General features: G+C 43.1%; 1 protein-coding gene and 1 long non-coding RNA gene across 3 annotated transcripts; one reads left to right on the forward strand and one right to left on the reverse strand.

Moving 5' to 3' along the window:
• Window positions 1–57,382: 57,382 nt before the first annotated feature.
• Window positions 57,383–60,630, reverse strand: LOC149466029 (uncharacterized). Its single transcript, XR_016312166.1, has 2 exons — window positions 60,336–60,630; window positions 57,383–58,461 (listed from the first exon to the last, which is right to left on the reverse strand). It is a non-coding gene; the product is annotated as an uncharacterized LOC149466029 (long non-coding RNA).
• Window positions 60,572–207,077, forward strand: CPEB4 (cytoplasmic polyadenylation element binding protein 4). 2 transcript variants are annotated; one of them, XM_089672995.1, is made up of 10 exons: window positions 60,572–61,003; window positions 61,193–62,780; window positions 100,577–100,658; window positions 159,389–159,412; window positions 172,764–172,937; window positions 184,022–184,111; window positions 191,041–191,159; window positions 194,841–194,955; window positions 197,953–198,134; window positions 202,120–207,077. In XM_089672995.1, the coding sequence occupies exons 2-10, from the start codon at window positions 61,665–61,667 to the stop codon at window positions 202,345–202,347; spliced, it is 2,130 nt and encodes a 709-aa protein (XP_089529121.1). In that variant the 5' UTR covers window positions 60,572–61,003; window positions 61,193–61,664; the 3' UTR covers window positions 202,348–207,077. The 2 variants fall into 2 exon arrangements, with proteins under 2 accessions (XP_089529121.1, XP_089529122.1); XM_089672996.1 differs by lacking the exon at window positions 159,389–159,412 and having other exon boundaries at window positions 60,574–61,003.
• The last annotated feature ends 81,281 nt before the right edge of the window (window positions 207,078–288,358 follow it).

Consider the following 288,358-nt stretch of genomic DNA (forward strand, 5'->3'; position numbering starts at 1 on the left):
TTCCATGCAACCAATACTATCTAAGTAATTGAATATAATACATATTTAAGTGCTAACAGAATCTGTCAGCTGGGTTATTGTTCCGTGCATGTATGTATATTACAAATTCATTGCCAATGTAATTCACATTAAAAAAGCCTGAAGTAAATATATCTGTCCATATATATGTAACAAATAAATGTAATTTTCTTTGCCTGCCTGTAATTCTATGATGAAATGTGTCATTTGATTTTAGTTGAGCATTAGTATATGACAAGTTGACCACAATCTCATTTTAATGGAGACTGAGCAGAAACCAACATCCAACAGCAATCAAGGAAATAGTGATCAGACAGGTTAAAGGCCCTTGTCTGTTCACTAGTGCTACCCTGGCACCAGTGGTGTGTCTGCTCCAAGCTTATTCTTTTTTCTCCTTCTCCCCATAGGATAGATGAACTCTTCAGTGTGTAAATAGGTGATTTCAAGGTGTCTGTGTGTATTTTAATCCCTGCTTGCGCTGCAAAATTCCTGTGTTCATGTCATCGCTGTGATTGCACTAAGCAGTTATTTAGGCTGCCAAGGTGGGAATGGGTTAAGCCAGGTGCTGTAATTTCCCAGGCTTTCTAGGCTCTGCCCTCCACCCTGTACTAATAAAAAGGGTGAGGGCTCTACTCAGAACACAGAACTGTAGCCTGTATGAGAGGGAGAAGAGAGGCACAACAGAAAGATGTAACCCTCAGCAACATTCTCAGCACCTTTTGGGGAGATCCCCTGGAACCAGGACACACTATGGACTCTTACCTTGGAAAGTATGCATTGTGCTGCCTATGTTAAGTTAGTTAGGTGAAGACTGTTATTGCACTGTTGGACTGTTCTGATGAGAATGCTCAGAAAAGTTCCATGAACAGTTTCATGCCTGGTCTAAAGTTAGGGTGAATTATGGCATATGGCGCATTACAAAGAACAGGGCCTGCTACATACACACACGATGTGAAGAGGAGCACATGTAGTTGTTAAAGCGGAGCTCCACCCATAAGGGGAAGTTCCGCTTTAAGCCTTTGTCCCCAGCTCCTCATTAAGGATTGGAACCTTTGGGGAGCGTGTACCCGAATTTGACAGGTACCTGCTCCCACTTCCTCTGCGATCACCTAGGCGATCGGAAGCGGAAGTTGTCCTCCCTCCCTGTAGTCTTCTGGGATACATGACAGGTCCCAGATGACTACGGAGCCATTCACAAAGAGCAGCGCTTCTCGCACATGCGCAGTGGGCATCCAGCTGTGAAGCTGCAAGCTGTCACAGCCGGGTGCCCACACTAAAGATGCCAGGGAGAGAAGATGGTTGTTGAAATCAGCGGTGGTGAAGACACTGCTGGACTGAGGGACAGGTAAGTGGCTGTATTTTAAAAGTCAACAGCTACAGTTTCTGTAGCTGCTGACCTTTATTTTTTTTTTTTTAGGTGGAACTCCGCTTTAAAAGAAATCAACACAAGGCAATGATATGGCAGCCAGAAAGTAGGAGTATGGTACAGGGAAGGGTGATGGGTTCTCTGCATAGTGAGGGGATTGGTGTGCTGTTTCCCTCCCAAGTGGTCAGTGCCCCAGGACCGAATCTGCATGGCTCAGACCTTAGGGACCTAGCCACTGGTACTGAAGGAGTTAACCAAGTTAGGTCGTGCACACAGGGGGTTCATGCGGTATCATGGTGGAACCTGTATTCTATCACTGGGAATGAGGTGATAGGAAAGCTGGACTGGTGGAACAGGACATATGCTCAGCAGTATCTCCTTCAAAATGTCACATTCTAAACACAGGTGTACACAGGGGCGAACTGACAACTCATGGGGCCCCCGGGCAATTGGAGATCATGGGGCCCCTGTGTCCTTGCCCAAACTCAAAAAAGCCTATGAAAAAGGTAGCAGGGGCATCTCATGGGGCCCCCTACTGACCCCGGGCCGTCGGGCAGTGCCCGGGTTTCCAAATGGTCAGTCCGCCCCTGGGTGTACATATCATGGGGCAGTGTGGCATGTGCAGCTGTCTCACGGTATAATACAGGTACAGTGAGTGTGCAACCCACTTCTAATTCAGGGTGCCACCTCAATGCTCCATTCACATGACTAAGACCCCGCCTTGTCCTGAGCATTCGTGAGCATGCACACTGAGGAGGGAGGAGAAGGAAGAGGGAGAGAAAAGGCTCCATGTGCAAAGCGAGCGGGATGTCCCCATCCACAAGTGACCTGAGTGCTCATGTTTATGGTACATATTGAATCCAGATCGGCAGATTGGTGAGTGCTTAGGGGTTCCCTTAGTTTTTTATGTCTGCTATATGTATTTTCACTTTATGTCTGCCCACTTACGTATGTGTGATAGTAATTTGACTTTTGCTAGTGATACAACATATCTGTGTCAAAGATGACAATGAAATATAAAAAATAAAGGTTAACATATATGCAAAAATAAATTCTTCGGCCTCATTTACACTGTTTCGCATGTCATTGTATGTTCTTTCTTGCACAATATCATGCTTGTTAACATACAGAATACTGTTCTGTGTGTGCACGTAGTGGTGTGTTGCCATTCCTTTTAATTAGCACCCCAACACACATACTATGCACGAATGCACCTCAAGCATGAAATAAATAACACACGTGTTGCCTTGCTGTGCACTGAAAAAAGTAAAGCAATTAGTTTTTGTCAATGTGGATGTGTGTTCCAAACCCACTGAAGCACAACATTGCATTGCAACACTGAGATACCAAAAACATGCACATAAGTGTGAATGGGCTATTAAATGTACCAGTAGTCTTCAGTGTAGGTATAATTAAACTGTGTTTACTTTTCCATAGAGATAAAGAAGTAGTCCTTTAGGAGAGATACCAACTGTCATAAAAAGCAGTGTTGGCCAACTTCACTTTAAAAGACTAATTGCACCCAGAACAGATATTTACATCCTGAATGAGTACCAGTGAGCCGAGTCATATGCTAGCTTCTTCTACATCTCTGGGACTTCATTGGTACGATAACTCTACCGGAATATCCAATTCTGCCAAACTTGTATAGTAAGTACAGCGTCAAATAATGACAATGCTCTTTTTCATTCTCTATAATATAGACTATATAAACAAAAGGGGAGTCTGGCTACATTTGATTTTATTCAGATTTTCTCCCAACCCCCTTTCATTTTTTAAATTGCACTTCTTTCATGTTTATAAAACATATTTAATATAAAAAAATTCTATCAAAAAATGCCCTTATCAAATGGTCATAACTTGTTTATAGCCTTATATGAAATCTATGGTCTGAGAAATCCAGCTGATTATGCATCCTTTAGAAATAGCCTAACATGAAACTGCAAAACAATCTGGCCATCAATCCTTCAAGGCATGGTATGTTCAAGATATTGAACTCTGCGGCTGCAGACATCCAGACAGTGAAATTGCATTTCCTTATCAATTTGTGGATTATTACAGCAGAAGAGTAACTCTTTGCCGAGTTCCCTTTTCAGTGTGAAAGTCAAAAACAACTTTAGGGAGAAAATAGGCTAACGTCTCTTATAAATACTGCCTTCTGTAACTGACTAATACGTTTTCTAAGTAAGGTTGTTCTCCAGGCAGATAATATAGCCAGAAGAAAAGCAATTTAGAGAGAAAGAAATTTTAGGTCATTTTTGTCAATTATCAAAACTGCGATGACATGAATGCATCAAGACTAGGCCAAGATTCCAATAAGCCATTCTGGAAGTCACTCTGGAATGCTTTAATGAACGCCTGACTCCAGATACAGGCTACCGACCTGCAGTCAGGAAACCAACTTAATGCTGCCACTTAAAGTGGAAGTTTACTTTTATAAAACTTTACAACTTGTAAAAAAAATAATGTACTTTAGCAAGAAACATACATTCCACAATAATAATTATGCTACCAAAATTAGTTTGTGATGTAAATTGCCTCCAGCATTGTTCCTGTTTCTGCTTGCTGGGGGCTGCCATTTTGCTGAAGCTCAGAGCCCCAGAACAGTAGTAAAGTTTAAAACTGTCAGCAGATCTGCCTCTAGTGGCTATGATTTTTGGCACAGTGTAAGTGCAGAGCAGGGTGAGAGTGTAGCCCTATCCCTGAAGGGGCTGCTTGACAATGCTTGTACCCAGTGGTTGCCCTGATCTTGCAAGCCTCCCGACACCACTGACACTTTGAATTCAGACATATTTCAACAGTGTAGAATAATAATGCAACATACACAATTCTAACACCTCTATATTAGATTTGTTCAAAAGAGCAGACCACAAGAATAGTGGGTTTAGGATATACAACCCCAGTTAACGCATAAAAATAGAACATTTGTAAAAGAGGAATATTCAATTAGCAACATTTAACAAATTATACAGTCTTGAGTATTAAACTGCAACACCAGCAGTAAGACAGGGAAGAGTAGGCTTCCTCTAGGCCACCGATACCGCAATGATGGATGCAGAGAATTATGTAAAAGTATAATCCAACACAATTGGATATTCTATTTTGTATTCTAATATGAATAACAATGACCTTAGGAGAGACAGTATCTCTTTAACTAGAGACTGCAGTCTTGAGTCTTGAGTCCAGTGATGTTTAAAGTTCCTGATATGGTGGTGGCCGTTGTCTTCTGCTAGCAATGGTGGGACCCATAAACAGTAGTGAATATTGGTAATTCAATGAAGTTAAACAGATGCGCTGTGATAATGCTCAAAGCAAAGATTTTCTGATACTGAGGTGTAAAGGTGTCTTGCATTCAGTGTGTCTAGAGCAATGATGGAAAGAGGTTAGGCATCTGTCTGCTCACTAATCCCATGGATATCACAGCCTCCTAGGAACAAGAGTTTTTGCACAGGCTGTTGAGTGTTTGCAGGGATGTGCAGAATTGCCACCTGAAAGCCTGTCAGCGCAGTGAGCAGAGACTGTGTGAAGACCGGATAGTGACAGTCCCAATGCAGGGAAGCAGATATGATCCCAGTGTGGCGATCGGCATCACCACTGTGCTGAACTGATGTGCAGAGTCCCTCAGCAGTAGGCCAACAATCTGTCTCTGGAGGAGAATGACAGTCCTCCTGTGTTCAGCTCTGAATCTAATGCCAAGAGAGTGAGCCAGCCCCTTGCTGTAGAATATATCTGCTCTCCCAGCATCCCTCTCGTTTGCCAGCTCTCTGGTGGTTGTAGTTCAATCAGCACTCAGAAATACAGTATGTTTTGGCAATAGGACTACAGGTCCCAAAATCCTCTGCTGTCAGAGGAACTGGATCCACTCTGCTAACAGGAAGTGATGTAGCAGTCCCAGTACTGGGCTCTAGGGGGAAAAGAATTAATCATAGTCTCATATGTAATTGTCCCTTAATAGCATAATGATATAGCCAACGCATGACTACATATTATTGGGTATTAACCACTTCAAGTCCAGACACTTTCAGCCCCTTTCAGTCCAGGCCAATTTTCAGTTTTCAGCGCTATCACACTTTGAATGCCAATTGCGCAGTTATGCAACAGTATACCCATATGAAATTTTTAGCATATTTTTGAGACAGATAAAACTTTCTCTTGGTGCTATTTAGTCACCACTGGGATTTTTATTTTTTTTGCTATATAAATGAAAGTCCAAAATTTTGTAAATAAATAATCTTTCTTCATAAATCTTGGCCAAAATGTATGGTAAAAAAAAAATAACCCAAATTAGTTTATAAAAAAAATTATAATTTTTCAAAAAACATTTTTACTTTTTTTTTTATATTATTTGTTTTTTTTTTTTACATACTGTCACCCTAGCAGTATAGTGTCACCATAGTGACACTGTGCTACTTGTGAGGGGTGATCAAGATTTTTTTTTTTTTTTTTACACTGATTGCTTTTACACCAATAAAGGCTGCAAAAGCAATCATTTCTCTTTCTCTCTGGCTTCATTCCTGCAGCCATTGAGAAATACTGTGAGAGCTGTGATTGGTCACACCTTGTCACATGGTACAAGGCTGCTGTGAATAGCCTTGTGCCATGTGACCTCTGTGATCATTTACAGATTTCACAAGTAGTAAACAGTTATGCCAGGAAGGTACATCTTCTTTACTACTGTTCATGTGATCACTGATTGGCCAATCAGTGCTCACATGAATCAGGACTTCACACAGAGGTCCCAAACAGTGATCTGTGTTCCGCTGTGTCCAGTGGACAGATCGTGGCGCTGTGCACTCCCAGAGGTGCGCACAGGCAATGGATGTGGGAGGGATGTTTAGAAACGTCCCCCTGCATTGGCAGCACTCCCATCTGGCCATTTATTGGCATGCGCCAGACAGGAGGGGGTTAGGCACATATTTTTTACGTTTTACATAGCTATACCTGCAAAAGAGGCAATCGTGAAGTGATCTAGCAGGACTTAATTGTCTGACTAAAATTCCACTTTAAACTTTAGAGATCTCAGCTTGAATCTTTCTGCACGCCTAACTGAAGAAAATCATTAATCACAAACATACAGTATTTAGAGATTAGAATACAGAAAAAAAAAAATCTGATTTTCTGGTAAGTTATTTGCTATTCAAACGGGTTTTAGCAACCTTCTCAGGGAGCTTTTTAAGCTTAGTTTCCTTAGCCATAGTTTATTTTTTTTAGTTTTGGATAAAGAGGTTAGATTGCTAAAGGATAAGTTCACCTTTCATAACATGTTACACCCATATTCAGGGTGTAATATGTAACATGTTTTGAATAGACCCTCCCTCCCATCCCCATTGGATCTTCTACCTCCCATTAGCTGTCACAATTTTTTTTGCCCACACGGCCGCGTCATTCTTTCTTAGTGTTCTGTGATTGAAGTACAAAACCCGACAGCCTTAGCGGCTGTTGGCTTGTAGTTCTCAATAACCTACCACAGTGCTGTGGAGCGCCGTAGAAGTTCAATGATTCTTCCTGCCAGTATACCTGTTTGCGTGTACATCCCGTACCGACAAGCAGATATAATGACAGGTCTGTAGGAGACCTGCATGGCATCAGCGATCTACTGGTCGCTGGTGCACTGCCTTACAGGCTCCTGCAGCAAAAAATAATAAATGCACATTTTTTTACCTGCATAAAAAATGTGCATTTTATTATTTTTTTGTAAAAAGATTAACTTATCCTTTAAACCCCTGTCAAGCTGTTAATGCTGTCTGTGTCCCTGTTGGAGAGAATCACCCTCTCTCCATTTGTTCTGGTAACCACTCACACAAGGATAAAGTGATTGGAAATCCAAAGTTTGTCACCAGAACAGGAGGTGAACAGAAAGCTTTGAATGGGGAACTGTCTAAGAGGGGAATTCCCTAAATTTACAGATTTCTTCTTAATTCCTACTGTGTTTCCAGCTAGGAATTAAAGGATACATTTCCCAGTAGGACACCATAGCCATTCCCCACTCCTTTTAATATCTTCTGCTTTGTCTCCAGGTCAAGGGATTTACAGTGCCCATATATTTAGGAGTGCAGTAAGTTGCCTAAAAAGATCCAATCAAGCTCAGGTTCTCTGATCCAATGGCCTCTATATAGACCAAAATTGTTGATTCAGACAAGTATTCATGTTTCAAAAAGGGCAGATGCAACCACATGCTGGTGGTAAAACATAGAAAGACCACAACATATTTTTTTACCTGTCCAGTCTATCATTATCTCCCATATGCATGAGATTATCAAATAAAATGGCTAGATCAGGAAAGGTATTTCATATATATAGCCAGTTTTAGAGTGTTGTAGGGTGGGATTGATGGTTGACTCCTGCATTATCAAGTATTCTAAGCTCAAACATTTATTAAGGAACCCCTGTGGACAGGCAATAGAAGTGAATACTGTCCCTATACTGGCCATCATGGGACAGTCAACTGTCCCTATACTGGCCATCATGGGACAGTCAAATTGATCTGCGCTCTTTCCTTTTTTGATCTTGTTAGCCTGAAAATCAAGATCAAAAGAGAAAATACTCATGAAAGTTCAATGTATGAACCTCATTTTGTCAGGAGCATAATTTATAAATCCATTAATGCTATTTTTGGCATAAACAAATCTGAACACAGTAGACCCCCATTTCTGAATGATCCTCTGAAACATCTGTTTGGCAGACCCCATTTTCCTGGAGCAATATTCTGCCTTAACAAGTTTGCTTTTACATTCTGGTAACCTCTGAGATGAACTACTATTGGAGTTTTTGTCCATCCTTGTTTAGCAAAATGTTATTACATTGTATGTTATTATATTTAATTCAAGTACTGCAACTAAAATTTATTTCTGGAACTATGCGAGTTGATCAAGGCACCACCGCACCAAGATACTAAGGTGTAGTCTAAAAAATTAGAGGCCAAATACATACCCAGTGGGAGGAACAAACACCAACTGCCCCATGTTCTTCTACCACATGTTGCTTTGAATGGACTTCCGGTGACATTTCTCATCTAAGAAAAATACCCATACAGACCTGATCACTTATAGTATCTTTAAAAACTGACATACAACTAGTGCCACCGAATCTTGTATACATCTCTGCTTCTGTTGCTAATGGCAGTGGAGCAAGAAAGAACTTAAGGGAAGGGCCTCGCCACCTCATCCAGAGAAGGTCTTGTATTCATTAAAAAATATAAGGCTTTTTGTAAATGGAGGCGGTGACTAGCAAGCGATGACCTCTAGTCAATATGCAGAAGGGAAGCCCCTTTGCACAGGACCCATATAACCAAGCAATAAAGATCTTACCACGACTTCAGCTTTAACACTTCTAAAATTTCCCTAGAACATAGCACATGCACTAGAGAAAACTGGACTTTATATACTGTATGTCAATACTAAAAAAGTTTTTTTTCCCCACAGCCAGCAATTACCGGTATGTTAAGATTTGAAATTTTTCCAAAAACTCCTGAAGTCTGTTTTCTTCGTATACCTGTTAATGTTGTTACACTTACCTGTAGTTGTATTAGGCTCCACTTAATATATTTTTATGCTAAAAAAGGGCTATTGCTTAATTGGAAGAACCCTGTTTCACCTACTTTACAATGTCTGGTGAAACAGGCATTACCATGTCCATGTACACATAGTCGGTCACAGTCGTTTACAGACAGTTGAGTTTACAGTCGTTTTTTTGAACGCAACAAAATTGCATTCAGGAGTATATTTTACCAGCATTTCAAACGCCAAATGCTTGTAAACGTGAGCAAACGCGGTTAACCGTGTTTACAAGCGTTTGCGTTTAGATGTGTTTTTTGACAGGTCCATATCCAGATGCTGTCCATAGCCTTTTTTATTCATCAAAATGCATGCAAAGCATTTTCCATGTCTTCAAATGGACCTAGTACACCAGCGCAGTCAGTTCCAGGTTTCGCGTGCAGGAAAAAATGGTAGCGCGTGCTGCATTATGCTTATGATGGGATCCATAGTGAATACAACCAAAAAAGACAGGTAATCTCAACAAATACTGCTCTCTGCTTCTGCCCTCTCTATTTCTCTCAAAACGTCTGAAATAGTTAATTATTTACTATTTTTCTGTGCATTCTGGGCATTTGGGAGGGTCTCCTGAGGTTATCTTTTAAAAACGCTTCTCAGTCGGTTCTTCCACTCCTCCATGGTGGGTCTAGGGATTGGTTAACCACTCTACACCTATCCTTCTTTTGCAAGCACTTGCATTCTTCCTCCAACATTCATCTCCCACTTTCTGAGATTGAACGTCGGTGCTCCCTTTCTAAACCACCGAGACACGTCCTAGCTTCTCTCTATAAAGTGCTCATAATTCACTCCGAGCTCCCTCCCTACACTAAGGCGTGGGCTCGAGACCTAGGTAAGGACATTCCGGCTGAAGATTGGTCCACGTCGTTCCACTTTACTCATAAATCATCTATTTCTTGCTACTCACAAAAAACTATTTTAAGCTTCTTTCTTGATGGTACAGGGATCCCCTTTCCCTACACAAAATTTTTCCTTCTACACCTGATCTTTTGTTGGGGCAGTAATAGAGCTGTTGGTACACAGCTCCACATTTGGTGGGATTGTGATCAAATACAACCCTTCTGGCGACAAGTCTTTGCTGTATATAACCAGATCTACGGTGAGTCCTTGGCCCCTTCGCCGGAAATTTCTCTTCTATCTATATTACCGGGCTCACGGGCAGCACAGAAGAAAAGTCTTGTCTGCGGCCCGCCAATTGATACCCTTCTTTTGGAAAATGGCCACCCCCCCTCCTTTCCCAATGTGGGTCTCCGTGCTTAATGATACCATGCGCACGGAGGAAATGCTGGTGTTTACCAATGATACCGATGATAAACATAAGTTGTTGTGGTCGATCTGTCTCCATTTCGTCTCCTCTGAGACTCTCCGAGATATGTGTTCTCCTGTTGCGCTCTAGTAGAGTTGAGCCTTGCTCCCATGACTAATTTTCATTTTGGCTTATCCACCAATTGGACCCTGCGGACTGTGCTGAGATGTGGGCGGCAGGATCACTTAGGTGAGATTCGGTTGAGGAACCACCCTACTGTTGCTTTCTACTGTCCCCGTCTCCCAATCCCCTCTCTTCTCCTCTTTTGCTGTCCCTTTTTTCTCCCCCCCCCCCCCCCCTTTTTTTTTTTTTTTTTTTTTTTTTTTTTTTTTAGTTTACATTTTTGGTTGTATGGAGTTCTCTCATACTGTTTCCGACATCTCGCCCGGGGATACCGCCCTGATACTTTATTATGTTATACCTTTGTAATATAAGTTATTGATCCTTCCCTCTTGCAGTTTTACTGCATGATTTTCATACATCCACATGGATCATAACCTGATCTGTGATGTTTTTGTTGTTTATCTACTTGTACATGTTCTTTATACTTCTCATGATATGTCTGTTAAATTTATGCAAAATAATAAAGACAAATTTGCCTTTAAAAATGCTTCTAAATGAAAACGCACATAAACGCGGTATGCAAATGCAGCTAAACTGACATTTTTAACCTACGTTTTCTAGCAGTCAGTTTCCATTGGTCAGAAGAGTTTTCCAAACGCCCCGTGTACATGAGCCCTATTACTGCATGAGTGAGCAATGCATGAGTGCTTTGTTTTGTGTGCCTGGATTGCGTGCATGAATTGCTCTGTAGGTTGTGTTATTTTTTTTAACTGGTTGGCAACCTTTGCCTGTACATATCGTGCCACTCCTTTTAAACACAGGGATGAATGTCTCCAGCATCTATGGTATAATTTACTTCTTTGCTTACTGCTGCTATTGGAGCTCTGCATAGCTGACTATATTATCATCATATCCTTTGTTCTAATGGCTTCTGTTTTGTAATTTCTACCTAAAATTGCTAAATAAATACCTTTAAAAAAAGATTTTCAGTTTATTATTTTTTTCTTTTAGAAGTGAATGCACCACTATGGTAGTTAAGGTGCAGTGGTTGACTTTAGTAATCAATGTCTCAAAAAATAAACTGCCTGTACTGATCCATAACAACTAAGCAGAGTTAATGCTGCACTGAAAAATGACAGTTGTGTAATGAACATTTGTACCTGGGGCAATAACGACACTGTGGGACAATGCAGACATGTTTTATGTAAAACAAGTAGATATTCTATATATAGGTAAGTCATCTAAAAACGTGTTTACAGTCACTACTCATACTTATTGAGTTTTGATTTAGTAAAAGGAGTTCAAAGCGCAAAATCAATACTGGCATAGTGCATTAATCCATGGTATGTTTTGTTGCTATGGGTCACTGCACTTTGCACATAGTCTTTGCACAAGCATTACCCTAGTAGCCTCCCTGGCGATATTCCCGAGTGTAGCTCGGGGTAAAGTTTCAGTACCACAAGCGTTAACCCCGTGCTACACTCGGGTTTACCATGGGGCACTGCTCTGGGATCCCTCGATCACTTACCTTGTCCTGCGCTCCCGCAATGTCCCTCCTGCGATGTCCCCTGTAATGTCCTCTGGCGGATGCCGGCATCTGTCATCTGGGTTCCGTCCCCTGCGACGTACGGGGACGGAACTGGCGGGAAATTTGAAAATGACAAAAAGTGACATTCACTAAATACACTAAAATAACATAGTAAAACATTACTGTATCAAACCATTTCACATACATTTTGTCCTGTGCCCTGCCTGCATTTTTACTGTTCTTTCTGCCTGGAAACTGAGAAACGTCCATGGCATCCAAAAAGCGTCCCTTTAGGTCAAAATTGGTGTTAGACCAGCTAGAGAACAGCGATAGTAAATTAGAACTACTTGCAGAATTGAGTGATAATGATTCGTGGGGAAATTCGTCATCAGACACTGAAAACGATTTTGCGACTTTGCTCAGTGATGTGCGAACTTGGCGCTATATTTCAAATTTCAGTGTTTTTGGTTTGATTATATTATTGAATTAAATGTATTATTATGATATTATTATTTTTTATGATTATTATATTATAATTTATGATTTCGTGTTTCAAATTTTAACATACCCAGGATGTTTATTGACTCTTGTTCGAACAGATTTCAGTGAGTTATTCCTAAAAAGTACAGGCCTACAAAAAAAAAATACATATTTCCATGCAAAAAAAAGTAACGCTTTGAGCACAAAAATATGGACATAATCAGACCACTAGGGAGGTTAAATAAGATTGTTGGTCAGCATTAGACATGGGATCCTGAATACAAAAAAAGGGTATGAGAATGAAACAGTAATGCCAGAGCTGATGAACACATCCTGCATCTATAGTAAGATGAGTAACCATAGATTTGAGTGTTTAATAAGTGTCTTGTATGAGGTATTACAAAGGAAACATGGCTTCCTGTCATCTTTAATAAACATAATTTAAACACTAAACAACTTAAGAAGATTTAACATACACACACCAGATCTGACAGCTTGCTGTTATGGCTATGGAATGTAACCCACCATGTACAGTATACACGGACTGCCTGTTGATTGCTTAATAAACTTATCACTCTGCTGACCTAATGGGGAACAAAAATAGGTTTGCAGCAGGTGGCAGAGCTCGCCTTGACCAATCAACAGGCAGTTCCAGGAAAGGTTGTCCTTCTGAATAGTGACTGGGTTCATCAAATATTTATTTTGGTTTCTATTTATTTGCAATGTGTCCAGCCTGAGGATTTTGGAGACAGGTTGATATTTTAACTCATAGGGCACTAGACTGATCTGCATATGAAAATATACTTTCTACATTTCATTAGAATCCAAAAATACAAGAGAAAATATGTGCCTTGTTATGCAAAGTAACACTAATAATATATAGTATTCATATCCTGCGCAAACTGTTGGCGCTATATAAATCCTGTATAATAATAATAATATAGATTATATATAGTATACTATATGCAATATAGGTTAAAGTGTTACTAAACCCACAATAGTAAAGTACGCTTGTTATACTCACTGTGGAACCTGAGGGGTTAATCCTCTGCACTGTGTAAAAAGGGTGTTTGATCCTATCTTCTCTGTTCCTCCCCTTTTTCAAGCGACCCCCTCTTATCTCCTGATAAGACAGACTGAACCGTAGGCATTTTGCACATGCTTAGTTTGGTGTGCATTGCTAGACAGGTTTTTTTTATTTCTTGGGAGGGTGCATGTGATCAGCATAGGACCAATCAGCACTGGTTAGACAGAGTTCAGGGGTTTTGCATCCTCCTAGAGCAGAAAGAAATGCCTCTTACAAGCTAGAAGTCTGCTGGACACTGATAGAAGTTACAAGACTGTTCTAACTGCTGATGAGAAAAGGTATTTAGCAGTTTATTTCTACTAACATAATTGTATTTCCAGTTGTGTGTACTGTGGGAGACCAAATAGAGTGAATGCAGGGTCCTGGCTGGGTTTAGTAACATTTTAAAGTATAAGTAATCTTAAAACAGACTACAAAGTACATACTATTAACATTAAAGTGGTAATAAACCCAAAAGCAAACATTATATTGCAGCTTACCAATTATTAGATATCATGACTGCATTAAATGTCCTTTCTTTAGGCTTCCTTTCCTTTATTTTCACGTGGTGATCCTACCAGTAAGTCTGTTGTTCTTCAAAAAAAACAAACTGTCCTGCAGATTTAGCAGTCAGAGGGTGGAAATAAAGCATTCACCAATTACATGGGTGCTTACAATGATCAGCTTTTATTTATGTAACACCTTTATCCCAAAAGGAGCAAAACTGTTTTCTGTAACTGCTTATAAAGTGTTAGCTGGAGTTTGTCTTCAGTTTGATTAGTGTATCTAAATCTTCTAGTCCTTCTAACACTCCCCTCCCCCCGACTGACAATGTTGCTGTACAAAAGGTGTCTCTGTGCTCATTTGTCCAGTATGGGGACACTCCAATACAGGAGGTGTGTTACTGGCCAGGTCACCAGGTGAAAACAGAGGTAATGATTGGTAAATTGCAATATATTCTGATTTTTTTTGGGCTTTCAGTTTAGTACTGCTTTTACTACAAGGACAAGTTCATGTAATATTGTAACTTTTACCAAAAGTATTTCAATCTTGCTTGCAAACTAATAATGGAGCTCTCATACATTGCTACTATATGATACATATCTTCAATGAGTCACATCAAGCAAAGGTTTTACGATACTTGCAGGTTGTGTCATGTTGCTGACATAATCCACAAGTATCATATAGCCTTAGCAGTTAATAGCCAACAGTTCCTCCTAGCAAGTCCCATTTTTCTCATGCTGTACTGGCAAGAAATGAAACTCCACTGAATTATCAGTTTTAGTGTACAAAAAGAAAAGGGCACTATACAGTTGAATGCACATGCCTCATGACCTAAGGTGTAGCTGAACTTAGTGGTGCATATAGACCTTATACATAATGTAGCAACATTTTCACTACTGTAATTTCTTAGAAATGAAACCATACCATGAAATTCAAAGAAGAGCTGGTTTATGAAAAGTTTCATATCTGTGCTTTGAAGACTTTTAAGTACAGCAGGGTGTTGGTTACTGGTTAATCTCAAGTTAAAAGCATTTCATCTTGAACAACAAACTACTTTAAACTTTATTATGTAATCCAGACTCTTCCAAATCTTCAGGTTTTCAGACAAAAACTCAACGGAGAGCTATCAGGACAACAGACATATATATATATATATATATATATATATATATATTTTTTTTTTTTTTTTTTTTTTTTATTTATTTATATACACACACAGTGCATTCAGAAAGTATTAACAGCACTTAACTTTTGACACATTTTGTTATGTTACAGCCCTATTCCAAAATGGATTAAATAAATTTTTTTCCTCAACATTTTACAAACAATACACCATAATGGCAACATTAAGAAGTTCGTTTTGAAATCTTTGCAATTTATTAAAAATAAAAAAAAAAAAACATATGTACATAAGTATTTACAGCCTTTGCCATGACACTCAAGATTGAGCTCTGGTGAATGATGTGCCCACTGATCATTCTTCAGATGTTTCCACAACTTGATTGGAGTCCACCTGTGGGAAATTCAGTTGATTGGACATGATTAGGAAAGGCATAAACCTGTCTATATAAGTTCCCACAGTTAACAGTGCATGTCAGAGCACAAACCAAGCCATGAAGTCCAAGGAATTGTCCGTAGACCTCCGAGACAGGATTGTATCAAGGCACAGATCTGGGGAAGGGTACAGAAAATTTTCTGCAGCATTGAAGGTCCCAATGAGCACAGTGGCTTCCATCATCCATAAATGGAAGAAGTTTGGAACCACCAGGAATCTTCCTAGAGCGGGCTGCCCAGCCAAAGGGCTTTCCAAGGCCTTAGCAAGGGAGGTAACCAAGCACCCAATAGTCACTCTGAAAGATCTCCAGCATTTCTGTGGAGAGAGGAGAACCTTTCAGGAGAAAAATCATCTCTGCAGCACTCCACCAATCAGGCCTGTATGGTAGAGTGTCCAGATGGAAGCCACTCCTCAGTAAAATGCAAATGGCAGCCGCCTGGAGTTAGCCAAAAGGCACCTGAGGGACTCTCAGACCATGAGAAACAAGACTCTCTGGTCTGATGAAACAAAGATTGAACTCTTTGGCCTGAATGCCAAGTGTCATGTCTGGAGGAAACCAGGCACCACTCACCACATGGCCAATACCATCCTTACAGTGAAGCATGGTGGTGGCAGCATCATGCTGTGGGGATGTTTTTCAGTGGCAGGAATTGGAAGACTAGTCAGGATCGAAGGAAAGATGAATACAGCAATGTACAGAGACATCCTTGATGAAAACCTGTTCCAGAGTGCTCTGGACTTTAGACTGGGGCAACGGTTCATCTTTCAACAGGACAATGACCCTAAGCACACAGCCCACATAACAAAGGAGTGACTACAGGCCAACTCTGTGAATGTCCTGGAGTGGTCCAGACAGAGCCCAGATTTAAACCAGATTGACCATCTCTAGAGATCTAAAAATGGCTGTGCATCGACACTCCCCATCCAACCTGATGGAACTTGATTATTGCAAAGAAGAATGGTAGAAATTGCCCAAAAATAGGTGTGCCAAGCTTGTAGAATCATACTCAAAACGACTTGAGATTGTAATTGGTGCTAAAGGTGCTTCAACAGAGTATTGAGCAAAGGCTGTGAATACTTATGTACATGTGGTTTTTTTTTTGTTTTTTATCTTTAATAAAATTGCAAAGATTTCAAAATGAACTTTTCTTGTTTTCATTATGGGGTATTGTTTGTAGAACATTGGGGAAAAAAATTAATTGAATTCATTTTGGAATAAGGCTGTAACATAACAAAATGTGGCAAAAGGTAAGCACTATGAATACTTTCTGGATGCACTATATATATATATATATATATATATATATATATATATGCTTTTTTACACTAACCTTAATTTAGCTTTTGTTTGCATTACATGCAATAAATACAATGTATAAGGTTTGATGTGTAGTTAAAAGCAATTTTCTTTTTATTTCATGGATAGTGTAATGGGGGGTTATAACCCGTCATGTTTTTTTTACCATCTGTGTCCCATTGGGAAAATTTCCATCCCTCCAAAGTGAGGGAATCTATGGTTGTCAGCAGAATTAGTGTCCCCATTGGATGATTTCCATGCTATTACTGTTCTAGTGTCAACCCAGAATTTGGGATTTTCTTTTACTTTCAATGATAGCAGTAAACAAGACAAATAAAGAGGGTGAATCTCACTAAGGCTCCGTTCACACTAGCTTTGTCAGCAGGCGTCAGACAGGTGTTTGGGAAGCATTTTTAACGCTTCTCAAATGCTTATGAAAATTCTGCACATGGCAGCACACAGTGCTATTCACACTGAAGCGTTAGCGTTGCATCGCAGCAAAACTAACACCTCATGTGGAGTCAGGAGGAGTTGAAGCCTCCCATTCAAGTCTATGGTGCGCTCCTCAAACGCCTGGCAGGTGTTTGCAACGCGGTTGTGAGGAATTTGCTGAGCGTTAATACCATTTAACTTCATTATAGGCATTTGTGGTGCAGTTTTAACACTTGGCAAACGCCTATCAACCACCTCAAAACCACGCATAGGGCATTTGAGGAGCGTTAAAAATGCTTCCTAAATGCCTAACGCCTGTCAAACGCTATAGGGGCGTTTGGCAAGAGTTACAAATAAAGTCTGTGTATATATATATATATATATATATATATATATATATATATATCATTTACATCACTCCCAAACCTTCAAGGGGCTTATAATCACCTACTAGCATGTCTTGTGGAAGGAAACCAGAGTACCCAAAGGAACACAGAGAACATGCAAACTCCAGGCAGGTAGCGCTGTATAAAACATGAGGTGTTCTAATCCCTCTCCACTCTATCCAAAACAGTGTAAATTTCGTCAACAAAAATATTTTCGTTATAGTTTTTCGTCAGCTGCATGTTTTCAGTGACTAAAACTAAACAAAAAGTATAATTCAAATAAATATACACAAAACCCCAGCGCACAGGAAAAACTCCAAAACTTACAACCAGGTAGTAGATTGCTGCTGTGCACCGGTAAAATAAACCAAAAAATGAAAAGAAAAAAAAAAAACAGCAAATCAACACCCTGCCTTAATCAATATTTAAACACCTTAAAGTGAAAAAAAAATTAAATTAATGATAGTATAAATAATGTCCAAATCAAAAAATAAATAAAATATACAAGTCTTTTCTCCCCAAACAAATGGTGAAAAAAATCAAATGTCCAAACCAGGATAGTGCTTCCACCAATCACCAGTGAAAAAAAACAATATCAGCCACACTCACCAGATACAGGTGAGTAATACACCTTTAGGATGCATAGGGATCCTAAGCACCCTCTAAGCCTTCAGGACTCCTTTCCACCATGTGGGGCTTGGGGTAAATTTCTTCCACTGGCTCCTGCCTTATCCTCTCTCCAAACTCCACAGTAGTGCAAGGGAAAGAAATGTAAAATAGTGTAATACTGCTAATAACTGATGTATTGTTAAAAGTATTACCAGACCACTCACATTTGTCAGATGAATGAAAAGCATCATTTTATTGCCTCCATAGGCTCACATAAAATCCACTGTTTCCACACTTCATTGCAGAGACCTCACAGCCTGGTTCAGCAAGGGATGACAGGATACAATCCAAACAAAATTCAAAATGGCTGCTTGGAACGCACCGCTCGGCAGACCCGTGTCATATCCGGTGAGTGGAACGCACGCAGAGAGGTGCGTTCCAAAGGGCTGCAGGTGGCTCTCATGCTGCAGGTTGGGCACCAGGGCTTAAAGCCTGTTTTCAGAAAATGTCCTGCTTTTGTGGGTCCACCTTCACAGACCTGTATGTACCTTCTTCAGACACATGCCTTCTTGAGCATCACAGAACCTCTGAAACTATCAGGATTCTCAAGAAATCAAGGCTGGCCTTCCCATTTCTGCCTGCTAAATCTATATCTATTGGTTATAGAGCCCACCGATCAGTAATCAATCGTTAACCATGGAAAACTGGAAAGTTAATAGCACATCAGAGTAAACCTACTTTTTCAGGGTCCCGTGGCACTCGAGAAGGTATTCAGAAGCATGTGCAGACAGGCTTAGAGCACGATCTCTATGTTTCATTTAACCTGATGTAGCCAAGTTCAGGCTGGGTAATTCGGCAATCCAGGGACATCTGCTGCACAGACTGAGATTTTCTTTCTTCCTCTCTAGTGTTCAGCACAAGATTTCCTGCTGACAGAGTGGGAAGTGTTTATGAAAAGTAGAGGATCTTGGGACCTGTAGTCCCATCTCTTAGAGACACTGTATTTTTCAACATTGTCAGGAGTACATTTACCAAAGGAGAGGAAAACCAAAGAGCATCCTGGGATGGCAGATATATTCCCTGCAGCAATCATGTTGCCTCTCTTGGTGCAGGGACCTGGGGTCTGACAGAGGGGAGCGTGTCTTTTCCCTTTCAAGGCAAGGTCGCAGCTCTACCGTCCAGCACAGTAAACCTGCCAGACAGTCCAACATCACCCAGCATCACAGGGCGATTTTCAACGTTCCAGGGACCACAGTAATCTCCAGGAATCAGTTCAGCCCAGGGGCGGACTGACCATTTGCACTGCCCGAGGGCCCGGAGTCAGTAGGGGTCCCATGAGATGCCCCTGGTACCTTTTTCATAGGCTTTTTTGAGTTTGGGCAAGGACACGGGCCCCATGATCCCCTATTGCCCGGGGGCCCCATGAGTTGTCAGTCCGCCCCTTAGGCACTGCCGAGCACTTTGCAAGCATCACTACCCCCTGTCTTTATTGGTTGTCAGGAGGCAATCCAGGAGCAGGACCCTCCACAGCCAATTTTGGTTGTGTCATCTCCCAAGGGTTTGGTGAGCAGGTGCAAGCCCAACATTCTCCCTAACACAGTATAGACACTGCATGCAAACACCATTGTCCCCCCTCTTTTACCTACTTAACCACTTCCCATCTGCCCTATAGCAGAAGTACTGCTACAGGGTGGCACGGGTGTGCAAAATCACGTATATTTATATACATGATTTTGCATTGCCAGGTAGGGGGCTCGCGAGGTGCGTGTGTGCTCTACCCGCACCACCATTCGTGCCCACGGCTGTCAATCACCGGACCCCAGACAGTGATTACTCTCCAGTTTCCGGTGATTGCCAAACATCTCCATAACTGTGTGTAAACAAAACAGTTCTCTCCCCTTTCAGCTCAGCCATGCAAAGCAGTGTGCTTACAGTGAAGCAAAAACACAAAGCCCCATAGTAAAACACACACAGCACACAGTTAACCCTTTAATTGCCCTTCATGTTAACCCCTTCCTGCCCAGTGCCATTAGTACAGTGTCAGTGCTTTTTATTAGCACTGATCACTGTATTGGTGTCACTGGGGATGTCAGTGACACCCAATCAGTTCCTCCCAGTGTCAGAATACCCGCCTTAGTCCTGCTATAAGTCACTGAATGCCACCATTACTAGTACAAATTTAAAAAAAAATCCTAGTATATATATACCGCCATTTATAAATGTTATAAATTTCACGTAAATTAATTTACACATTTTAGCAAAGACATGTAGCAGAATACATTTGGCCTAAATTTATGACAAAATTTGATTTAAATTTTTTTACTGGACATGTTTAATTGCAAAAAGTCAAAAATATTTTTTTTTCTCAAAATTGTCGGTCTTTTTTTTTATAGTGCAAAAAAATTAAAAACACACAGGCGATTGAAACAAAACTGTATTTGTGGGAGGATGTACATTTCATTTGGGTGCAGCATTGCATGACCATGCAATTGTCAGTTAAAGTAACGCAGCACCAAAAAATGGCCTGCTCAGGAAGGGGGGTAAATCCTCAGGAGGGCAAGTGGTTAGAGCGTGTTTTCACTCAATAGGGGCAGCTGCCATTACTACCTTGTGGCAGAATTAAAATTTTCTCCCAGCACAGTTACTCACACAAGATTTCACAGGTGTCACAATATTGTTTTTTAATTTATATATACAATGTAAATACCAATAACATCAAAAATTGTAACTAATAGAAATAAACTTCAAAACTGAAACAAAACATGGAATAATGTATCTTTAAGTCAAAGGTTGCAACATGTTCTGAACATTCTATATCTGCTCAAATGTAATCAGTGCACTTGTACAAAATACAGTATTACATCACCCTCATCACAGTCACAGGTTAGTTTACCTTATAAAGTCTAGCATATTGTCACATACTGTACTCTCAGGAATTCCACTTCATAAAAGGTAAAAGACCTATGCATATAAGCAAAGCATGTGGTATGAGTTGAACTCTAGGGAGACCAGGGCCTACAGGTTAGAATATTGTCATGTACACACAGAACATCTGAGGCATGGAGGCTCAGGATGCATCAAATTAGAAGAGGTAGAAGACAGAAATTAGTCCTGGGGAAACCAGGGCTGTCATTACTGGTAGTTGATGCCTTACAGCTGTTTTGTGTAGATGTATTTTTTTAAAAACATACACAGTTGAAATGCGTATATCTGAACTGTTTACATGCTTAAAGCAATATTCAACCTTAAATGTGATGGCTGCAATCATTTTCTTTTTAGGCTTTCTTCCATTTTCATCTGGTGATCCAGCCTAAAAGTCTGTTGCTTTTCAAAAGGTCAAGTTCTGCAGCAGAATCAGTTTACATGGATGAGAGAAACCATTTACCATTGGCAGAAGTGGGTGAAATGATCAGCTTTTATTCATTCATGTAAAACCTTTAATCCAAAAGGAAAAACAATGTTTGCCATAATTGGTAATAGAGTATTTGGAGCTTGGCTTTAATTAGTGTATTTATAGCTGCTAATACACCCCCCTGCCCAACTGACAATACTTCTGTCTGTTGTGCCTCTTGTGCTCATACATCCAGAGTGGTTTCGCACTAATAGTGGTGATGTGTTACTGAAGTGAAACAGAGATAAAAGACCAAATAAAAGGAAACTGATGTAGCCAATACATTTATTGATTGGTAAGCTGCAATATATTCCATTTTTGGTTTTGGGTTTAATACTGCTTTAAGGATACACTGCAGAAGTGACATTCTGTTCATTTAACCATGCTAGCCTTGTCGTTGGGACCAATAGCAACTTCAGAGGCACTGTTCATGGCACCAAATTGCTAAATTTGGTTAAAAAGGGGAACTCATGGGACAACCAGAGATCATCAAAGCCTAGACCTCTTACATTCTTTTTTATTATGTTCTTACATTTTTTTTCTTCTGCCAAATCCCAGCTCAGGGAGAATGGGCCACTTGTTTTACCTTCTTGGCACCCACACCAAACAAAAAAACAAAGCAAACCTTATCCTTCACAAGCCCTGATTCTTGCACATCAAACAAGTCTACCAGCATCCCTAATACTGACTCCAGACCTCCCATGGGATGACTACCTGCCACTACTACCCTAGAAGAAAAAAATGAAAGAAGACTTGAGAAATCATTCCTCTCCTCTCTACAAAATAGGACCTTGACTCCCTGGACTTGAGGATTCAGGGGGCCTTTAACAATAAAATGACAAAACCTGAAAGTTAAAAAAAAGGTAAACACGGCTAAGGCCATCAGAACTACCCTGAAAGATCAAGATGGTATCCCTAGAGGCGTTGCATGCAAAGGCAAATAGCAACAAATCAAAATCACCACAACAATGTCAGCCTTAAAGTGTAATTGCACTGCATCTGAGCACCACAAACCAAAAATGCTCTTTATTTCATTGTTAACCTCCCTGGCGGTATGATTATTTCCGATTTGTTGTGCTGAAAGCGGTACCATTTTTTTGCATGGAAATATGTTATTTTTTTTTGTAGGCTGTAATTTTTAGGAATAACTCACTGAAATCTGTCCGAACAAGAGTCTAGTAAACATCTCGGGTAGGATAAAATTTGAAACACGAAATCATAAATTATAATTTAATAAATAATCATAAAAAATAATAATATAATAATAATAAATTTAATTCAATAATATAATCACACCAAAAAAACTGAAATTTGAAATACAGAGGCAAATTCGCACATCGCTGAGCAAAGTCGCAAACTCGTTTTCAGTGTCCGATGACGAATTTCCCCACAAATCATTATCACTCAATTCTGCAAGTGATTCTGATTTACTATCGCTGTTCTCTAGCTGGTATAGAACCACTTTTGACCTAAAGGGACACTTTTTGGACGCCATGGACGTTTCTAAGTTTCCAGGCAGAAAGAACAGTCAAAATGCAGGCAGGGCACAGGACAAAGCAGTAGGGACAAAATGTATGTGAAATGCATTGAAACAGCAATGTTTTACTATGTAATAGTCATTTCAAATTTGCCGCCGGTTCCGGCGCCCGTACGTCCCGACGTCACAGGGACCGGAACACGGAAGCCGGATGCCGGCATCGCCCGGAGGAGATGGCCGGAGACGCTGCAGGGGACACATCGTGGAAGCGAAGGACAAGGTAAGTGCTGCAGTGACTCCCTGAGCAATGCCGCATGGTAAGCCCAATTGTAGCCCGGGGTTATCGCTTTTGGTACTGACATTTTACCCCGAGCTACACTCGGGAATACCGCTAAGGAGGTAATATTCAAAGCAAACTCCCCCATCCATCCATATGTCCATGCTTTATTTTGCTGAAAATTACTTTTGAAAAAGACCCCCTGGTATTTCTGGCTGTGGCCATCTTGAGCAAAGGCAGATGATTCATGTAGAATTTGCTTCCTGGAATCCATCTGCCCTTAGCTCAGGCATTGGCTGAGCTGAGAACCCTCCCTCCCCTCCTAAAGGCTCCTGGGATGTGTGACATAATTTTCCTAGGCATGGAAACCAGGAAGTAACTGAAGAAATGTAAAAAAAAGTTTACCACAAATAAATATGATATACTTTCCTATCTATGTACTAATGCTAGCAGCATAAAGATTAAAAACAATGTTGATTGAGAGAGTGAAGTTCCACTTTAAGGATCTCCTAGAGGCAATCGCAAGAACAAATCTCAGGACTGTGGTGACTGAAATTCCAATCCAGAGAAACCCAAGGCTGTGGAACTAGAATTTGTCTGGGTACACATGGTGTATTGAGCCCACAACCTCAAAATATCTATCTCTCAAAGACTGATTAGAGGGATTATGAGACAAGCCTTATTCAAGGGGCAGTGTGAGTTTGATGAGCCTCCATACATGGGGCCGTCCTTTTCATCTCTTAGATACAATGGAATCTTCTACCTGCACACTCCTGACTTTGCTGCGCTATTACTATTCATTTATTATTTATTAGTACTCATTGTGATATTTAAAGGAACATGGTGGAGTAAATTACAAATGATCTGTCCCTGGCTACAACTATGACAGGTTCGTCACTGCTGATTTTCCTATCCAGATCTGAACAAACACCAATACAGCAGATATATTAGATGCAGGGGACAGCTTCATTGCTTAATTTGTATGCATGCAGTGTTTTTCCATCATTTCTTTACTGTGCAGAATGATTGTTCACATAGGTAAAGAGATAAGTTCACCTTTTGACCAAAAATAATAAATGCCCTTTTTTATGCAGGAAAAAATGTGCATTTTTTTTTTTTTTTTAGCCGCAGGAGCCTGTACTGCATTGCACCAGAGATCAGTAAATCGCTGGTGCCATGCAGGTCTCCTGCAGACCTGTCAGTATATCCGCTTGCCCGTACAGGAAGAATCAATGAACTACCACGGCGCTGTAGAGTTCATTGAGAACTACAAGCTAAGGCTGTCAGGACTTGTAGTTTATTCACGTTTGTGCTCTATTAAAAAAGTGACAACTTCTTTGGGAACTTCTCCCTGTACTGCTGTCACGGGGGAGATCGGCCAGAGGCTGCAGCATTGAGAACATGTTACATGTTCCTTTAGGGTCGGTTTACACTATAGAAATGATGTGTTCCGGGTGTGTTTCTGCATGCGCGTTTTTGATGAGTTTTTGATGCATTTTTGGCGCATTCTGGTGCGTTTTTTTACACATTCTGGTGCGTTTTTTCTGCTTTCCGGTTCATTTTTCCCCTCTGTTTTCTTCAATATAAGCAGGGAAATGTGCGTTCCAGTGCATATCTGGTACAGTTCTGTGCAGGCAAAACAACGCAGCCTGTTTTTTCTCTGCATTCGGAACGCACTGGGACTGCAAGCACTGATGCGAACTATGACATTAACAACCATATAACCTACTTTCTGTGCATTTTGGATGCAGAAAAAAAGCACGTTGAAATGCAAGTAGTGTGAACTGGCCCTTAAAGTGGTTGTAAAGGATCAAGGTTTTTTTAATCTTCATGCATTCTATGCATGAAGGTAAAAAACCTTCTGTGTGCAGCAGTACCCTTAGCCCCCCTAACACTTACCTGAGCCCCATTAGGATTCAGCAATGTGCACGAGAGCCTCAGTTGTCCTGGGTCTCTGCCTCCTTATTCGCTGAGCCATTGGCACCCACTGCCATCAATCATAGTTAGTGAGCCAATGAGGAGACAGAGGGGGTGGGACCAAGCTGTGGCTATGTCTGAACGGATACTTGGAGCAGCGGCACGCCTGCTCGGGTTCCCCCATAGGAAGCTGCTTCCTACGGGAGCACCGACAGGAAGGAGGAGCCAGGAGAGCTGGCGGGGGACCCAAAAAGAGCAGGTTTCAAGCTGCTCTGTACAAAACCATTACACAGAGCAGGTAAGTATAAAATATTTGTTATTTTAAAAAAAAGAAAACTGAACCTTTAGTATCGCTTTAAGATGACAGTCCTACCCTGCATACTGTACTTAATTCAAAACTCTGTATCCTAATTATTCTTTTTCAAGTTGCCGCTTTATGCATCGACATGCCTTCTTAACCCAATCTGCCTGGAAAGTCTAGTCACCTACTGACTTGACACCATCCACAGGCAGCTTAACTCTCCAAAAAGGCATAAAGATAAAATCCAACACAATTTTACTTCAGATAATTGCAGTACAGGGGATGTTTTTCCAGTCTTTTGAAGAGTAAAAAGACAACTTTCCTAAGCCCTAACACTGACTGAGGGAACATGGCAGTAGGGAAGATCTAGCTAGGACTGTACTAGCTAACATTAAACAGGAAGATAGGACAAAAGTAGAAATCAAATCACATAAGTAAACAAATTGTCAGAATATGAGGACTTGCTTAGCTTGGCCCCTAGCTCTTATATACTTTACTCCATTCCAATGCTGTCCTACTATTGAAATAACAATCCAAATAGCTAAGATGTTATTCAGCTCCACCAACATATCCGCATTGCCATCACCATACCTCCCAACTGTCCCTGATTTTGAGAGACTGACCCTCAATTGGAACAAAGTCCCTTTGTCCCTCCTTTCTCCTCATTTGTCCCTCATTTTGGGCTAATCTATATAGTTAAGTGTTCTTGCATGGCAAGACCATTTACTGTTATCTCACATATATATTCTTATTATTATAGCCAAATTTACCACCCTAACTCCTCCCACAGTTTTTACACTACATAGACAGTAATATACCGAAACGTGTGGATTGTTCCGGATTGGTGTGCTATTACTTTGTGGAACGTTTCGCCAAATGGTTCACGAAATATCCACGTTTTTGTGGTGAAATTGGTCCCATAGAAATGAATGGCAGAATGTTCAAAACTAGAGTGTGAGCTGACAAAAGCTAGAGTGTGAGCTGAAAAATCAGGACATGATTTCTAAACTGCCACCACTCCCTCATTTTCAAGCCCACCTACACAAATCGTATATCAAAACGTTCAGCTATCCCTGCTGCCACTAAAAATGTCCACGGCTAAGCCATAGTCCTGATATTTTTCACAATATGACCATTTGTTTGCAACTCACGCTGCCCATTGATATTCATTGAAACTCCACTCTAGCCACCTCAAATCTGAAGGGCAATTTCTAAACTGCGACTGTGCCTTCATTTTTAATATTTAAGAGACATACTATACATAAAAATGTTGGTCTGGGTCTTGTGATTCTCACAATATAAGCTCTTTGGTGTAGGATTTATAATTTTTAAACTACAACCGTTTGAATATGGCAACCGCCAGTGAAGTGAGCAAGTTGGAGCAGTTTGTTTTTAACCGCTCTTTATTGCCCTTACTGTAGAGTGAGTTGCCATAGGAACCCAGGTGTGTGAGCAGGCAGCAGAGTGACAAGCCACTCCACCCAGTTACTCCGCCCACTCCAGTTGTAGACTACTGGTGGAGGCAAGAACACTTCACTCAATTTCCCCAGAAATTGTAGCTTTTCTAGTGGTGTATAAAATCACTATTTGTCTTTCAAAAAGTGTTTCCCAGAGTTAAACCTTTCATCCAATATCTAAAGTGTTGCATATAAAGGAATAGTAGTGGTTTAAAAAAAAGCACTTGTGGGTAGTCTTTTTTTTTCTTTTTTTATAATTCTCCTTTCGTGGCAGGGGGGCCTCCTATGACTAAATACATTTGCTAATATGTCTCCCTCATTCTTGTTTCAAAAAGTTGGGAGGCATGGATGTGTGATTCATTTTATTGGATGATGCATGCAGTAGAAGTGGAAACAGAACAAGAAACTACTGTAGGCCCAGTAGACTTCACTTGTAACTAAAATATCCCTTTTGAGTGGACTGACCCTTTAACTGTACAGGAGGCTCAAATGGTAGGGTGGTGATATATAAATGAAAGGAGTACGGGAAACACTGAATTATAGAAATGCCAGTCACCACCAGGAGCGGACTGACATTTGAAAACTAGGGCACTGCCCGAGGGCCCGGGGTCAGTAGGCGGCCCCATGAGATGCCCCTGGTACCTTTTTCATAGGCTTTTTTGAGTTTGGGCAAGGAAACGGGCCCCATGATCCCCTATTGCCCGGGAACCCCATGAGTTGTCAGTCCGCCCCTGGTCACCACAGACTTAAAGTGGAACTACACTGCATCTGAGCACCACAAACCAAAAATGCTATTTAATTCATTTTTAATATTCAAAGCAAACTCACCCATCCTACCATGTCTCCATGCTTTATTTTGCTGAAAAATCACTTTGAAAAACACTTGCCTAGCATTTCTAGTCGTGCCCATCTTGAGTAAGGGAAGATGACTCATGCATGATATAATTTGCCTAGGCTAAAAACCAAGAAGTAACTGAAGAATTGTAATAAAAAAAAAAAAAGTTTAAAATTAGTAATTATAATATACATTCCTAAATATTTACTAAGGATAGCAGCATAAGGATTAAAAAGAGCTAATGTTTATTGAGATTGAAGTTGTGCTTTAAAGTTGCACCTTCTCCAATTTATCTCTAGCTGCAGGGTTGGATTCACAGCTGTTTATGCTGCTGCATTGTTCTCAATTGAACGAGCTGCCAACATACCAGAAAAGACCAAAAATCAGACACGCATTGTTTTTTTTGACTGGATGTGCAATTGGTGCGCTGCAATGTATGTGTGTCAAAGGTTTGTTGGGTTACCATTGACAATGGATGGCACTGCAACACGCTAACGCATGGAACACGTGTTGACCTACCTGGCAGTAATCTCATCACAACAAAAAAAGTGTGATTGGATGCTTAAAATAAGATGCGCATACACCTAGTGACATTGCAGTCATGTTTTACTGTTTTTGTACAATATTCTCTATTGCTAAATAATAATGAGAATTAAAAAAAAAAAACAGGCAGAGCAGTTCACAGAACAATACAATGCACAGAGTCATCTAGCATACTTACCAGCCTGCCAGCAAAATCACAAAAAGCCTAAAATTTTTCAACAATTTGTTTTCAGTTTATGTTGGATACATTTGCAAATATGTAGTCTAAACTAGTTCAAGAGTTCTTTCAAAAACAGAGGTTTTGCCTGCATATTTTTGCAATCATATTTGAAATCACTCTCAATCATAAAACATGACTGAAAAAATAAAAAAATAATACCAGTCTCCAACCTCCCCTCATAGCCAGTCCAATACACACCAAAAAGAAATACTTGCCTCCAACTTCACATCATAGCAAGTTAAACGCACGTCTGAAAAAAAAGTACTGGCCTCCAACGTACCCTTATAGTCAGTCCAACACACACCTGAAAAAAGAAATACTTGCCTCCAACTTCACATCATAGCAAGTTAAACGCACGTCTGAAAAAAAAGTACTGGCCTCCAACGTACCCTTATAGTCAGTCCAACACTCACCAGAAAAAAAAGGCTGAACTCCAACCTGTTCTCATAGCCGGTGCAACACACATCTGAAACGAAAGACTGCCAGCCTCAAATCTCCTCTCATAGTCAGTCCAATACATGCTTGAAAAAAAGTTACAGACCTTCAACCCCCCCTCATAGCCGATCCAATGCACATCTGCAGAAAAGACTACTGGACTCCAACTTCCCCTCACAGCCGGTCCCACATGCCTGCGGAAAAGACAACGGGCCTCCAACCTCTCCTAGCAAGTTCAATGCATGCCTAAAAAAAAGTACCGGTCTCCAACCTCCACTCATAGCCAGTCCAACACACACACATGGAAAAAAAGACCACCGGCCTCCAACTCTCCTCATAGCAAGTTCAACACACACCTGAAAAAAAGTACAGGACTCCAACCTCCCCTCATAGCAAGTTCAACACATGCCTGAAAAAAAGTACCGTCGTTCAACTTTGCTTCATGGCTGGCCCAACACACACCTGAAAAAAAAAAACTGGCCTCCAAGCTCCTCTCATAGCAAGTTTAACGCATGCCTGAAAAAAGTACAGGCCTCAAACCTCCCCTCATAGCAAGTTCAATGCATGCCTGAAAAAAAGTACCAGCCTTCAAACTCCCTTCATAGCCGGTCCAACACATACCTGAAAAACAAAAAAGACTACTGGTCTCCAACCTCCCCTCATACACGGTCCAATGCACGCCTGCAAAAAATACACTGGGGCACTCTGGTTGGTAAAGAGAGCTGGTGTTATTGCCTTCTTGGAGACAGATGCTGGTGAGATTGCTTCAACACACACCTGAAGAAAAAAAAATACCAGCTTCCAATCTCCCCTCATAGTTGGTCCAACACATCCCTGAAAAAAAAAAAAAAATTACCGGCTTCCAACTTCCCCTCATAGGCAGTCCAACGCACGTCTGCAAAAAAAAAAAAATACCGGCTTCCAACCTCCCCTCATAGCCGGTCCAACGCATGTCTGCAAAAAAGACCACCGGCCTCCAATCTCCCCTCATAGTTGGACCAATGCACGCGTGCAAAAAAAATACCGGCTTCCAACCTCCCCTTATAGCCGGTCCAACGCATGCCTGAAAAAAAAGACTACCAGCCTCCAACCTCCTCTCCTAACCGGTCCAACGCATATCTTGAAAAAAAGACTACCAGCCTCCAACCTCCCTCCATATCTGGTCCAAAACACGCCTGCAGAAAAGACCATCAGCCTCCAACCTCCCCTTATAGCCGGCCCAACGCATACCTGGGAAAAAGACTGCAAGCCTCCAACCTCCCCTTCTAGCCGGTCCAATGAACACCTGCAGAAAACATTATCCTCCAAACTCCCCATATAGCCAGTCCAACGCACACTTGCAGAAAAGACTACCGGCTTCCAACCTTCCCTAGAGCTGGTAACCAAGCGAAAAGTCAGCCCAGTTCTCCATGAACTCAAACCCCTCCTCCCTGCACCAGTTCAGCCACTCTCTAATCTCGTGCTGCCTTACTGGTGTGGCTCGCGGTACAGGCGGTATTTTTGAAAATACTGCCTTGGAGGTTCGTTTCTTCAAATATAGCTCCCTGAAATCTTTTTGTAGGGCACTCCATCTTTCTCTAACTTTGTTGTTGATACCAATATGTACCATGACAGCTGGGTCCTCTGCAGCCCCTTTCAATAATCTGTAAATCCAATCTGCAATGTCTTGAACCCGAGCGCCTGGTAAACAACATACTGTTTGTTGATCACGGTCTTTGCGACAGATTGCCCTCTCTGTACCTCTAAGAATTGAATCCCCTACCACTAGTGCCTGCCTATCCTTTCTTGTGTTCTTGTAGTTCCTTGGAATTTTGGTAGAGTTTCAACGGGAATGTCACATTCTGGTGGAGTTTCAACGGGAATGTCACATTCTGGTGGAGTTTCAACGGGAATGTCACATTCTGGTGGAGTTTCAACAGGAATGTCACATTCTGGTGGGGTCTCAACATGAATGTCACATTCTGGTGGGCTCTCCATGTGAATGCTACATTCTGGTGGAGTCTCAACATGAACGTCACATGCTGGCAAAGTCTCAATGTGAATGTCACATTCTGGCAAAGTCTCATTGTGAACGTCACATGCTGGTGGAGCCTCCATGTGAATGTCACATGCTGGGGGAGTCTCCGTGAGAACGTCACATGCTGGTGGGGTCTCCGTGAGAACGTCACATGCTGGTGGGGTCTCCGTGAGAACGTCACATGCTGGCAGAGTCTCATTGTAAACATCACATTCTGGTGAAGTCTCATTGTAAACATCACATTCAGGCAAAGTCCCATTGTGGACGTCACATTCTGGCGGAGTCTCTATGTGAACATCACATGCTGGGGGAGTCTCATTTTGAACGTCACACTCTGGCGAAGTTTTATTGTGAACATCACATTCCAGCGAAGTCTCATTGTGAACGTCACATGCTGGCGAAGTCTCCATGTGAGCGTCACACGCTGGTGGAGTCTCCATGTGAATGTCACACGCTGGCGAAGCCTCATTGTGAACGTCACATTCTGGCGAAGTCTCCATGTGAATGTCACATTCTGGCAAAGTCTCCATGTGAACGTCACATTATGGCAAAGTCTCCATGTGAACGTCACATTATGGCGAAGTCTCCATGTGAACGTCACATTATGGCAGAGTTTCAATGTGGATGTCACATTCTGGCGGAGTCTCAATGCAAACATCACATTCAGGCGGAGTCTCCATGTGAATGTCACATGTGAACATCTCATGTTGACAGAGTCTCTATGTGGATTTTACACTCATTCTCACTTAATGGGGCAGGCCTGCTGTGTGAGATGTGTCTGCAGTAAATGCTGCTTATGCAGGGATGACTATAGTTGGCCTTCATATAAAAATTCTGGTTGCCTGACTGTTATGCAGAGCCACTACAATAAAATGACTCAGGAAGCTGGCAACAAGTATTTTCAGTGATGAGATGTTTCACTTTCATAGTTAAATGAGTTAAACTGAGATCAGACAGGAGATACGTCACCCACTATGGGCAGGGGGGGGGGTGTCATACACCAGCCTGACAGCAGCTGATATATATGCATTGGCAGGGAGAAACAAGTGGCTAATATAATAGGAATATTTATATCTGGTTTTCCTATGTTGTTATCAGTGTTTTATAGATATTCTTTATTTTTGCTGGTGGAGTTGCAATGTGAACGTCACATGCATGCATGGCCATCCCTATACATGTGTATATATGGGAATGTCAGCCATCATCAATGGGAAAAAAGGATCCAATGAAAGGTTTTCAGTTATCTTGCATCTATCAATATCCATAATACATACCAATTGAGACATCTGTGTTCGGGTGCCAGCCATTGACTTTATAGCCGACACCTAAGCATATAGCAATGGCTCTGATGCAGCCCTCTTCATTCTGGTAGTCTTCTTGGTTGGGGTATCTGCAGGCTGGTCAGTGATACCTCCTTCCATAGGGGGCTTTCCTTTGGTTGGTTCATCTTTGGTTTATATTTCTGAGAAACAATCATTTTAAGTCAAAATTTTCTCATTAGGAAGAATAATAAAACACGCTTTAACCTGTGCAAGAATGAAACTACAGCAAAATTGTATCAAATACAATTTAAAATTTCCCAGAGGAAAAACATGTCTGCACTATTCCAGGTACAAGTAGCAACTGAAGGGACTCTGGAAGAGCTGCCTTATATTGAGGCAGGCGATGACATCATTATATATTTTTTATTTTAAAGTGACGATTTTCTTAAAGGGGCCACGTCCTGGTTTTTTAATTCAGCCTGCAGGCTCAGATCTCACAATCTAGAAGATTTTTTGTTTGTTTGTTTTTCAAATCTCCCGGCACTAATGGTAATAACTGATGATTTTTCTTAAAAGGGGTGTGTAAGATTTGTAAATACAGCAGGCAGGCAGCATAGTGGCTAAATGGTTAGAACTTCCACCTGGTAGTTCTAGGGTCGTTGGTTCAAATCACAACCACAGCACCACCTGCCTGGAGTTTGCATGCTCTCCCTGTGCCTGCATGAGTTTCCTCCAGGTACTCCGGTTTCCTCGAACACTCCAAAGACACGCTGGCAGGTTAATTGGATCCTGTCTAAATATGTATGAATGTAAGTTAGGGACCTTAGATTGTACACCCCTCGAGGGTTAGGGACTGATGTGAATGTACAATATATATGTAAAGTGCTACGTAAATTGACAGCACTGTATAAGTACCTGTAATAATAATACAGCCTGCAGCCTCAGTATACAGATCTAATATACCAGAGGAAATTTTTTTTTTTTTTTATGTAAGTGAGTTACTTTGATTGATATTTAAACCTTACAGTCCCATGGCTTAAAATAAAGTCCTTTATTCCTATGATAACACTGTAATTTGAGCCTTATAAAACTTAATATAAAGCTTTCCTGCAGGACAAATATTTTCATTTCTGTCTTGCTTTTATGCCTGTATTATCTTTTATCGTTATTACCCCCCAAAATTTACTTTAAATTTCTTGATGCAAACACGCCTCCTGTAGACATCAATGCAAAATGCCTCCCATAGACTTCAGTGCAAAAACGCTTCCCATAGACTTCAATGCAAAAACTCCTGTCAGTAGCAATCCTATGTGAACACTTATCTCCGCATGCCACACTACTCTATCACTTGTGAGTCTGGAACACACCTCAGCAAAGTCAAACAGAACCGTTTTCATAATGACGCTTAAAACACAATGCGTGTGGATTGCACCTGTGTTCACCACCTCAATAGGAACCAAAGCTCCCAACTGTTCCTGATTTCGAGGGACTGTCTCTGATTTGGAACAAAATTCCTCTGTTCCTCGTTCCTCCTCATTTGTCCCTCATTTTGGTCTGATCTATATAGTTGTATATAAAATGCACTCTTTATCTTTCAAAAAGTGATTCACAATGCTAAACCTTTCATCCAATTTAAAAAAAAAAAAAAAAAAACCTTTTAAAAAGCCAGTATAAAGGAATAGTAGTGGTAAAAAAAGCACATGTGGGTTTAACTAATATTTTTTTTTTGTTTCACTCTCGTTTTAAGGGGGTGTAGCAGGGGGTGTGTCCTATACCTACATACTTTTGCTAATAGGTGTCCTCGTTCCCATCTCAAAAATTTGGGAGGTATGCATTACTATTAACTCCAGTTGTCGGTGACCTGTACTTTCCACTGGGATTGGAAAATAAGAATTTTCTTTGGCTGTTTACAGTTCACAAATGTAAATAGATGCCCCCAATTTTCGATGAACTGAGCAGGGGTATGTTCCTACCCCAACACTTATCTAAAAGTTACCACTTCTTTAGGCCATTCTCCTTTTTATACCAATAAATAGGAAGATGAACCTGACCTCCATTTCACTCCACAGCATTGAGATTGTTTGAGATATGCACAGATCTTCGAGAGCTAAGAAATTCCAAGATCAGGGCTACAAAATACTATTGAGATGGTTAAAGAGAACCATATGTATTACATAAATTAAAATAGCCATATTCCACCCCACACTCACAATGTTGGTAATTCAGAGATGAACTAGGCACTATGTCCCATTTTTTTTGAAAATATGCCAAATTCACCCCTTTCTGAAACGCAGTTCAGGACACTGTTCAACGACTTACACTTGTTAACATGGGATATGGCAAACAACCCCGCTACTTTCCTCCTGCCCATCCAAAACTTCTCTGACTACCCACCTGCTGAAAACTGCCAGAGCATGTATTCTAGAGCTTGAAACACCTTCCAACTAAACAAATGAGTTTTTTTTTAAATAAATGAAATCCTGCAAAAGGAAGAACTGACATCCACTATAAAAACACAGAAAAAAAGTTCAGACTGAGTCGCACAAAATCACATGGCAATGGAAATCACATTGTTTTCAATGGTGTCTGTTCCAGTGGCGTCACTAGGGGGGTGCGGGCCACACCGCGTGACACCATCACAGGGGGTGACACCAAAATGAAAAGAAGAGCTGTTAGTGGCTCTCATCCATCTGAGTGGAGTGTCCCCCGTCCTCTCCCTTGGTACCGGGGCTCCTTATCCTTCCTGCAGCCCCAGGAACAGCCGTGCCATGCGGGGGGTGAGTGGTCGGGGGGGGGGGGGGGGGGAGTCCAATCCCCGGGATCAAATTCACACCCAGCCTGTCCCCCATACACTGGAGCAGGGCCTGCCCCCACCATCTGATTGGATGGCTCCTACTCTACATGTCAGTCCATGAATGGTCCAGAGCCCGCCCCTCTACATCACACATCACTGGCCGGTCCCTGCACAGGACATCCTTCCATCTCCCAACACAGAGCCTGGGACCAGGGTGACACCACGTGTTACTGCACTGGGCGACACCAACCCTAGTGACACCTCTGCTCTGTTCACATCGATGCGACTCAGCATGGAGCGATTTTGGAAAAGGTTCCTGCACTACTTTGGTGCAATTCCAGTGTGCTTTTGGCCCTATAGAATATGCAAACCACTTCAAAGTAGCATCAAAGTAGCTTCCAAATAGCACTACATAATCGCACTGAAAGTCGGATCAAATTCGGATTAAAGCAGTGTGAACCGAGCCTTAGGCAAAAAAAACCACTGCCTCTTCTGTAACCGATCATTATTGATCTCTCTTCTTTTCTTTTATACTATTGTAAAATTTCAACTTTCGTGCTATTAATCATGGTTATAATTAGACTATTAAATGTCAAGTGTGTGTTTGTGTGTGCGCATAGAGGTGATCCAAGAAAAAAAAAAAAGCAATTCCACTCGATCATGTGATACATAATCAGGACTAACAGCGTCTATAAAGGTCATGTGAACATCAAATAATTACTATCGCCCAATCCTGCCAGTTTTGGTAGGATTGGGTGATAACTGTAATGTCACCTTCATTCTTAAAGCAGACACCCCAGAAGCTGTCATATCCCTGGAGAAAGGTTTATTGGCTGAATTGGATTTTGCTGTCTGTAGTTATCTGAATTAACACTGGCACGGAGTTTAGCTGAGCACATTGACATGCTTCTTTCTGCAATGCAAGCATCCTCTTCTACAAGCTAATCTACAAAAGCTAATATCTTTGTGGTTTGTGATTAAGCTCTTGTTTACAGAAGTTTCATATTAACACTTTTAAAATCACTGTTATCAAGAAGGTAATTTCACGATACTAAATTGTTAAGGCTGGGTCTAAACTGTTTCATGATCATGAAATATGCCTGCACACTTAGGTGTGAATGGGCCCATTAAATTTTCCTTTCTCTTTTTCACTAAATGGCAGTGCATAGATGTGAACCAGCCACATTGGATAGGCGTAAATCTTTACTTGACATGACAAAATGCAAAGTTCTGCTGCATCAAAGCAGACAAAATGGGCCCTAAAATCTACAATCTGAAATGGTGATAAATAGGCAACTAGCTCCCTGAAATCAAGGTGTACGGGATATATACCCCTCCTCAGGGGCGGACTGACCATTTGGAAACTCAAGCACTGCCCGAGGGCCCGCGGTCAGTAGGGGGCCCCATGAGATGCCCCTGGTACCTTTTTCATAGGCTTTTTTGAGTTTTGGTAAGGACACAGGGGCCCCATGATCCCCTATTGCCCCATGAGTTGTCAGTCCACTCCTGCCCCTCCTTATACTACAATCTTTATCCCAACGCTGAACACAGTGTATATGTGATATTTCAGATCCTTAGCTTTTCTACATAGAATTCAGTATCAGGCCATGCTTGCAGGGGAATTTATAAGTCAAAAAATCTCTCAGCACCTCCGATGACCTCTGATGATCAGATGAACGTTCTGTTCCTTATAATCATGAAATGCCTCAATTGTTGCAAGCACCTTAGTCTTCACTTTTACTCTTGCTGTATAGTAACTGTAACAAGGTTAGCTCGGCAGCGGGTGTGTGTGACCCCCTGGATGGGTGCACAACACAAAAAGATAGGCACAGCACAACAATAGTGGAGGTGAAAACAAACAGGTGCAATTTATTTACAATATTTACAGAAAAAATGATAAACAAAAAGAGACATCAAAATAAATCCTGGCCAACTTGGCTACTTACTGCAACAACAGCTTTTCCCTAGCTACCCACTAGGTACAGCCTGCTGCTATACCTAGTTGCTAGTACTGGGAGGTTAGCCACACAGGCTTTGGTCTCTCTGCACACAGATAACAGGTCAGCTCCCCAGACAGTTCAGGCACAGATCTGGTTCCAGGGTGGAGCAACTCTCTAAGCACTCTGGGAGGTTTTATAGAGGTGTTTAATGAGCCCACTACCTTCAGCTGGGCTCATTACCTCAGTGCTGAAGGACTCAGCACTTCCCTCTAGTGGTACAAATCCCCATAAAGCCTGAACCTTGGACAAATATATCGTCCATCCAGGACGCAACCAGGTGATTTCACCTGCCTACTGTCACATACCCCCCTCTTGTTTCAACCTTGGGGTTGTAACACCAGTAGCCAGGCAGGCATGTACCCGGGATAAAGCATCCACATTTCCCATCTGAACACCAGGGCGATGCTTCACCGTGAAGGTAAATTCCTGTAGGGCCAGAAACCACCTATTTACCTTTCTATTGGTCTCCTTATTTTGAGCCATCCATTTCAAGGGAGCGTGATCTGTGATCAGGTCAAAATGTCTGCCCAGCAGATAGTACCGAAGGGAATCTAGGACCCACTTCACCGCTAAACACTCCTTCTCAATCGTGGCGTAATTTTCCTCGTGAGACTTTAGCTTTCGGCTGAGATAGATTACTGGGTGCTCCTCCCCCTGCAAAACCTGGGACAGCACTGCTCCTAAGCCAACATTGGATGCATCCGTCTGGACCACAAAGTCTTTTGAGAAGTCTGGGGAGTATAGGACTGGCTGGCTACATAAGGCCCTTTTTAAAGACAGGAAGGCTGCTTCAGCCTCAGGGGACCACTTAACCATGACAGACTCCTTCCCTTTTGTCAGGTTGGTTAGGGGTACTGCCATAGAAGCAAAATGGGGAATGAATCGCCGATAGTAGCCAGCAATTCCTAGAAAAGCCCGTACCTGCTTTTTGTTATTTGGGCGTGGCCAATTCTGTATTGCTTCCACTTTGTTTATCTGAGGTTTTATTACCCCTCTCCCAATAGTGTACCCCAGGTACCTGGCCTCCTCCTGTCCAATCGTACACTTCTTTGGGTTGGCCGTAAACCCAGCTTTCCGTATTGAGTCTAGCACAGCCTGAACTTTTGGCAAATGTGAGGCCCAGTCTGCGCTATGGATAATCACATCGTCCAAGTACGCTGCAGCATACTTCTGATGGGGACGAAGAATCTGATCCATTTTTCGCTGAAAGGTGGCCGGTGCATTCTGTAACCCGAACGGCATTCTTTTGTACTGGAATGACCCTTCTGGGGTTACAAATGCAGTCTTCTCCTTTGCCGACTTAGCTAGGGGAATTTGCCAATAACCTTTTGTCAAGTCTAGCGTTGTCATGTACCGGGCTGCTCCCAGTCGGTCGATTAGTTCATCTATCCTTGGCATGGGGTAGGTGTCAAATTTTGTAACTTTATTCAACTGTCGAAAGTCGTTACAAAATCGCCAGCTCCCATCTGGTTTGGGCACCAACACTATGGGGCTGGACCAGTCACTTTGGGACTCCTCTATCACCCCCAAATCTAGCATTCTCTGTACTTCCCCACGTATTGCCTCCCGTCGAGCCTCTGGGATTCTATAGGGTTTCAGTTTTACTCTTTCACCCGGTGGGGTGATAATATCATGCTCCACCCCCGAGGTTTGTCCCGGCAGCTCAGAAAAAACATCTGTGTTGCGGAGCACAAACTCTTTAGCCTCCTGTTTTTGAACTGTAGACAGCGTGACTGCTATTCCAACCTCCGGAACCAAGCAGTTAGATGGCGCTGGTGACAAACCCTCAGCAACTAGGGATTCCCTGTCCCTCCAGGCCTTTAGCAGATTAATGTGGTAGATCTGCTCCGGTTTCCGCCTTCCTGGTTGTCTGACCCTGTAATTCACTTCACTCACTTTCTCAATCACCTCGTAGGGGCCATGCCATTTGGCCAGGAATTTGCTTTCAACCGTAGGGATTAGCACTAGCACTCTATCTCCTTCAGCAAATGACCTGGTCCGGCCCCCCGATTGTACACCCTCTGCTGCGCTAACTGTGCTTGGGACAAATGTTCCTTTACGATAGGCATGACCTGGGCAATTCTATCTTGCATTTGGGCGACGTGCTCAATCACACTCCGGTGGGGAGAACTCTCACTTTCCCAAGTTTCCTTGGCGATATCTAACAGCCCCCTTGGGTGTCTCCCATAGAGCAACTCAAATGGTGAAAACCCTGTGGAGGACTGGGGTACCTCCCGGATGGCAAACATCAAATAGGGTACTAAATAATCCCAACCCTTTCCATCCTTATCTACCACCTTCCTTAGCATTTGTTTCAGGGTTTTGTTGAACCTTTCCACCAACCCGTCAGTTTGGGGATGATACACAGAGGTGCGCAACTGTTTGACCTTGAACAGTTTGCACAGCTCTTTCATCACCCGGGACATAAAGGGGGTTCCCTGATCCGTCAGCAGTTCCTTTGAAATACCCACTCGGCTGAAAAAGAGGAATAGCTCCTTAGCTATTGTCTTGGCAGAGGTATTTCGGAGTGGAATTGCTTCTGGATAGCGGGTGGCATAGTCGAGTATGACCAACAGGTACTGATGCCCCCTAGCGGATTTCACCAGCGGACCTACCAAATCCATGGCAATCCTTTCAAAGGGGACCTCAATGATGGGAAGAGGTACCAGTGGACTACGGAAATGGGGCATAGGGGCCGACTTCTGACACACAGGGCAAGAGGAACAGTAATTTTCCACCTCCTTAATGACCCCAGGCCAATAGAACCGCTGCAGTACTCTTTCCCGTGTTTTCTCCGCCCCCAAATGACCCCCAAGGATGTGTCCATGGGCCAACTCCAACACCAACTTCCTGTAAGGTCTGGGCACCACCAGTTGCTCAATGGTTTCTTCTGCCCCTTGAGCAACTCGATAGAGTAGGTCCCTTTCCACAAGGAAGTATGGATAAGCAGCAGTTTTCTCAGGACTCACTAGTTGACCATCTACTTTTACTACATTTTCCCGGGCTTTTATCAGTGTGGGGTCTTTCAGCTGTTCGGTTGCAAAATTTTCCCTATGCACCTCTAAGTCCGAGAACTCCACAACCGGCAGATTTTCATCTGAGGAGGCGGGCTCCTCCTCAGTTCCTTGGGTCTCCCCAGCTAGTACCGACAAGGGGAACTTGGGAGAGACCTCACCACACTCAGACGCTTTCTGGGATTCACCTTCCTGGTCTGCAGGGGAGACAGTGGGGGGGTCAGAACAATCCCAGAGTTCCCAGAATTTTGGAAAATCCCTCCCCACAATGGCATCATGTGGTAAATGAGGTACCAATCCTACCTGATGAGACAGGTTACCTTTGGGGGTCTCAAAAAACACAGTAGCCACGGGATACTCCCTAGTGTCCCCATGCACACAAATCACCGCCACCTTTTTATGCCCAGAGACCTTTGTAGTGACCATCTCCTCTCTTATCAAGGTTACCAGGCTACCTGAATCCAGCAACCCCACAATCTTATTTCCATTAACAGTCATTTTGCACAAATGTTTCTCAGTGCCCGGGCTGGCCGTGCATACCACTGTCGCAAACAGCGACTGACGTCTATTGCTCAGAAAGTCACACTGCATAGGCTCATCCACCACTGGGCAATTAGCTGCAATGTGTCCCTCTTGCCGGCAGCGGTAACAGACAATTTTTTTCACCGCTTCTTGCAGCCTTGGCCTTCCTGGCCGCTCTTGCCAGACATTGGGTAATACTCCCACCCTCTCACTCTCTCCACCCTCACCCCTTGTAGTCATCTTACCCGCCGCTGGGGATGGTCTGGTCTTAGGGTGGAAAGTCCGTGAGTCTCTGGAAGAGGAGGTCAGGTTCTCAGTAGCCAAGTATCTCTCCACTAGATCCACCAGCTTGTCTGCAGTTTCTGGGTCTCCATGGCTGACCCACTTTTGAATAGTAGTAGGCAGAGACCTTAGGAACCGATCCATGACGACACGTTCCACAATTTTTGGGGCGGTCAAAGTCTCTGGCTGCAGCCACTTCCTGCTCAGGTGAATGAGATCATACATCTGTGACCTGGGAGGTTTCCCAAGCCGAAAAGTCCAATTATGTACCCGCTGAGCACGGACAGCGAGGGTAACACCCAACCGGGCCAAAATTTCCACTTTTAGCACATCATAGTTTTTGGCTTGGTCCGGCTCTAGGTCATAGTAAGCTTTTTGCGACTCTCCAGTTAATAATGGGGCCATCAATCCAGCCCACTGTTCTTTAGGCCACTTTTCCCTTTCAGCAGTCCTTTCAAAGGTGGTTAGAAACACCTCCGGATCATCCTCTCCCGTCATTTTTGGCAATAAACGGCCCACAGAAAATGATGGTGTTTTACCAGAATCAGCCTCAGTCTGCTGCCTCTGCTGGAGCTGCTTCAAAACAGCCTCCATTTGTTGCTGGTGTTTCTGGTCCTGTTGCACCAGCAATTCCCTATGGCGGACCTCTGCTTGTTCCAAGGCCCTCTGCTGGGCTGCAATGCTCTGCTGGAAACTTGCATTTGCCTGTTGTTGATTGGCATTTGCCAGAGCCAACTGTCTGATTATCTCCTCCATGCTGGCCTTTAGTTACCACAACTGCCCGCATCCTCCACCATATGTAACAAGGTTAGCTCGGCAGCGGGTGTGTGTGACCCCCTGGATGGGTGCACAACACAAAAAGATAGGCACAGCACAACAATAGTGGAGGTGAAAACAAACAGGTGCAATTTATTTACAATATTTACAGAAAAAATGATAAACAAAAAGAGACATCAAAATAAATCCTGGCCAACTTGGCTACTTACTGCAACAACAGCTTTTCCCTAGCTACCCACTAGGTACAGCCTGCTGCTATACCTAGTTGCTAGTACTGGGAGGTTAGCCACACAGGCTTTGGTCTCTCTGCACACAGATAACAGGTCAGCTCCCCAGACAGTTCAGGCACAGATCTGGTTCCAGGGTGGAGCAACTCTCTAAGCACTCTGGGAGGTTTTATAGAGGTGTTTAATGAGCCCACTACCTTCAGCTGGGCTCATTACCTCAGTGCTGAAGGACTCAGCACTTCCCTCTAGTGGTACAAATCCCCATAAAGCCTGAACCTTGGACAAATATATCGTCCATCCAGGACGCAACCAGGTGATTTCACCTGCCTACTGTCACATAACATATTCTAATATCTAATAAAAAGATCTGGATTTCCACCGCAGTGTGATTTGCCCAGGTCCCCATTGTTGCTGCATGGTGAGGGTGATTTAAAATAGCCCCAACAACAGTTTTCTGGTGGTAGTTCCCTTAGGAACTACCTGCACCTAATTCAGGCAAGCATTTATGCCATTATCAGTAACATTACCAACATGTGAGGCAATTCAGGTTGTTCTAACAACTGCCACTTTAAGGACCTGTCATTATGGCAGCGACAAATTCCTAAAGAATTACCGCCAGTTCTCTGTTTGGGAACCTGGCGGTAATTAAGACCAACTCTTATCTGGAGCACAGAGGTACACCAGTACTCAGAGCAGACCATGCCTGTGTTGCAAAGCTATTATGTCTGTGACAGCTTCCCGCACAGGACTGTATCCCCGGCCTTATTTAGCTATCGGCTGGGAGATTCCCCAGCTGAAAGCTGAATGAAAGCAAAAGGGACTGGAATACATTTCTCAAATAAGGGCAATGTCCATATACAGTCATGGCCAAAAATACTGGCACCCCTGCATTTTTGTCAGATAATGCACTACTTCGCCCAGAAAATTGTTGTAATTACAAATGTTTAGACATTCTCATGTTTATTTCTTTTGTTTGTATTGGAATGATACAAAAAAGTGGAGAAACAAAAAGCTAAATCTGACAAAACTCCAAAAATGGACTGGACAAAATTATTGGCAGCTTCTCAAAATTGTAAGAAATAATTGCATTCCAAGTTTGTAATTAAACACACCTGTATCAATTAACAGGTGCTGACAATATAGAAATCACACCGTCAACCCTTTCTGTTGTGTGTCTGTGTGCCACATGGAGCATGGAGAAGAGAAAGAGTAGCAAAGAATTGTCTGAGGATTTGAGAACAAAAATTGTGGAAAACCATGGGCAATCTCAAGGTTACAAGTCCATCTCCAGGGATCTTAATGTTCCTGTGTCCACTGTGCACAACATTGTCAAGAAGTTTACAGTCCATGGCACTGTAGCTAATCTCCCTGGACGTTGACAAAAGAGAAAAATTGATCAAAGATTGCAACGAAGGATTGTTCGAATGATGGCTGAAGAACCTCCATCAGCTTCCAGACAAATTCAAGCTAACCTTCAGGCACAGGGTGCAACTGTGTCAGCTCACAGTATATGTTGCCATCTGAATGAATGTACGGTAGGAGGTGTAGGAGGACCCCACTGCTGACACAGAAACATAAAAAAGCCAGATTGGAGTTTGCCAAAACTTACCTGGGGAAGCCAAAATCCTTTTGGGAGAATGTGCTGTTGACTGACGAAACAAAATTAGAGCTTTTTGGTAAAGCCCCTAATTCTACGGTTTTCAGGAAGAGCAATGAAGCCTTTAAAGAAAAGAATGCAGTCCCTACAGTCAAACATGGTGGAGGTTCACTGATATTTTGTGGTTGCTGTGCTGCTTCAGGCATTGGATGTCTTGACCATGTGCATGACATTATGAACTCTGAATACCACCAAAGAATTCTGGGGTGCAATGTAGGGCCCAATGTCAGAAAGTTGGGTCTCCATCAGAGGTCATGGGTCATACAGCAGGACAATGACCCAAAGCACAAAAAAAGCACCCAGAAATGGTTTAAGACAAAGTGCTGGCGAGTACTGAACTAGTTGCTGTGGAGAGATCTTAAAACAGCAGATGGGAAAAGGAACCCTTCCAATCTGACAGACCTTGAGTAGTTGGCAAAAAAAATGAGTGGTCCAAAATTCCAGTACAGAGGTGTAAGAAACACATTGATGGTTAGTGACTGAGGTCAGTAATTTTTCCCAAGGGGTGTGCTACCAAATATTAAATTGAGGGTTCCAATAATTTTGAAATGCAATGCAGGTCTTTTTATTTGTGGGGCACTAAGGTGCATTAACAACCCATTTAATGTGAATAGGAATGGATGAAAAGTTCATGTGCTCAAATCCATCCATAACACATCATTGCAAAGGGGGTGTGACCACAATTTAACACTGAAAATTCTGAATGAATCCTTTGCACACTGCTAACACCAATATATATTTCTAAAAAATGTTTGCAGAAAAAAAATACATTTTCGGTTCACATGTATTGCAATACATGTTCAAGCTGGTCAACTGTGCCAAAGTGTAAAGTGTCATTAAACCCAGACTATGAAAAACTCATATTACATGATAGGGTAACAGAGTGTGTATACTCACAAAGACACTAAAGTATTTGTTTTGTGTAGAGTGAAATATACTTGGTTGATCTTGCCTTCAGCTGTCCCTCCCATCTCCTCTGTGTCCCCACTGCAGTCTGAGATTGAATAAACCAACTGTTGTCATCTATGGTCATCTATGGGGCATGCTCCAGTTTCAGTTCCCTTCTAAGCTCTTAATTTCCTAATTGTTCTTATCTGTGCAGCCCACATGACTTTAGAGTCACATATGTGGGTGTATACAGAATGGTAAATGACACACCCCTCCCTCCCTCTTCCTTTTTTTTTCACAGGGCCACCCATGGTTTGAATTTTGGCTGGGGTGGAAAGTGGCCAAAATTCAAGCTATCTATAGCCAGCTTGAGGTGGCCATTTCCCCTATTCGTCAAGCTGTTGGGTTAAGTCGGTAATAAATTCAAAACCAAAACTGTAATATATTGCAGCATATCAGTCATTAGATGTGGTGTCTGCATTAGTTTTTTTTCCAGGCTTTTTCCCCTCTGTTTTCACCTAGTGATTTGCCAGTAACACACCTCCTGTATTAGAGTGTCCTCACTGTGGAAGAAGAAGCACACGTTCTTTTGAAAAACCACAGAATTACTGGCCAGACTATTACATGAAAATAGAAGAAAGGAAGCCTACAAAATAAAATGAATGCAGCCATCACATCTAAGAGATGGTAAGCTACAATAAAATACATGTTTGCTTTTGGGTCTAATACCATTTTAAGGCGTACTAAAGCAGAGTGGGTAAACTTTCTCTTTCAGCCTCTCTGCCCCCACCCTTGGTGTGCTTTGTATGGCTATGACCTTGTTACTATAATACTAAGCATAGCTAGACTAAGGGCTAGGAGAAGGGAACACAAAACTGTTTGCCTTGGGGGTCAAGAAATATATACAGTATCTGGCCCTGATGTTGCCCCTAGCAGCCAACCCCCCAAAAAAAAAAAAAAAAAAAAAGGAGAAGCCAAATTCTTAGTGTTAGAAACAGAGTTGTTTATTCTTTGAGACTCAGTTGAAGCCCATTGTTTCCATTGAAAGTCCAGAATAATTACCCAGGTTTTTGTTTTTAACTTTGGCCATACAGTACAAATACATATAGAACATGGCGTTATCTGGCAAAAGTATATTAACATACATGGTTGTAGTTTCCATTGAACTAAGAACTAAGCTATTGTAATAAAGCAAATATTAGCAGGTTTCAACTAAAGTGACTGCTCCTTTTAAAACCAGTATCATCTAAAGTTTGTTTCATAACAAAATATGACAGTAGCATTTGCATAGTCATAATGATGATTAAAGTAAGCGTTTAATTAAACAGAAACACAAGATAATAAATAAAAATAATACAACCCAAAAAAAGGAATTGTGTAACTAAACTAAAAAACACCAAGGGGTTGAGTTCAATTTACATTTCCATACAAAGGGGATCATTATTCACGAATACTTGTGTTGCCTATTTATCATTCAGAGCTGCCAAAGAATAGAAGAAACATCACCACAGCACATATATATATATATATATATATATATATATATATACACACACATATATATATATATATTTATTTATTTTTGGATCATAGGCAAAATATAGCAAAATACATCATGGGGCTCATGCACAGGGATGTATCTATTACCCAACTCAAAAAAACAAAAAACTTTCCCCTTGCAGTGAGGCTGTGCCTGCATTGCAAGAATTAAAGCGGAGCTCCACCCAGAAGGGGAAGTTCCGCTTTAAGTCTTTGTCCCCCACTCCCCATTAAGGATTGCCACTTGTAGGGAGCGGGGGGGGGGAGGGTAGAGGCACTCGCTCCCACTTCTGCTGCGATCACCTAAGGCGATCGGAGCGGAAGTTGTCCTCCCTCCCCATAGTCTTCTAGGACAAGTGACAGGTCCCAGAAGACTACGGGGCCATTTACAAAGCGCAGTGCTTCTCGAGCATGCGCAGTGAGCACCCAGCTGTGAAGCCGCATGCTGTCACAGCCGGGTGTCCACACTGAAGATGCCGCCAGGAAGAGAAGACGGCTGGTGAAACCAGCAGTGGTGAGGACACCAATGGACTGAGGGACAGGTAAGTGTCTATTCTAAAAGTCAGCAGCTACCGTTTTTTTGTAACTGCTGACTTTTTTTTTTTTTTAGGTGGAACTCTTCTTTAAGTGCTCGTTTTGTTCAGGGGAGAGTAGAAAGTGTTAAATTCATCTGATCCTCTGCTTTACCAGCAAACAATGCTCCTCCACAATCCAGCAGTGGACTGTTCTTGGTGTCCTCACGTCCAGAACCAGTCTATGGAGCCTGCACTAATGTCGTCAGGAACATTCCACTGCTCAAGACCACTAAAGTTCTGTGATGCAGAAGCTGCAGGGACTGGTCTTGTGTGGGGAGAATCAGAGGATCAGATAAGTACAGGGGCTAGACAAAAAAATTGAAACAATACATGATTTTCAGGTGTGAAAGTGACCACACGTTTCGCGTTGAAAATGGCAGTGATATAACATTCTTTTGCTTTTGCTGTGTGATGAGACACCTAGCTAACAGGTGGGAAGCCTCACTTTCATCATTCACTGCGGGCACTGCTAGTAATACGGAGTCCTGTCAGAGCTTACTGAACTTCAAAAACAGGGTAAATTGTTGGTGTCCGCTTAGCTGGTACCTCTGTGACTAAATTTGCCAATTTATTTGCTGTGTCGTGAGGTACAGTATCAAAAGTTATGACTGAGATTGAGCTCTGCAGTCACTTTTGCAGCAGTTGTTTTCATATTCTGGGTCACAATCCTGCGCAACATCCATTTGTCTCTTTTGGTCAGTTGACTGTGTCACTGCGCTTATGCTTATCAGAGTACGTTTTCCTGGAAACTGTATATGCCGTCATAACCTTTAATACTGTACCTCGTGACATGGCAAATGTATTGGCAACTTCAGTCACAGAGGTATCAGCTAAGCGGGCACCAACAATTTGCCCTCTTTGAAGCTCAGTAAGCTCTGACATGACTCTGTATTACTAGCAGAACACACAGTGAATTACGAAAGCGAGGTTTCCCACCTGTTAGCTAGGTGTCTCATCACACAGCGGAAGCAAAAGAATGTTATATCACTTTTGCTTTCAACGCAAAAAATGTCGTCACTTTCACACCTGCAAATCATGTAGTGTTTCCATATTTTTTGTTTAACCCCTGTACATCTCCCTTAATTTCTCCCCTTGACAAAAACAATCAATTAAAAACAATCATTTAACCCTTGCAGTGTGGGCACAGGTCCACTGCAAAGGAAAACTTTTTTTTGTCCAGAGTTTTAAGTTATACCTGCCAACAGCAGATGTTGCTGCCAGAAGCTGGTAGAATGATCCTCCATAAAAACAAATGCGTGTAAGGGTGCGTACAGTACAGCATTTAATATCAGACACATGTAAACTCATTCCAGTGGCTAGAATAATAACCTATTTTAGCCACTAAAAAGGATTCACAAATATTTGCATTTACATGCATGCTCCAAAATACACAATCTGGAATCCAAGATTTGGGATTTTTATATGGATCTGAAAGCAGCGCTAGAATACGCTGCTAAACACCGACATGGACACATTGGCTATTATAGAGCTTTGTTCAGGTCCACAAAAAAGTTGCATGGATCTAAATGCAAAGTTTTAACATCCATGTGCATAAGCCCTAAAGGCATAACCTTTTTATTCTAGTTTTGGGTAGAGTGGGGAAGAATTAAAAACTGAGTCAGATTCTTATTGCTGTCTGTGTCCCCACTGAGGAGATTCACTCCTCTGTATGTCGTGGTGATCACTGTCACCAGGACAGAAATTTACGGGAAATCAAAAATGTTACAGTTGTCATCTAAACAGGAGAAACCTTTCAATGTGGATACTTTTTGGTGTTTAAAAAAATATTTCCCCTGACTTTGGGCTCTATTTTTTAAATGTTATCACCAAGTTTCACACAACTTTCATCCATGATTCACACAATTTACTAATTTGATTCAGTTGGAAAAATGTGTGTATCTGGGGTAAACGTTGCTTGATTCAATGGTGAATTAGACCCCCTTCTGATGTGTTTAAAATGAAGCTTCACCTAAAAATGACAGCCAGCATCATTCTCAGCCCAACCTTCCCATGTTACATAATCGCATTCCCCCCCCCCCCCCCCCCCCCCCCCGCGCTTTCTCACATAGCCCCAGCACCTGCTGGAGGTACACATGTGCAGTGGTGCTTCAGCTGTCACCTCCAGCTTCCAAATGCAGGATGGAAGCATAGAAGGCCCTGCAAATAATTGAGTACATTTGAGACACATTTAAGGGTTTCATGAGCAGGTACATACTGTATGTGTTTCAAAAAAGTCATCATAGCTGGGTCAAGTTCCTCTTTAAGGTAATCAGAAAATTAAATCTTGCTAGATCACTTCATGCTGGCCCCTTTTGCAGGTATAGCTATGTAAACTTTAAAAATAAGTGTCTACAGTGTATACACTGTCTCGCCCTGTTCTGCACATGCTCAGTTACTCTCTATTTTAGTTACTGTGCGCAATGTGTAGAGGCCGATCTGCTGACAGCCTAAAGAGTTAATGCTGCTCAGGACTTTGGGCTTCAGCAAAATGGTAGCCGCTACCAAAAAAAACAAGAACAATGCTTTTATCAAGATGTTATGGGTAAATTTCTGCTTCAAGGGGCAGGAGGTGAATGGAAGTCCCTCAAATGGGACACAGACAGAGGCGTAACTAGAACCTTCAGGGGCCCGGTGCAAGAAACCCTGAAGGGCCCTTTCCTCAGAGCCCAGTGGCAGAACGCCAGGGCCCAAGTGTAAACTTTGTGACCTTGGTAGTTCCGCCACTGGTATCAGGAGATATTTATTTTTTTACTATCTTATTTTATTTTTTTTGCAATTTTATTTTATTTTATTTTAATTTTTAGAAGTCCCGTTGGGGGGATTATTCTCTCTGATATTTCCTCTTTGAGACAGAGAAAGGAGATTGAGGACACTATAGACACACACAGTGAGGTGAGGCAAGGCTCCCCCGCCCGTCACAGGATTTGATTTATAGTAACAGGAGCCAATGGCTCCAGCTGCTCTCACTGGGCGTAAGGAGAGGAAGAGAGAGCAGTGCTGGATCAAGATTGTATCAATTGTATTGGTAAGTTTTTAGGGAGGTGAAGGGTGATGGAACCAATGGAACATTTTCTGACCGTAATGCAGGGAATGCATTAAGGTAAATAATGTCCTGCCTTTAGAACTACTTTAAGGTGGACATACAGTACATGTAATAACATGATCGTTTGATGCAAATATAATGATGGAATTGAATAAGTATTGTAAGTTACTGACCCTCAATTTGATCAATTTAGGCCCCGTTCACACAGGCTTTTTTGTCTCAACTGTGGATTCTTACAACCATAATCACACGTGGTTCAGGACAGCTGTGGCTGCTCAGCCTGTTCAAAGCAATGAGAGACTGCTTCCTGCCAATTGCATGCATGCACACATCCAATGAATATGGAAATGGTGGCAGACAGCTACACATCTCGTCAATTCGTCATTGATCTGTACAAGCTAAGCAGCCACAACTGTCTAGGACCACCTGTAATTACAGTCGCAAGAATCCACTGTGCAGATCAAAAAGCCCATGTCAATGAGGCTTCAGTGAGCTTTCAATTGATTTCAATGCTGGGCAATTGGGCGTGGGGAAACTGTATCAACCAATTCTGATTGTTTAAAAATTAGTAGGAGTCAGACAACCAATCAGCAGCGTATTTACTGCAAGGGATTTGCCTAGGCTGGCAATTTTCAGGGGACGTCGCCACTCCCAGGAAGAAGAGACACAAGTAGCAGGAATGGGGACTTGGTCAGCTCTGCCAAGAGATCCGGAGGCTGCACACTGCTGGAGGGTACAGGGATGACAAGCTGCTTCTGTCATTGTGGAGGTTAATGTTGGTGCATGAATCCGGTGGTCAAGGCAAGGGATATCAATCGTGGATGTGAGGTGGTAACGGTGGGTGCGGGTGGCAGGGGTTGAAGGGGAGGAATTGCGTTGATTGGCTGTGGTGATGGCGGTGGGAGTTGGGGGTATTTTAGTGCTGCCTAGGGCAGCACATGAAATGAATACACCACTGCAACCAATCATAATGCAAACTGAATAAATTATCATTTTCGACATTCTCAGTTAAAACCACGCGTGTTGTTTCATTCGGTATATAATGGATAATGAATTGCTTTCTTGTAAGCCTCTCGTACCTAAATTATTCACAGATTACTGGTTGCATGGCCACTTTTAGGGCTCATTTACACTTGCTTTGCCTTTAACATATGTGACAGGAGGTCAGGAAGAAATAGGGGATATGTTCAGGATGGGAGATATATTTGTCCCAGATTCATGCTCTACACAGACTGTTTCTCCTGTTGTGCTGTGTAGTGAGCCTGTGTGGCTCACTGATGAGTTAATGAGCTCAGGTGTAGTGAGTTAAGGGCTCTATAAAACTCCCAGGCTGCATAGGGAGAATGTGCCAACCTGGAACCAGTTGGATGTGCAGGACAGACTGGGGAGCAACCAAACCATCCTGTGGTGAGAAATAATCTGTGTGAATACCCTGTGTCTGTGCAGTGGTAGGCTGTATTCAGACAGCTAGATAGGAAACCTGTGTTTGTAGTTAGTAGCCCAGTGTGGCAAGGCTTTATTTTCTGTTTTATTTGTTTTGCTGTTTTTGGATTTGTTCACTGTGTGTTCACCAGACTTTGTAAATAAAGCGCAACCTTATTCACCAAGTACCTGCTTTTGTGCTGAGCCTCTTTCATGGTGTTCTGACCCATCCAGGGGGTCAAGCACAACCTGCTACTGAGCTAATCCCTCACACATACCACTGAAGCCTACTGCTTCAACTTGCTTCACAGAAACATGATGCTTTGGTGATGCTTCAATGCTCTTTTGAAGCTTCAATTTGTTTTAAATGGACCCAGTAGAACCCCAGCTCTGTAGTACCCTCACTCAGCATATCCCCAGCTTATTTGTACCCTTGTTCAGCAGATCCCCTGCTCAGTAGTACCCCCAGCTCTGTTGATGCTCCACTCAGTAGCATCTTTGCTCAGCAGATCCCCAGCTTATTAGTACCCTCTCTCAGCAGATGCCCCACTCAGTAGCGCCCCCAACTCTGCTGATGCCCCACTCAGTAGCACCCCCAACTCTGCTGATGCCCTGTTAAGTGGTAACCCCCAGCTCTGCTGATCCCCCCCCCCCCCCCCCCACCACTGAGTAGTAACCCCCATGTCTGCTAATGCCTGGTTCAATAGTAACCCCAACTCTGCTGATCCTCTGGTTTGCTGATCATCCTTTCTCTCTGGTCCCCACCCACCTCTCGCTATATTGCTCCCATGCTACGCACCATGTGTGAGACTGCTAGTTTCTCCTGCTCTGGTCCTGCAGCTCTGCTGATCTTCTGATGCTCAGTGGAGACCGTTTGAAACACCAATAAAGCCACATGGGGTAACTTTTTTTTTTTTTTTTTTTTTTTTTTTTTTTTTTTAAACAAAGCAACATGTACACAGGACTGTAAGCTTACCATTTTATTTAACCGCTTGCCGACCACACACTGTAGTTTTACTGCTACAGTGCAAGCCTGCTGTGCAGAATCATGTTTATATACGTGATTGTTTTTTCAGGGTAGGGGGGCGCCCACCTGGCTGCACTCTCCCTGGCTCTCTTAGATGCCCATCAGCAGGTCTCAGCCACTGATTCTTGTCTGGGATCTGCCAATCGGTGGAGCAAATGACAGTAGAAAGCTCTGTGTTCGTAAACACAGATCTCTCTATTGACAGTGGGGATGTGCTGGATTTTGTCTACCTGCAAAGCAGGGATAAAAACTGGCACATCCCCTAGTAAAAACAGCACACAGTTAACACAATAACACTTGCTAGGCACCCAGTTAACACTTTGATTGCCCCAGATGTTAACCCCATCTGACCCAGTGTCACTAGAACAATGACAGTGCATACTATTAGTACTGATCACTGTATTAGTGTCACTGGTGGTGTCAGTTATTCAGTTCCCACTCAGTGTCAGCAAGAGCCCATTCACACTTGTGAAACTTGTCATGTGACTTTGGGGTCAAGTCGCATGACAAGTTGCAACCCATGTTTCCCAATGAGTACCATTCATATCTGTGCATCTTCAAAGTAGTTCCTGTACTATTTTGGTCCGACTTTCATGCGACTTGAGGGCCATAGACTTCAATGTAAACGCTCCAAAGCTACATGAAAGTCGCACCTGCATGATATAGATGCAACTTATGTGCGACTTTGGAAAGCACACAGTCTGCTTTCCGACCCTTGTCCCACCCCATTCCTTTAGCAGAAAAGCCCCTCCCAAGCACATTTCTCTTCCTGGTGTCCCCTCTGCTACAGAAATTGGCTCCATAAGAAATCAGCACAAATAGGATGTTCTCAACAATGAGGAGCTGATTAGACTTGTGTGTGAAAGCCCGGCTATCTATGATCTATGAGAACCAATTTATAAGGATAAGATCAAGTATGGGTGGAGGTTGCCTGGATCTATCACATACTGTAGATTGGGATGCCTTATCACTCAGAACAGTCAGCAAGAAGTATTGTTATATATGCTGTGACAGTATGAGGGTCTGTCACTGTGTAATTGACCAGCAAAAGGAGCATATTTTTTTCTTTTTTATGGAGAAAACTGCGTTTGCAGATTTCTCCAGGTTTTGGTAGTCCTGGATGGGGCTCCATAGTTTGGAGATACTATAGTGCCGTGGGCGGGATGGAGTCTTCAAACCAGTGTTTGGGTTTTCTGGAGGAACTTGCAGAGTGTGTGCCTAGGTGCACACAGCCCTTTATAATGGATGTTTAGGAATACCTCAGGGTCTACCCAAGAGAGCGAGGAGGTCTCCTACAGGAGTCAGGCTGCATGTGGCAGCCATAGTACAATTGTCTGCAGGAGACAGTTCATGGCTTGAGGACTAGGCCAGAGGAGCTGTGTGTGTCTGAGAAGCTCTACACTGTGTGCCTGGAATAGCTGGTGGTCGGAGGGACCAGTATCTAGAGCAGCAGTACTGCTGAAGAGTAGCAAGTTGGGCTAGCATTTTCATTTGGACTGTGTATATTTTACTGGAGAAGAACCCCTGTGTGGGAAACCTTATGCTGGACTTTGTTTTTGCCTTTCCTTTTAATAAAAGTGGGCTACTAAGCCCTGAAATATAGTTCCTGACTGGCGTGAACTCACTTGAAAACACATCTACCACTGAGCTAAACATCCCCCATGTCACAATGCTTCTATGTGTTGTAATTGCTTTATATATTAGTAGAAAGAACATTGAACTTCTGTGACAATATACTCTGTATGTTACAGTGAGCATTGAGCTAGGGTTAGGTTAGTGTTGGATTTGGGTTAGGTTGGTGTTAGGGCTAGTTTTAGTGTTCGGTTAGTGGATAGGCTGATAAATCTAGTGACAGAGATGTAAAGTAAACTAGAGGAACACTCAAGTGTTGAGGCAGCCTTTGCCAGAGTTTTCATGGGCATGTGTAAAAGGGGTAAAACCTGAAAAACAATTTGCTTTGAGCATGGTGCTCATTCACAATGCAGAATTGTTTTTGGGAGATGAGCCAATGACATGCACTTCTTAGATGTGTGGACCTACCATGCACTATCCTCCCTTCCTGCCTAACCCTAATCCTAAATCCTAGCTTAACCCTAAGCCCCCCCTTCAAAAAAAAAACAAACATTCCAACTATGACAGAAAAAGGCAGGGTGCAGTCAGAATACTTACCTCAATATAATTATCAATCTTTCCGCAGGTAGAATACTCCTACTGAATCTTGTGTTCAGTCGCTCGAGACGATTAGAGAGCAAACCAAGTAATTCGTCAAAACTGAAAAATCTGCTGCCCCCTATTTATGGCTGCAGCCATCATATTATTATTATTCAGGATTTATGTAGCGCCAACAGTTTGCAATATAAAGGGAGACCATGCAACAACAATACAGTTCAATACAAGAGTGTTAGGAGTGCCCTGCTCCTTGGAGCTTGCAGTCTAAGAGTACCAGAACCAACTCTTGAGGGAGTCTATTCCACATTTTCACAGCTCTTACTGTGAAGAAACCTTTCCGTGTTTGGAGATTAAATTTCTTTTACCTTCAGACGTAAAGAGTGCCCTCTTGTCCTCTGTGATGACCTCGGGGTGAATAACTCTACAGAGTTCACTATATGAACCACTGATGTATATATACAAGTTGATCATATCCACCCTTAATCTTCACTTAAGAGAATAAATTCAGTTCCTCTAATCTTTCCTCATGGCTGAGCTCCTCCATGCCTCCTATCAGTTTGGTTGCCCTTCTCTGTACTTTCTCCACTTCCCCAATGTTGTTTTTGTGAATTTGTGCCCAAAACTGAACTGCATATTCAAGATGAGGTCTTACTAATAATTTGTACAGGGGTAATATTCTCTCTCTCTCTCTCTCTCTCTCTCTCTCTCTCTCTCTCTCTCTCTCTCTCTCTCTCTCTCTCTCTCTCTCTCTCTCTCTCTCTCTCTCTCGGCATTGCATGCCATTATTAAACTTATGATCTACCAGAACTCCCAGATCCTTCTCCACCATTGTACTCCCCCCTAGTATGTATGATGCATGCATATTCTTAGCTCCCAAGTGCATAACCTTACATTTATCACCATTAAACCTCATTTGCCACATAGTTGCCCAATTAAACACTGCATTGAGGTTGGCTTGTAAATTGGAGACTTCCTGTAAGGACATTATTCCACTGCACGGCTTGGTGTCATCTGCAAAGACTGAAATGGTATTTTTAATCCCAGACCCTATATAGTTTATAAATATATTAAAAAAATAAGGGTCCCAACACTGAACCTTGGGGTACACCACTGACAACACTAGACCATTCAGAGTATGAATCATTAACCACTACTCTCTGAATACAATCTTTTAGCCAGTTTTCTGTCCATTTAAATATGGATTTTCCCAAGCCTGTAGACTTTAGCTTACATATTAGCCTTATGTGAGGAACTGTGTCAAACACTTTTGCAAAATCTTCCCAACTACAGAAGTTTAACGGGTCTATAATTACTTGGTAAAGATTTTGACACCTTTTTAAATATTGGCCTTATGCCAATCCAGTGGTACTATGCCAGTCATTAAAGGGTCCCTAAGAATTAGAAACAATGGCTTTGAAATGACAGAGCTCAATTCTTTTAAGACCTGTGGGTGTATGCCATCCGGTCCAGGTGCTTTATTCACCTTTATTCTGTCTAAATATTTTTGGATCATATCAATTGTGAGCCAATGTGGATCATCTGGAGCTGTGTCAATACCATGCCCATTATGGACAAGAGCGCCTCCATGCTCCTTTTGTATACACAGAGCTGAAGAAGGTATTTGGTAATTGCCTTCTCTTTGCTCCCAGTCACCCACTCTAGATTATTTTGTAAAGGGCCTACATGCTCAGACCTGACCTTATTACTATTAATATATTTATAGACTTTTTTAGGGTTGATCCTGCGATCTTTTGCAATCTGTCATTCGTTTTCAATTTTTGCGGCCTTTATTTCCTGTTTGCATATTCTGTTCTATCCTTTGTAATGTTTAAACGATAATAGCGTTCCTTCATTTTTTTTTTTATATGTAATAAAAGCTCTTTTCTTAATAAAAATTATATATATCCTTTTTAACTTTGGCCGTAAGCCACATAGGTTTGATTTTTAGTCTTTTAAACTTGTTGTCCATGGGAATATATTTTGCAGTGTGTTCATAGTCTTTTTGAAGAACTCCCATTTCTGTGTTGTGTTCATTGATGCCAATATTCCCTCCTAGTCTAAGTCTTGGAGAGCAGCTCTCAGCCTTGGAAAATTAGCGCCCTTAAAATTGAGCATTTTTTATTTTCCCTGTATGTGCTTGCTGTTTTACAGCTAACAATACATGAAATCATGTTATGGTCACTGCTACCCAGATGTTCTTTTATATGGACATTCATAATAAGGTCTGCATGGTTTGAGATTACCAGGTCCAGCAGAGCATCATTCCTAGTTGGGGCCTCTATGAACTGTACCATAAAATTGTCCTGTAGTAGGTTTTCTAAATGTTGGCCCTTTGACTGGAGTAAGGGTACTGCAGGAACAGTTAATTTCCAAGTAGTTAAAATCCCCCATTATCACTGTCCCAGCCCTTTTGATCTGTGCAAGGAACTGAGTCTCCACCTCCTCATTAACACTGGGAGGCCTATAACAAACTCCAATGATTACCTTTGTAGTGCACACCCCCATGTGCAATTCTACCCATAATGCTTCAGCCTCATCACTCTCTCCATCAACTAGATCTTCTTCCACACTCACTCTAAGGTCACTTCTCACAGAGACACACCACAACCTTTCCTATTTACCCTGTCTGTCTGAAAGAGAACATAGCCAGGAATATTAATGGCCCAGTCATGTGAAGAATGAAACCAAGATTCAGCAATACCAATTAAATCATAGTTTATGCACCAAAGATTCCAACTCGCTTATTTTGCTTGGCAGATTTCTGGCATTGCTGAACACTTTAATGCATTGATACCTTGTGCACACATATTTTGCATATTTTTTATTTTCATACAAATGGTACCAATTCCACTGGTTGTTTGTAACAACCTTTTTATCATCTGCCATAGCTCTCCCATCTTTCAACATTCCACCCACCAATAAGTACTGACCCCTGTCTGATCTGTCTACACCATTATAATTTAATTCTCCCTCCCCCTCGATCCTAGTTTAAATGCTCCTCCAGCCTTACCATAAACCTCTCCCCCAGCACAGCAGACCCCCTTCCATTTAGGTGCAAACCATCATTTATGTTACAGCCTTATTCCAAAATGGATTAAATTCATTTTTTTCCTCATTCTACAAACAATACCCCATAATGACAACGTGAAAGAAGTTCATTTTAAAATCTTTGCAATTTATTAAAAAAAAAACCAAAACAAAAACACGTACATAAGTATTCACAGCCTTTGCTTAATACTTTGTTGAAGCACCAATTACAGCCTCAAGTCATTTTGAGTATGATGCTACAAGCTTGGCACACCTATTTTTGGGCAATTTCTACCATTCTTCTTTGCAGTACCTCTCAAGCTTCATCAGGTTGGATGGGGAGTGTCGTTGCACAGCCATTTTCAGATCATTATAGAGATGGTCAAGTCTGGGCTCTGGCTGGGCCACTCCAGGACATTAACAGAGTTGGCCCGTAGTCACTCCTTTGTTATATGGGCTGTGTACTTAGGGTCGTTGCCCTGTTAAAAGATGAACCGTCACCCCAGTCTAAGGTCCAGAGCATTCTGGAACAGGTCTTCATCAAGAATGTCTCTGTACCTTACCGCATTCATCTTTCCTTCAATCCTGACTAGTCTCCCATTTCCTGTCGTTGAAAAACATCCCCACAGCATGATGCTGCCACCACCATGCTTCACTGTAGGGATGGTATTGGCCAGGTCGTGAGCGGTGCCTGGTTTCCTCCAGACATGACACTTGGCATTCAGGCCAAAGAGTTCAATCTTTGTTTCATCAGACCAGAGTGTTTTGTTTCTCATGGTCTGAAAGTCCCACAGGTGCCTTTTGGTAAACTCCAGGTAGGCTGCCATTTTTGCCTTTTACTGAGGAACGGCTTCTGTCTGGCCACTCTACCATACAGGCCTGATTGCTGGAGTGCTGCAGAGATGGTTGTTCTTCTGGAAGGTTCTCTCTCCACAGAGAAACGCTGAAGGTCTTTCAGAGTGACCACTGGGTGCTTCGTTACCTCCCTGGCTAAGGCCCTTCTCCCTCGATCGCTCATTTTGGCCTGGAGGCCCGCTCTAGAAAGATTCCTGGTGGTTCCAAACCTCTTTCATTTATGGATGATGGAGGCTACTGTGCTCATTGGGACCTTCAATGCTGCAGACCTTTTTCTGTACCCTTCCTCAGATCTGTGCTTTGATACAATCCTGTCTCGGAGATCTACGGACAATTCCTTGGACTTCATGGCTTGGTTTGAAAAAATATTTTTGAAAAAAAGAAGAAAAATATTTATAAAAGTGAAAGCTTTTAGCAAGACCCAAAGAAAATAAAACAACCACAAGCACCAGCAATCAAAAGTAAAACTTTTTCACTTTCCACTCAAATTTCCCACTCTTTTTCGCTATCAGCCAGCAAAAAAATGCCAGATTGGTGATGTAATTAATGGTAAAGTTATAAATGGCTTTATATGTTATTGTTAATATTTTGAATTTTATTCATTGGGCAGTGGGACGCCAGTGGAGGGATTGGCAGAAATAGAGATGGCAGATATCAAACAGTTGGTAAGGTGGATGAGTCTGCCAGCAGCATTCATGATAGACTGAAAAGGGGATAGCCTGCGATTGGGTAGGCCAATGAGGAGGGAGTTACAATAGTGAATGCGAGAGATAACAAGGGAGTGAATAAGTTGCTTACTGGTTTCAGTGGTTAAAAACGGGCGTATCTTTGAGATGTTGCAGAGGTGAAGCCTACAAGATTTTGATAGGACAGATGGGAGTCCAGGATTACACCTAGTACCCTAGCATGAGGGGAGGGACTGATGCTTGTATTATTGATTACTGCAATCCTCAAATTGCAGATGATTCGTGTATACTTCCTGGAATCCATTTGCCCTTAGCTTAGGCATAGGCTGAGCTGGGAACCCTTCCTCTTCAAGACTCCTTGGATGTATGACATCTTTGCTTAGGTATGGAAACCAGAAAGTAACTGAACAAAATGTAAAAAAAAAAAAAGGTTAAAACAAGTAAATATGATATAATTTACTAATGGTATCGGCATAAAGATTAAAAATAGCCCATGTTGACTGAGAGTGAAGTTCTGCTTTAAGAACAGGCACCTTGACTGGCATTCAGAGTACTTTAAAGTAGTAGTAAAGTCTTCTTTTAATACTCTTTTATAAGCTCACCTGTAGGTGAAATGAATATCTCCTAAACGCGTACCATTTAGAACAGTGGTTCTTAACCTTGTTGGAGGTACTGACCCCCACCAGTTTCATATGCGCATTCACCGAACCCTTCTTAATTGGAAAAATAAAATATGATTTTTCAAATTCAAAACATAGGTATATATTTATACATAGGTGCACAAAATGAACAAAACCATTAAAACATTATTTTCACACAAACAAACATAATAATGAATATTTACTGCACAAATCATATGAGTCGGGTGTGGGTCTTCACCTCCGCCGAACCCGCGAGACTGACTCACCGAACCCCTGGGGTTCGATCGAAGTGGTTAAGAACCACTGATTTAGAACATATTAGCCCTCTTTCATGCGCTCTGAAGGAAGAGCACAGAAGTGATGTCATCGCGGCTTGGCCAGACGGTTGGAGCTTGTGATCCTGGAAGACTGGGTGAAGATAAGCGGTGATAGCACGCGGCTGGAGGGCTTTATTTTAAGGTATGTCCTTCATAATGTGCTAGTATGTGATACATACTAGCATTTTATGCCTTGACCTTGCACAGGATTTTTTCTTTTTGGATGTGGTTTACTACCACTTAAAAAAAAAAAAAAAAAAAAGCGTGTCTATTTTGAAGCAAGTGTAAATGAGCCCTTACACTTCAAAAGCTAAAAGACTGAAAATGATTTTTTTTTCTTCTTTAACAGAGTGGAGAAGTGAGATCCTAGTGATTGAGACTATACTATAAAAACACACCACCGATGACATATATTTGGAAGCATCACGTGTTATGAGATGTGTAACTTTATTAGCCAGAAACATTCCTGCTAACAGCCCCATTCAGAACAAGGAAGCCGCTGAGCTGTGATGCTACATGTGCAATGTGTCCACATACCACCCGCCTGTCACCACCAGACACCACCCAAGCCTCTGGCTGACCTCATTAGAAGCGCAGCGTGAGCATCCCTCTCAGCAGTGACCTGAGCGGGCGGAGCTAGAGCTGTTGACCTTCATAGGAGGAGCCAATCCGCTCACTTTCTCCCTTCAAAGGCGTTCCCCGCTCATCTCAGCTTCCTCCTTCTTCCTTTGACCTTCTCAGGCGTGGTTTCTCGACGCTTGCCACCCACTTTGCTCCGTGATTGGCTGCGCTCTACCGAAGGGGTTGTGCAGTGCCTGGAACCGGAAGCGCCTCTCGCTCCAGCTGGTTGTCATTTCTCTGTGTGCTCGGTCCTGACTAGAAGGACGGGGAGGAGCAGCGGAGACGGACACAGACCCAAGAGAGATAGACACAGAGGGATCGCCCCTCTCCCCCTCCCCCGCTCCCGGAGACCGACACAGAGACCCCCCTATCTTCCTCCCCCCTCCCCCGTCCCTCCACCCTGTCACCGACACAGCGAATTCTGTCCTCAGCACCCTGACACACGGCCAGTCCTCACAGCTCATCCCTGACACACACTGGGCTGTCACTGGGGCCAGCCATAGGCTGTAATGACACTCTGAGGGGGAGCTGCTACTGCGCCAGGGACACTGACGTTCTTCTAATCCACTGAGGCAGCACCTACACAGCACACAAACAGCTGCTGTCACTGCAAGGCTGGCTTCATGAGGTAATTACTGCCCTGTTTTCTCTCTCATCTGCTCTTCTGCTGGCCACCATGTTGTATATCATTGTGTTGTGTGTGTATGTGTAATATTAAGGGCTTGATTTCACATACAGAGAAAAAAGAGACGTCATCTTATATTTTTTTCTTTTTTTTTTTTTTTTTTTTTTCTCTTCCTTCTCCCTTGGATGATAGGCGAGCCAGGGTGTCAAGAAGAAGACGACGTACAGCCAGCCACAACAACCAACAGCAGATCTCACCGAGCTCCCTTCTATCCTGCCTTGTTACCTTGTAGCGGTGTGCAAGGGAAACAAATAAATAAATAAAGATCCTCCTTCTCCATGACAGAAAAATCCCCATTGATCTGTGAGCTGTACTTCATGGATTGAAGCCAGGGGGGTGGTAAGGCACAACCCAGTTGCTAGAAACCAAAGATATTTTGGTCTAGTCCACCCACCCTTACCTTTCTGAAGGAGCCACGTTAAATGTCCAAAAAGGATTGTTAGAACAGGCAGATTTGTCTTTTTTTTTTTTTTTTTTGTCACCATTCAGTTTTGCAGGAGGTGTTTGAATCCGGAGAGGGTTCGACCGATTAAGCACAATTTGGCCTCCAGGAAAAAAAAAAAAGAAATCCCCCAAATCTTTTTGCGTTGAAAATTCGTTATAAATGGGGGATTACGGGTTTGGAGTGCTGGTGCAAAACAACACTGGGAATAAATCTGCTTTTCCGGTCAGGTTTCATCCACATCTGCAGCCCCCTCACCACCATCAGAACGCTACCCCGAGCCCCGCTGCTTTTATAAATAACACAGTTGCCAACGGCAGTAATGCTGGGTCAGCTTGGCTTTTTCCAGCTCCGGCCGCCCATAACATTCAGGATGAGATTCTGGGGTCGGAAAAAAACAAATCTCAACAACAGGAACAGCAAGAGTCTTTAGAAAAACAGCAGCTTTCCCCCAGCCAAAGCCAGGAAGGAGGAATTCTACCTGACCCCGAAAAGGGGAAATCGGAGGAAAATCAAGGTGACAGCTCATCCGAAAACGGCAAGGAGAAAATCCGAATTGAATCTCCTGTATTGACAGGGTTTGATTACCAAGAAGCATCAGGGCTTGGGTCTTCCAATCAGACCCTGACATCCTCTGCATCCCCTCTCACTGGTTTCAGCAACTGGTCAGCTGCTATTGCCCCATCTTCTAACACTATTATTAATGAAGATGCAAGTTTCTTTCACCAGGGAGGGGTCACTGCTGCTTCAGCAAATAATGGTGCTTTGCTGTTCCAAAATTTCCCCCACCATGTGAGCCCTGGTTTTGGGGGTAGCTTTTCTCCACAGATTGGACCCATGTCCCAACATCACCCCCATCATCCCCATTTTCAGCATCACCATAACCAACATCAACAGCAAAGGAGGTCTCCCGCGAGTCCGCATCCACCCCCATTCCCCCACAGAAATGCTGCTTTTAACCAACTGCCCCATTTGGCCAATAATCTCAATAAGCCTCCCTCTCCATGGAGCAGCTACCAAAGCCCATCACCTACACCCTCTTCTTCATGGAGCCCAGGTGGTAGTGGATATGGAGGTTGGGGTGGGTCCCAAGGTAGGGACCACCGTAGAGGACTCAATGGAGGAATAACACCTTTGAATTCCATCTCGCCTCTGAAGAAGAATTTCGGGAATAATCACATCCAGTTGCAGAAGTATGCCAGGCCCAATTCTGCCTTTGCACAAAAATCTTGGATGGAAGAAAGTTTGAACAGAGCCGACAACATATTCCCATTTGCTGTGAGTATATTTATATAAATATTGTGCTTGTGTGATTCTCGACCTGTGCAAAATCAAATGATAAAAAGCATAGCGGAAATGTGGTGGGATTTCTTCATAACCTTTCACCCCTTATGCCTACAGTATCAACCAATGTTGTGTATGCAGCTAGCACAAGATATGTGCCTTTATTAGCATTGGTTAGGAGTGTATTGTGCAAATTTTTGCTTTATTAAAATAACCATATTGGGATTATTACAGCATGTATAGGCCTAAGTCACACACCGGCTTAAAGCAGGGGTGGACAGGAATTCAGTATCCAGTCTGTCCATTCCAGGAGCCAGCAGGATAGTTTTAAGGAGCCAGCTACTTTGAAAATGTAAAAAGTTAGACGCCAGCTCTATTATGTTTTTTATGTTTTTAGGCGGCATTGGCTACTTGGCGACAGGGATTTGTCCAGCCTTGGCTTAAAATGTAAGTTCACCTTTTCACAGGCCCCACCTATCTCTGTGGGTGATTATCTGTCACTGCCCATGCATCCGCAGCGGTTGGGGGATTTTAGAATTCGCTGTTCTTCACCATCTTTTCTTGGGGCTTCCAGGATGGATTAGAGCGATTATGATTGGTCAAAGTGGTCATGTGCCAGCATGAGCAATCAGAATCTCTCTGATCTGTCCCGAAAGACTGGAAAGAAGAGTGGGACTTTCAGATCCCCTGACCGCTGCATCGGCTGTGTGGGTGGTGACAGCAAATGATCAAAGGAGGTAAGTGCAGCAAGGATGAGGGTGTTCACCTTAATAAAAGGATAGGTTATTAAATCAGTTTAAATCCCCTTGTCCTCTCCTTCCTCCCCAGCATCCTGATAACATTTTAAATTGCATACCAGACCTCAGATACAGAAATATAGAGGTTTTAAGTCCCTTACCCAACTCCTGGCAGGTTTTCCATCTTGGGGTGCCCATTCCCCTGTAGACTGCACTCATCCAGTGCACATTGCATCAGCTTTAGATGACTGGGCCCCATACCTAGCTCTGTACAAATGTATGCAAAATGGATAATATTTTCTATTAATGAATCTGGTATACACACCCTGTCTAAAATATGAGCTACATGGAATATAGGTTGCCATAAGGTGGAAACACTGCTCACTGCTGGGTAGCTAAAACATCTATATGTCCGTATCTGCGGTTCGGTATATAAATGACACCTTTTATCATGGGGAAGGGGGGTGAGCTAGGGAATTGAAATCTCAATCACCATATATTCCATAATGCATAGAGCAATCAATATACAGTAACCCATAGTATCCAGAAGCTTTCATTTTTATTTTATTTTTTTTATCTTTCTGTTGAAAGATAAAATGATTGGTTGCTATGTGTACATTTTTGTACATAATCATTGCTTTTTTGCAAGGTGAGAATTTTTTCTCTTTGAGATTCTCATACAACTGCTGAGAGAGGCCATCATATATTCTCCCAGCATTTAATCAGCTTATGTGTGGGTCTCTGGTGATTTTCAAAGCAGAGAGAACTGCTTGATCGTCAGAATGAACGATGCAATTGTTCAGGCACTGCTTCAGTGAATGTATGTGGATCTTGAATGATTGCTACTGTTGGCCTTTGACTAATTGGTCAGCACCTGCCAAGATGGTCCATATCTGTCAGATTAGACTGCCTATTGCTGAGTGATGGCGTGTAGGATGGCCCATTCTGCAATACTATAGGTATATTGCCCTTCTTTTAGGATAAATGAACTGATTATACCAGTGGAAAATCGTGATGAAGGCCATGTCACTTGTCAGACACTTCTGTTATATTTACTTTGCAGGAATGCATGACTTCACAATAGCCTCTCACTGTGCTGTTTGGGTTGGCCTCCTGTTTCTCAGTTCTTGTTAACATGAATGGTTGCGTAATGCTTGACCTTGAAATATTGCAGCAGAGCTATAACACTTGCCCATTGCTCAGCAGTTGTGCTGTTTGACGATGGGCTTGTGCATTGCAGATATCGCATCAGCTCTTGGCAATGACCCATACCTTGGCATATCTTTAAAAAAAGGAAAAAAAAAAAAAGTTGGTAATAAATAATTTTTGTTTTTTTAATTTATTTACGAAATGGGATTAGTCACCTTTTTTTTTTTTCTTTCAATATGACATTTTTTTTTCATTAAGCACAGAATTATTTTGTGAATAATTTGATACAATCAGTGCTGTGAATATTACTGCTAGTTCAGTAGTTCAGTTATGAAGATGACTAATCAAAACATTTTACCATTGCTTGACTCTTAATAAATGTTTCTATTTTTATACTGCATAGTAAGTAATATGTGCACGCCATCCTAAAGGCCATTTTAAGAATTTTTATTTTCTATCTATTTTATATAGAAGTGTTCCTTGCCCTAAGTGATGGTGTTTTTTTTTTTTTTTTTCTTTCATCAGTAGAAACCAAGAGAATGGTGTTAGTATAACATGCAATATAGGTCGCAGCTAGGAGCGATACACAGTTACAGTATGCTTTTGTAGCTTTGACGTGCTAGTTATATTGGGTCCCATAATGCAAAGTATCTTTTTTTTTGTGTCGTCTATAATAAAATAACCAGCTTAGTTTTTTTTATCGCTCACTTTGTTATAAATGGGTAGAGAGGAATCTGGACAATACATTCTGCACAGCTTTAGTGGAGCAGAAGCTAAAATTCAGTTAAAATATTGGTTCTTGTACAGTGCATCACAGGCACTGCATAGAGGTGTATTCCTGTGCTGTATGGAATATAATGAAGCATTGATCTATACCAGGGGTCCGCTGGAGGGCCGCCAGATTGACACCCGTGATCTATACTATCTGTGTATCACCATAGAGGTAAATATAGAAAGCTGTGCTATGCACTGTTGTCTGTAAAGACTCGCCATACTGGCCATGTGAATGAGAGTTAGCCCATCAGTTTCCAAGCAGGTGAGTCATATTCTAGTTTGCAATTAAGAATATATCCTATGAAACCCATTCAGCATTGCTGTTATGTAGTCTCTTTAAAGGCCTAGCTTAATGAAAGTTACTTTTGACCATTATTAAACAATTTGTTTATTTTAAGCAGTAGTAAAGTCATTGCAATAAACCAACAAAAATAAAATACTAGCACAATATGATAGACTTTCCTGCAAACGGAGCCCTCCAGCGCAGTGTTGTCATGCTTCCATCCTCGCCTGGTGTTTCCTCCAGGTTCAGAATCTTTGGCTGCTCGACTGGCCAGGTAGCAGTGCGGCACATCGCTGCAGCACAGAGAGCGGGCCATAAATGTGGTCTGAGCTGCGCATGTGCAGCTCAGATCACATTCCTGCTGACAGGCAGGGGGGAGATTTATGACAGAAGAGACCCCTAGGGTCTCTTCCATTATAAAAGCACTGCTTGTCAGCTGATTTTTTATTTATTCAGTTTACTACCACTTTAACATGTTCATCTTAAAGTGAACCTGTAAGCTGTATTTTTCCCATGAAGTGCAAAAGAGCAGGTTTACTTTAGTACCCTCCAGCTGCACATTCTCACCTTTCGCTTACCCATTTCATTGAGCTGATAGGAACGACAAGAAGCCCTTTTAAGCTTTTGCGTTGCTCCAGTCAGAACTTACACACGGTTAAAGAGTATTTCAATCCAACATTTCATTTCCTGATAAGTGCCTGCTGTACCATGTACTTTTATAAAAAAAAAAAAAAAAAAGTATCCTGTTCTTTGTATTGCTTCCTTTGTGTGAAGTCCCTGGTGTTCCTGGCAGTCTCTTTGCTTTCCTATTAAAAACTGACTACACTAAACAAAGCACAGTGTGGTCTGTTCTCTAGCCATACTGGGAACTCTGTGTGCTCTGAAGAAGGAGCCTATTGAGCATGCTCCGAAATGCATTACCGCCCCCTTCACCTGCTACATCTGACTCTGCTCTCCAAGCTTAATTTTTGATGCTCAGGCACATCCTGGTCTCTACTTCCTGATCCTATAGGCATAGTTTGCTGCTGGATGTCCCACCTGGATCTAATTACCACACGATGAGCCTTTTTAACCATTTATCTTGTAAGTGCAAATTTTGCAAATTTTCCATTGTTTACTGAATAAATTGTCAATACTGCACTTAGAGGCGCCTTCCTCTCTTTTTCTTGTTACTGCATTAGAGCCTTGCTTCCACTCTAAGAAGAGCTGCCTCAGTGTTACTGCTCCCATCCATCTATCCCTGATATCCATCTGGCACCTTTATCTTACAGCTACAGAGGTTGGGCTCCAACAAGTGTGCCCTATACAATATACAGTTCCTGATATGTGCCTGCTGTACCATGTACTTGTATAAAAAAAAAGTATCCTGTTCTGTGTATCGCTTCCTTTGTGTGAAGTCCCTGGTGTTCCTGGCAGTCTCTTTGCTTTCCTATTAAAAACTGACTACACTAGACAAAGCACAGTGTGGTCAGTTCTCTAGCCATACTGGGAACTCTGTGTGCTCTCCTCCAATTATCAGTCATGTCCTGACTGACCCCCCCCCCCCCCCCCCCCCGGAAAGATCATTGTGCTGCTGTTTATCCTCCCCTAGCTATTATACAGCTGATAACAGAGGGCATGGCCTGTGATCAAAGGGGAAAACAAGGTATTTTTATAATGTGTGGGTGTTTTGTAAAAAAAAAAAAAATGTTTTGCCTTTTTCATTTCTATTTTAAACTGAGGTATTTTACAAGCTGGGGGTTTACAATCAATTTTAAGGGCACATCACAGTGCTGTTACAATGCTGGAGCAGTCATCAAGCAACAGTGGTATCACATGAAGTGTGCCACATGCTCCCCAATATCTGGAAGCACCTGTATTTTGTGTTCCTGGTGACCTAATGGAACAGCGGACAAACAAAAGGGGAGTAAATGCTTGTAGGGTCAAGGGGATTAAAGGAAACTTGTTACTGTGTCAACAACACACATTTGATATCATTTTGTGAAATAAAGAAAATATTGATGCCTAAAGTGATTTCAAGGCAGAAGGTTTTTACCTTTTTAATGCATTCTGTGCATTAGGATAAAAAAAAGTTTCTGTTCATTTCCCCACCCCAGCTCCCACTTATACATACCTAAGCCTGATGCTGATCCAGCTTTGTATCTGAGAGCAACAGCTCTTCTGTGCTGTTTCCCTCTTAACTGGACATGGAGGTAGCAACAGGAGCCATTGGCTCTTGCTGCTGTCAATCACAGCCTGAGAGGAGGAAGCTGGGCCAAGCCACGCTAACTGTGTCCATGGACACACACAGTCCAGTTCGAGATCGAGGCTGCACAAGTGCTCCCATAGCAAGTGGCTCGGAGCACCGGCAGGGGACCCCAGAAGAGGAGGGTCTGGGCTGCTCTGTGCACAACCATTACACAGAGCAGGTAAGTATGACATGTTTGTCATTAAAAAAAAAAAATCCTTTACAATCACTTTAAACTTAAATCAATGTTTAACAGATCCCTAACCCAATCCATAAAATGTAGTGTAGATAGAAGAAGGCTAATGCATATATTGTCTATAGTGTAAGGTTAACGGAGCATACGTTTTGTGTGTGGTGTGTTTTTGTTTTTTTTTTTCTTTTTCTATTAATCTTTGAGTATCTGAGTAGCCCAGATCCTCCTCTTCTATTAGTCTTTGAGTATCTGATTTATTGACCTTGTACGTAAGAATTAATGCTCATTGTGCTTTTATTTACTGCATATATGTACAGCTTCTGTTCTAGCTGTGAGAGGAATCTTGGCAAAGAATATGCCCTCGTTCTGTCCTTTGCTCTTTTTCCTGCAGCACTGATGACAGAGCATATTACAATATAAAGGCAGAAGTCTTTGGACTAACTTTGCAGTGTCCATATTTAGGTAACATTGCTATAACCTTGTTAACAGAACAAATCCTCTCCCTTTAAGTTGGCCATACACAGCTTGAATTTTAGACCATTCCTGCTGAACTAGACAAAATTCAAATCATGTGTGGCCTTATTGCCGTCACTTAGCTTGACAAAGGTTGACTGAGAAATTAAAGGGGTGGGTTGGAGAATTGTCAGCTGAACAGTGATTGCATCCTATCAGATGTAGTCACTGATCCGATATTCAGGCAGCAGCGAGTGCTGCAGCTGCCTGGATGCAATAGTCAGCAGGGCGACTATTGTTTTAGTGTGTACTGAGAACTTTAAATTTGTATGGCCTTCTGAATGGCCCTTTTTCCAGTGTACAAATGCAGTTCCATTTACAATACTTCTATAATTTTAAAGGTACTTTAGACTTTCAGTAAAAAGATGGAAATGCCTCAACTTGCGTATTTAAATTGCTACTTAACCCAGGACCCTGCATTCACTATATCTGGTCTCCTACAGTACACAGAACATGGAAATGCAATTATTTTAGTGAATGTAAACTGATAAATAACTTTTCCAATCAGCAGTTAGAAATCACAAGACTGCTCTATCAGTGTCCAGCAGAGCACTGGTTAAAGCTTGTAGAGGGGGTTTTCTTTCTCCCCTGTGAGGCTGCATAACCCCTGAGCTCTGTCTGGGCAACACTGGCCCTGTACTGATCACATGCACTTTCCCCCCCCAAAAAAAACAACTTATCAATACACACCAAACTTGTGCATGTGTAGCTTGCCCCCAAGGCTCTGTTCTATCAGCTGATGGATTGGGGACAGTAGAAGAAGGGAAGGATCAGAGAAGACTGGGTCAAACCTCCTTTTAACACAGTGCAAAGGATTACACCCTTAGGTTCCACAGTGAGTATAACACGCTTGCTTTACCGTATATACAGACTGAATTTACTGTTGTGGATTTAGTGACACTTAAAGCTGAGTTGGGTTGAAGCTTTACCTTGCATCCTGTAAGGCAGTGCTTCTCAATTATTTTCTGTCATGCCCCCCCTAGGAAGAAGAAAATATTTTGCGCCCCCCCCCGCGCGACTGTAAATAGTATAATTTGTCTATAAAATTGTTATAAGGAGGAATAGTGCCCCATCATTGGTGTCAGTGGGAGGAATAGTGCCCCATCATTGGTGTCAGTGGGAGGAATAGTGCCCCATCATTGGTGTCAGTGGGAGGAATAGTGCCCCATCATTGGTGTCAGTGGGAGGAATAGTGCCCCATCATTGGTGTCAGTGGGAGGAATGATGCGGCACTATTCCTCCCACTGACACCAATGACACTTGCTGACCCCTGTTGCAGTATGGTGCTGCTGCAGCCAGCATATGTGGTTGGAGCAGCACCTCTGCACTGCACACTTACCGGCTTTTCCCTCACTCGATTTTCGCGGGTCCGCTCGGCTCCGCCTCCTTGCCCGTGATTGGCCGCCTGTGTACCTTTCCTGAGCTACAGTTCTGGCGGCCAATCACCGGTGAGGAGGCGGAGCTGAGCGGCAGGAGTGAGGGAGTGGCCGGAGTGACGGAAGGAGCAGCGCTTCCTGGATGGATCATCCTGGGAGCCAGGTAAGAGACAGCAGCCCTCTGCCCACCCCTGTACACGCCCCCCTTGACGGAGCCTCGCGCCCCCCAGCCCCACTATTCGAGAAGCACTGCTGTAAGGATAGAGATTTTGAAGCTGCTGTTGCAAATGTTTTCAAAGCATCAGGGTTAAAGCAGTATTAAACCCAAAAGCAAACATTTGTTTGATTTGCAGTTTACAAATTCTTACAGTAGATATGATGGCTGCATTCATTTATTCTTGTTTATGCTTTTTTGTTATTTATTTTAATTTTCACTTGGTGATCCAGCTAGCAAGTCTGTTTTTCAAAAGCACAAGCTCCCAGCAGAATGTATATATTTACATGGATTAGACTAACCATTTAACACTGGGAGGGATGGTTAAAATGATCAGCTTTTATCCTAAAATTAAAAAATGATTGCTGTAGTTGACTGTGATGTGAGCTAGAGTTTGGCTTCAGTTAGTGTATTTAAATCTGCTAATTTAACATTGCCTCTTTCCCTCCCCTGAGATTGACAATTCTATGGTTTGCTGTGCCTCCTGTTCTAATACAGGAGGTGTGTTTATGGGCCAGATCGCCAGGGGGAAAAGGTAAAAGAAAACTGATACAGCCACCACATCTAATGATTGGTAAGCTGCAATATATTACAGTTTTGGGTTTAGTTCTGCTTTAAAGATTTGTCTTCCTGATCCTGACTTCACTATCTAATGAGTTACTGAGCCAAAAAGAATGTAAGACCGTTGTTTGCAGTTTTTTTGGTTACATGATCTTCCAAATCAGTAACTCCTTTTTTACAGTGCAGCCAGAATAAGGGTAACACCCCATGAGTTTGTACCCTTTAAAACAAGTCCGCATTGGTGACTTGCATAGTTCATTCCTCACTGGTGCTTTCAGTATGTTTCTGTGGCTAAATGTAAAGTGGTTCTAAAGCCTTGGTGTTGTTTGCATTAATGCCTTCCCTGCATGAAGGTAAACAAACACTTCACTTATTCCTCTCCACCCTTTTTAAACACCTATCTCAGGTTGTCAGCAATCCAGCACTACGCCCAGCTGCGGTCATCTCTCCCCTCTCTCTCAGGGACTAGGGCAGCATCTGTAGCCATTGTCTGCTGCTGTCAGTCAAATCCTGTGAGTGGGGCCTAAGCCATACTGTGTGTGCCTATAGACACACACAACGCAGCTCAGGAGTGAGCCTGTGGGTCTGCCCCATAGCAAGCGGCTAGAGAGAGAAGGAACTTGGAGCACAGATGGGGACCCCATAAGAGGAGGTTCAGGGCCGCTCTGTGCAAAGCTATTGCACAGAGGTGGTAAGTATGACATGTTTATTATTTTAAGAGGAAAAAAAAATGTGTTTTTATAATCACTTTAAAGCCAATCTCCAGCTAGATGTAAAATTTTAAATAAATTTTGTCCAATCAAAAAGGGGATCTCCCTATATATATTTTCCTGGACATGGCGGGCATCAATTCCTGAAGATGCCGCCAGGCGGACCGTACGTCGAAGAAAAATTCCATCATATCCAAGCTCCGGTGACGTCACATCTGGCCGGGACAGAGCCTTGGAATGCATGTCGGCCATTTTAATCTGAATATACAGGCAATACATGCTGGTGCCGGCTTCTCAGGCACTATATCATGTGAGTGTATCCAGTTTGTTTGAATTCCTACTGTCGGCTCATTAACACTTAGAACGGTTTTTATTGTTGTGATTCCTTTCAAGTGTTATGGCATAAACAGCTAGGACTACCTATCCTAATCCTTTCAACTTTTGTTTGGGGAATTTATTGGAAACTATACATCAGTCCCTCTTGGCTATCTAACCATGAAGTGTGGGTGATGGTGATCATACATGGAGGAACCTCCAGAGATTATCCTGGTCTATAAAACACAATGACCACTGTAATGGGGTCATATAGGTCTGGTGAGTGATCCATTCGTTTGCTTTTGCACTGAGGTGTGGACACATGGATTTCTAGGTTACCAATTTTGAGGTCTAAGGAGGACTGTCACAATTTGACTTCATACTGCACATGGTGGAAGCACGTTTTATAAAATGAGGATTATCTAGCGATCTTTATTTTTATTTTGTGTATTGTTTGGTTTATAAATTGTTTGAAATCCATTTATTGGCATTCATTCACAATACTCATTATTCAGGTATTTTATTGGGTTTATAGGGTGCATATATATATTTCATATTTTGTTATATATTTTGAGTACAGCACCTATCTATTCTCTACTAATTCACTTACATGTGTCACATTCACTTTTTAGGGGCAGCTGTAAAAACCTCCTAGGGGGTTAATTTATCACTTTCAATTGGCGCCACAATAATTCATTTTTGTTTGGTTAATTTTAATAATTTGGACCAAACTGGTCCAAATGAACTGTTGCTTTCACTACTAGATGCGCCTGTGTGTGCTGTATGTAGTCTCCGCTACATAATATGTGCAGTGCTGTGATTCGGCAGCAGTACAGGAACTTCCTGTCTCACTCCTGGAACAAAATTCAGTAGGACTGAGTGTTTGTATTCCATGCATTTAATCCACTGCTTCCTCTGAATGTCTGAGTTGGAGATCATGTCATCCGCCTGCCTCTTTTTGATCTGGGAGTGGGATGGGAAATTTGTGCCTGCTGCTGAAACACAGCACTGTATACTGTATGTAAGCTTATACAGTGGGCACATCTAGTAGTGAAGGCAATAGTTTGGACCAGATGGGTCCAAACAAACTAAACTTCATTCAAATCAGGAGATCTGCTTTAAAGGTATACTAAACAGAGAAGTGTTAATTGCCATAATTCAGTCTCATAAATCCTATATATCATGCCATTGTATTGTTTCTTAATCCTCTAAGTACCTTTTATTCCTGCAGCACTGTTGTGTGCTCACATGATCTCTCCCTCTTCTTTGGTATCTGCAGGGAAAGATCCTTGGGAGGGGCTTCTGTACTACAGTATGACTGTCTTCACAGCCCGGATGTGCCAGTCATATGGCTAAAAAAAAAAAATGTTTTCAGAACAATTCAAATTTTAATGTATAAATAAATATAAAAACTTTTTTATAACTCCCTATAAATCTTTATTGAACATCAAATATGCAGGGGTTTTTTTTTTTTTTGTGCATTACCAATATGGTGTGGGTGGAGTCGAATATGTTTGACTAGCTTTCATTTTGTTCAGGCAACATCTGCATCCAAGGCTCTTTTTTGTTTAACTTTTCAGGTCTTGGCAATTACTTTTTTATATAAAAATTTTTTTTTTTTTTGTGTGAATGCATTAGTGAATGTTTTTTCAATCCGCATATTATATCCCACCCCCATAATGTTTAGCAATACAAGGACATGGAGGAGGGGGGCAGTGTCATTTACCACTGTGTATATGACCTCATGTGTGACTACAGTCATGTGGGTTGCACAGATAAGAAAGGAGGAAATGAAGAGCTTAGAAGGGAACAGAAATTGAGCATGCTCAGTAGAGGACACGAGCTGGTATACACAATCTCCGCTTTAGTGGCTTTGTGAAAATGCACAGTGTTATATAGCATGTAATGAGTTTTTTTCATAGACTGGGTTTGACGATTAAGTTGGATTGAGATGGGTGAAATTGCCCTTTTGGTCTCCCATAGGGTATCTTAACAACTGAAATCAAGACTGATCGCAAATGTGAGTCTAGCCTGACCCCACTCTGTGGATTACAGAAAGAAATGCATTTCAGTTTGCTGCATTGCCAGTTTGTACTGTGTGTGTGTGTGTTTTTTTTTTTTTTTTATATTCCTAAACCTGCATATTTCCTCAATTAATACTGAAATTCAGCGAGTCTGTAACTGTTCGGCATCCGATGACTGCTTTAGTCTAGTAGTGTTTTAATTGTAATAGCCTATTCTGCATTCAGCTAAGGTGAATGCTATTCATGTCAGTGCAGTAGTAGTAATTGTGTGTTGTGGGTTGCTATGGAAACAGTCAGAAGATCTGATCCAGTGTGGGGGTGACCCTGTCAGGAGCTGAAACTGCCCTATTTCTCCTTTACAGATTTCCACCTTTTCTTAGTAATAGGCATCTAGTGCTAGTTGCTTTATTGGTGAGAAAAGATCAGTACTGTTCCAGGGATGTGTTGGATTTTGTTCTAGGACCTGTCATCATCCTATTCCCAAATGTGAAGGAAAAAGTGATATTTCCTATTTACCTCCTAATCTTAGTCCTCTTCTGTGTGTTCAGAAACCTATTAGAAAATATCAGGCTTCATATGAGCTATTCTCGTTTTGAGTTCCATAAAAAAAAAATGTGTATTCATCATATGTTTCTGAACTAAAGCTCTTCTCTGCAAAAAAAGAATGCACATAACAGGATCATCTTCAGCTACCTTAAGTAACATATAGATTCAGGATGACATTATAATGATGGACTTTAGACATATAGGATAACCGGTTTAGTTTTGAAAAGCACAAGACCATCACAATGTTTTAATTACTAACTGCCTTAATGCAAATCTTTTGGTTGTACTATAAATGGTTTACTTGGGCAATAGGTCTAAAAATGTTTTACCAAAAACAATGCTGAACACAAATGTGTACAGTTTCTTGTAGCCATCTGCAGTGGCGTTGATAAACAGGAGAGGGGCTGATCCTGGCTGAAGGAATGCTTACTGCAACTGGCTGGTACACAACCTTTGATGTCCCACATTCAGTTTGAACAGTGTGAATCTGATTAGTGCTGCAACCTTTTAAATTGCAAATGTCAGCAGGTCACGTGGCCAGAGAGGAGAGGATCCAGGAAACACAGTACATCTCTCTGCTGCTGTTTGTTGAGGTCAGATCAGGATGTGTCCTCCTTTGAATGGTTTCTGTACTTATTGTATACTAGATTCAAAAACAACTCTTCTCACCACAGCATAGAGGCCAGGCACATCCCTGTTGCTGCTCCTGATGCTTCACTTGCTAACATTGCACTGACATCAGTGGGTTCAAGCCGAGCACCTTGGTATCTGATTTTGATTTCACAGTTTGAATCCTAAGAACAACATATAGGGCACAGCAGGTGGAAGGCTGACCAAAGGACTCAATTCTGTAGTAGAAGCAGGTGTTTCTTAATGAAAAACTTTGTACAGTATATTACCAATGAGGGAGCACTTATAGGAAATCACTTTTTTTTTCTAATAAAAGTAATATTTGCTAAAGTTTCACTTTAAAAAGAAAAAATATTTTCCGCATAAATTGGCAATGCTTTGTTTTTGTCAGTTAAATGTAAAGCTGTGAGACTGGAAATATGGTAGCTGCCATTGCTGACTTATGCAGGCCATAGACTGTTTATCAGCCAATTTTTCGTCTGAAAAACGAAACATCGTTCGTTCTGTAAACTGATGTTGCCACCAATGATTTCAAAAATCGGCTGTTTTTCACAAATTTTCCAGCATGACCAATTAACGGAATGAGGAGGAACCACGAAAATCAGCTGATGCCATTGCCCCACTAACAGAGCGAAAATCGGCCGATTCTTTAGGATGAAAAGTCAGCCAATAAACGAACCGTCTATGGCCTGCATAAGTTTTAAAGGTGCAGTCTTAAGGGTTGTCTGTTGGGTTCTGACTTCACTTAGATTAATGCAAATTAAATGTAGATGGAAAGTCATTTAACTAGCACACCAAATGGTATGCATAACATTGCTTGATTTACTCAAAATTGTTTTATTAACAATCGGCATAAAAAGTACCTTTTTTTGTGGAGTTTTTATTTGCCGTCAGGTGATTGGTAATCGTTGACCATGCCCTCCCCTGATCAGTGGTTGGCAGAGAATTTCCCTTAGCACTGACCTCAGGATTGGAAGCTGGGGTGAAGGGAGGAGCTGTAAAGACTGAGCAGTACAGGAGCTCAATAAATTACTCAGGTGAATGCATGTTAAAGAAAACTATAGACTGTCTGGTACTGTCTGCTTTTTGCATACATTGGCACTGTTTCTAAGTTCTGATAACCTTGGGGCTGATCAGCCATTTGCAAAGAGTCTGAATAGCATTGTTGGACCAGGACAGAAAATCCGTGCAAAGCACACTGTCTTTGTACACTAGGCGTGGGCAACTGCAGCCTTCCAGCTGGTGGGGAGCTACAAGTCCCATTATGCCTCTGGGAGGAACTTTCAGTCTTCCTGTCAGCCTTACAGTGCCTTATAGGACATGTAGTGCTACCTGCAGTTCACCCCTCAGGGGCGGACTGACCATTTGGAAACTCTGGCATTACCCGAGGGCCCGGGGTCAGTAGGGGGCCCCATGAGATTCCCTGGTAGCTTTTTTTTTTTTTAGGCTTTTTTGAGTTTGGGCAAGGACACGGGCCTCATGATCCCCTATTGCCCGGGGGCTCCATGAGTTGTCAGTCTGCCCCTGCCACCCTTGGTGTACATATATTCTAGGAAGCTTGCCAAGGACAGATTATACTTTTTCTCAGGAGAACCACTTTAAAACAAGCTTTCTCTTTCAATGGGTGTTACTGCTTTTTGTTTTGCATTTTTTTCAGATTTAAAGTAGAGCTGAACCCCAACTGAACAGCCTTTATTTTTGTTCATACAAGAAATATATGTTTTTAGAAATATGTCATAGTTTTTCAGAAGCCCCTAAAGAGAGCTGCAATTTCCAGGGTGCAGGCTGCGTACTAGTTCCGGTAAGGTGGAGCTGAATCCGATTAGTTTCGCAGCAAGAGATAGCACTGCGTGAAGACTAGTATGGGGCTTGTGAGTGGGAACAGCTGCATCGGATGATTTTAGAAAAGGTGTTCAAGGAAAAGGACAAGTTTGTGCAGTTGTCTGCAGCTTGTGCTCACATAAAGAAGTGATTAGTCAGCACATCTAGTATCTGGGCGTGCTGCCTTTTACATATGCTGTACAATTAAGAAAATTATGAAATAATGTGTTCATAAAAGTGGGTTATCTTAACAAATTAAGAATGTCAAAACCAACAGAAGTTAAAAAGATTTAATAAAGAGATCCTGTAAATGGCCATATCTGAATAACTACTGATCATAGTGTTTGCTAATGTAATACAGTATCTCATGTCTTCACTATTATGTTGGTGTCTTCGTCACAGCATAGTTTAATATTTGTAATGGCCAACTAGAGAAACTGTATTGAGTACCATAAAATGAAAAATACAGGTTTTTACTGGTGAACTCTTGTTTAATACCGTGTTCTACCACCTTCTGGCTACTACATATTGTATCAGTGACTACACAATGGTTTTGGCCTGTACTGATGTAGATTTTCAAGTGCGGTACAGCTGTCAAAGATTGATGGATGTTCACAGATTCTGCATTTACGTTCATCCCAAAGGCATAAAGTGATTGTCAGGATAAAAATATGGACAATATCATTGCTGACTTTTCCTTTCGAGAATATTGGTTGCCTAGCTGTCGTGCTGATGCAGTGGTTCAAATGCTTTTTGAGCTTTGATCTGAAATAAGTATAGAAAATAATGAACTGTGATCACATGACCTCTGTTCTCAGCTGTGCAAGAGGCTTGGTGAGGTGGGGGTGGAGACTGCAGGGGGGTGTCAGCCTATCAACGAGCAGCAGAAAAAGAGCAGTACACTGTTCTTCCCAGAGAAGAGCTGTACAGGGGTGTGTCAGCACAAGTCTGATCATTAAAGGACAGGCAGGCTGTGTTCCCAATACAGCCAGAAAACTGGCCACTCTGATGGATGTGCTTCCATGCCTAGTGTGATCACTTTGATATAAGAAAGCAGGGAGAGTGACAGGATCATCAGGTGTCACAAAAATAATGCTAAGGGAACAGGAACATTTTGTACCACAAGTACATGGTATAGCAGACGCATATAAGAAATTGAAATGTTATGGTAACACACACACTTTCATTAGTTTACTATGAATAGGAAAACTACCTGGTGTGTTCATCTGCTGTTATACCCTCATACATTTTAGGAGTTTCAAAACCTTGTACAATACAATATTGGTGGTTGTACCTCACAATTGTATTATGATGATGAATGCCACCTGAGATTTCTTGCCTTCATCAACCAAGTGAAGAGGAGATGCCCTGGCCACATTGAATTCCAATTTTGAGTAGTGTGCAGACATTTCTATAATTCAAACAGCAGAATACTGTTTAAGCCTTGCTGGGGAAGATCGTGGAAACTCTAGATAAAGGTAAATTGAGCAACAAGGCAAATCTTGAAACATAAAAAGTAAAATAAAAACTTGAATGCAATTATTAATTACAGGTGTTTATATAGCACTGGCAAATTACAAAGCACTTTGCTTACTGTAATTCACATCAGTCCCTGCCCTCAAGAAACTTCCATTCTAAGGTCGCCAGCATACATATATGTGCTTATGTACACACAAATTGGGGTCAATTTAGACAGGAGCCAGTTAACCTATCAGCAAGTATTTGGCATGTGGTAGGAAATTGGAGTATCCAGAGAAAACCCATACAAGCACAGGAGAATATTTGGACAAAATGCAGATGGTGCCCTGGCCAGAATTTTTTGAACCGGTTTACCCCAGTGCTGCATGGTAGAAGTGTTAACTAAGCCCCAATGCAATGAAGTGGAATGCCCTAAAACTCGATGTAGTAAAGATAAAATAATGCATAATTGACTAATTTCCTTTAAACGTGTATGAAATGCATATGACGGTTATTTTGATTAGTCAGATATGCTATGGATAAGGCTTTTTTTGTAGTGAGTACAGATGTGGTGGTGTTCTCCATACTCTGAACTTGAGTTGCACTTTAGCCACCTATAAAGATCATAGATGACTCTCTATCCATTGTCATCATTCTGGATGCATGTTATGCCGTGTGTGTGCGTGCGTTTTTTTTGTTTTTTTTTTTGAGGTAGGCTCAGAAAACAGAATCTAGCTAGCATGTGCTGATAGCTGCTTCCTCTCTGTCTATCATATGTGGTAGACTGAAAAATCAGCTTACATGGAGCAGATCTGTTGATATTTTTCCAGCTTTGGACCTGCCCAGCTCTCACGTTAAGGAGAAGGATTGGCCTCAAACAGGAGCTGTGATTCAGTTTGCATCATTTGTGGATAACCATTAGATGTTAGACACCAAAAATGTCTTTTTTTTTGTTAAACTGGATAAGCACAAAGCTTTTAAGAAAAGCATATTGAGTTCATAGAGCTGTACAATAGAGATGTTACCAGGCAATTTTTCAAACACGTAGTGATTATTGGAATTCCTCATTAAAGAGTAACTCTACCTTTTTTGTTGAGAGAGGAAAAAAAAAACTATGCCCTATGGTGTTTAATGTACATTAGAGAGAATACCCACAGTGTATAGACTGGCATATTGCATTGAATTTTACAGAAAATGATGGTGGATGCAAATTGAAAAGGAAGGGCAATCTTGAAAGGACAAGTTCACCTTTGGGAGCATGTTGCATGTTCCACCCATTTTTAGGGTGGAACATGTACTCATAGGCCCGGCCTACCTGTCAAATTTGAAAACAATGCAGCCATGAGGGGCTCTGCCCACACGACCGCGTCATTTATTCTCAGACTTCCGTGAATGCATGAGCCTTAGCGGCTGTGGGCTTGTACTTTTCAGTGAACTACCACAGTGCTGTGGAGCTCCATGGTAGTTCATTGAAGCTTCCTGTCAGAATATCTGCTTGCTAGTACACCCCGTACGGTAAGCAGATATTCTGACAGGTCTGCAGGAGACCTGCATGGCATTAGTAATCTACTGGTCACTGGTGCAATGCTTTCCAGTCTCCTGTAGACAAAAATAATAAATGCACATTTGTTTAACCTGCAAAAAATGTGCATTTTTGTCTAAAAGGTGAACTTAACCTATAATAACATTAAATTACAACATGGCTTGTGAAGCAATTATATATGCTATATTTTTATTTGCTATATATTTTTTTTTTCCGTGGAAGTGGAGTTACAGTTTTAAGCTTTTAGTAGTTAACCATCAGATGATTAAGACAAGTCAAAGCAGAATGAGGGTCACACAGGTTGATGTTTATGGGAAAATGGGTCCTTGCAATTAGATATAAAGCATTAAAGTAGAATTCCTGTCAAACCCTAACTACTCTTAAAAATGTTCACACCCCCCTCCTAACACCTGTTCTGACTAACTTTGTATAAGAAAATATCTGTATACCTATCTATTTTCAGGCTGCTCTGGTCACATGATCTTCCCTGTGTCAGCCAGCAGTGGCTGCAGGGGAATGGGGAGTGTGATTAAGAGCGTCTAATAATGCCTGAGCTGTGACGTCATCCATAGGCTATGACCTGTCTATTGGCACACCCAAGCACTGGCTGACAGAGGGAAGACAAACCCGTGACTGTATCGGAGCGGCCTGAAAATAGTTAATATCTAGATCTTTTCTTACGCTAGGTTAGTCAGAATAGGTGTTGGGGGAGGGTGGGAAGGGGAGTATTTTTAAAAATATTTACGGTTTAAACAGAATTCTACCTAAATGCATGCAATAGCACGTCTATATAGGTCCATGACTTGCATGGGTTTTTATAGTTAGTAACTGGTTACTTTTGTATAACCATTGAAGTATCTAATACTCATAACAATGAACAAGAATAAGTTACAACCAAAATCAAAATTTGTACAGACAGAAATTGCAAGTGGGAGCCGTTTGTGTTGACAGATTTAAAGTTAATCCTGTGGTGAAGAAATATATGCAGGGCACCATTACTGACCTATCCTTGCATTAATACTAGTCTGGTTGTCATGGTGATAGAATACATTGCAGCTGGAGCTAGAACACTGCCATTCCGACTACCACACTGCACACCTACCATCTATCGCTGTCCTAAGGTCTATGGGTCAGTATGTTGTTCAGGAGATGCATGGCATGTGTCAGAGCCACCTAACTGGCTCCATGTTTCCAGTGTGAAATAATAATAAAAAAAAAAAAAGGTTCAAAATCTGTATTGAACAAATTTGGAAGTTGCCATTGCTGAACGCCACTTTTTAAAAACACTAGTTGTAAGGCTTATCCAGTGAGTCAGTGACCTGAATAAATATTCAGATCATGAGTTCTGACTTTTTTCAGACACTGGCTGCATACTAGCTCTAGGTCAAGTGATTCTAAAGGCTTTTTTTTTTTTTTTTTAAAAATATAACATGTCTATACTTGCTGTGTGCAGTAGTTTTGCACAGAGCAGCCTCAATCCTCCTCTTCCTAGGTCCCCTGCTGGCGCTCCTGGTCCCTCCCTCCTGTCGGGTGCCCCCACAGCAAGCAGTCCATTCATACATGGAGATGCTACTTTGCCTGCCCTCTTCTCATTGGCTCACTGATTGACAGCACTGGGAGCCAATGGCTCCTACTTTGGTCTCAGCCAATGAGGAGAGGGAGTCCTGGGATAGCTGAGACTCCAGTGCCATTGCTGGATCGAGCATAGAATACATAAAGGTAAAAAAACCCTGAGCCTTTAGAACAACTTTAAAGCACAGAGGTTAGCAATATCTAGGCATGTAGCTTTTTAAAAGGTCGGCTATTGTAGGCTCCATATTGCTCTCAGTACAGATTTTCCTTTTAAAAATTAGATTTCCTTTTTTTTTCTATTTATAAAAACGTGGAGATTGCAAATACTATTTGCCTGGCTGTCACACTTCAGCTCTTTCTTCAGTAATTTGAGTCACCAACCCAAATTTTCTATTTCATTTATTACAGGCTTTTCTACAGTGTTGGCAATTTACTTATTGTGGATTGTCCCTGCCCTCGAGCTTGCGATTGTAAGGTCCATATCTCACATGCATACACATATTCTAGGGCCAGTTTACACAGGAGCCAATTGAACAAATGTTCTGCCTTTCATTTATATTTTCAATTGAATGGGTTGTTTTTCAAGGCAAGGGTTTACATACAGGTGAAACTCGAAAAATTAGAATATCGTGCAAAAGTTCATTTATTTCAGTAATGCAACTTAAAAGGTGAAGCTAATATATGAGAGACTCATTACATGCAAAGCAAGATAGTTCAAGCCGTGATTTGTCATAATTGTGATGATTATGGCTTACAGCTCATGAAAACCCCAAATCCACAATCTCAGAAAATTAGAATATTGTGAAAAGGTGCAATATTCTAGGTTTAAAGTGTCCTACTCTAATCAGCTAATTAAGCCAGAACACCTGCAAGGGGTTCCTGAGCCTTTAAATGGTCTCTCAGTCTGGTTCAGTAGGAATCACAATCATGGGAAAGACTGCTAACCTGACAGTTGTGCAGAAAACTGACACCCTCCATAAGGAAGGAAAGCCTCAAAAGGTATTCGCAAAAGGAGTTGGATGTTCCCAAAGTGCTGTATCAAAGCACATTAATAGAAAGTTATGTGAAGGGAAAAGTGTGGAAGAAAAAGGTGCACAAGCAGCAGGGATGACCGAAGCCTGGAGAGGATTGTCAGGAAAATGCCATTCAAAAGTGTTGGGGACTTTCACAAGGAGTGGACTGAGGCTGGAGTCAGTGCATCAAGAGCCACCACACACAGACGGATCCTGGACATGGGCTTCAAATGTCGTATTCCTCTTGTCAAGCCGCTCCTGAACAACAAACGTCAGAAGCGTCTTACCTGGGCTTAAGAAAAACAGACCTGGTCTGTTGCTCAGTGGTCCAAAGTCCTCTTTTCTGAGAGCAACTTTTGCATCTCATTTGGAAACCAAGGACCCAGAGTATGGAGGAAGAATGGAGAGGCACACAATGCAAGATGCTTGAAGTCCAGTGTGAAGTTTCCATAGTCTGTATTGATTTGGGGAGCCATGTCATCTGCTGGTGTTGGTCCACTGTGCTTCATTAAGTCCAGGCTCAACACAGCCGTCTACCAGGAGATTTTGGAGCACTTCATGCTTCCTTCCGCAGACTAGCTTTATGGGGATGCTGACTTAATTTTCCAGCAGGACTTGGCACCTGCCCACACTGCCAAAAGCCCCAAAACCTGGTTCAATGACCGTGGGATTACTGTGCTTGATTGGCCAGCGAACTCGCCTGACCTGAACCCCATAGGGAATCTATGGGGCATTGCCAAGAGAAAGATGAGACATGAGACTGAACAATGCAGAAGAGCTGAAGGCCACTATTGAAGCATCTTGGTCTTCCATAACACCTCAGCAGTGCCACAGGCTGATAGCTTCCATGCCACGCCGCATTGAGGCAGTAATTGCTGCAAAAGGGGCCCAAACCAAGTACTGAGTACATATGCATGCTTATACTTTTCAGAGGTCAGATATATATTCTATGTACAATCCTTGTTTTATTGATTGCATGTAATATTCTAATTTTCTGAGATTGTGGATTTGGGGTTTTCATGAGCTGTAAGCCATAATCATCACAATTATGACAAATCACGGCTTGAACTATCTTGCTCATTTTTCGAGTTTCACCTGTATACTTTATGGACTTCTGTCGTTACTCTTGACTTTGCCGATTTCTTATAGTAATCCAGACCTCAAACAGAGAAAGTAATGAAGCCCAAAGCTGGCCATATACTGGATGGTCCTCTCATCATTCAGCCATCAGGCTGTGTGGAAAATAATGAACAGATTGCTCCTTCCACCATATACAGCATGGATGGAGGAATCTCCCACTGCAACTATTTCATATTTTGACAGCTGGCCCAGGTTTACTTTAAAGCCCAATTCCAGCCTGGGACAAAAAAAAAAAATTGATCCCATGGCATGGGGAAAAAAAAAAAAAGCTGCTTCTGCTATACTTATCAGTCCTGTTGCCTGCAGTCTCATTGCTTCATGAGGCACTTGTCCTCTTACAGGTTGAATGACACCCAGCATCATTCAACCTGTTTCTTGCACACCAAGGTTGTCAAGGTTTGGTCCCCCCCACATCCTGTAGGAATGCTGCTAAGCGTAACACAACAGTATTATGTGGCCCTACTTTTTTTTTTTTTTAAATGGGTGCTCTGTTTGGTACCCAAACTCGATCCAGCACTGTTCCCGAGAGCAGCATATCTCTCTTCTCACAGGTCTCAGAGGCAACAGTGTGCGCCATTGGCTCCTGCTGTCAATCAAATCCTGTGAGGAAGGACCGGGCCATGCTGCGCTGTGTGTATCTAACGACGCACATAGCCCAGCTCAAGATCGAGCCTGCATGAGTGTCTCCATAGCAAATGGGGCAATTGCAGAAGAAGGGGAGTCTGGAGCGTTAATAGGGAACCCACAAAAAGAGGTTCAGGGCCTCTCTGTGAAAAACCACTGCACAGAGCAGGTAAGTATAACCTGTTCATTATTTTAGGATTAAAAATTGAACCTTTTACAACAGATTTAAAGCTTTGTTTTGCTTAGCCTTCTGTAGTTTCTAGAACCTGAACAGTACAACAGCAGCTCTTGTACTCTGTTAAAGAGCAGGACCTGTGTTCAGGCAGAGCCACTGACTGGTTTTGCTTGAATGTCACCCTTTGACAGAGAACACTGCAGTTTTGTTTGGGTGCCTGAAGCAAGAGGGAGCCTTCAGTTTATGTGATAGGACAGTGTAAAGTGTAAAGTAAGGTTTACTCTAACAAAAAAAATTTCAATCAAGGGTTCCTGAATCCTAAAGCCTAATTGACGTCTGATGTAAAATTAATCTGAATGATGGAAACTGACTGCTGGAAAGCGTAGGTTAAAAAAAACGTCAGTTTAGCCACGTTTGCATACCACGTTAAGCTGCGTTTATGCATGTTTGTGTTTAGAAGTGTTTTCAAAAGATAACCTCAGGAGACCCTCCCAAATGCCCAGAATGCACTGAAAAATAGTAAATTCACTAAAAAAGGCTACTAAAATACCGCATGAGTTATTTTATCAAGTCATGCGGTATTTTAGTAGTGAAAAGCATGCATCATGTTTCAGCTGTCAGCGGGATTACCACTGACAGCTGAATGTAAAAAAGAATTGCCTACAATTAAAAAATAATTTCAAACGGCGTGGGGTCCCCCCTCCCATCCATATCAAGCCCTTTGGGTCGGGTATGGATTTTGAGGGGAAGCCCCACACCAAAGTAAAAAAAAAAAAAAAAAATGGTGTGGCTCCTTCCCTCCCATCCATACCAGACCCTTATCTGAGCATGCAGCCCAACAGTTCAGGAAAGGGGGGGGGGGAGCGACATCCCCCCCCCCCCCCCGAACCATACCAGGCGACATGCTAGCAACATGGGGGGTTGCTTTGGGGTAGGGGGAGCTCCCCCCAAGGCATCTTGTCCCCATGTTGATTGGGACAAGGGCCTCTCAACCGTGGGCTGTGGTTGTGGGGGGTGTGCGGGGGGCTTATCAGAATCTAGAAGCTCCTAGATTCCCCCCCCCACGTGAATGAGTGTTTGGTACATGGTACTGCTACCCATTCACAAAAATAACAGGAGTCATTCTATGACAAGTCCTTTAATAAAAGAATGTCCCTCGAAGTAGATTCAACATCAATCACGATGTCCGCTGTCGGGGGACATGTTTTTTTTATTTTCAATAAGGGCCCCCCCCCCCCCCCCCCCCCTGCATGCAGACCCCCATAACCACAGCCCAGAGTTGTGGTGAAGAGGCCCTTTTCCCCATGCCAATCCATTCCTTATTGTTTACATTCAGCTGTCAGTGGGAACCCCGCTGACAGCTGAAACATGATGCATGCTTTTCACTACTACTAAAATTCCGCATGACTTGAAAAAATCATGCAGTATTTTAGTAGCCTTTTTTAGTGGATTCAAATTTTTTATTTTTTTTTCTTAAATGCTATGCAGTATCCTACCACATACTCAGATGCGGTAGGATACCGCTTAGTGAATTGTGCCCTTGATGTGGACCAGTCAGAAAAGCTTCAAAACAAAAATGCTTATAAACGCGGTTAGCCGCGTTTATATGTGTTTGGCGTTTGAAACGCTGATAAAATCTACTCCTGAACGCAAGTTTGGTGCATTCATAAAAACGACTGTAAACTCAACTGCCTGTAAATGACATAGTGTACATGGACACATAGGAAAAAATTAGGGAGAGTTCAGGGGCTGCTGAAAAAAATGCAGAAAAGCTCCTAAATGTGAGTATCAGCTGCAGTGTACATGAGCCCTAAATGTTCTGTTCAGAAATGTTTTACTATTTGTGATGGATTTCAGCTGGGCAGCAGGCTATAGAGATGGTGTGTGCCTGACCGCAGTGGTCTCTCTGTAGTGGTCCGACACACCCTCAGAGTCAGAACTAGAGCTTTACAATCAGTGGGAAGTGTGAACTTTGCTAATTGCAGAGTTTTTAGTTCTTATCCTGCAGGGTAATTGCATGTAGTCCTGATGTGTGAGGACTAGACTATAGTTGTACTAGCTGTAACTTTACAAGTAAATGATAGCTAAAGGCAGGCAGAACCTCTTCTCTCCCCCCCCCCTCCTTTTTTTTTTTTTAGTTTATTTTTGTTTTTACTGCTGTATGTGCCCCCATTAAGGTAATTTTACTTTTCTGTTTCTTCTGTTTTTTTTATCATTGTTGAAAGTGAAAATAAAATATAAAATGTTGGGTTGACCACAGAAAAGTAATAGAAGAGAAATCTTCCAATGGGGACACTAGTTCTGGTGACCTGGGGGTCCCCAAGAGACTCCCTTAATTTGCAGGGATTTCCCCTCACTTCCTGTTTTGGCTATGGGACAGGAAGTAAATGTGAATCTCCCCAATGGGACAAAGAGGGAAAATAAACCTTACAGGGTTATTACCCTCCTTTTACTCTATCCAAAATGAGGGAAAATAGTTTTGCCTATAGTTTTACTTTAAAGTGTTACTAAACTCATGACCCTGCATTCACTATATCTGGTCTCCCACAGTACATACAACATGGAAATGCAATTACATTAGTAAATATATATGGCTAAATACCTTTTCTCATCCGCAGTATATAGCAGTCTTGTGATTTCTATCAGTGTCCAGCTGAGCACTGGTTAATCTTGTAGGAGGAGTTTTCATTCTGCTCTGTCCTGTGAGGCTGCATAATCCCTAATCCTTTGTCTGGCCAGTGTTGATTGGCCCTGTGCAGATCACATGCACCCTCCTAAAGAAAAAAAAAAAAAACTCTAGCATTTCACAGTAAACTGAAAATGTGCAGAATGACTTCTAGAGCTCTGTACTATCAGCAGATGGATTGGGGATGGTAGAAGGGGACAATCAGAGAAGACAGGACCAAACCGCTTTTTTACACAATGTGGAAGATCAGGCCTTTTTTTTTTTTTTTCAGCGTGAACGCGGGGGAGCACAGTTCCAGCTTTCCTGGAAGGAATCTACTGTTGAGGGAGGGGTCTATTGTCTATTGATGCTGGCTGCTGGGAGGTCTGTTCGTAGCTGTTGGGGGGTCTATTGTTGCTAATGTTGTACTTTGTTTGGGGGGGGGGGTCCACTGTTGCTCGAGGCATCTATCGTTGCTGGGGGGGGGGGGGGTTCTAATGCTGCTGCTGGGGATCTATTTTTCTGCTTTTTGGTTATCCTTAACAAATTCCATAAATATTTAGCTCTGTATTCTCTAAAAGGAGTGATACTTGGAGGTGGGTTGGGGGTGGGACCAAGTGAAGGTGCTTGGAGGTGGGTAGGAGGGCAGACTCAGTGACTTAGAAGGGGGGAGTTCCTGCACCTATTTTTTGAGAAAAGCCCCGCAGAAGATTAACCTCTTAGGTTCCACAGTGAGTATAACAAGCTTGCTTTACTGCATATACACTGATTTACAGTTATGGGTTTAGTAAAACTTTAGTAGTATTCCATGGGCATTTTGCTGGCATCCACAGTATGCATTTGATGTAGGCTTTTTCACAATCCTTGACTGCTTCCTCATGTTGATTAGCTTTAGTCTTGCAGAAGTGCTAAATCAATAATTACCAAAGCTGTTTCCACTAAGTTTTAAAACCTGACTATTTGGTGTATTTAAAGAGACTCTAGTGCACATGTGTCAAACATCTGTCCCGCCAGGCCATTTCATGTGGTGCTCACACCCGCATCTCTGCCCCCACCTTGGCTCAGCATTTGGTAGCATAGAGGACAGAATTTTTCCACCAGATCCTGCTCTTCTCCATGCAGCTATGAAGAGGTTTGTCTCTGCACCCTGCGCCCCCCATCTCACCATTCGGCAGCAGAGAGGAGGGCAGAACCCCTCCTACAGACCCTGCACCTCTGTGCAGCTGCAGCACACACCTGTCTCTGCCTCCCCTGGTCTCAGCATTCAGCAGACTCTGACAGCTGACGCTAGCCCTCCTCTGGTCCAGACCTTGCACTTCTTCCTTGCTGTGCCCCAGCTTCTTCCCAGCAGCAGAACGTAAGGGGGTGCACTATGATGTAAGGAAGGGGGACTCTTGACGTCTGATGTAAGGGGTGCTCTGGACATCTAGTCATATGGATACTACCAGCCCTTTGAGGGCAACCATAGGATTGATATGACCCGCAATGAAATTGAGTTTGATACCCTGCTCTAGTGGTACTCTGTCCCTGAAAAGGAAGGTGGTAAACTGCTGTAGGTAGGAAATATTTGTACCTAGAGGTGTCTGCTCATGCAGCAGCCTCTAAATCCTTTGTCATGCTGTAAAAGTCAGACAAAAGCAACACCTTCTATTTTTCTATTTTTAAGGTGCTAACACTTAACTTCCTGTTGCACAATCCTAAGCTTCTCATCATTGTGGTAGGCCAGTAGGAATGGTATTGGTCTTATGGGTCTCTAGGTCCTGCACTGTAGCTTTGCCCCTTCTACCTCCAGTAACAGACTTGATCTGTATTCCAAACTGAAGTTCTTACTAGTGGCTGGAAGAACCGTTGTCAATTTACCTAATTTTCTTATTTACTAGTAAAAACAAAAAACGAGACTTATTAATGTTACCAAATGGAATCACATAATTGTTACTTTTGAAAATATTCACTTTTATTAGATATTTTTAAAACGAACAGTGATGATGCTATTCATAGGATATGAGCTTCCTCCACGTCTGCTCACCTACTTATCTAAATATACTTGCTAGTCAGTACAGCACAATAAATATGATTATCACAGTATCTATATATAGATAGTTGATGGAAAGACAAATATTTTTTACGCATTGCTTTAACCATCTGTCCAAGAGAGCAGAGAATGTGAGTATAAACATAGCATCATAATGATAAAAAACAGTGGTCACAGACATTGTCAGCATTCACGTAGGGTAGCTCAGATTTCTGGAAGGAGGGCTGCAGGTGCTCATTGGAGGAATTATCCATCTAACAGTTTTTCCTTGTTGTGGCCAGGAGCCTAGTGGATGAGGCTACTGAGCCCTAATGTGGTAGTTTTGATCTCTTAAACATTTGATGTTTTGGTCATTTGCATCATTTCCCTGCTCCAGTCCTCTTGGATAGAGAATACTGTACACCCACTTTTGACATTAGATAAATAAAATGTTGGACAGATTACCCTTCCTATCTTTTTGACAGTGAGGGTCGCAGACGGCAATAAATATCTTACACTTGGTTTTAACACTTCCTACTCTATAAAACCGATAAAAATAGTTTTGCCTGATGTTAGGCTTTAGTCTTCTAAATAGGGGAGGAAGAAAAGCCATTTTAATTTTGTAAAAAAAAAGCTCTTGTACACAGGTGCCATAAACACCTAATTTTTAGGCCTTTTTTTTTTTCTCCCCCTCTGAATGATGGGCTTGAGGGCCCAGCAGCTTCAACCATCATGCAGTATATCACTTGTTTGTGCATACTGTGAGTATAATGTTGTTCCCTTTGGCTCACGGGTGGTAAAGCATATTCCCTGGGCTGGGGGTTGCCCCATCAGTTCTTCAGGAGGGCCCAGGAGACTGTAGATAGAGGGACTTCTCTGTTTTTTGGCGCACGTGTGGATTTACACAACAACCTGTGGCGCATTTGGTGAAATTAAAGTTCTGGCTCTGTCAGTCCACCACCTGTTGGCAGAGTGATTCAGCTTGCACACTGCCTGACTCCTGCAGCAACTAACTGCTGAGGGAATCTGTAGCAGGCTGGCAGCAAGCAGAAGCAAAGGCAGCAGTTCATGTCCATCCATCTTCCTCTGACACACAGTGCACACAGAGGGATCACCTACAGAAAAGCTAATCAGAGCAGGCAGGGTCAGGGGTGGGGTTGGGGTCCCCATCAGGTAGGCTGTATGGGGCCCCCCGATTTTCGAACAGCAGCCCTGCGTGTAAATATCACTAAACTACTGCTTTGTTTTAGCTCGGTAAAACAAAATACAAAAATCTGCATTACTGGTCAGTATTTTACGCATGTATATCATGCCTGCCCTTTGAATAGGCAATTATATTATAGTTAGAAGAATTTTTACATGTGCCACTAAATACCGGTGTTCACATGTAAGGACCCCAATTGTTTTGCGCTCAGTTTTTATGAGCCAATATAAAAAAAAAATCAGGCTGACTCTATTTTGCTTAAGGATTTGTAATATTGGGGTACCACTTCTGGAAAATGTTGCATGCAGTTCTGTGTGTATACCTGGAAAAATGTTTCTCATTTTTAGATTAAAAAAAATAACCTGATAGCCCAGGTTATGTTTGACTAGCAGTGGAGTTTACTCAAGTCTCTTTTGCGGACTAGAAAATGAAAATTTAGCATAATGATGCTCGGTAATCTTTATTCATAACAAAAAAAAATCCATTTCCATAGAGTCAATCAGAATTTTGCTAGATGATGAGTCAGCGCTGATGCTATCCGTTTCAGGATGGGATATCTCCTCTTTGACTGACAAAGAAATCACATGAACAAGCATGCTTTCCTGAGTCCGCTGTCACTCAGGATGAGATGGCAGCCAGGGGGGATCTTTCAACACAGTGCACAAACATGTACATATATTATCAGCAGGAATTTAAAGGCTGCAGTAAGTCTGGTAACTATGTTTTCATATTGTTTTTTTTCTGTTTAAAGAATTAGTGTTCCATTTTTTAAAGTAGATGTAAATCCAACTGCTAAGATCTCCTTAAAGTTTAAAAATTTATTGTAAGTTAGTTGTTTCTTAAATGTTTAAATCTGCAGCCTTTAAAAAAATATTATTACAGGTACCTATATAGTGCCCTCAATTTACACTGCGTTTTACATATATATTGTACATTCACATCAGTCCCTGCCTCATGGAGCTTACAATCTAAGGTCCCTAACTCACATTCATACACACATACTAGAGCCAATTTAGACAGGAGCCAATTAGCCTACCAGTATGTCTGTGTGGTAGGAAACAAGAGTACCCGGAGGAAACCTGCGCAGGCACGTGGAGAAAATGCAAACCAGGCAGGTAGTGCTGTGGTTGGAATTCGAGCCAATGGAGAAGTGCTATCCACTTGGCCACAGTGCTGCCCAAATACCTGGCTATCCTGCAGAGAAGGTCCTTTGTTCAGGCATTTCCTGTTTTAGGATGACAGGGCTTTGTCCCTGTAACGGAACTGACCCATACTGCGCTTGAATACTTCCGTTAGAATACTGCTTCCCCGTCTGAACACCGACAACAGACACCACAGCCGACCATACAAGACTAGACGACACCAGTCTGTCTGAACATGGAACTCTTTATTTTAAACTCAAACAGGCTTTTTATACAATACACACTGAGACTGATCACATGATCATATGCAAACGCAGCTATATACAGAAATAGACTTAACACTCTAAATAGTAAGTTAATTAGGTTAGCTAGCTGGGTGACCAAAACAAAAGGTAAATGGGAATTCACACCTAGACAATGGTTTGATAAATTAGGATCTTACTACAGAGCAGAGGATCCGGCTCCTACACTGGAGTAGAGGCGAGGCCAGCGTGATCAGCTCTTTCAATTCACATGTCTAGTTCATAATCAACAACCAGGAATAGTCTTCATATGGCTGATAAATATTACTGTCCCATCTGAAGTAATTCCAACCGCATTCTCAGCATCCATTAGTCACCCTGTGCCCAGGGGCGGACTGACAATTTGGAAACTTGGGCACTGCCTGAGGGTCAGTAGGGGGCCCCATGAGATGCCCCTGGTACCTTTTTCATAGGCTTTTTTTAGTTTGGGCAAGGACACAGGGGCCCCATGATCCCCTATTGCCCGGGGGCCCCATGAGTTGTCAGTCCGCCCCTGCCTGTGCCCCTAAGAGACACATAAGAGAATATGGGGAGCTGGGGGAATATGGTCTCCCAACCTCTGCAAAGTAAGCTGGGTTCCATGAGCCCCCCACACAAAGTGACTCCCGTCCACAGTCCCAGTCTCCCAATTGCTTTCCTGTGTTTCTACCCTGTCACATGGGCTTTCAGTGGAGACTGTAAGCAGAGGTGGAGGTGCTCATTGTTTTAGGTATGTTTTACCGTTGTCACTAGGAAACTTACCCTGAGAAATTTAATGTAACTGCTGCTGCAATGCATGCATGTAGACAGGAAATTGGTGCAAAGAGGCTGCAGGAGAACAGCACCAGCGAGAAAAGGTGAAAAACGTATTTTAGACAATTTTGTTATATACAGATTGCTTTAGCAAAGTAAATGTTCTAATTTAGGTGTACATGTACTTTCATTTATTTCATTTTCTGCCATAGAACACTCTTTGGACTTTGCAAGATTCAGTAGATTATTCCTTGCCACATGCTTTATGAATGTGCTGCATATTTTTCCTTTTTTTAACCACCTCCCGTCCAGCCGTTGTATATAAACGGCCGGACGGTGGCACTGCAGGGTCGGGTGGCCGTTTATAAACTGCCTCCCTGCACCCTGCTTGTGCGCGCTCCCTGGGAGCGTGCAGCACCGCAATCCGGTGCCCACAGTGAAACACCGATCGTTGGATGGGACCTCTGTACGAGGTCCCGATCATGTGATCACTGATTGGCCAATCAGTGATCACATGCAAAGTAGTAAGCAAGATGTCACTTGTGACATTGCTTACTACGTGTGAAATCTGTGAATGATCACAGAGGTCACATAGTACAAGGCTATTCACAACCCCTAATGTATGAAAATACAAGGTATTAAAATTTCGAGACTAGTTTAGTTTTGTAACACGCCAACAAATCGCTGCACGCACAGTCACAGGTAGCACCGGCCTTCATAAGGCAGTGTGCCAAAAAAACCATTGTTCTGTGTACATTGGGAGCTGTGCAACTGGTGCTATTCTGCCCACGTACATTACTGTCACGTTAGACTGCAGTTTCGTTTCTGTTCTTCTTGTTGCAGTCCTGTTTCTGATCCCTTCTCATGTTTGTCTGTGCTCTTCTATGGGCGTCGTCTGCTGTCCTCTGGGTTTTATTTCCTTCCCTTCCATCACTTCCTGTCCCGCCTCCTTGTCTGCCTGTCTATATAAGATGTGCTCAGACTAGGCCACTTTGCCTGAGCAATGGCTTAGTTGTTGGAGCTCCCGTGTGGGTCGGCTGTGTAGCCTATGTTGGTTAGCTGTGTACTGACCCTGGCTTTGGTCCTGATCTTGGTTTCCGCCTGTCCTGACCTTGGCTTTCCTATTGGATTCCCTGTGTCTTCTCCTGTTGTACCCTGCTCCCGCTAGAGGTCTCCTCCACCTCAGCTGGGTGTACCTGGGGGCCGTGACCTGGTCCCAGCCTGCTGCAAGTCCATACCCACCATCCGGGGCCCTGGTGAACAAGTGGGCTGGGGCTTAGACTCTGCGCCGAGAACCCCAAGTTGTGGATCAATAGAGCTCACTATCACAGCTGTTGACAATTACCATGTCTGCTATTTTAATCATGGACCGCAAGTTGGAACAAGGAGCAAACGTGAAATTCTGCTTGAAACTGGTCAAATCGCTGGATATCTACAGTGTTATCAAAACGGTGAACTTTGAGCTGGATCTTCATCTTTGGGAAGAGGGCATTGTTTGGGTTTGAGCTCCTTTGAAGGTCTTCCTCATCTCTGGTTGTCTTTCAGTGGCACGCTTGCCACTTAAAACGCCTCAAGCGACTCCTTGCAGCATCACCGTGAACTTGCCAAATTATGTCACATAGTTACATTGTTTATTCTGGCTGAAAAAAGACAAAAGTCCATCTAGTTCAACCATTTAAAAAAAAAAAAAAAAAAAGTTATGATGCTATACTCAGTTTATCCAGAGGAAGGTGAAAAAAACCCAGCAAAGCATGATCCAATTTGCCTCTCGGGGGGGATCAGGAAGGATTGTTTTCCCCTGCAGAAGCAATCGCATATTCCATGGATCAACTTCACCTGTAAATGTTAGTATCCAGTTATAATATATGGATCCAGGAAAGAATCCAGGCCTTCTCCTTGGAATTAATAAAAAAAATCTACTGAGCTGGCCAGAACCAACTGTTGAGGCAGTCTATTCCACATTTTCACAGCTCTTACTGTGAAGAAACTTCCACTCCCTCCATGCTGGACTCTATGTAAACTAAACAGGCGAGATTAGGAGATGGCACAGCAGGGTGATAGTCTGTCTGGAAGTTTGAGGAGGATGGACAGAGGCTGTTTGGGCTCTGTGAGCTGTCATGTCCTCTTTCTTCCTGAGCTGTCAGCTGACAGGTGTTGGAGCGCTAGGCTGGTAGGCAAGGCTAGTTATCAGACACCACAGCTCAGCCACTGCATGGATTTAGATGGCGAAAAATGCTGTGTCCACAGGATTCACTGTGGTGTCTAAATAGCTTTCTTTTCTTCTGTGATAGTTCTTTAGCAGAAGGGAAACTGCGGTTAGGGGGACTTGCCATCAAAATTCCTTCTTGTTAAAAGCTGGTTTACCTACCTCTTTCTTCAGCACTCAGGACGTTTTGGTGGTTCCCCCTGGGCTTGGATTGATCAGTTTAAGGTATGTTAAAGTGGAGCTCCATTCTCCAGTGACAAAAAATAATTCAGCAACTACTAAAACTGTAGCTGCTGACTTTTAAAAAAACAGCCACTCGCCTGTCTCAAGCCAGTGGTGTGCTCATCGCAGCTAGATGCAGCGGCCTTCCTCTGTCCCCTGCGCCGGCATCTTAAGTGTGAGCACCTGGCTGTGCACGTGCAAGTAGCGCTGCGCATTGCGAATGATCCCACTCCCCGCACCCCAAAGGTGTCAGTCCTTAACGGAGAATGGGGGACGAGGCCTTAAAGCGGAACTTCCCCTTGTGGGTGGAGCTCCGCTTTAAATCACTACACCTGAAGAAAGACTGTTCTGAAACGTATTGTCTTTTCAGCTGAAGTTTACTCGCCCCCTCTCTCTTGGCTCACAGAAGAGGGTGAACAACAATTCTCAGCCTCCAGCAAGTTTACAGGCACTTCTCCCATTTTCTTCTATGTATGATTTTAATGTCTGTACAATGTGTCAAACTATATTTCACAATAATTTTGTAATAAAACTACTCATGTTTATACCACTTGCTTTGAGTTGCCTTAAAAGTCCCAGTACAAATTGCAGGGGAACATACCTATGGTAATTTAAGTTACTACTGGGTTACTGGATTGTACTGCTGACATCTGTCCAGTATTTTTTCTATCACTTTTTTAAACTGGTCTTTATGCTTAATTATGTTCTTTAAATAAAATCAGATTTATAATTACTTGCTCTATGAAATAGAATTGCATAATCTGTCACCTAACCTCCTTTTCGGGTCTTCCACTGGTGCGCCTAGCTCTTCGCCTCTGCCGAGTGCCCCAATAGCCACTTTCTATGGGGACATTCCTGCGGGCTTACCCCCAAATCTCGCTGTCTGCGTCTATTGAAACGTAGCAGGACTCCGCCCCACCCCCTTGTCACTTGCTTTAAATTGCTGCCTCAACAAAGCTAGTGAGACCAGGAAGCGAAGGGAGAGAAACTGCAGACGGCCACAAGGCTGCATCGATTGAGGGCTCAGGTAAGTTACAGAGGTGGGGGGGGGGGTAAGGGGGAATACTGATACCTAAAGAACCTTTTTTTTACCTTAATGCAAGGAATGCATTAGAGTAGAACTATAGGCAAAACTATTTTATTTTTTATTTTTTTTTTTTTTTGGATCGAGTAAGGGAGATTTATAAACCCCTGTAAGGTTTATTTTTGCCATCTTTGTCTGATCCCCAAACAGAAAATGAGGAAGTCCTTGCAAATTAAGGGAATTACTTGGGGACCCCCCAGGTCACCAGAACTAGTTTCCTCATTGGAAGATTTCCCCTCTACTACTTTTCTGGGTACATCCCAAAATTTGGGAATTTTCTTTTACTTTCACTTGCAACGATATTTGAAAACTGGACAAGCAGAGAGGGTGAAACTCCATAACTGGGGCACAGACAGCAATAAAAACTGATAGGTGTTCTAATCCCTCTCCACTCTATCCAAAACTGAAAGAAAAAGTTTTGCCTTTAGTTTTACTTTTAAGGTAAATGTTTAGGCTTCATAACCACTTTAATAGTAGACGACGTCCATATGAGGTTGACATTAACAAAATCTGTATATGAGGAAGTATGCAGGCTGCCATTGCTGACCTTCCATTCTAAATATACAAATTCTCTGGCTGTCATGTTTATCCAATCACTTAGATTTTGTCACTGACTTGGAACAAATGTCATGACTAAGGTCCCTACAGTTTGCATGCTAGTGAAGATGGAGACAGCCAGGCAACTTAAATTTGCATATAGGATGATCAAAGGTGACAACCTCCATGCTCCTCTTAATAGAGTAATCCTTTTTAGGGCTCATTCACATGGGCAGAAAAAAACACTGACTTTAGATGTCATAGTTTTGTTTGCATCTAAAAGTAGCAGTAATCGATACACACGGCTGGGCCTACCTGCAAAATTGTGTGCTGCGTAGAAAACAGTAGGACACCTCTGCATCCAGGGCTGCACGGACCTGCACATTTTAGGCTGGAACGTACATAAGCGTGCCTAAAGGTGTATGCATGTAAACGCATAGCCATTCATTTGAAAGAAGAATTGTATATGTCTGAATACTGTGTGCATCTAAACATGACTAGTTTAGGTGTGTATTTTCTTCAGGGCCTTCTGCCAGCAAGAACCTGCGTTCATGTAGAAAACTATGCATACGCCTGTGTGAATGGACCCTAAGGCACCGGTTTATGGAATAACTGCACTTTTATAGATCATGTATAATGTGTTTGTAAATTGCTCAAAATTATGGACACTAGTGCTGACGTGCAGTTTATAATTGATGTCATCAAGCTGTTATTCAGAGCCATGATTACAATCAAGGGGCTAGGAGCCAAATACAGGAATCAACGGTTGTGCCCATATTTAGTACAGGTGAAGAGTAGCTAGTTTTATTGTCCAGTTCCTGCAACTCTGTCTGTCTGTCTGTCTGTCTAGGCTAGCCTTCTTTAACCAGGGTGCCATCCGTGTTTGTCAGGGGTGTAATGGTGGTGTGGTGCACCACACATATGCTGCACCACATACAGTATATGTGGCATGTGTGTGTGCTGTGAGCATCATCATTTAAGCCTCCCCCAGCACAAGACAGCACCTGGTCTCAGAGTAATGATTGGGAGCCGGTAAGACCGGTCGCTACTCCCGTTTTCACTGTAATAGCCAATTGTTAAAGGAGAAGTCTGTGTAAACAGGAAAAAAAAGAATCTGTTGGGGAAAAAAAATTATAAAACGGTTAAATTAGGGCTTGATCTAGTTTAAGCTGGGAACACACTAGAAGTAATTTTTTTTTTTTTTCAACCCAGCAGGCTGAACAAGAAAAACAGATCCTTACTAACACAAGTGATGTTGGTGCAGCGATCACACCCGCTGTGCCTTTGTGTTCTGACAGGGGGACTCCACCTCCCCCTGTCACGGAGAACAAGGGTGACCATTGCCAGAGCCCTACAAAATGACCTCCAACAGGCCACTGATGTGAATGTCTCAGACCAAACAATCAGAAACAGACTTCATGAGGGTGGCCTGATGGCCCGACATCCTCTAGTGGGCCCTGTGCTCACTGCCTGGCACCATACAGCTCAATTGGCTTTTGCCATTGAACACCAGAATTGGCAGGTCCACCATTGGCACCCTGTGCTTTATATAGATGAGAGCAGGTTCACCGTGAGCACATGTGACAGATGTGAAAGGGTACGGAGAAGCTGTGGAGAATGTTATGCTGTCTGTAACATGGTTCAGCATGACCGTTTTGGCGGTGGGTCAGTGATGGTCTATGGACGCATATTCATGGGGGGACGCACAGACCTCTACAGGCTAGACAATGGCACCCTGACTGCCATTAGGTATCGGGATTAAATCCTTTGACCCATTCTCAGACCCTATGCTGGTGCAGTAGGTCCTGGGTTCCTCCTGGTCTACAGGAATGCCCGGCCTCATGTGGAAAGAGTATGTAGGCAGTTCCTGGAGGATGAAGGAATTGATACTATTGAATGACCCCCATGCTCACCTGACCTAAATCCAATAGAACACCTCTGGGATATCATGTTTCTGTCCATCCGACGATGCCAGCTTGTACCTCAGACTGTCCAGGAGCTTAGTGATGCCTTGGTCCAGATCTGGGAGGAAATAACCTAGGACACCATCCGTCGTCTCATTAGGAGCATGCCCCGGGGGGGCCATACAAACTGCTGAGTACCATATTGAGTAGTTGCTGCAATGAAATTTCAGCAAAATGGACTAGCCTGCTGCTTAATTTTTTCACTTTGATTTTTGGGGTGTCTTTGAATTCAGTCCTCTGTAGGTTGATAATTTTCATTTCCATCAAATGATAGGGCATCCTTATGTTCCTAACACGTTACCCAGTCCATATCAGTATAGATATCTAGCATATTTGTGATCCATTGAGATCTGATGTGTTTTCAAAATGTTCCTTTAATCTTTTTGTGCAGTGTAGTTTGGACCAGTTTTCCTATGACAACAAAAAACGGAGATATCCATTAATGAATTAGCATACTGCTTTTTATTATAGATATATATATATTTTTTTTTCACTGTTTTATGAAATATTTTTGCAATTTTTGCACATATAAGGTTTGCACATAAATATACCAATACGTATGGGTTTTTTTTAGTTTATTTGATTTTTTTAGTTCACCTGATTTAGTTATTGTGTCCATATAATTTGAATTTATTAGTTTTTTCACACTATTTATTTTATGTGTATGGTTAATTAAATATAACACTAGGGGTTTAAAATTTTATCACTATGGATCTATTTAGAATTATTTAAATTTTATTTTATTTATTTATTGATTATTTTATATTTATACATTATTCACTACTAAACAATATTGAGGAGCGCGACACACTTAATATTTCATTTATCCATTAACCACTTGCCCTCCAGAGGATTTACCCCCCCCCCCCCTTCCTGACCAGGCCATTTTTTGCGATACAACGCTGCATTACTTTTTTTTTTTTCCACAAATAGAACTGTCTTTCGGTGGTATTTGATCGCCTGTGCGTTTTTTGTTTATTTTTTGCGCTATAAACATTTTGAGAAAAAAAAAACAATATTTTTGGCTTTTTGCAATTAAACATGTCTAGTCAAAAAATGTTAAAAATCTAATTTCATTATAAATTTAGGCCAAAATGTATTCTGCTACGTGTCTTTGCTAAAAAAAAAAAAAAAAAATCCCAATACGTGTAAATTAATTTGTTTACATGAAAGTTAGTGTTTACAAATGGCGCTATATATACTGGAATTTTTTATTTTTTTAACTAGTAATGGCGGTGATCAGTAACTTTTATAGCGGGACTGCATCAGGCATTCTGACGCTGGGGGGAACTGACTTGGTGTCACTGGCATCCCCAGTGACACCAATACAGTGATTGGTGCTAATAAAAAGGACTGACACTGTACTAATGGCACTGGGCAGGAAGGGGTTAACATGTGTGGCGATCAAAGGGTTAACTGTGTGCTGTTTCACTGTGTGCTTTGTGTGTGCTCTACACTGTAAGCACACTGCTTTGTATGGCTCTGCTATACAAGGCAGTGTGCAGGAGCTGACAGGGAAGAGAGCTGTGTTGTTTATACTCGGGTCTCTTCCCCTTCGGTAATTCTCAGAGATCGACGGGTGCCAGTGGGGAATCACCGGCTGGGACCCGGTGATTGACAGCCAAGGCTGCGAATGGCTGCGTGGGTAGGATGTGCGCGCCCCCCTACTTGGAACTGCAAAATCACGTGTGTGTGTGTATATATACATGATTTTGCGCACTTGTGCCACCCTGTAGCAGTATTTCTGTAATAGGGCGGCGTTGAAGCGGTTAATACTTACCAGCAAATAAAGGCCCAGTTTGTCCTGGAAAAAAAAAGTTATAATTTGTCTGAGGTGCCTCCAAGATTTTAAATGCTAATACGGAACAATGGCTTTTATTAAATACCTCCATATAAAACAGTTTTTGCTTTTTTTTTTTTTTCCTTTTTGTTAAACTGTAAGATTTGTAGTTTCTTATATTACAGTATTTGGTCATTTTTAGATATGAATAATGCTTATTGGTGTTCTCCTTTCACATGCTTGCTTTTGGTTGTATATTTAGTAGTGTACCATGATTATTAGCAGTGTTGTCAGGTTCATCAAAATATTGTTTTGATTCAGTGAAATTCTGTCTTTTTTACAGGAGCGCACTAGAACATTCGACATGCATTCACTGGAAAGCTCCCTGATTGACATAATGAGAGCAGAAAACGATTCACTGAAAGGTAAATATTCTGATTCATGACCCCTTTTCATTTGATGTTTCATCTTTCATTCTTTCATAGCCTCCCTGAAGGTGTACTAAAGGTCACAAGGAGGAAGTACTGTTTTACAAAAGTTACAGGCATGCTTTTTAATGTATTTAGAGAATGCTTTATGTTCTGCCCCCTCCCTCTCTGCATTGTATGCTATGTTTATGTGCTGTTTGTTTCCTTTTAGCGTGTTTTCTCCTTTCTAGATGATATTCTATGGGTGTGTTATGAATGTTGTAGCTATTACAGTGGGAGTTTAGGCACAAGGTAAATACCTTCTAGACAGAGGAAGACCTTTCCGATGGCTGCAACACTTTTTTCTCTAGAAGTGTGTGCACCTTGCCATACCATCCTTCTTTTTTTTTTTTTTTCTTTTTTTTTTTTCTTTCTATTCCTCCACTGACTCTTGTTCACACCTCCATCTTATTGTTTTCGCACCACTCTTTGTTTTGTCCACTGTTTCTGGGAGGGATAAATACAGGACATTTCTTAAGTAGTTTTTCTAGTGTCCTATGAAAAAAATGATTCAGAATTCATGACACCAGTTACAAACAGCTATGGATTGTTGTGACAGCTGGAATTTTGACATTTAATCCTTTTGCTCCTGCTAGGAATTTATTTCCTTTTCCTTTTTGTGTGTGGTAAACAATAGTCTTCAGACAATTTTTTCAGTAAAAAAGAATATTTAAACCATTCCTATTGTGCATCTCATTATTTTGCCATTTGACTTCTGGACAGCTATTTACAATACTGCAACTCTTTCTTTCATACCTATGATGTGATATTGGGACAGGTGCAGTAATGAAGTAGATGGCGCATTACGGTTTCTTGTACACTTTTATGCTTGTGCAAAACTGCTCTCACAGCCCCACTGTAGTTCCAGACTGTTACCACACCCTCACACTCACTGTGTTGAGGGAAAATATAAAAAGCTTGAGAGTTTTTTTTATTTTATATAATAAAGAGCAGTCTTTATTTTGGGGTGGGGAGCAGTAGTGAAAATTAGATCACACCTAATACCATTCATATTTCATTCTAGTTTGCCAGCATTTGAGGTGTTCCTCTACCTAGAGTGTGTGTAAGCACCCAGTCATTAATGCAGAAAATAAACACAACTTTTCACCAGTATAGGAATGTGTCACTTAATATACTATTATTATTATTACACAGGATTTATATAGCGCCAACAGTTTGCTCAGTGCTTTACAATATAACGGGAGACAATACAGTTCAATACAAGAGAGTTAGGAGCTTACAATCTAAGATATAGGCAGGTAGCCTTTTTAGAAGAAGCTCAGCAGTGGCATCCTATATACTTCTCTCAAGACAGATCATTTTACAGCTATATACGCTATGATGTATAATCCACCCTGCTCTGATATTCCATGTGATGTATGATATGCAGAGGTTAGACAAAAAAACAACACTCCGATTTGCAGTTGTGAAAGTGACGACATGTTTCACATTGAAAGCGAATGTGACGTAACGTTCTTTTGCTTTCGCTGTGGGATGAGACCGTGTGAGCTAACAGGTGGGAAGCCTCACTTTCACTGCGTGCGCTGCTAGTAATGCAGAGTCATGTCAGAGCTTACTGTGCTTCAGAGGGGGCAAATTGTTAGTGCAACATGGTCAAGTGACCAAAGGAGACGAGACAAAAGGACCTTTCACTGGTTTGTTACCCAGAATAAGAAAACTGCTGCAAAAGTGACTGCAGAGCTCAAGTCCCATGCAGACTGAGATTGAGCTCTGCAGTCACTTTTGCAGCAGTTGTTTTCTTATTCTGGGTCACAATCCTGAGCAATGTCCTTTTTTGTCTCTTTTGGTTGACCATGTCAACCGCGCTTAAGTTTATTGGACAACGTTTTCCTGGAATCTGTATATGCTGTACCTTGTGAATAAATTTGCAACTTCAATCACAGAGGCATCTGCTAGGCGGTCACCAACAATATGACCTCTTTGAAGCTCAGTAAGCTCTGACATGACTATGTATTACCAGCAGCACACGCAGTGAATGAAGAAAGTGAGGCTTCCCACCTGTGAAGTGACACAGCAGAAGCAAAGAAATGTTACATCACTTCCACTTTCAACGCGAAACGTGTCGTCCTTTTCACACCTGAAAATCATGTAGTGTTTCCATTTTTGTCTAACCCCTGTATATTCTTTACCGCTCAGATTTACATTGTGCTGCACGCAATGTAATGCACCCTGCCCCATTTATATACTAAGTCCATGTGGCACCAACACTGCATTGCAAATATATTGTTCATCGCTCTGCTATATACTGTGCCATAGGCATTATCGGCCACCCTCTTCCTATATATATTGTAGTGTAGCTCAAATGAGCATACCTTTTGCCACTCTGTTAAGTGTGTTAGGAGTTACTAAAAGTCTATATCTAGTTAACAAATTGAACAATGCCAATTTTGGTCAGCAGTGCTGGCATTTGGTGCCATTATTGCTTTGCTCCAACACCATAAAACTATTTTCTCTTTTGTCCATTGAAAGAAAGTCATTCAGAACCAGGCAGTTATAGTGCCATTTACAGGAGTAGGACCCTAGGTGCAAAAAACAAAACTGGCCTAAAGGACAGCTCGCATAGGTGCGCCCCCCCCCCCAAACTGTCAGAATGTCAGTTTTTGTCTAGCATACAGCTACAGCTCTTGGAGTGTTTTCTAAGGGCTTTCACACTTGGCTAATTTCTAACTCTTGCCAAACGCCCCTGTAGGATTTGACAAGCATTAGACAGGCGTTCGAAAGCATTTTTAATGCTCCTTAAACGCTCCCCAACCGCCCTATGCGTGTTTTGGAGGCGTTTGATAAGCGTTAAAACCGCACCACAAATGCCTATAATGAAGTTTAATGGTATTAACACTCCACAAACACCTGCCAGGTGTTTGAGGAGCATCACCATAGACTTGATTGGGAGGCTTCAACTCCTGACTCAACATGAGGCGTCAATTTTGCCGCGACGCTTCAGTGTGAACAGCACTGTGTGCTGCCATGTGTAGAATTTTCTTAGACTTTTGAAGAGCGTTAAAAACGCTTCCCAAACAACTGTCTAATGCATGCTAACAAAGCTAGTGTGAACTTTGCCCAAGACTGTTTTTAATATCAAGCAGCTGACTGGCAGAAAGGTTGGATTTTGATCCTTGTAGTCTCCCCGGTCTAGCTGATGTGTGTCGGTGTTTCTCAATTTGGGATCAATATTGATCGGAATCGGGTATTTTACCAAAGTTTGTTTAACTTGTATCCTAGTGCAGACTTCTGGGAAAATCTGTTAGCCAATCGACAAGCAGGAAGTAACATTTCTGGGGCTGTTCTGTGCACCAACAGTGTAACGAACGCCTTCAGGTTGCCATATTGAATTGAATTTTGCAGAAAAGTACAGCAGCTGCAGAAAGAAAAGGAAAGGTCAATGAATGGACCAATAGACTGTCAGGTCTTTGATAGATGGATGGAGTGGCGTGAAGATAAATCCCAGACAATTGTGGTTGATGGTACACATAGGGGACTAGCTGCAACTTCTGCTACCAATCTCATTAGAATTGACAAACAATCTCTGTTTATATGCCTTTAACATACAGATCCATCTTTTCCTATAACCGGCTCATTCTACTAGGTCAGTCAGAACTCCTTGGGCTGTTCATCATCAGACCTGCGTTTTACAAGCCCGTAAGACTGCGACCTGATCCTCTGTTCATAAAGTAGGTGTGGTTGCTTCAGTAGATGCTAGCTTATCCACAAAGTTTTACTCATGGAATTGTGAATCACTTTGTGAGGTGAGGGTTCACCATGGGTTTCATTTGTTATTTGGTGGTACTGCTTGTTTGTTTCCCACTGGATCTTCAATCAAAGGTTTTGAAACCACAGTAGGGAACCGCACACCAGTTGCCAGCCCAATCACTATGTGTAGAAATGCATTGGTGTATGGCTCCCTGTTCCTGCTTGATAATTAATTTTGGCAGGCATGTCAAGCCCTGTTAGATGCTGACTCCCAGCAGCATTGAAGCCACTGGGTTATTGCATGTTTGTGCTTTGAGTGATGTTCTGCATCATTTCCTAGGTTCAAACAAAGGCTCTCTCTGAATAGGTGAAAGAGGGAAAAAAAAAACCAGAATTATATTATTATATATATATATTATTTATATTTTTGTGTGCCTTGGCAATTTGGTGGATTAAGCCACCTAAGGGAGCTTTCCTCCCTTGCACCGAGTCTTACTTCTGTAGATGGCACTATAACCCACTAGTTCTGATTGATCCTCATTCAAAGGCTGTGCAACTCAATAAACTAAAAGAAACTAATTTTACAGTGCGTACACTAAATTCTAATTTTTTTTTGCCCCTAGCATTTTTCACTCTAAAGATTTTTTTAAACCGAACACAAAAGCGGTAATGTGCTGTAATACTACTGCAACCAATTAAACACCACATTTTTGCAGTTTACTGCAGTCAAAATAATGAATCCGGTTTCATTGTTTGCATATTGTACACTTCTTTGTGTATAACATTTGGACAATACACACAACTCTGTGTAAGCCGTTTTACGTTTTACACTGACTGTCTACCAGTACTTTTTTTTAAAAGCATACCATGCTTAAAGCCATATTTCCTCTTTCTGAGTCGTAAGCTACATTGATGCTGCCAGTGCGTATTACAACATAACAAACTGTTCTGCTAATTTGAGCAGAGCTCAATTACATCATGTTCCGTTTGAACAGTCATTATACAGTGTCCTAAAGAGTTGCTCCTGACAACAACTCGGATAAGACAGTTTCTGTTAATATGTTGTACAGGCGATGATACATTTTTGCTAAGCCTAGAAAGTGCATGTATTACACATCAATTTGATTTATCAAATCCCAGATGTTCAGATTTTCAGGGTTTTTTTTTACAGCTAAGATCCCGGCTAAAGAAGAACATAACCTTGCAATCTGGCTCCCTCCGTACTGCCATGCTTTTTAACTTGAATTGCACCAGGGCTGTTATCCTGCTGTTTCCCTGACTAATGGTAATGGCCATGGTGCAATGCAAGTTAACAAAAAAAAAAAAAGCAAGGCAGTACGGCCTTGTTGTTCCAGCATGATACTGTAGCTTTCCCTCCAGGCCTTGACGTCACCTGTGCTCCTGACTGCAGCCAGGGAAGGCTCACGTAATCTGCAGCAGTCTATGCAGATCATGTGAGGCCTCCCCTGGCTCACTGAAATATCAGAACTAGCGCTTGCAAATCTAGGTTTGTACCGATTCAGTGTTGTTACACCCCCAACAAACAACAATTGAACCATTGACATGAGTGAGGATGGATCCATGAATTCATGCTGTGAATGCAAGATTATTTCCATTCCACAGCAGAAATTTGGATTTTCAAAGCCGACAAGGTATTTTTAGTCGTTAGTCATTCAGTTGTGATCATGCTGTGCCTGTTGTAGCCTTTTTTTTTTCTGGGAAGGGTGGAAATAGCATTCTCTTATGATCCTGTAACTTATCATCTTTAAGCTTTGGCACACTGGGCTTTCAGAGATTTTTTTCTACCACCATTGTCAAGAGTATTGTAGCCTTCTGTCAGCATGAAAATGTCTGACCTTATTCCTCTTTTAAACAAGGTCTTCTCTCCCAAGAAATTGCTGTTCACTATTTTTGTTTTACACAAAATGTTTCTGAGATTCTGAAGTCACCACATCAGGCATCAACAAAGTATTCTATAGTTGAAGTCACTTGGATACTACTCTAACCATGCTAATGTTTGGTTAAGGAAAACTGGATCTCTTCATGCTTTATATTAGCCATTTTCAAAAAGGGTTTCATAGGATCCTTGGGTTCTTTGAGACGTGTTCAAGGGTTCTTTAAACTGTGACTGACTGATCTCCCATGCAATAGCAACAACATAGTTCTAAGACCATCTTCCCTTTGGCGAAGCCAGTGGCATTGGCACCAGTGATCTTTTTATACACCTGTAAAAGTGACATTCTGACCACTAATGTTAGGGCCACTTTCTTTCCACCAGCCACCAATATGGGGGCATTTTTGCCACTGATCCTCAAATAGTTGGTTTTAGCAGGAGTTTCATGAGACCTGAAAACTTATTTGCAATCTTCTGGCTAAAAAGACTATATAAAATATATATGTATGTGTATATATATTCCATATATACACACACAGTATGGGAAATAATTCTTTTGATCCCCTGCAGATTTTGTAAGTTTACCTACTTACAAAAAAATGAAGAGTCTATAATTTTTTTCATAGGTGTATTTTAAATGATAGAGACAGAATCAACCAAACATCCAGAAAAAAACATGTTACAAATGTTATAAAGTGAGATGCAGTTCAGTGAGTAAAATAAGTATTTCATCCCCTACCAACCAACAACAATTCTGGCTCCCACAGGCTGGCTATGTAGTACACAAATTAGCCCTGTCAATTTAACAAGGTGCTCCTAATGACAACTTGTTATGTGTATAAAAGACACCTATCCAAAGAATCTTTCTTCTTTTCAAACCTCACCATCATGGCACACAATCAAAGAGCTGTCAAAGGACACCAGGGACAAGATTGTAGTCCTGCACAAGGCTAGAATAGGCTACAAGACCATTAGCAAGAAGCTCAGTGAGAAGGAGACAACTGTTGGAGTGATTCTTTACAAATGGAGGAAATACAAAATAACCTTCAATCAGCCTTTGTCTGAAGCTCCATGCAAGATTTCGCCTCATGGGGTAAGAATGATCATAAGAAACGTGAGGTATCAGCCCAGAACTACACAGGAGGAGCTTGTGAATAATCTCAAGGCAGTTGTGACCACAGTCACCAATCAAATCATTGGTAACATAATATGCCGTCATAGATTGAAATCCCGGAGAGCTCACAAGGTCACCCTCCTCAAGAAAGCACATGTACAGGCCTGTCTGAAGTTTGCCAATGAACATAAAAATGATTCAGGGAAGGATTGGGAGAAAGTGATGTAGTCAGATGAGACCAAAATTGAGCTTTTTGGCATTAACTTGACTTGCTATGTTTGGAGGAAGAAAAATGCTAAGAGCCTAAGAACACTATTCCTACAGTCAAGCACAGAGGTGGAAACATTATGCTGTAGGGCAGTTTCTCTGCTAAAGGTACAGGTCGACATTGCCACATTGAGGTACCAATGGATGGGGCCATATAGTGTAAAATCTTGGATGAGAACCTTCAGAACACTGAAGATGGGTCGTGGATGGGTCTTCCAGCATGACAATGTCCCAAAACATACTGCCAAGTAGTGGCTCAAGAAGAAGCACATTAAGGTCATGGAGTGGCCTAGCCAATCTCCAGACCCTAATCCTATAGAAAATGTATGGAGGGAGCTGAAACTTTAAATTGCCAAGCGACAGCCAAGAAACCTTAAGGATTTAGAGAAGATCTGTAAGGAAGGGTGGACCAAAATCCCTCCTGAGATGTGTGCAAACCTGGTAACCAACTACAAGAAACGTCTTACCTCTGTGCTTGCCAACAAGGGCTTCTCCACCAAGTACTAAGTCATTCTTTGGGGGATCAAATACTTATTTTACTCACTGAACTGCAACTCAATTTATATTTGTATCATGTGATTTTTTTGGATTTTTGGTTAACATTCTGTCTCTAATTTTTATCATAGGTGTATTTTAAATGATATACAACCTTCCTTTTTTACCCATTGGTACACCCCCCTACTCCACACTAAACAGTTAATACATTTTTTGAAAATCCTTATCATTCAGGAGAAACGTCTAACTGAATTTTCATAACCTCATCTCTGTAACTCAATACATAACGGTAGTGAATGTGGGTGGGTACACTAGACCTGTACATATTAAATGTATCTGAGACTCTCAGTCCACCCACCACTGCAAGTGGGGCTCAATTACATCACTTCTTCCTGGAGAAAACTACACAAGGGCTGGGCCAAGACCAGTGGCTTTGGGAATAAGAGGCATAGCAGCCACTGGTTTTACAAACCGGAAACCAAATGAATGGTTTGATTTGAAAATGTATAGGCTATTTCAGAGCAACTACTGAGTGAACCAGAAGTTGGATGACCTATTCAATGATGGTAGGAAATCAGCAAGAAGGACATGTAAAGAAGTTTTTGCCCAGAATTCTGCTTTAAGCCCCAGAGATTCTTTGTATGATGTTTGCTAGGTAGACTGTCTCAAAGACAGAAACTACATATATAAAGGATGCTCCATTATATCGGTGGCTGAAATGTATCAGCTGAAAATAGTGTTATTGGCATTTTGCTGATAGGAAAAAAGGTGGCAATAATGGCCGCTGAAAACGCACGATTTTACCCACAATTTTGCTATAAATTTCCCTGTGATTTTGCTGAAATTTTTACGTTTAGGGCACAATTTTCATAGGTCATGTGACTCAAAATGCAACACGTATGTGGTTTTTTTCAATGTATTTCAGGCCTCGTTCACACCAATGCAGTTTGCGTTTTGTCCGGTTTTGACAGTGCTTTTTGCACTTTTGCACGTACGTTTTTGACGTGTTAGTGTTTTTTTTTTTTTTTTTTTTTGTGGCCAACTTGTTTCTGGGCAGATTAAGGATGCACAATGCATAAAAAATTTAACATCTGTTAATTTTTTATGTGTTTTTAAATGCAGTTCAGGCCTGGTTTACACCAATGCAGTTTGCGTTTTGTCCATTTTGCAGTGCATTTTATTTTTAGTTTTTGCATGTGCACTTTTGATACAACTTAAAAATGCATCACAAACACGGCAAACGTGTGAAAACGCACTACATGCAGTATTCTGCAGCGTCTTTGAAGTCTAATAAGCCAACTATTAAAACGTTTTGCATTTAAAGTCCCTGACCCTTTTCAAAAACGCAGCAGCTCAAAAAGCATAGTTGTGATTGTGTCCCATAGGAAACCTTATTAAATGAATTGTAGTGCGTTTCTGCAAAAAGCCATAAACACATTGGTGTGAACCAACCTCAATGGGGGGGGGGGGTACTTTTTTTTTTTTTTTTTTAATTATTATTATTTGCCAAATATGCACCAAAAATGCAGCAAGTGGGATTTTTAACACTGCAGGGGAAGTGGAATGGACCAGTGTGAAGACATACATTGAATTTAAAGGGATGTATTTTACTTGAGCATTTCTTGCGCCTTTTTTTTTTTTTTAATTAAACGCAAAAGCGCTGAAAAAACTGCTCAGTGTGAAAGCAGCCTATTGGCCGAAAGGTGCTGTAAATAAATTAATCATATTTAATTAAGTCGAATAGAAAATTTTTTAATTCCAGTGCACCACTAGCGCGTATATTTGTGTGTATGTATAATAAATTTTATCATTTATTGTGTTTATATAAGATAAACACACGAGGGACTTTCAGATCAAACCAGGACTTTTGAGTGTATATAATAAATGAACAATTTTCAAGGAGTGGAAACTGCATTTATTTTTTGACAAATTTTTTGCTACATTTATACACTGATCCCAACATTAACTAATGCCTGGAAAGCACAGAAAGATTTGTCCGTACGTCTGAACCATCCTAGGATAGCCTGCTTCACTTCCATCATCGTGTTCACCATTCCCACAAAAAGATTTGTCTCTTGTGCAATTTCATGACAGGTTATGCATCGATAATCCAGGATCAGGTGTTCCACTCGCTGAATGTTCACAGGAATGACTGCTGTGGGCTGGGAACCACCATGGCCAGGATCGTCACTGCCAGACGTACGGCCATCTTTGAAACATTTACATTATTTAAATGTCTTACTGCAGCTGAGCGTCTCATCACTGTACTGTGCTTGAAGTCTTCTGTAGATATCTGTCGGTTTTACGCCTTTGTTCAAAAGAAACTTCATAACCACACGCTGTTCCATGCACGCACTAACACTGTTGTCTGCCGTCTTGATTACTGGTCTCTGGACTGACCTGCGACGTGTTCCGCCTATCAGTAATAGGATGTACTTACCACTTACTACTGCATGTAGTACCTCCAAAGTCCCTGTTTGGTGTGTGTGTAAGTAACATACATACATATTTTAAACTGATACATCACTACCATTGTAATAATACTTTAAGACATACCTAGACAAATCTCACTCAGGACTTGAAGCCATTTTGAAAATCCTAGGTGCCAGCAACCCCCTTTTCCCTCAGCATATGTAGGCAGTACATTCTCCTCTCACTAAGTGCAGTCTATCTCTTGCAAAGCTTGGGAGCCAATGACAGCCAGGCAGGTAGCATTACCAGAACAAGTCCGCTATCTCAGTCCATTTTTTTTCTTCTCCATACATGAACCCTAATGTCACACCTATCATAAACAAGCCATACTTCAATCTGCTGGCCTTTTGTTACTCAGTCTCTAAGAATTGACATGTAGTTCTCATGCCTATAGCTCAGAAACTCAGCACTGATACCGAATGGAATTATAAAAAGAAAAGCAAGTTCATATCAGAATTGGCACATAAGAATCAATATCAATGAAACATGCAAATGTACTCGGTCACCTCTGAAATGCTTCTGACTGGACCTATCAGGAGCTATAGGATGTTACTGCCTATTTGTGTCTAGGTGTTGCAAAAGTATAGATGCAGTTACTGTTTGGGTATTCAGACAGCCGAGGGTGCTCCAGCTATCTGAATACAATAGCAGGGAAGATCAATCTATCCACCTGTTTTGCATGGATGGAGGAATCTAGTGATTTCTCTTGCTAAGAGAGGAGTCTAAGCAGGTATGGTTAGCTTTAGTCTTGTATGTGGAGGGCTATTCTGTTTAACATTACAGTTGTCCTGAATGTAGGAGTATTCTTTTCTTTGATTTGAATAGGTTTCATATCTATTAGTGTTGCTTCCTGCTTTTACTGTATGTTGGAAATGTATATGAGATCAGGTTACTGGTACACATGCACTTGTGTCATGGCCAGCAGCTGATTGTAATTTCTAAGAATAGAGACAATTCGTTTGTAGATGTCTTATAGTTTCCCCGTCTCATCTTTCAGCCACACCTCATTCTTTTTTAAATTAATAACATTGAGTTACATATGACGTTAGAATGAAGCTCCAACTGCAAAAATTCTTGACGTCGGCTATGTTTAAAGTGGAACTACACTTCACCTGAGCACCAAAAACGCTGTTTAATTCATTGTTAATATTCAAAGCAAACTCCCTCATCATCCCCCAGCATTTTTAGCCATAGCCATCTTGAGTAAGAGCAGATGATTAATGCAGCATTTACTTCCTGGAATCCATCTGCCCTTAGCTGAGGCAGGAAAACATGCTCAGCTGAGAAAACCCCTCCTGAAGACTCCTGGGTTGTATGATATCATTTGCATAGGCAGAAACCAGGAAGGAACTGAAGAAATGTGTTATAGAAAAAAAAAAAAGTATAAAACAAGTAAATATGATCTACCTTCCTATCTATTTACTAATGCTAGCAGAATTAGGAATAAATATAATCAATGTTGATTGAGAGAGACGTTCCACTTAAAGAAATTTTCCTTCCTTTTTTCTTCTGTCCTAGAAATATTATATGTGCTTTTACTGTATAGGCCTCATTCAGACAGGCACTGACACCTGTAGCCTGTGAATGAGCACCTTGTTTCCTAGGCTCTAGGATCTTTGTGCAGGCAGTCTATTGGGACATAGTGGCTGCACAGACAATGCCACTTATCCCAATTTGACAGTTGGGTGGGTGCGGGTGAGAGGTCCCAGACGCCGACTGTGTCACTTACCCCCATCTGCACAGTTGTCAAATTGGGGGGAGGGAAACAGCTGTCCTTTTGGCCCCTGCATCTCAGTACACATGGGCTGCCTGCAAGCAACACCTGGAGCCTAGAGATGTATAAATACGGAGCTCCTCCATGGGCTACTGATGTCATCACCTTTCTGAATGAAGCCATAGTGGGGATATTTTCAGAATGTGAGGTTATAAATGGAAAAGAAGTCCATGAAGACTTTGTCAATCTCTGTAGCAAAGTATATCTATATCAAAGGTGTGTCATCTGTCTAACCTGTGGAGCATGGTGTTTGACAGATGCAGTTGCTGAGAATATCTCTTATGTCTGGTTCACACCAGGAATTTGCATGCGGTGTAATTTGTCCATTTATTTTCTATGGGTTGAATCGTGCTAGACTGTACCAAAAGTAGTGCATGTACTACTTTAAAAACACACGGAAACTGGATCGCATAGTACTGTACAATGCGTTTCGATACAGGCAAATGCACTGAGTTTGTGATCTGCGTTTTGGGTGCTGTTAATGTAAGTTTGACACTTGCTGCAGATCACAACTGCAGTGCATTTTGAACACGGTGCAGAAAACATGCATGGAACCTTGGTTTCCTGCACTGCCTTATGTGGCACATTGCGCTACTGTGCAATGACATGTAGTGCCCAACTGGTCGCTGCAGTAAAAGCCCTTAGGGCTCGTTCACACATAGTGTGGTGATTGCTGTTTGTTCTGCACGCCAGTCCCTGCTAGGGCACATAGACTAAAAAATATTTTCTATGTGCCCGTTCGCACTGTGCTGCAGTGAGCAGAGGTAAAATCCAGACATGTAGCATTTTACTACAGCATGCATGTAGGCACCGCATGTCATAACCACAGCAGCGCAACACACCCTGTTGCTGTAGGGAGACGAGAATGAAGTGTTACTTTGTGCAATTCAAATAAAGTTAAGAAAAAAGCAAACTGTGCGGTGCACTGAAACATGCATAACACCGCCCACTCACCAGGGCTTGTTGCAGCTGAAAACAGCGAGTGAAGAGTGTGCAGGCAGTGTGAATGTAGCATTAAAGTGGTAGTGCATTTTTTTTTCTAAGTTTTACATACAGGTAAGCTTATAATAAAGCTTGCCTGTAGTTAAAATTAATATCTCCTAAACGTGCACAGTTTAGGAGATATGCGCTCTTTTTTAGAGCCGGTGCATGCGCTTTGAAGGAATGGCATACCCATTCCATTCCTTCAAAGTACCGTGGCCTGGGACTCCAGCATGCATGTGTGCAGGAGTGACATCATTACTGCTCGGCCTGTCAGATGGCCAGAGATCGCGAACCCGGAATAAAGTCCAGATGAAGATGGAAACCTCTGAAGCGGTGGTAGCGTGCCACTGGAGGGCTTTGTTTTAAGGCAAGTCCTTCACAATGTGCTAGTATGCAATGCATGCTAGCACAATATGACAATACCTTGCATGATATCTTTTTTTTTTTTCAACAAGCGGTTTACTACTACTTTAAATCTGCCATTCAAGCAGAATTATGCTCACCTGTTCTCCAGAGCTGCGATTTCCTGGAGTTCCCCACTGGCTGCTGATATCTTCATTCTTGGCTTCAGGTATCGATTCTCAGTTGCGTGCAAGCACGGGAATTCAGTCATCTTGGCATTGCCAGAATTCTTACACGGAGCAATGTGCACAGCTCAGTGTTCAGAGCAGACAGGCAGGTAAGTAACTTTAATGCAGAAGAGACATAGCAGTTTCTTCTAATTTAAAAATGCCTGCTTAAAGCCGATTTTTAATGCAGAACAGCATTAATGAAGCACAATAAAGATGCAGATTAGTTTAATGTATTTAACTATGGTACTTTACTCAAACTATGGTATTTGACCATAGGTGGAATTACACTTTTGTTAACCACTTGCCCTCGAAGATTTACCTCCCCCCCCCCTTAATGACCAGGCCATTTTTAGCTATTCAGCACTACGCTACTTCAACTGGTAATTGCACGGTCATGCAACGCTGTACCCAAACGAAATATATGTCCCTTTTTTCACGTAAATAAATCTTTCTTTTGGTGGTATTTGATCGCCACTGGGTTTTTAATTTTTTTGTGATTATAAATGAAAAAAGACCGAAAAAATATTTTCGACTTTGTTATAAAAAATATCCAGTAAACTCAAAGTTAGTCATAAATTTAGGCCAAAATGTATTCTGCTACATCTTTGCTAAAAAAAAACAAAAAAAACCAAAAAAACCCATATGTGTATATCAGTGTATTTGTTTGTGTGAAAGCTTGTGTCTACAAACTATAGTGTATATATATTGGAATGTATGCAGCCTTTACTTTCTGACTGCCTATCACATTTCTTGAGGTGCTAAAATGCCAGGGCAGTACAACCCCTCCCCATGACTCCTTTTTGGAAAGAAGACACCCCAAGGAATTTGAGAGGCATGTTGAGGCCATGTAAGATTTTTATTTTTTGCCACAAATTTTTAAGAATGCCAAATAAATTTTTATTGTGTATTTTTTACATACCGTTGTCACTTAAATGATATATTGCCCATGTATGCCATGGGTGTATGTGGAATTACACCCCAAAACACATTCTGCCACTTTTCCCAAGTATGGGGATACCACGTGTGAGAGACATTTTTGGCAGCCTAGCTACATACAGGCCCAGAAAATCCAATGACCACCTCCCATGCTTTCAAAGAGCATAGTTTATGTTGCTTTCTCACTATCACTGTTTCGGAGGCCCTAAAATACCAGGATAATACAAACACCCCCCCCAAATGACCCATGTTATGAAAGTAGACAACCCAAGGAATTTGATAAGAGGCATGGTGACTATTTTGCAGATATCGTTTTGGTGACAGCGTTTTGAAAAAAAAAAATACATTTTTGTTTTTTCTTTGTTTTCCAAAAACTTGTGGCAACAAATAAGGTCTGCAAAATACTCACCATGTCCCTTAGCAAATACCTTTTGGAGTGTCTGCTTTCCAAAAAGGGGTCATTTGGGGAGGGTGCTTCTACTATCCAGGGCCAACATTAGAAGCTTATGCCACATATCACTCACTCTTCTAACAACTTGAAGACCAAGCCTTTTCTGACACTTTTTGTTTACATGAAAAAACATTTTTTTTTCTTTATAAAAATTATATAATGTTTGGGGGTTCAAAGTAATTTTTTTAGCAAAGTAGAGGCCCTAGAGAATAGCATGGTGGGTGTTGAGAAATTTTTTGTCACACAGTATTTGCGCAGCGACTTTTCAAACACATTTAAAAAAAAAAAAGTACACTTTTTAGAACTTTAATACAAAAAAACACAATATATTGCCCAATTGTTTGATAAAAGATGCTGTTACCCTGAGTAAATGGATACCAAACATGACATGCTTTAAAATTATGCACATCTGTGCAACAGCAACAAACTACATAAATGTTTACTATCTATAGCTAACGCTTTAAAAGCCTTTACAGGTCACCACTTTAGATTTACACAGGAGGTCTAGTCCTGGAGTTACTGCTCTCATTTTGATGTTCACGGTGATACCTCACATGCACGGTGCAAACTCTGTTTACATACCAACACAGGACTGCTGCTTGCATTTGCCTTTGCGCATGGGGTGGGGGTGAAATTTTTTTTTTCTTTTTTGCACTGTCCCTTTAATTTATTTTTTTTTTATTTTTTGATCACTTTTATTATCACAGGAAATGTAAATATACCCTGTGACAGCAAAAGGCAATGACAGGTACAAACAATGCAGAGGCTAAAAAAGGTACGCCAAGGCAGACGATATAAAAGTGGTTGAAAATGAAGTAACCCTGTACTAATATCAGCTACCGTATGATTGCTGACTCACCCCAAAAGTGGCAAGAAATAGGTGGGTGTAGTCATCGAAACTAATGATCAATACTTATGTGCATAGGGGAAAGATTTCCCCCAGTAGATGGTTTCATATAGGACCATGCAGCTTTATTAGAGAAAACAAATGTGCATTGCACAAATATACACACAGAAGCTGAGCACACCACCACTTCACCAAATTTAAAAAGACAATGGTGTCTAGTCACCTTAGCAGCTGCTCATACATTATATTGCTCTATCACCCTATGTGGTTCCACATTGTACCTGTAGCTCTTCTCGCCCCCTAAGTGTGTATGTTTGAGGATGTACAGTATGAGCAGCTGCTAAGGTGATTAGACACCATTGTCTTTTTAAATTTGGTGAAGTGGTGGTGTGCTCAGCTTCTGTGTGTATATTTGTGCAATGCACATTTATTTTTTCTAATAAAGCCCTTTTTTTTTTTTTGATAAAGCTGCATGGTCCCATATGAAACAATGACAGGTACTCTTTTCTGGGGTCTAGTAGACTCTAGATCTCTCCTCTGCCCTTAAAGCATCTGCTCACACCAAGATTGGTTTGATCAGATGCTTTCTCAATATTAATATTAAAATGGCACAATTTATAGCCAGCAAAATGAAAATGATGAAAGGCTCGTAGCTTCCATTCTCTTGGACCATAGGGATGACTGGAGACATTCCAGTGTCTGATCAGCTCTATGGTCAGCCAGCAGAACTGATAGCTGATTCTTGGGTTCTGCAGTGGGACAGGAGAACCGTGGAAGGTGGTGTTGGGGTGGGGAGAGGTGGGACGTCTTACTGCTAATTAACCGCTAGGATTGTTTTTACATGAACTATACTAGGATGATGCCTGTAGCTGCAAGCATCATCCCGGTATAACCACACAAAGTCCAATGACTTTACCAGTACATTGCTGGTCCTTGTTGGGCATATATGTAATAGCAGGGACCATGTGCATATGATGAATCGGGTCTGTAGACCAATATGACCGCAATTAATTCTTTTTTGTAATGCACATGTTGAGAGGTAAGCCCAAAAAAGTTTTTAAATTCGGAAACCATGGTAGCTTTCCACGCGAATTGTCTGGCAAGAGCTGAATTTTGGTGGGCGGCGATATATTGTTTGTGCATATAGATTGCTTTGGCCCACAATCAATTGATACAAATCTTCCGTAAAAACACAGTGTAGGGGCTAAACGCTAGTGCTGCGAACGTGACTGATCTTGCTACCACTACGGTTTTGGGAACACTATACAAAGGAGACCCCAGTACAGTTCTGTTTGTGATCAATATCTTGATCCGTACCAACAGTATAGTAATGACGGTGATCAGCGACCTATAGCGTGAGTGCGATAGTGTGCTGGCCATCTAATGCTAGCTGACCTTGGCTTGGATGGGCGCCAACTGACCCTGACATTATCTGATGTCGCTAGTGGCAGTAATACAGTGATCAGTGAAAAATTCTATATACTGACACTGTACTAATGGCACTGGCTGGGTGACAGGGTTATCAAAGAGTTAATAAGGGCGATTAAAGGGTTAAATGCGCTAATCTAACATGTTTGTAAAATGTAGTGCTTTTACTCAGTGCCTTGTTCTCTCTTCTCTCCCTGGATCGGCATAGAGGGCAGCGGGGTCACACGCATACCCACGCAAATAGAAAGCTACGTAAGGATACATCACTGTGCCCAGAGCTGCCAATTGCCTGCCCATTGTGAGTGGGCAAGTAGTAAGGAAAAAAAAAAATTATCTCAATATTATTTATTTATTTTTTTTACGATTTAAAAAAAAACAATACAGAGTAGTACAATGTTAATATAGTAACATTGTACTACTCTGGGGAAGTGAACAGGGATTTTTTTTTTTTTTTTGTACACCTGCAATGCAATGTTTTGCTTTGACTTGTCATGAATGGGTTAAGTCCATGACAGCTCAAAATACAGTAATCTGTGATTTGGCTCCAGATGGTCACATGGTACATGGTGCTGTGATTGGCCCCATGTATTATGTGAGAGTTGTGGGCCAATCACAGCTCACCAGGAAGAGAAGCAGAGCTGTTATGAATGAGATTGATTCATAACAGCTTTGTTCTCATTGTGATCGCTATGCGGTCACATGACCACCAGATCTTAGTTCAGCTGTATCCGGTGGACACAGCAGACTTGGGGGGGTCTGTTGTGTTGACCCTCCTGTGTTGGTACAACACCAGCGACGTATGGGTACGCCGCTGGTCCTGTAGCTGCTGTCCCTCCGCAGTTTATGGTGGGCGGACGGAAAGTGGTTAACAAGTGTGATGTGTTCAGCCCTATCATGTGCTGTAGGCTGTTCCTTTTTAATAACTGAATTTTGTGGTAGTAGTGACAGTCCCAGCCTTACTCTACTTATGTTGCAGCGGCATATTCTTTTGCTGCAATGTCAGCAACAGGTGATAGTAATGTGGCTTCAGTGTTTCTAGGAAACCAGCCTGAGTGCATCGATATGCAACCACAAGTATTGTGCATCATGTTATGTATTATATTTAAGAAAAACAATTCTGAATTGCAGGCCCTAGAATGTCATTGCAGAGGGCTAATTGACACCAACGTGTAAAAAGTGATCACGGCTTTTAATTGGTAAACTGTGCCTTGGCACCTTCGCACATGAAATCTAATATTTTCGATTTTTAAAGTGATACTAAACACACTGTTTAATTTACATTATCCTTTCTGTGTGTGGATGATGACTCTGTAATTGTTTTAATAAAAAAAAATTAAAACTACTTTCTTTCCTAATCGTCACGTGACCCAGCTCTTTCCCACGCTGTCTACAGGGCAGGGCTGTGCAAAATCACGTGTATATATACGTGATTTGCATTTCCGGGTAGGTGCGCGTGCATGCCGTCCTACCCACTCCGCCATTGGCAGCTAGGCATGTCAATCACCGGGTCCCGGCTGAAGATTCCATGCCGCCATCCAGCGATTGCCGTGCAAAGCTGACGGGAGAGACCTGTGTGTAAACACAGGTCTCTCTCCTGCCAGCAAGGACATGCTGTTTTGTATTTCTCTGTATAGCATACAAAGCTGTAAAGCTTTGTTTGTTTGTTTGTTTTTTTTTAGAAATAAACATGTCTATACTTACCTGCTCTGTTCAGTGGTTTTGCACAGAGCAGCCCCGACCCTCTTTTTTGGGGGTCCCAGGTGCTCCTGGCTCTTCCCCCTCGAGCAGCACCCCAAGGGAAAGCCACTTATCCTGGGGGCACTGCTGTGTGCTCGTCCCCAAGTCCGCTGCTCTGTGCATCCATAAGACACCCCCCACACTCTCCTCATTGGCTCACTGCCTGTGATTGACAGCAGCGGAAGCCAATGGGCTCCTGCTACTGTCTCAGCCAATGAGGAGGAAGAGTCCCCAGACAACAGAAGCTGTCGAGAACATAGCTGGATCAGAGGGGGCTTAGGTAAGGATTGGGGGGTGCTGCATGCAAAAGGTTTTTTACCTTCATGCATTGCATAGATGAAGGTAAAAAAAACCTTGAGCCGTTAGAACCACCTTTTAAGCACCTGAAGTTTCCTTCTCAGACTGGGAGAGGGTGAATCAAACTCAGTCATTGTTCTGCAATGTTTATGTGCTAACAAGCAGTTAGATAGGAGAGTAACATAGGTGAGCTTAGTCTGCTGTTTCTCTGTCACTACCTGATCACAGGCAAGGGGCAAATACAAGGCCTAGTTGTGTTACTAAACCCAAGACCCTGCATTCACTGTATCTGGACTCCCACAGTACACAGAACATGGAAGTGCAATTATGTTGGTAAATAATAAACTGCTAAATACCTTTCCTCCTCAGCAGTATATAGCAGGCTTGTGACTTCTATCAGTGTCCAGTAGAGCACTGGTTAAAGCTTGTAGGAGGAGTTTTCATTCTCCCCTGACTGACCTATGAGGCTGCATAACCCCGGACCCTCTGTCTGGACAGTGTTGATTTGGCCCTCTGCTGATCACATGCACCCTCCCAAGGGAAAAAAGAAAAGCTCTGCACATGCCCAGTGTAGTGTGTATTGCTAGAATGACTCCTAGAGCTCTGTTCCATCAGCAGATGGATTGGGGACACTAGAAGAAGGGGAGGATCAAAGAAGACAGAATCAAACGACCTTTTTACACAATGCAGAGGGTTAACCCCTTAGGTTCCACAGTGAGTAGAACAAGCATGCTTTACTGCGCATACAGACTGATTTTACTGTTGTGGGTTTAGTTACACTTTAACTGTAGTAGAGAATCATCAGGTCTCCTGCTCTGCCACATAGGAATTTGCTGTATGGCAGAGATGTTTAAATTTCACAACTCGATGAACTGATATAAAAAGAGTTTAGAAAGTATATATTATATTCCATCTGTGTATGTAGCGATGTGTCTGGAATTCAGCTTTTAGGCTTATGAAAGCCTTTAAGGCCTCTCTCTCACATATGCGGCTTGGGGTGGAAATAAAAAGCAGGTAGCTGAGCAGCAAGTTTTTACCACCTTAACCCCCCCTGGCCGGCAGCCTACAGTCTAAAATACAGCTGGAGGAGGCTATTTAGGTATGTAAAATTTTAATGTGGCATGCCATTCTCAGCCATTCATGTCAATAGGGCCATGCTTCAACCTCAAGCCAAATACTTGCTGTTTTAGAGAAAAAGAAAGAAACATGCATTCAGGAAGCAGTAGGATAGCCACCTGAATGCCTGACAGCGGCTGCTTAGCTGCACTCTGAAAAGCAATCCACAGTGGATTGCTTATCAGAGCATGGGCTAGTGATAAAGTAGCCTTAGTGACATTTCTACTTTTATGCTGGTTACATGCTATGATGAGGGAGTCCTACATAGTTAAAGATCGAATGATTTTAAAATGAAAAACACATAAATGTTCCGGTTGGTTCCTGGTGAGAGAAGAGTTACATGAAAGGATTACAGAGTTGCTTGGTCTGTACATAAGCCTCTTTCAGTGCCACGCCTCACAGTCTGCATGCCTCTGTTTTAACACATTGCTGATTATATTTGTGGAGTGGAACCTAAATGAGTTAGAAATGCTGACATGCAAGTAATATAGTTTTGTTGTATAAAGGGAACACAGTGTGACAGCATAACATATCACAGGGTTCTCACACCTTCTTTTAAGTAGCAGTAACTGCTCAACTTCTTTCTGATCTTCTTGGGTACCCTTACAGTCAGGTGACCAGTTCTTTGCTCGATTTGGCTAAGTTAGAAGGAACGGAATATTAGCAACAGTATCATATGACCACATCTATTTATTCTAAAAATAAAAATGAACCAGTGCCCAGGTTGTACCCATTTAGGCCTCCCTTCACATTGGCAGTGTCAGCCCTGCATTTATATTTATTTAGCCTTGGTTCACATTCTGTACCACATTGTGTTTGTGTTCAATTCACATGAGATTCAGTGTGTGCGCCTAACAGAACTCTGTGCTGTGATTGGCCACAGCCAATCAGCAGGTATAGAGCCAAAATCATTGGCTGAAACCTGCTAACAAACTTGTGTTCTGTCCAATCAAAGCACAGGTCAGCAGGGGGTGCCCCAGGAAGTTCATGTATGAACACATTGTCTTGTATAGAACCAGGGTGCAATATACATGAATTGGAAGTCTACCAGTCATTGCTGAACCAGCCAAATTTCGATCCATGTATTGCTGGCTTTAGAAACCTACTGAAACCGGGCCTCCAGAGACTTTTTTGTAATCTGTGAGAATCTTTGAAGATATATATCGTACGAAGTCCTCTTGTACGGGCAAAAACCCTACTTTTTGTAGACCTGTATATTTACAAACCTGGTGCATTGTCTATGCACACAACTGTGAAATTGATCTGTAATACATTGATGTGGTAGAAAATGTATGTTTATGTACAGTTATTTTTGCATGTGCGCAAATATATACAAGAATATACACATAAATTGCACCACTGACAGAAGAGGACTAAGACGTTTATGTGCCTCTATGCATGTATGCACGAGGTCTTTACCAAACGTAACTTTTTTTCTTTTTTTTAACTCAGGCCTTTGCCAGCAAGATCCTGTATATAAACATGGGTAAATTATTACTTCCGTGTGCAAGAGGTCTTAAATCAGCTAGAGAGGTCAGGGATGACTTGTTTTAAAGCTCCTTTACTGCTTGTTAAGAATATATAAATAGTTTAATGTCCATAGTCTGGGCACAGATTCACTTAAACATGGGCCATTATAAAAGATTTCTGAAGAAAGTACTGTTCCTATTGCCCGCACCAACTTATCACATTTCTCCCATTTTATGTTAGGACATTTATTAGTTCAAACCAGCTCTCTTAGGATTTAAAAATATATGGTTTATATCAACCAGATGGATGCTTACTTTCTTTCCCTACCATGATCCGGAAACCAAAATCTGAATCTAATTGTTATGGGCAGAGAATACTTCTATACAGATCCTAGATATTATTATTATTTATTATTATACAGTATTTATAAAGCGCCGATAGTTCACTCAGCGCTGTACATTACAAAGGGGGACAGAACATGTGACAGAACAATACCGATACAATGCAAAACATGAGGGGATCAAGGGCCCTGCTCTTTCGAGCTTACAATCTAGAAATGAAGCCCCCTGCGATGAGTGGAGTTGCCCAGTTTGAGAAAACAAATGGACAGTATGGAACAGGCAGGATTTATTTTTTTGTAGTTTATATATTTGCTAGAGCTCCCATGTACAAACTTTATGTATAAAACCCTATGTCTTGAGATGTTCTTTAATAAATCGGTCGACATGTACACTGGTCAGCCACAACTTTATGACCATCCACTGAATATTGAATAGGTCCTCTTTTTTTGTTGTCAGAAGCCTTGACTTGTGGAAGCATGGACAACTCTAAACTTCTGAAGGTATGCTGTGGTATTTGGCACCAAGCTGTCAGTAGCAGATCCTTTAATTCCTGTAAGTTGCAAGGTGTTCCACGGATCAGACTTGGTTTTTCCAGCACATCCCACAGATTCTCAATTGGATTGAGATCTGGTTAATTTGGAGGCCAAGTCAACACCTCAAACCATTCTTGAACTATTTTTGCAGGGAGCATACTGAATATCTGATTGGATGAAGACATTGTTCAGGTGACATTTTAAGTTTAAAGCGGAGCTCCACCCAAAAGGGGACGTCCCGCTTTAAGGACTGGTCCCCCGCTCCCCGTTAAGGATTGACAACTTTGTGGAGCGGATACTTGCAATTGACAGGTACCCACTCCCATTTCCGCTGCAATCGCCTAGGCGATCGAAAGCAGACGTTTCCCCCTCCTTGTAGTCTACTGGGACACGTGACAGGTCCCAGAAGACTACGGGACCATTAACAAAGTGCATCGTTACTCACGCATGCGCAGTGAGCACCTGGCTGTGAAGCTGTGAGCTGTCACAGCTGGGTGCCCACACTGCAGATGCCGACTTCGGGAAGATAGGGCAGCTCCCCTATCCAGTGACGTCACACCGCACGGCCCACGTGGATGGCCGGCGGCCATTTTTACTGCTGTCAAATCTACTTTGAATGTGAGTGCATTTGTTTTTATCTGTTACCCCCCATATTTAATAAAAAGTACTACACTATGGGAATTCTTTCTGCTCTGGCTCATTTGTTATGAGCTCCCCTTCTAAGGAGATCTGTGGTGACTCCGCATTATCTACAAGTGTGGTTCCCCCTGGTGTTTGAACGAGTGTACTCCTAGTGCCTGGATGCCTTGATAGTGTGCTGCCTACCTAATCGATGCTCATTAGATGATCCAGTGTTCCAGTTACCAGATGTTGATGACCAGGAGTTGGTCCTAATGTACTCAAATGCTCATTGATTTGCGCTCTCTGGTTAGTTCAATCTATACTCATTGATCTTAACACCACTATCACGGATTTCCACCTATTTATTTTGATTGAACTTTGCTTCACTTTATGCACCTTTTAAACGCCAACTTTGGACGTTTTTCCACATGTGAATCTGCATAACGCCTCAGTGCACATATCTATCTGTTTTATTTTACTTTATTTGCTTTGATTGCTGCTAAAGGTTATGACATAACCACTATATGGTCATTTATTTTATATTGATAATAGTTGGACTTTTTATATATGTTTTATATACGTTTTATGCTCTTATCACGTTTCTAGCGCTGCATGCTTATATTATATGGTTTTACAGAAGGTTTTAGAGGTTTTTACCTTTCATGCTAGCAGCTTTTTAATCCTATCCAGCGCTTTATTATAGCGTTAGACTCGTCATGACAAACCCCCACCCCCCGCACAGACTTTCACTGGGAAGATCAGTGTGATGTTGTTTCTCCTCCCCTTATCCAGCTGAGAACAGAATGTGATCACTTGTACAAAAGGTGTAAATTTATTATTTTTTTTAATATACATATCTATATCTATACATTTTCTATAAACAAATGTCTTGCATATAATTTCTATTTTAAACTGAGTGAGTTGTTTCACAAGGTGAGGGTTTACAATAACTTTACGTTTTTAGGAAAAGAAAGTATACATAAGAAAGGTTACTGTTTTATGAATGTGTCCAGCTTTTTACCTTTTCTTGGGAGATCTTCCTTTGAGGGTAGGTTCACATCTGTGCAGCTCTGTGAGCTGCGGTTTGTGTGGGCATGGCAGCCCATTCATTTGAATGAACTGCCATGCCTCCTGAAGTGCAGGGAAAAGGTCCCTGCAGCCTTTTTAGAAATTGAAGTCCACATGGGAACTGCATGTGCAATACAGTTCCTGTGTGTGCGGCATGCCATTAGAATTGACCCGCACACTGCTCCTACATTTTTCTGTGCGGATGGTGCATTCCTATAGTGGTAAACACCCACACAGATGTGGACCTAGCCTTACAGCATTTTCTTGTGAATCTAAAGATAAGCAAATGCTGTTTTGACAGTGAGCTCTTCCTTAGAACTGCATGAAATCTTGGATGAATAACCCTGGTCTAATTGAAATCATGGTGGTTTAGAATGAGGAGCTGCTGAATTCCCTAAAGCCTAACTAAAGGCATCCGTAGATGTAAGATGATAGTCTTACTACATGACCTGAACAGGCAAAATAGGGAAAGCCTCTTTTAAAGTATGGGTAATCTTCAACAGCCTGATATTTGGCCAATCAATGCCTAAAGATCCAAGTGCTTGGCACTTTATCCTCATCTCTGGTTTGCACATTGTACAACAGAAACTTTTGTGCCAAATGTGGTACCTTTTGGATATCGCTCAGTTATGAGTTGTTTCAAACCATGCACAGGAAAATCAGCTCACAAGTTGTACAACTTAGTACACATGAATGAAGGGTCCCATCTGTGTAAGATTGTGTTGAGGTAAAAGGCTACACATAATGAAGCTTTTGATGTGGTAGGATGTTTCTCGGGTGTCTCTCCCCACTTCAGTTCTTACATGAGCAGTGGTTGTATGTTTACTTCACATGAATTAGGCATTGTCACCTTGTCCATGTAGAGCAAAGGGACAGTGTCTTTGCAGAGAAGCCCTCCAGCTTCCTTATATTTATCTTACCAACACTTGTCGGCCGCTCTTTTCCCCCTTCACAGTCATCCATAATACCTGGCGTTTCCGGTTATGAAGGCACATGTGACCACCCTTCCTGTGACAGTGCTTAGGTCTATCCGCCATCTCTAGGGTTGATTACTGTTACATGACCAGCAGTAGCCCACACCAGTAATTTTTGGAGCCCAGTGCAGAGGGGGGAGGATTGGTGAAAGTGAACTAGTAAAGTGAGTTTAGGGAGGTCGGATTCCTTTGCAGAGTCACTATAAATTTGCTTTGCGTTGGCCAAGATCACAATGTCTCGTTAAGCTGCCAAATCAGACCTTTAAGACCTCATGCACACAGATGTATGAAAACATGCTTCAAATATGCTGCCAGAAGTTGGCAGAAAAATGCCTCTAATGCCACGTTTTTATGCACATATGTATTCATGTATTGCGTTTATATCCAAGTGTAAACTGATTCTATTGGCTACAATATTATTTATTCTAGGCCACTAGAATAAATCTCCACGCATAAGCATGCATTTGTGTGTGTATACACAGATTTATGTGCATATGGCCGTACATTATGATGGAAAACGCCTCTCTGAATTGCAGGTTTTGGGCATTTAATTTTTTATGCCCCTGAACACTGCTCTGAAATACACTTGTAAATGATGTAATGTGCATATGCTCATTAGATAACCTTGAGCTATTTTACAAAAAAAAAAAAATGCCAGACGCCCCTGCCAGCATTTTTTTTTTATTATTTTTGTGCATGAGGTCTTCATATAAAGATCAAATTTAAGGCAGACACATACTAATTTTGAGTTCTGAGCTAATCTTCTGCATTGGGCATCAAGTGGGTGAAATATGTAAACACATGACTTGTGTAAAGAGTGTTGATTGCCTCCAGTATTATGAAGTGACAAGGCTTTAACAGTCACTGATCATGTGATGATGATGATATTTTGCCTGCTCCCCAGTCTTAGCTGCACAGATCAGTGTCCAGAAGTAGAACAAAACTTCAAAGGAAGTGAGGGGGATGTGAAGCCAGGATGTAAGCTCTGTTTGTGTAATTTACACTGCTCAAATATGGCAGCCCCAGAATTTAATTCACTTCCAGGAAATTCAGAATGGTTAAAATGATATAGTAGCTCAGGTTCTCTGGCATCTAAAATTGAGTAGTAAACTCCTAAGGCCTCATGCGCGCTGGACATTTTTACAGCTGCTGTTTTCGGCGCCAGGCGTTTGTTTTTTTTTTTTCTACAGCCAATAAACTCCCCAGCATTTATCCTATGTGTTCATGCACACATAGGCTTTTATCAGCATTTTCTGGCAGGGGTTTTTTCAGGCTGGAAAAACTACTGCGTGGAAAAACCACTAATGCTAAACGCTACTGGCATTTTTATAATGCTCAATGCTGAATTCAGTGTCCTGTAGGTTGGTAATTTTCATTTCCATCAAAGTGAAAAAATGATGCAGCAGGTCAGTCCATTTTGCTGAAATTCCATTGCAGCAACTTAAAATGGTACTCAAATGGTAGTTTGTATGGCCCCAACTTGCTTGTATGCATGCCTGACAACGTTGGGCATGCTCCTAATGAGACGACAATGGTGTCCTGGGATATTTCCTCCCAGGTCTGGACCAGGGCATCATTGAGCTCCTGGACAGTCTGAAGTGCAACCTGGTGGAGCCGGATGGACCGAAACATGATATCCCAGAGGTGTTCTATTGGATTTAGGTCAGGCGAGCATGGGGGCCATTCAATGGTATCAATTCCTTCATCCTCCAGGAATTGCCTGCATACTCTCGCCACATGAGGCTGGGCATTCTCATGCACCAGGAGGAACCCAGGGCCTACTGCACCAGCGTAGGGTTTGACATTGGGACCAATGATTTCATCCCGATACCTAATGACAGTCAGGGTTCCATTGTCTAGCCTGTAGAGCTCTGTGCATCCCTCCATGGATATGCCTCCCCAGACCATCACTGACCCACCACCAAAACGGTCATGCTGAACGATGTTACAGGCAGCATAATGTTCTCCATGGCTTCTCCAGACCCTTTCACATCCGTCACGTGCTCAGAGTGAACCTGCTCTCATCTTTTAAAAGCTCAGGGTGCCAGTGGTGGACCTGCCAATTCTTGTTTAAATGGCTAATGCCAATCGAGCTCTATGGTGCCAGGCAGTGAGCACAGGGCCCACTAGAGGACGCCGGGCCCTCAGGCCACCCTCATGAAGTCTGTTTCTGATTGTGTGATCAGAGACATTTACACCAGTGGCCTGCTGGCGGTCATTTTGTAGGGCTCTGGCAGTGCTCATCCTGTCTGTGATGGGAGATACAACAAACATTCTGGCAATGGCACGTATTGATGTGCCATCCTGGAGGAGTTGGACTGCCTGTGCAACCTCTGTAGGGTCCAGGTATCGCCTCATGCTACCAATAGTGACACTGACCCTAGCCAAATGCAAAACTAGTGAAAAACTGTCAGAAAAGATGAGTAGGGAAAAAGTCAGTGGCCTCCACCTGTAAAACCATTCCTGTTTTGGCGGTCGTCTCATTGATGCCCAGCTAGTGCACCTGCTGTTAACACCAAAGCAGCTGAATCTGATTAACAACCTCCTCTGCTACTTAACTGACCAGATCAATACCCCAGGAGTTTAATTGACTTGATGGTATACTCTGATTAAAAAATGTTACTTTAATTTTTTGGAGCAGTGTATTTTAAAGAGATACAGTTTCAGGGTGTCTGGAAAGGCCCCACCCTCTTCCTGGATGACCATATACTTACCTTACCTGCACTTCCTTGCAGCTGCTTGCTCCTTTGCAGCCTACTCTCCTGTTACAGTGCCTGGTGATTGACTAGCCAGGTGCTAGGCCCAAGTACTGTAATATGACCGAGGGAGCGATGTACCCGAGTACTGTAATGTGACCGAGGGAGCGATGTACCCGAGTACTGTAATGTGACCGAGGGTGCGATGTACCCGAGTACTGTAATATGACCGAGGGAGCGATGTACCCGAGTACTGTAATGTGACCGAGGGAGCGATGTACCCGAGTACTGTAATGTGACCGAGGGTGCGATGTACCCGAGTACTGTAATGTGACCGAGGGAGCGATGTACCCGAGTACTGTAATGTGACCGAGGGTGCGATGTACCCGAGTACTGTAATGTGACCGAGGGAGCGATGTACCCGAGTACTGTAATGTGACCGAGGGAGCGATGTACCCGAGTACTGTAATGTGACCGAGGGTGCGATGTACCCGAGTACTGTAATGTGACCGAGGGTGCGATGTACCCGAGTACTGTAATGTGACCGAGGGAGCGATGTACCCGAGTACTGTAATGTGACCGAGGGAGCGATGTACCCGAGTACTGTAATGTGACCGAGGGAGCGATGTACCCGAGTACTGTAATGTGACCGAGGGAGCGATGTACCCGAGTACTGTAATGTGACCGAGGGAGCGATGTACCCGAGTACTGTAATGTGACCGAGGGAGCGATGTACCCGAGTACTGTAATGTGACCGAGGGAGCGATGTACCCGAGTACTGTAATGTGACCGAGGGAGCGATGTACCCGAGTACTGTAATGTGACCGAGGGAGCGATGTCACCGTTCTTTGATCAACACCACAGCCAATCTTATCTTGAACTGCAGAGGAGCAAGGAGTTGTATGGGAGTTGGAAAATTCAGTTGCAAGAGACACAGTCAACTTGCCATAAGCAAGGTAACCGTGTCTCTTTAAGTTGAAATAAGTAGTTTGTAGGCTTTTTTTTTTTTACTTTTTAAACATTCCTAATGGAATGTTTTATATGTTGCATATTTTCTCATTCGGCTCCATGAACACTAAAGTTTTTTTATAAGCTCAAAAGAACGCTAGAGAAAAAAATGCTATAAGAAAAACACAGATGATAGCGTTTTTGTGCCAGCTTATAATAGCGTTTTAGAAGTGTTTAGGAGCATTACAGTTTCATTAGCTTTTTATAGTACACGAAGAAAAAAGCTGGAAGAAAGCTGTTAGGAGCATTTTAGTAGTGTTTAGGAGCATTCAGCTTTTTTTTGTGCTGGAAAAACACTCCAAAAAAAACTCTACAAAATTTATTGTTTTTCTGCTCCTAGAAGCTGAAGCTCAAAAATGCTAATAGCCTAAATTAGTGTTCATGGATACAAAGGATAACACTATTTAGCTTCTAAGAGCAGAAAAAAATGCCAATAACAGCTTCTAGGAGCTTAATAAACGCTAGTGTGCATGGAGCCTAATAGTCGGGAAACTAATCACAGATATCTTGGCAGATGTCATTGTTTGTTTTTGGGTCAGTTTTTTTAGCTGAATTGTACGGAAGACTTCAAACTGTTCTACAGACTGAAATGGAGATATACGGTATCTGGTCCAACACCGTTCACTGGTAGCCCCAGCACAGTTGTCTTCTGGCGACACGCTTTTCACTGTATGCAATATGTAGTTAGGAATTAAAAATTATTTTCTCAGAAATTCATTCACTGTCGGTTTTTCTCATATCTGCCCAGGATAAAACTTCTGACCCATATGGTTTACACTGAGAGCCTGTCTGCAAACCTTTGAGATAAATTAGAAGGACAACTAGGCTTTCATTGTGCAACAAATTTTAATTGCCACATAGAAGTGATGTCCTAGGACAGAGGACAAAAACTGCTTTCACATGACTGCCAAGAATGGCCCAAACAAGACTGGCTTTAGTTCGGTCACTGCCAGTTATTTTCGTCTTGTAAGGCGAATTCATATTTTATTCTTTCGTCTTTTGTTCTCTGGATGGACATTTACTTTGTGTTTCTGTCTATTTATTTTGTCATTGTGATGGTGATGATTAAGCGTGATCCCCAGAAAAAAAGTATTTTGAAAAAACTGTAAAAAGTAACCATTCCTCACAATAAAAGTGAACCTAACAAAGCCACACTTGCAGAGCTTGCACCTAGCCTCACTCCAGTTAATCTAATTATAACATGCTGAATAAAAAACTTTTGGTCTGACCGCATTTGCACAATTAATGCCAGGAGATAAAGCCGGAATTCCCAAGAAGAAAAAAAAAATTGTTTTTTGACATTTGCTGTGTAAAGATTGTATTAACTCTATTGATGCCTGTCGCACATTTGGCTTTCGTTCTGTCAAGTAAAACTATTACTTTCCTTCAGCCCCTACACTGCGCTGAGAATTATAGCTCCACTTTTTCTGTGATTGGAGGGAGTGCAGATTGATATCATAATCTCCCCGCCTCCAATCACAGAAGTCTTTGCATTCAGTGAAAATAATTCAAGGCCTTTTCTGAATGGAGGTATATGCTGAGCGAACTACTATGTTCAGTGTACTTCAGTCGGAGCTAAAACTCTGGGCACCAGACATTCGTGCTTACAGTACTTGTTGAGGCTGAATGAAAGTGACTTATTTACGGAATGGAACAGCAGCCAGTTGTGGGACAGGGTTCAATAGAAATGAATTATATTTAGACAGCAACATTTATTTCAGCTCTAAAGTATGTGTAAACCCAGTTGCTGAAATTTCTTCTTTTTTTTTTTAATCTTTCCTTTTTTTTTTTTATATGTTCAATCTGCAGTATTTGTTAAAATAATACCGGGTAATCCTGCCATGAAGATCCTTGTTTATGTACTTCCTGTTACGTGACAGCGTTCTGTCTGTCTCCCAATTGTCACACTGTTTCATGGGTGTTCAATGAAAACAAGTAGCCATTTCAACACATTTTGGTCAGGTATGGTCTGCTCTTGTCACCTTCACAAAAACTGCCCTGAAAAAATGCCATGCAGTCATCACTAAGAATGCAAGCATATACAGTTGTGTTCAAAATAATAGCAGTGTGTTGAAAAAAGTGACTAAAGCTCAAAATCCTTCTAATAGCTTTTATTTCCATACACACAAATGCATTGGGAACACTACACATTCTATTCCAAATCAAAACATGAAGAAAAATATATCAAATTTGTGTTGTTCCTCTAAAAAAAAATTGAAGAAGAGTGCATATTAGACTGTTCAAAAAAATAGCAGTTTGTATTCTTCTTTGCAAACTCAAACATTCACTATATAAACTGAAAAATGTTTGAAGATTTTGCTTTCCTTTGAATCAATTAATATTTAGTTGTACAGCAGTTCTCAGAAACAGTGCTTATACATCTGTGTTGCATGGAGTCAACCAACTTCTGGCACCTGTGAACAAGTATTCCAGCCCAGGATGATTGGACTACATTCCACAGTTCTTCTCTATTTCTTGGTTTTGCCTCAGAAACTGCATTTTTGATGTCACCCCACAAGTTTTCTATTGGATTAAGATCCGGGGATTGGGCTGGCCACTCCATAACGTCAATCTTGTTGGTCTGGAACCAAGATGTTGCACGTTTACTGGTGTGTCTGGGGTCGTTGTCTTGTTGGAACACCCATTTCAAGGGCATTTCCTCTTCAGCATAAGGCAGCATGACCTCTTCAAGTATTCTGATGTATTCAAACTGATCCATGATCCCTGGTATGCGATAAATAGGCCCAACACCGTAGTATGAGAAACATCCCCATATCATGATGCTTGCGCAACCATGCTTCACGGTCTTCAGTGTACTGTGGCTTGACTGGCCTAAAGAGAAATGGTGCAACATTTTGTGGACTGATGGAAGCACGATTGTTCTTTTTGGGTCTAGTGGCCGGAGATAGTTTGTCAGACGACCCCCAATTTAGTGTGTCTTACCTGGGCTAAAGAAAAACAGACCTGGTCTGTTGCTCAGTGGTCCAAAGTCCTCTTTTCTGATGAGAGCAACTTTTGCATCTCATATGGAAACCAAGGACCCAGAGTATGGCGGAAGAATGGAGAGGCACACACTGCAAGATGCTTGAAGTCCAGTGTGAAGTTTCCACAGTCTGTGTTGATTTGGGGAGCCATGCCTTCTGCTGGTGTTGGTCCACTGTGCTTCATTAAGTCCAGGGTCAACGCAGCCGTCTACCAGGAGATTTTGGAGCACTTCATGCTTCCTTCCGCAGGCGAGCTTTATGGGGATGCTGACTTCATTTTCCAGTAGGACTTGGCACCTGCCCACACTGCCAAAAGCACCAAAACCTGGTTCAGTGACCGTGGGATTACTGTTCTTGATTGGCCAGCAAACTCGCCTGACCTGAACCCCATAGGGAATCTATGAGGCATTGCCAAGAGAAAGATGAGAGACATGAGACCGAACAATGCAGAAGAGCTGAAGGCCGCTATTGAAGCATCCTGGTCTTCCATAACACCCCAGCAGGGCCACAGGCTGATAGCTTCCATGTCACGCTGCATTGAGGCAGTAATTGCTGCAAAAGGGGCCCAAACCAAGTACTGAGTACATATGCATGCTTATACTTTTCAGAGGTCCGATATTGTTTTATGTACAATCCTTGTTTTATTGATTGCATGTAGTATTCTAATTTTCTGAGATTGTGGATTTGGGGTTTTCATGAGCTGTAAGCCATAATCATCTCAAGTACGACAAATCACGGCTTGAACTATCTTGCTTTGCATGTAATGAGTCTCATATATTAGTTTCACCTTTTAAGTTGCATTACTGAAATAAATGAACTTTTGCACAATATTCTAATTTTTCGAGTTTCACCTGTATGTATGTGTGTGTGTGTGTGTGTGTGTGTGTGTGTGTGTGTGTGTGTGTGTGTGTGTATGTGTATATATATATATATGTGTATATATATATATATATATATATATATGTGTATATATATATATGTGTATGTATGTATATATATATATATACAGTTGTGTCCAAAATTATTCAACCCCCAATGCTGTAAAGGGGTTTAGGGACTATAGTGTACATTTGGAATTGTATTCAGAATCAAATCCTACAAGGACGTTGTAACTACCCAAATGCAACTAAAATGACATCAATTGTTTATGTAATACAGTAGTAAATGGTTCTTATGTGGTTTCTTCATTGCCACAATTATTCAACCCCTTAAAGACTACCACTCTGAAGAACAGAGGTTCATACAGGTGCTTTCCATCAGGTATTGAAAACACCTGTGGATGTCACCGAGCAGCAATCAAGCATAATAAGCACCAATTAGGCAGCTTTAAAATGACTGTGATACTCAGCTCCTTCTAGACATTTACTGGTGTGGTTACAAACATGGTGAAGGCAAGAGAATGGTCCAGGAAGACAAGAGAAGAGGTGATTTCTCTTCACAGGAAGGGCAATGGCTATAAGAAGATTGCAAAGATGTTAAACATACCAAGAGACACCTTAGGAAGCATCATTCGCAAATTCAAGGCAAAGGGCACTGTTGAAACGCTACCTGGTCGTGGCAGAAAGAAGATGCTGACTTCGACTGCTGTGCGCTACCTGAAGCGTAGAGTGGAGAGAAGTCCCCGTGTGACTGCTGAGGAACTGAGAAAAGATTTGTCAGATGTGGGTACAGAAGTTTCAGCCCAGACAATAAGACGCACACTGCGTAATGAAGGCCTCCGTGCCAGAACTCCCAGGCGTACCCCCTTGCTGTCTCCAAAGAATAAGAAGAGTCGACTGCAGTATGCCAAAAGCCATGTGGACAAACCACAAAAGTTGTGGGATAGTGTTCTGTGGACTGATGAAACAAAATTAGAACTGTTTGGGCCCATGGATCAACGCTATGTTTGGAGGAGGAAGAACAAGGCCTATGATGAAAAGAACACCTTGCCTACTGTGAAGCATGGTGGAGGGTCAATCATGCTTTGGGGCTGTTTTGCTTCTGCAGGTACAGGGAAGCTTCAGCGTGTGCAAGGTACCATGAATTCTCTTCAGTACCAGGAGATATTGGATGGAAACGTGATGCAGTCCGTCACACACCTGAGGCTTGGGAGACGTTGGACCTTTCAACAGGACAATGATCCCAAGCATACCTCCAAGTCCACTAGAGCATGGTTGCAGAGGAAAGGCTGGAACATTTTGGAGTGGCCATCGCAGTCACCAGACTTAAATCCGATTGAGAACCTCTGGTGGGACTTAAAGAAAGCAGTTGCAGTGCGCAAGCCTAAGAATGTGACTGAACTGGAGGCCTTTGCCCATGAAGAATGGGCGAAGATACCCGTAGATCGCTGCAAGACACTTGTGTCAAGCTATGCTTCACGTTTAAAAGCTGTTATAACTGTAAAAGGATGCTGTACTAAGTACTAAGATTGAATGTCACTTGGGGGTTGAATAAAACTGATAATGCTGTGAGCACAGAAAAGACATTTGTGGTTATTTCATTATAACTGTTATGTTATATTTGTCTGACCTACAAGTGCCTCTTTAATGTAAATGTAAGCAAGATGACTGAATGATCAAAAGCAATGTCAAACTGGCCAAAACACTCAATTTCAGTGGGGGTTGAATAATTTTGGACACAACTGTATATATATATATATATATATATATATATATATATATATATATATATATTGTGGGAACTCGCTTCAAGTGGTAGAGCTCTTCTTCAACACACAGCAACTCGCATCTGTTTAAGGGCCTTTTTGCCCAATTTTATTTACAAGAAAGTTCAAATAAACAAGAATTCTTCCCACGCAGGGGTATCCATCATCAAGCAAATTAATAGTATTCAGCCTCCTGGCTTGCAAGCAGTTTTAAGTCTGCCTCCTGCAGACTCTTCTCAAAAGGTTCTTTTGGCACCCAGCGAACCTTTAGCACACAGCTATTCTGTAGCAGCCCCTTATTGCTTTTGGCTTCCACCTCTCCTAGGTGTAGCCCACCTGACTCCACGGCTGAGACCTCCTGTCTGCCGGGGTGGAGCCCGCCTGACTCCTAACTGCTGGGGTGGAGCCCAGAACTATGGTTAGGCCTCTACAAAAAGACCTGCACACACCTGTGCAATCAGTGTGCTGGGGGTTCTCAAAACATGGACCCCGGATTGGAGATTTCATCCCTCCCAGATCTCTTCGAAATCTCCAGGCTCCAGATCCCAAAACAAACTTACTGAATAAATGAGGAAACCGAAAAGTCAGTTTCCTCTGCAATACATTAACTCTCTGGAGCCCCTCAACCTGCCTGGTTGAGAATCCAGGGTTTTCGACTTGAGTTTGACCGTGGCAGGACACCGCACTGCCACATATCCCCCCCCTTTGTTTTGACCCTGTAGGGGGCGGAACACACAAACCTAAAACCCTTGCTTTAGACCTTCTGTGTGGGCTATCACCTGTAAAGGTCCAATCCTGGCTGACTTTATTTTCATCAAAGGGAGACACTACTCCCTGCCCCAAGAGGTGACTTCCCCTGTCTCCCCTAACTTGGGCTCTACTACTTCCCCGTGCCTTTTTACGAGTGCGCTTCCAAAAGCGCGGTCTTTCTAATTTTCTTAAGACTATGCTAGTCCTATTACCACTAGGGGGTTTACAAATCTCAGTACCCTTTGTAATCTGGGGTTGACTCCTAAGCTTTAAATGCCTGGTACCTGTCATATTACAACGTGCTCTCTCAAATTCCTCTAGACCATCCCTTTTTGCTTCATTTACTTTTACAGGGGATATATTTTTAAACCCTTTAGTAACAGACATGGGCTCTTTTATTGTGGCATCAAACTCTTTTAACATCCCCTCGTTAAGCTTTGGGCCATTTCCCTTAGACCTTTCATTCTTATAACTTGGGCGTTTACTGGACCTTTGGAAAACTTTTCCAGAGTGACCTTCCTTACATAATTCTGCATTTGGGTAGACGACCCCAACCACATCACATTTACATGCGTCTTCCGGCACTTCTGCCCAAACCTCTGTCCTGTCCAACAGTACTCTGGTGTGCCTCTCATACAGATTACTGCTATGAAGCAACCCAGCAATGCACTGAAAGACAATTTTCACCATCACCAACAAGGATGGTATCACAGAATTCCTATATTGACCATCTTTGTTTTGTATAGCCTGTAATACCCAGCTCCGATTAGCGGGACTCCACTGTACCAGCTCTCCTGAACATGGAAGAGACAGCAAGGTATACACCGGCTGTACACTCCAGAAGGCTAACATTTCCTTCAGCAGGTCTGTTATCAATAGACAGCCTGATTCTACACATAAGACTTTCCTGGAGACATGGAGACACTCATTTACTGATGCCTCAGAGGTGGTGCTTCTTAAAGAGGCTTCCTCTCTTATGGAGGTACCCAAAACAACAACCTGGGGCTCTCCCAGAGCGTAACCAGGTGTGGGATTCACCCAAATACTCTGAGGCTCAGTGTCAATGAGCTCTTCCACGGCTTCTCTATGGGTATCAGTTTGGTATACCACACCATTGTTACCCACAGAAGCATCTTTTATAAATGCCAACAAGCTTGTTGCCCATCTGTCCCAGTCCATTGTCCCTGTGATCTCATCAGAGGTACTACGCAGTACCACTCCAACCGCTGAAGGCGACACAGAGGGACAGAGTGGCTCTGTATCAGACCCATTACGTATATCTTCATTATCCATCTCACACTGGGAGACTCCTTTTCTAGGCACAGCAGGTTGCAACTTCCTACTCTCACCACCGTGACCTAGTGGTGTGTCATTCACTACAAAAACTTTGGCATTAGTGGATTGCATTAACCCATCATTATGAATACGTTCATACCTTTTAGATTCACCATTGCCACACTGAAATAACAAATTCTTATCACTCAATTCAGATACACTCTGATCCACCAGAGCAACACCATAGTTATCCTGGGTTACCTTACCCAACGTTGCTAGGGGAGATAACACATGCTGCTTAGTGGTCACCCCTACTACATTTAATTCACCATTCTGTTTATATGACATTGGTGCAACCCCAATACCAGTACTCTTCACATTGACATTTTTAACCGTTGCCTCCCCGCTAAACAGAGCATTATACAGAGGCAAGTCTCTCTCACAATCACCAGCAGTGGGTTTCCCAACTGGGAGTATCCCATATTTATAGCAGAGTGTCTCAAGTTCAGTCTCAAGCAGTGCATTAGTATCTCTCACATTTTTCTCAAAAGTACCAGTCTTACCCATCACTTCAACAGGCTTCACCTTCTTCACTTGAGTGCGTGGGATCTGGATCCTTTCTGTCATCTCCTCTCTTTGGCTTTGGCCAGCCAGTTTATCCATGCAGCTATAGGATGATACTGTGGCAGGCACTTCTGACTCCTTGGCACCCCCTGCAGGCAAAACAGGTACTTCACTGTTGCTAGAGGTGGCTGCCAACATTTTTAAACATGAATCTGGGCTTGCAGATGAAGACTTTTGCCCAGTAGCACCCTCATCAGTGGTATTCCATAATATGGGGAAGGTAAAGATACCATGCCCAAACTGACCACATTCCAGGCAGGGTATGGTTCCACCGACAACCTTCTTGGGATATGGAACCACATCTCCCTTGTAGCCCCTTCTCCTGGTTGGCAGGCTTTCTCCTGTTGCTATGGGAAATGGCACTCTCCCAGCTGAACTTTGTGGGTTCCTCCAGATGCGCTGAACTCTCATCTCGGCGTTGCCACAATCCTCTGCAGACGACTCTTCTCTCACAGGGTCCACAGGTCTGAAGTCACAGGTGTTGCTCTTGGCAACCACATTCTTCTGAAACTTTGTGGCAGCCTGCTGCTCCTTCATGGAACTCCAAGCAGGCTTCATAATTGTATACCCAGACCTTTGTCTGGTTGTGTCACCTTGCACTGGAAGCTGGGATAAAGGGCACTTGGAGACAGTGTGCCCCCATTCACTGCACCGCAAACAGCGCTCTTGCGACAGTATCTTGGCCAAACTTCCAACATTGCATCCTCTTTCAGGCTTAGTACTCTGCACACAGAAAACTGGTTTCCTTTCACCAGCATTGCCAGGGACAACAGCATGCACTTCCCACTGTGGCAAACTTTGTACAGCCATGTATGGGGCTTGTTCTGGTGGTAACAACCCCTCCAGCCACAGGGCTCTGTCTCTCATTTCAGAAAATCTTGCTTCTTTTTTAAGTTTTGACCGCCCCATCTTTGCAGTCACTCCACAACACTTTTGCACAGTCCTGGTACACAATGGAGCACTGTCTCTTTAAGGCAAGTTCCTTTTCTCTTGCAGGATCCCCTCACCTGCACACACTGATAGTGCAGAGTCATGCACCAAACACAGTTCAACACATGAACTTACTTCCTTGCTGGGATCTCTAGTTCTGCCCGCATCCTCCACCATATGTGGGAACTCGCTTCAAGTGGTAGAGCTCTTCTTCAACACACAGCAACTCGCATCTGTTTAAGGGTCTTTTTGCCCAATTTTATTTACAAGAAAGTTCAAATAAACAAGAATTCTTCCCACGCAGGGGTATCCATCATCAAGCAAATTAATAGTATTCAGCCTCCTGGCTTGCAAGCAGTTTTAAGTCTGCCTCCTGCAGACTCTTCTCAAAAGGTTCTTTTGGCACCCAGCGAACCTTTAGCACACAGCTATTCTGTAGCAGCCCCTTATTGCTTTTGGCTTCCACCTCTCCTAGGTGTAGCCCACCTGACTCCACGGCTGAGACCTCCTGTCTGCCGGGGTGGAGCCCGCCTGACTCCTAACTGCTGGGGTGGAGCCCAGAACTATGGTTAGGCCTCTACAAAAAGGCCTGCACACACCTGTGCAATCAGTGTGCTGGGGGTTCTCAAAACATGGACCCCGGATTGGAGATTTCATCCCTCCCAGATCTCTTCGAAATCTCCAGGCTCCAGATCCCAAAACAAACTTACTGAATAAATGAGGAAACCGAAAAGTCAGTTTCCTCTGCAATACATTAACTCTCTGGAGCCCCTCAACCTGCCTGGTTGAGAATCCAGGGTTTTCGACTTGAGTTTGACCGTGGCAGGACACTGCACTGCCACAATATATATATATATATATACTGGACACAAAGCAGTTAACTGATGTCCAGTGTAGGTCTTAAACGGTGAAGCTGCCCATACATTCATTGAAATTTGGCTAGTTTATGTGGATGCATGAATTTTGATCAGTATGTGATTGACAGAAGTCAAGAGATGCTGCTGTCAGACTTCAGGGGAAGGGGGGGCTATTCCTTCCACCTCCTTTTATGTGAATGGAGGAATCGGTTTGTTTTTTTCTCCATTCACCCAGGCAGTAGAACAAAAAAAATACTAACTGTATGGCCAGTGCAGGTGGGTAGTTGTGTAAGCACTTGAAGTATTTTATTGGGTGATAGTTTAATGGGTTGTAGAGGCTGCATCAGTCTATATTTAGCTGTGGTATGATCAGTGGGTGTGTTGTATAATACTGCACATTCTGTTATCTATTTGTCAGGAATGTTCAGTGAGCATTGTGGTGAGATAGCAGAGGGATTGCCTGCTGGCAGTCTTTGCAATGTTTTGGATGTCAGGTAGTCATAGCCTTTGGGAACATGTGCATTTGACAGCATTACATGTGGTTTTCTCTCTAACCTGTAGACATTGTAGAGAAGAAACACACATGACCTCTTGTGTTTAAACATGATTTTAAAAAAACCCACCTAAAAGAAATTAATCACTAATAAAATCCTTGTCTGTGAGCCTCATACATTACGAACTATCATCCAGTATAGATATTAATTATTTTTTAATTTTTTTTTTTTTTTAATTCGAAAACCAAGCCCACAATTGGAGATACCTGTGCTAAACTTTCTGCTATCAAAGTTTATTCATACAATCATGCAGTTGTCAGACTATTTTTTACATCAGGTTATCCAAAACACTGGTTGTAAACCCTTACATATACCCAATGAAGTGACTGGCCTCAGGTGATACACAGAGATTAAACAAATCCTCCTACATAAGTTGTACCTGTCTATCTGCAATTTTCTGTTCTCTTCATCTGTTTAAAGTGCTGAATATATAAAGCTTGTCAGAGTTCAGAAAAAAAAAAAAGGGGGGCAGGAAGCTGAAATTACACACTGCAGAGCTCCATGAGGACAACTCTGAGAGCTGATTGGTGGGAAGAGATACACCCCCCTCCACATAGCACATAGCTTGTCACATACACCCCCCTCCACATAGCACATAGCTTGTCACATACACCCCCCTCCACATAGCACATAGCTTGTCACATACACCCCCCTCCACATAGCACATAGCTTGTCAGAAGTGAATCGTGCTAATAGAGGAATGGCACCGCAGACAGAAATGACACTTAATGCTCTGGTTTAGGACAGGTACACACTTTAGAGGGATATGCTTTGTTCATATTTCAAGTCTGAGGTTTACAACCATTTTAAGTTATAACACAGTGTATGAGACAGAAACATTTAAATTAATTTAGAACCTGTTTTCACTGTAGGATATGTGTATGGCTCTTTGTTGTTTAGCATTCAGAATTGTCATGAATAAATTCTTTTGTATTTACTTTTATCCAATTCATAAAAAAATTCTGGCACAAAAGCTCACAAACATACCAGCTCTAGTCCACCCAGACCAGTTTGGCTTTGTACTACTTTGGCTTATCTACGTCCGGCTTACTGATAATTAGACTTGGCAGCTAATTTCATACACAAACACACAAACTATTGTTAAAGTATATGTAAAGGCAAAACCTTTATTTTTTTTTTGTGTAAAGAATAGGCAATTATTGGAACATACGGTGTTGCAGGTTTTTAGGTCGGTGTGTCATTGTGAAATTCCCTTTTAATATTGGTACTGGAACACAACCATAAATGAGAAGAAATTTCTTCAAAATGAGAGTTGTCACCAGAACAACTATCTCTATTGAAGTATATTTTTCATTTTCTGTTGCTGTGACACGTGAAATGTTTAATTTCCCACAACTTTCTGTCCCGGTGACAATGAGGGTGTTGATAGATCAGTGGTTTGCAGCCTCAGTCCTCTCGAATTTCAATCCCTCTATGGCTGGCTTTAGTTTATATGCTGACAAAATGGCTACTTTGGTATTAATTTAGCTTACAGAACACACGACCAGACTACCATATTTGTATTAGCATTTTATTGGATTTGTCTCCTTTTTTTTGAGCTAAATCTTTAGGGTAGTATCACCATCAGTAAAATATCTTACTTGGGTATCGCTTTGATAGATGGCTGTACTACTCTACTTGTGGCTCAGTTGTATAACATTACTTTAGGCCAGGGGTGGGCAACTGTGGTCCTCCAGCTGTTGTAGAACTACAAGTCCTATGAGGCATTGCAAAACTGACAGTTACAAGCATGACTCCCAAAGGCAGAGGCATGATGGGACGTGTAGTTCACCAACAGCTGGAGGGCCACAGTTGCCCACCCCTGCTTTAGGCCATACCTCCCAACTTTTGAACTTCAGAATGAGGGATACTTGAGGGGGAAGTGACCTATGACATGCGTAGCGCACTGTGGCAAAAATGTTGTGGCCAAATGCTTAACAGTGGGAGGGGCCTAGGGGCGTGGTTAAACAAAACTCGGGCTTCCTTGTACCTATAAAATATGATTTGATTGCTGTACCACAAGCAAGCACCTCACGGACACAAATCCTAGCGCAATCACCAAAGCTGCTATTACAAATAGTTTTGCACAAACTGTGGAAAAGTACGTCACACAAAGTGTGGCAGAATTCGGGAATGCATTTATGCACAGTGCAGGATTCAGGAATGCGTTTATGTACAGAGTGTAAGCTTCATGAGTGCTTTTCGTACAGAGTGCAGGATTCAGGAGTGTGTACGAAACGCACTCCTGAACCCTGCACTACTCTGTACGAAACGCACTCCTGAACCCTGCACTACTCTGTACGAAACGCACCCCTGAACCCTGCACTACTCTGTACGAAACGCACTCCTGAACCCTGCACTACTCTGTACGAAACAGAGTAGTGCAGGGTTCAGGAGTGCGTTTCGTGCAGGGTTCAGGAGTGCGTTTCGTACAGAGTAGTGCAGGGTTCAGGGGTGCGTTTCGTACAGAGTAGTGCAGGGTTCAGGGGTGCGTTTCGTACAGAGTAGTGCAGGGTTCAGGACTGCGTTTCGTACAGAGTAGTGCAGGGTTCAGGACTGCGTTTCGTACAGAGTAGTGCAGGGTTCAGGAGTGCGTTTCGTACAGAGTAGTGCAGGGTTCAGGAGTGCGTTTCGTACAGAGTAGTGCAGGGTTCAGGGGTGCGTTTCGTACAGAGTAGTGCAGGGTTCAGGGGTGCGTTTCGTACAGAGTAGTGCAGGGTTCAGGGGTGCGTTTCGTACAGAGTAGTGCAGGGTTCAGGGGTGCGTTTTGTACAGAGTAGTGCAGGATTCAGGGGTGTGTTTCTTACAGAGTGCAGGATTCAGAAGTTGGTTAAACCGCAAAGACACCAATTAGACATAGACTTGTGTTCTAAAATCTTGATTAACAGGATACAAGAGCTGAGGCAAGAATGCAGGCATCAGATAGATAACAAATGAGTGCAGCCAAGCAGGACCTGCAGCAGTGTGAACATCTAGCACAGCCAGAGATTGGCAAGCCAGCAGGAGTACGGCTGCATTGAGAAGAGATTGCAGCTGTCAAGTCCAACCTGTGATGTCGGGGATGGGCAGGGCTGATATGCGTTTCAGGGGCTCTGCCCAATTTTAAAAACAACCATTCATAGGAAACAGCTGGCATTTATACAGTTTATAAAGGTGGCAAGGGGCAGGACCAACTGGAGCTACTGCATGTGCACCTGCAGCGGTATATACGTCAGGTTCTTATACACCGCTGCGGATGCACATGTAGTAGCTCCAGTTGGTCCTGCCCCTTATTACCGTCTTCCCTGGCCAGCAATGGCTGTTTGTCTATGCAGTGCTTGCTTGACAAAGTAGGCGGAGCCCCTTAAATGCATATTGGCCCTGCCCTTCCCCACCATCACAGGTTGGAGTTGACAGCTGCATGCTCGCTCTCATTGCAGCCGCTGGCTTGCCCACCAATCCCTGGCTGTGCTAGATGTTCACACTGCTGCAGGTCCTGCTCAGCTGGAAGTTATCATATAAAAGAGTAATACAGGACATAGCCTCTGTACATCAGGATTGCAGGACAAAGGTGAAATTTCAGGAAGGTCCCACCCAATCCAAGACTCTTGGGAGGTATGCTTTAGGGATGAAAGGGTGGCAACTGTAAAAATGGCTAACCTAGCAAAGAAAGATCTGTATGTTTTTGGGGGTGTTTTTTTTTTCTCAGATTTATTCACTCAAAAGGTATACAATATTCAAAGACCAAATACATTCTGTGCTGGATTTGAAACATCAGAGCTGAACGGTTACTTACTCCCAGTCTTAAAGTGGTTGTAAAAGCTGAAGGTTTTTTTATGATAATGCATTCTCTGCATTAAGGTAAATAATCTTCTGCATACAGCTCCCCCCCCCCCCCCCCACCAATACTTACCTGAGCCTGATCGCAATCCAGTGATGTGCATAGGAGCAGAGGCTCTTTCAGCGCTCTCTCTCTCTTCATTGGCTCAGACACAGCAGCAGGAGCCATTGGGTCCCACTGCTGTCACAGCCAGTGAGGAGGGAGCTGTGGGTGGGTCACAGTCTATGTATTTTATGAGCACACAGAGCCAACACAGGAGCAAGCATTCACAAGTGCCCCTATAGCAAGCAGATTGCTATAGGGGCACTCGTCGGGAGGAGGAGCCAGAAGTGCCAGTGCGGTCCCGAGAAGAGGAGGATCAGGGCTGCTCTGTGCCAAACCATTACACAGAATCTCTTTAATTGACATGTCCCTTTTTCTATCACTTACCAATAATTTCCCCTCATTGACTTGTACACACTTTTAGAGCATATATTGCAGGGTTCTGTAAAATTTCTCAAGAAAGGGCCAGTTTACTGGCCCTCAGACTTTAGGGGGCTGGACTGCCCAGTGGGACTAAACAATTCCGATCTTTGGTATTAGGGGAAGAATAGTTTGTGTCAGTGGGAGAATAGTGCCCCATTTACAGTTCAATACAGAAGGAACAGGAGGTTCCTGCTCATGGAGCTTACAACCTAAAGGAAGGGGGGAGGTGATACAAAAGGTGATAGGCTATGGGGGGATGATCTGGTGGAGGTGATTCAAGTACAGTTCTTAGGTGGTGGTGGGGTAGGCTTCCCTGAATAAGTGGGTTTTTAAAGATTGCCTAAAGCCACCATGGGGGCTGATTGGACATACTGGGGTAGGGAGTTCCAGAGGATGGGAGAGGTTCTGGAGAAGTCCTGGAGGTGGGCATGGGAGGAGGTGACAAGGGAGCTAGAGAGCAAGATGTCTTGGGAGGAGTGGAGTGGATGATTTTGACGATATAGTGAGTTTGACATTTTCTAAAGGTTTCAAACCATGGAAACTTTTTATATAAGGTCCTATCACCATGGTATTTCAATCCTGACAGACAACATAAGATATACTCGATTTAACTTACCATTTTATGTTTAAGGTGTTAAGAAGAGACATTACATTTGGTGAGGCTGTTCGAAAACTGATCAGATTCTAAATCCAGACATTATCTCTGTGGGAAAACTTGTGCCCCTGTTGCTTCTGCACTATTTTAGACTTGCCAGGCTGCACCTAAACTTATTACGTGGATTTTATCCCAATCATTATGGTCTGTTGCCATTTAACTGGCTTAAACTGCCAGTCCTCCTTTACGAAACAATTGTTGTGCTGCTGTTACTTTTAATAAAAGATGTTTGGCGTTTTTTTAATAAAAAAAAAAAAAAAAAAAATGAATAAAAGAACAATAAAATGGAGCAATTTTTTTTTTTTTTGTGTTTGTGTTTTTTTTTTTTTTTAATTTTTTGTTAGAGATGTGCTATACAGAAGAAAGGTAAAGTATAGTGAATGGGCTTTGGATCTTGTGTCCAAAATATGAAAGAAGAAAAATGTCTACAGTGTTGAACTCTTGCATAGACAGCCACCTCTTGTGTTCATTGTGGTTTTACTAATGCCCCTCCTACTTGTAATGCGTAACTCATTTTGCCTGGCTGTTGCTGATAACTAATCACTAGGAATGGAGGTTGTTTGAGCAAAGTACCCTAGTGCTAGTTTCTTTTAGAAGTGGTTCTTGCACATTTGTTTGCTGTAGATGCCTGGTATCAGTAAACTGGGTATACCTAAAGGGTGTCTTTGCCCATAGCAACCAATTTTGCTGTGATGTTATAGCCTTTGGCAAAAATGATCAACTTAGCTTTGTTAATGGCCCTAGCCTATTGCCCATATTTATAGTTTGTTTTGAGTAACAACTGTTCTACGTTACATTCACTCAAAACAACTATGAGGCAAGGTCCACACTGCTGCAGTAGGATTTTGATATGACTTTCAGTGCTATTTATATAGTGCAACGTGGATACTGTTTATTATATGGGACCAGAATTGTACAGGAACCTTTTCCAAAAGCGAGTCGCATTGATGTCAACGGACACTATTGAAAACAATGTGATTGTTGTGCAACTCAAGTCGCTTCTGAAATCGCACTAGTGTGAACCAGGCTTAAGATTCAGACATGTTTTTTTCAGACGTGGGGGGCTGTTGCAGCATGTTCCCAATGCGGCTGTTGCACCCTAAAAAAGGGTGGGGCATGTTCCCAGAGGTGAACTTATCCTTTAACAGTAAGGGGCATGGAGTTGCAGAGCTGAGGACTAGGAGTCATGCTAGTCCATACTTTCACCTAAGCTTTCAGGGGCATAGGGGTGCTGTATATAGAATCCGATGAAGCCTCCTAAACATAGGCTGCAGGCTACATTGTTATATTCTCTACAAATACATGAAGAAAATAAAGAGCCTTGTCCAAATGACCTCAAAGTAAACGTGTACATAATGTGGATTTAGGGCCACATAGTGCAACGACTGGAGTTTTTCCTGCATGGAAGAATGCCAGTCACTGCTAGGATGCACGAATGTGCCTAATTTTATTTATGTGTGTCCTATTAACATTGAAACACAGCTCAGAGCTGCGCTTCAGTGGTCTCATTGCACTGTGCTGCTGTACAGTGATATAAATGAAGTGTCACTTTTGTATCCTTCAAATAAAGTTTATTTTGAAAAAAAAAAGATGATGTGCGATTTTCTGAATCATGCATCACACCGCTCCCTACCTCCGGCTCACTGCAGCTGTCTGCCATTTACGGTGCATCAGCTGTCCATTTATGTGTGAAGAAGCCCTTACATGTAACTTCCAATGTAGGAAATCCTCTTTTATTTCCCCAGTAGACAGATACAATTTCCAGTGTAATGAATCTGATTAACATGTACTGGGCTTTAAATGTATTCTGGTTTTTGTCTTCCTTTTAAATTTGTATTACCAAGATACACTACAGTACATAGGTAACTAAAAAATGGAATTGTTATTCAAGAAGAAAAATTAAAGAAATGAAGAAGAGTTTTGGACTATGAATAAATGCTGTGCTGCACCTTCTGACATGGAACGAACTGGGAATGCTGTGTGTGCTCATATTATTTCCTGTCTGTAAACAGAGTGACTTGTCAGCACAATTTGTCTTCTCCAAAGCACTCGCTGAGACAGAATCTTGGTCATGTTGACATTACACTGTATTCTACAATTTGCTTTGCAAAGTGGTGCTTGTAGAAAATCTGTTGTATAAAGCTACCTTCTCAACCAATGTCCTTCAGGAGCCTAAACTTACCTTTTAGCATTGTTCCTCTACCATCCATATCCCTACTACTGCCCCCACAATGTCACCACCAGGGGCGGACTGACAACTCATGGGGTCCCCGGGCAATAGGGGATCATGGGGCCCCTGTGTCCTTGCCCAAACTCAAAAAAGCCTATGAAAAAGGTACCACGGTGTCCCCTACTGACCCCGGGCCCCCGGGCAGTGCCTGAGTTTCCAAATGGTCAGTCTGCCCCTGGTCCCCACCCAATATGAACAATACTCACCAGTACTGTCAGTAATTGCACATTTTGATACACCCCTCATGTAGCAGGCAGCAATAGGGCCTGACAATTGGGTAGTCCAGTGTCTCATGAAGAACTCTAGAAATATGTAATCTACAGTTTCCTCAGTGGTAAGTAATAAGTACTAAGGTTGCACCGATACAGTTTTTTTATTGGTGAGAACAAGTACTGATACTTGTGCTTAAGTACTCACCGATACGGATTACCAATACCTTTTGCGGTGCGCTTTGAGCCCATACAAAATGAATGAGCTCAAATCGCACTGCAAAGAATCGCATGTGCTTTAAACAGGAATGCAGTGTGATTCCTGTTTGAATCACATGCTGTCTCCCTGTGGGTGTGATGCAATTTGCAGCACAATTTGAGCCATACAAAATGAATGGCTCAAGTCGCACTGCATGTGATTCAGACAGGAATCACACTGCATTCCTGTTCAAATCGCATGCAAATTCTTTGCTGTGCGATTTGAGCCCATTCATTTTGTTTTGGCTCAAATATCCCTGCAAAGACATCGGTTTCAGGTATCAGAGCATTTGCATGAGTACAGGTACTTGTGCAAATGCTTAGTATAGGCACCGATATCGTTATCAATGTAACCCTAGTAAGTACATCTTTGACTTTAATATATGACTGCTTGTCAGTGGTACTACTGCCATTACAGGAAGTTGGCTTGCTGTCATTCTATGTATATTGTATTCATTCACTGCATGCACATTCATATGCAGTTCCGAAATATATTAGCAATGTGAGCGCTACTGTGTTTAAGTGAACACAAGCGCACCCTTATTTCTATGGTTTGCTGTTTTTTTTTTCTTTTGTTTGTTTTTTTTTCAATTTTGTTTTGTTTTTATAAAGTGAGGTTCTACAGGCACGGTGAAATCTATTTGTAGTAGAACCAGGGTGGATTTGATTTAAATCAAACTGATTTAAATCATGATTTAAATCACTAGTCAGTAAGGCTTGATTTAAATCATATTTTTCTACATAGACTAATTGTTGCTGGTATAACTTTAATATGCAAGTAGGTGAAGATTTTTAGAATAATAACTTTTCATATTAATTTTTTTATCCCCAGTTTAATAGGTTAATCATTCATATTTGGACAACTTTTCTGTTGTACTTAGGAAGGAGAAAAATATATAAAAATAATCATTACCTTAATAATAACAATTTAAATAGATTTATTCATCTGAAACCATAACATTACAGCATATGTTATTTGCTTAAACAAACATCCATGTTTAACTAATTTGGCTAAACAAAATATATATATTTTAAGAAACTTAGACTGTCAGCCCCTTCCTCCTCACACTTAGTTTCACTTTCTTCTTGTGCAGATCTATTCCACTCCAAACAATCAGAAAAATATTGTTTCTATTCTCTGAACTTCTTGAAATTTAGCACTGAAGGGGTTGATTCTGTATTCATAGGTTTGTAGAAGTTAGGATTAAGGTCTTTTTCTTAACTCTGTTCATGTTATAACATTTTTGCTGTGAAGAAGAGGCATGTGATCTCCGCTGAGTCAAATTCAGTTTTGATAACTGCAAAAGTAAACCAAGCATCTGTGATAATATCTTGTAGGCAGAGAAACTGCCCAATAATCTTACAAAAACCTCTGGAAGAGCATGACATTGTGAATGTATTAATGGAATTTATTTACCAAAAAAATAAAACATATACAGCCTTATTCGACATAATTAAAAAACGAATCTTTATTTCATGATGGAATAACCTTTGGATGGTAATATATTTTCCTCAAAAAGCATTTTTTTTTTTTTTTTAAAAATCGATTTAAATAAAAAAAATCAGATTTTTTTGATTTTTTTTAAAACAATTATTGATTTTTATCCACCCTGAGTAGAACTATATGGCACATGATTTTTTACTGACTGAGCCTGCTCTTAGTCTTTAGGCATCATGTGCACAGGACATTAAAAACTCCACTTTTACAGGTGTTTGACTTTTTTTTTTCTGCCTCTAAACGCCCCTCTTTTATCCTATGTGTCCATGCACATACAGATATTGAGGCAAGAGTATGATGTAGAGGCAGATATAAAAAAAAAAAACATCACTTGTGCATTCAAAAGAGGAGCAATTGGGTGGCAAAAACACCAAGTGCGCATTAACACCATGTGCATTTAGGCACATTCGTTTATTAATGCATTCAAACATATTTTGGCCACTAGAATGCATTCATGACCAATGTGTATGCAAAATGCGTCTTTGGGCACATCTTTTAGGCTGCATTTTTCTCCCCTGGAGCAAAGGACTCCAGAGGAGGAAAAAAACATCCTGTGTGCATGAGGCCTAACTCACTACAACTGGATCGTAAGGGTGGCAGAACGCTCTACATGGCTGATTTGCTTAGGCAAGACATGGAGTCTTCACCAGGAACTTGGCTGGAGAATGTAACCATTTATATTCCACTTGTGATTCAAGGGGTGTTTTTGTAAGTTGAAAAGCCATTTTGAAAAATAACAAAGGTGAGCACTTAGATTCAATAAAAGCTTGCAGGGTCAGCCCTAGACATTTTCTTTCATACTTAAAAAGGAAGTGATTAAGCAAACAAACCTCATTAAAAGTGGTGTTACATAATCCTAAACAAGCTATTTTGTAATTTTAACGTGATTAAAAATACTTTTCTGTTTCAGTCTATAGCCAGCTATAATTTTCTCAGACTGACGAAATATGAGTTATTCTCTTCTTTACACTCTTGGTAGCAATCATTGAACTACTCTTGTAGGTGGTTCATTGCCTATTGTAGAAATTTGCATATACTTAAATAAAAAGCATTCTATGCAGTGATTTGCACTGAAATTTCAATGTTTTGTGGAAATCTGTAGTGCAGTAAAACAAAAAATTATACAGACTGCATTTTCATACTTTTCTAGTGGGTTAAAAAAGGTTTTAGGGCTGAAACAACCTTATGACCTTTTTGAGGCCTTGTTGTAACTGGGCTCTAAATTTACCCAAAACCTGCATTATGTATTTATAAAGAGGGCAGAATGGCAGCGCCGTATAATATAAAGTACATTGACCATTCACATAAGGCCCTGTGACAACAATGCAGTAAGGAACAGAAGTATTTGAACACCCTGCGATTTTGCAAGTTCTCCCACTTAGAAATCATGGAGGGGTCTGAAATTCACAGGTGCATTCCCACTCTGAGAGACAGAATTTAAAAAAAAATTCAGGAAATCACATTGTATGATTTTTAAAGAATTTATTTGTCTTGCACTGCTGAGCATAAAATATACCTGAGAAAATCAGTGTTAATATTTGGTACAGAAGCCTTTGTTTGCAATTACAGAAGTCAAATGTTTCCTGTAGTTCTTGACCAGGTTTGCACACACTGCAACAGGGATTTTGGCCCACTCCTCCACATAGATCTCCTCTAGATCTGTCAGGTTTTGGGGCTGTCGCTGAGCAACACGGAGTTTCAGCTCCCTCCAAATATGTTCTATTGGATTTAGGGCTGGAGACTGGCTAGGCCACTCCAGAGTCTTGATATGCTTCTTACAGAGCCACTCCTTGGTTATCCTGGCTGTATGCTTCGGGTCGTTGTCATGTTGGGAGACCTAGCCACGACCCATCTTCAATGCTCTGACTGAGGGGAGGAGGTTTTTGCTCAAAATCTCACAATAAATGGCCCCATTCATCCTCTCCTTAATACAGTGCAGTCATCCTCTCCCCTTTGCTGAAAAGCACCCCCAAAGCATGATGTTACCACCCCCATGCTTCACAGTAGGGATGGTGTTCTTGGGATGCAACTCATCCTTTTTCCTCCAAGCACGACGAGTGAAGTTTAGACCAAAAAGTTCTACTTTGGTCTCATCTGACCACGTGACTTTCTCCCATGCCTCCTCTGGATCATCCGGATGGTCATTAGCAAACTTCAGACGGGCCTGGACATGTGATGACTTGAGCAGGGGAACCTTCCGTGCAATGCATGATTTGAAACCATGACGGCGGAGTGTTCTACGGACAGTGACCTTTGAAACTGTGGTTCCAGCTCTCTTCATGTCATTGACCAGCTCCTCCCTTGTAGTGCTGGACTGATTCCTCACCTTTCTTATCATCCGTGATACCCCACGAGGTGAGATCTTGCATGGAGCCCCAGTCCGAGGGAGACTGACAGTCGTCTTTAGCCTCTTTCATTTTCTAACAATTGCTCCAACAGTTGATCTATTTTCACTAAGCTGCTTGGAAATTGCCCCGTAGCCCTTTCCAGCCTTGTGGAGGTCCACAATTTTGTCTCTGGTGTCTTTTGACAGCTCTTTGGTCTTGCCCATGGTAGTAGTTGGCGTCTGGCTGACTGTGGGGTGGACAGGTTTCTTTAAAGAGCTCAGACAGGTGCTACTAAGTTAGATTAATGAGTGGAGCAGAGGTGGACTTTTTAAAGGAACAGTAACAGGTCTTTGAGAGCCAGAATTCTTGCTGTTTCTTAGGTGTTCAAATACTTATGTTCAGCAGTGCAAGACAAATTCTTTAAAAATCATACAATGTGATTTCCTGAATTTTTTTTTTTAATTCTGTCTCTCAGAGTGGGAATGCACCTACAATGTGAATTTCAGACCCCTCCATGATTTCTAAGTGGGAGAACTTGCAAAATTGCAGGGTGTTCAAATACTTCTGTTCCTCCCTGTATACACATCATGGTTTGTTGAAGGTCTATGGTGTCATAAAACAAATTAGAAAAAAGTTCCAATCTGATGAGGCGCTGTGATCACAAAAAATACAAACATACACTAAAATAAAATCATAAATATGCACCCAGTGCTAAAACAAATTAAGGAAATGAAAGAAGTGTATCTTTTTGGTAGAGGGTTTTATTTAATTTTTGAAGGCCTATGTAGAAGAGGAAAACCCAGAACTCTATTATCATAATGCAAATGTACATATTGTGCTGTGTATTATACCCACATCATTTTATACCTGCAATTCTATGAGGATCAAGCTACAAGGAATGCTCAGATTCCAAATATGAGGTCTAGTGAACTCGGTCAGGGTAAAAATAAAAAGCTATGGTAGAGTTTTTAAGTTTATAGCTCTTATCATAAAAGAGCAAGATGATAATTTGGGATTCACAGACATGTGCTCCCTCATGGAATACCAGAGTACACATTTCTAAGAGTGTCATATGGAAGAACACTTTTTTTTTTTTTTAATTTTTCCAATACAAAAAATACAACCAACCATTATATTTAACATACTCCAATGTCATAAATCACATTTATATTTTCCACCTCCCGCAGGCACCCCTCCCAACTTAACCTAGTCCATATCTTAATTAACTTAAGTACAGGTGTACCTCGGTTTACAAACGCCTTGGTTAATGTAATTTTCAGTTTAATAATGAAAATCCATTGAAAATAATGCCTCGGTTTACAATTTTTTATGCAATACGAAGTGTATGTCGGCGCCCATTTTTAAATGCAATTGCTGCCTTTTTTTATTCTTCACTATAGTTCACAGAATTAGCTGTCACTCTCTCCGGAGTTAAAGGAAACTTTGTTTATTTTTAAGAAACTAAAAGGAAACATTGTTTCTTTTAACTTGGGGAAATACACTAAAAGGAAACTTTCTTTCTTTTAGCTGGGGGGGGAAAGTGACAGCTGAATTTCTGAGATATAGTGAAGAAAAAAAAAAAAAGCGGTAATTACATTTAAAAACCAGCACCATAATAAATATAAAAACGGCATGGGGTCCCCCCCTCCCATCCATACCAAGCCCTTCGGGTCTGGGATGGGTTTTGAGGGGGTCTCCCATGCCAAAATTAAAAAAAAAATACCAGACCCTTATCCAAGCATGCAGGTCAGAAAGGGGGTAGAGCCCATCCCCTCCCTCCTGAACCATACCAGGCCACATGCCCTCAACATGGGCCTCTTCCCCACAATCCTGGCCAGTGGTTGTGGGGGATTGCGGGCAGGGGGCTTATCAGAATCTGGAAGCCCTCTTTAACAAGGGGGCCCCCAGATCCCACCCCCCCCCCGTGTGAACGAGTATGGGGTACATGGTCCCTCTACTCATTCACAAAAAAAAACAAAAAGTGTACTGTGAAAAAACACAGGACACGGTCTTTGACAAGTCCTTTATTAAGTTATTTTATCAATGATGTCACATGGGGTGATATCCCCGGGTGGCCACACCCCTTACATATTTAAAAACTGTCAGACGGCCGGGGGCCATCGTATAAAGCGGAGCCTTTTTTCTTAATTCTTTTTTCGGAGCGGCAGCAGACATTGTGATTGACATTAGAACTACTGCAGGGGACACTTTTAATTTTTTAATAAAGGACTTGTCAAAGGTCGTGTCCTGTCTTTTTCACACTACACTTTTTGTTTTTTGTGAATGAGTAGTGGGACCATGTACCCCATACTCATTCATAAGGGAGGGTGGGATCCGGGGGCCCCCTTGTTAAAGGGGGCTTCCAGATTCTGATAAGGCCCCTGCCCGCAGACCCCCACAACCACCGGCCAGGTTTGTGGGCAAGAGGCCCTTGTCCCCAACAACATGGGGACAAGGTGCTTTGGGGGGGGAGCCTCCCCGGCCCCAAAGCACCCCCCCTTGTTGAGGGCATGTGGTCTGGTATGGTTCGGGGGGGGGCTCGCTCGTCCCCCCCCTTTCCTGACCTGTCTGGCTGCATGCTCTGTTAAGGGTCTGGTATGAATTTTGGGGGGGACCTCCAAGACATTTATTTTTTTGATTGCCGGCAATCTTTTTACATTCAGCTGTCAGTGGGGAACATTCATATTCTCCATTATATACTATCTGGATTTTTCTCCTCCTAACTCCTAACCAACAGCCCCACCCTATCCTAAGTTTTTCCTTTTTGTCTTCCACCACGTGACACTCCTCCATCCTAAAAATATTTTCCACTCTATTTAACCAATCCTTAATTCTTGGTGGCTCAAACACTTCTCAGAATTTAGAGATAAGGTATTGGCTACGCAAATTAGATATAATATTCTACAGGTGAAACTTGAAAAATTAGAATATCGTGCAAAAGTTCATTTATTTCAGTAATGCAACTTAAAAGGTGAAACTAATATATGAGATAGACTCATTACATGCAAAGCAAGATAGTTCAAGCCTTGATTTGTCATAATTGTGATGATTATGGCTTACAGCTCATGAAAACCCCAAATCCACAATCTCAGAAAATTAGAATATTGTGAAAAGGTGAAATATTTTTGGCTCAAAGTGTCCCACTCTAATCAGCTAATTAGGCCATAACACCTGCAAAGTGTTCCTGAGCCTTAAAATGGTCTCTCAGTCTGGTTCAGTAGGAATCATAATAATAGGAAAGACTGCTGATCTGACAGTTGTGCAGGAAACCATCATTGACACTCTTCATAAAGCCTCAAAAGGTAATTGCAAAAGAAGTTGGATGTTCCCAAAGTGCTGTATCAAAGCACATTAATAGAAAGTTATGTAGAAGGGAAAAGTGTGGAAGAAAAAGGTGCACAAGAAGCAGGGATGACTGCAGCCTGAAGAGGATTGTCAGGGGAAGGCCATTCAAAAGTGTTGGGGTCTTTCACAAGGAGTGAACTGAGGCTGGAGTCAGTGCATCAAGAGCCACCACACACAGACGGATCCTGGACATGGGCTTCAAATATCGTATTCCTCTTTTCAAGCCGCTTCTGAACAAACAACGCCAGAAGCGTCTTACCTGGGCTAAAGAAAAACAGACCTGGTCTGTTGCTCAGTGTTTCAAAGCCCTCTTTTCTGATGAGAGCAACTTTTGCATCTCATTTGGAAACCAAGGACCCAGAGTATGGAGGAAGAATGGAGAGTTACACACTGCAAGATGCTTGAAGTCCAGTGTGAACTTTCCACAGTCTGTGTTGATTTGGGGAGCCATGTCATCTGCTGGTGTTGTTCCACTGTGCTTCATTAGGTCCAGGGTCAATGTAGCCGTCTACCAGGAGATTTTGGAGCACTTTATGCTTCCTTCCGCAGATGAGCTTTATGGGGATGCTGACTTCATTTTCCAGCAGGACTTGGCACCTGCCCACACTGCCAAAAGCACCAAAACCTGGTTCAATGACCGTGTGATTACTATGCTTGATTGGCCAGCAAACTCGCCTGACCTGAACCCCATAGAGAATCTATGGGGCATTGCCAAGAGAAAGATGAGAGACATGAGACCGAACAAAGCAGAAGAGCTGAAGGCCACTATTGAAGCATCCTGGTCTTCCATAACACCTCAGCAGTGCCACAGGCTGATAGCTTCCATGCCACGCCGCATTGAGGCAGTCATTGCTGCAAAAGAGGCCCAAACCAATTTTTCGAGTTTCACCTGTATATACATATGCTGGACGCAAAGCAGTTAACTGATGTCCAGTGTAGGTCTTCTTAAACGGTGAAGCTGGCCATACATTCATTGAAATTTGGCTAGTTTATGTGGATGCATGAATTTTGATCAGTATGTGATTGACAGAAGTCAAGAGATGCTGCTGTCAGACTTCAAGGGAAGGGGGGCTATTCCTCCTTCCACCTCCTTTTGTGTGAATGGAGGAATCTGTTTGTTTTTTTCTCCATTCACCCAGGCAGTAGAAGTATTTTTTTTGTTCTGCTGTCTGGGTGAATGGAGAAAAAAACAAACTGTATGGCCAGTGCAGGTGGGTAGTTGTGTAAGCACTTGAAGTATTTTGTTGGGTGATAGAGTTTAATGGGTTTTAGTAACTACAGGCTCTAGAAAAAATAAACACATCCAAGGATCTGGAAGAACACCTTTTTAACATTAGAAGTCTCATTACTGTCTAAAAAAACAAAACAAAAAAAAACACCAATGCCTAAATCGTTGAACGAAAAGTGAAATTGTATTAATGGAGGAGTTACCGATAACATTCATGAATATATATGTTAAAGTACCCAGACCTGTAGAAAATCTATTATTTGGCATTTATTTAATTTTTTTTGTCATTGTTATTATGCAGTTTTTAGCCATCTTGGGAAAAGCAAAATGTTGGTGTTTACCCTTCTCTAAAGGAGGTGCAATGGTTTCAGAATTTTGTTGTCCTCCGTTTTACCTCTTTAGATATCTCTTGTTCTGATCATTTGAAAACATTTAGTATTCATGTATGTGTTCGTAAAACCCGCTTTCTGTAAACCAGGCTTGCTAACTCTTTTAGGACCACTTTTGACTTGATATATTTTCCAGCAGATGAACATACTGTACCTCAGCAGGTAACTTAAAATACATTTGTAAAACGAGCTAAAGTGAATGAAGCAGCTCATACCAGTGCATTGAAATACATTTTTTTATACATTGTAATGCAGAAAAACACATTCATAATGCATATTTTTAATGCATCCAAAATATAAAAATTACAACAGTTCTTTCTATTTTAAAAGAGAAGTATAGAGCTTAAAAAAAATTATATTCACCTAGGTAGATGCAGAATCTATTTGATCTAATGTTGCAGCTGTCCCCCGCCAGCCCTCCAGTGAGAACTGAGCAATCAAATACCACTGATCACTCAGTTCTCTCCTCTGAGCAGAGCCTTGACTGTTAGTATCCAACTGTCTGCTCTTCCCTGACAGTGCTTACTGGAATGCTGAGCTGTGGAGGGGGCGGGAGGGACTGGCTCAGGCTTTGAGGATCACTGAGAGGTTGACAGGTGCCTCTCCAGGCTTCTGGATGGATCATGACCATATGGTTGAGATCTTTTCAGAGCCTGGACTAGCTGAGTGATGTCAGCTGATAATGGACGTTAGCTGTTGGCTGAAAACCGGTCACAGGAGTGCAGAACGAACTGCAGTTCTGTGACTTACAGGAGAAGTATACCCAAAATTGCTCTGGGTATACTTCTCCTTTTAATATGAAAAGGGTAAAATGCAGATAATGCTGTATTTTCCTCAATAGCCACAAAGGATATAAATCCACTCTGTGTGCACCAAATTCCTTTACAAACGGAGATATTATCTTGTAAAAGTATCAGTGACATCATCACTGTGCCTGTATATGGCCTGAGCAGAGCCGTGGGAGGAACCCAGCAGGTTCCACCCACTATAAGCTGCCTGTAGAAAGCTACAGGAGGGGATGTAGACAAGTCCATTCATCCTACAAAAGGAAGAGATCAGCAGTCACCAGTTAGCTCTTACATAGAGTCAAAGTTTCACACTGGAATGCTGCACAAGTCTTGCATTTAGACCAGGGCTTGACAAATTTGCTTTGACTCTTGAAGCCAGCTAGAAAAAAGTTAGAAGCTAGCTTTATTTTAACCACTTGCCTACTGGACACTTTCACCCCATTCCTGCCCAGGCCAATGGGAGGTGTATGTGATGCTTGGTATGGTACCTTCCATGCCAGCAGGATGCTCGTGATGGCCAGCAGCGGGCAGGACCTGTTTTAGTTCTGGGTGAGGACAGGAGGAGTTCTGCTTCTTTCAGCAGATCTATTTTATGTGAGATGGAGCAGTCCCTGGAAGCTTGCGCCTTCCGCCTGTTCTCGTTCTCCAGGCCCCTGGTCAGCCTTTCCTCTGGGCCTGGGAGAGGAGGTTGAAGGAGTATGGGGGTTCCAGGCTCTGGGAGACACCAGGGATGTTTGTGCCCCCTGTTGCTCTCATCTATGGAGGTCTTCTCTCTCATGAGCTATTGGTCCTTGCCACCTTCGCTGCTTGCCCTGTGGAGATGATACCTGGAGCCAGGTGCTGTTTTCCTGCCCACACCCCGAGGCCTTCACTGTCCTGCTCCCTGCACCTTCTGCCACCAGACCATGACTCTCCATGACCAGATCCCTAATGTACCGGGCCCTTGTGCAGTGCCCGATTAGTCAGTCACCCCCCTTCCCCCAGCTTAGCACCCTAAGGCTGCTGCCTGTGGGGGTGCTGACCCTGAGTGGGAGGTGGACAGCTGACAAAAGCCAAGGTGCCAGGACGTAATTTCTAATCGCTAAGGCGACCTGGCACCTGGGATTTGTCGAGCCCTGATTTAGACAATATTTTCTTATCCCAGAGTTGAGCTTTAAACAGTGTTACAGCCCATACATACATCTGAAATCCACCTTCAGCTTGCATGCAGAAGGTTGAACAGGTGCTGAATGTAAACCATTGACTACCCCCAACAAAGAATTCCAACCTTACAAAGAAGACATGGTGCTGGAGAGTGCTTTTCTTTCATTAAGCCCTTCATGCAGGATACCTCAGAAGACACAGAAACCCAAAAAGCAGTATGTAAATTCTGACTTTGGGAAAAGTCAGTGCTGAGGTACAGCAATTTCATATGCCTTAATACAGTGAGGGGCGTCGACAATGTATTAGTGAAACACTCCACGTTGAATAGTGAGATGCAGGGTGATGAGAATGAGTCTCAGTGTTGACATTTCTCAAAGTTGAATTAGCATGTTGCAGGTTCCCTGGTATAGGGGGTTCCCAGGGTGGTTTGTAGCAACAGTGTGGAAAATGAAAAGACACAATTTGACACCTGATTCTGCTTAGACTTTCCAGTCAAAGGTCCATTTCATTTGTCAGAGAATGTGACTTTTTTTTTTTTATGTCTGTGGGTAACCTATATTTAGTGTAAGTTCAGAAAATATTCAGGGGAAATGACAGCATCTATATCTACATTTGTCTGTGTTCACTTCATTCATGTTCAGTTAATTTCCCTCCGGTTATCAGATGGCACGTGTTCTAAATTGCATGCATGTAGTTCTGGTAATGACTGATTACATAAACTGCAATGTCTTGACTTTTTTTTTTTTGCTGGAAATGTCTTGTGCAGAGGGAACATGAGAGCGTCTAGTATTATATATTCTAGTTCTTCATTTTAGAGATGTCAGTAAATGAGATACTGTACAGGGGATGTAATTAGATTTCTTAATCATGATGACATTGTCTGAAAGGCTCTTTTCTTTCTCTGACATGCAGCAAGGACATATGGGCGAAGGAGAGGTAATATTTCTGCTTTTCCATTTTCTAACAATCTTTCTAATGTCACTGATGATCACCAGATCGGTTTCCAAAGCTGTCATTTTCTAAAGCTATATTTACCAGCTAAATGATTTATGCTGTTTTCAGATGTTCTATTGCCAGTCGCAGCTGAAAAATAAAAAGCTGTGTGGTGGAGAAAAATAACGACTTTCCTGTGTTTGATAAAGGCATAGCCTAATGTAATGGCAGGTTTATATTGTAAGTTATTCAGAATGAATGAGGTTGTTCACGGTATTATAATAAATATATAGTGTGTGAGCTGTGTGTACCTGTTCTGCACTGTCCTGGGGCTTCCTCTGATGTGATGGTTCAGCCCATATGACAAGTGAATGGAATGATATAGTTTTGTGGTACAGATCTCTTCCACTATAGAAATTGGAAGGGATTACCTATATATTGAAACACTATGAGGTTTTCAGTCTTGAGGAATGGCATTCCTAGTCAGACTGTATTTGCATGCAGACTGACCTAGGTAAAGCCATCATGTGATGCTGACCACCATAACTGAAAGCATTTAAATCCATTGAATAAAAGGGAAAGAGACAGTCATACTGGGGAGGAAAAAGCTAGATGATATGGCATGTCCTCTAGTCAAAAAAAATAGGCTCTATCTGACTTTCTGGAGCTTCTAATACACATTATGAGAAGTTCAGAGCAGTGAAATCAAAGTAAAGACAGACAATAGTTCGAATCTCGGCTGGTTCAGCAGGGACAGACTGAGATTCAAAACATCCATGAGCAAGCTGATTGTACCCAAGTTGATCCATCAGTTGACTTGGGTACAACAAGCATGTTGGATTTTTTACATGTGATTATTGCCAATGGCTATAGCTGCTAGCAATAATCACTGTGTTCTCCTGGCAGAGACAGCTCCACCCTGCCAGGAGAACACAATAGCTCCACAGGGGGGGTTCCCCTATCAACTCTGACTGTGTTGAGGGGGGAATTGAGTGATTTTCTTTCCCGCAACCAAGAAAAGGGCATCGTCTATAATTTGCCAAGAATATACTGTACGTGAAAAGAGAACTGTGCAAAACTGAAGAAGGCTGGAGTTCATTTTTTTCAACATGAGGAATTCAATATCTTGACTTAAAGTGTGTGTGTGTACGTACAATGAATATAAAAAGTCTACACACCCCTGTTAAAATGTCAGATTTTTGTGTTGTAAAAAAAAAAATGAGACAGATAAATTATTTCAGAACTTTTTCCACCTTTTAATGTGACCTATAAACTGTACAACTCAGTTGAAAAACAAACTTAAATCTTTTGGGGGGGGAGTAAACATAAAGTAATGTGGTTGCATAAGTGGTTGCACCCTCTTATAACTGGGGATGTAACTGTGTTCAGAATTAAGCAATAACATTCAAAATCATGTTATATAGGAGTCAGTACACACCTGCCATAATTTTAAAGTATCTCTGATTAACCCAAAATACAGTTCAACTGTTCTAGTAGGACTTTCCTTTCTTAGTTGTGTCCTACAGCAAAAGCCATGGTCCACAGAGAGCTTCCAAAGCATCAAAGGGATCTCATTGTTAAAAGGTATCAGTCAGGAGAAAGGGTACAAAAGAGTTTCCAAGGCATTAGATATACCATGGAACACAGTGAAGACAGTCATCCTCATCAAGTGGAGAAAATATAGCGCAACAGTGACATTACTAAGAACTGAACGTCCCTCCAAAATTGATGAAAAGACGAGAAGAAAACTGGTCTGGGAGGCTGCCAAGAGGCCTACAGCAACATTAAATGAGTTGCAGGAATATCTGGCAAGTGTGGTATATGTGACAACAATCTCCCATATTCTTCATATGTCTGGGCTATGGGGTAGAGTGGCAAGGCGGAAACCTTTTATTACAAAGAAAAACATTCAAGCCCTGCTAAATTTTGCAAAAACACATCTGAAGTCTCCCAAAAGCATTTGGGAAAATGTGTTGTGGTCTGTTGAAACAAAGGTGAAACTTTTCGGCCATAATTTTAAAAGATATGTTTGGCACAAAACAACACTGCACATCACCAAAAGAACACCATACCCACAGTGAAGCATGTTGGTGACAGCATCATGCTTTGGGGCTGTTTTTCTTCAGCTGTAACTGGGGCCTTATTCAAGATAGAGGGAATTATGAACAGTTCCAAATACCAGTCAATATTCGCACAAAACCTTCAGGCTTCTGCTAGAAAGCTGAACATGAAGAGGAACTTTATCTTTCAGCATGACAGTGACCCAGATCATACATCCAAATCAACAAAGGAATGGCTTCATCAGAAGAAGATGAAAGTTTTGGAATGGCCCAGCCAGAGCCCAGGCCTGCATCCAATTGAAAATCTGTGGAGTGATCTGAAGAGAGCTGTACACAGGAGATGCCCTCACAATCTGTGAGGTTTGGAGTGTTTTTGCAAGGAAGAGTGGGCAAATATTGCCAAGCCAAGATGTGCCATGCTGATAGACTCATACCCAAAAAGACTGAGTGCTGTAATAAAATCAAAAGGTGCTTTAACAAAGTATTAGTTTAAGGGTGTGCTCACTTATGAAACCATATTGTTTTAGTTTATTTTTACTTCCCTCCACCTAAAAGATTTCAGTTTGTTGTTCAACTGAGTTGTACAGTTTATAGGTCACATTAAAAGGTGGAAAAAGTTCTGAAATTATTTATATTTGCCTCTAATTCATCCCAAAGGTGTTCTATCTGGTTGAGGTCAGGCCAGTCAAGTTCCTCCACCCCAGACTCGCTCATCCATGTCTTTATGGACCTTGCTTTGTGCACTGGTGTGCAGCCATTTTGGAAAAGGAAGGGGCCATCCCCAAACTGTTCCCACAAAGTTGGGAGCATGAAATTGTCCAAAATGTCCTGGTGTGCTGACGTCTGGAACTAAGGAGCCAAGCCCAACCCCTGAAGAACAAGCCCACATCATAATCCCCCCTTCACCAAACTTTACACTTGGCACAGTGCAGTCAGGCAAGTAACGTTCTCCTAGCAATCGCCAAACCCAGACACGTCCTTTGGATTGCCAGACAGAGAAGCGTGATTTGTCACTCCAGAGAACACGTCTCCACTGCTCTAGAGTCCAGTGGTGACGTGCTTTACACCACTGCATCCAACGCTTTGCATTGCCCTTGGTGATGTAAGGCTTGGATGCAGCTTCTCAGCCATGGAAACCCATTCCATGAAGCTCACTATGTACTGTTGTGCTAATCTGAAGGCCACACAAAGTTTGGAGTTCTTTAGCTATTGACTCTGCAGACAGTTGGCGACTTCTGTGCACTGTACACTTCAGCATGTGCTGACCCCATTCTGTCATTTTACGTGGCCTACCACTTCATGGCTGAGTTGCTGTTTTTCCCAGTTGCTTCCACTTTGTTATAATACCACTAACAGTTGACTATGGAATATTTAGTAGCAAGCAAATTTCACGGATGGACTTATTGCACAGGTGGCAACCTATCACGGTACTTGAATTCACTGAGCACCTAAGAGCGACCCATTCTTTCACAAATGTTTGTAGAAGCAGTCTGCATGCCTATGTGCTTGATTTTATCTTGTGGTCAGGGCTCAAAATTTCAAGTCCTGAGCTACTAGCTACTTTTTTTTTTTTTTTACACCTGTGGCCATGAAGGTGATTGGAACACCTGAATCCAATGATTTGGAGGGGTGCCCCAATACTTTTGGCAATATAGTATATATCTATCTCTTATTCCCATGTTTCACTAGTACCAACGGTAACAACTTTGATGGGCCAAAATCATATTGCAAGACCACAAGTTCATCCATACTTACAGTATGGTTGTGCTTAATCTCAGGACTTCAGTCATCTATAGCTAGCACAGGGGTCTCCAAACCATGGCTCTCCAGCTGTTGAAGTACTAAAAGTCCCATCATGCCTCTGGGAGTCTTGCCTGTGGCTGTCAGTCTTGCAAGGCCTCATGGGACTTGCAGTTCCTCAACACCTGGAGAGCCATAGCTTGGAGATCCCAGGCCTAGCATAAGGTATACAAAGCAAGCAGCATAAACAAAGCATGGGACAGGCTACCCAGTATAAGCACTAGTGGTTGACTGATACAAAGTAGAAATAAAAACCGTTTCTAGGATCTCTGTTGCTAGTCATCTTGAGTTGTCAGGTTTTATTTAACGTGTGTTGCCATAGTGTAGCCCATTTGTTTTAACTAGGCTTCCAATGCACCGCAATTGGCCATTTAAGTCACCTTCATCTTTTTAATTTTTTTTTCTAGCATACTATGACACACTGCAGCTTAGGTGAACTGCAGCTTAGGTCTGTTGTCCATTGGGATGGCATTCAAAATAAAAGGCATCATACAATGGTTTGTGAGTTGCTGTAATTTGTAATGTGTATTTTTTTTTTTAAATTGGTTAATCAGTTGTAAAGGCAAAGTACTACCAACATTTTCAAGTCCAATTTAGGGCCCTTTCTCAACATCATACCCAGTAAGCCTATGTTGGAGAAAACAAAGAGGACCTGTGTAGCCACTTCTCTTTAGCTTAGCATGTTAAAGCTCTTATGCTTGAGCTGAAGCTTTTCATATTGTTCTCTTTGTAAGCTCTGCTGTCAATATGATGTAGTATAGGGAGCCGTTAGACGCATAGATGTTTTCAGGATGTTTGTTCAAAAGCTTCTCTCCCGTTGAAGAGAGTGTAGGTAAACATGTCAGCTGTATTAGTCACTTCAACAGTTTTTCAATTAAAGACAGTAGCCAGCTGTTTTAATTAAGTGTGATTCTTTGTACCATCATTTAAAGCTGAACGTAAGGTATGATTTGCATTGCATGCAGTAGTTACATTGGTCCAAGCTATACCAATGTAAGTATGCATATTCAAAAATCAAATACAAATGTAAGTATAAATATGTGGGACCACTGTGAAAGCAAGAAGTCATTGTAGTGGCTGCCACAGTGATCACCACAGACTTCTGGGTACTGTGCCAAGCAAATACCCTGTTGCATAGTGATTGCATGGTAACCATCGGGTGTTCTCTGATTGGATGAAGTGCAGATTGTGACATCACTGCCCCCACCTCGTCCAATCAGAGAGTACTTTAAATTAAATGAGAAAAATGCAGTACATTCTCTAAATGACAGCTGTGCTAAGCAAGTGACCCTCTGTGGTATCTATGCAGCAAGGCATCTGCATGACACCCGGATCACATTGCTCACTATAGTAACAGTGACTACAACAGTGATTCTTCACTTCCACAGGTGTGACATATACACATATTACTTATGTAGTATATGTATACATAGTAAGATCATTATTTCATACACCATACCTGGAGTTCAGCATTAACAATTCACAGTATGCACTATGAAGTAGATGGCATAAAGAGGGTTCTAAACAATAGGACATTAGTGGGAACTAATCTAATCCTTTTATGTATGTCAAGAAAGGAGGAATGCATGCATTGAGTGTGAGTGCTCCTGTGGCTACTTAGGGGATATCTTCTACATTTTCTCCCTATGGGGGAAATGTGTGCTTGGGGACAATCAGCTAGGATGCACTGGAGGTTTTTTATGAAGTTACTGTACATGCAAGTCATGCACTATCTATATATATATATATATATATATATATATATATATAGCTGTGTTATGCTAAAATATGAGTTATTTGTTTGAACAGTTATGACAGATTGCAATAAAAATGTAAATATGCAATATTGAGAGAAAAGGAATGTAGGATAATCATGTCCACGGTACTTCTGTGTCCAGCAAAACCTAACCATAACTACATTTTAAACGAAGCGCAGTATTCCAACTACCCCTGCTCACCCTCTGGATTACTATTGTATAGTGGAGAACCCAAATCATGACTTCTATTTTCCCGCAGGATCCTCATCTGCAATAAGGCTAAATCATGCGTGTTCCTTTTGCAGGTGCAGCAGAAACATTAATCCTTAGTGGAATCCCAGTCCAGCTTGCTAATGCGTATGCCAAAATCCATTGTAACAAGTTACCATGTATTTAGATGCGACTCAATTTAAAAAAAAAAAGGGGGGGGGGAGTCATGCACTACTTTGTGAGATTTGAAATTAATGGACTGACCTAAATGCAATACACAGAATTGTGCAACAAAAGGTGTATACAGAACCTATTAGTTCATAGCAGAGAGTGGGGTCAACACCTAACCATCTACAGTCTCAAGAGTATTCTATTCATTTCTATGGAAAAATTCTGCTCATGCATGACCAGGGGCAGACCTAAGCACTGTAAAGGACATAAAGTCAAAGTTCGGGGCAGCCCATGGATGTCCAATCTTGGAATATTAACACCTGGGGCCTATAAGGAAGTCTGCCATTACTGATCCTTCCTGAAAATTCTAGTTCCCAACCATTATGTCCCTCTACCACAGAGAAGGACAAATCTCAGGAATTCGGCATCCAGTGCTCCTTAAAAATTGTAGCTGGCTTCATGTTGCTTTTGTTTTTTTCTAGCTGATGACAATAAAGTTGGCTCCTGACAAAAAATTCTTCTGGCTCCAGCATTGGACAGACTGGTTCATGTTATCATTCTTAATTTGTCTACCACCGCTGTACCATAATTACCCTTTTGCTTCAATAGTCTGAATCACTGACCTGGAAAGAATTTGTAGATGAGGGTTAATGACCTTTCTGATCTGCATGTTTGTTCTAGACTGGAAAAGTATTAAATCCAGTGGGTCAGTATAAGGCTCCATGTACACTGCAGCTGATAAACTCCCGTTCAGGAGATTCTCTGTGTTTTTTTTCATCAGCCCCCGTACTCACCCTAATGTTTTCCTGTGTGTCCATGTACACATCGTCGTTTACAGTCGTTCACAGGCAGTTGAGTTTACAATTGTTTTTTTTGAACGCGCCAAACTTGCATTCAGGAGTAGATTCTATGAGCGTTTCAGCGGGGTTCCCGCTGACAGCTGAATGTAAAAGAACGAATTGCCGCCAATTAAAAAATAATTTAAAGAAACGGCTTGGGGTCTCCCACGGCAAAAAAAAAAATGGGTTCTCCTCCAAAATCCATACCAGACCCTTATCTGAGCTTGTAGCCTGGGAGATCAGGCAAGGGGGTGGAGTGAGCGCGAGCCAAACCAGACCACATGCCCTCAACATGAGGAGGTGCTTTGGGGTAGGGGGAGATCCACCCCCCCCTAGCACCTTTTTTCCATGTTGATGGGGACTAGGGCCTCTTCCCCGCAACCCTTGCCGGTGGTTGTGGGGTCTGCGGGCGGGGGGCTTATCGGAATCTGGAAGCCCCCTTTAGCAAGCCCCCAGGTCCTGCCCCCTTCCCCACCCCACATGAATGAGTATGGGGTACATGGTCCCGCTACACATTCACAAAAAAAAAAGCTGTAGTGTGGGAAAAAAAGCAGGAGTCATCTTTTGACAAGTCCTTTAATAAAAGAATGTCTCCCGCGCCCTTTTTTTTTTTTTTTCTTCATTTTGGCATGGGGCGTCCCATACCAGAGTTGAAGGGTTTGTTATGGATAGGAGGGGGGACCCCACGCCATTTTATTATTTTTTAATTGCCAGCAATTTTTTCTTTTAAATTCGGCTGTCAGTGGAAACCCCGCTGACAGCTGAAACATGATGCATGCTTTTCACTACTAAAATACCGCATGACTTGATAAAATAACTTATGCGGTATTTTATTAGTCTTTTTTTAGTGAGTTTACTCTTTTTCAGTGCATTCTGGGCATTTGGGAGGGTCTCCTGAGGTTATGTTTTAAAAATGCTTCTAAACATAAACGCGGTATGCAGACGCAGCTGAACTGACATTTTTTAACCTACGTTTCCAGCAGTCAGTTTCCATCATTCAGAAGAGTTTTCTAAACGCCCCGTGTACATGAGCCCTAACAGCCTGGTATCTAACATCTTCATAAGGAGATCTGTAATGGCAATCACGGTTTTTCTCCATTTGAAGCAGAAGTTTGTTCTGCATTTGTTTTGCTGTATGTACTCTTTAATCATTGCCCATTGCAGACTGTTTTCATATAATAGTATGCTTTTGGTATTATTCTTGATCTGGAGTTGTCAGTAGTAGTGTGCATACTGAGCAGTGATTTTGTTGCCCCTTTCTGACATGGAAACCTGTGCCTTTTTCCTGTGGTTTGTAAATATTTACTCTCAGATCCCATCAGACCAGACCTGTTTGCATTAGACTCTACTAATGTCTGTTAATATCATACAAGACATCAGACTGGCAGAATTCTCATACACTCTGCACTTCTAGCATGCCGATGAGAACTTTCCCTCAATAGGAGAGGGATGAAGTCTGTTTGGTCTTCCACAGAGTATCTTAGTGGTGTGATAACTCATATACTTTCACTTTGTCATCCATTATTTCAGTTAGTTTGCTTTTATTATAATATACATATAGGTTTTATCTATTATAATATACAGTGTTTAGCATAAATTAGTAAATTTGAAAAGTAAGGTTTTGATCAATATCTCAGTGAACGCAAGAACAATTTCCAAAATTTTGACAAAACTGAGTTTTTTAATAGAACATTTGTTTAGCTCATTACATGAAATTAAGGTTAATAATATAACTTAGATTACAAAATCTTCAGTTTTACTCAAATTATTTAATTCAAAAATGAATACATCCCACAACAAAAACTACTACATCTAGTATTTTGTATGACCTCCGTGATTTGAAAGGATCAAGTCTTCTAGGCATGGAATTAATATGTTGGCTTATTGCAACATCTATCTTTCCATTGTTCAAGAATTACCTCTTTTAGAGCCTGGATGCTGGATGGAGAGTGATGCTCAACTTGTCTCTTCAGAACAGTGGCCTTAGGTGTGATGGTAGAATTTTCTTTTTCAATATAGAGCAGTACATCTGTGAGTTCATGATACCATCAATGAAATGCAGCTTCCTGACACCAACAGCACTCATGACCCCAACAGGAGGACACTGCCACCATCATGTTTCACTGTAGGCACCATGCATTTTTCTTTGCACTTCTCACCTTTGCAACGCCATACAGTTTTGAAACAATCAGTTCCGAAAACATTTATCTTGGTCTCATCACTCCAGAGTACAGTCCCAGTAGTCATCTTCTTTTTCAACATGGGCCCTGGCAAATTCTAGGCAGGCTTTTTTGTGCATGGGCTTTAGGAGAGGCTTCCTTCATGGACGACACCCATGCATTTAATTCTGCAGTGTACGCCGTATTCTGTCATGGGAAACAATCACCCCAATTTGGCTTTCTACTTTAGCTAACTGCAGTGAACTTGCATGGTGATTTTCTTCAACCCTTCTCATCAGAAGATCCTCCTGTTAAAGTGTTAACCTCCGTGGACAGCCTGGACGTTTCTGTGATATGGTTGCAGTTCCATCTTTAAAAAATTTTGTAGCACTTTTGCTACAGTATTCTGACTGATGAGTAAAGCTTTGTTAATCTTTTTGAAGCATTCACCTTTCTTGTATAAAGAAATTATTTTCTTTCTTAGGCTTTGTGACATTTCTCTTCCATGTGGTGCCATTGCTGACAGCATGAAATGGGAGGGGTTTTCTTTGAGTAACACCCTTTTATAATCAACTGTCTGCTGGACACCTGTTTAATGAATTATAGACTCACCTATAGTTGAATTATTGTTAATTAGGATTTTGTTGTCTACAATTTTTAGCTTTGCTCCTAAATCTTTCATTGAGGTGTTCTCATTTTTGCAACATGATCTTGAATTAATTTGTTAGGAAATACTTTTTTGTGTGTGCAAATTAACAAATCTTGTTTGCGGTCATTGGCCTGCATTTGTGGGATTAGTTTGTAGTACAGTGTCCAATAGAAAGTGTTGATTCTGAAAGGACAGTAAAGGTTTTCTGATAAATCTGTTGGGGAGTACTGTGCTTTATGCTGAGCACTGTACAACGCACAGCTCTGATTCATTTTCCAGTGCAATTTATATCTGATTGGTTGTTACTACTTGTCTTACTGCAGACAGTTTTATAAATAAGGTTCTGCATGTTTTCCCAGGGCTTGTCCAGGTTTTCCCAGAGTAGTCTGCTTTCTTAACACACCCTGACATGATGGTAGGTTCATCAGTTCCTGCACAAATTGGTCCTAGTATATCTGTGCATGTAAAGTGCATTCAAAAAGTATTCACTTCTTCAATTCTGTTATGTTGCAGCCTGATTCTACAGTTGTTTAATTTAATTTTTTTTCTCATTAATCTACCCTCAGTACTCGATATTGATAAAATGGAAACGGCATTTTAGATGTGGATGAATTTATTAAAAGGAAAAAACGGAAATACACTATATTGCCAAAAGTATTGGGACACCCCTCTAAATCATTAGATTCAGGTCTTCTAATCACCTCCATGGCCACAGGTGTATAAAATCGAGCACCTAGGCATGCGGACTGCCTCTAAAAAAATTTGTTAAAGAATAGGTTGCTCTCAGGAGCTCAGTGAATTCAAGCGTGGTAACGTGATAGGTTTCCACTTGTGCAATAAGTCCATCCGTGAAATTTCCTTGCTGCTAAATATTCCACGGTCAACTGTTGGTGGTATTATAACAAAGTGGAAGCAACTGGGAACAACAGCAACTCAGCCACAAAGTGGTAGACCACGTAAAATGACAGAGCGGGGTCAGCGCATGCTGAAGCACACAGTGTGCAGAAGTCGCCAACTGTGTGCAGAGTCAGTAGCTAAAGACCTCCAAACTTCACTTGGCCTTCAGATTAGCACAACAACAGTGCGTAGAGAGCTTCATGGAATGGGTTTCCATGGCCGAGCAGCTGCATCCAAGCCTTACATCATCAAGTGCAATGCAAAGCATCGTTTGCAGTGATGTAAAGCACACCGCTACTGCACTCTAGAGCAGTGGAGACATGTTCTCTGGAGTGACCGATCACGCTGCTCTGGCAATCCGATGGACATGTCTGGGTTTGGCAGTTGCCAGGAGAACAGTACTTGCCTGACTGCATTGTGCCAAGTGTAAAGTTTGGTGGAGGGGGATTAAGGTGTGGGGTTGGTTTTCAAGGGTTGGGCTTGGCCCTTTAGTTCCAGTGAAGGGAACTTTTAAGGCGTCCGCATACCAAGACATTTTGGACAATTTAATGCTCCTAATTTTGTGGGAACAGTTTAGGGAAGTCCCCTTCCTTTTCCAACATGACTGTGCACCAGTGCACGAAGCAAGGTCCACAAAGAGATGGATGAGCAAGTTTGGGGTGGAGGAACTTGACTGGCCTGCCCAGAGTCCTGACCTCAACTCGATAGAACAGCTTTGGGATGAATTAGAGCAGAGGCTGCAAGCCAGGCCTTCTCATCCAAAATCAGTGCCTGACCTCACAAATGTGGTTCAGGAAGAATGGTTAAACATTCCCATAGACACACTCCTAAACCTTGTGGATAGCCTTCCCAGAAGAGTTGAAGCTGGTATAGCTGCAAAGGGTGAGCCAACTCAATATTGAACCCTACGGACTAAGACCAGGATGCAATTAAAGTTCATGTGCATGTAAAGGCAGGTGTCCCAATACTTTTGGCAATATAGTGTATTTCATGTACCTAAGTATTCAGACCCTTATTTGGTACTTTGTTGAAGCACCTTTGGCAGCAGTTACACCTGGATTGGGGGATTCATTCTTTTTTGCAAATCCTCTCAACCTCAGTCAGGTTGGATGGTGACCGTTGGTGGACAGCCTGTCTCTCCAAAGATGTTCAATATGGTTCAAGTCAAGGCTCTGGCTGGGCCACTCTAGGACATTCACTGAGTTGTTCCTAAGTCACTCCTGTGTTGTTTTGGCTGTGAGCTTAGGATCGTTCTCAAGGTGAACCTTCGGCCCAGTCTAAGGTCCTAAGCGCTGTGGAACAGGTTTTCATTGAGGATATCTCTGTACTTTGCTCCATTCAACTTTCCTTCAACCCTGTCCTGTCTCCCCCCTGCTGCTGAAAAACACCCTCACAACATGATGCTGCACCACCATGCTTCACTGTTGGGATGGTATTGGGCAGGTGACAAGCTGTGCATGGTTTCCTCTAGACACAACATTTAGAATTGAAGCCACACAGTTCAATCTTGATTTCAGACCAGAATTCTTGTTCCTAGAAGACTAAGTGTCCTTCAGGCACTTTTTTGCAAAAGCGGTCTTTCATGTGTTTTTCACTAAGGAGAGGCTCCTGTCTAGCCACTCTGCCATAAAGCCCCAATCGGTGGAAGGCTACAGTAATGGTTGCCCTTCTGGAACTTTGTCCCATCTCCACACAGGAGCTCTGGAGCTCCGTCAGAGTGACCATCGGGTGCTTGGTCATCTCTCTTACTAAGACCCTTCTCCCCTGATTGTTCAGTTTGGCCAGGTGACCAGCTCTTGAAGAGTCCTGGTTGTGCCAAACATCTTTCATTTAAGAATTATGGAGACCACTGTGCTCTTGGGAACCTTCAGTGCAGCAGAAATCTTTTTGTAGCCTTCCCCGGATCTGTGCCTTGATTTTCCAAATCATGTCCAATCAATTTAATTTACCACAGGTAGACTCCAATCAAGGTGTACAAACATCTCAGCATTAATCAAGAGAAATTGGTTGCACCTGAGCTAAATTTCAAGTGGTGTTGCAAAGGGTCGTACTACTTATGCCAATGTGATATTTAAGTTTTTCCTTTTTCATCCATTTGTAAACATTATATAATTCTGTTTTCACTTTGTCGTTATGGGGTACTGAGTATAGATTAATGAGAAAAAATATGAATTTAAACAACTGTGGTATTAGGCTGCAACATGACAAAATTTTAAAAAGTGAAGGGGGTCTGAATACTTTTTGAATACACTGTATATATGCATGTGAGGTAAGGATCTTAGATTGCAAGCTACTTGAGTACAGGGACTTGTGTGAATGTACAGTAAATTAAGTGTTGTGCCCAGTACACACATACCAAAAAACTGGTTGAGTGAGAACCATCTGACTTTCAGTATGTGTGTACCTCTGTCTGTTCAACAGAAGTCAGTTTATACCCAGTCTAAATTGTTGACACTGTATTAATACCTGTAATAAACAAGATAATGTGTTTTTTCTATGTGGGCTTCACTTCAGATTTTTAAGTAGATGGGTTAAAGTGGAGCTGATTTCATTCAACCCTAAAGCCCTGTTTTGGCAAAATAAAATCCCATGGCAAGCATTGTATTTATTGGTGTTGCACTTTCTGCCAGTAGTGCGTACTGCAGCAAGACTGAGAAAGCAGGTTCACAATAGGGGGCTTTGAGTCTGTGAGACAAACATGTTATACAAACTTGTCACTTAGTGGAAAGGCACTAGTGCTATGTTTTATAATGAATATATATATGTATTTTTTTTTTTTCATCCAATAAACCATATGTTTTATGTCTTGTAGGCCAATCCTCTCTATTTCCAATGGAAGATGGCTTTTTGGATGATGGCCGAAGTGATCAAACTTTGCACAGCGGTTTGGGGTCACCTCACTGTTTTCCACACCAGAATGGGGAAAGAGTGGAACGATATTCCCGCAAAGTATTTGTTGGTGGCTTACCACCTGACATAGATGAAGGTGAGAACCCCCTACAAACATTTTTGGGTATTGCTATAACTTGGTGTCTTCTCTTTTGGATTTGATCACCCATATGTTTACTAAAGTTCTTTTAATACTCCAGTTTAAAAGCCTTCTATTTTAAACTGAAATTAGAGGACCTTGCTTTATACAATGGGAGGATGATGCTGCTCTTAGGAAAGATAATGAAGGATTGTTGAGAACACTGTAGTAGGGTGCCTGGACAGGTTATGGTCCTGGTATCTGGAAAGGAGGGTGACAACTCTGCTGTGGTTCTGAAAGATTTTAAAGTCATATCTGTTTTGTCTATGCCAGTGTAAGGCACCGCCCGGCGGGATCTCTAGTGACCCACAGAACGGGATTCCCCCAGGCGCGGAGTCTAAGCCCCAGTCTGCCTTTTCACCAGAGCCCCTGATGGTGGGGATGGACTTGGCGCAAGACTGAGGCCAGGTCTCGACCCCTGAGTGCACCCAACTGTGGTAGAGGGGTCCGCCGAGGGTATGTGCCAGGGGAGAGCCTGATGTGAAGGGGCTGGCAGGTCCAGACAGTAGTAACTGGATCCGTGCGGGATGAATGGATGACAGTATGGAGTATTGGGTGGTCAGTCAAGCCGGGTTGGTAACGGTGGAGGCAGATCAGAACAGAGCAGCGGGCAAAGAGTAAACGGGTCACGAGCCAAGGTTCAGCAACAGGAGGTCAAACAGCATAGGAGTAGGCAGAAGAGTAGTCAGGGACGAGCCGGGGATCAGAGCAGGAGGGCAGGGTCAGCAACTAGGTAACTTCTCACAGGAACAGATGGACAGGGAACTAGATCAACCAGTCATTGCATGGCTGGCTTAAATAGTGCGCCCTGTGCCGTCATTGGTCCCAGGCGCGTGCACGAGTGCGCATGCGTTGCTGCAATTGCCGCCGCAGACGCCCAGGACCTAGAGCCTGCACATTGGTGCGCCTAGGCAATCTGCGCATTTGCAGACCCGTGCGCCCTGCGGCGAGCCCTGAAATCCCTGACATTGCCCCCCCACGGGCAGCCTCCAGATGTCCAACTGACCCCTTTTCTGTGGCTGGTTTCAGAAAAATTCCCGAACAAGTCTTGGAACATGGATGTTTGGGGCCGGTTCCCACGAATTCTCACGAAAGCTTAATTCCCCTCTTCCTATCAAAAGCCCTCTTATTATCATCCTGGGCTTTCGCCATTGCCTTTTGTAACACCTTGTTGTTGGAAGAAAAAAAATTTAACATATCCTGCGTAGCAGGAACCGTGATCTCCGGAATCAGATCCGGCAAGAATATGGGGTGAAACCCATAATTCGCAAAAAACGGGGATTGCTTAGTAGTGAAATGACTCGCATTGTTGTATGCGAACTCTGCCAGCGGCAGGAGCGTCAACCAGTCATCTTGGAGAAAGGTGGTGTAGCATCTGAGGTACTGTTCTAGGGTTTGATTCGTCCGTTCAGTCTGGCCATTAGTCTGTGGGTGATATGCTGATGAAAAGGGCAGCTTAATTCCTAGGGTTTCACATAGGGCCCTTCAGAATTTAGACGTGAACTGAACCCCCCGGTCCGAAACAATATCCTTGGGAATTCGATGGAGCCTTACTATCTCCTTAATAAAAACTCATGCTGTCTCAAGGGCCATAGGCGTGTTTTTTAATGGTACGAAATGGGCCATTTTAGACAGGCGATCCACGATCACAAAGATTGCCGTGTGATCTTGAGAGGGTGGAAGTTCCACAATAAAGTCAATAGAGATCATTCTCCATGGCCTGTCGGGTATCGGTAGAGGTCGTAGTAGACCCCAGGCCTTGTTTCTGGTGGGCTTGTTTCTCTGGCAAATGGCACAAGTTTTAACATATACTTCACAATCTTTGACCATATTTGGCCACCAGAACATGCGTTGTAACAGTTCTAGGGTCTTACGTACTCCGAAATGCCCTGCCAATGGATGATCGGGGCAATAGCCCAGGACCAAGGTACGGGCTTCCTTGGGTACCACGATCTGACCCTCCTTCCACAAAAGTCCCTCCCTGCTCTGTAAAGGAACACCGGGTGGACTTGGCATTCCTACGGATGCAGTTTGCAACTTGGAACGGAGCTCGGATTGGAGGACTAGGAAATTCCCTGTAGACAGAATGGTGTCAGGTATGGGGATCTCTTCAGGGTCCTCAAACATGCGGGGAGCGAAGATTAAGCTTGGGTGTATAGCCCCCTCTAGCAGGTACCTCCACTCCTCTAGTGCCACCTTGATCGCTAAGAGTTCCCGATCCCCGATATCATAGTTCCTTTCCGCTGTGGTAAGTTTTCTAGAAAAGAAGGCCCCCGGGTGCATGAGCTCCTTGATGCCCTTCCTTTGAGACAGGACTGCCCCTACTGCGTTCTCGGATGTGTCCACCTCCAGGATATAGGGTAAAGAAGGATCCGGGTGGCTCAGGATAGGAGCTGCGGTGAATAATTTCTTCAATGACTCAAATGCTACCTGCGCTTCAGGTGTCCACTGGAAGCGAACCCTCTGCCTTGTGAGTTGGGTGATAGGGGACACCAGACCAGAAAAGGTCTTGATGAACTTTCTATAAAAATTGGCAAAGCCAATGAACCGCTGGATACCCTTTTTATCGGTGGGAACTGGCCAATCCAAGATGGCCGACATTTTCTGTGGATCCATGGCCACTCCTGTGGTGGAGATGGTCAGTCCCAAAAACGAAATGCTGCACTGTTCAAAACTGCACTTTTCTGCCTTGGCATACAGCCCGTGTTGGCGAAGTCGCTCCAACATGCTCCTCACTTGACCTCTATGTACCTCCAGGGATGGGGAGAAAATCAGAATGTCGTCTAAGTAGACGACGACAAAGACATCCAAATAGTCCTTGAACACGTCATTTATGAAGTGCTGGAAGGTGGCGGGTGCATTACATAGCCCAAAGGGCATGACCAGGTACTCGAAGTGTCCAAACCTGGTACGGAATGCTGTCTTCCACTCGTCTCCCTCTCTGACATGGACTAAATTATAAGCACCTCTCAAATCCAGTTTGGTAAAGACAGAAGACGACTTTAGTCTTTGGAACAGTTCAGGGACCAAGGGAAGAGGGTAGCGATTTTTAAACGTTATTTTATTCAATTCCCGGTAATCTACACAGGGTCTTAGGGATTTGTCCTTTTTCTCCACAAAGAAAATACCAGCCCCAGCTGGTGATGTGGAGGGACAAATAAACCCCTTACGGAGGTTTTCGTCTATGTATTCTTTCAGTACCCCCAGCTCCCGCTCTGACAAGGGAAATATCCGCCTAAAAGGGATTTCGGACCCCGGGAGAAGGTCAATTGGGCAATCATAGGCTCGGTGCGGGGAAAGAATATCTGCACCCCCCTTACTAAACACATCCAGGTAACTATGGTAGGCAGAGGGAATGACTTGAGTCAGTTCTGCATCCGCATCCACACACAATAAGGCCTGCGGAGCTGGGGAAGTCTTGGGGAAACAATACTTTTGGCAGTAGGGTGACTGGAACTGAATTGACCCCGCCTTCCAATTAATCTGGGGGTCATGGGCTCGTAACCAAGGGAGCCCCAGGATAATTGGAAACAAGGGGGATGCAATGGCATCCAGGCCAAGGAATTGCTGGTGGTGGGCCTCCACTGTAGTGCAGATAGGTGGGGTTTCAAGGTCTACTAGGCCTAATACGGGACCCATCGGCCAGGAAGATATTCAACCCACATTCCTTGGTTTGTAGGGGAATCTGCTGCTGGGCTGCAAAGTCTAAATCTATGAAGCAGCTACATGCTCCAGAGACAACAAGTGCCGTTGCTGACACGGTTCTTCCAGGAAGCTGGGGAGAAATAGGCACGGCTAGATAATTTGTGTTACTAGGACCATTAGGAGCTACAGCAGAAAAAACAGAGGCACACTTACCTAGCTTGGCTGGACAGGAACGCACCACATGGCCTGCTTCCCCACTGAAACGTTCCGGTGTGAGTACACGGGGTTCCGGTGGGGGTATTGAGACCACTGCTCCCACAGGAGGTTCCCCGGGGTTCCTGGCCGGGGATGTTGGTGAGGCTAATGTCTGAATGCGACCCTCCAGATATGTGTTATCCTCCTGTAGGGTTTTAACCCCTTGGGTGAGTGCCACCAGGTGTTGGCATATGTCATCCAAAGGGGAAGATCCCCTTCCAGGCTCAGTCATGGCCGTAAGGTACTGTCAGGCACTGCCCGGCGGGATCTCTAGTGACCCACAGAATGGGATTCCCCAGGGCGCGGAGTCTAAGCCCCAGTCTGCCTTTTCACCAGAGCCCCTGATGGTGGGGATGGACTTGGCGCAAGACTGAGACCAGGTCGCGGCCCCTGAGTGCACCCAACTGTGGTAGAGGGGTCCACCGAGGGTATGTGCCAGGGGAGAGCCTGATGTGAAGGGGCTGGTAGGTCCGGACAGTAGTAACTGGATCCGTGCGGGATGGATGGATGACAGTATGGAGTATTGCGTGGTCAGACAAGCCAGGTCGGTAACAGTGGAGGCAGATCGGTACAGAGCAGCGGGCAAAGAGTAAACGGGTCACGAGCCAAGGTTCAGCAACAGGAGGTCAAACAGCATAGGAGTAGACAGAAGAGTAGTCAGGGACGAGCCGGGGATCAGAGCAGGAGACGGTCAACAGGAATCAGGGTCAGGCAGGGTCGGCAACTAGGTAACTTCTCACAGGAACAGATGTACAGGGAACTAGACCTTACGGCAACCTGATCATTGCATGGCTGGTTTAAATAGGGTGCGCCGTCATTGGTGCCAGGCGCACGCCCGTGTGCGCGCATGCGTGGCCGCAATTGCCGTCGCGGACGCCCAGGTCCTAGTGCCTGCACATTGGTGCGCCTAGGCAATCTGTGCATGCACAGACCCGTGCGCTGCGGCGAGCCCTGAAATCCCTGACAGCCAGGCAGAAGAACAGGTTCACCTGAATGTAGACCTCCACAGACACACATAGTTTTCTTCCACCACCACTTGTTTCAGCTGTCAAAAGTGAAAAGCAAGTCTTCTGTAAGCTATGAGTCACTGGAGTCATAGCTCAAACAGGGCTATGAACTCCCCAGAGATGGTGCCGATTGGCTCAGTGCTGTCACATGTATTTTTTGTTGGGATGGTAGGGGGTGGGGTTAAAGTATATATGAGGGTGAAATGGAAAAAAAAGTCTGTAAATCTCTGCAATACATGCACATTTTACCTATGTTTTATCCATTTGTTGATCTGCTAGAAATGTATTTGTTGAACTAGGAACTTGTATTTTTTCAACCTGATTAACTATGTAACTGCTGTATATAGAATACGCTAAACTCTTAAGTACTGCTGTGGGCTGGCAAACGCAGCATTTATTTGTGGACTGCGTGGTGGCAGTCCTGGCCATTTTTTTTTTTTTGCTAAACTATTCAAACCCTCCCATTCTGTTAAATTCAAGACATAGACTCTAAAATTTCTGTAGTCTGAGATAAGAACTGAAAAAACAAATGGGACTCCTTTATCCAACATAGGGAGTTGCACATGACAGCTCTACGTTTCTGATATGATTTTTTTTTTTTGCACCCATCAGAGAGACATAAGAAAATGCTTCAATTGTATATTTAAAAAACCAAAAGGGAGCAAATAAGAAAAGTCTATTGTGAGGGATTGTATACACTCTGCTGCAAACCTGTAAAGCTACAAACGGACAAATCACAGGTTTGCTTTAAGAAGTTTGCACATAAGACCGGTCAGAATTCTTCTAAAACTGAGTCATCTGTTATGCGTGGTTATGTCCTTAAAATAGCACTTATTTGCATCCTTATGCCTAGAGATAGGATAGCTTGTTTTAGAAATACTTTAGTTCAGCAATCTTTTGTATATTTTTCTGGCTGTGGAAAAAATACATAACAATTACATTTGAATGGTTTTTAAGTTGATTAAACACAATACGTCTTCACTTTATTTTTCCCCATAGTAAAGCAGCGCTAACATCACAGCTTTCTCCTTCTTGGAAAAGCAAATGCTAGAATGTCTTTTGTGTGTATATAATAGCAGAGACTGTATTTGTTCTACCTGATTAGCAGGTTAGACGAAATGGCAAGAAAAGGCTTCATTAATGTATCTGGAGATTTCAAAATCTAATTTGCCCTTGTTAATGGAATTCCCATATCTCAGGAGGGTGAAAACGCTGGCAAGGCAACCATGAAACTAAAGAGCTTGTTTGAAATAGTTCTCCATTTTTGTTGTTTGGCCAGACAATTGTAATCAAAATTTATGTCAGTTACACTTTAATGGCTGATTTCAAGTGGGTGATTTTGTAGCAGAAGTTAATCGCTGCTACAAATCGCTAATCCCAGTCATGCAGTTAGCCTTTTAATTGTTAGAATCGCTGGCGATACTTCACCAGCATTGGGTTGTGCTCTGCTATAAATCACTCTTCTTCAGCGATTTGAGAAACATTTGATAGCAATGCATTAAGAGCCACTGTTGCTTGCAGTTTTGCCACCGAGTTGAAACACTGCTGAATCTTAACCTCCCTAGCGGTCTGATTATGTCAGTATTTCTGTGCTCAAAGCGGTACATTATTTTCAATGGAAATTTGTTGTTCTTTTATTGTAGGCCTGTAATTCTTAGGAATAACTCACTGAAATCTGTCCGAACAAGAGTCTAGTAAACATCCTGGGTATGATAAAATTTGAAGCACAAAATCATAAATTATAATATAATAAATAATCATAAAAAAAATATAATAATAATAAATTGAATTCAATAATATAATCAAACCAAAAACACTGAAATTTGAAATAGAGCACCAAGTTCGCACATCACTGAGCAAAGTCGCAAAATCGTTTTCAGTGTCTGATGACAAATTTCCCCACGAATCATTATCACTCAATTCTGCAAGTGGTTCTAATTTACTATCACTGTTCTCTAGCTGGTCTAAAACCGCTTTTAACCTAAAGGGACGATTTTTGGATGCCATGGACTTTTCTCAGTTTCCAGGCAGAAAGAACAGTAAAAATGCAGGCAGGGCACAGGACAAAGCACTAGGGACAAAATGTATGTGAAATGGTTTGATACAGTAATGTTTTACTATGTGATTTTAGTGTATTGAGTGAATGTCACATTTTGACATTTTCGAATTTCCCTCCGGTTCCGTCTCTGTACGTCCCGACGCTCGCAGGGAACGGAACCCAGAAGACGGATGCTGGCATTGGCCGGAGGACAAGGTTGGGGACGCTGCAGGGGGGACATCGCAGGAGCGCAGGACAAGGTAAGTGATACAGGGATCACTGGAGAAGCGCTGCAGGGTATTCCCGAGTGTAGCTCAGGGTTACCGCTTCTGGCACTGAAAGTTAACCCCGAGCTACACTCGGGAATACCTCCAGGGAGGTTAATCAATGTGCGACAGCGACAAATCTCTTTTAAAAAGTTAGTGCAATGCACATGATATCTCCCCTGCACTGCCTGCCAAGTGCCTCTGAAAAGCCATCCACTTTGGATGGCTTTTCAGAGGGCTGGCAAGCACAGCCACATTTTGTAAACCTAGTCTTAAGCTGTGAATTTTACTACAAATAGCTGTCAGCTTTTAGCAGAGAAGACATACTAGGATTTTTACAGACTGGGGAGGACACTGTTGGGTATACAGGGATAAAATCAGTGCTGAATCAGTGCTTTGTTGCACATTATTACATTGTGTTTCTGCTTTGTAAATAAAAAAACAACATGACATCATTGGTGTTTTCTGTGAGCACTGGCAGCCATCTTTTGAATAGGAATAGCTCTGCCATTTCCACCCCTGCATCAATATATATATCATTTGGCTTGATTTGCATCTATGTGGCATGTGTGTTACATGCATTTTAGATACATTACCATTGAACTTTATATAACATGAATTATGATAAAAGATCATCAAAAATGTAGCAAACATGATTTTTTTTTTTTTTTCAATGCACTGCACCTTAACCACCTACCACCCGCCATATAGTCCAATGACGGGCGCAAGGTAGTTCTCTCATTCTGGGAGGACGTCATATGACGTCCTCCCATTCTCACCGCGCATGCACAGCTCAGGGAGCGCGCGGCGATCGGCGGTGCGCCGTGTCCCTCGGACACAGCGGACCACCGATCCACGGAAAGAGCCGAAGATGTCCGCTCAGTCATGTGATCAGCTGTGTCCAATCACAGCTGATCACATGTAAACAGGGAAATGCTGGTTATCGGCATTTCTCTCCTCATGAGCTGTCATGCTGACAGCTCGAGAGGAGAGTCGGTAATCGACATTCCGCGGAGAGGACATGTACACTGATCATCAGCGCACGGATGATCAGTGTGCCCTGATGATCAGTGTGGCCCCAGAAGTGCCACCTGTCAGTGTCCATCAGTGCGAGCTGTCAGTGCTGAACAGTGCCAGTGCCACATCAATGCCACATATCAGTGCCCATCTGAGCTGCCTTTCAGTGTCATCCATCAGTGCCAGTCAGTGCCACCTATCAATGCCAATCAGTGCCGCCTATCAGTGCCAGTCAGTGCCGCCTATCAGTGCCAGTCAGTGCCGCCTAACAGTGCCATTCAGTGCCGCCTATCAGTGTCATATATCAGTGCTGCCTATCAGTGCAGCCTATCAGTGCCCATCACTGCAGCCTCATTAGCGCACATCAGTGATGGAGAAAAATCACTTATTTACAAAATGTTATAACAAAAACTAAGGAAAAACTTTTTTTTTCTAAATTTTCAGTGGTTTTTGGTTTGTTTAAGAAAAAAAAACCCAGAGGTGATTAAATACCACCAAAATAAAGCTCTATCTGTCAAAAAAAATGACAAAAATTTCATATGGGTACAGTGTTGCATGACCGTGCAATTGTCATTCAAAGTGTGACAGCGCTGAGAGCTGGAAATTGGCCTGGGCAGGAAGGGGGTATAACTGCCCTGTAGGCTAGTGGTTAAGCATGTAAAATGCAAATGTGTTTATAGGGCCTTACAGTATAGCTCTCTTGCTTTGATACAACCGTGAGCTATTATTGCCAGGTTTTGTGAGCATTTGTTGCAGGTGCATGGAGGAGAGAGGGAAACAGGTTGGCACTAACATGATTAAGCTGCATATAAAGTAAAGTGTACATTTAATTAACAAAAAAAATGAGAGATCCTGCTGCCAGAGGATATATGCTACCATATTGTCCTGAGACTGCTGTTGTGTGCTAGCATCTCGGATGTGATGTCAGCAGCTTCCGCAGACTCAGAATTGTCACTCAAGTGACACTACAGTATTGCACTTCACTCCTCACATGGCAGCTTCATAAAGAGTTATGAAGGTAAGAGATGCTTGCCAACACAGACAAGTAATTAGACACTTCCACAAGAGTAAAAGGCTATCACTTGGTAGGAGGGAGGAGGCTGTGCTAGGGAACTGACTAGTCACTTGAAAGTTCAGAGTCACATTGCAAGTAAATTTAAAAAATAAAAGAAAGGTCCCTTTTTGTTGACATCATTCTGCTTTTCCCGATTTGGAAAATGTTTTTCCATTGGCTAACTCCAGCCAATACACAGTGCAGTTTGTACCCAGGAAGACTGAACAAAGACACAGACTGCAGTTCAGATTTCTGAAGGGAAAGTTGCTTTTTTACAAAGTTTACAGCTGCTATCTAGGGATTTCTAGAGAGCTGTGATATAAGTGCAAGCAACAAAAAAAAAACTCACCTCCAGGCACAGATACTGTTAGATGGGATATATGGAATAGCATAGATACATTAAAGTGATTGTAAAGGTTCAGCTATGTTTTTAAACAATAGCAAAACATCTGTTAATTACCTTCTCTGTGTAATGATTTTGCACAAAGTAGCCCCGATCTTCCTGTTCTGGGGTCCCTTGCCAGTGCACCTGGCTCCTCCCCTTTTATAAGTTTCCCCCATAGCAAGCCATTTGCTAAGTGGTTACTCATGCAGGCTCACTCCTGAGCGTCCTCTGTATGTCCATAAACGTGTCCATTTACATCCGCCTCCTCATAGAGCACAATGGATAGTCTGATCGGGTCCAAGTGAAAAACAAACAGGCGGACCCGATCGGTCTACCTGTGTGAAAGGGGCCTTAATTGTTAGCGTAACCTTAAGGTAAAATTAGGTTGTGTTAACCTAGGCACTAAGTAGTGTAACAATGACTTTTTCATATGCAGTTATTTGCAGTAAATAAAAATTTGAATGACATTGTGTTGACTAACGTGAGCATTTACACTATGTATATTTTTATTTTTCTTCTTCATGGGACATGTGTTTGATTCAGTCCCATGCAGCTGTACAGAAACAGATCACTTCTAATAGTGACCTATTGTTGGCTGACTGCTGCTGAGACCTGCAGGAGCTGCTGAGTCTGGGTGCAGTTTTAGGCTGAATTCACGTTATAACGGACAGTTGCCGGAGCGCTTTACCCTTTTGGCAGCTGTCCGTTCTTGCCTGTGGTAGGGGGCTGTGTGGTGTGCAATTCAGTGCATCACACAGCTTTTTCTTTGTTTGTTTTGTACAAACTTTACTTGAAGTGTATAAAATGAACTGCCAATGCCATCCAGAAAACAGTATCATAATAATAAGTCACAACAATCCACATGATTTGCCTTAGGTTAAAAATATGGTGTCTGACACTGCAGGCAGACTTTTGAAAGTTCTTCCTTCCCTATTCGTTGAGCCACTTAACCTTGAACAAAGGTGTACATGTGTAATATGTCGGCATGTGACCTGCACATGACTCACAAAGCAGAGAAGCAAGGAATATATTAATCCTGGAGTTTTCACCTGAGACTAGCATAGTTAGGTGGGGAATGTACATGGGATTTATTGTCCCACATATTGGTAGGATCGAAGATTTGGCATTTTAGAACCTATTGTGCTGCTTAGATTTGGCTGACAATGTGGTCTGCTACAAAACAAAATGTGGTGGGTTGAATATAATATGTATATACAGTATAAAGCTATGGGTAACTGTATGCTGTGCACTGCATTATTTAAGGCCATGCTGTTGCTTTGTAAATATTCCATACAGGTATTCATTTAGCTTTGAGAACATACAGTATAGTATTTGTATTCAATAATGTTTATTGTATCTATATGGTTTGTTTCAGATGAAATCACTGCTAGTTTTCGCCGGTTTGGCCCTTTGATTGTTGATTGGCCACACAAAGCAGAAAGCAAATCTTACTTTCCTCCCAAAGGTAAGCTAAATATAGTGACCAGTGACTGGTGTTGAAGCTCATTTCTGAAGATTTATTGGTGCTTTGTGAGTTTTATAGATATAGGCTGACAGAGGTAATGGCATAAGACGTAATGTCAAATCTGTGAGAAACTTAACGAGTTCTATCTGAACATGTGCAGATCAAAATGCAGATGCAGTGGTTTCCTTCTGCGAAAGCCACATGTCCAATTGATCAGTAGATCCAAAAATATAGATAGATGAAATTATATGCAAATCTGTACATTTTTCTGTAAATATGGAACTTGGCCCAATGCCTCACTGCTTCCTTTTGGTCAGTGATACTAACCATCATATAAAAGGATTAGTAATAAGGCTTGATAGGCAGACCCCAACCTAACTTTGCTGAAAAAAGTCAAGATTTGCGTCTAATTTTTATACTTATTTTAACTGCTCATTTTTGTGTCAACTTTACTGTAAAACTAAACTCTGGGATGGGATGGGCAATCATTGTCTAAATACAAGAGGCATGTGTATTCTTATTCAAATATTAGTTTGCTTTGTATATTTCTTTCAGATCTGTCAGTAATTTAGTGTGAACATTACCGCTGTACAGGAGTTTCCTGTGATAAAGACCAGTAACTGCTGCTGCTTTTTGTGCACGGTGACTGGTCTTGTATCTGCCCTCTCCTGTAGTTTTTGTACAGGCAGCCTTTAGTGGGTGGGAACTGCTGGGCCCCTCCCACAGCTCTGCTCTCTGCATGGGCTATGTACGGCATAGTGCTGATGTCACTGCTACATTATTGTATACAATGGGTCTGCAAAGGCATTAGATGCACACAAAGTGGATTTAGATTCTTTGTGGCTATTTTTTAATGTATATTTAAATAAACGTTTTTATGCCTGGAGTTCAACTTTAAAGCACAACTTCCAGGTTTCTTGTGATTTTAAATAGTTAGTTTGTTTGGACCAAGCTGGTCTTAATGAACTGTTTGCTTCCCTAAAACGTGCATGCTGGGAATGCTATATAAACTGCATGTAGCATAAGCTAAAGAACTGTCTGCATCTGTTTTCCGGCAGTAGGATGAGGACTCCTCTCCTGCTCCCAGAATAAAATTAAGTCTAGTTGAGCTATTCACAGGAAACCTTGCATTTCATCAGTGAATACAAGGCTTCTGATTGGCTAAGGTGAAGCTAGTAATGTCATCTGCCCATCTCTCCACCTATGCCCTGTATTCATTAATGAAATAAGAAAATCCTGTAATGGCTAAGCAGTGTGCAACCTGACTTGATTTTGTTCCGGGAGCAGGATGGGAAGTCCCCATACCATTGCTGGAACATGGCGCTGGATACAGTATGTAGTTGATGCTACGTACAGTTAATACAGCGCTCCCAGTGAGTGCATCTATCACAAGAAACCTGGAGTTAAGCTATGTGAGGATGGTGAATACCTAAAAGAGATAAAATTGTTGTTTCTCTTACGTTCATTGATGGACACAGTGGCTTCTTCTGTAACCTTAATGAAGCAGGATTTTTTAGCCCCACCTACAGGAGTAGGACACAAAAAAAAAGACTTGGGGCCTTCTATGGGCAGTCCTCTCTGGGTATAAAACCCCCTCTCTGCTATAGGTCTCCAGTCTTTTCTGCCTACTGTTTCAGGAATATGGATGTAAAGTTTTGCTGGGACTTGTGGTTCCATGGGCTGGGCAACGGGCTGGATAATCTAGGTCCAGTGGTCACCCCAGTCTGATCGCAGAGCGCACGCAGACCACACCAGCTCCGTGCTCACTCGGTCAGCTGTGACTATGCCCCAGGAACTGGGGTGGCCAGCAAGTTAAATGCCTCACGGGGACGCATATGACTGGGCGCTTTTAGTCTGTATAAGTGTACCCATGGCTGACAGTCCCCCCCTCCCCTCCTGTCCAGGACGCAGTACAGGGCACGGGTGCTCCCTGGGGTGGTCGGTACTGCGGGGTCCCTTCTCACCCAACACATCCCACTCACCTCCCTCCCCCCCTTCATGCACCAGCGCCCTGGAAAGGGTGTGGGCTTAGCTCGGGTACCTCATTCCTGGCTGGACCCCGGTAGTGTGGGCTTTCTCTCTTTCCCTCTGGGGCTGGAGGGGGCCCTGTCCTGCTGTGGGGGAAGGCGTCCATTGTTTGCAGGCCTGCCTGAATCGGGGGGTGCAGGGTGTGCTGCATGTGGCTGGGATGGCCAGCGGCCATGTTATTGTAGCCACAGTGGCCATTTTCTTGGAGGTTTTTGGCCTCTAGTGCCAAACACAGCAGCCATTTTTTTGCTGGAGAATTTTCGGCCAGTGGCCATTTTTGGTGAGGTCTGTGTGGCTGTCAAGTGATGGAGGCCAGCTGATGGAGGTCCTTGGTGGCCATTTTCCCATAGCCCACAGCGGGGATTCCCTTGGGCTTGTGGAGGCAGGGCTCAACACACACGCTGTGTGGGATGGACAGGTGGGAATGTGGTGAGTCCTCCCTTGGGGTCGGTCTTTCACTCTCTCCTTGGATGAGGAGGACGGGTCCTCTGCCTCTGTTACCACACAGGAGAAGGGATTGATTCAATGCATGAAATGCTAAAGATTGAGGACCCTGCGGGGTCAGCTGATGTGATAACTGTTCCTTTTGATACTCACGAGACAGTTCAGGCTGCTAAGGTTTTTCCTTACCCCAAATATTTTGACAAATTTGTTTATAAGGATTAGAGTAGGCCAAGCATCACTTTGTGTTTTCCAAACACTTCGCTGTGCGTTATTCCTTTGAGGAGGCCCTGCTTAAGAAGCGGACATCTCCGACGGTGGGTGATCCTCCCATCTCCAGGCTTAACAAGACCACGTTGATTCCTGTGGAGGAATCCCCTTCATTTAATGACCCTGTGGACCGCAGGTTTAATGTTCGGATTGGCACTTAGGCCAGTGTTTGGCTACAGCCTTGGTCTCCCAGACACTGACAGAATGGGCCAAAGCTCTACGACAAGGCTGGACATCTAGTCAGTTCCCCTAAGCTTATGTGGAGCTGGCAGACCAGTTGATCCAGAGCTTAAAGTACATTTGTGACGCCACCTTTGATGCATCTCCTCTTCTTTCCAAACTGCCCGTCTCAACCATTGTGCTCTGTGGTGGGTCCTTTGGCTCAAGTGTTGGTTGGTGGGCCAGACCTCCAAGAAGGCTCTGGCTTTTCTGGGTGACCGACTTTTTGGTGCTACCCTGGAAGACATCATCAAGAACCTTACAGGGGGCAAGAGTACCTTCCTCCCTCAGGCCAAGAAGGGGAAGGAACCTCGTCAGACGTTGGGACCATGTTTACGGCACATGAATGCATTTTTCATCCCTCTGGCTCTGAAGCCAAAGGCTCCAGGCCCTTTAAGGCCCCCGCAAGTGGCACCAAGCATCCCTGGCTCCAGAAGTCCTCCAAGCGCACGGATAAGCATGAAGGTTTGCCCCCACCCGCTTCGAGAGGGGGGGGCGTCTTTACAGGTTTCCGGGCCCCTGGACCTCCCACATTCACAAGTGGGTTCACAAGATCATTCTATCAGGATACAAGATAGCGTTTCATTCCCATCTGCCGGACAGATTTTTTTCCCTGCAATCTGTGGTTTTCACCAGGTCGCTTGCAAGCCATGTATGGGGTTGTGCAGGATCTGCTGCTCTGTGGAGTGGTTATCACAGTACCCAATTTGAAGCATTTTTACAGCTTATCATCCAACCTGTTCACTGTTCCCAAGGCGGACGGGGTTTGCCCAATCCTGGACCTCAAGGCCCTGAATGTCTTTCTGCAGGTTCACAAGTTCAAGTTCAGTGGTGCCCTCCCTCCACCAGGGTAATTTCCTGGCCTCCTTGGACATCAAGGACACTTACCAGCACATCCCCATTTGCAAGGTGCATGAGCGCTTCCTTCGTTTTGCCATCTGGGACACGCATTATCAGTATGTGGTGTTGCCCTTTGGTCTGGCCTCTGAACCTCGGGTGTTTACCCAAGGTCCTAGCTCCAGTCCTGGTCTTATTGAGAGAACGGGGGATCACAATGATTGGCTACCTGGACAATTTGCTCCTGTGTGCAGAGACTCGCTCCTCGCTATTACACTATGGAGATCACCATGCGTTTTCTATGGGACTTCGGGTGAATCCTGAACCTCAGGAAGTCGGGTTGACTCTGTCCAGGCGTCTGGAGTATCTGGGGCTGATTCTCGATTCGGAGCTGGCCATGGTGTTCCTTCTGTCTGAGAAATTGTTGAAGCTCCGGTTGACGGTTTGGCAACTCCTGGCTTGCAGGTGGCCCTCTCTGCATCTTTGCATGTGGGTGTTAGGCTTGATGGTGGCTACTTTCGAAGCAGTTCTGTATGCCCAGTTTCATACAAGATCACTACAGAGAGAAAACCAAAGGAAATTAAACAGGGCTTCCGCCTTCTTGGACCTTTTGGATTCACCAGGAATGGTTGACGAGGGCCTCCCTTCTTCGGGTGGATGAGGTCTCCGGCTCTACGGAATGGAAAGTCTTTCCTCCCTGTCAGGCTGGGGAGGAGTCCTGGGAGCAGACTCTACTCAGGGTCAATGGACTCCGTGGGAAGTTCATTTACCCATCAGTATCCTGGAGCTTCGGGAGATCAGGCTGTCACTGATGCATTGGACAGACTGTCTGTCGGGTCTGCCAACCAGGATTCAGTTGGACAACACCACTGTGGTGGCGTATGTCAATCATCAGGGGGGCACAAGAAGTGCAGCAGTGGCATTGGATGCATGTCACGTTCTGCGAAGAGGTTTGTTCTGGCTGTGTCCGCCGTACACATTCCAGGTGTCAAAAACTGGCAAGCGGATTATCTCAGATGCTTGATCAGGGCGAGTAGTCCATACATCCCGAAGTGTTGCATCAGCTCTGTATTCGCTGTGGGATTCCAGACGTAGATCTTCTGGCTTCCTGTCTCATTCAGAAGGTTCCACGGTTAGTGGCATGATTGTTGGATCCCCTGGCAGACACAGCGGATGCGCTGGTGGCACTGTGGGAGCAATACACTCTCATCTATGCCTTCCCACCCCTTTGACTGATTCCTCATCTACTATGCAGGATGGAGGCCGAAGGGATCCCAGTCATTCTCATTGCTCCGGACTGACCTTGTCGTCTGTGGTACGCTGACGTGGTGGATTCTCCCTGGGGTCTGCCTCTTTGGAAAGATCTTCTGTCTCAAGGGCTGGTCTGGCTTTGACAGAAGGCCTGGTCTGGCCTTCCTCCAGGGGGTATGGATCAAAGGCTTGCGTTAAGTACAATCAAGGATCAAGTTTCTGCTCTGGCTGTTTTCTTTCAGCGGCCCTTACCTACGCATTCTTTGGTCCGTAATTTCATTCAGGGGGTTTCGTCACATAGTCCCTCCTGTGAGCTCCCCTTTGTCACCGTGGGATTTGAATTTGGTGCTGTTGGCTCTTCAGAGGCCTCCCATTTGAGGCCATTCGGGAAATCCCCTTGCTTTTGCATTTGCAAAAGGTTGCCTGCCTTGTCGCTATCACTTCGTCTTAGAGAGTGTCGGAGTTGGCAGCCTTGTCCTGTAAGCCGCCTTATATGGTTTTACACAAGGACAAGGTGGCTTTGGCCGTCCCCTTCCTTTCTCCGGAAGGCGGTGTCAGATTTTTATTTGATATTGATCTTCCCTCACTGTGTCCTCGACCAACGCACCCTAAAGAGGTGGCTGTGCATTCCCTGGATGAGGTTTGTGCAATACATGTGTACTTGTTTGTAACTGCTGCCTTTCGGAGGTCAGTCCTCACGGATAGTCTTAAGAAGGGCCTGGCGGCATCTTCTGCCACTATTTATTGTTGGATTCGGCAGACAATTGTTCAGGCGTATGCTGTTAAGAGCTAGGAGACTTTCTTCTTGGTTTTGGTGCACTCCACTAGGGTTAGGGCCTCCTGGGCATTCCGACATCAGATGTCTATTTCTCATGTTTGCAAGGTGGCAACCTGGTTGTCTGTGCACACATTTACAAAGTTCTATAAAGTCAATGTGTTGGCATCCTCCGATGCTAGTTTTGGCCGCAAAGTGTTGCAGGCAGCTGTTTAGGGCTCCTGGGCACTCCTTTTGGGGATGTTCGGAGTGTTGGCTTGTTGCCCTGGGGGTTCTTTCTTTTTACATTGTATCGTTGCCCTGTCCTCATTCTGGCACTGCTTGGAGATATCCCTGCTTCATTACGGTTACAGAAGAAGTCGCTGTGTCAGTCAATGAACGTAAGCGAAAACTGGATTTTTTTGTACTCCTCGTAAAGTCCCTTTCTCTGAGTTCATTGACTGATACAGCACCCACCCATTTAGGGAGCTTTCCCCTTTGACACTGCTTGTGACGGACTGGAGACCTATAGCAGAGAGGGGGTTTTATATCTAGAGAAGACTGTCCAAAGGAGGTGCCAAGTTTTTTTTTGCCTAGTGTCCTATTTGTTAAGGTTATAGAAGAAGCCACTGTGTCTGTCAATGTACTCAGAGAAAGGGATTTTACGGTGAGAACAAAAAAATCATATTTTTTCTTTAAAGCAGGCAATCACAATAAATGTATGTGTTTAACTTTTGAGGAGTTTGCAAGGTACAGAAATTGTTGAAATCACCAGCACATCATATGCCCAAACACGAGTTCTAACCAGACTCTTCCTCTGGCAAACAGTGGCATCTCTGTCTGAAAAGGAAACTGGTTGGAGCTCCGAAATGTCGCACTGCTTGTTATGCGACCAATAAAAATTGATCATGTTTGAGCATATTATGTGCTGTTGATTTTCTATGATTTCTGGAATGTGAACAATATCACCGTCCCATTGTGAATCATTACAGCACTCATTTAGAAGGTTTGAGAAGCTGTTTGGTGTGCACCATACTCTTGGCAATGTAGTTTGTTATGGTTTAAAGACAGTAATGTAAAATACTGATTTGTTGTTCAAGGTTAAAGGTAATATTTCCCTTTAATCTAGGCTATGCATTTCTACTGTTTCAAGACGAAAGTTCTGTGCAGGCTCTGATCGATGCTTGCATTGAAGAGGATAGTAAGCTCTATCTCTGTGTGTCGAGCCCTACCATTAAAGACAAGCCTGTGAGTATTCATTCTACAGACTGTCATCTTTTTTCTTTGTAGTCACTTGTACTTGCTGAGTTTGAAGTAAAAGTACCACCTAAATGGCTGAGTTCACTAAAGAAATCTTCATTTCAAACACCTCCAGTGTTTACCTGGGAACTTGAAAGCTTTAACTGGGTGGAACGTCCTACCTTGTTCTGTGCTTGACAGCTTCAAGTACACTTCACAAGATCCTCTTCATTGCACGATGAGGCCAGCCTTCAAAGTCTTTTCGATGTTCTGGTTGTGATGAGCTTATTAGCTGTAATGCCTACTGTGTACTATAGAGGAAAACATATTTCAGATATTTCTTTTTTATGTGCAAGATACTTATTTTCTTTGTTTTTTAGTATTTATGTACAGTTCCCAATATACAGTGAATATAAAAAGTCTACACAACCCTGTTAAAATGTCAGGTTTCTGTGATGTAAAAAATGAGACAAAGATAAATCATTTCAGAACTTTTTCCACCTTTTTAATGTGACCTATAAACTGTACAACTCAGTTGAACAACAAAGGAGGGAAGTAAAAATAAAAATGGTTGCATAAGTGTGTACAGCCTTAAACTAATACTTTGTTGAAGCACCTTTTGATTTTATTACAGCACTCAGTCTTTTTGGGTATGAGTCTATCATCATGGCACATCTTGACTTGGCAATATTTGCCCACTCTTCCTGGCAAAAACACTCCAAATCTGTCAGATTGCGAGTGCATCTCCTGTGCACAGCCCTCTTCAGATCTCTCCACAGATTTTAATATGGATTCAAGTCTGGACTCTGGCTGGGCCATTCCAAAATTTTCATCTTCTTCTGGTGAAGCCATTCCTTTGTTGATTTGGATGTATGCTTTGAGTCGTTGTCATGCTGAAAGAGGAAGTTCCTCTTCATGTTCAGCTTTCTAGTAGACGCCTGAAGGTTTTGTGCCAATATTGACTGGTATTTGGAACTGTTCATAATTCCCTCTACCTTGACTAAGGCCCCATTTCCAGCTGAAGAAAAACAGCCCCAAAGCATGATGCTGCCACCACCATGCTTCACTGTGGGTATGGTGTTTTTTTTTGGTGATGTGCAGTGTTGTTTTTGCGGCAAACATATCTTTTGGAATTATGGCCAAAAAGTTCAACCTTGGTTTCATCAGACCATGCTTTTTCAGAGACTTCAGATGTGTTTTTGCAAAATTTAGCTGGGCTTGAATGTTTTTCTTCTTAAGAAAATGCTTCCATCTTGCCACTCTACCCCATGGACAACACATATGAAGAATACGGGAGATTGTTGTCACATGTACCACACAGCCAGTACTTGCCAGATATTCCTGCAACTCCTTCAATGTTTCTGTAGGCCTCTTAGCAGCCAGACCAGTTTTCTTCTCATCTGTTCAGCAATTTTGGAGGGACGTCCAGTTCTTGGTAATGTCTCTTTTGCAACATATTTTCTCCACCTGATGACTGTCTTCACTGTGTTCCATGGTTTATCTAACGCCTTGGAAATTCTTTTTCTACCCTTCTCCTGCCTGATACCTTTTAACAATGAGATCCCTCTGATGCTTTGGAAGCTCTCTGCTGTCCATGGCTTTTGCTGTAGGATGCGACTAAGAAAATATCAGGAAAGACCTAGAACAGCTGAACTTTATTTGGGGCTAATCAGAGGCATTTTAATTGATGGTAGGTGTGTACAAACTCCTATTTATCATGATTTTGAACGTGATTGCTTAATTCTGAACACAGCTACATCTCCAGTTATAACAGGGTGTGCACACTTACACAACCAAATCAGTTTATTTTTCAATTGAGTTGTACAGTTTATAGGTCACATTAAAGATGGAAAAAGTTCTGAAATGATTTATCTGTGTCATTTTTTACATCACAGAAACCTGACATTTTAACGGGTGCATAGTAGACTTTTTATATCCACTGTATGTGAATACTTATGCTGGAGATATGAATAGTAATACATTCTATTCAGATACATTGAAAAGATGTCAGTCTTTACTTTAAGGAAAATGCCATGGAGATTCAGGAGACATATAGATGTAGGGAGTGAGAGATACATGTGTACAGTGTGTCATTTCCCTGTGTTCCCTATCTACTGACCTGCCTGAGCCTAAGGTCCCTTTCACACGGGCGGACAGAACGGGTTCACCTGTCTGGTTTTTCAGGTTGACCCAATCAGACCATCCATTGTCCATTGGGCATGTCTCCATTTACACCCAACTGTATCTGATCCAGTCCAATCTGCTAAAAACAGACAGATTGTGATCTGTTACCCATCCGTCTAGTGGATCGGATGACAGTCAAATGTAAACGGACAGTTGTCTGTTTACATCCGACCACCCATAGAGGACAGTGGGCTGTGTCCGTATCCACTCTGGATAAGTGGAGCAGACATAGACATGTCATCTGCCTGCTCAGTGGGGATCAGCGGACCGATTCCCCACTAAGCAGGCAGATCCACTGGCGGAGTCTGCTTGTGTGAAAGCAGCCTAAAGCACACAGCTTTATATCCCTAGGTGTCTGACTTTCCTTATAGTGTGGCTTTTTATGCTTCATTGATTCCAGCTTCCTTTTCTGCAATGTTTTACATACAGAGGAACCTATGCTATTAGCAAAACAATATACACACATGGTGTAATGAGCAAAAGCCAAAGATACCATAACGAGCCAGGCTGCTTGTGTTGGAAGGGGTACTTGGCTGTTCCATACAGATGAGACCCTGAAACTAGGCACTGTATCCAACATCGTAGAGGGTGGCTGAGAGTCTAGTTTAAAAGGAAACCTGTACTGAGAATGAGTATCCTCCCACAATGAATATTATGCTCTGAAAAGACTAGCTTGTTGCTTGCCCAAGTTTTTTCTCTTTCCTTCTGTGGGGGAGCAATAGCCTGGACAAAGCACATTTTCACTTTAAAGTGTATCTTACACCAAAACTTTTGTTGACAGTGCTTTAGATCTGCTTTAAGCACTACCGCTCAGTATGCAATTGTGCTTACTTAATAAGAAAAAACAGTATCTTAGAAGTGATGATTTCCAGGAAGTTGAAGTGTGGTTGCTGTGGGTTACCTCGCTTGTCTCTCCTTGTACTCTTGAAAAAGCTACAAAAGCAGCTTTGTAAAGTGCCTGTTTCCAGCAAACGGTCTATTTGTGATTAGATGACCTAAACACGACACAACATGACATCTTCATTTTTTAAAACCTTTTACTTGCCTCGTATATTCTAGCTGTTCCTGTTCAGAAGACCAGTCTCTGTATTATCGTTCACACTTCCTGCATGGCAAAACACAGAGTTGCAGCAAGGCCAGCAGTGCCATCTAAAGTTTCTAAAGCCCAGAGCATTGTTTACTTTTTTTTTTCTTCACTTTATTGAAATGTCACATTGTGACATTTCATTCATTTTAAGTAGCAAGAAAAGAAACTGTAGGTGAGCTGTGCTGTGAGATGGAAAAATGCATTTTCACACCACGGCTAACCTGACGGCTGGATTCAAATGTGAACGAGACGCATAGAAAACGATAGATTTCTTTGTGGTCTTCAGAGAACTATGGTTTTCTAGTGCAGAAAAAAACAGGTCTATGCACAAATGTGGGTACTTTGATACTGCAGCCACATCCTAAAACAGACTGTTTCCTTTGTTGAGCTTACAGAGTTTTTACCATGCTATTTAATAGGTTCAAATCCGGCCTTGGAATCTCAGTGACAGTGACTTTGTGATGGATGGCTCACAACCTCTTGACCCAAGGAAGACTATTTTTGTTGGCGGTGTTCCCAGGCCTCTTAGAGCTGGTATGTTTTTTGTTTTTTTTTAATACATTAAGACAAGTGTTTTTGTTTTTCATGACTGAGTGAAGCTTATTTTATAAGATATTGTCTTTATTTGATTATAATGTTATCATTTGATTGTCCTTCATTTCCAGTCTTTAGAGTGACAGGTTTCCCCAGACAGATGATCAAACAGATGTTGACGCTCACTGAGAAGATGGAAAGATCTGACCTATTCCTGCATAGTTTAGCTGATGCATGCTTTACTTGGTCTACCCTTTTGCAGAGTCAAGGTTGTATGTGCAATCCAGTAACTGATCTCTACACAGTGACTGACACTGCGAAGGATTAAACCTATGTAGCCATGCACTGAACTCCACTTAAATATTTCAGTAGGGTATTTTCTTTCTAAAGCTGCATGATTAATTCAAGGAGGAAATTGATCCAGTTAATTTCACAGATCGATGTAACTTTGTTAGAGGCATGTAATAAGAATTGTTGGAGTTTGCAAATGATCAGTTCGGCAGTGGGCACCAGTTGTTTCTTTTGCAATGGTGCTAATCAGAAGGGTAGTACCTGTTGTGCTTTGATCAGCAGGAAGACCCAGCCCTGGGATTTGTCGAGACTTTTTTCTTCATAAATCACTTTATATTATATCAGCGATGCTGATCTCATACATTCTCTTTCAGCCACTTTGTCTACTTTGTTGGTACTAACATTGACTGCACATCATTGCCATTGACTGGCTTTCTGACATTGACAACAGTGGGCCATGCCTGCGCAGTATGTGTTGGCAAGGCCACTGGACATCTTTAGCAGGGGTGTATGTGTCAAGGTGACTACACTAAACGCATAGTTGGGGGACGGGGACAGAGCATTTTCACACTATAACAAAAAGTACCTTAATGAAGTGCCTATTTGCCGAATATATAGGTATTATGTATTTGAAAGCTGAAGATTTAAAAAAGATTGAAAACAACTTTTGAAATTAAACAAATATTTTAAAGCTTATATGCATTTTTAGTGATTGTGGTTAGATACAGTGTACTAAATGTATGAATTCATGTGGGTGGCACTGTTTTTGGTTGAGACAAAACCACACATTTTAGCAGCTGTGCAGGCTCTGTGCAAGTGAGGCTGGTAAGTGGGATCTTGCACCGAAGTGCTTATTGATCATTTGAGATACTATGGCAGTATTTTACCACTGCTTGATCTGCCTTTAACAGACTATGACACTGTAATAGGCAAATAAAGACAGCTAAGTACACTAGCAATGACTAACATTCTGATATTGGCCCATATCTTAGCTAAGGGGTTGCTGCAGCAGTCCCCTAAGACATATTTAAATCATATTAAAACTGTTTGGAACAGAACAGGTAAAGGGAAAGGAATATTATTTCAGTTCTGGCTTGAGAAAGGCCATTGTTTATACACAGTGCTGTAGCAAACTAAATGTCAAAGTGGAATTCCAGTCAAGTACTAACTAAGCCTAAACCTACTCCCACCACCATTCTAAGCTTATTGTATCTAACTTTTGAAAGGAAAGATATGTATAATTACCTATTCTGAGGCGGCTCCAGTCCCATCACCTGATTGCTTCTCAGTGCCAGCTTCAGTGTAGGGGAAGAACAAGCAACAATGGATGCCCTATAGTGAACCTATGGGTGATGTCATCATCCAGGCTCTGCAGCCATTGTCGATGATCTCTCTTCTCTGAAGCTGGTCGCTGAAGAGATCATGTGACTGGGCCAGCTTGCCGTCAGCATAGCCTTTTTTTTCCCCTTTACAGGGCAGTTAGAATAGGCTTAGAATGGTGGTGGGAGTAGGTTTAGGCTTAGTTAGTATTTGACTGTACTTCCACTTTTAAGTTGAAGTATAACTAAAGAAAAAACTTAGTGGAGAGGAATTAGAACATGTGTTGGACTTGTATTGCTCCTTTCCCCCATTTGGAAAATTCATCCTCTTTATTTGACCTGTTTACCATCATTACTAAACAGGGCCAGATCTAGCCTATCTGATCTGAGGGTGCAGTAAAAAAAAGCAGGGGGCAGAATGTCAATAGTGTGACAGAGATGCAAGGAACCAGTATTCCCTGTTCACTTGGCATGCTTCTGTACCACTGTGTCATAATTCAGAAGTAATGTTTGACAGGTAGTGCAGAGGCAGTACAGAAATTAACAGGAAATGCTGGTATATATTATGCTGTCATTATATTAGGGTGATTAAACAGAACTTGTGTCCCCTTATATCAGATATCTCTATTAGAGTACCTCCTTATATCAGGAATCCTCCTCAGAGTTCCTAGAAGAGCTCCTATAAGAGTCCCCCTGACATGAGTGCCCTTTACACAAAATGGCTATATCAAAGTGCCCCCTTACATCAATTTCCCCCCTCAGAGTGCCCTCTTTATATAAACTGTCCCCATCAGAGTGCCCCCTTACATAAACTGTCCCCATCAGAGCGCCCCCTTACATAAACTGTCCCAATCAGAGTGCCCCCTACATATACTGTCCCCATCAGAGTGCCCCCTTACATAAACTGTCCCCATCAGAGTGCCCCCTTACATAAACTGTCCCCATCAGAGTGCCCCCTTCCATCAACTGTTCCCTGGCAAGTCTCATGGCTTTGTGGATGCACTCTCAAAGATCTGGGGGGGCATATCCCACCCCAGCACCCCCCTAGACCTGGGCCTGTTACTAAAAGTGAAAGTAACATAACATTTAAAATTTTGGCTTTTACCTAGAACAGGAATAGAGGGGAAATCATCCAATGAGGACACTAATTCTAGTCACGCTGGAGACAATCAGGGATTCCCTCATTTTGGAGCAATTTCCTTTCAATTCTCGCTTTGGCTATGAGACAGGAAGTGAAGGGAAATCTCTACAATGTGACACAGATGGGAAAAAAAGAAAAAAACAACACAGGGTTTAACACCCTCCTGTGTGCTATTGTTGCCTTTAGTTCTACTTTAAGGTTTACATCCATTATAATGTATCTTATGTATGTTGCTTTTTGTTACAGTGGAGTTGGCTATGATAATGGACCGCCTATATGGAGGAGTATGCTATGCTGGCATAGACACAGACCCTGAGCTGAAATACCCAAAAGGAGCAGGGCGTGTTGCCTTTTCCAATCAACAGAGTTATATAGCTGCTATCAGTGCCCGCTTTGTTCAGCTGCAGCATGGAGAGATCGATAAGCGGGTGAGCTACATTTTATGTTTCTTGTGGAAGTTTAGGGCTATGTTGCTTCGGTTCTGTTTTTCTTTCAGAGAAGGAGAAAAGGCGGAGGCTATACTAGAAACAACTGATCTCTTGTGGCCTCAATGCACCACTGTGCAGCAGCTGTTTTCTTTAGTTCCTCATGTTTACAGTCACTACACTACTGCCTTTAGCCTCAGCTTGTGGGCTCCCATATACTCATCTTTGTTCTCAGTTCTGTTCTGAATCTGAAAAGGATTTTGTTGCTCCTTGGGCTACTTCAAGAAGCCAGGTTCTGAAGCCTGGGGATATCCTTATTTTAATTAGTTATGTTTTTTTTTTTAATTCTTCACCTAAAATATTTAAAACTGAACTTCAGAATTTTTATTAACATAAAAAATACCCTTGCGGCGGGTGACCTTACACTGTAAGGGTTAACTGCTCATTAAGTCTGAAAGTAGAGGAGTAAGCTGTAATACCAAATTCCTCTATCCCAAGCAGCCTGCAGTCACTTATCTCTTTAGGTCCAGGTTGTGGGCAGGCTCTTGGCATCTTGATGTATAATAGAAGTCCTACAATGTACTTGATGATGTCAGAGTGCTGAAGAAAAGCTTTGGGAGAATACTGTAAGTATTACAGCTTAATTGTCTACCTCTAGACTTAACGAGTATTCCATTCTTATTGTAACAGTATTAAAATAAAAAAAATGAATAAAATCTCAGAGTTCAGCTTTAGGACTCTAAGACTGCATTGTATGCTTGTAAAAGGTTGAATGACTTTTTAAGCACAAGAGTTTTAAGTGCAGTGAAAGGCAAGACTGGATGTCATATGGACATTTATGAGGGATCTAACTACTTTGATATTTATGGGTACATTCTAATGCTAATAGGAGTTTCTCCCTGTTTCCCCATCTCATTATCTTTGTGCCCATATCAGACAGGTAGCCACTAAAATGTTCCTCATGCAATTTTGGCATACATGCTGTGAAGACCTTTAAGTATCCCTTTTGTTGCAGCACTTCCCATAATTTCCATTATGCTGAAGATTCAGCACAATTTACTATATCAATTGGAAAATTTCTCTAACCTCTCCTAAAGGGAACCCCTGATATTTGAGTATGGTAAATGCCTCTGCTGAATTGTTCTTGAAGATTCTGACTTTGTAATCCAGATCCTAGCTTCACGACTTTACTGAGTTGAATCAAGTGTGCAGGATGAGAGCTCAGAATTGTATAGATAATAGGAAATTGGTAAAACCATGATAAGCAATGTCAGCAGTAGTAGCAGTACCCAAATATCTCCTCTTATAGGTTCATTTTTAGCTGAGTTGCAGTTGTGTTTAGTGGATTAGGATTATTCATTTGTTTGCACAATTTGGCCTAATGCTGGACTTAGACGTAACATTTTTTTTTAAGTGTTCCCTATCCAAAAATGACTATATGGAAGTGAATGGGCTTCAGCAGTCTTCTGTCCTTGCTTGGTCAACTGAAGCCATGCATTGCTGATTTCCACCTAAAATTGGATTGCTTAGCTGCTCCACATAGGGAAACAATTCCAACTGTGTTTGGAAGGTTTCTAGAGACTCTTTGGTCCCTTGCATTTTTTTTTTAAATTTAGCAAAAGTTATAGAAATCTCGCATAGAATTTAAACTAGGGATGCACCGATACCAGTTTTTAAAGTTTTTTTTTTTCCCCTCAAGTACTACGATACCATTTACCGATACCTATTTTTAGAATAACCAGAATTTGTTTATTTACATTTCAGCTGTCAGCGATTTCAGTATCCATGCAACCCTAATACACACCGTACACCCACATAGCAGATGCCCATACACACCGTACACCCACAGAGCAGATGCCCATACACACCGTATACCCACATAGCTAATGTCCACAGACACCTAGTATACAGATGCACATACAGACACATAGCAAGCTGAGAGATGTCCGCAGACAGGATAGACTTGCTGTCTCCTCTGCTCTCCTTCCTCCAGTAACCAAAGAGCAGGAATATTACAGAGTAGGCTCTGCAGAGGGGGACACCACAACCCAGTTCAATGGGATTCATTTTGAGCTGTGGAAGCCGCCATGGCAGAGAAATAAGCCAGCTCCTCCTCCACAATTCTCACAGCTGGATATGACCTCACATCCATCATTCCCAGCATGGAGCTATGGAGAGTTATGGGAACGAGCCGATGCAGTATAAGCCTGGAGTTCCTTGGCTCTCCAGGCACTCGGCGATAGCATCACCACTACATCGCTGCCTATAGACTGGCCAAGCCTTCACTGTACAGAGCCTGGAGCTGTCAGCTGACATCACTTCTGGTATTGGTTTTAGGTATCAGAGTATTTGCACAAGTACCAATACTCGTGCAAATGCTTGGTATCGGCACGGATACCAGTACAGGTATCGGTGCAACCCTAGTTTAAACCATTTTTCATTTGCCGTTGCTGATGTAGTTTTTCATTGAGGTTTTATGTCTTCTGACCAGCAGAAAAATCCCTAAAAATTGTTTGGACTGCAGTGAGTTGTTGGCTTTGAAAAAGCCACACCATGACAGGTTATGCATAGATATTGTTTTGCAGTTGGGCAATGATGTAATGTACTCACCTATATCAGAAGACTCCTGTGGGTGCACAGCCTTATAACTGCCCTGGTTCCAGAGGCTTTTCAGATAGGTGCTAAGTTTCATTACAGATTACCTTAAAGTGAACCTCTTAAGAAATATACGGAAGTTGCCATCACTGAGGCATTCATAGGGTCGAATGTTATGTGATGTTTTATTGTCTTAAAGTGATATTAAAGGTGTTTTTTTTTTTAAATTAACAAACATATTATACTTGCCTGCTCTGTGCAGTGGTTTTACACAGAGCAGCCATGATCCTACTCTTCTCAAGTCCCCCCAGCACTCCTGGCTCTTAGTGCCCCCAATAGCAATCTGCTTCTTATTGGGACACTGGTGCATGCTTGCTCCTGAGCCCTACTCTATGCGTCCATAAGACACATAGACCCGCAGATCAGCCCTGCTTCTCACTGGCTGTGACTGACAGCAGTGGGAGCCAATGGTACCCACTGCTGTGTCTTAGTCACTGAAGAGAGAGAGAGAGACCTGAGACAGCCGAGACTCACGTGCACAGTGCTAGATCAAGAGAAGGCTCAGGCAGGTATAAAAAGGGGCAGTGGAAGGAGCAGCACAGAAGGTTTTTTGCCATCATGCATAGAATGCATGAAGGTAAAAACCTTCAGCCGTTTCAACCACTTTAACCTTATCAACAGCTCTACCTCACAGACTGCCCTTCTATTGTCTGAATGTGTACAATGTCAATTGACTGGACATAACTTTCAAATTACCTCTGAAGTCTGCTGCTCTATGCTTTCTATATATTATTATTATTACACAGGATTTATATAGCGCCAACAGTTTGCTCAGCGCTTTACAATATAACGGGAGACAATACAGCAACAATACAGTTCAATACAAGAGGGAAAGGAGGGCCCTGCTCCTTGGAGCTTACAATCTAGGAGGACAGTTGTTTTAAATTAATGAAATACTTGCTTTTGTGCATAAGCCAAATTGTGACTATTTCTTTGTAAATGCTCAGTCCATCCAAAAATGATAATTCAGTTATGAATTTTAGTTGATGGGCTGAACCACTCCCTAGATTATATATGTTGGGGATTCACACTACTGCTCTTGATATTTTTCCATGCCATGGATATATAATAATAATAATAATAATAATAATAATAATAAAAAGTCCCTTGCACTGACCATTACAGGTGGACATTAAAGTTGAGGTTCAGATACCTCCCTGTTGCAGGCCCTTGAGAGATGGAAAATATTAGCCATGGATTCATCTTTAAAAGACCAACTCAAGATAGAAATAATCAATTTTCATGATGCCTTGTCCCTTTATTAATGTTGACGGGTTTGGTTTTTTTTCCCTCATTCTCATTTTCTTTCTTCTGATGTTTTTTATGCTGACAGGTGGAAGTGAAGCCATATGTCTTGGACGACCAGTTGTGTGATGAGTGTCAAGGAGCTCGTTGCAGTGGCAAGTTTGCTCCATTCTTCTGTGCTAATGTTACCTGTCTGCAGTATTACTGTGAATATTGCTGGGCTGCTATCCACTCCCGTGCAGGGCGGGAGTTCCACAAGCCGCTGGTGAAGGAGGGAGGCGATCGCCCAAGGCATATTTCATTCCGTTGGAATTGAGTGACCCATATACTTAACTTCCTTCCCAAGGATCCAAATAAGTGCACTCTTCTGTTCTCTTAATCTCCCTCCCTCCTTCCATCATTAGGAAAGCATGTCCTCTTGTTGTAGTCTGTATTTTAACAATAGTATAACGAAAAAGAATGACCTACACCATAGGTATTTTGTAGAGTCTTGTGTCATTGAGAACTGTATTGAAACGCCTTTGTTGTTCCTAACAATATCACTCTGATGCATGCCAGTTTCATGCTGTCCTCATTGAAAACCAAGGGAGCAGGGAGACTGCAACAATTTTAATTAATATTATTATTAATGTATTTTTTTATTTTGTCAAAGAAAAGAGCTTAAAATGGTTAAAAAATATTAAGCAAGGAAAAAAGAAAACCATAGTATTTTTTATTTTAATTAAATTATTATTAAAATGTAATGGAAAAATACTATTAATGTAACCATACAACTACAATAACACTATTTGGTCTGTTTGAGACAGCTTATTTTTTACTTGGGGGAGATTTTTTTTTTTTTTTTAATTTCCTATTTATTCGGGTTTTTTAATTTTTTTTTTTTTTTTTTTTTTTATTATTATTATTCTTTTTAACTTTTATTTGAAAGTTAGCTGTTGCCTGTTGTCAAAAGACCCACAAACAAACAGTGTGCATAAACATAAATATAAACAGCATTGTAAGTTCAAATTATTCGTGATTTTACAAGGTTAAAGTGACTTCATCATCCTAGACTTTTTTCACAAATATCCTATTGTAGGGCACAAACATAAAATAGTGACATTTGTTTGTTTCATTATGCCAGTACAGGCTGTTGATGAATCAGTTAGGCCATGAAAGAAATGTTATTCTTGAAGCCATGTTTTCTTTCTGCAGAGGCCTACAGTTACGTACAGTTGACAGTGAAATGCTTGATGTTTCTGTGTTAATATTCCAATGTCAGTTGTGGATAACTGTATGCTTCTGGAGAATGACAGTGTGGCTACCTGAAAAAAGGCAATTCCTATTAGGCAGTAGGGTGTTACTCAAGTGTATTACAGAACAAGTGAGGTTATAACTAACATTTACAAACTTTGTTAACTCACTGTTCTTCCTTATAAGATTTGTTAAAACTCCAGATAAAGATGGTGATGCACTTTAAGCAATGGCAGATACCTTAAATATTATCCAAGATTTTGTTTTTGTTTGTTTTGTATTTGTTGTTCTTGTTGGACATTAAGTGAACTGGCTCAATCTCCTTAGGGATCTGAAATATTTTAACAGTAAACTGTTTGCATTTAAGCTTGTTAAGAATGTACATGTTGAGTGAAGTTACTACTGAGGGGAGTGCACTTATTTATTTTTTCACTGAAATAAAAAAAAAAAATCTTAAAAAAATTAATACAACTATGTCAGTTATAACCCATACCACCACCTCCCCCCCTCCAAAAAAGAAAAAGCCTACCAAAGCTCAAATAGGTAAATAAGTTCAGTTACAGAAGGCAGAAATGTCTCCGAAAGAACAAATGTATAGATTTTTATTTTTGATGACTAATTTATATCTATAATCGGAACTTACTTAACCTTACATCGGGTGCCAGCTTCTGTTCTCCAGTGTGTCACCAAACATGTGGAAGATACCTCAAAGATGGCATTAGATGTTTTATTGAGTTGGTTTACAATTTGGGACTGTAAAAGGAGCCCATTACTGTATCAGTACTCCGTTTTGCTGTCCTTAAGGGTCAGTCCCTAGAGTAGTTTTGGGTAAGTTCAGGTGGCTTGAGTCACCCACTGGATTGTAATATCTTTTGAGTGCTTCTGCCATGTTTATCTGTCATGCTGAAGACAGAGCTTGCCGCTGGGTGATTCAACACACAAAGTATCCACCCATTGCTTAAATATTATTTTTGGATAAACTGACCCTTTAAGGTACCCACACATCCAGTCAATCGTTTGCACAGTATGAATGATTTCATGCAACAATCTGTATGCAGTAAAGATGTTTGTAACACATCTCAGATGAGCACGGCAACCTTAATTGTGAAGGTTGGTAAATCTTAGCTGGGCCCCTGCTAAACATGAATAGGTAAGCCGGGTATTACAGCTTATCAGGCAAGGGTCTAATTGTTACAACAGGAATGATCAGAAGCCCTTTTTCATGGGTACCTTTAGAGTAGAGTGGCAGCACACAATAGTTACTTGATTAAAGCTTGCAGATGTATTATGCCCCTTTGGCAGATAAAGGGCTGGAGAAGGGCTTCCTTCTGCATAAAGTCACTTTACACACTTGCATTGTCTTTATGTCTTAGGCAGTGTGGCGAAATTGTACCTAGGTGAGTGTCATCTGTATAATGAGCAAGGAGGAAATTTGGGAACCAGTTCTGTACCGCAGTCTGTCAAAATATTCCTGATTGCTTTGCACACAGTAGTTGAATCTCGATGCAATATTTCTCAAATTTGCTTTAATAATCCCCTTGCAGCTTTGCTTTTCACAGGTGAGCAGCAAACTATAGAAGTTTAAACTCTTTGCACGCTAAAACCATCTAGAACGGAATTTGGCTATGAAACTTCCAGTACCTAGTTTTCAAGCTCTTTTGGCACTGAAGACTTTAAGCTGCTTATACTGCTGGATAATCTTTTGATGCCTTAACCTTTAAATGGCCAGATAGCACTAGCAGTTGACAGTTTTGCCAGTACCTAGAGAACAACAACCTTAAAGTAAGGTTTGGTTTATAAGAGAATATAGTTGTTGGATATGAAGTTGATTTTTTTTTCTTTTTTTTTAATAAATGTTACTTGGTGTTCTAAAAATAAAATACATTTCTTAGTACCAGTCCACCCAGATTTTGTACTACAGGGAATCATGCTGCTTTGTGCAGTGTGAACTTCACCCCCTTTCATCATAAAGTGTCACACGTTTTCCTGCAGTAAAATATTTGCCACATTTCTATACTATAAATACAATGAAAAATCCAATATGGCTTATAAGAATACTGCATATAGGCAAAGATGCCAGTGGCGGTGACTTCCAGAAATACTAAGTGTGTACATTTTGGGTGGACTGAGCCTTTAAACAATATAACTACACTTTCCCTTATTTCCATTGATTGTGCAAAGCTGTAAGTGTAATGCACATTAATTTGCTGCTACCCACCACAAAATTGTGGTTTCTAGCCTCTAAAGCCTTAAGCAATGGACAAACTAAGGAATAGATGTAAGTATATTGCTAGCAAAGGACAAACTAAGGAATAGATGTAAGTATATTGCTAGCATAACAACTAGAACCAGTAAGTAAGATTTATGAACAGACAATTAGATTCTAATTTCTTGAATAATCCATAGTCTTTTATTTGACTAAAACCAGCCGTACACTGAAAGATTTCTCTAATTCAGTCCAAACGCTCAACAAGAGAACCTGATCGATTCCCCCATCCACACTAAATAGTGTGGATGGCGGAATGCCCCCTGCCGGCTATGTTATTCTGTCTGAATACTCAAACAGTGGCTGCATTTGATTGGCCAAGCATTATCCACATGGCTTCTTTGATTCTCAGATCATGCCGTACGAGAGGGTGCGGACGGGGCAACCTATGGCTCCAATTTCAGCCAATTCATTAGGAACTGGCAGAAATTGCTCAGTGTATGGCCAGCTTAAGTTTGTTTTGTTTTTTTGTTTTTTGTTTTTTTGCCTAAACGCACTATAGTAAGCTATTTTGTGGGCTTAACCTAAATTCAACAGCATACAATGCGCCTATTGACGAGTAAAATTCTGTAACACTCAAGACACTCATTGGCTTATGTTCTATTCTGAATTCCTTGTAAAATGATTCTAAAAAGTGGCCTCCACCTAACAAAATGGCTTCCTGCAGTGTGTACAGACAATGCCAGTTCACTCTAACTGAAACCTGCGCTCTCCACTAAATTATATATACTGGAGGGCATACTTTTGGTGTATGTTGTTTTAACTCTTAGGACTGTCATGAGAGTTTACAGTGTGATTTACTTCAAGTGGGTTTTTTCTAGCTGTTATCATAGAGAAGTGGGTGTTGGCTCTTATAATTAACCAGCTCTTTAAAAATTGCAGATCTAGCTGGTTTTCATAGAGTGGATTGTACTGCTTCATGCTATTTCATCACCATAGGTTGTGAAAACCAAAGACTTGCTTCAGTGCTGCTGCTTAACTCTTGAAGAGTCCCTAATTCACCTTCCAGAAGGACAGCTAAGTTGGAGTAGAACGTTGAGGTATTTTGCTTATGTGAAGAAAGGAAAACTGTTCCTCTTTTCCCCTCAGCATTAACATTGCTAAACAATGTCGCTGTCTTTGTTGTCCTGATGTTCATCACTCCAACAACAGAGGGGTATGTGAACATATGTTGAAATGGAAATATGTACTACTGAATAAAGCCCAACTCCAGGCAACTTTTTCCAGTTTGTGGTTGAGTGGAGAAGGGTTGGAACCCCTGTTTGTTTTCGTTTTGTTGTCTGTACCCCACCTGGGATATTTCTCATTTCCTGTGTGGTCCTAGTGACCACACAGATAGTTACAGAAATATCCTAAACAGGGACACAGGTAGTAATAAAGATAGGGATTCCAACCTCTTACTGGTCTACTTGCGCTCTACTCTGTGTCCCCTTTGGAGACTTCTGCTCATTTCCTGTTCTGCTTGAAATGGAGGAAAATCTCCTTTAATGGGAACATAGCAATAAAACAAAAACCTTACCAATGTTCTATCCTTTTATCTTCTCTTTTGGCTGGAGTTGAGCTTTATTAAATCTTTGTAAGGGAGCTACTCATAAAATCTATCCCTGCCCAATAGAATTCCCATACTGGGTGCGCTTGTATATCTGGTCAACAGATTTTCTCAACTCCAGATCAATAGTTTATTTTAAACTTTTTGTACATTGGAAGAGATTATAGGTGGCTTGGGGTGTGCTAGAGTGCCATTCCTACCAGTAAACAGTGGCAAAGACTTAACTTTTTCACTGCCAGGTGTTTGCTCAGCAGAGTCCGGTGGTGTCTTGCAGACCTGCCGGAGTCCAAAAACTTAGGCTCATAAAAGACACAAGTTGACAGAATTCTGGAGCTGCTGCCTCCAGCAGAGAAAAGGTTAATCCTCAATAAATAAACCACTGTTTGGAAGCTAGTCTTGACAAATATTTTCTTTTATTTTCCCTTTGTACATGACCTGCTGAATTTCGGTACAGCAATTTTGTAGCTAACTTATTTTTGTCATGCACATATTGTACACTTGTTATGCACTAATTTTATATATCTTATGTTTCCAGCAGTGAGCGTTTAGGCCCACTTTTCACTGGCGGGATATCTCTTTATGCAATACCTCAATTTTTCATATTGCAAAGAGTAGCTTTTTGTACTTTTATTACGGAGAGATCTTCATATAACTTCATTTTTTAAGATAAATAATTTTAATAAATTTTTATTTTCTTATATTCTGCTTTTTATACATTTCAGTGCTCTGCATACATTTTGAGCGATGGATGTGGTGCACTGGTAATGCTACTTCAGAACCTGCAGAGATTAAAAAAAAAATGCAAAAAAAAAAAACAACAAAAAAAGCACGTGGTTTCAAATAGTCTAGCCCAAAACCAAACATTTGGTGCATATTTCATTTCAAATTTTATTAGAAAAAGCAAAAAAAGTGAATAGAAACCGCATGAACGTGACAATATATTCTCGTTGTTTAGTCCCTTGGAAAAAAAATAAACAAAAATGTAGCATAGAAAATTAAAAGATGAAATAACAAATTAAAATGTATTCTGCTTCATACGTCTCATTTTTTTAAGAAATTAAAGTATCTATATATATATATAAATATCTATATATATACACAGTTGCAGACTTTTTGGTGAATGTTTAGCCATTTTACATATTAACAAAATTAATGTTAGGTGTTTATGATGCAGCCATGTCTGCGATTTTAAGAAAAAAAATGTTTAAGTGGGGAAAAAAAATCCAAGAAATAAAACCATACCTTCTGGTTCCAGATGTATAATGTTAGTATGCATGACTAATATAAAGAAAACAAATTGTTACTACTAATATTCACTTGTTGTTATTGTGTGAAAAGCGTGTTTACAGATGACTTGATAACACTTTACTTTACAGAGCTTAAAGTACCATGGACTTACTCTGTGCCCTCAGAGTAGCTGTTTTATGGAGTCATGGCTTTAGTATAATGTATGCTAGTAGATAATCGATTTGCCTTTCAGGCCCATAGTTGGCACCTCATCTATTGGCTGGGAAGAAGCATGTGATGTATAGCCTAAGTCCTTGTCTTTTCACATGCCAAGTTTTTTGGTTTCCTCTAATTTGCATTCTTCGGAATGAGGCTTTGTAGCTGTGAGTGCAGTGCTGCTAACTTCAGCTGTAAAGCAGTTCAAGCATCACATCCCAGGGTGTTAATATGGCTATTTTCTGCACTGTAAAACAAAAACGCATTGCTTATTATTTTGAACGTGGTGAAAACCCTCACTGCCCGATGCTTTGGCCTAGTATATACTTCTCCATACACAGACCTCTGCATAAAGCAGGTTAAAAAAATGTTTGCAGTGAACGACTGGCATTTAATAAGAAATGCTGTTGGAAAGACTTGATAATCCCACCTTTTTTAAGTTTTATTTTTTTATTTTTATTTTTAATTGTTTTGAAGCATTAAGCCTTCTGTTTTAAAAGGTGATTTAAAACTTGAATGTGATAATAAATTATGGCAAGTTGAACTTCAAGTTATGTGCAATACTTATCTCTGACTTTTGAAAGATCTTTGCAGTGTAATTCTTCATTGTTTTTAATTGCAGGCATTTAAAAAAAGATGTCGTTTTCTACTGTTCTAGTACTCCTCTTTCTTGCTGGTGTTTGTAAAGAAAAGAAATCAGAAATCAATCTTTCTACTAATGTAAAACTGAGATTATTTTTTAAAAAAATGGAATAAGAGGTTTTGGTCATTGGCGTTATTTTGTTACCTTCTTTTTACCTCTGGCGTCCCGGAAGAGCCTGAGACTCCAGACTCTGGCCCTTCCAGGTATTCCGGGTTTAAAGCTACTGTGATTGATAACATTGTAAGAATTGGGACAATATTTTATTCAACTGTTTTATTTTTTATATTTTTAAATTTGAAAGCATAATTAGTTTTTATAATTTTCATCAGATTCCTTTGTTATATTTTTTTGGAAGTGAACTTATTAACAAGTGGGTGTCTAGTTTTTACTAATCCCTAATGTTATCTTCTTTTTCCAGTGTATTGCTCATTTATCAGAAGGAAAAGTTATTTAAATATGTCAGTTAATTGTACCACTTGGCTGAATTTACACATAGTTTTTACTGTGTATGGGGAGGTTGTAGTATTTATTATAGCATTTTAAATAAAGGTAATTCATTTTTTATTGAAGTCATTTTCACGTTTTAAGTTCATATTTTTGTATGTTCTACTCTAATTAAGTTATATAACACAAGTTCCTTTTTTAAAGAGTTCATTTGTTGAAGTGCTAGTGAAAAATTAATGTTATTAAATAGTTTGCAAATGACTATTTATACAAGTATGCATATAATTTTTAAATATTTGTAATGTGAGATGTTGAATGAATAAAACTTTTAACTCTAAAAAAAAATAGTCTGGTGTGCTGTTTTTATTTTTAAAAAATGCATATTTTCCACAAAAAGGATTTGCCAGGAATTAGCTGAATAAATTCCAACAATTTTTGGTCTGTTTTTCAGCCAAAATAAATATGCAACCATGTAGCTACATTCAATGCAACCTGTTAAATGTTTTATCCCAGTTATATGCAAACCGGTCTACTGTGTAGAACCATTTTTCTTCCTGATCAAGTTGGGACTTTCAATAACGTAAATGGAACTACTCTTTGTCTTCAGTGGTATTGTTTTACACAACTTCCTATGAGGAAATTGGAACCTAGTCTACAAAGCAAATTTTTGTTTGGACCCTTTCTCTGGAAGCTGCACCCAAAAAAGATAGAAGGCAAAGGACCAGTCATCAAATATTGCATGTCGGCTTCCTGCAGTTCATCTATTTCCCATTACTGACTTACCATACTTTGCTGCACACGTTGTGTAGAGGTAGCCATTTTAGTATAAATTTCCTCATGTCATAGTGGATATCTGAAAACTGCTGGGGAACTTTTTAAGAAGCAGAAATATAAGTGTAGAGTTCTCGCCATGAAGCAGTAAAGTAATTACAATTCTCACTCCAAATGTCATGGGACTAGCAATAACAGACAAGCGGTGCTTTCACAATGCAGATATAGAGCTATGAGGCTATAGGTATAGAAGTTCCTAGACACATGCACATACCAGGAAATACATTATTTGCAAGGAAAAATGCAACCCAAAGGATAGATATTTCATGGTAATGGATAGGCACTATTAACATTTCTAGATGTTCCCTAACAGCAAATCTACACTTTTTGAGTTCAAGTCCAAGTGCAATAATCACAGGGGCTGCTTGGAATCAATGGTTAAATGTTGCGTGCGACCACAGTTGCAAAGAAACATGCAATAAAATAGCTTACTGAAAACCTGTGCTTTGCCCATTCAGGGCAAAACAGCAGGTTTGATTTTTTTTAATTGATATTTTATTAGTTTTAACATTACAATAAATAAATCGGCACATTACTTGATCATTACAAAACACATTTTTATCTACACGTTGTCCCCAATACCCACCTTTCATATCCCCAACACCCCCCAACCCCCTTTACCACACTCCCATTTCTTTTCCTATTCCTCCTATCTCTCCTAAACTCTCTAATTTCACTCTCCTCCTTCCATTCTAAGTTCTCTTTTCCCTAGTTTTTTCTTCTAATTTTTTTTCTTGTTTTTTTTCTTTCCTTCTTTTCCCTCTTTCTTTCCTTTTCCCTTTTAGATATTATTCTTTCTTCTCTTCAACCTCCATTGCTACTACAGTATATTCATTTAACTTTTAAACTCATTCCATTTTTCCCATGTTCTTTTAAATTTGTCCATTTTATCTTCTGCAATATGGTATAATTCTTCCATTATTTATATATATATATATATATATATATATAGTCTACCCTACTTATCCAATCTTTTATTTTTGGTACCTCTCGAACTTGGCAAAATTTTGGTATTAATCCCTTTGCTGCATTTATCAAATGGAATATTATCATATTCTTATACTTTTCCACTGAGAGCTCAGTCTTATGGAATAAACATATACCTGGATCCTTCAAGATACTAATCCCCAGAATCTCCTGTATTTGGTGTTATTTCTTCCCAGTACTCCTGTATCTTGGGGCAATCCCACCAAATATGTGCCATTGTACCCTTAATGCCACACCCCCTCCAACACATAGGTGAATTCTCTACTTGTTGCTTATGTGCCACATCAGGTATAATATACCATCTTGCCAGACATTTATAATTCATTTCCTCCACCTTCATGTCTACCGCCCCCTGTTTTAATCTAAATATTTTCTTTTTTTTTTGCTGTTCATTAAATAGTATTCCAAGTTCCGTTTCCCACTTTTCCATATACCACAGGTAGGAGGATCCTGCTATTGCAGTAAGGATCTTTTAAATACGCAAAGTACTGTGTTCCGTGTCTTACTTGCACTAAACAATTGTTCAAATTCTCCATTGTCCTAAGTGGCTGTGGGAGCATTGCAAAAAAATGTTTTAATTGAAATTATCGCCATTCATCTATCATAAAGAACAACTTTTTATTTTTTAACTCTTGAAAGGAGCATATTTCTCCTTTCTCCAGTATATCTTTTAATTGTGCATCCCCGTTTTTAATCCATTTACCAAAAATATCCTCTTTTCCTGGCGGGAAAAAATTTGTTCCCACCAGCGGTATTAACAGTGAATTATACTCCCCTCCCATTTGTTTGTAAATTACATTCCAAATCTTAATTACATTCCATGTGAAAGTGCTTGTGTCTTCAGCCAACATATGATGCTGATGTGGAAGGCAAATAATCCTATCTAATTGTCTCACTTAATGTGTTTTCTATTTTAACCCAACTTCTCCCTTGTGCATTGTATATCCAATCAAATATTTGTGATAACAATACGGAATGATAATATCTCTTAAAATCCGGTACATTTACACCCCCGTTTTCATATATTACAATCATACTGAAAGAGGGGAAAGCGAAGTCTCAATGTACTAGTTTTAGGACAATATCGATACTAAATATTGATAAGAAATTATACGCAAAGGTCTTAGCAACTAGGATGAAAGACTTTGTCAGAGTGGATTCATTTAGATCAAGTGGGGTTCATCCCTGGTATAGACGGAAAAGATAATGGGCTAAGATCATTACTTCTTATTCAAAAGAGTAAGAGAGAAAAATCGTCCATACTGGTCCTATCGATAGATGCTGAGAAAGCTTTTGACAGGGTAGATTGGGGGTTGATAATGGATACATTAGAGGCATTGTGAGTCGGACCTAAAATGAGAAAATGGATAGGAAAGCTTTATAGTCAACCTTCAGTGGCAGTGAAGGTAAATGGCTCGTTGTCAAAGTTTTTTTTTTTTTTTTTAATGCACAATGGGACAAGACAAGGATGCCCACTTTCGCCCCTGTTGTTTACATTATCTTTAGAGCCTCTTCTTGTGACAGTGTGAAACAGCCAGGGTGTAAAAGGGATATAAATAGGGGAAATAGAACTTAAAGTTGCAGCATATGCGGACGATATGTTATTCTATGTGGTAAATCCTAGGCTGATACGACCCAATTTAATGCAAATATTAACATATTATGGAGACCTATCAAATTTTAAAAATGAATTTGTCAAAATCTGATATCTTAAATATCAATGTCCCTTAAAGGCCTTACAGAGGGAATTTCCTTTCACATGGAGGGAAAAAGAACTAAAATACCTGGGAATAAAATTGACCTTGTCCCTCCATAACTTATACAAAGTGAACTACAGTTGTGGCCAAAATTATTCAACCCCCAATGCTGTAAAGGGGTTTAGGGACTATAGTGTACATTTGGAATTGTATTCAGAATCAAATCCTACAAGGACGTTGTAACTACCCAAATGCAACTAAAATGACATCAATTGTTTATGTAATACAGTAGTAAATGGTTCTTATGTGGTTTCTTCATTGCCACAATTATTCAACCCCTTAAAGACTACCACTCTGAAGAACAGAGGTTCATACAGGTGCTTTCCATCAGGTATTGAAAACACCTGTGGATGTCACCGAGCAGCAATCAAGCATAATAAGCACCAATTAGGCAGCTTTAAAATGACTGTGATACTCAGCTCCTTCTAGACATTTACTGGTGTGGTTACAAACATGGTGAAGGCAAGAGAATGGTCCAGGAAGACAAGAGAAGAGGTGATTTCTCTTCACAGGAAGGGCAATGGCTATAAGAAGATTGCAAAGATGTTAAACATACCAAGAGACACCTTAGGAAGCATCATTCGCAAATTCAAGGCAAAGGGCACTGTTGAAACGCTACCTGGTCGTGGCAGAAAGAAGATGCTGACTTCGACTGCTGTGCGCTACCTGAAGCGTAGAGTGGAGAGAAGTCCCCGTGTGACTGCTGAGGAACTGAGAAAAGATTTGTCAGATGTGGGTACAGAAGTTTCAGCCCAGACAATAAGACGCACACTGCGTAATGAAGGCCTCCGTGCCAGAACTCCCAGGCGTACCCCCTTGCTGTCTCCAAAGAATAAGAAGAGTCGACTGCAGTATGCCAAAAGCCATGTGGACAAACCACAAAAGTTGTGGGATAGTGTTCTGTGGACTGATGAAACAAAATTAGAACTGTTTGGGCCCATGGATCAACGCTATGTTTGGAGGAGGAAGAACAAGGCCTATGATGAAAAGAACACCTTGCCTACTGTGAAGCATGGTGGAGGGTCAATCATGCTTTGGGGCTGTTTTGCTTCTGCAGGTACAGGGAAGCTTCAGCGTGTGCAAGGTACCATGAATTCTCTTCAGTACCAGGAGATATTGGATGGAAACGTGATGCAGTCCGTCACACACCTGAGGCTTGGGAGACGTTGGACCTTTCAACAGGACAATGATCCCAAGCATACCTCCAAGTCCACTAGAGCATGGTTGCAGAGGAAAGGCTGGAACATTTTGGAGTGGCCATCGCAGTCACCAGACTTAAATCCGATTGAGAACCTCTGGTGGGACTTAAAGAAAGCAGTTGCAGTGCGCAAGCCTAAGAATGTGACTGAACTGGAGGCCTTTGCCCATGAAGAATGGGCGAAGATACCCGTAGATCGCTGCAAGACACTTGTGTCAAGCTATGCTTCACGTTTAAAAGCTGTTATAACTGTAAAAGGATGCTGTACTAAGTACTAAGATTGAATGTCACTTGGGGGTTGAATAAAACTGATAATGCTGTGAGCACAGAAAAGACATTTGTGGTTATTTCATTATAACTGTTATGTTATATTTGTCTGACCTACAAGTGCCTCTTTAATGTAAATGTAAGCAAGATGACTGAATGATCAAAAGCAATGTCAAACTGGCCAAAACACTCAATTTCAGTGGGGGTTGAATAATTTTGGCCACAACTGTATATTCCATTAATAAATGAGATAAAAGATGAATTGAGGAGAATCTCTATAGGGTCATTTCTTCGCTAGGATGAATAAATATGGTAAAGATGTTAATATTACCGAAAATCCTATATAAACTACATATGTTACCAATATATCTACCAGGAAAGTATTTTAAAACAGTAAAAAAAATGATATTGAGATATATATGGGGAAATAAAAAAACGAGAATAAAATATGAAGTGCAGAGTATAGATTAAGAAAAGGGGGGGAGGTCTAAATGTACAAGATTGACAGCAGGTTTGATTTAAAGGTTTTAAAAACCTTAACAATGAGCTTCTTAGTTGGTCGATTTTGTTTGGTTACCAAGATTGGCCAATCCCCATGGAACCTGGAAATCTCTGTGGTAGGCACTGCTACTTCAGTGATCACTACTAGCTTCCAAGTCTTATGCCAAGCAGCTGCCCTATTGCTTGCTTAGCACAGAGTCCATTCAGAGAATGCTTTGCATTTGCTCAATGAATGTAAGGCATTCTGTGTTTGTATGGGGTGGAGAGGCAGGGCAGTGACGTTGGCTATCTCCAATGGTGAGGGAACCCCTTCTCTGTTTAGGAAAAGAGAGGAATATCCTACAGTCCAGTCTATAGTCCTGACCTAAAAGGACTACATTGCTTCTCCATGAAATATTCCAACCATATGACAGAAAATGTTTTTTCTGGCAAGATTACCAGGTGGCATTAAAGGAAAAAAGCCAGAGGAAAAAAAATAAAATGAACACAGCCACCACATCTTAGGCCTGGTAAGCTGCAATATAAGAAATGTTTTGCTTTTGTGTTTAAATACAGTTTAAGTAGATGGTACAATCAGATGTAACGTGTAGCAGGCTTTAGAGATCATGTTTTTCAGATCTCTTCACAGAATACCACGTGATATAAATAGACTGGCTATTTTTGTATTGTTACTTGACACAGCAGTTCTGCCTGAAGGTCTGAAAAATATGACCCTGAGGAGTGAAGCAGAGAAACCCTGGCCTGCAGCAAATCCTTCTGCACGCTTTACAAAATCAATTTGTTAATGTTATAGTACATTGTTCTTTGTAGGCCATGTTATTTTTCTTGTACATGTCACAGAATGCTGCCTTTTGGATAAAGCTTTATGTCACATACAAAGCTCACTTATATAATAACCTTTCTAAAGGAAATTGTTTTCAAGATGTTTTCTTGTAAATTCCTTCCCATGCTCTGACACCATGAAATGTTGACTTTTTTTTGTTATTCAGTGACAGTTCATGACACTTATATGAAAGGATGCTGCAGTACAGCAATGCAGAGGGATGTTAGCAGTGTAATTTCTGAATAAGGTAACTTACACACAAAAAAAATGACAGTAGAATTGGGCTCTTAATTCATGTAATGGATAACTGAAATGCCTGACACACATACTGTAATATTCAAGCAAATTAACTGGTAAAGACATTCGCTGTATGCAAGTATGTGGCAGGCTAACACCAAAGAGAAGAAACGCTACAAGCTATAGAAGATTGAGAGCTATGTGGATAAAAAAAAACTGGACATTAAAGAAGTTTCCAAGAAATGTCATCCGTAAAATACTAAAGCCATCTAAAAACATAGCAACAGTGCAAAAATCGTAATACATTTGGTTACCATAATCTGATTATTATTCAATATTGCCTGCTGCTAGATTTTACTGACCATCTGACATGCTTAGTAGAGGCAATGGGGGTGTACTTCAAGGAACCTGTACTGTTGCAAATTCCTCTTTTTCTGCACCCATTGTCACTTTAAAATTTCTAAGGCAAGTTTGAATCTAAATGGTGACTCTTGTAACTTTCTGTTTGTCATTTTTTTTTTTAATTCAAAAGGCACAGTATAGCAACATTAGACAATAAGTCAACATACACTGTCAAGTTAAAGATCATTTGACTGTACGTCTGTGGATCACAGTAGTGCAGTTCGTTCATAAAGCCCACTGTCTGCTGACGTCACAAAGCCTGTCCAGGCTGGAGAAAGATCTCAACAATATGGTTGGGATCCACCCAGGATCCTGGACCAGCACCTGGCTCAACCTCTCGGCAAGCTGCTTAGAGCCTGAGTCAGCTGTTCCTGCCCCCCCCCCCCACAGGCCAGCGCTCCATTGATCAGTTGTGTCTGATCACTCAGTTCTCACCCTTAGAGCCAGTGGGGGACATAGGCAGCATCAGAGCGATTCTGCATCCACCTAGGTGAGTGTCAGGGCTCCCAGGTATGACCAGAGGTGTGTGACTGAAGCAGGGAAACGCAGACTTCAGATATGTGATTAACAATGTAATTTATTAACACTAACAATACAAACATAAACGCAGTGCAATACTAAACAATACAGTGCAAACAAACCCAACCAACCACCCACAGATAACAGTACATACAAGCAAGCGTCATCAGGCAGGCCGAGTCAATATCAATTGGGCAGGTAGGTACAGGGGGAGCAAGCGGAGAATGGTCGGGGTCACAGGCCAGGTTCAGCAGGTAGCAAGCAGCGTAGTACAGAGGGTCAGGCAGAGGGGTGGTTAGGGTCACAAGCCAGGGATCAGAACAGGTAGCAAGCAGCGGAGTACAGAGGGTCAGGCAGAGGGATGGTCAGGGTCACAAGCCAGGGATCAGAACAGGTAGCAAAGGAACAGAAACAGGATGCAGGACAGATACAGGGCGCAGGACAAACACAACACCAAGGCAGAGTCTGCAAGTCTGGCCATCCCTTAAATACACCAGTATCATCAGTTCCAGGTGTTAGCTGGCTGAAAGGTTGAGTCTCTGATTGCTGGGAGCACCCGCTGGCCAGCCCTGGTACTGCAGATCAAAAGGCAGGTGAGTCCCACCATTGCTGGCCAGTCCATTCCTGACAGTACCCCCCCCTCAAGGAGCGGCCTCAGGACGCTCCAAACAGTCCTAGCTGGGAAAAATGTTCCACCGCCCGGGTCTGGTAACTGGCGGGATATCAAAGACTGGCACACCGGGCAGGACTCCGGGCAGCGGTACACCGGGCAGAGGCACATCGGGCTGGACTCCGGGCAGAGGCACACCGGGCAGAGCCACACCGGGCAGAGGCACATCGGGCTGGACTCCGGGCAGAGGCACATCGGGCTGGACTCCGGGCAGAGGCACATCGGGCTGGACTCCGGGCAGAGGCACATCGGGCTGGACTCCGGGCAGAGGCACATCGGGCTGGACTCCGGGCAGAGGCACATCGGGCTGGACTCCGGGCAGAGGCACATCGGGCTGGACTCCGGGCAGAGGCACATCGGGCTGGACTCCGGGCAGAGGCACATTGGGCTGGATTCCGGGCAGAGGCACATCGGGCTGGACTCCGGGCAGAGGCACATCGGGCAGGACCCCGGGCAGAGGCACATCGGGCAGGACCCCGGGCAGAGGCACATCGGGCTACCAGGCGAAGCGGCAGGCAGCGGGCCACCGGGCGGAGCGGCAGGCACCGGGCCCCCGGGCGGAGCGGCAGGCACCGGGCCCCCGGCGGGGCGACAGGCCTCGGGCCCCCGGGCGGGGCGACAGGCCTCGGGCCCCCGGGCGGGGCGACAGGCATCGGGCCCCCGGGCGGGGCGACAGGCATCGGGCCCCCGGGCGGGGCGACAGGCATCGGGCCCCCAGGCGGAACTACAGGTCTCGGGCCCTCAGGCGGAGCGGCGGGTGCTGGACCCCCAGATGGAGCGACAGGCCTCGGGCCCCCAGGCGGGGCGACAGGCATCGGACCCCCAGGCGGGGCGACAGGCATCGGGCCCCCAGGCGGGGCGACAGGCATCGGGCCCCCAGGCGGGGCGACAGGCATCGGGCCCCCAGGCGGGGCGACAGGCATTGGGCCCCCAGGCGGGGCGGCGGGCGCCGGACCCCCAGGTGGAACTACAGGCCTCGGGCCCTCAGACGGAGCGGCGGGCGCCGGACCCCCAGGTGGAGCGACAGGTCTCGTGCCCTCAGGCGGAGCGGCGGGCGCCGGACCCCCAGGTGGAGCGACAGGCATCGGGCCCCCAGGCGGGGCGGCAGGCATTGGGCCCCCAGGCGGGGCGACAGGCATCGGGCCCCCAGGCGGAGCGGCGGGCGCCGGACCCCCAGGCGGAACTACAGGTCTCGGGCCCTCAGGCGGAGCGGCGGGCGCCGGACCCCCGGGTGGAGCGACAGGTCTCGGGCCCTCAGGCGGAGCGGCGGGCGCCGGACCCCCAGGTGGAGCGACAGGTCTCGGGCCCCCAGGCGGAGCGACAGGTCTCGGGCCCTCAGGCGGAGCGGCGGGCGCTGGACCCCCAGGTGGAGCGACAGGTCTCGGGCCCTCAGGCGGAGCGGCGGGCGCCGGACCCCCAGGTGGAGCGACAGGTCTCGGGCCCTCAGGCGGAACGGCGGGCGCCGGACCCCCAGGTGGAGCGACAGGTCTCGGGCCCTCAGGCGGAGCGGCGGGCGCCGGACCCCCAGGTGGAGCGACAGGTCTCGGGCCCTCAGGCGGAGCGGCGGGCGCCGGACCCCCAGGCGGTGCGACAGGTCTCGGGCCCTCAGGCGGAGTGACAGGTCTCGGGCCCCCAGGCGGGGCGGCGGGCGCCGGACCCCCAGGTGGAGCGGCGGGCGCTGGACCCCCAGGCGGAGCGACAGGTCTCGGGCCCCCAGGCGGAGCAGCGGGCACCGAGTCACCAGGCACGACAGTGGGCTCCGAGTCAACTGGCATGACCGCTGGCACTAGGTCAGACATTGGATCGTCTGGCTGGACAGCGGGCATCGGGTCACCAGGCATCAGGTCATTTAGCTCGACAGCGGGCACCGTGTCATCTGGCAAGGCAGTGGGCTCCGAGTCAACTGGTATGACCGCGGGCACTGGGTCAGACATTGGATCGTCTGACCGGACAGCGGGCATCGGGTCACCAGGCATCAGGTCATTTGGCTCGACCGCGGGCACCGCGTCATCTGGCAAGGCAGTGGGCTCCGAGTCAACTGGTATGACCGCGGGCACTGGGTCAGACATTGGATCGTCTGACTGGACAGCGGGCATCGGGTCACCAGGCATCAAGTAATTTGGCTTGACAGCGAGCACCGCGTCATCTGGCAAGGCAGTGGGTTCCGAGTCAACTGGCATGACCGCGGGCACTGGGGCAGACATTGAATCGTCTGACTGGACAGCGGGCATCGGGTCACCAGGCATCAGGTCATTTGGCTCGACAGCGGGCACCGCGTCATCTGGCAAGGCAGTGGGCACTGGGTCACCAGGCATCAGGTCATTTGGCTTGCCAGCGGGCACCGCGTCATCTGGCAAGGCAATGGGCACCGGGTCACCAGGCATTGGATCGTCTGGCTCGACAGCGGGCATCGGGTCACCAGGTATGACAGCGGGCACTGGGTCACCAGGCATCAGGTCATTTGGCTTGCCAGCGGGCACCGCGTCATCTGGCAAGGCAGTGGGCACCGGGTCACCAGGCATTGGATCGTCTGGCTCGACAGCGGGCATCGGGTCACCAGGTATGACAGCGGGCACTGGGTCACCAGGCATCAGGTCATTTGGCTCGCCAGCGGGCACCGCGTCATCTGGCAAGGCAGTGGGCACCGAGTCACCAGGTACGACAGCGGGCTCTGAGTCAATTGGCACGACAGCGGGCACCGGATCAGGTACCGGATCATATGGATCAACAGCGGGCATCGAGTCAACTGGCCTAATAGGATCGTCAGGCTGGATCAGTTCATCATGCTGGGTAGAGGCATCAGGCTGAATGCCGGCTTCAGGCCGAGTAGAGGCTTCAGGCCGAGTAGAGGCTTCAGGCCGAGTAGAGGCATCAGGCCGAGTAGAGGCTTCAGGCCGAGTAGAGGCTTCAGGCCGAGTAGAGGCATCAGGCCGAGTAGAGGCTTCAGGCCGAGTAGAGGCATCAGGCCGAGTAGAGGCATCAGGCCGAGTAGAGGCTTCAGGCCGAGTAGAGGCATCAGGCCGAGTAGAGGCTTCAGGCCGAGTAGAGGCTTCAGGCCGAGTAGAGGCATCAGGCCGAGTAGAGGCTTCAGGCTGAGTAGAGGCTTCAGGCTGAACCACGGAAGGCAGGTTCACCGGTTTGGATACTGGCAGGATGGTATTGGTTGGAAAGAATTTTCGCTTTTTTCTGGTTTTAACTACTGGAGCACTGCAAGTAAACGCAGGTCTGCAAACGAATGGAGCAGCTGGAGACAGAGAAGAACTGGAGGATGGAACAGGAGAGGGAGCAGTTGCTACAGAGGGCTTTTTTACAGGGTTAAAGGCAGGATAGGTGCAGCGAGTGGGAACAGGGTACTGACAAGCGGTAGATAGCCAAGTATACTGGGCTGTAACTGGAGGAGCTGGTGGGAATACAGGAGTAGAGTTAGAAGCAGGACTGGGTTTTTGTAAGCTGACTGAGGCTGGGTGCAACAAGTCTGTCCATGTCTGCAGTATGGGTTGAACAAAGCTGAGCTTACACAAAGCCTGTCTGGTCAATGACTGCACTGCGTTTATACAATCTCTTAGTGTCTGTGGTGAACATGTGGAATAACGCTCCAGAAAGTAACCCACATCATCCTCTAATAACCACACCAGGGACTCTACCTGGTCTGCACTAAATGGTGGCAAAAATTCATCCCTGCATTCGGGGAACCAGATGAAACCAACTCTGCACAAACCTCAATCAAAGGCTGCACCTCAGAGAACTCTGTGCCCTGATCTACTAGAACATGAGCGAGCCGTATACATTCTAGCAGTTCATCCCGGGTATACTCCTTCAGAGTTTGATAAGCATACTCCCTGTCATCAAACACTAGCAGATATAAATACGCAACCTCATCCAGATCCATCCTTCCCATCAACAAGCCAAGATGGCTTCCCTGTGCAGCCACTTCTGGTCAGGATTGGCCTTGGTGTAATGTCAGGGCTCCCAGGTATGACCAGAGGTGTGTGACTGAAGCAGGGAAACGCAGACTTCAGATATGTGATTAACAATGTAATTTATTAACACTAACAATACAAACATAAACGCAGTGCAATACTAAACATAATACAGTGCAAACAAACCCAACCAACCACCCACAGATAACAGTACATACAAGCAAGCGTCGTCAGGCAGGCCGAGTCAATATCAATTGGGCAGGTAGGTACAGGGGGAGCAAGCGGAGAATGGTCGGGGTCACAGGCCAGGTTCAGCAGGTAGCAAGCAGCGTAGTACAGAGGGTCAGGCAGAGGGGTGGTTAGGGTCACAAGCCAGGGATCAGAACAGGTAGCAAGCAGCGGAGTACAGAGGGTCAGGCAGAGGGATGGTCAGGGTCACAAGCCAGGGATCAGAACAGGTAGCAAAGGAACAGAAACAGGATGCAGGACAGATACAGGGCCCAGGACAAACACAACACCAAGGCAGAGTCTGCAAGTCTGGCCATCCCTTAAATACACCAGTATCATCAGTTCCAGGTGTTAGCTGGCTGAAAGGTTGAGTCTCTGATTGCTGGGAGCACCCGCTGCCAGCCCTGGTACTGCAGATCAAAAGGCAGGTGAGTCCCACCATTGCTGGCCAGTCCATTCCTGACAGTGAGTATGATTTAAAAAAACAACATACTTCTCTTTTAAAAAGTAAAGAGATGCAGAATGAATAAAAACTATAAATTGTCCAAAATTTACACAGAATGTATCAGAGAAACAGCCCAAAAGGAGATATAATGTAGGCAACCATGACTCTCCTCCAACAAGAGGAATGGAGGGACCAACAGAGAAAGAGGGGGTATTCCCTCCACTGATTCAGAACCAAAAGTGGGAAAAAGGGACTATAAAAGGGACTAGAGTGGTGCAGAGAGATATGGGCATATTCAAGCCAGGATTCTCTAACTAGGAAATTTAACTTGGCATGGGAGTCATTAATACCAGTTATTTTTTAATATGTTGCTTGCTTCTTGTAAGTTAATGCTAAGTATCTTCTAGGCCTTAGTAAGTGCCTGTTTTGGCCAACAACGAACAATTTCCAGTGAGAAGAAGTAAGGCCTGAAAGAGAGCAGTGTAACAGAGATATCCAGGGATCCCTATAGGATAGTGATGTGAAATAAGGTTTGAATAAGGTTGTTTATTCTTAACCAAAACAGGATTAGCCTCAGAAAAGACCACCAAAAATACATGACGTCACCTTTGTGATCACAGCCCCGGAAACATCCGTTGCTATACCACGTAACAGCTCTTGTTGAAGGTAAGGACCTTCAATTATGGAGCTAGAGGACTTAATTGACTATAAGTTTGATGATCTTGCTGCATTTGTACTATTAGGAACTGTAGGTTTGTTTGTCACGGTGTCAGGTGGGACTTGTAGTCTTCCATTTCCAGGTCCGTGTAAATGGATGATGTAGCTGTGCAGGCAAAACCAAGCACAGCCTCTTCAAATAAAAAGATACAAGAAGCTGAGGAGAGGAAATCCCCGATTCAGATAAGAGGGAGGTGGTTTGAGGGTAGAGGGCTGCGGAATGGCACCATGTTTCATCTAATGCCATATACATGGGTGTAAATTAAGAAAAAAATACAAGATGGGGGGAGAAGATCTCCCTGATTCAGATAGGAGGGGGGTGGTTTTCAGGGTAGGGAGCTGTCTATATATGGGTGTAACATGAAACATGGTCAGAAAGGTGGAATTAGTCCAATTTTCATTCATTTTTGTCAGGCTAAATAAATGGAAAAATAATAGAATAAAAAACATTTGGACATTTAAGTAGGTCTAAATATTAACTGAATTACATTTAGATTGCTAAAGCATTGTATTTATAAACAGTGTTTTCAGGATTTTTCCTCCTTTGTTGTATCTCTGTTGCTGATCTCCTTTAGCCTCCTTGCAGCAACATCCTGTTTACAAGCATGCACTCCAGTGATAACTGCATGTGAAATATCAAGGATGGGTTCCTGATGGTGAAAGGACTGTAGCCCTCTTGGTGAAAGGACTATAGCCCTCTGTTGGGAAAGGGGTTATAAGAAATGTCCTTCACAAAACAGGGCCTTATGCTAAACCTGTAGGTAAATAAGAAAACCAGAACCTTCGGAAGAGTGAGTTTGATGATACAGTTGGTAGTGCCTCCACCCAGGACAGGACTTCTGCAAACAATGGGGATTCCCTTTCTGGGAAATTAAAAAGTAATCTAAACAAAATAATTGGGAGCAGAAGAACTTATGCAACCAGCCTATAACATTAACTACAGTGAGGAACAGAAGTATTTGAACACCCTGCGATTTTGCAAGTTCTCCCACTTAGAAATCATGGAGGGGTCTGAAATTCACATTGTAGGTGCATTCCCACTCTGAGAGACAGGATTTAAAAAAAAAACTCAGGAAATCACATTGTATGATTTTTAAAGAATTTATTTATCTTGCACTGCTGAACATAAGTATTTGAACACCTGAGAAAATCAGTGTTAATATTTGGTACAGAAGCCTTTGTTTGCAATTACAGAGGTCAAACAAATAAATTCTTTAAAAATCATACAATGTGATTTCCTGAATTTTTTTTTAAATTCTGTCTCTCGGAGTGGGAATGCACCTACAATGTGAATTTCAGACCCCTCCATAATTTCTAAGTGGGAGAATTTGCAAAATCGCAGGGTGTTCAAATACTTCTGTTCCTCACTGTATATGTATGTAGATGTACACCATTATAGAAATAATACAAGATTTATAGAAGAGATTAATAAAAGGCATACAGTACATCCGTTATAAAAACAGGTATTATCAGCAAAGGGTCTGATGGGAGATCTAGTGCAATTGTGTGCATATACCTGGTTATACACCTCTCCAAAGAAAATTAAAGGAACACTTTGAAAACACGTCAGATCTCAATGGGGAAAAATATCATGCTGGATATCTATATTGATATGGACTAGGTAATGTGTTAGGAATGTAAGGATGCCCCATCGTTTGATGGAAATGAAAATTCTCAGCCTACAGAGGACTGAATTCAAAGACCCAACCCCCCCCCCCCCCCCCCGAAAATCAAAGTGAAAAAATAATGCAGCAGGCTAGTCCATTTTGCTGAAATTTCATTGCAGCAACTCACAATGGTACTCAGTAGTTTGTATGGCCTCCATGTGCTTGAATGCATGCCTGACAACATCAGCACATGCTTATATAAAGACGATGGATGGTGTCCCGGGGTATTTCCTCTCAGATCTGAACCAGGGCATCACTGAGCTCCTGGACAGTTTGAGATGCAACCTGGTGGCGTCGGATGGACCGAAACATCATATTCCAGAGGTGTTCTATTGGATTTAGGTCAGGAGGGCATTCAATGGTATCAATTCCTCCATCTTTCAGGAACTTCCTGCATACTGTTGCCACATGAGGCCGGGCATTCTCGTGCACCAAGCGGAACCCAGGACCCACTGCACCAGCATAGTGTCTGAGAATGGGTCCAAGGATTTCATCCCGATACCTAATGGCAGTCAGGGTGCCATTGTCTAGCCTGTAGAGGTCTGTGCATCCCTCCATGGATATGCCTCCCCAGACCATCACTGACCCACCACCAAAACGGTCATGCTGAACGATGTTACAGGCAGCATAATGTTCTCCATGGCTTCTCCAGACCCTTTCATGTCTGTCACATGTGCTCAGGGTGAACCTGCTCTCCTCTGTGAAAAGCACAGGGCGCCAGTGGCGGACCTGCCAATTCTTGTGTTCAATGGCAAATGCCAAATTGAGCTCTATGGTGCCAGACAGTGAGCACAGGCCCCACTAGAGGACGTCAGGCCACCCTCATGAAGTCTGTTTCTTACTGATCAGACATTCACATCAGTGGCCTGCTGGAGGTCATTTTGTAGGGCTCTGGCAGTGCTCATCCTGTTCCTCCTTGTACAAAGGAGCAGATACCGGTCCTGCTGATGGGTTAAGGACCTTCTATGGCCCTGTCCAGCTCTCCTAGAGCAACTGCCTGTCTCCTGGAATCTCCTCCAAGCTCGTGAGATTGTGCTGGGAGACACAGCAAACCTTCAGGCAATGTCACGTTTTGATGTGCCATCCTGGAGGAGTTGGACTGCCTATGCAACCTCTGTAGGTTCCAGGTATTGCCTCATGCTACCAGTAGTGACATTGACCCTAGCCAAATGCAAAACTAGTGAAAAACAGGCAGAAAATATGAGTAGGGAAAATATTGTCAGTGACCTCCACCTGTAAAACCATTCCCGTTTTGGGGGTCATCCCATTGTTGCCCATCTAGTGCACCTGTTGTTAATTTCATTAACACCAAAGCAGCTGAATCAAAAACTGATTAACAAACTCCCTCTGCTACTTAACTGACCAAATCAATAGCCCAGGAGTTTAATTGACTTGATGCTGTACTCTGATTAAAAAGTGTTCCTTCAATTTTTGAAGCAGTGTGTATATAGTTATTAATAGAGAAACCTCCAGAGGAATGTTGCGGCAAAGTCCAGTTGCATTTGTCTAACAAATTATGCACTGATTTGCATGTTCATGTGGGAAATAAGTATTTGATCCCCTTCACAAAACATGACTTAGTACTTGGTAGCACATCCCTTGTTGGCAATCACAGAGGTCAGGCATTTCCTGTAGTTGGCCACCAGGTTTTTACACATCTCAGGAGGGATTTTGGCCCACTCCTCTTGGCAGATCCTCTCCAAGTCTTTAAGGTTTGGTGGCTGACGTTTGGCAACTCCAACTTTCAGCTCCCTCCACAGATTTTCAATTGGCTTAAGGTCTGGAGACTGGCTAGGCCACTCCAGGACCTTAATGTGCTTTTTCTTTGTTACCTTGGCAATGTGTTTTGGGTCTTGTCATGTTGGAACACCCATCCATGACCCATTTTCAATGCACTAGCTGAAGAAAGAAGGTTCTCACCCACGATTTGACAGTACATTGCCCCGTCCATTGTCCCTTTGATGCAGTGCAGTTGTCCTGTCCCCTTAGCAGAAAAACACTCCCAAAGCAGAATGTTTCCATCACGTTTGACAGTTGGGATGGTGTTCTTGGGGTCATACGTAGCATTCCTCCTCCTCCAAACATGGCAAGTTGAGTTGATGCCAAAGAGCTTGATTTTGGTCTCATCTGACCACAATACTTTCAACCAGTCCTCTTCTGCATCATTCAGATGTTCAGTGGCAAACTTCAGACGGGCCTGGACATGTGCTTTCTTGAGCAGAGGGACCTTGTGGGCACTGCAGGATTTCAATTGTTGTCATTGTAGTGTGTTACCAATTGTTTTCTTGTGACTGTGGTCCCAGCTGCCTAGAGATCATTGACAAGATCCTCACGTGTAGTTCTGGGATGATTCCTCACTATTCTCATGATCATTGACACTGCACGAAGTGAGATCTTGCATGGTGCACCAGACCTAGGCAGACTGACAGTTGTTTTGTGTTTCTTCCATTTGCGAATGATTGCACCAACTATTGTCACCTTCTCACCAAGCTGCTTGGCAATAGTTTGGTAGGTCTACAATCTTGTCCCTGACTTCCTTGGACAACTCTTTGGTCTTTGCCATGGTGGAGAGTTTGGAAGCTGATTGTTTGATTGCTCCTGTGGACAGGTAACAAAATGAGATTAGCAGAACTCCCTTTAAGCGACTGCTTCTAATCTCAGCTTGTTACCTGTATGAAAGACACCTGGTAGCCAGAAATCTTGCTGAGTGATAGGGGATCAAATACTTATTTCCCTCATGAACATGCAAATCTGTGCATAATTTGTTAGACGTGCATTTCTTTTGAATTTTTTGTTGCTATTCTGTCTCTCAGTGTTACAATACACCTACCATTTGATTTTTAGACTGATCATTTCTTTGTGAGTGGGCAAACATTCAAAATCAGCAGGGGATCAAATACTTATTTCCTTCACTGTATATACTCTGTGCTTTAGTCCCTACTTCCCTACCCAGTTGTTTCTAATGTGACATGCAACTGGACTTTTTAACTAATAATCCTGAAGTGCTACCCTGGCTAAAGCATACGCTTGTTATCAAGACCTAAACTAAAAATACCTATAGAAGCCCAGACCAGAAGGGACAGGGTTAACTGGAATAACAAGCGCTACAAATAAACTATATTGCAATAAACAGGTTCACCTACTGATATACTGGGAGGTGACTACTACACATACAGTAGCACAGACCTAGCTATCTGGCACTGTACATGTGAAATAATAACAAGGACAGGGCAGACAAACTAGAGTAGATTTACTAAAAGCCAATCAGCTTCTAACTTCAACGTGTTCAATTAAGCTTTGACAATAAAACCTGAAAGCTGATTGGTTTCTAAGCAGAGCTGCACCAGATTTTGCACTCTTTAGTTTTAGTAAATAAACCCCACTTCATCTGTCGCAAGGTTTTCAGATATACTGTAAGGGACCGCCTGGCGGTACCACTAGCACTCCACTGAATAGGCGTCCCCAGCGCACGGAATCTAAGTCCCAGGGTGCTTGTTCACCAGGGCCCCTGATGGTGGGGATGGACATGGAGCCCCCCGAGACCAGGTCGTGGCTACTGGGTGCGTCCGTCAGTGGTAGTGGTATGCGCCAAGGGCTCCCACGGGGAAGAGTCTGATGTGAGGAGGTCAGAAGATCCCACTGCAAGGGATGGATGAATGAGCAAGGTCAGACGGGCCGGGTCGGTAACAGAGAGGACGGAAAGGTACAAGGCAGCAGGCATAGAATGGTCGGGTCACACGCCAGGTCAGCAACAGGTCAAATCCAATAAGGGGCATTCAGGAGAGAGGTCAGGCAAAGCAAAGGTCAGAATAGGAGAAAGCAGCAAGGTCAGGTACAATCCGGGTCAAAACTTACAAGGTACAGGTTCACAGGATACAGGATGCAGGGAAGACCAGAAGGCACTGAATGACAGCTCAGGGCCATTTAAATATCCCGCCCTGCGCTGCCATTGGTGCCCAGCGGGCGGTCGCGGCTTCTACTGCGCATGCGCGAACTCGAACGCCGTGGCCGGCCCGGACCTAGTGCCCGTGTCCCTGCACAGCGCGGTGCACTGCGCCTGCGCCGGGACCATCGCGGCGGGGATCGAGGAGATCCCTGACATTGCCCCCCCCCCACGGGCAACCTCCGGATGCCCACCCGATCTCTCCACCACGGGTGATCGCGAAAAAACCTCCGGACAAGTCTGGGTGCATGGACATTATGGGCTGGCTCCCAAGAATTGTCCTCAGGGCCATAGCCCTTCCATTTGATAAGGAATTGGGTCTGGCCTCCCCTCCTTCGACACTTCAGAATTGTTTCTACCTCAAATTCTTCTTCTCCCTCGACCGTTATGGCTTCCGGGGGTCTGGATTCCCGGTCAGGGAAGGCATCTGGGACTACTGGCTTCAGCAGGGACACATGGAAGACTGGTTGGATCTTGAGCGTGTCAGGAAGGACGAGTTCGTAGGCCACTTCGTTAACCATCCGTTTAATGCAGAAGGGGCCTATAAGTTTGGGTCCCAATTTCTTTGACGGGCAAAGCATCTTTAAATTGGACATCGCTAGCCAAACCTTCTCCCCAGGCCGCAACACCAGATCTCCCTTCTGTTTCCTGTTGAATGCCTTCCTGTAGTCTTCCTGGGCCCGACTGATGGCCTCTTGAAGCTTCTTATTGTTCGCGGAGAAAAACGTTACCATATCTTGCGTTGCTGGTACTGGGCATTCCGAGACCAAATCCGGGAGGAAGACTGGGTGAAAGCCATAGTTGGCAAAGAACGGGGACTGTCCCGTCGCTGAGTGGCGGGCGTTGTTGTACGCAAATTCCGCTAGGGATAGAAGTGGCATCCAGTCATCTTGAGTAAACGAAGTGTAGAATCTTAAGTATTGCTCTGGGTCTGATTGGTCCTTTCGGTTTGACCGTTAGTTTGAGGGTGGAACGCAGAGGAGAGAGACAATTTGATGTCCAGGGCTTTGCACAGTGCTCTCCAAAATCTTGACGTGAACTGGACCCCCCGGTCCGAGACAATGTCTTCGGGGACCCCATGCAGCCTTACTACCTCACGAATGAAGACTCGCGCAGTCTCGGCCGCCGAGGGGGTTTTCTTCAACAGGATGAAGTGGGCCATCTTGGACAAGCGGTCCACGACCACCAGGATTGCCGTGTGGTCTAGTGATGGCGGAAGCTCGACTATAAAGTCTAACGAGATCTTTTGCCAAGGCCGTTCAGGAATCGGTAAGGGTCGCAGCAGACCCCAAACTTTGTTTCTTGCTGGCTTGTTCTTCTGGCAGGTGATACAGGACCTTACATAGCCCTTACAATCTTTAGCCATGTCCGGCCACCAGAAGGAGCGTCGGAGAAGTTCCAGGGTCTTTTCTGGGCCAAAGTGCCCCGCCATCGGGTGGTCATGGCAATGCCCCAAGACCAGGGTTCGGGCTTCCTCCGGCACCACAATTCGATCTTCCCTCCATAGGAGTCCCCCCTTGTTCTGGAGCGGCCCTCCGCCTGGGGTAGAGATGGTTGTGGATGCCTCCATTAGCTTGGAACGAAGGTCCGACTGAAGGGCCAAGAAGTTACTCGAGGACAGGATGGTGTCGGGTACTGGGATCTCCTTGGCGTCCTCGTACATACGTGATAACGCATCTGGCTTAGTGTTCTTTGATCCAGGCCGGTACGTAATGTGGAAGTGTCAGGAATTTGTCACGTTTGTGTCAAAGTGTCACGTTTGCACTGTGTTATGTTTTGGTGTTGCACTGCGTTTATGTTTGTATTGTTAGTGTTAATAAATTGTTTATAACTTATCTGAAGTCTGCGTTTCCCTGCGTCAGTCACACACCTCTGGTCACACCCGGGAGCCCTGACATTACACCAAGGCCAATCCTGACCAGAAGTGGCTGCACAGGGAAGCCATCTTGGTTTGTTGATGGGAAGGATGGATCTGGATGAGGTTGCGTATTTATATCTGCTAGTGTTTGATGACAGGGAGTATGCTTATCAAACTCTGAAGGAGTATACCCGGGATGAACTGCTAGAATGTATACGGCTCGCTCATGTTCTAGTAGATCAGGGCACAGAGTTCTCTGAGGTGCAGCCATTGATTGAGGTTTGTGCTGAGTTGGTTTCATCTGGTACCCCCGAATGCAGGGATGAATTTTTGCCACCATTTAGTGCAGACCAGGTAGAGTCCCTGGTATGGTTATTAGAGGATGATGTGGGTTACTTTCTGGAGCGTTATTCCACATGTTCACCACAGACACTAAGAGATTGTATAAACGCAGTGCAGTCTTTGGTCAGACAGGCTTTGTGTAAGCTCAGCTTTGTTCAACTCATACTGCAGACATGGACAGATTTGTTACACCCAGCCTCAGTCAGCTTACAAAGACCCAGTCCTGCTTCTAATCTATCTCCTCAAAGCTCTACTCCTGTATTCCCAACAGCTCCTCCAGTTACAGCCCAGTATACTTGGCTATCTACCGCATGTCAGTACCCTGTTCCCACTCGCTGCACCTATCCTGCCTTTAACCCTGTAAAGAAGCCCTCTGTAGCGACTGTTCCTTCCCCTGTTCCATCCTCCAGCTCTTCTCTGTCTCCAGCTGCTCCATTCATTTGCAGACCTGCGTTTACTTGCAGTGCCCCAGTAGTTAAAACCAGAAAAAAGCGAAAATTCTTTCCAACCAGTACCATCCTGCCAGTATCCAAACCGGTGAGCCTACCGTCTGAGAACCTGCCTTCCGTGGTTCAGCCTGATGCCTCTCTTCAGCCTGAAGCCTCTACTCAGCCTGAAGCCTCTACTCAGCCTGAAGCCTCTACTCAGCCTGAAGCCTCCTCTCAGCCTGATGCCTCCACTCAGCCTGATGCCTCTACTCAGCCTGAAGCCTCTACTCAGCCTGAAGCCTCTACTCAGCCGGATGCCTCTACTCAGCCGGATGCCTCTACTCAGCTGGATGCTTCTACCCAGCATAATGAACTGATCCAGCCTGATGATCCTATTAGGCCAGTTGACTTGATGCCCGCTGTTGATCCAGATAATCCGGTACCTGATCCGGTGCCCGCTGTCGTGCCAATTGACTCAGAGCCCGCTGTCGTACCTGGTGACTCGGTGCCCACTGCCTTGCCAGATGATGCGGTGCCCGCTGGCGAGCCAAATGACCTGATGCCTGGTGACCCAGTGCCCGCTGTCATACCTGGTGACCCGATGCCCGCTGTCGAGCCAGACGATCCAATGCCAGACGACTCGGTGCCCGCAGTCTTGCCAGACGACTCGGTGCCCGCAGTCTTGCCAGACGACTCGGTGCCCGCAGTCTTGCCAGGCGACTCAGTGCCCGCAGTCTTGCCAGACGACTCGGTGCCCGCTGTTCCGCCAGTTGACTCGGTGCCTGCAGTCTTGCCAGACGACTCGGTGCCCTCAGTCTTGCCAGACGACTCGGTGCCCGCAGTCTTGGAGACGACTCGGTGCCCGCAGTCTTGCCAGATGACTCGGTGCCCGCAGTCTTGCCAGACGACTTGGTGCCCTCAGTCTTGCCAGACGACTCGGTGCCCGCAGTCTTGCCAGACGACTCGGTGCCCGCTGTTCCGCCAGTTGACTCGATGCCCGCTGTTCCGCCAGTTGACTCGATGCCCGCTGTTCCACCAGTTGACTCGATGCCCGCTGTTCCGCCAGTTGACTCGGTGCCCGCAGTCTTGCCAGACGACTCGGTGCCCGCAGTCTTGCCAGACGACTCGGTGCCCGCAGTCTTGCCAGACGACTCGGTGCCCGCAGTCTTGCCAGACGACTCGGTGCCCGCAGTCTTGCCAGACGACTCGGTGCCCGCAGTTCCGCCAGTTGACTCGATGCCCGCTGTTCTGCCAGTTGACTCGGTGCCCGCAGTCTTGCCAGACGACTCGGTGCCCGCAGTCTTGCCAGACGACTCGGTGCCCACTGTCGTGCCTGGTGACTCGGTGCCCGCCGCTCCGCCTCCGCCTGGGGGCCCGAGACCTGTCGCTCCGCCTGGGGGTCCGGCGCCCGCCGCTCCGCCTGGGGGTCCGGCGCCCGCCGCTCCGCCTGGGGGCCTGAGACCTGTCGCTCCGCCTGGGAGCCTGAGACCTGTCGCTCCGCCTGGGGGCCTGAGACCTGTCGCTCCGCCTGGGGGCCTGAGACCTGTCGCTCCGCCTGGGGGCCTGAGACCTGTCGCTCTGCCTGGGGGTCCGGTGCCCGCCGCTCCGCCTGGGGGCCCGAGACCTGTCGCTCTGCCTGGGGGTCCGGTGCCCGCCGCTCCGCCTGGGGGCCTGAGACCTGTCGCTCCGCCTGGGGGTCCGGCGCCCGCCGCTCCGCCTGGGGGCCCGAGACCTGTTGCTCCGCCTGGGGGTCCGGCGCCCGCCGCTCCGCCTGGCGGCCCGATGCCTGTCGCCCCGCCCGGGGGCCCGATGCCTGTCGCCCCGCCTGGGGGCCCGATGCCTGTCGCCCCTCCTGGGGGCCCAATGCCTGTCGCCCCTCCTGGGGGCCCAATGCCTGTCGCCCCTCCTGGGGGCCCGGCGCCCGCCGCTCCGCTTGGGGGCCCGATGCCTGTCTCCCCGCCTGGGGGCCCGATGCCTGTCGCCCCTCCTGGGGGCCCGGCGCCCGCCGCTCCACTTGGGGGCCCAATGCCTATCGCGCCGTCGAGGGGCCCGGTGCCTGTCGCCCCACCTGGGGGCCCGGTGCCTGCTGCTTCACCTGGTAATCTGATGTGCCTCTGCCCGGAGTCCAGCCCGATGTGCCTCTGCCCGGAGTCCAGCCCGATGTGCCTCTGCCCGGAGTCCAGCCCGATGTGCCTCTGCCCGGAGTCCAGCCCGATGTGCCTCTGCCCGGAGTCCAGCCCGGTGTGCCTCTGCCCGGAGTCCAGCCCGGTGTGCCTCTGCCCGGAGTCCTGCCCGGTGTGCCTCTGCCCGGAGTCCAGCCCGGTGTGCCTCAGCCCGGAGTCCAGCCCGGTGTGCCTCTGCCCGGTGTGCCTCTGCCCGGTGTGCCTCTGCCCGGTGTGCCGCTGCCCGGAGTCCTGCCCGGTGTGCCAGTCTTTGATATCCCGCCAGTTACCAGACCCGGGCGGTGGAACATTTTGCCCAGCTAGGACTGTTTGGAGCGTCCTGAGGCTGCTCCTTGAGGGGGGGATACTGTCAGGAATGGACTGGCCAGCAATAGTGGGACTCACCTGCCTTGTGAGCTGCAGTACCAGGGCTGGCCAGCGGGTGCTCCCAGCAATCAGAGACTCAACCTTGCAGCCAGTCAAACACCTGGAACTAATTATACTGGTGTATTTAAGGGACATTCAGACCTGCAGACTCTGCCTTGGTGTTGTGTTTTTCCTGGGCCCTGTATCTTGTTCCTGCATCCTGCTCCTGTTCCTGTTCCTGTCTTGTTGCTGACCCGGCTTGATTCTGACCTCTGCTGACTTCTCCTGTTCTGATCCCTGGCTTCTGACCCCGACCATTCTCTGCCTGACCCCCTGTACCTACCTGCCTGTTAGTTGCTGTACCCTGCACGTGACCTGACTATTCTCCGCTTGCTCCCCCTGTACCTACCTGTCCGATTGATATTGACCCGGCCTGCCTGGCGACGCTTGCACTGTATGTACTGTTATCTGTGGGTGGTTTGGTTTGGTTTGTTTGCACTGTGTTATATTTTGGTGTTGCACTGCGTTTATGTTTGTATTGTTAGTGTTAATAAATTGTTTATAACTTATCTGAAGTCTGCGTTTCCCTGCGTCAGTCACACACCTCTGGTCACACCCGGGAGCCCTGACAGGAAGTTGAATCTTGAAAAGAATATTGCCCATCTTGCCTGTCGGGGGCGTAGACGCTTGGCGGTTCTCAGATATTCCAAGTTTTTGTGGTCAGTAAATATTAAGATGGGGTGCACCGCACCTTCCAGCAGGTACCTCCATTCCTCTAATGCCGTTTTGATAGCCAGTAGCTCTCGATCACCGATATCATAATTCTTCTCCGCTGGGGTAAGCTTCCGTGAGAAGAATGCTACAGGATGGAGCAGTTCCTTGGTGCCTTTCCGCTGGGAGAGGATGGAACCTACCGCATTCTCCGATGCATCCACTTCCAAGATATAGGGCAGGGCGGCGTCTGGGTGACCCAAAATGGGTGCCGAGGTGAACAGCTTCTTCAAGGCTTCAAAAGCTTCCTGCGCCTCTGGTGTCCATCTGAACCGGGTTCCCAGCTTGGTTAGCTGAGTAATGGGGGAGACCAGACCCGAGAAGTTCTTGATGAACTTCCGGTAAAAATTTGCAAAACCGATAAATCGTTGGATGCCTTTCCTGTCCGTGGGTTCAGGCCAATCCAGTATTGCAGCGACTTTCTGGGGATCCATCGTGACCCCCGCGGTGGAGATAATCAGGCCCAAGAAGGCAATGCTGGATTGTTCAAAACAACATTTCTCTGCCTTGGCGTACAACCCATGCTGCCGCAATATCCCCAATACCCTTGCTACATGTATTCTGTGTTCCCCCAAAGAAGGGGAGAAAATCAGAATGTCGTCTAAATAAACGATAACAAAGACATCCAGAAGGTCCCTAAAAATATCATTCACAAAGTGTTGAAACGTGGCCGGAGCATTACACAACCCGAACGGCATGACCAAATATTCAAAATGGCCGAAGCGGGTGCGGAAGGCCGTCTTCCACTCGTCCCACTCCCTTATGCGAATCAAGTTGTACGCCCCCCTCAAATCCAGCTTTGTAAAAACCACTGCTGTTTTTAAACTTTGGAACAACTCCGGTACTAATGGCAGTGGGTAACGGTTCTTTATCGTGACCCTGTTCAATTCCCTGCAATCGATACACGGCCTTAAGGTTTTGTCTTTCTTTTCAACAAAGAAAATTCCCGCCCCCGCCGGTGAAGTGGAGGGGCGGATGAACCCCTTCTGGAGGCTGTCCTCGATATATTCCTTTAGGGCCCCCAATTCGAGCTCTGAGAGGGGGAAGATTCGCCCAAAAGGAATTTCTGAACCGGGTAACAGGTCAACGGGACAGTCATAAGGGCAGTGGGGGGGTAGAGTATCGGCCCCCCGTTTGCTGAACACATCTAGAAACTCATGGTAGGCTGCAGGGATTACTTGTTTTAATTCAGCTTCCCCCTCAGAGCACAGGAGGATTTGGGGGACCTCCGTTCCCAAAGTGCGGCAGTATACCCGACAGTATGGGGAAGGGAACAAGATTACTCCTGTCTCCCAGTCAATCTGGGGGTTATGGGCCCGTAACCATGGGAGCCCCAGAATGACTGGGAAGAGGGGTGAAGCTATAGCATCCAGGCGGAGGAGTTCCTGGTGCTGGCCGGCAATGACAGTGGCGATGGAGGGGGTTTCCTGGTTCACTACCCCCGATTTTAATCGGGAACCGTCGGCCAAATAAATATTGAACCCCTTCTGTTTAAATTGGAGAGGAATACCCTGCTGGTGAGCAAAATGAATGTCCAAGAAGCAGCTGCATGCCCCCGAATCAACTATGGCCGATACTTCCACGGTCCTTTCTGGAAGCTGAAAGGAAAGGGGCACCACTAAGTATTAAGATGGACCAACATTGCCAATGGATAAGGAAGAAGAGGTGCACTTACTCAGTTTCTGCGGGCAGGATCGTACCATATGACCAGCTTCACCACAGTAGAGGCACAGGTTCTGGGATCGTCTGCGCTGATGTTCCTCTGGAGATAGTTTAGGCCGTGCCAGGCCGAGTTGCATGGGTTCAGGGATATCTCCAGGTGGCCGGTTCTGGATGTTTGGCCTAGGTGCTTGACTGGGACCTTGAAATGACCCCCAGGGATTTCCATGACCCTGGCCGGACCTCTCAAACCTGCGTTCCCGCAGTCTACGGTCAATTTTAATGGTCAGTGCTATTAAGTCCTCTAAAGTCTCAGGCACCTCCACCCGGGCGAGCTCATCTTTCAGGCCTTCTGATAGGCCTATACGGAACTGATGCAGGAGTGCGAACTCGTTCCAGCGTGTGTCCCCCATCCAGCGCCTAAACTCAGACGCGTACTCCTCCGCCGCTCGGCGGCCTTGCCGGAGCATGTACAAAGTAGCTTCAGCAGAAGCTGCCTGCTGTGGGTCATCATATAGGATGGCCATTGCGTCAAAAAAATTGTCAACCGAACTAAGGTGAGGGTCATTTTTCCCCCGTAATCGGTGGGCCCAGTCTTGGGGTTCACCCTGCAGGAGGGAGATGACGAACCCCACCTTCACGGATTCAGTTCCGGTAAGGGTACTCGGGGTTCGGCTACCGGTAGTGGTGCGGACGCCCCAGGAACCGGCACAGGGGCTGCTACGGCTTTGGGTGCGGGGACCGCGGCCTGTGGGGCAGGAATGGATATAGTGCAGGTCTGGAATTGGGTTTCAATCTGCTGACATCTATCCTGCAGGGCCGATACGGCCTGTGTCAAATTAGACAGGTGCCTGCAGATCTCCTCAAGCGGCGAGGGCCCTCCTCTAGACTCAGTCATGGCCTTCTGGTACTGTAAGGGACCGCCTGGCGGTACCACTAGCACTCCACTGAATAGGCATCCCCAGCGCACGGAATCTAAGTCCCAGGGTGCTTGTTCACCAGGGCCCCTGATGGTGGGGATGGACTTGGAGCCCCCCGAGACCAGGTCGTGGCTACTGGGTGCGTCCGTCAGTGGTAGTGGTATGCGCCAAGGGCTCCCACGGGGAAGAGTCTGATGTGAGGAGGTCAGAAGACCCCACTGCAAGGGATGGATGGATGGATGAGCAAGGTCAGACGGGCCGGGTCGGTAACAGAGAGGACGGAAAGGTACAAGGCAGCAGGCATAGAATGGTCGGGTCACACGCCAGGTCAGCAACAGCAGGTCAAATCCAATAAGGGGCATTCAGGAGAGAGGTCAGGCAAAGCAAGGGTCAGAATAGGAGAAAGCAGCAAGGTCAGGTACAATCAAAAGGGGTCAAAACTTACAAGGTACAGGTTCACAGGATACAGGATGCAGGGAAGACCAGAAGGCACTGAATGACAGCTCAGGGCCATTTAAATATCCCGCCCTGCGCTGCCATTGGTGCCCAGCGGGCGGTCGCGGCTTCTACTGCGCATGCGCGAACTTGAACGCCGCGGCCGGCCCGGACCTAGTGCCCGTGTCCCTGCACAGGGCGGTGCACTGCGCCTGCGCCGGGACCATCGCGGCGGGGATCGAGGAGATCCCTGACATATACACTCAACAGCTGCAGTTAAACCTTTAGATCATAGGATTACTTGCATAATAGTCCCTTTTGGCTTGTTGTTGATTAGCATGGACAGGACATTTGGCTGAGACCTTCTCTCTCTCCACTTCCTCCTTTCAAGGGTTTCAAAGCCAAACAACCCAGGGACAGGAAGTGAATACATAATATAATTACAGGCATTTATGAATTCAGGCAGTAGAGGGCAGCAAATCCCTACAGGAACTTACCTGCATAGAGCAATGAAATGGACATTTGTAGTCTCTTCTTTTGAAGACCTTGTGACAGGGTAACAACACAGGAGCACAATAGGGAGACAGAGCGTTGTCAGCCAATAAAGTGTCTAAACACAGGCCTTACCACGGGCTTTACTGGATCAATAAAATTTATTTTAATAAAGACTGCAACTTACATTACAGCAACATGTTGAAAGTTATATGAGATTTTAGTGATTGATTGTACATATACTTTAATTAAATGTCACAAAATTTACATTTGTTGATAGTACTAGGAATATGTTAGCCCTAAGCAAGTGATTACATGACACACCACTAGGAAACATTGTAAAAAAAATAGCGTTTTTATCAGCCTACTTACAACTGCACTCCAGGCTGAAGGGAACAAGTGCACTATGCATTGTTTCATAAGCATGTTACGCTAACATTTGCCTATGCCTTTGTTTTAGCACCCAGGGAATGGTGCCCACTGAATTGAAAGCTCAGTCAGACCACTGTCCAACAGGCTTTTTGCTGGCCACAGGAAATTAAAGAGGGATAAAAGCCCTTGATGGCCCAGATGAAAGAACTGGATGACATCATGTCTTCCACTGCATAAAATAAACAGACACAGCTGAGCTCACTTTTTCAGTTGGCATAAAACAGCCTTTAACCCATTTGCATCATTTCACTGCTCTCTTTAGCTAAGCCAAACTAACAAATGTAAATTGCTGGAAGACCTGTCTACAGTTACAGGTTAATATTGAATTTCAGTTGATGAAAATACTACATGTTTAAAAAAAAAAAGAGTGTGGAGTTCATATTAAAATATACTCTCCAATTCATAAAAATGGCAGTTTTTGGCACATTATTGGCTGTTGTCTAAAGCCTTCATACATGGCTGAGAGTGCATTGCTTGACAGTCCAGCAGTCCTTGATGGCGGTTGTAGAGCAGGTGGCTGATGGTGCATACTAAACAAGGATGGATGCCACCGAAGCTTCTATAGCAAGATTCAGCACTTGCATGCAAATACAGCGTTCTCTAGGAACCCTTCTAATAACTGATGTATTGGGAGCACTGGAGCAGAATGTACTGACTTGACATTTAACTATTTAATATAAGGCAAGCCACTTAACTACAACATTATTTGTGTGTTGTTACATTTATAAATATTTTAGAAAATATTTTGTGCAGACCTCTTCTCAAAACTTGAGCTTGCAGAACTGAAAATATCTAAATGTGCCACGCTGTATAATAGTGCTATCTAACGTATAAAAATATGAATACGCTACCTCTGTGTTAATACAAATATTATACAATATGTGATCAGAATCTACTATATATACATGACTAATCTAATATACATAAACTCATATGCAGCACCAGAAACTCAAAGAATAGTATTAATTCTCAATGAATTGGTGGTCAGTGTAAATGATCCTCTGCTTCGTGTGGCCCCATAGCAAGTCACTTGCTATCAGGAACACAGTGTGTGCTCGCTCCTGAGCTGTGTGCATCTATTGAGCTGTGGTCCATAGACACACACATAGCGGCTTAGCCCCGCCCCCACTTCCTCCTCACAATATTTGATTGACAGCAGCAGGAGACAATGGCTTCTGCTGTGGCCCGAGTCCCTGTGTGAAGAGGAAGAGAGGGGAGAGATGAGATGCAGCCGTGCACAGCACTGGATCGATTGAGGACTCAGGTAAGTGTATAGAAGGTGGAGGAGGACAGCCAGCTGAAAAAGGTTCTTTAACTTAATGCAGGAAAAAAAACATTAAGCTAAAAAAAACTTTTTTCAGCTAGCTAAAAAGGTAATATTTTTTACTAATGAACAATATTTAGGTATGTTTCTGTTTGTACGATGTTTCTATCTATACAGTAATTAAAATCAAATTGTGCATTGGGTTAAAGAATAAGTTCACCTTTTAGAAAAAATAATAAATGCACATTTTTTTGGAAGGTAAAAAAACTTGCATTTATTATTTTTGTCTGCAGGAGCCTGTAAACCATTGCACCAGTGATCAGCAGATCGCTGGTGCCATGCAGGTCTCCTGCAGACCTGTCAGTATATCTGCTTGGATGTATGGGCAAGCAGATATACTGACAGGAAGAATGAATGAGCTAGTTCATTCAGAACTACAAGCTGACAGCCACTAACACTATCAGGACTTGTAGTCTCTCATTCACAGATGACTGTGAATGAGTGACGTGACTATGTGGGCGGAACCCCACACGGCCACTTTTTTTATAAATTTGACAGCTAGCGAGTGGGAGAAGGTCCTCTGCTAGTTGTCAAAGCGGGGAGTGGAGGCCTGTCTGATTGTAACATTTACATGTTACACTCTGAATATGGGTGTGACATGTAACATGTTACGAAAGCTGAACTTATCCTTTAATGATATGCCTCTTGTAGAACCATGCCAATTTTAAATGAATGTCCCGACCCTAATTAAAAAACATTCTCTGCTTAAAACGACTGGATGTACAACAAAAATACATTTTGGTAACTATGCTGTAGAGTACTGCACAGATGAGGAAGGGGCAAGTCCCCGAAACACGTTAGCCTATTGGAGGTCCAGTGTTCCTGTGGGGATACCAGGTGGACTGGATGTATGATGTGCTTTTATACTATTGTCATTTATGAGTATATCACTATCTGCTACTTTTATCAATAAATGTAATTTAGGTAATGCACTAGGCCGGTGCGCCCTCTGTTTGTTCTTTGCATCTACTGCAGAGATGTGGCCTGTCGTAGTTCCCTAGGCTGACCACTAGATGTCCCCTTAGGTAGAGTATTAGCTGTGACCTTAGGTGTGCTGCCTCCACAGTACATAGAAAATGCAGTAGTATTTGCGCATACAGCCTGTGTTGTTTCCCGCTTAATTGTTTTTTTATTATGCTGCCACATTATGACCATTGTTTGTATTGCATGTAGTTTTTCGGTATTCTCTACCCCTTTTTGTGAGTTAATTTCTTTTTCCTGTGTGTGTGGTTTTCTGTGATACTTCCTTCCTCCTACAAGACACACGCGGTAGAGAAAAACAGAAAGAGGGCTCGCTGGCCTAGTGCATTACCTTAAAAAATGTATTTACTGAATAAAAATAGTAATTATTGTACTCACAAAATGACAATACAGTCAAAGGTACATCGTATAAGAACAGTTTGGTCCGATCCACACTGCGTGTGCATCCGTAGTGGGAACTCTGGACCTCCAGCAGGCTGACGCGTTTCAAGGACTTGCCTCTTCCTCAGAGCCAACCAAGACAGACGCAGTGCTAGAAGCCAATACTCCTTTCTGACTGCCTAAACCACTTCTACTATATATCAAGTCTACTGCATCTTATTGTACCACCACCGGGTTCTGCATGCAAAGGTTTCAGGTATTCAGCATGTTGAGCTATCTGATAAAGATTTTCAAGATTGAATGTCTCTGCTATTTTCAGGCCAGGCATAGAGGTCTTAGAAAGGGATAGTCGCTATTACAACAATTGGAGTCAGAATATTAGGAATCGCTAGGATGAAATGGCTGCTCTGCCAAGGTAGATGGGTACCATAGGAAGGAAGAGAGAGACATATAACTTGTCAGGAAATTAGGAGGTTGGTAGCCTTTACCAGGAGAAGTGGTCTTTTGTATTCCCCATGATGTTGCTCCAATATAGTCACAAGTCTTTTACTGTGGTGCTTTCCCCTGAAGGGGAAAGGGAGCAGGTAATATATGTGGATTTTGCTATTTGGGACAATTCACATCCCCCTGGTCATGCTAGACTGTGGTACAAACCACCTGTAGGTAAGGGCCTCTCCATGAAATTGGTGCCCTGTCACCCCTCACGGGTACACTGAATTATTATTTCAGTAACACTCTTAAAAAGACACTTTCTGGTGGGAACTGCTCTTTCCTCTAACCTACTTGAGAATGTCTCCTGGAAACAACCCTTTGCATTGGGGGTCATAGCGGGGTTTATTGCCAGTTAGCCTAGAACAGGTGTGAGAGTATTCTGGCAAGTTTGGGTTGCCCTGTAGGAGTTTCCTGCATGATCAGTGCCAGGATTGTGAGGGTCCCAAGCTGAAAGCACTGAGCCAGGTCAAGGAAGTCTACAATGGGCCTGGCAGGAATGGGTTAATTAGCAGAAGTACTCCCCTGCTACACCGTGCTAGTACTATACTGACAAACTGAGAAGCTGGGAGAATTCTACCAATTTTAAAAGTGGTTTTATTTTGTATTTAGTTCTAAAAAATGATATTCACGGATGAATTCCTAACTCAAAAAATTACCTTCTATTTCTCTCAGCCTTCTCCAAATCTTTCAATTCCTTTTTTTGTTTCTGTGAACTGACTTCCTGTTATAGAGTCGTTATGTTTGTTCTCCATGGTCTCACTATATGTAGGAACATAGCCACCCTCTCTTGCCCACTCTTGAGATGGACTATAGGATGTGTAGTGTGTATAGAGCAGTTACATGACTACAGCTAACGTGTACTAATCACAAAAACCAGGGAGTGGTCGTACGATGCCACATCCCAATGAACAACAAAGGAGGAAAAATTGCCTTCAATGCTGAGGGACTTTTAAAGCACCGTACTTGAGTACCAACACAATTAGATAAAACAATATGTTTATTGGATCACAATAAAATATCTGGTGGGAAAGTGGATGGCCACCATATAAAAACTAATTCATGTACTTACACATCAACGTTCATACCATACAAGTACATGGCTAATGTTATGTCCTGCTGATAAATGCCGACACATTTCGCAATTCACAGTTGCTTCATCAGGGACATCAAGGAATTGTCACATCAGTTAAACATTTAATAACAGCTGGCTCTTGAGAGGATGTCAAATACAAGGTCTCAACCTCCCCTACTTAGTGAAATCAAGGGGAAGGCAAGCTTGACCCTGGGCCAATTAGAGCGGAAGGAAAGTGAAGGCCTTGACCGGCCGCACAATCCCAGCAAAGATGAAAGTTCAGCAGAGTCTTTGACCAAGCTGAGGAGCAGACAGCGGCACAGTGGAATGATCAGAGACTCTGCTGAATTGTCCTTTTTTTTTTTCTAGTGTGTATTGATCGATCCAAAAAAGCAGAAGCGAGGGGAAAAAGGAGAGATTCAGGAACTCACAGAGGACATTACAAGGAGGCAGAAAAACACAGTAAGAGGCAATTTCCTGAATTTACAGAGCCATTCAGTAATGGATGTGTACGAGTTTAGTGTAGTGATTCCATACCTACCAATTTTAACAATTAGTCTTTTAATATATTTAGAAAAGGTGATGCTATGCTCTGCCTCCATAATATCACACTATCGCTAGGATTAAAGCTAGGGAAGTTAGGTGTCACTTGAAGTGATGTTTTATGATGCTGAAAAGATGAGAGGTAAGAAGAGAAAACCATAGAGAGAAAAAGGTGTAAAGGTGTCACAGCCAGGTGATACTCTGTCATCCTGTTCTCTCTTCAGCTCTCTGTTGTATTTTCTGTCTTCTTAACATTACAGCTGTGGCATTCAATGCCCGTTCACACCAAAACACAGTGCAGGAAACTTGCATTCAGTGCCTATTTCCCACACCACATTCAAAATGCTCCGCAGTTGCGTTCTGCAGCTGGTATCAATGTTAAAGTGTTAGTAATCCCAGGACCCTGCATTCACTATTATTATTATTATTATTATACAGTATTTGTATAGCGCCAAAAGGTTTGCTCAGCGCTGTACATTATAGTGGGGGACAGAATATGAGACAATACAGTAACAAAACAGTACACGAGGGGTTCGAGGGCCCTGCTCTCTCGAGTTTACAGTCTAGGAGGGAGGGGATAGTGGTACAGGAGGAAGTGGCTGTGGGGGATGGAGTGGTAGGAGGAGCGGAGGAGATCGGCTGTTAAGTGAGGGTGGGGTAGGCTTCCCTGAAGTGATGGGTTTTCAGGGTGCGCCTAAAGGTGAGGAGGGTAGGTGACAGTCTGATGGATTGGGGTAGTGAGTTACAGAGGATGGGGGAAGTCCTGGAGAAGTCCTGCAGTCGGGCTTGGGAGGAGGAGACCAGGGAGCTAGAAAGTAGGAGGTCTTGTGAGGAGCGAAGAGTACGGGTTGGGCGGTATTTGGGTATCAGGTCGATGAGGTAGTTTGGGGCAGTGTTATGAATGGCTTTTTATGTCAATGTTAGTATTTTGAATTTAATGTGTTGGGCAATTTGAAGCCAGTGGTGGGAATGACAGAGGGGGGTGGCAGAAGTGGAAAGGTTGGTAAGGTGGATGAGTCTGGCCGCAGAGTTCAGGATAGACTGAAGTGTGGATAGCCTGTGTTGGGGTAGGTCGGTGAGAAGGGAGTTGTAGTAGTCCAGGCGTGAGCTAATAAGGGAGTGAACGAGTTGTTTAGTAGTGTCTGGGGTTAGGAACGTACGTATTTTGGAGATGTTGCGGAGGTGGAGCCTGCATGAGTTTGCCAACGTTTGGACATGGGGTTGGGAGGACAGGTTTGAGTCTAGGGTGACACCTAGGACTTTGCGGGGTGGGACTGATGGTGGCGTTGTTGGTCGTGATGGAGAGGATGGAGGGGGAGGGGCGGGCTGGGGGGAAAATTAGGAGCTCGGTTTTGGAAAGGTTCAATTTGAGGAAATGGAGTGACATCCAGCCTGATATGTCTGATATGTCGTTCAGTAGGTGGGTGATACGGACGGAGACTGAAAGGGTGAGGTGAGGGGTGGAGAGGTAAATTTGCATGTCATTGGCGTAGAGGTGATAGTTCAAGCCGTGGGAGTGTATCAGTTTGCCGAGGGAGGAGGTGTAGATGGAGAAGAGAAGGGGCCCGAGGACAGAGCCTTGGGGGAGCCCAACAGAGAGGGGGAGGGAAGGGGAGGTACTAGCATTATAGGTAACACTGAAGGAGCATTGGGATAGATAGGAGGAGAGCCAGGAAAGAGCGGAGTCTCTGATGCCAAGGGAGTGTAGTTTATTAAGGAGGAGGGGGTGGTGAACTGTGTCGAAAGCCACGGAAAGGTCGAGGAGGAAAAGGACTGAGTAGTGGCCATTAGCTTTGGCGGTTAGTAGGTCATTAGTGATTTTGAGTAGGGCGGTTTCGGTGGAGTGTAGGGGATGGAAGCCAGAGTGTAGGGGATCGAGGAGGTTGTTGTCAGTGAGATGGGAGCTTAGGCGATTGTAGACTAAGTGCTCAAGGAGCTTGGAAGTAAATGGCAGCAGGGAGATGGGTCTAAGGTTGTTCAGGTCGGTGGGGTCCAGGGAGGGTTTTTTGAGTATGGGGAGATGTGCGCATGCTTTAGGGGAGAGGGGAATGCGCCAGTAGAGAGGGAGAGATTGAAGATATGGAAGGATGGAGGAGGAGCGTGACCGGAGGAGTTGTGTATTCACTATATCTGGTCTCCCACAGTACACAGAACATGGAAGTGCAATTATGTTATTAAATAATAATAAACTGCTAAATACCTTTTCTCCTCAGCAGTTAGAGCAGTCTTGTGACTTCTATCAGTGTCCAGCTGAGCATATGTTAAAGCTTGTAGGAGGAATTTTAATTTTGCTCTAGGAGGATGCAGGACCCCTGATCTCTGTTTGGAGAGTGCTGATTGGCCCTGTGCTGATCACATGCACTCTCCCAAGAAAAAACAAACAAACCTCTTTAGCAATACACACCAAACTGAGCATGTGCAGAGTGACTCCACACAATATGTCTTATCAGGAGATAAGAGGGGGACACTGGAAGAAGGGGAGGATCAGAGAAGTCAAGATCAAACAGCGTTTTTACACAATGCAGAGGATTAACCCTTTAAATTCATAGTGAGTACAACAAGCATGCTTTACTGCAAATACAGACTGATTTTACTGTTGTGGGTTTAGTAACACTTTAAGTTAACAACACCCCAAATGCAGTGCATTTGCCTGAACCGGATCGCATGGTACAGAAGTAAGAGTCCTGGAGTCAAAAAGTCCTGATGCTTACTGTCAAAATGTGTCAAAACGTCGGCAGTCCAAACTCTGAATATGATGAAAAATGTAGAACACAGGTAAAAAGGTAAAAACAAAGATGACCCAGAGATACAAGCAACTGAAGTTTTTTTTTTTGTTTTGAATGTTTTTTTTATTTTTTTTTAATGATAAAATAGAACAATATAACATGTACATTCAATCAAATGAGGTTTTATATGCACACAAAAAAAATATGTTTTCTAGTTAGGTAGGCCAATATATATGTAAAAAAATACAATAGGGATATTTGAGAAGCTGAAGGAAGCTGGACTAATCCTCACGTTTACAGGGAAAGTAGAGATTCTGAATGTATTTATAATTTTGATATACTATTATTATTACTACTACAGGTACTTATATAGCGCTTTACATATACTGTATATTGTACATTCGCATCAGTCTCTGCCCTCAAGTTTTTTACTGAATGTGACCTCTGCTTGTGTATTTCCTTTTCATATGCTTTGTCTGAAATACTTAGTTTTGTGCCAGGCTTCCAGTAACATAGTATGAATAAATAAATATGAAACCAGATCAGGCCTTGAAGCAGAATCCCTGTTAAAAAAAAAAAAAATACAAAAAGAGAAAATAAAGTTTTTCAATCTGGAGCTGTCCCTTGCCTTTTTTTTGCACCGCTAGATATTGCATTACACTTGTAGGTAAATAAGAGAACCAGAACTTCACTAAGTGAAAGAGTGGGTTTGATAATAAAGTTGGTAGTGCCTCCACCCTAGACAGGGCCTCTGTGAGCAGAGGGGATTCCCTTCCTGGGAAATTAATTGGCAATCTAATCAAAGTAATTGGAAGCAGTGGAATTACTTCAACCAGCATAACACATTAACCATAAGTATCTATCTACTGCTCCTCTGTCCTGTCTTGGAGCTGTCATGTTCTTATTATATTGCATGTAAAGGATTTCATCCACCACAATGCTGTTTGTGCTCCCAACCATTCTGTTTTTCCATTGCATCTGTGATCACGGATCGTGCCAGCACCTGCTTGTCTGTGGAGGTGTTATGCAGATTCGGCACTCACCTGGAGCAGATCTTTTGCTCTTTTAATTAACCATAAGTATACAGCTGCACACCAGTAAAGAAATAATACAAGCTTTATATAAGGGATTAATAATAGTACATACTGTGCATCCAATGTACAAACAAGAATTATCAGATAAGGCCCTGATAGCAGTCCTGGTGGAACTGTGCACATAAAGTATACTCTGGTGTATAAAATGGCATCCAAGTCTTAGTCCGTAGGGTTCAATATTGATTTGGCTCAGCCTTTGCATCTAAAACAGCTTCAACTCTTCTGGGAAGGCTATCCACAAGGTTTAGGAGTGTGTCTATGGGAATGTTTAACCAGAAGCACATTTGTGAGGTCAGGCACTGATGTTGGATGAGAAGGCCTGGCTCTTAGTCTCCGGTCTAAATCATCCTAAAGGTGTTCTATCTGGTTGATGTCAGGACTCTGTGCAGGCCAGTCAGGTTCCTCCAACCCAAACTAACTCATCCATGTCTTTATTGACCTTGCTTTGTGCACTGGTGTGAAGTAATGTTGGAACAGGAAGGGGCCATCCTTAAACTGTTCCCACAAAGTTGGGAGCATTAAAATTGTCCAAAATATTTTGGTATGCTGATGCTTTAAGAGTTCCCTTCACTGGAACTAAGAGGCCAAACCAAACCCCTGAAAAACATCCCACCATAAACCGCATTCCACCAAAATGTACACTTGGCACAATGCAGTCAGGCTAGTACCGTTCTCTTAGTATCTGCCAAACCCAGACTTGTCCATCGGATTGCCAGACAGAGAAGCATGATTTGCCACTCCACAGAACATGTCTCCACTGTTCTAGAGTTCAGTGGCAGAATGCTTTACATTACTACATCTGACGTTTTGCATGCATTTGGTGATGTAAGGCTTGGATGCAGCTGCTTGGCCATGGAAACCCATTCCATGAAGCTCTCTACACACTGTTGTTGAGTTAATCTGAAGGACACATGAAGTTTGGAGGTCTTTAGCTATTGACTGTGCAGATACTTGTCGACTTCTGCACACTGTGCGCTTCAGCATGTGCTGACCCCGCTCTGTCATTTTACGTGGCCTACTACTTCGTGGCTGAGTTGCTTCCACTTTGTTATAATACCACTAACAGTTGACCGTGGAATAGTTTGTTTAAAGGAATTTTCACGGATGAACTTATTGCACAGGTGGCAACCTTTCACGGTACTACACTTGAATTCACTGAGCTCCTGAGAGCAACCCATTCTTTGACAAATGTTTGTAGAAGCAGTCTGCATACCTAGGTGCTTGATTTTATACACATTTGGTCAGGGCTCAAAATTTCAAGTCCTGAGCTACTATCCAGGACTTAAGAGTTACTCGCCACCGATTGCCCCACCCAACCCCTACCCTGCCCCTAATTCCGCCCCTAAACACGCCCTAGTGAATTATCTCATTAAATGGCACTGATAAATGTTTTATGTAGAATAAAGGAAAGGGAGGAAGAAAGAAAATGGAAACACAGGAAGGGTGGAAGGAAGGAAGGGGAGAGAGGGAGGGGTGGAAGGAAGGGAGGGGGGGTGGAAAGAAGGAAGGGGGGGGTGGAAGTTTGGGAGGAATGGAAGGAAGGGAGGGTTGGAAGGGAGGGAGGAATGGAAGGAAGGGAGGGTTGGGAGGGAGGAAAGGAAGGGAGAGGTGGGTGGAATGAAGGAAGGGAAGGGTGGCTGGAAGGAACCAAGGGAGAGATGGAAGAAGGGAAGAGAGGAGTGGAAGGAAGGAAGAAGTGGGTGGAAGGAAGGATTGGAGGGAAGGGAGGGGTGGGTGGATGGAAGGAAGGAAGGGGTGGGTAGAATTAAGAAAGGGTGGGTGGAAGGAAGAGAGGGGTGGAAGGAATAAAGGGAGGGATGGGTGGAAGAAATGAAAGGTGGGTGGAAGGAAGGAAGGGTGGATGGGTTGAAGGAAGGAAGGGGTGGGTGGAAGGAAGGGAGGGGTGGGTGGAAGGAAGGAAGGGGTGGAAGGAAGAAAGGAAGGGTGTGTGTAAGAAAGGAAGAGTGGGTGGGTGGACAAAAGGAAGGAAGGAATGAAGGAGAGAGAGGGAGGGGTGGAAGGAAGGGAGAGGGGTGGAAAGAAGGAATGGAGGGGTGGAAGGATGGGAGGAGTGGAAGGAAGAGAGGGGTGGAAGGGAGGGAGGAAAGGAAAGGAAGAAAGGGAGGGGGAAGGGGTGGATGAAATGAAGGAACAAAGGAAGGGAAGGGTGCCTAGAAGGAATGAAGTGAGAGGTGGAAGGAAGGAAGAGAGGGGTGGAAGGAAGGAGTGGGTGGAAGGGAGAGGTGGGTGGAAGGGTGGATCAGAGGGAAGGGAGGGGTGGATGGAAGGAAGGAAGGAAGGAAGGAGTGGGTGGTATTAAGAAAGGGTGGGTGGAAGGAAGGGAGGGAGGGGTGGGTGGAAGGAATGAAGGGAGAGGTGGAAGGAAGGACGAGAAGGGTGGAAAGAAGAAGGAGTGGGTGGAAGGGAGGGGTGTTGGAAGCAAGGATCTGAGGGAAGGGAGGGGTAGATGGAAAGAAGGAAGGGGTGGGTGGAAGGAAGGAAGGGGTGGAAGGAAGAAAGGGAGGGAGGGGTGGGTGGGTGGAAGAAATGAAGGGTGGGTAAAAGGAAGGGAGGGGTGGGTGGAAGGAAGGAAGGGAGGGGTGGAAGAAAGGATTGGAGGGAAGGGTGGGTGGAAGGAAGGAAGGGATGGGTGGAAGGAAGGGGTGGAAGGGAGAGTGGGTGTAAGAAAGGAAGAAACGAAGAGCGGGTGGACGAAAGGAAGCGTATGTGGTGGACAAAAGGAAGGAAGGAAAAGAGGAAGGAAGAGCCGGTAGAAGAAGGAAGGAAGGGAGGGGTGGAAGGAAGGAAGGGTGGAAGGAAGGGTGGGTGGACAAAAAGAAGGAAGGAAGGGGTGGGTAGAAGGAAGGAAGGGAGGGTGGAAGGAAGGAAGGAAGGAAGGGGTGGAAGGAAGGAAGGGTGGAAATTTATAGGGCTGCATGTGGTTATGGAGATGATTGGAACACCCGAATCCAATGATTTGGAGGGGTTTCCCACCCAACACTTTTGGCAATATAGTGTACCTCCAGATGAATATTGCAGCAAAGTCCAGGGTTGGCAGCAGAGTTGCAACGGCCCCTGAGAATGATGAGGCATCTATCTTTGTGTTGGAGACCTGAAGACAAGATCTGCGTTGATGAGGAGACCCTCTAGCTCTTAGCCAGCCAGCATGGAATGCAGTCCTAGTTATCTGGCACTATGTATGTGAGATAGTAACAGGACCGTAGATAATTTTTTTTCCCGGGATTGGGGGGGGGGGGGGTTGGTCCAGCAATCTCAAACTGCAAGCATGACACAAGATGGTGCCTCTTGCACCTGCTAAGTAATGTTGGCTTTGGTGGTGTTTTCTGAACGCAATGGGCCTGTGTGCAAGATCATAACTCTGCAAAGTTCAGAGCGCGTCGCAGCGAATATAGGGTGTGGTTCTCATTACGTTGAATACTGGCCGTGGCTCACAAGGACACAGAGTTCTGTGGTTAGTAGTAAGTGAGGCAGAAGACAAATCTTATATAACAGAGAGAGGGGCTTAAAGGGAGATGATTAAACAGAATATGACCATAGTTGATGTATACTTTGCACACCTATGCTACAGACCTTGAACACACAAAATATTCCTACTTACAGTACTATGACACAAGTGATCTCAGAGATACATATAAACCTCAGAATGAAGGATCATTTTTTAAACAAAATGAACCATTTAAGTGCTGGGTTCAGGAGTGCACTATGTAGAAAGTTCAGGAGTGCACTGCGTACAGAGTGCAGAGTTAAGTAGTGTGTTATATACAGAGTGCAGGGTTCAGGAATGCATATCTCAGAGGGCAGTTTACAACACTCCCCCTTTCCAGTACAGAGCTCTCCTCCCACCCCGAATCCTCTCTTCCCCATCTACAGAGTATCAGAGAGAGGGGCTGCTGCAGAAGAGCAGCTATAACTTACAGTAGGAGTGTAACGTTAAGTGGGGGGGGGGGGCATTAGCGATAAGATGGCAGAAAGGGGAAGACATTGGTGCTAAGTTGGGTTAGGCAATGGTGCAAAGTGAAGGGGGATAATGTGTTAATTGGGGGGAGAGGGGAAACATTGGTACTAAGTGCGGTGGGGGGGAGGGGGTACAGCTGCTAAGTGAAGGGAGGAGAATATTGGTGCTAAGTGTGGGAAGACAAGGGTCATTTTTGCTAATTGGGAAAGGGATGCTGAGTCGGGGGATGGGAGGACATTGGGGATATGTGGGGGGAGAGGGAGAAAATTAGTCCTAAGTGTGGGGAGAAAAGGGAACTTTGTGCTAAGTGGAGGGAGGCATTAGTGCTAAGTGGGGGGATGGGGGGGGGCACTGGGCATAAGTGGGGGCAGAGGGGGGACATTGGTGCTAAGTGAGGGAGTGGGGGGTTATTAGTGGCAAGTAAGAGAAGAGAGGAAAATTGGTGTTAAGTGTGGAGAGAGTGGGGCCATTGGTGCTAAGTGTTTTGGGGGGGGGTATATTGGGGATAAACAGTGAGCAGTAAGTGTGGCAAAATCTCGTAAACAGTGCAAAAAATGTGCACAGATTGTGGGTTTCCCACACCGCATTCTAGTGTGAACCTAGGCTTAATGAACACAGTGAGTGATCAGTAGCCCCCCCAGCACACCTTTGTACCCACACAGCACCGCTCTGTAACCCCCCCAGCAAATGTATGTGTCCCCCATAGCACATCTGTACCCCCCAACTCATCTCTTTTCCCTGGAGCACACTTCTGCACCCCTCTCCACATTTCTGTATCCCCCAGCAATGTCCAATCACCCCGGCACACTTCTGTCCCCCCCAGTGTACTTTGGTATCAGCCCCAGGACCCTTGCACCCCCATCACACTTTTTACCCCTCAGCACATTACTATACCTCCTAGTTCACCATAGTACCTGCCACATTTTCTAACCTTCCCTCACCACATCTTGCCTCATCGTCACCCACCTCTGCAGTCACTGTACCACTCCTGCTGCAGTTCCTCAGGTGCCTGTGGGCCAGGCAGGAATACACACTAGGTGGTCTAATGAGTTCAGATCCCACACAGATCGTCATTTGCCCAAGAATGATGCCCTGCCTCACTCCTGATACTTGATTGCCCAAGGTTCCAGGCAACACAGATGGAAGTGGGCTCTCAACATCCCCCGCAGCAGCCAGAGAGAGAGGTAAGAATGCCAGGCAGCAGAAGAAAGGGAAAAGTTGGGTGGCCGGGCGGCATTTGCTAGAACTGATCAGTGCTGAAAGCTGGTGATAGGGAGAGGAGGAGAAGACAGCTTTCAGCAGCTGCAGGAGGATACGGCTGATTGGTTCTAGCAAATGCCGCCCGTCCACCCCTCCTGTCCAGGTGTGACACTCCCCCTGCCCCCCTAGGTTCGGCCCTGGTGAGCAGCAGAGCGAGGGGCCAGTGTTGGAGGTTCCGGCTGAAAAAGAGCTATGCACTTCTCTGCCACTGTTCCTGTGCATTATTGACAACTGGTGCATCAACATTTGGCACATGGACAGGATGCTCTGGGGGGGAGGGGGGTGTGACCCCCCCTGACTCCCCCACCTTATCTACGCCCCTGGATAGTAATAGGACAGAGACACTCTGTCACGAGGATTCAGCAATACACTCAAGCAGCAGTTAAACTATTAGAACATAGAAATACTTGCATAATAGTCTTCTGATCTGGTATTAGTAGTATGGACAGGATATTTGGCTAAGATCTCTCTCTCCACTTGCTCCTTCCAGGATCTTTTCCTAACAACCACAGAATCAGAAAATGACATACATAATTATACATTACAGTGTAATACTAGCAGCTGACAGTAGAGGGCAGTGGATTCCTACACATACAACACCCATCCAGCACCAATGACCCATAAACAAGGCAACAGTGAGAAATAAAAATGATAGTGAAACAAAAAGCAAACACACTATAGACAAATGGTGGGAAGGTCACATAAACAGGAACTAGAATCAAGGGAAGCAGAGATGAGGTAACAGTATAATGAATGCAGAGTACAGGATACAAGACACAGGATCAGACCGGGAAGTAGCTCACAGGCAGAAGCAGTTAAAGCAGAGCTCCACCCAAAAGGGGAAGTTTCACTTTAAGACTTTGTCCCCCACTCCCTGTTAAGGATTGGCACCTTTGGGGAGTGGGAGGGGTTACCTGGATTTGACAGGTACCTGCTTCCACTTCTGCTGTGATCGCCTAGGCAAGCAGAAATGGAAGTTGTCCTCCCCTCTCACTCCTCGTAGTCTTCTGGGACACGTGACAGGTCCCAGAAGACTATGGGACAATTCACAGAGCGCAGCACTACTCGCGCATGTGCAATGGGCACCCGTCTGTGAAGCCGCAAGCTGTCACAGCCAGGTTCCCACACTGAAGATTCCATCACCAGGGACACAGGACAGCCAGTAAACCCATGTGAGGGCACTGCAGGATCGAGGGACAGGTGAGTGTCTGTTTTTTAAAAGTCAGCAGCCACAGTTTTTGTAGCTGCTGACATTTATTTATTTATCTATTTATTTTATTTTGACTGGACCTCCACTTTAAGGGAGGAATGTTATACCTTCCTAGCAGCCAGCTTTAGATGGGATCAGCTGTCTGCTCTAAGACACCTGCTGGTGGCCACCAGAACTGCGCACTTCTGCTCAGGGAACTTCAGTGCCACCAGCAGGTCATCCTAGTCCTGACAGACTCTTAATGCATTTGGGGCATTTACGCTGACAACCAATAGAGAATTTACACTGATCACTGTATCTAAAGTGTTACTAAACCCATGATTCTGCATTCACTATATCTGGTCTCCCACACTACATGGAACATGGAAATGCAATTATTTTAGTAAAAATAAACTGCTATATACCTTTTCTCATCAGCAGTTAGAGCAGTCTTGTGACTTCTATCAGTGTCCAGCTGAGCACTGGTTAAAGCTTGTAGGAGGAGTTTTCTTTGTGCTCTAGGATTCAGAACCCCTGACCTCTGTCTGGATAGTGCTGATTGGCCCTGTGCTGATCACATGCACTTTCCCAAGAATGAAAAAAAACCTTTCTAGTAATGCACACCAAACTGAGCATGTGCAGCGTGTCTCCACACAATATGTCTTCTCAGGAGATAAGAGGGGGACACTGAAGAAAGAAAAGGAGGATCAGAGAAGTCAGGATCAAACAGCGTTTTTACACAATGCAGAGGATAAACCCCTTAGGTTCCACAGTGAGTATAACAAGCATGTTCTACTGCATATACAGACTGATTTTACTGTTGTATATTTAGTAACACTTTAACAGATGTATTTACACTGATCACAAGTGTAACGGAGTGTTGTGCTGTGCAAACAAAAATTAAACATGACTTATTTTCCATGTTTTAAGGTACATTGCAGCCCATTGATTTTTTTTTTAATAGTTGTGTTTATTGAAATTGTACCGTGGTACAGGCAATCAAAGGTACATGAAACCAAATCAAGCAGGCATTATATGGTAAGGTAAACAGTATACACCAATATTTCAAAACAAAAGATTCTTACAATAGCATCCTGAAGTCCCGAGCAAACTCGTTAAGTAAGCACATAGTGTGGTCTAAAGGATGATGTCCTGCCAGGGAAGGGGAGTGAGATAGGAATCAAGGAGAGTGAGGAAAATAAAAGGGGGGAGAGGGTTGGGAAGGCAAAAGCAGGGTCGGGGGAGAGAGGAGGAGAAGGGAAAGGAGAAAGGGCAGGGAAGGAGAGTAGACAGAACCAAGTAGGAACACATTGTTCAGGCATTGCAAACATTTTATAATAACTAACTGGAGACATCACATCCTATATTGGGAGTCCCTGTGCCTTCCACCGACCCAGCTCAGGTTTTATCAAATTTTGCTGGACAGTTGCAGCTTATATAAGTAAGCTTATATAGAGGAAGCGCACTATTGAGGAAGCGCACTAGAGATCGTGGGAGGAGTTGATAGCTTCAATCTCAACAAAATTTTTCATCTAGCGTAATAAGAAGAAAAGAAGACAAACAGCTTACTGTGCTACCACAAGATCAGTAAGTCCCAACAGCATTATCAGCAGATCCATGGGGATGGACAGGTTGCCAAATGCATTGATAGTATCTAATACCCCAGTCCAAAAAGGACACAGCTTTGCACATATGGTAAAACGTGCCCTCAGACATATCGCAGTGGGGACATTTCGCTGATCTGCCAGGATATATCACAGCCAGTCACTGAGGGGTATAATATACTCTATGGATAAATTTCAATTGTATAAAATGATCTTGGGGCAGCACAGTGGCTAAATGGTTAGCACTTCCGCCTGGCAATACTAGGGTCGTTGGTTTGAATCCCAACCATGGCACCACCTGCCTGGAGTTTGCATGTTCTCCCTGTGCGTGTGGGTTTCCTCTGGGTACTCTGGTTTCCCCCACACTCCAAAGACATGCTGGTAGGTTAATTGGCTCCTGTCTAAATTGGCCCTAGTATGTGTATGTATGAATGTGAGTTAGGGACCTTAGATTGTACACCCCTTGAGGGTTAGGGACTGATGAGAATGTATAATATATATGTAAAGTGCTGCGTAAATTGACAGCGCTATATAAGTACCTGAAATAAATAAATAAAATAAATCTCTGGCAGAGATCATAGTAGGGAGATGTTGCAAAAGGCAATCCTCCCAGTCAACCTCTGTCAGGGACGGGTGGTCTGCTTCCCATTTACCATAGAGTGACTTCATTCTAGGGGTAGTCAGAGGGGATAGCAGGAAGTGGATAGAGGACAAGGGTTTAGGCAGGTCTTCCTCTATCAACAAACTTTATAGTGAGGAGATGTTTGTCTAAGGATTGGAACCCTATTCTGGAGATCTGTGATATACTGGAGTGAGAGTCCAGGAAGTAACAGCAACACTGGAGTGAGAGTCCAGGGTGTACTCTAAAAGGCTTGCTATCACTCTATTTAGGGTAATTGTATGCATTTCAGTTATCTAGAAGTGTTCACTGAGTGTTCACAATTTTGTTTATGAGTGTACACAGAAAGGTCACTTATGCATATAGAGTGTACACAGAGTGATTTCAAGATTCACGTGTTGCTCACGGTTTGAATCTCTTTTTTTTTACACGCATTTTTGATTAATTATTTGTGAAATATATACCTATTAATTATTTTGGAGGTAATACACTATTTAGTTTTTTGTTTTTTGAGGTACACAACTTATCTGGATATATGGGGACGTTGAACATGGAGGAATAATTTATTTGGACTTATTTTGGACTTTCCACATTTATTGACACAAAAAAGGTTTTTTTTTATATAATTTAACTTTCAGGGGTAAAAGTGGAACTTTTTGGACTGTCACACGGGGTTATATGATTTATTGTAATTTTTGGATACCAAATCTCTATTTCCATTTGTTGTTTGTTTTAATTTGTATAGGAATCTTTCCCTAAGCAGGAGTTTCCCTTGCTTACATTTTTAAATTTAGTGTTGTTGGTAGAATATAGTCAGTATGAGTTTTGGCTTGTTATAATTTCATTTTGTTTTTTCGTTTTTTTTTTCGTTAAATTTTTATTGTGTGCTTCAGCAAGACAAGAAATCTTACAACCCTTTTACCCAATTCCAAATTCATTTGTGGACTTTCATTAATTTTGTGCTTTTTGTTTTTTATGTTTTGATGTTTTTTAGCACAGGTAGTGGGAATTTGCAATACCTCCTAAGCAGAGTATTGCTTAGGTACTTAGTGTTTTCCAAGGTAGAACTTAAACGAAAGAAAACCCAACTAAGAGCACAAGTCGGTAGCGCTGCAATAGTGCCCCAAATTACTAGCTGGCTATTTGTCAACTGACACACATCAAGTAGCATGTCCTACAATATGTGTAAGTCTTAATACATATAAGTTATAACTTTGCTTTTGGTCGGTATTCTGTAAACTCAGAATATTGTTTGCTTCAGCCTGCTGTTGGAGTATATCCCTGGCAATAGTGCAAGAAGATACAATTGTTTTTGAATTATGAATATTTACGGTCAACCACTAGTGATGAATGCTGATAGAGGAGATAAATGTTTGGGGTGACCTTCCAGAAATGTATTTTGTCCCTGCCTCCTGGGCTGTTGCTAGAAGAGGTGTTGGAAGCCTCTGCCTCCTAGGCCTGCTGCCTGGAGAGGGGGAAGTGAAGTGCGAGCCTGAGTCTGGGGCCTTAAAGGCTTACGCTACCTTGCTGCAAGGTACATAAAGGAAAAGTGAAGCTGGAGACTTTATGGAGCACCAGAGGAAGGAAATTTGCTGCGGAGGAGTATCATGGAGAACTGGGTACAAGCTGCTGCCACTGGTCAACTGAACGTATTTGTTTTGCCTTAAATTGCTGATGATCTTGCTATAAGGGCTCTTATTTTGGCATTGACTGTTGATAGTTGAAACACATGGAGACAAGGATTGTGTTGCTTTTGGACATCCTATGCCCTGACTCCCTCTCCTTGAGTTTATGGCCCTGTAATAAACTCTTTATCGTTTCTTAAGTGACTAATGCCTGATTTCTTCCTTCCCCTAGAGCAGGGGTCTCCGAACTATGGACTTCCAGGTGTTGAGAAACTACAAGTCCCATGAGGCCTTACAAGATTCTGACAGCCACAGGCAAGACTCCCAGAGGCAGAGGCGTGATGGGAATTGTAGTACTTCAACAGCTAGAGGGCTATAGTTTGGAGACCCCTGCCCTAAAGAGTCAAGGATTCTGCCAAATTTTGAAATGCTATCCCGCCAAGCTACCTCTGGGTCCTCTTCATCTGCTTAGGGTAAAAGGGTGCTACACATGGTATATTGTATGTAAAACATATGTGTCTCCTTTAGTTTAATACTGCTAATCACTACTAGAAAGGTTCTGGGAAGTTTTAAGTGTACAGGTCAGGTCAGCAGCCGTTTCCATGATTGTGATTCCTACTGAACCAGACTGAGAGACCATTTAAAGGCTCAGGAACCCTTTGCAAGTGTTATGGCTTAATTAGCTGATTAGAGTGGGACACTTTGAGCCTAGAATATTGCACCTTTTCACAATATTCTAATTTTCTGAGATTGTGGATTTGGGGTTTTCATGAGCTGTAAGCCATAATCATCACAATTATGACAAATCACGGCTTGTACTATCTTGCTTTGCATGTAATGAGTCTATCTCATATATTAGTTTCACCTTTTAAGTTGCATTACTGAAATAAATGAACTTTTGCACGATATTCTAATTTTTCGAGTTTCACCTGTATATTTTGGCAATACTGGGTAATTACTCAGTATTGCCATAATATATACTTCGCAAAACTTCCCAGAACACAATAATGCTAATAATACAGTGTATTCAATAACTAATACTTATGGACTGAAGTCTAATTATTTGCAATGAATGAAGCAACATTATCGACAATAGATGAGAATATGATGCATGTAAATTGTAAAGGCTTTTACAATGAACGTTTTCACACTGAATTTCCCCTATTTACAGACTTCAGGGAGAAGAGTGCACAAGTATCTGTTACTCAGGAAATTATATTCTACAGTGCATACAATGGTCACTGCTCACTAGCACTTTTCTAACTGCTGAGTTAACGTGCAGTCATCTATCCTGCATCCAGAGGTCAGCAAACTGCCATTGAGCATTGACCTCTGTATTCACTATAGGGAAGAATGGTCTCAATGAACATGCAGCCAACAGAATTACGACTTTCTGCTGGGGGCAAGTGAAGCTTAAAATTGTTTACATGAAAGGTTTCCCTGCCTGCAAAACACAGTACTCTGAATTATTTAACCAGGATAGTTAGTTGGATCTGTGTGTTTTAATGAGATTGAATTACTTCTTCCTTAAATTTATGATATATTGATATTAATCTTGCCACATTTCACTTGGTTAGATTACCACGTCATAAAATTTTCAGTAAGAGCACCTTCAAAACAAATTGTTAAAACTGAACTCTGGGGAAAAAAATCCAAAAATAAATGTTAATTTTTGTGTAGTGTACCCTTCAACAGCGGAAATGCTTTTTTATCCCTCACTCCTGCAAGCTTCCTCCTCTCCATGTGACTGGTCCACTGTAGCCACCTCTCTCTGGTGCTCTGTCAGCTGTAGGCACTCTGGCCTTATCAAGTACAATGTGGGGTCAGCAATTCATCATTGTGCGGGCGATGGGGGCCCATTCACAAAAGGTAAGTATATGCTGCTTTTAGTGGTACCCTAGATAAAAGTACATACCAATCCTTTGCAGTGTGGAGGATCCCGGCTTCAAGGGTAACTCAGAAATTTCCCTGGAGTTCAGCTTTTATGTTCTTTCCAACATCATGGTATTTGAAAATATCAAAAGATTTTGCAGTCTGTAGCTTGTGAGCTTTTTCTACAAATAAGAGATGCAGTCCTTGACAATGGATTCTGTTCTGAAATCAATATACTGTGTTTTGTGCTGGATTTTCAATGCCCCAATTTCTGAGCTGCTGCAGAGCACAATGAATGATGCAAACCATGTCAGAGCTAACGTTTTAAAGGAGAATTTGTTTGTTGACGGAATTTACATATAAAATGCTGAATGTCCTACATTTAATATATTGTACTTAGTTTGTTACTTGTACAGGTCCAAAGCTATGTGTTATGGCGACCTGTAAAAAAAGCATTAAGGGGATCCCGCTGTCCACTTGGTTCCATCTCAAATGAAATTCCTCTAGTGATCTACAATGGTTATTGCTAGCATTGCAAAAATATAAAAGGTTTTCAGACAATATAAACATTTTTTTGCCAAATGCTATTTTCATGTATCACAAGTAGAGCTTTGCTCCATGACATTTACATGGTCTACTAAGACTATGTTGTAGAGGGCTTGGAAAGGGATGAGGAAACACCTAGGTCTCTTACTCCTCCTTAACAGCAACCAGCTATCTTATCTAATGCAGACCATCTCCTCGATCCTCATACGCATAGTTCTTTCATGGCAGGAAAATGTACTTAAGAAGATACGTGCCATTATTGTTTAGTTGTTTTTAGCATTTTTTCCTATTTACTGAAGTGAAACATTCAAAAAGAGTTGTTTCTTGAAAACAGGATTTTTTGGGGGCTCAGTAGGTTTAACTATAGCATGGTAGGTACTTAACATATTTATCAGAGCTATCCATCATTTCACAGCAAGGCATTGTAATGCCTATCCTCAGCATTTGGAAAGAACACCGCAGCTCGGGTGGACCACTACAAAAGTAATGCTTGATCTGTCCAGAATCAATGGGCAGACCCTGCTCTCTAGAAAAATGTAACCCTTTCTGTTCAGGGTCCCTGAGGAAGTCACGTGTCTCGTGACGCAACGCTTCGGTATGCGAGGAGGCATTTCCGGGTGCACGGTGACGTCACTTCCGGCGTGGGAGCCATATTTGAAATTCCTGTATTGAATACCCATGCAGTACATCTCTAGCATGAGGTAGAATAGCAGTGTCATAGACGAAGGAACATGTGAGTGGGCATTTTTATTGTTTACATACCCCATTAAAAAACGGTTTTACACTATGGAGGTTTTTTGTTTATATATGGCCCAGAGAGGATATTGCTGACAGGGCTGTGTATGGAAGGATTGGAGTACGCTGAAGTGGACTTGGCAAACCATTCAGAGGAGTTTAACACTCAGAGCAAGCTGACCCTGTAGGGTCAATATAAGGAGGTGAGGGGGCACTTCGACCACTAAGGATTTGCACGGAGTGAGCACATATCAGCACCTGCATGAGCATTATATATTGAGCACTAACATTGGACATTTTTAATATTTTTTGTGTGGATGTATTTAACAATTTATTGATTTGAGTGGTTTTCATGAGTGTCAAATAGGACACTGGTCACATGTACACTATATTATTCCTATAGGGAAGTCACGTTTTGCACTGTATATATTGTACCCCCTGTGTGCACTGGGGGGGGGGTTTGCATTTATGTGTGTTATATATTGATCTTTAGCGCTGCACTGTTTTATTTCTTTCAGTTCTGTATATGGGTGTCGTTAGTAGTGATGGGCTGAACATCCTCCTGTTTGGGTCGCGGTTGAACATTCAAACCTAATGAAAGTTCGACCGTGAACTTCGAACCAGGACAATGCACTAAGTGGTATCTTACCGCATCCAAGTATGAAGTAAGATACCGCAAAACATTGAGTTAATGTATGAAATCATGCAGTCTTTTAGAAGTGAAAACATGCTTTAATGTTTCAGCTGTCAGCGGGAACCCAACTGACAGCTTAATGTAAAACGAATTGCAAAACAAATGGTGTGGGGTCCCCTTCATCCATAACAAGCCCTTCAGTTCTGGTATGGATTTTGAAGGGAACGTCTCACACCTAATTGTTTTAAAAAATGGCGTGGGGTCACCCACAAAATCCATACCAGATCCTTATCTGAGCATGCAGCCCGGCAGGTCAGGAAAGGGGGGGAATGAGCGAGCGCCCCCCCCCCGAACCATACCAGCCCACATGCCGTTAACACAATTGAGGTGCTTTGGGGCAGGGGGGATGCCCCCTTCAAAGCACCTTGTCTGCATATTGATGGATACAAAAGCCTCTTCCCCACAACTGTGGCCGGGCTTATGGGAATCTGGAAGCCTCCTTTATCAGAGGGGGCCCCCAGATCCCGCCCCCCCCATGTGAATGAATATGGGGTACATGGTACCACTACTCATTCACAAAAAAAAAGGGTTAACTGTGTGCTGTTTTACTAGGGGCTGTGTGTTTGTGCTTCACTGTAAGCACACTGCTTTTCATGGCTGTGCTATGCACAGCCATGCAAAGTAGTGTGCACGAGCTGACAGGGAGGAGAACTGTTTTGTTTACAAACAGTTCTCCCAAACGTTAGAGATACTTGGCAATCACCGGGCGCTGGCGAGTAATCACTGGCCCGGACCCAGTAATTGACAGCTGAGGCCGCAAATGGTGACGCAGGTAGGGCACGCGCCCCCTCCCCAGAAATGCAAAATCACATATATACACGTTAATTTGCACACCCCTGCCGCCTTTTAGCAGTATATCTGCTATAGGGATAGTAATGTGGTTAAAAATAAAAATAAGAAAAATGTCCCTTAAGTAGATCCAACGTCAATCACGATGCCCGCCACCACCGCTGACCCGAAAAAAGAAAAAACTCTCGATGCTTTCTCCCGGCTGTCTGACAGCTGCGCTAACCTTACAGTTCTTAAATATCTAAGGGGTGGGGCCTGGTGACCCCACCCCCTTGTGACGTCATTGTGTGCTATGCTTGGCCAAAGTATTGCACCTGACTTGTGCTTTGGCCAATCACAATACACTGCCAGAGTGCAGTGCTTTGTAGAGCACAACGGGCGAACAGCCTGCCGAATGCCCTTACCGTTCCACGTGTTTGCCGGACAAACGAAATGCCAATGTTCAAGTTGAACTTACGTTTGACTCGAACATCAAGCCCCACACTAGTCATTAGATAGCCCTACACCTTCATGGCTGTTGTCTTGTCATAGTGACAGTGCACCCAATGCAGCATCTCATGTTCTCTTGTGTCATTGTGCCATATTGGGCACTGTATTATATTAGGACGCTGTATAACAATATACTCAATATGTTACAGTATACTGTGGGCACCACATTGTATTGCATGATCATGGTCTCCAATATATTTGAATGTGAGCTCTGTTGTACTTTTTCAGTGGCTAATTTGTATTTTGAATTGTAGACTTCTGTATTGTAGGGGACATTTTATAAACAGTTTGTGAGCAAGGTCCTTTTTTTCCCTATAGTACTAGTTGTGAGGAATTAGCTCAGTAGCGGGTTGTGCTTGACCCCCTGGATGAGAAAGAGGCACGGCCCGACAGCAGGGTCTTGGTGAAACAAGTTGTGCTTTCTTTACAAGGTTGGTGATCACAAAGTGCAGATATCCAAAATAGCAAAAAAAAAACCACAAACAGAAAATAAAGCCTTACCACGTTGGGCGTCTAACTTCAAACACAGGATCCTATCTACTTGTCTGGATAATGTCTACTGCTGCTCAGACACATGGCGTTCACACAGAATATCTCAAGGTCCATAGTCACACAGACTTATTCTCACCCCAATATAGTTGGGGTTGGGTTGCTCCCCAGTCTGCCCTGCGCAGAAATATGGTTCGAGGTGGGAGCATTCTCCCTAAGCAGCCTGGGAGTTTCATAGAGCCCAGAGCCCTTAACCTACTACAGCTGAGCACATTAACTCATTAGTGAGCCAAACAGGCCCACTACACAGCACAAAAGGAAAAACAGTCAGTATAGAGCATGAATCTGGGACAAATATACCTGCCATACTAGACACATTACAGTATTATACAGGATTTATATCCCCTAGTTCTTCCTGTCACACAGTCTTTTTTGTATTGTTACATAATTACATTTTGTTATAATGCACTGCTTATACTGTGCAATGCTTTACAATATAGTGCTATAGCAATGCCTGTATAATAATTTGGTTCTTTGTAGATACTGTAACTGGCCAGTTGGGTAGTTCCTGAGGGCAGAGGGTATATGCATATACATCTGTTCATTCAGGCTGCACATGTAGTATCCCCGTACTTAGGAGGAGTGGTGGAATGTGTTTTGGAGTGTAATTCTAAGTATGCCTGTGCTATGTGTGAGAAATATCTTATTATTGACAGCTATGTGTAAAATTAAAATACATTTTAATTTTTTTTTTTCATTTTCCAAAAACATGTGGCCAAAATGTAATCTTTAATAGACTCACCGTGACGCTAATTAAATATACTGGATGGTCTGCTTTGCAAAACATGGTCATTTTGTGGGTTTTTCACTTGTCCTAGCACTTCAGGGCCTCAACAAATGTTATAGGTAATCAGGAAATCAGATACAAAATGTATTCCCCTTAAAAGTCTGAAGGGGTTCCTTTGATTTGGGTGCCTATAGGCATTTTGGCAGCAAAAAAGCCTCACACGTGGTATCCCCATATTTGGGAGAAGTGGAAAACTTTGGATTCTCTGTTCTATGCCTCCACTCCAAGAACAACAAGCACAGATAAATACACAAGTGTTAAATACCTTTGACCTGGCTGTGGGTTACTACCAGTAAATAGACACACACCCGTTTAGTGGTAAATGCTCTTGATCTATTGATACAGGTTAGAATAATTGGCAAATTGAACATAAATGAGCACAGAGCTGATGGATTATGACATAGTCTGCTAGACAGAGTAATAACTATGTTAAATTGGCAAAAATTTGATTTTTTACCCCTAACTAGAATCAGGAGAGTAAGTTAATAAATCAGCAATAAATAATTCTAATGTTAAATGCATTATAAATGATAACACTACACTAAGTTAGAGTGCACTCTAAGGGATTGCAATATCTCTTAACAAAAAAAGAAAAAAAAGGCACAAGGCCTCAGGTAGTTCCTAATGACCCAGTCACTAGCAGTGGTAATAAGTAGCTGCCACAAGGTCCTTTCACCAGACCCACTGACACAGCAACAGTGGTCTCTCCAAACGAGTGACTGCTCACTCTGGGTTGCCCGTGATGACGATGGGCAGATCTAAGGGGATGCTGGGGTGGGCTTCTCAATTATAGGGTCCTTAGTGACCCGTACACACTTCCTGTTATTGACGTCCAGAAGTCCATATAGTGACATTGTTTTTAAATTTGTCATTGTGCTTTATATATTGAGGGTAGTGAGCACTGTGTCAAGTGTATTGCACTTTAATAATTTGATAAAATAAATACAATGGTAATACAGATGATTTTTGATTGAAGCCTTGTTTGCTGTCATAGTAACCGCTTGTCTCACACATGGAGCTTTACCCCCTGAATAAGATTGTCTGTTTTTTACTAATCAGCACTCCATAAATCTTGTTCCTTGAGCAGGGTTGCCAACTTTTTATTAAAAGAAGCTGGTCGGTACATTTAGGGGTGGGCTGACACTCTCACAGAGCTGAGCCAAAACACTCCCCCTAACACTGACGGGACAGGAGAGGACAGAGGGATTCTTCCAGGCGCTTTACAAACTTGTCCAGTTCATTTAATGTCCACTTAGGACTCAGGGACAGCTGAACACTGATGTTATGGGGCACTTTGCTAAACACTGATGTAAGGGGATACACCACTGCATTCTCATGTAAGCGGCACTCCCCAGCATTCTTATGTAAGAGGGCACTTTGCTGAATTTTGATGTAAGGGGGCACTCTGCAGACTATGATGTAAGGGGGCATTCTTCTGACTGATGTAAGGGAGCAGTAATTAGTATTTTATGGATAAAAGGACTGTGGCATATGTGTGCATTGCATACAGCAGGTGCAGATTCTGTTTAATTCCTTTTTAAGACCCCCCCACTGGCCAGCCGCAGAACTTTTCTGTTCTTTCTTAGGGTGCCCCTTTCTTAATCATAGTCTTGCTCACATTATGTCATGCTGTCTTGATTTTTAAATTGTTAAACCAGGCAGATTACTTGTTATGAGTTTTGGTAATACTTACATATTCTTTTTACTGTTTAAAGGCTTAGTTTGCCTTTAGGAACATATCTGCCCCTGCACACTGACCCTTGTACACTCCCCTGCTAACCCCTGTTCTCTGCCCTATAGACTTCTGTACACTCACTTGCTGACTTCCCATTCTCTGTCATTCTGACCCACTACACATTGCCCTGCTACCCCCTGTCCTCTGCTCTGCTGACCCCCTGTCCTCTGCCCTGCTGACCCCCTGTCCTCTGCCCTGCTGACCTACCATTCTCTGCCCTTCTGACATTTTTAGTGCGCCCCCACATCAGACCAGCTAGGTCCAGCCCTGGTGATGACTCTGGTAGGTAGCTTCATCCCTCAGTGGTTGGGTCACACTCTGTACCCCCTGGCTGTCCCTTACATGGCTGTGGGCTCCGCTGACCAGGCTCGCTGTCTCTTAGGTGGAGTTTCCTTGACAAAATCCTGTAACATTCAGCTCCTGTCACACAGGAGAGTCCTTTTTCCAGAAAAATCTGGTTCTCTCCCCCTTACTGCTGATTGGTCCATTGCTGTTACTAGGAAAGAGGGTGAAGAGAGTCCACACACACAGTCCTCTTGTGGTTAAACTCTGTGCTGCTGCCAGGAAGAGGGGGACAGAAAGGAGTTACAAAGACAACCTGCAGCTTACCTCTCCCTTGTCACAGTAGAGCCAACTCAAAGTATCACAGTCCTGAAATCTGAAACATAGCCTGGATAGGAAGGGACATGCGGGGCTTCAAGTGGTAAAAAACAAGAGTGTACAGGCAGTGTTTAGAATGTGTAGTGGCGTTGGGTGCTTAGGTGGCAAGAGAGGAGAAGACAACCATCTCTACAGAGACAAAAAACAACCCTGGTTATAACCTTACTTATGTACAGCACATAATACACATCTGATAAACAACAAGAGGTTATGCAGTTATATGACCATAGACCAGGGGCGGACTGACAACTCATGGGGCCCCCAGGCAATAGGGGATCATGAGGCCCCTGTGTCCTCTCCCACACTCAAAAAACCTATGAAAAAGCCAATAAAAAGGTACCAGGTACATCTCATGGTGCCTCCTACTGACCCTTGGTCCTCGGGCAGTGCCCGAGTGCTCGAATGGTCAGTCCACCCCTGCCATAGACTGTCAAAAATAGCAGTGGAGTGGGGTGCCTATTCTACGTTTCCTCTTGTAATCTATAGAGGAGTTTTTTAGCCTGGTATCATGGTCATGAAAACTGAAAGCAGAAGCATGAGACTGGGAGCTAGATGTGGTCAGTAGCATTGCAGTGGGTTTTTGACTAAGGTCTGCTGATAAGTTTATCTTCCTAATCTTGTAATGTTCACTAGATATGACGACCAAAGGATAAAAAGCAAGTGGCTGAAATTGAGAAGACTGTTGACCCGACAGTGCCCCAGTTTAGATCTCTTGTCCTTTTAAAATTGAGATGAGCCAGCTGAACTGGCTTGGACATATTAATGAATACCCTGAAAGACCATGGATCTATTCTAGGTATGTCAAAAAAGGAAAGGCCACAGTGCAGGATATATCGAGTTGTCATTGTTGCAGACACATATATTGTCAGCTGACCTTCACCACTTTATGGATGAGCATTATTAGCTTGCATAATAGTGACCAAGACAAATTTAACATTTTCCACCTTGTAAAGTGGCTTAATGTAGGTATTTATGCCATGCCACTAGAGAGGCACCTTTCAAGATTCCCAAATGTAGAATTTTTCTTGGTGACTACTATGCAAGATAAAAAAAATTGTCATTAAAGTATAAAGGCTCGCTGGAGACATGCATTTGCCCTGTGGTTGGCAGAAACATTTATTTTATTGTCACAGCATCTACTCTGGCTCTACTTTGGTCCTTCTGAAGAGAAAAGCCAATGCTGACATTGTTGGGAAGAGCACTGTGATCTCTATAGGATGTAAAAATACATTGTACACAAAAGTCTGACATTCACAAATTATTTGGCTTACAGGCTGTTAACATGAAAAAATCTATCTGATGTTAGGTCCCTTTTAGGTAGACCAGCTATGGAAGAAAGAGTCTGTGCAGAAGTGTTACAATGGCTATGAGTCACAGAATGTTAACATGCAGAACATGCCTGCACAGTGTAAAACCCCATACATATCAGAGCTGGGCTTATAATTTACTATAAAACAGACATGGAAAAAAGATCTTGGTTCGGGGGTTAACATAGGCAAAAACAGCACTCACAAGGAGGCTGTTCTTTATGTAACCACTTACAGCATGAAAAACGAAAACATTTGAAATAAAGTGCCTCATTCAGAAATCGGTTTCCAGTGGAATGAACCTTTGACCACATTTTTCTCAATCTATAGAAATGCTCTGTGATAGTCCTTGTTATTTCAAGAGCCAGATACAGACTTGTTATTTCACGAATTCCACCACAGAAAAATATTTCAACATCCTTGCCACTCTGTTGTCAGTAGAATCAGAGTGATCATTTTGCTTTTTGCACAAAAACCTCCTAAAGACATTGAACCACCCCCTTAAAAAGGTTGATGGCAGTAATTTGCAGCAGTTTAGCCAGGAAAGATTTCAGTTGGGTGTTGCACGTGAAAGATGTGGAATGCGGTTGAAGAAGAAATTACCACATGACACATTTTCTGGCTCATGCTCAAGATTAAGGCCCCTATTCATCCTGGAACACTCTGCCCTTTTCATTCCATTGAACAGCTTAGTTAGTGCAAACAAATAGCAAGTTACATCTGGGTTGCAATACCTTTCTGGAGAGCTGGGGTAACTTCCTAGGGACTTTAGTGCATGGCCCAATCATTATTTTGTGTCCTAGTGTTGATGCTTTCATGGTTTAGAAAGAAACCCACACTTTTCAAGGGCACTTTGACACTGGTGTTTAACTTTCACATATTTTTGCAAAAATGTGAAACGAAGCTTTGCCTTTTACTGAATCTAAAATCAGGCCTTCATTTGTATCCAACAAGCAGTCTACTTTTGCTTTTTCTTCTTTTTAAGTTTTCCCTTACGCATCCAATTAAAGTTCATCTCTGGGCCAAAATAACATCCCTCAACCATCCTTCCCCTACATTCAGCATTAAAAAAATGATTAAATGCTTCTAAATCTTGAAAGTTGCTCCTCGCCACTGGTCTCCGCTTTTATCCTGACTGGTTTCACAACTCCTCCTCATGAAATCACAGCATCGACCCTTTAAGACTTTGGGCTCATGTACACGGGGCGTTTGGAAAACTCTTCTAACGATGAAAACTGACTGCTGGAAAATGTAGGTTAAAAAAACGTCAGTTTAGCCACTTTTGTATACCGTGTTTATGCACGTTTACTTTCAGAAGTGTTTTTAAAAGATAACCTCAGGAGACCCTCCCAAATGCCCAGAATGCACTGAAAAATAGTAAATAATTAACTATTTCAGACATTTTGAGAGAAATAGAGAGAGCAGTATGTTTTGAGACAACCTATCTAGTTGTATTCACTTTGGATCCCATCATGAGCATAATGCAGCACATTCTACCATTTTTTCCTTCACGCGAAACCTGCAACTGACTGCACTGGTGTACTGGGTCCATTTGAATACATGGAAAACGCTTTGCATGCATTTCTGATGATGAAAAAAGGCTCTGGACAGCATCTGGATATGGAACAGTTAACAAAACGCTTCTAAACGCGGTTAACCGCATTTACACGCATTTGAAACGCTGGTAAAATCTACTCCTAAATGAAAGTTTGGTGCGTTCAAAAACACTACTGTAAACGACTATGTGTACATGGACACATAGCAAAACATAGAGAGTTCAGGGGCTGCTGAAAAAAATGCTGAACAGCTCCTGGACGTCAGTTTAGCAGCTGCAGTGTACATGAACCCTAAAATAATCTGTGAAGTCCCAGAAGATCAACAACTGCAGTAGCCATTAGGAAGCTCACATCACCTGGAAGAGACATGGGCACTGTAAGAAGAACTCTCTTAATCTGCAGTGGAGAAGAATGATTAATCAGATGATGCCTATCAAGTGAACAATGTTTCCAGCAAGTATTTGGGACTTTATTTAGGTTTATAATAAGGTTAGCTAAGGCTGGTGGCGTGGAAAGGAAAAGATTAGTTTAAGAAATGGTTTTAGGTTGTCTGTCATGTACTGCATATCTAACATCTACTCACAGATTTTCCTTTTTATTGAAGTCTCAAGTCTTATGATTTTGACAGCCATTTCAAAACCTTTATCTTTTGTTACCTGAAGCATTTGCACTTAGATGCAGGGGTTCCCTGTGATTAACTAAAAGTGAGAAGTCCCAATGAAAACAATGGGAGGCTGACAGCTATTATCTGCCAATGATCGGCCGTAGATGCAGACTGTCTGCGTCCAGGGCCAATCATTCACAGGTAATCACTCCATAAGTGATACATGCAAACGGTCACAAACAGCTGTGGAAGCTGTCAGCTTCACATTGTTTTCAATGGGGCTTTCTGCCTGCAGGGTCCCCTGAACCTAATCACAAACAGCGCAAGTGTGAATGGACCCTTAGTAAATATCTTAAGTGCCCATGGGACCTTATAGAGGTACATCTGCACAACAGACTATATATAACATTTTTTATTTGATTAACTGCTTGCGTACCATCCCATGTGTATATATATACTGCGGCGGGGCAGCCACTGTGCGCTGGATAGTGTGCATGTATGTGTCTCGGCATTTCCAGGAAGGGGGCACGTGCACGCATGCCGCCCCATCTGTGCTGTCACTCTACACAGCAGAAGTTGATCAGCAGTTTCTGGCTAATGAGTTATGGCTGGGATCTGTTCATCAATTTAGCAATGACAGTACAGAGCCCTGTGTTTACTAACCAGCAAAGCAGGGAGATAAAACAGTTACATCTCTTAGTAAAAGTAGCACACATTACACTTGTTAGGCACACAGTTAATGCTTTCATTGACACTAGATTTAAACCCTTTCCAAACCAGTGTCATCATTGTATTAGTGTCACTGGAGATGTTCGTTAATCAGTTCCCACCCAGTGTCAGAATGCCTGCCACACAGTCTCACTATAAGTCACTGATCACCGCCATTACTAGTATTAAAAAAAAAAAAAAATTCCAATATATATATACCAGCGGTCACTAAATGGTGGACTGCGGTCCGCAAATGGCCGCAGCAGTGCTGCCGCCCGGACCACCAGCTTGCCATGACAGATCCACCGCTGAGCAGGGATCTTCTTACAGTTGTCACAGCAACATGACATCACGTGTGCACCCCGCCCCTTTCAGCTCACTGTCTCTCTGGCTCCCGCTCCCTGCTTGTACACGAGCGTCCAGCAAGGATCCCGGCACAGCTTCTGTCTGCCCTCAAGGTAGGGTGTAGTCTTACAGGGGCACTCTGATGGGCACAACATAGAATGTGCCCATCAGAGTGCCCCTTAACATAACGTGCCCATCAGAGTGCCTAATTGGCACCCCCTATTCGGACCTCGGCCAGAAGAGAATTTTAGTGACCAGACCTCCTTGAATTTTAATTCAATACCCCTGATATATACCATCATTTGTAGACACTATAACTTTCACACACACCAATCAATATACACTTATTGGGATTTTTTTCACCAAAGACATGCAGCAGAATACATTTTGGCCTAAATTTGATTTTTTAAAATTTTTTGTTGGATATATTTTATAGCAGAAAGACAAAATTATTGTTTTTATATTTTTTACTTTTCAGTCTTTTTTCGTTTATCTAATAAAAAATAAAAAAAACTCAGTGGTGATCAAATACCACAAAAAGAAAGTTCTGTTTGTGTGAACAAAGGATAATAAATTTCATGTGGGTACAATGTTGCATGACCGAGCAATTGCCAGTTAAAGTAGAGCAGTGCTGAATAGCAAAAAATGCCCTGGCCGTGAAGGGGGTAAAATCTTCCAGAGTGGGTAAATATCCACAAAGAAAAACTTATACAAAAACACATGACATGTTAAAACTATACAAAGGACTGATTTACTGTTGTCAGTTTGTTTGTCATAAACAATTAACATAAACATTTGCATATTTCAACACTATCTCAATATTGAAAGATTAAATTCCATAAACTTGCAAAATAAACAGATGAATGGAATGCATCACAAATTTCAATGCATTTTGTGAACTTTAATTCATTACGGACAGGGTATAAATCAGCTTCAAAAGGGTATAAAAAGGCCAAAAAAACCTTTCCTGATGCCAACATGGCATCATACATGTGATATACAGTTGCAAGAAAAAGTATGTGAACCCCTTGGGATTACGTGGAGTTTTGCATGAATTGGGCATAAAATGTGCTCTGAACGTCATCTAAGTCACAACAATAGAAGAACACAGTCTGCTGAACAAAATACTACACAAACATTAGATGTTGCCATGGTTTTATTGCACATAACATGTAAACATTCACAGTGCAGGGAGGAAAAAGTATGTGAACCTTTGGACTTAATAACTGGTTGACCCTCCTTTGGCAGCAATAACCTCAACCAAACATTTCCTGTAGTTGCAGATCAGACCTGCACAACGATCTGGAGTAATTTTGGACCACTCCCCTTCACAAAACTGTTTTAGTGTAGCAATATTCTTGGGATGTCTGGTGTGAATCGCTCTCTTAAGGTCATGCCACAGCATTTCAATCGGGTTGAGGTCAGGACTCTGACTGGGCCAGTCCAGAAGGCGTATTCTGTGCTGTTGCAGCCATTGGTTTGTTGAATTACTTGTATGCTTTGGGTCATTGTCCTGTTGCATCAGCCATCCTCTACGAGGCTTCAGTTGGTGGACAGATGGTCGTACGTTTTCCTGCAAAATGTCTCGATAAACTCTGGAATTCATTTTCCCATCAATGACAACAATCCGTCCAGGCCCTGAGGCAGCAAAGCAGCCCCAAACCATGATGCTCCCTCCTCCATGTTTTACAGTGGGGATGAGGTTTTGATGTTGGTGTGCTGTGCCTTTTTTTCTCCACACATAGTGTTGTGTGTTCTTCCCAAACAACTAAATCTTGGTTTCATATGTCCACAGTATATTTTGCCAGTACTGCTGTGGAACATCCAGGTGCTCTTTTGCAAACTTCAAACATGCTGCAATATTCTTTTTGGACAGCAATGGCTTCCTCCGTGGTGTCCTCCCATGTACTCCATTCTTGTTTAATGTTTTCCTTATTGTAAATGTGTCAACAAAAATGTTAGCATGTGCCAGAGATTTCTGTAGGTCTTTAGCTGACACTCTGGGATTCTTCTTTACCTCATGCAGCATTCTGCACTGTGCTCTTGCAGTCATTTTTACAGGACGACCGCGCCTAGGGAGAGTAGCAACAGTGCTAAACTTTCTCCATTTGTAGACAGTCTGTCTTACTGTGGACACATGAACATCAAGGCTTTTGGAGATACTTTTGTAACCCTTTCCAGCTTCATGCAAGTCAACAATTCTTGATCGTAGGTCTTCTGAGAACTCTTTTCTGCGAGGCATGGTTCACATCAGACAGTGCTTCTTGAAACCAGTAAACCCAGAACAGGTGTGTGTTTTTTAAGGGCAGGACAGCTGTCAGCAACACATCCAATATCATCACACTGATTGGAGTCAAGGTTGGCTCACTCCTGGCTCCAATTAGCTCTGGGAGAAGTCATTAAGCTAGGGCCTCACATACTTTTTCCTCCCTGCACTGTGAATGTTTACATGTTATGTGCAATTAAACCATGGCAACATCTAATGTTTGTGTAGTATTATGTTCAGCAGACTGTGTTCTTCTATTGTTGTGACTTAGATGACGTTCAGAGCACATTTTATGCCCAATTCATGCAAAACTCCACGTAATCCCAAGGGGTTCACATACTTTTTCTTGCAACTGTAGCTCCCACTTCTATATCCACCCACAGGACCTGTGCAAATTGAAAAAAGTCTGACTGAGAGCAACCACCCCCATTCTCCTTTTTGTCCTCAAGATCTGCACCTGCAAGACCGTGATGCTGCGATAAGTCCTTATCTGTAGAGTCGAAATCCGTCTTGGTTCAGCCCCCCCCAGGCGCAGTCCTGCATCTTAGGTTACTAAATGCACCAACAAGGTGGGGAGCCCCTTCTGGTGGTCTTTTGGGGTTGAGGAGTTCTCTAACTAGAGACGGCAGAACCTCATGTGCTGCACCTGAGCTGGTGTCTGTTTGCTGCAGTCCATGCTACACGGGTTTCTCTGCACACCTGAGCAGGATCATGGTGCTGCAGTTACTGCTGCCTTTTTCTTTTCTCCCACAGGTTAGTGCCATCCCTTTTTGCCTTCCTCTCTTGCCTCTACTTTCATTATATTTTCTAATTTCTCCTTGTGATTTTGGGGGTTTTCGTTTGTCAGCAGTTTTTTTTTCCTTTCACCTGTGAGCAGCATGTGTACACGATCTGGTACGGGATTTGTGGCTGTTTCCGGTCTCATGGCTGGCTATGGCATCCACACATATACAGTGCAGAGGGCCTCTTGTGGTGCCAATCTTTGTTAAGGCGTGTCCAGGCTCACACATGTGCAAGGTGGGTTTGCACTGGAAACATCTTCTGTTTTCCCTTACTTATTGCTTCTGCTGCAGATGAATGGGGGGGGGGGGGATGATTCAGGCACATGTCTATTTTCTGTTTGCGTCTTTCTCTGAGTCTTTCATTTTACCTTCTACACACTGCTGATATCCTTGCTCCAACATGAGCCTTCTGCCACATAACCAAGACCTCCATGTGCTCAGGTAGGGGCCATCAGTGTGGTAAGAAGAGGAAGAAGAGTGCCTTTCCAGCAGCGTGGCCTTCATCTTCTGGTACAACCTAGCCCGCTCTCGCACTTGCTTAAGGTCAAGCTAAAATAGCATTGCCATGGCATGACGAGTCCAGTGGCTCTTCCAGCCCCTCAGGTCTCACCAAGGATGTACATAAAGTTCCCAGTGAGTGTTGGTATCTCTGCTTCCCTGGGCTCTATGAGTGACAAAGGATAAAAAGTGCTGAGCCTGGGGCGTGGACCTAGTACCAGACTAACATGTCCCCAAGCCCATCATAGACATCTTTATTCTTAGCTCTGGAGGCACCTTTATCCAAGCCATTCACTTTTGCCTTGCACCTGGCTTCACTAGAGGTAGAAGAAGGTCATTCATTCTCCTTGAAAAGGCTAAGCAGGGTTCAAGTGTCTCTTGGGTCCAGTCATTCATTAGGGTAGTAGGCTCAGAATGGGCGACCCAGGTGACTGCCTTTCTAAGTCAGAACATACATCACGTTTTCAATTCACAGCCTTCCATTCTCCCTAATGAATGAAAAGATGAAGAGGTTGTTTCAAGAGGAGTGGAAATAGTGGTATGGGATTTTTCATTAGTAAGCAGCTGCAAAATGATACCATACCCAGGAGAAAAGCGCCAAGGCTCAGATGAGTTCTCTAGGTTAGTTTGGCCCACTTTACATTTCAAGACTATTTTGCCAGAATGAGAAACTTCAAGAGCTGGTGGAAGAGTGTGCAAAGGTACCTTTCTGAAAAAAGAACAGCCAAGGTCCATTTCATTCCTATCAACCCCTACAGGAGTTTTGTTGAGAGGAATCTTCAGAGGCTGCGGGCACCCAGGATGCCAAAAGGGGCTGTGTGCACCGGGTGTTTTTGGTTCCCAATGAATGGGTCTTTAATCGAAAAGATCTTGCCCATATCACTCAAGTATGGGGCCTCCCTCAGTTGATCCTGTTTGCATCACCATCCTTTCACAAGGTACCTCTCATGCTACCCTCACTCATTGGTGGAGGAAGTGGATGCTCACTCAGCCAAGGAACAGTTACCTAGCAAATGACTTTCCTCTACTGCTTTTGGTCATGAAGTTCCAGGGGGGACAGTTGTCCAAGAGTCTCACTGTGATAACACTCAAGCCTGATTAGCCTACAGGTCTAGGTTTTACCCTAGCCATGGAACTGGAGTCTGGACCAAGCACTTCAGCTACCAGTGTTTCCACAATACCTGGCCCGGGATGGATTGGAAATTGAGAGGGAAGGATTGAAGGATTAGGGCCATCCTGTTTCAGTGGTAAATCCTGCAGGGTTTCAGGAAGGATGCCAAAAAAATGCCATTTGCTCCGAAGTCTGGAACAGGTTCACAGTCTTTGCAGCTGAGCAGGAGTTTGATCCTAGCAATCTGGTGGTCACCCAGTTGTTATAATTTCCTCACACAGATCTGGATTTGGGGCTTAGCCTAATTCTGTAAGGGCTCAACTTTCAGCTATTTTAGCTTCATCAGGAAATAGTAATGTGTGAGCTACCAGGGGAGCATTTCAGGAGGTCGGTCCTGAGACTTTGCCTTGAGGAGGAAAAACATTTCCCCTGTGGGATTTTATTCTGGCACTGGACTTCCTTGCCAGGACTCTGTTCGCACCAATAGGAGTCTTCAGTAGGACATCACTCAAGAAGCAGTGTCCGTCAACTCAACTTCAGGGGGTAGAGTTTTGGACCTGCAAGCGTTTCAAGCTACAGAGTCCTACATCTTCCTTCTTCTGAACAAGTTAGGGCCTATGCCCCTCGAGCACCTTTGTCCCCAGGAGCCTTCAGTTTTCATCTTACAAATTGGTGGTTCCATCCTTTCTGGCTCAGATGGTACCTAACCTACACAAGCTGGATGTACCAGGTATCTAAGATGCCTACCTTCAAGCTGCTTCCTAAATCCTCTGGGACTCTGTTCATTTTTCCATCAGGCAAATTCAGAGGAGGAAGCTGCAGCAAACCTTGTCATCTTGGAGTGTGAAGGCCATCCTGAAAACATAGTGCAGCCAGACAAGAACCTCCATAAGTGGTAGAGGCTCATTCAGCCAGGTCCATCTCTACATTCAGGGCAGCGTATGCAAAGTGTCTATGAAGACTTTTGCAAAGCATCAGGCTAGTCACCGCAGTGCACCTGCCTCAGGCGCTACAGGGAAGATCCAGGGGCTTATAAGTCAATGGACTTCAACAGAATGGAAGTCTAGGCTTACATGTCCATTGTAATGCAGTTTGATTATACAGTTTAGACCTCCCTGTTTAGCTAGTTATTTATCACATATATGCTGCCATGTTGGCGTCAGAAAAACAGACAATTGTATCATATTTACCGTAATTTTCCTTTCCTGATGCCAATCCATGGCAGCATACGAACCCTCCCTTGTTTGATCTTGATTGTACGGAGAATGGGGAAGGTTGCTCTCAGTCAGACTTTTATAGATATGCACAGGTCCTGTGGGTGGATATAGGGGCGGGGCTATATCGCATGTATGCTGCCATGGATTGGCATCAGGAAAGGAAAATTATGGTAAGTATGATACAATGTTCCATTTTATGGATAGTGCCTGCCTAAAGGCATCTATCCCAGGAGCTGTGTAAATTGGGCCCACATAATCCAGTGAGACAATGGGAAAACAGACAGGCATGATTCACTAAGGCCCACAAGGATGACACTAGAACATGCAAATGTGGGCTCATTGGTGCAGGATGTTACCAAAGTGGCTTACCAAACCTTCTGGATGAATCATACTTGTCAGTTTTCCCATTGTGTTGTTGGATTGTGTAGGCCCCTTTCCCACAGCTCCTAAGATAGATGCCCTTTGGCAGTTACCATCCTAATGTTTTTTGGCTTTTAATCTTGCTTTTTGAAGTGGATTTACACCCTGTCGGTAACATTCATTCCTGATATTGAATTAATGTTCATGAAATGCATTGAAATAAGTAGCCCCCATTGATTTTATATGTTGCCAAGAGCTGTTCTTTTAAGCCTAAGTGCAGCCATATAAAAAAAAAACAAAACAAAAAAAAGAGCTTTCAGCCAGTAGGATGTGTCCCTTGTGCTGATTCTTCTTCTTATAGTTGAAATCCTCCTCTGTCCAGGGGCGGACTGACCATTTGGAAACTCGGGCACTGCCCGAGGGCCCAGGGTCAGTAGGGGGCCCCATGAGATGCCCCTGGTACCTTTTTTCATAGGTTTTTTTGAGTTTGGGCAAGGACACAGGGGCCCCATGATCCCCTATTGCCCGAGGTCCCATGAGTTGTCAGTCCGCCCCTGCCTCTGTCTATGCCCCCCCACCCTTACCCCTGTAAATTTCTGCTGCTCTGGGGGTTAATAGAACCAAGGAGCTATCTCAGGCTTCCATTACGTTATGTCCCCTGTGCTAATGTTTCTGTATTTTATTTTGGCTGCACTTAATAACCTAAAGACTATGGTACCCCAACATTTCAAATTCCTGGTATGTGCCTGCTGTACCAAGTACTTGTATGAAAATGTATCCTGTTCTCTTCCTTTGTGTGAAATTCCTGGTGTTTCTGCCAGTCCCTCTGCTTTCCTATTAAAATTTGACCACACTAGGCATGAGAGCACAGCGTTGTCAGTTTTCTGGCTGTGCTGGAAACCCAGCCTGCTCTTCTCCAATGATCAGACTTGTGCTGACACACCCTTCCTTCTCAAGGAAGACTAGTTTTCTGCTGTTTCTCCTGCCCGAGCTCTCTGAGCTCCTTATGCAGCTAAGTATAGAGAGTATGTGATAACTTACAAAAAAAGGAAAAACAAGTATTTATAATGTGTTTTTTTATTAATCTATACAAACATGTTTTGCTTTTCATTTCTATTTTAAACTGAATGGGTAGTTTTACAAGGGAAGGGTTTACATATACTTTAATTGTACAGTTACCCTGCATTTTGCAAGCATTCTTCCTGAAATGTTAAGAATGATTTTTTTTTTTCACTTTATGATAAGCAAAACACTTACTGCATTCAAGCTCATGGTCCAAGGAAGAAATATGTTTTCCAGAACCGAGATGCTTGCCTTAAAACATAGGCACTACAAAATTCAAAGGTATTACTGCTGTAAAAGCTGAAATGAACCATGGGGCGATTGTGTAACTGGACCAGAGACATCAGATGGCTTTAATCAAACACATTGCAACATTTATTGATGAACAGACAGACCTCATTTGCTTCCCTGAAATGCAATCACAGTCTCTGGTTAGCAGATGAACTGCTAGTGACCTATGAAATCCTATGTGCCATGTTATTACTGTGTGAAAGAGCCAACCCAAAGGGCAAGTATAATGCTTGTTGGTTTAATTTTCAGAGACACAATCCATAACTGTTTAAAATGTGTTCATCCAAAGGGGTTTCCTAGTTTAGCTGTACGTTTTAATATATATCTCCTCTTGATAAATAAAATGTCCACACTTTGCAGAATACTTATGTAGTGCTCAGGGGCGGACTGACAACTCATGGGGCCCCCGGGCAATAGGGGATCATGGGGCCCCTGTGTCCTTGCCCAAACTCAAAAAAGCCTATGAAAAAGGTACCAGGGGCATCTCATGGGGCCCCCTACTGACCCTGGGCCCTCGGGCAGTGCCTGAGTTTCCAAATGGTCATTCCGCCCCTAGTAGTGCTATCCTAATGACAGTTGTTTCCTTTTCTAGTCTTTACAATCTTCCTGCATGTGAGTTGGTAGGCAACTCAAACCACATCAGTGTATTTCCTTCATTCATTCTGAGGTTTTAACAGCACAATAATCTCCCAAATCATCATGGTATGATTGACTATTACTGATTTATAGGAGCATATAATGATAGTTTAGAGGTTATAATACATTTTTTTACCTTCTTATGACTTCACTAGCTCAAAGTGACTATTCCCACTCAGTCCCCCAAAGTTTATAGAGAAATACTCAATGCCTGGTTCACACCAATGCGTTCTTTAGTGCTTTTTACAGAAACGCACAACAGTCCATTTAACATGGTTTCCTATAGGACATGTTCACATCTATGCTTTTTTGAGCTGCTGCATTTTTGGAAAGGGCCAGGGACTTTTTTAAATTCAAAAAGCAGCATTTTTGCTAAAATAGAGTTCAATGAAGAAGCTGCTGAAATGCAGGTAGTGTGTTTTTGTTGTGTTTTTGTCACGTTTTTGCTGCATTTTTATTCTGCCCAGCAACAAAAAAAAAAATCCATTTTAACAAAAAAAAGCTGTAAAAACGCACTGCAAAACGGACAAAAAGCACAATGCATTGGTGTGAACCAGGTATAATACTTCTGGGTATGGGTGGCATGACATTCACTCTTTGCTCCCGCATGAGAGCATAAGTGCTTGGCAATTGCCTGCTCTCACACCTAATACTGTCACATGTGGACAGAGAGAAACTTGAGTGCAGCCACTCCTGGTGCAAAACTGCACAGAAAGCAAAAGTAAATATTTACTGCTGTAGTTAAAAGAAACCATCACTTCTCAATGTAGATGTGGGGTATTTTGGGTAGTTTAATTCATTAAGTGTTCTTTGTATTTTTTCCTGTTTTGTGTTCTATATTTTTGTACAATCACTTATTTTTGTACTATATACTATCAGTTTATTTTATTTTTTTTCCCTGGCTGTAATCTTTCCCTCTGTGAAAACAATCATAAAACATGAAGGCTAGCGAGAGTCTGTTTTCTGGCACAAAAACAGGCCCAGGTTGAAATTGGCTTTCATAACTTTCAGGAGCCATTTCATGTCCATTGTACCCTTAAAAACCACCAAAAACTATCCTAAAGGTAAAGTGCACCTTAAGAATAAAAGGCCTGGGCAGATTTGGGTTCCCCAGTAGTTTACAATGCACTGTGCCTTTTTTGCAAAATACAGTGTAATGTGATTGGCACACCTCTAGGCCACTGTTGGCACCCCCAAAGCTTGCCTGATATACCCACATATTGTTTATGATCACTTTTTTTAAATAGATTTAAGCATAGCTTGGGTGTTCACCCTCTGCATCATGGCAATGTGCTTTTCTTTTAAAAAGCTCCATATGTGCAGTGCATGTTCTCTTGCTTTGGGGCTTGGCCAGTGCATGCTTTCTAGTGGCTCAGCATTGCTGGGATAAGGAAAGACAGCATGCACTGCGCATGCAGATTTTTTTAAAAAGAGATGTGATGCTAGAATGAGCATTCAAGCTCTGCTGTGCTCTGGATTCCAGACCATTTTGCCAAAATGGTGTAATTTGCTAAAATCTCCTGAAATTAGCTGTAATTTTAGAAAACCTTTAATTACCCTAATCCCTTTAACCAATCAGCAGGTAGTGGTACCTACTTTGTATTTGCAAGCTTTTGTAGCAACAGTGACAGGTTCCTGAAAAGCAGATATATTACAAAGTGGTGGTTCCAGAACTTTTTCAGGTACTAGCTTTAATAAAAAACAGATAATTGTATCATACTTACTGTCATTTTTCTTTCCTGACGCCAATCCATGGCAGCATACATGTGATATAGCTCTGCCCCTATATCCACCCACAGGACCTGCATATATCTATAAAAGTCTGACAGAGCAACCTCTCACCATTCTCTGTACAATCAAGATCAAACAAGGGGGGGTTCACATACTGCCATGAATTGGCATCAGGAAAGGAAAATTACAGTAAGTATGATACAATTTTCCGTTTTCCTGAAGCCAACAAGGCAGCATACATGTGATAAATAATAAGCTAAACTGTATAATCAAACTGCATTACAATGGGCATGTAGGCAGGTGCACTGCAGTAACTAGCCTGCTGCTTTGCAAAAGTCTTCATAGACACTTTGCATGTGCTGTCCCGAATGTAGAGATAGACCTGGCTGAATGAGCCTCTAGCACTTCTGGAGGCTGTTGTCTGGGTGCACTATGTTTTCAGGATGACCTTGACACTCCAAGATGACAAGGTTTGCTGCAGTTTCCTCCTCCGAATTTGCCTGATGGAAACACGAAACAGCCTCAAAGAGGATTTAAACTAGGAAGCAGCTTGAAGGTAGGCATCTTTAGATAACTGGTACATCCAGCTTGTGTAGGTTAGGTACTATCTGTGCCAGAAAGGATGGAACCACCAATTTGTAAGATGAAAACTGAAGCCTCCTGGGGACAAAGGTGCTCGAGGGGCATAGGTCCAAACTTGTTCAGAAGAAAGAAGATTTAGCTTGAAGCACTTGCAGGTACAAAACTCTACCCCCTGAAGTTATCGAGGGACACTGCTGAGTGATGTCCTACTGAAGACTCCTTTCTTTTGTTGTGAACAGAGTCCTGGCAAGGAAATCCAGTGCCAGAATAAAATCCCACAGGGGAATCTTTTTTCCTCCTCAAGGCAAAGTCTCAGGACCAGCCTCCTAAAATGTTCACCTGGCAGCTCACACGCCCATATTCCCTGATGATGCTGAAATGGCTCAAATTTGAACCCTTACAGAACTAGGCTGAGCCCCAAATCCAGATCTGTGTGAGGAAATTATAGCATCTGGGCAACCACCGGGTTGCTATGATCAAAATCCAGCTCAGCTGCAAAGACTGTGAACCTGTTCCAGACTTTGGAGTAAATGGCATTTGTTGGCATCCTTCATGAAACCCTGTAGGATTTACCACTGAAAGAGGATGGCCCTAATCCTTCAATCCTTCCCTCTCAATTTCCAATCCATCCAGGTGTCGTGGAAACACTGATAGTTGAAGCGCTTGGTCCAGACTCCAGTTCCATGGCTAGGGTAAAACCCAGACCTGCAGGCTAATCGGGTATGTGTGTTATCACAGTGAGACTCTCGGACAACAGCCCCCCTCCCAGGAACTTCATGACCAAAACACAAAAAGTCACCTCCTGCGCTGAGAGACCCAGATAGGGATTCGCACATGACTCCAGTCTGATTGTTGAGTACTGCATAGCACATGCTTATGAAATTGAGATGTTTGAGTATACATCTGTTTTAGCCTTTAACAAACTTCTTGTCACTGAGGTAATGCCCAAGGCTGGAGTGCTTTTTTTTGTTCTTTATTGCAGTACTTCATGACCAAAGGCAGTAGAGGAAATCCATTTGCTAGGCAACTATTCCTTGGCTGAGTGAGCATCCACTTTCTCCACCAACCGGTGAGGGTAGCATGAGAGGCACCTTGTGAAAGGATGGTGATGCAAACAGGATCAACTGAGGGAGGTCCCACACTTGAGTGATATGGGCAAGAAATTTTCAATTAAAGACCCATTCATTGGGAATTAAAAACACCTGGCACCACAGCCTCTGAAGATTACATTCGGTCAAGGACATGATAGTTCCACTTCCATTGGAACCTGCTGTTGAGTTTCCTTTATTTCTAAATGCATGAGGCTGCTGTGTTAACATCATACAGAATAACCAGTCAAGCCTGAATGCCAGGTGACAGTGCACATAGTAACTGCAGGTGGCGATACGCCCTGTAGCACATGCATCAAAGGTGACAATAGTCCGAGATAATGAACCTACCATACAGGATCCAGTGATCTCCTGTCACACCCATAACCAGAGACTCCTGCACATCTAAGGAGAAGCACTTTGAATCAGCTCAAGTGCCGACCTCTGTGTTGCAAAAACGAAATTCATTTCCTCGCAACAAAACTCTGTAGGGGTTGAAAGTAATGAAATAGACCATGGCTGTTCTTTCTTCAGAAAGGTGCCTTTGCACACTCTTCCACCAGCTCTTGAAGTTTCTCATTCTGGTGAAATAGTCTTGAGTCTTGAAATGTAAAGTGGGTCAAACTAGCCGAGAGAACTCACCTGAGCCTTGACCGCCTATGAAGAGGAAGGCCAGACTAACCATTGACAACTCTTGAAATAGTACTTAGCGTAGGGATGTGGATTGGTATACAGAGCTGCCTGTCAACCATGAGCATTAGGGCTTGTTTGCATGTGCAGATAACATAACTGCTCCTCTGAAACGTGATCCCACGTAGTCGCTTTTCATAGGGCATTTAACAGTTAGTTTAGTATTGTCCATATCTCTTGTATTATAAGAGGTATAGACTCCAGAGAGAGATATAATTTTACCCCTGTACAGATCTTAACATCTCATCTGGAATATGCAGTTCAGTTTTGGGCATCAATTCACAAAAAGAACATTGGGGAACTGGAGAAAGTGCAGAAAGGGCAACCAAACTGATAAGAAGAATGGAGGAGCTCAGCTATGAGGAAAGATTAGAGGAACTGAATTTATTCTCTCTTGAGAAGAGGAGATTAAGGGGGATATGATCAACATGTATAAATACATCAGTGGTTCATATAGTGAACTCAGTGTAGAGCTATTCACCCTGAGGTCATCACAGAGGACAAGGGGGCACTCTTTACGTCTGGGGGAAAAGAAATGTAATCTCCAAATACAGAAAGGTTTCTTCACAGCAAGAGCTGTGAAAATGTGGAATAGACTTCCTCAAGAGTTAGTTCTAGCCAGCTCATTGGATTGCTTTACAAATGCCTGGATTCTTTCCTAGATGCACATGATATAATTGGATACTAACATTTATAGGTAAAGTTGATCCAGGGAATATCCGATTGCCTCTCGGGGGATCAGGAAGGAATTTATTCCTCTGCGGAGCAAATTGGATCATGCTTTGCTGGATTTTTTGCCTTCCTTTGGATCAACTGTGAGTATAAGATTCTAACTTGTTTTTTTTGTTTTTTTTTAATGGTTGAACTAGATGGACTTTTGTCTTTATTCAGCCAGACTAATTATGTAATGCAACTTTAGTGGACTAGGTGGTGGTTTGTTGTTCCTACCATCAAGTAAGATGCATGTATATAGCTGTGCAGCATAATCAAAGATTATTCGATAGCCTACTTGCCCTTTGTGTCTCTTGCTACTACCGGTACTGTAAAGGACAGCACAAAGTGGAGGCCATTGCTAGGACTGTAAAAGACCCAGGCCACCTTTGGGCCCCCAAAAGAAGAATATTAATCTGCTGCAGCAAACAGTGATTGTGGCCAAATTGCATTAACAGTTAGAGGGGCTTAAAGGGATATGGCTAACTAAAACATGACATGTCAATACAGTACTTCAGCACAATCATTTAAAAAAAATTAAACTCTTCCAGATGCTACTGTGTTCACTGGAAATAGAGAGCTAACACTTTGTCTGAGCCTACCTTCAAGAAGAACTTTATTACAAATGTCAGGGACTGCTTAGCAACCATCAGCTGTTGAGGCAATAAATACTTTGGTCATAAGTACAGTGGTCAGGATGAGTACTACAAAGAGTGCAAGGATCAGGAGTTCATAATGCACAGAGAGCTGCAGTCAGTGTGAGATTTAAGAGTACATAAATTAAATAGTGCAGGGGTCAGAAGTATGTAACACACCAGGTACAGAGGTCAGGGGTATGAATACAAAGAGAGCAAGGGCCAGGAGTGCTATGGTTAGTGCTGGGTTTCGGAGTACATAACACACAGAGTGCAGGGGTCAGAGGTACTAAATGTAATGAACAAAATGCAGGGTCACGAGTATGTAATGCACAGAGTACAGGGGTTATGAGTACAAGCAATCAGCTGTATCCAGGCTTAGCCATCTGTCCCTAACCCTAGGAAACCTAGTTCGCAGCTACTTGCGAACAGCATCAGCAGCTACTGCCAGCCTGTCATTGGTTTATATAGGCTGAGCAACTGCTGCTGTTCGCATGCATCTGGCATTCCAGCCACAAGAATTCTCAAAATCTTGTCTCTGGAATTCAGTGTAAACAGCTGCGTGAAGGAGACCACAAACAGAAGATTGATGGACCTGGGGGCACTAAAGCAATCTTAATTTTGGTGCTAGACATACCCATCTCTAGCTAAAGTTTTTCCCAAATGCTTTTTGCCAAAATCTCTTTGTTAGCCCATCAAGCATCGAGCAGGACCTTCCTGCTGCACAACATCTAGAGAGCCACAATCTCCCTGCCCTGTTAACTGAACTTCTTTAAAGGAAATTCCAGCTTTATGAAATATTCAGCAACTTCACTAAATACAAGCCTTTGTAAAACATAAAACAGAGGCATTGTTCTGATGAAATTTACAGAGATTTCATGTTAGTGCTGCAATACAGCATTCATGGTCATTTGACTTTCATGTGAAGAAACATAACAGTTCAGAGCAATAAGATTCCCAATGTGATGTGGCAGTAATTGGAACGTTATCACTGACCCCTCTGTCCCATCTGTCTAGGATGGAGCCCATCCCTCCCTTATTTATTTATTACAGGTACTTATATAGCACTGTCAATTTACGCAGCGCTTTACATATATATTGTACATTCACATCAGTCCCTAACCCTCAAGGGGTGTACAATCTAAGGTCTCTAACTCACATTCATACATACACATACTAGCTCCAATTTAGACAGGATCCAATTAACCTACCAGCATGTCTTTGGAGTGTGGGAGGACACCGGAGTACCTTATAGGTTATAATTGTGTACAGTGGGTCATTGGGCTATTGATATATTAATATTCACATGTAGTACTGCTCATAGCCATTATAACTCAATGGTCTGCACATGAGTCAAAGTTTTACCTGTAGTAGTGAACTGTTTCCTAGTGAAACATGAGAGGTGTGTTTGGGGTAGGGTTGCCACCTCATCCCTTTAAAACCGAACACATATTAATTACACAGGTTCTGTGGCTTATTAAGGTGGTAATTAAATTCACTTAGTGCTTTATCTTCAAAAAATTGTCCTCAGAACCAGTAATTAATGTGTTTGGTTTAAAGGAATGAGGTGGCAGCCCCAGTTTGGGGAATGCAGTACAGGTCTCATTTACAATTGAAAGGGAAATTATCATACCACTATGAAGTCATTTTTCTTTTTTTAATTTTAGAATAAGATCACAGTGTGCATACAGTAGTTACAATAATTCATATAGTGTATGTACACAAGCTAAAACAGCTTGCCATAGTTCTTCTTAGGAGAACAACAAGACCTTTTGAGTGAGAATAGCAAATCTGCCATGGCAGTCCAAGTCCCGGAAGTCACAGTTGACAGACAACACACACCATTTAGGGCATGGTTCTTTGTTTTCATCAAAATAACAGAAATACAACAATTCAAAATAATAAGAGGGGGAGAAAAGGTAGCCAGAATAAGAGAAATTGAAGTAGGCAAGAGGGCTCAGGAAAGTTTGAGTAGAAAAGTAGGAGAGTAGTGGCAGGGTAGGGAAGGAAAGCTTATATTAGAGATGATGGAGAAGGGTGCTGGAGCATGTTCCCTTGCATTCAAAAGGAGGAGTAAGGGTCACAATAATAGGATTTTGTAAATTGATTTGACTGCTTGACTCTGGTGAAAATATTTATTCCAACTAGTAAAACCAGGTATGTCAAAATTTGTCATTTTTTTTAGAGAAGCTGTGACATCTTCTCTTCCATGTGCCTGATTTCATTTATCTCGGAGAATCAAAGAGTAACAGATGGGATAGGAGGGGGGTATTTTTGCCTGAAGAGGGCAGGGATGCGAGTCCTGGCTGCATTTAAAGGTGGATCAAGAGGGAACTTATGTACACTATATTGCCAAAAGTATTGGGGCACCCCTCCAAATCACTGGATTTAGGTGTTCCAATCACCTCCATTACCACAGGTGTATACAATCAAGCACCTAGACATGCAGACTGCTTCTACAAACATTTGTGCAAGAATGGGTCGCTCTCAGGAGCTCAGTAAATTCAAACGTGGTACTGTGATAGGTTGCCATGGGGGGGGGGGGGGAAACTGCAAGGGGGCTGCATAAAAACCAAGGAAGGTCTGTGCGGGGGGATCTGTAACACTGACCAAGGCCTGGGCCAGAAGGGACTTCACATAGGGATGACACCAAATCTACACTATGAGAGTGCTCAATTTCCTGCAATAGCTTGAGCAGCCTGGAGTTCTGTTATAGAATTTCAAACTATAACCCAAGCTAAGTAACATTTTACTGTATACCTATCACATCTAGACCATTGTAAATGCTCATTTGTTAGAAACGTTAGATAGTGTGTGCAATTGTAAGTAGTTTGTATGTACAAAATGTTTGCTTTGTGAAAGCACATTAAAATGGAATTCCAGCTTATACCTAACTAGCCTTAAAACTGTCTCCTCCCCCACTCCAAATACCTAACCTGTGTAACAAAGATGTACAAAGTATATACTTACCTATTTTCAGGCTGCTCCAGTCTGGTCACATGATCCGGTTCCCTTATGTCAAGCCAGATTGGCTGCAGGAGAAAGGAGGAAGCCCCGAAAACAAATGGGCCATTCAAGCCTATGGGTGACGTTACCACTCCAGGCTTTGCTAGCCACTGTCGGAGTGCTCTCTCCTCTCTCTTGCAGCCTTCACTGGCTGACACAGGGAACATCACGGGACCGGACTGGAGGGGCCTGAAAATAGATAAATATACATTGTATACATCTTATTTACACATTGCATAGGTTATTGCATAGATGTTAGGAGGGGTGAGAGGACAGTTTTAAGGCTAATTAGGTATAAGCTGGAATTCCCTTTTAATATACTATAGGGGTCTCTACTTCCTTGCTTTACGGCAAAGGGATCTAAAAGATAGGGCAAAATATTCCTCCATCCAAAGTGGAGACACCTTAACAACTTGCCCTACTAAGGATTTACCCCCCTTCCTGACCAGGCCATTTTTTGCATTATGGCGCTGTATTACTTTAACTGATTGCACAACGCTGTACCCAAATGAAATTTACGTCCTTTTTTTCCCACGAATTGAGCTTTCTTTCGATGGTATTCAATCGCCTGTGTTTTTTTTTGTGCTTTAAAAAAAAAGGCCAACAATTTTGAGAAAAAAACAATATTTTTGACTTTTTGCTATTAAACATGTCCATGTTTTAAAAAAATTGAAAAAATAAAATTGTCATAAATTTAGGTCAAAATTAGAGATGAGCGAAGTATTCAAAAATTCGATTCGACTGATTCGGCGAATTCGTGGACAATATTCGATTCGAGTCGAATATATTCGCTGTGAATTTAACTTAAAAAAGGGTGTTTCTAGGCTTCAGAGAGACTTAATAT

Source organism: Staurois parvus, unplaced genomic scaffold (assembly GCF_062004578.1).
Source record: "Staurois parvus isolate SC_StPar_1 unplaced genomic scaffold, SC_StPar_1.0 ptg000133l, whole genome shotgun sequence".
Classification (NCBI taxonomy): Eukaryota; Metazoa; Chordata; class Amphibia; order Anura; family Ranidae; genus Staurois; species Staurois parvus.

Excerpts from the sequence above, each read along its gene's own strand:
- CPEB4 (XM_089672995.1), top strand. The coding sequence starts at position 61,665 with ATGGGGGATTACGGGTTTGGAGTGCTGGTGCAAAACAACACTGGGAAT. Across the intron at positions 100,659-159,388 it reads AGAAAACGATTCACTGAAAG|CAAGGACATATGGGCGAAGG; the intron begins GTAAATATTCTG and ends TCTGACATGCAG. Across the intron at positions 172,938-184,021 it reads ACCACCTGACATAGATGAAG|ATGAAATCACTGCTAGTTTT; the intron begins GTGAGAACCCCC and ends GGTTTGTTTCAG.